The 207,074-nt window shown below is 38.3% G+C and overlaps 9 protein-coding genes across 14 annotated transcripts; 5 read left to right on the forward strand and 4 right to left on the reverse strand.

Moving 5' to 3' along the window:
- The first annotated feature begins 25,521 nt into the window (after positions 1-25,521).
- On the forward strand, positions 25,522-54,499 carry LOC139117089 (excitatory amino acid transporter 1-like). Of its 3 annotated transcripts, none has more exons than XM_070679924.1 (11): positions 25,522-25,582; positions 36,998-37,272; positions 39,511-39,622; positions 40,305-40,503; positions 40,920-40,962; positions 42,093-42,210; positions 45,612-45,738; positions 46,561-46,794; positions 47,238-47,429; positions 52,906-53,040; positions 54,135-54,499. In XM_070679924.1, exons 2-11 carry the CDS (start codon positions 37,156-37,158, stop codon positions 54,361-54,363), a joined length of 1,506 nt encoding a protein of 501 aa, XP_070536025.1. In that variant the 5' UTR covers positions 25,522-25,582; positions 36,998-37,155; the 3' UTR covers positions 54,364-54,499. The 3 variants fall into 3 exon arrangements, with proteins under 3 accessions (XP_070536025.1, XP_070536024.1, XP_070536027.1); XM_070679923.1 differs by lacking the exon at positions 25,522-25,582 and adding an exon at positions 32,719-32,864; XM_070679926.1 differs by lacking the exons at positions 25,522-25,582; positions 40,920-40,962 and adding an exon at positions 32,719-32,864.
- A 7,754-nt stretch (positions 54,500-62,253) lies between these two features.
- LOC139117091 (excitatory amino acid transporter 3-like) lies at positions 62,254-77,430 on the forward strand. Its single transcript, XM_070679928.1, has 10 exons — positions 62,254-62,533; positions 62,932-63,043; positions 63,891-64,092; positions 72,246-72,288; positions 72,893-73,010; positions 73,574-73,700; positions 74,358-74,591; positions 75,076-75,267; positions 76,113-76,247; positions 76,668-77,430. The coding sequence occupies exons 1-10, from the start codon at positions 62,417-62,419 to the stop codon at positions 76,903-76,905; spliced, it is 1,518 nt and encodes a 505-aa protein (XP_070536029.1). The 5' UTR covers positions 62,254-62,416; the 3' UTR covers positions 76,906-77,430.
- A 544-nt stretch (positions 77,431-77,974) lies between these two features.
- On the forward strand, positions 77,975-96,200 carry LOC139117090 (uncharacterized). The gene is made up of 8 exons (XM_070679927.1): positions 77,975-78,796; positions 79,776-79,871; positions 80,775-80,845; positions 85,622-85,759; positions 87,221-87,355; positions 88,325-88,601; positions 90,028-90,098; positions 91,992-96,200. Exons 1-8 carry the CDS (start codon positions 78,666-78,668, stop codon positions 93,230-93,232), a joined length of 2,160 nt encoding a protein of 719 aa, XP_070536028.1. The 5' UTR covers positions 77,975-78,665; the 3' UTR covers positions 93,233-96,200.
- Positions 96,201-97,239: 1,039 nt separating this feature from the next.
- On the reverse strand, positions 97,240-110,103 carry LOC139117095 (all trans-polyprenyl-diphosphate synthase PDSS1-like). Of its 2 annotated transcripts, none has more exons than XM_070679932.1 (9): positions 109,868-110,103; positions 108,700-108,749; positions 107,895-107,997; positions 106,791-107,063; positions 105,731-105,842; positions 105,143-105,252; positions 104,368-104,562; positions 103,526-103,606; positions 97,240-102,294 (listed from the first exon to the last, which is right to left on the reverse strand). In XM_070679932.1, exons 1-9 carry the CDS (start codon positions 110,021-110,023, stop codon positions 102,154-102,156), a joined length of 1,221 nt encoding a protein of 406 aa, XP_070536033.1. In that variant the 5' UTR covers positions 110,024-110,103; the 3' UTR covers positions 97,240-102,153. The 2 variants fall into 2 exon arrangements, with proteins under 2 accessions (XP_070536033.1, XP_070536035.1); XM_070679934.1 differs by having other exon boundaries at positions 107,895-107,994; positions 109,868-110,102.
- Positions 110,104-110,250: 147 nt separating this feature from the next.
- LOC139117094 (ankyrin repeat and MYND domain-containing protein 2-like) lies at positions 110,251-122,624 on the forward strand. The gene is made up of 10 exons (XM_070679931.1): positions 110,251-110,405; positions 112,199-112,263; positions 113,050-113,188; positions 113,487-113,660; positions 114,081-114,166; positions 114,916-115,124; positions 115,621-115,756; positions 116,736-116,864; positions 117,822-117,966; positions 118,504-122,624. The coding sequence occupies exons 1-10, from the start codon at positions 110,333-110,335 to the stop codon at positions 118,713-118,715; spliced, it is 1,368 nt and encodes a 455-aa protein (XP_070536032.1). The 5' UTR covers positions 110,251-110,332; the 3' UTR covers positions 118,716-122,624.
- LOC139117093 (ATP-binding cassette sub-family C member 9-like) lies at positions 122,292-154,161 on the reverse strand. Its single transcript, XM_070679930.1, has 30 exons — positions 153,030-154,161; positions 150,323-150,559; positions 148,822-149,019; positions 146,369-146,521; positions 145,206-145,361; positions 143,597-143,731; positions 143,262-143,424; positions 142,473-142,513; positions 141,895-142,179; positions 138,599-138,793; positions 137,464-137,542; positions 135,993-136,098; positions 135,109-135,207; positions 134,637-134,802; positions 134,396-134,533; positions 133,460-133,676; positions 132,417-132,628; positions 131,516-131,755; positions 130,816-130,973; positions 130,024-130,116; positions 129,119-129,221; positions 128,227-128,340; positions 127,933-128,044; positions 126,507-126,637; positions 126,100-126,178; positions 125,605-125,713; positions 125,063-125,166; positions 124,669-124,802; positions 123,937-123,999; positions 122,292-123,430 (listed from the first exon to the last, which is right to left on the reverse strand). Exons 1-30 carry the CDS (start codon positions 153,621-153,623, stop codon positions 123,290-123,292), a joined length of 4,755 nt encoding a protein of 1,584 aa, XP_070536031.1. The 5' UTR covers positions 153,624-154,161; the 3' UTR covers positions 122,292-123,289.
- A 4-nt stretch (positions 154,162-154,165) lies between these two features.
- LOC139117092 (ATP-binding cassette sub-family C member 9-like) lies at positions 154,166-182,241 on the reverse strand. Its single transcript, XM_070679929.1, has 30 exons — positions 181,512-182,241; positions 177,053-177,289; positions 174,855-175,055; positions 174,051-174,203; positions 173,119-173,274; positions 171,770-171,904; positions 170,845-171,007; positions 169,685-169,725; positions 168,968-169,252; positions 168,142-168,330; positions 167,891-167,969; positions 167,515-167,620; positions 167,071-167,169; positions 166,073-166,238; positions 165,829-165,966; positions 165,066-165,288; positions 164,237-164,448; positions 163,863-164,102; positions 162,775-162,932; positions 161,884-161,976; positions 161,448-161,550; positions 161,123-161,236; positions 160,406-160,517; positions 159,990-160,120; positions 159,534-159,612; positions 158,558-158,666; positions 158,332-158,435; positions 157,774-157,907; positions 157,088-157,150; positions 154,166-156,373 (listed from the first exon to the last, which is right to left on the reverse strand). The coding sequence occupies exons 1-30, from the start codon at positions 182,124-182,126 to the stop codon at positions 156,236-156,238; spliced, it is 4,776 nt and encodes a 1,591-aa protein (XP_070536030.1). The 5' UTR covers positions 182,127-182,241; the 3' UTR covers positions 154,166-156,235.
- A 2,013-nt stretch (positions 182,242-184,254) lies between these two features.
- LOC139117096 (uncharacterized) lies at positions 184,255-191,874 on the forward strand. Of its 3 annotated transcripts, none has more exons than XM_070679937.1 (4): positions 184,255-184,385; positions 186,292-186,538; positions 187,128-187,326; positions 191,582-191,874. In XM_070679937.1, exons 3-4 carry the CDS (start codon positions 187,167-187,169, stop codon positions 191,773-191,775), a joined length of 354 nt encoding a protein of 117 aa, XP_070536038.1. In that variant the 5' UTR covers positions 184,255-184,385; positions 186,292-186,538; positions 187,128-187,166; the 3' UTR covers positions 191,776-191,874. The 3 variants fall into 3 exon arrangements, with proteins under 3 accessions (XP_070536038.1, XP_070536036.1, XP_070536037.1); XM_070679935.1 differs by lacking the exon at positions 184,255-184,385 and adding an exon at positions 184,574-185,155; XM_070679936.1 differs by lacking the exon at positions 184,255-184,385 and adding an exon at positions 184,575-184,824 and having other exon boundaries at positions 186,298-186,538.
- A 1,034-nt stretch (positions 191,875-192,908) lies between these two features.
- LOC139117642 (uncharacterized) lies at positions 192,909-195,408 on the reverse strand. The gene is made up of 5 exons (XM_070680883.1): positions 195,161-195,408; positions 194,607-194,762; positions 194,213-194,411; positions 193,763-193,984; positions 192,909-193,325 (listed from the first exon to the last, which is right to left on the reverse strand). The coding sequence occupies exons 1-5, from the start codon at positions 195,178-195,180 to the stop codon at positions 192,909-192,911; spliced, it is 1,014 nt and encodes a 337-aa protein (XP_070536984.1). The 5' UTR covers positions 195,181-195,408.
- Between the last annotated feature and the right edge of the window lie 11,666 nt (positions 195,409-207,074).

The following is a 207,074-nucleotide window of genomic DNA, read 5'->3' on the forward strand; positions in this document are numbered from 1 at the left end:
TTTCATCAGTTTCACCAATTTTTGTGTCTGACATCACTGATATTGGATTCCAATTACTTCACAACTTCTCAATCAGTATGTAGAGTGTAAATTGTTTTTGGATATTTTATCACGGTGTTTTGACATCTTTCACACCATACAAATGTAGGCCTACACGTTTGATTTTAAGGTAGTATGCGTCTTGAAAGTGAAAGGTTTAAACTTTGGCTCAAACTTTCCTCAAGGAATATTTCAACCATACCCTTTCATAATCAAGAATAAAAGTTTGGGGTCACCACGCAAATTTTGGGACTAGAGAAACAAATCACCCAAGATCTATCGATATTTGAAATTCAATATGGCCGCCATCCCTACGTTAACTCTATGGCGAAAAATATAATTGTTGATTTTCGAAAAACTAAGACGGTGAAATTTTTTCTTTCACCAAGAGCTTCAAAATGAGCCCACACAAGTGGTAGCTCAGACTGGAGTGTCCGAATATCTGTCCCGATCATCGTCGTAAACCACGTGCCTCTTTACGGCAACAGCTCAGCGCAACCCGTCTAGAGATTTTTGCGTAGGTCAGCGGAGCGGAAATTATTGCTCTGGCTCGCGAGAATGGTCGCGATGCGCATTCCACCTTAAAACACCTGAAACACTTAGCTCCCCTAATGTTATTCCACAGGGGAGGGTGGAGGCCAGTCTGCAGAGGGGTGGAGCGGGTTTCTCGTTGCTATTATTTAGTTTAATAATTTTGATTGTGATATTACTGTAAAGATTTAAACTAACAACGTTGGAAATCTTGGTCTTAGCATTGGTTTTGTAAAGATTTATGCTTTTTCTCCTTCATTATGTAATGTACCGCCATTCCTCGGGGACGAACCCGCGCTGTTTCCGGAGGCTATCCACGGCATTCGGATGGTGGGAGGCGATTGCTTCCCCCGCCAACACCGTGACTGCTGCGTATCAAACTCCACGGGGACAATTTTCAGGGGCAGCCCAAACAGGCAAAAAGCTGTTCGTCAGTGAACAGGTAGGTCGATTACCAGCGGGCGGGCAAGATTCTTTCTCTTTTCATTCAACTGCTTGGGCAACTTATCTATAAAAGACCAAACGAGGCAAGGGGGTTTTGGGAGTACGATTCGGTTGTTTGCCGAAGAGTAAGAGAAAATCACAAGACAAATGGAAGTGGGGAATATTTTTGTGGTGAGAGGGGGAGCAGGTAGATTTCTTAACGGATGATGAGAGAGGAAGGGGGAATATCATACCTTTAATAGCGGAAGTGCTGTTATTTTCCCCGCCAAATTATAATTTTGTTCAAAATGCATTAGATAAGTATAGTATATTTACGTGTAAAAACATATGCGCTAAAAGATGTTTTCTTAACGCAGATCAACGAACTAACAGAGTTGATGAAGGTATGAAACCGAAATTCCACCGAATTTTAGTCGACGAATCTGTGTACAGTGTGTAAGCTTATGTCTCGACATTTTCTGTCTGACTGCCCTTGGAGTAGGTGAATGACCGGATACTAGATGAATGACCAGATACGAAAATCTAGTCCCTGGCTGTTCTGACAAGATTGGACCAGTTTGACAACAAGGTGTTTGGTCTGGAATATAAATAAGCACCGTGGAAGCATAGATAGGAGCTGTCTATAATCACGTGTTTCTGTGGTTTTATGCAATGTCACAAAAACATCGCGACCTTGAACCGACTGAGGCTTGTCACAGTACGTGTCTTACAAACAGTCAGTCTTAGAATCCTTACTTAAGAGATACGATTGGAGTCGTACTGGTGCCCCGAATTTTTGTCGAGGGTATTGCATTTTTACATTAATTGCCACGCTAAAAAAACTTTTCTTCAAGTTGGTCCGGGAAAAACTAACACTAATGTCATGAGCTCCTTGAACTGTACATGCGAGTCTTGGCTCCCTACGACAGTACTGAGGATGTAACCAATTTTTGATTGCGCTCCTTCGGTTGTGTCTTTTCTCCACAGGAAAGTAAACACGTTGCTATATTGAGTTCTCGTGCATGCCTTCCAAAACGCTAACAAAAGATAAAGGTGTATAAAATACTGTAATCGAAATTTATAGGTCGACTGTTTCGTGACCAAAGGTTACACAATCATAACCTTTTCTATAAATAATGTTATACAATAGGAGACCCTGTCTCATTGTCACTGTCAGGAAAGGTGTAAAATTGGCACTTCCTCAAAGGTAACTTTTATTCGTCTATTATTAGCTTATATACGCGCAAATTAACAGACTTCAGTGGGACTCCTACAGCGCCCTCTCATGCCTAAACTATTAACGCAGTTCAGAAAACCGAGATCGGAAACACATTTTGTCATAAGGGAAATTGTAAATTTGATGGTCGGTGTCAGGCCCTGCTTGGGAACGCAGCGAGGTGTGAACTAAATACACGTGCGCACGTTTGTCTATGCCGTGTTCGTCGACCGAACGCAAAGGATGGGAATTTTGGGTCGCAAACTGTAATTTTACACAACTCTCATACAAAAACGCACGAATCCGATTATTGCAACCAGTCTGGCCAATGAAATAGAATTATCCTTCATAAATATGCAAATTTCTTTCAAGTGAAAAGTAGAGTCTTACTGAGTCCAGTGATATTTTGATTTCAATTAATGGATACCCAAGTCGTTCAAAATTATTGCCCAGAAGAGTTGGCAAATAAACCGATTTTGCAGTGAACAGTCTCGTCTCGCAATTTTTGCAAATATTTCTTCCGCGATAAAACTTCTTGTGAAAATCTGAATTGTTATTTTCTGAATTAGTTTCCTTGCGGGAAAATGTAAATCTCTCTCTTGAAAGGTCTGTGAAGTAGATAACAACATATAGCGTCCATATGGTTCTCACCGCGTACTGAGGACGTTCCTGATGTGAGAGCGCTCCAGCCTATAGCATAGTGGATGTAAAGCGAAAAGTATCGTCGGTGCAAGCTACCTTGCACGTCCAATGATTTACCCTCCAGAAAATGAAGATCTACAGTTCAATATTCTTGTGAGCAGGAATGCTTGAAGGCGTAATGGATTTCTTTCCCTGAATGAATTGTTTTCAATCTCATTTTGCATATTTTGACGTTCGAAGAGCAAATTTGTACCAGGGAACTCGAATCTGAAACTTCAACTTGACATAAAAAAGTCAACACCCTTCATCAGATACGTAAATGCTATTGACCGCTTTTCCTTAAATATCGATTAACGAGACCTTTAGAACAAAGCTCTTATTCTCTCATAATATTTATTTGTGGAAATATATATATATATATATATATATATATATATATATATATATATATATATATAATATATATATATATATATATATATATATATATATATATATAATATATATATATATATATATATATATATATATATATATATATATATATATAATTTTTATCCATCATCCAACTGGCGAACAACCAATTTCAGGGGTAGGAATGAAATAGGGGTAGGATAGAAACCACCCTGTTGACCACTGGAAACCAACCGTGGACCGGAAAAATCCCGCGGTTGACAACTGGATCCCATAGCGGACCCTGTAGAACCACACTGTAGACCACTAAAATAGTGCTCATTGGCCACATGAGGGCGTGTTTTCAAGATGGCGACGGCTGATGATGACAGAAACTCCGCGGCCGGTAAGTGATTTTTCATCGATAACTACTTATCAGATGAAAGTCTATACTTCAAATATGCCCCATCCAATGACAAAATGTCTCGAGAATACTCAGATCAGGTTTCGTCGGCCGGTTCCGTTCTAATCAGAAGAAAATCGAATTCTTGTGTAGAAATAACAACACAGTCTCCTTGCGCCCATAGCAGTAGCCTAGTAATGGCATAGTGTGTCGAAATCACACCCCCTCATTTTGCTGCAGTTCCGTGGCCAACAACTTTACACGATGTGCGACGTGTGGACGAAAAAGTAGACCCGCCTTTCCGCCCACACACTCATCGGGCCTGTGAATACATTGAAGTGGATTTAAACAGTGACAATGTTCAGACAGTTTAGACTATTCTAGGAAGTATAACCCACACATCCAAGGACTATTGAATAATGGACTTTTCCACGTTTTATGGAGTTGAACACGAAACTGACACATATACAGTGGGCAAATATACCAAAAAAATCATCAGCAGTTCCAACTAGTTTCCCTTGGATTTGAAACATTTGGCCCACTTTAATTGAAATGGCTGTTATTGTGAAAAAAAATGGTGAAAGATTATTCAAAATATGAATGTTATTTTATTATAATAATATATGCAATGTTTGTGCCTTTCAGGTACAGTGTACATTATCTATGGACAGTTAATATCACTGATGTATTTTTTTAACAAAACAGATCCAGAGACTGCTGTATCCCTCTTTGATGTCATAGAAAATGCTGGTACAGTAACACCATTACACCCCCAATCTACACATGATATCAAGTCATCTTATGATTCCTCTGATGCTGAGCTTGCCAAGACTGGAGACACTGATGCTGAAATACCTGAAGGAAGTGTCAGCGCGAAATCCCTGCATCATCTCCAATCATTCCTAATATCTCAGAGGCTGCCACAGTCATCAAAGAGTTTGCTGCAACTATGATGGGTGCACAAAGGTCTTCAGAAGTAAGACTGGTCTCCGGAAACACACAAGACTTCATACTGGCAAATTCCATTCGCATGCAAAATTTGTGACAAAGGATTTTCTGAACGTGGGAGGCTGAAAGCACATTCTGTAAGGCACACAGATGTTCCCTTAAAAGTATGCAAAGTGTGTTGTTTTAAACCACGCACCTTTCACGGAGTGAAGTCCCACCAGGAGATGCATGGATCTGCAAAGTTTACGTGCCCAATTTGTTCAAAATCTCTTAAGTGTAAAACAGGTCTTCAGCAACATATCAGAGGTAGCCATGGCAGTAAATATATTTGCCAAGTTTGCAATAAAAAGTTTGGAATAAAATCTCGGTATGATTCACATATGATTATGCATTCAAAAGAAAAGCAGTATCAGTGTGAGCAATGCAATTATAAAACAGCCAGAAAAAAAGACCTGAAGAACCATGCTAAGACCCATGACACCACAGCAATCTTTTTATGTGAGCGTTGTGGCAAGAGCTTCAAACACAAACACAATTTGACTGCCCATAGAAACAGAAAACAAAAAAAATGTTTGGAAAGCATCAATCAGCTATGGAATGATGTTGAAGACCACTAGCTTGATCAAACCAACAATATCTGTGTTATAAAGTGTTTTAGTTTTTGTTTCAATAATAAAGTAATAAAAAAAGGTGGTAAGCACTATATCCTCCAAAAAGAGATCTATCGTGCCATAACCATCACTGACACACACACACAAACACAGAGTAAATAAGGCAAGTCAGAACAATGGTTGTTTTATTGCAGTAAAAGGCATCCTTGCATTTTACATCACGTACCTCATTTGTTACATATAGTTTTCTTTATCAATGCAATTATTTGTCCATTGCAGTTATTTATAGTGCCACTCTGTTCTATTGTAATGTTCAATTCTAAGTAAGCCAATGAGTTTTGCTACTTTTCTTGAAGTCTTGATTAAATTAACAGTGAGTTAATAACTCCATTACATATAACTGGTATATTTTTAAATATACATGTAGTTCTAATTTGTGATCCCTCCTGTGTTCAAATACAAGGGCACTGACATGAATCTGTCTGTTTTAATATATGTTGCTGTGTCTTTGATATATCAATGGCTCTTAAATTTAAACTAAGTTTGAAGAATAGTGTCTTTACAGTCCCCAGTAACATCTATTTTTGATAATATTTTATAATAATATAAGATATAAGATAAATAGTGGTTGCTTTAACATACTTTTGGAAGTAGAAGAACATACAACTGACATGCATAACAAAAGTAAAACACAGGGCCAAAGTCCCTGAAGCTACTGTAGACATGGATACAAAATTAAGTATTTCCTGACTTATGAAATTATCTCACTAAGGTCATCACAGGGACCTGTAAACCAAATATTAAAGCTGTCTGACCAGCGGTTTGAAAAAAAACAAGCGAGCCAACAGTTGATAGAGCTCTGCTGTGTTATGTAGAGAATAACTTTTTGTGACACATGTATTGATGGAGAAGGTTGATATCTTTGATAGCTCATTTCAGGATGGCCTGACCAAAATCGGGAAAATTAGCTGCAAAAATACAAAATTGATGATTTCATCATAATTTCAATATCTAACATTAAGATAAAGCCTAGAAACCTGTATACCAAATATCAAAGCTATCAGATGCGTAACTTTTGAGAAATAAATATTTGGACCAAAAATAACAAAAGTAGCCCCCGAAAGGCAATTTTGCTAATTTTGTCGTAATTCTCAATGCTTTGTGTTGCTGCTCTTACCAAGTCTAATCAAGGGATTTAGCTTTGCCTCATTTATTTTGTGGTAGATGCGTACACCAGTAACACCTTTTGCAGGCTCACCAAAAGCAGAAATACCAGTTGGTTTATGACGGGAAGTTCTTCTTCTGAACTTGCTATCAAAAAGATGATCCTGTAAAAAAAAGGTATACAATGTTGATATTATTTGTCACAGTGGAATTTAAAGTAGATTCCTTCAGTCCCCCAAACAACAACAAAAACAACAACAACAAAACAAAACAAAGAAACAAAAAACTAATCCAAATCAAACTAACTTTGTTCAGGGATAATCCTGTGTAGCCAGATAATGCTAAAGCAAATTCATCCAAATAATATGAGCAAAGAAAAGGTATATCATGAGTGATCAAGGAAGTGTAGTATGTGTAGTTCTCTACATTTAAATCATCACATTATGTCAATTATGTCACACTATGAAAACCGGTGTCATTATCCAGAAGAAACATTGCCCCTTCTCATGCTGAAGAATTTCTACAGCCAAATAGAGGTAATTCCAGAATCAGAGTCATTTTTAAACCAACCAGGGCTTAGCCAGCACCAAGTAAAAAGCCAAAAAATCATCCTTCTGACAGACCCTGTGTTACAGGTTTGTATCTACAGGTCTATACCCAGACTAAATGTTGTGAGGATATGACTGGAAAGTGCTGTGAACACAATGTTGTGACAGCAGCTTTCCTAAGAATCTTTGACGAACACGTTAGCTTGCTCTCAGACGATTAATAACATAGCAGTTTTCTATCGTAGTAGTTTTCTGAGGTTTGCTTGGCTGTCAAAGCGAGTTGGGGATAGAAGAAGTGACATAAAATATACACATTGCTGTGATAGAGCTCGCCCATGCATTCTCTATAGTCGGACTTCCACTTCAGTTCAAGATCGATGACAGGGTCTATTTCTACACAAGAATTCGATTTTCTTCTGATTAGAACGGAATCGGCCAACGAAACTTGATCTGAGTATTCTCGAGACATTTTGTCATTGGATGGGGCATATTTGAAGTATAGACTTTCATCTGATAAGTAGTTTATCGGTGAAATATCACTTACCGGGCACGGAGTTTCTGTCATCATCAGCCGTCGACATCTTGAAAATACGCCCTCATGTGGCCAATGAGCACTATTTAGTGGTCTACAGTGTGGTTCTACAGGGTCCGCTATGGGATCCAGTTGTCAACCGCGGGATTTTTCCGGTCCACGGTTGGTTTCCAGTGGTCAACAGGGTGGTTTCTATTCCCTACCCCTATTTCATTCCTACCCCTGAATTTAGACTAATTACAGGATATAGGTAGTTGTCCCTCTAGTCCTATCTCAGTACGAGGAGACGGCCGCCCTCTAGCGACAGATTTCCAGAAGCGATTATGCTCGGAAATTGCTGCTCAGAGTCAAACGTCTTTCAATGACAACATCCGAAACGAAAGTCAAACTGTATTAGTTACGTTTTGTGTTAAAAGTTCAGTGTATTACCATGTATGGAAGTATTTAACTGTCCACATTCCCTTGTGCCTTTTCTCTATTTTTTGTTGGTATAGTCTCTCGCACATACGGGAATGAGGGGGGGGGGGGGACTGTTCGCAAGCGTAGCGCGAGTCGGGAATACAGCAGACATGACCGCGAGTGTCGAAAGCCATCGACCCCGACTCAGCCGTGCCCAGTGTTGAAAGAAAGGAGTACATTTTGTACCTGGTCACTTAAACTTAATTGCAATTATGGTGTTTATTCCATTGTCTTACTGTTGGCAACAGTCTTTTCATCAATCTTATAATAAGCCTCCATTGCATCTGATCAGGTGCACGAACTTTTTTGTTGTCTACTCTCTCTAACAAATTCTTTCATCTCATCAGAACTTTTCAGATTGTGCGTGTTTTTTACTTGTAATCTAAGGATACCTCATTTGAAGCGACTTTGTCGTTTTATATTATAGAAATAACGGGCGACGCGCTGACCATTAACGTTTATTTGTGGGCAAGGGCGAGAGGAAAGCCAAAAATTAACGGGCGAGGCTTGCCGAGCCCGTTAATTTGGCTTTCCTCGAGCCCGCGCCCACAAATAAACGTTAATGGTAAGAGCGGAGTCTGTTATTTCCATTATATTATCAGCGAACCCAAGAAAACCGTCAAATTTCCGAAAATTTCAGGAGCGAACGACAACTGGGCCCCAGAAACTGAGCAATACGCGACGCACTGTCACGCGCGCTGTAAAACATTGGCAAATCCGGAGATGTTTTCTGAAAAAAGTATCTCAACTTGACCTACAAGTGTTCCATTTATTTTGTGATTGATTATGATTTACGTTTGAGCTGTAAAGTTACGATACTTTTAGTTCTTAATCTTATAATTCATATTCACGGGCATGTAAACAAACCATTATTGTGTATTTTAGGTCAGTCACGTGGTTCAGCTCGCCCAATCAAATGCGACGGGCAGGGCATGATAATATAATTCGTACGCGTGTATAGGCCCGCGCACCACAGTGCAGCCGTTGAGTGTTTCTCTTAATCTTAACATGTAGGCCTAATGCAACAAACTGTGTCGAAGTTAGAGAGAGGGCTTTTATTGAAAGAAAACTTCGTCTCTTTTGATGCATTTCTGGATTCTACATGCCCTGTTAAGTCGTCGCTTCTTTGATCTTATCAGTGTAATATAATGTACTCTTTTGTCACTTCAATGAACGTCACGGTCGTTTTTTTTTCCTTGACCAAAATGTCGCTTTTCATCAGACTTTGAGCTTCAATTGTTCATCCCTTTACAAGTGGTTGACTGGTCACTGAAGAAAACAAACAGTAATATGCTGTACTGTGCAAATACCACAACGGAGCGGCGAGTGTCAGATTCTGTAGAATTTAGTACACATAAGATTAGCTTCAGAACTGCGAATTCCTTGGAACCCAGAGGACACAAGGATGTTAACTTTTATTATTACATTGAGCAGATGTTGATCGCCACACGACTTTCCTATATATATATATATATATATATATATATATATATATATATATATATATATATATATATATATATATATATATATATATATATATATATATATATTTATTATTTATTATTAAAAACTTCTTTAAAGCGCACTACACATACGTCTCAGCGCGCTGTACATGACTAAGAAAACAAATACATGACTAAAATGAGAGCAAAGGTAGTTTTTAAAATAAAAAGTCACAAATAACGCAAAGAAATTTGGAAAGGAAGTAAAAACAGCGTAAAATGAGCAAAATGGCTAAAAATCACAGTTGATAAAACTCAGTAAAAAGGTAAGTCTTCAAAGCACGTTTAAAACATTCAACATTTTTTGCAGAGCGAATCTCTGATGGCAATGAATTCCAAAGGAAAGGAGCATGAACAGAAAAGGCCCTATGGCCATAGGACTTATTATACTTCCCTTTAGGCGGGACTAAACGTATTTTTTCCATGGACCGGAGATTTCTTGCCGGAACATACAACTCAATTAAGTCGCTCAAGTACATGGGTGCAATACCATTAATAATTTTATAAGTAATTAACAGAACCTTGAATCTTATTCGAGCTTCGATTGGAAGCCAATGCAGGTCGATCAACACGGGTGTAATATGGTCAAATTTGCGTGATTGAGTGACGAGACGTGCAGCAGCATTTTGAACTGACTGCATTCGTGAAAGCTGTTCTTTTGATACTCCGTACAAGAGACTATTGCAGTAGTCCAGTTGGGATGTGACGAAGGCATGGATCAATGTCTCGGTGGTACTTCTATCAAGTAATTTGCGGATCTTGCTGATACGGTATAGAGAATAATATCCGTTCCTGCATATTTGGTTGATTTGGTCAGACATAAAACCGTCACTGTTCAGCCTAACACCAAGATTCCGCACAGAGGTGGAGGGTGTGATGTCAAAGTCGCCAATCCTGAGATTGGCCATCACCGACACGTCCGACTTGAGCCTTGATGAGAAATGGATAACCTCTGTCTTGTCGTCATTTAATATCAGCATGTTTGATTTCATCCAGATCCGAATGTTGCCAATGCAATGTTCGAGACAAGAGCGCACATCAGCCGGCGTGTTGCAAATGACATAAACTTGACTGTCATCCGCGTACATCATGCATTCAAGGCCGTGTTCCGCGATGATGTCCTCTAAAGGTGCTATGTAGAGCGTAAAAAGAAGTGGTCCCAACACCGATCCCTGAGGAACACCATATTTCACATGAGAGCTAGGGGATGACGCAGTCCCAGCTGTTACAGATTGTGTCCGATTTTCAAGGTAAGAGCGGAACCAAGATAAAGCCGTTCCCGTATATATATATATATATATATATATATATATATATATATATATATATATATATATATATATATATATATATATATATATAATATATATATATATATATATATATATATACATATATGTCTACTTGCGACGCTGATCGGAACGCCATTTATATGGAATATTTCTTCAGGTACATCTGTTACTTTCACTCATTTGAATACAAAGCTACAATTATTGGACAATATGATGGCAATTTATTAAAAGTGAAGGAATACTCCTTATCGTTGCCGTTCAGGGTCAAGATGTCATTTAAGCAATAAATCACACCAGCGACGGTATACCACAAGATTTTGACCAGTTCACGACATATGCGCAAGCGATAGCGAGTGCATAGATGAAGTGAACTGGTTAAAATCGAGTGGTATACCGTCGCTGGGTGTGATTTATTGCTATTATATTATAACAGTATATTGTATATTGAAATTCTGGCGTGGAATTTCAAAAACGGCTGAGCAAAGAGACACCGTTCTGTGTGTTTCTACTTTACACTGCAGGCAATACAAACAAATACTGCATCATTATTTGGCGCTGCTTGTTTACGTAAGTGTTTTATCGGGGGAAAGACTGCACATAAGCTTTTCCAATTTTACAGGAGTAGAAAGTATCTTAATAAGTAGATTTGCGCCAAAACATCAAACAGAAAATAATCGAATGAAATACGTGTACCACGTGTAAGAAATGGTGATCGGAGTAGAGGGTGTACATGATCCTAAGGCTGCGTTCACAAATAACGATTAGGGGGGTGGGGCTGGAGGAACCTCGATTGAAATCTTATTTTTTTTCAGATCCCCCTAAGAACCCTAAAAAAATTCAAATGCCCCCCCCCCCTCTATATGGTCAAAATTTTTCAAGTCCCCCCCCAACTATCACAGGCCCGCATGTTCGTAAAGGATGTGAGCGCAGAAAAATAAACATGTATTGCGCCGTTCCGCTCACAGGTGTTCAACACTACCTGTATTAGCACTTTGTATAGTCATATTCCAAAGGCAAGTTCTTTAAACGCATCAGTGATTTTTTTAGATTTATTGGTCTAAAAGCCTACTTGAGTTAATCCAACTCTGGCCAGGTCAATTGCTCCCGCTGAAGAGCACACAAAATGACAATCATGAGAGAGTAGGCAAATTGTGAATTCTGGCTAATTGCCATATTGCACAGTGACCTACCAAAAATTTGTTTCAAAACTACAAGATATATATGGATAAGATGCTATTCCAAATTGACAATACTGGATGTTCAGTGTGCGAAATTAACGTCGGTCCGACGGTCCGAGACCGACAGATTTCTCGTCGGGCCGAATGTTTTTAGCAACATGTCGGTCCTTATGACCGTTTGGAATAAATGATGAAAATTTCTCCGTCAAGACCTGTAACAGATGCAGATGATGACTGACTCTGAATCATGTGATTCAGACTTGAATGTCATGCACCTATCAATGTTTTCCACCTTGGGAGTGCGGGGCAACAGGGGATATTGATTGTCCTTGGTAGTGGGGAATTCGATCTCTATGGTACGCCAGACCGGGGGGTTGGGGTTGACAATGTCGCAACATGGTAATTTTTCGTCCCGCGACTTTTTACATTTACGAAATTCTAATCCCTCCGATCGACGCGCATTGCACGGTGCAGCTGATTACATTCAGATCATCATGAATTACGTCCGTGCATGCACATTCTAGCAATGGAATGGATTGATTTTGGTGCAACAATGTGACACAATATTATAATAATACTCGTCTAGTGAGTGTAACCCTGGTAATGTTAGCATATCTGTGTCATATGACAACAACACCCCCAGTATCACTTCACTAGTTCCACACTTAAGGGACTGGTCAGTTTCTTCGGCCTGGGGGGGGGGCGGTGGATTATTTTTGCCGACGTCAAAAAGTGGCTGACCCTCCCCCTCCCATTCCAAATTTTGAAAACAGGGTGACCCCCCCCCGCACGCGACAACTGTAAAACAAAAGGTGGACATAAAATATATATATATATATATATATATATATATATATATATATATATATATATATATATATATATATATATTTTACATACATTTATATTTTAACAGTCATTCTGTGTTTTAATGAAATTGTTGACATGTCAGTTGTAAGATAGGAATTTCAAAGTGTCAATCTTGAAGTTTGAATACAGTACATTTTGAATGAGTTGTGAATGTATTTCACATTTTCTATGCTTAACCAGATGTCCTGAACAGAAATGGATGTCAATCATTAATATCAAAGAGGAAAAAGCAGTAAATCAAAAATTTTGATGGGTGTTAAGACTTGCCAGCCATCCAATTAAATCTCCTGAGGAGCCATAGAGAGGCATTTTAGCCAAATCTGATGTGTGCAGTGTCTGAGATGACCTTTTCTTGTAACATTGAAACCATAAAAGCACAGCTAATAATGACAAAACTGCCTTTTTAACTGTTATTTTGGTCATAAAAAAGAATCATTCTACAGAAAACCTGAGACACAAAGGAAAAACAGTTGCATCAATGACAACGAAAGATATCTTGTCATTTTTCTATCTCTAAAATAAGTCACTTTATCAAATATATATTGTGAAATATTTGTGCGTGTTGCTTTCTCATACTGAATTCTGATACAGAGAACAGAAAAGTATCAGAAATTTGTCATACTTTTCATATGAAATGCAGATTTCATAATGATAAACTTTCACTTAGCAAACATCAAGATATCTCTGGCATATATCTCTGATTTATTAAAGTATGGCGCCCGAAGGGCGCGGAGAAAAATATGAAACATCCTGATACCTCTGATATATATTTCTTGTATAAAAGTCATGCACAGGAAGGGCATGCTGAAAATGTCCGATATATTAAAGTAATGTGCTCGAAGAGCACGCTGAAAAATATTGAAACATACAGATATCTCTGATATATATATGCCTGATATGTTAAAGTTGGGCGTGCTGAAATATGTCTGATTATTAACCCTTTCAGGCCTGACTTTCTGGTAACTTACCAGAGCTACCCCTACATATAGCGGTTTAGGCCTGAAAGGGTTAAAGTTACGCGCCCGAAGGGCGCGCCGAAAAATTTGTGGCAGACACGATGCATTTTAGGCAATGATGAGCCTGTGTCGAAATTCAAAAACACACTGACCCCCCCCCCCCTATTGGGCATTTCAAAATCATGGTGACCCCCCCCCCCCATCACCAAAGTCAAAAAAAGGGTGAAACCCCCCCCATGAATCCACCGCCCCCCCCCCAGGCCGAAGAAACTGACCAGTCCCTTAAGTGTTCGGAATTTACATGTACACAAATGTACATAATACAGCCCTTCATTTTATCAAACTGACTCCGTTTTCTTTGCTTTGATTTTCCATTGAAGCGTTCAGAACATAAACGCTTCATAGAAAGTTTAAGACAAAAACCTACTGCGAATACGGTGCTGTTGACTTAACATATTTGGTTTTGAACACGGAGGTATTTTTTACCTCTGTGGTTTTGAACTACACCCGATACAAGGATTAGATGTTACACGACAGCCCAATTGTGCTACATGCAGTTGACAGTCAAGTTCACGTTTCGCTGCGTTTGTTCGTGGACCGCTAAAACATCTTGCTTGCTCGTTGATCTTTAACCAAAGTTCACAAGGCCGACTGCAGTTACCACGATATATCGACATGATAACAAGTGTATACATTTTATAAAACAGAGCGGCCTTATCATAACAGTTTTATCAAGTTGCACGATCCATCGTGTATACTCTCAGAGGCCGACAGTAGGGCTTCAAATTGTTTCGATGTATACCGTTTTTACGACAGGCAGGCAAAATTTACCGTCACCCTGGACTGTAGTACGTCTTTTAAGATTTTACGGTATCATTAACTGATCGTGTCGATGGTTTTCAGCAGTATCGATGTTTGTCAAACTTTTCAGAGTCATGTTAATAACTTTAAGCTTTCAAAGGGCGATGAGACCCAGGACTCGCTCAGGCAAAACGTTTCGATCAGAAAATATGCATTCATTTCCGCGAGTTGCGACATGTTCCATTCATGTTGTTTGCAATTTCTATAATCGAGAAAAAGTCACGATACTTGTCCTTTTAATTAAAAGTACAACTTCATCTTTTTCTTCATGAATGCAACAGAGGCCGCATTTAAGCATAGTTATTTTTTGAAAAATTTTGAAAGTAATCCATACGTCATATCAAAATATATACCAGGTATTTTCTCCCTTCTGTTTTACATCACAATAAAAAAGTCGTAGTGATCAGAGTTTGCGTACAAAATTTATTCATACACTCCCCTTACTCATGACTGTTTTTAGGGTACTAAGTTATTAACCCACTCTTCTACCACTTGCGTTGGCTTATTTCAGAAGTGATGTTCAGCTCGCCAACCATTATCAAATCACAATATCACATGCCCTGGTGTAGTGTACAATTGTACACAGCAGTGTAGAGAACAGCATTCCCCATAGAAAGTCATGAGAGACAAACTTTCTCGCTTTCATCATCCACCTGTAGCCAGTGCATGAGCCTGTATTCCCCGGCCCCTGGGTGTTGACATCATTTTATAGTCCGAGAGTGGGGGATTTGACATGGCTAGAAAAAAAAAAAAAGTCTAATTCTCCTGTTAGCCCCATAGTCCCCCCCACCCCCGTGGTGGAAAACATTGATAAATGTGTGCGCATGACAGTGAGGAAGATGAGGGCTGTGATCTTTTTCAGATTCCAGATCATATAGATAAATATTTCATGATCATTCACTTACACTATTCTGCAATCTATGTGAACAATAGTCTTTTGGAGTGAATACTTGCTGACTCTAGTGATAAAAGGACTTGAAAAATTAAATATTACAACATTCAAAAGCATAGTATTGGTGGAGACGTTGACTTTAATGGTCGTTAACAACTACATTTATTTAGGACCGGCAGTTTTCTGTAAGGACCTGAAGCTTTGGCTTGGTGCAGGTCCTTATGACCTGAAGCTATTTTCTCTTAATTTCGCACACTGACTGGAAGTTAAACTATTCCATTAAATAAATATTTTAATCTCTGAAATTTCGGGTGTAATAATTACAAATTTGGTTTAAAATAAATAATTCAATTTGGTGACATATTTTTTTCTTTTAGTCTTTACTGTTCAAATTTTTACTTCTGTATCATTTTATAACTAGAATGTGAAAATTTAGAAAATCAAGCACGGTGACCCCATCTTTATTCTCATATGCCAGAATTCAAAGATTTCAATGTGTTCTTGCATGTGTTGCTCTCTGGCCTGATCTTGTGTACAATTATATTTCACTGTCATGAGCGTCATTTGACCCAAACTCTTCTTCAACTACCATATACATCAGAGTCAGAGCTACCTCTGTCACTGTTCAGGTATGCAGTGACAGTGACACTGCAGTAGCAGAGCATTAATGATAGTGACACTACCAGCAGGCAGTAGCTGTATTAACTTTGATAATTTGGCAATATTTTGGTTGAGTTTTACAACTGCGTTCTTGTTCTACTCCCTACAGCATGTTGAATTGTCTAGTATTCAGCTTGCTATCACAGCCTATGTCTGTGTACCATGCATTTGTATCACTGACAACTGACTGTCAGTCTGGACTCCAATTAAATTATCACCAAATACATTTTTATATTTATATATACAGGCTTTGTCGACAAACTAAATATTGTGTGTTTGAGCATGCTGTGGGGAGATAGCAAGAAACTATAGTTGTTATATTGCATAGCATAGAAATATTGCAGAAATCATTAATAGTTGCAGCTTCTGCCCTGTTACGAGGCTCAAGTTTGTTTTTTTACCGTACGACAAATCAGACGTTTAGATTTTTTCGACATAAAAGTCATGACATGTGACAAAATGGTTCTAGATTTTATAAAATTATTACTAACATTACAACATTTTGATGACATAAAAATGGTATTCATTTTTCATTGAATTACGTACAAAAACTTGGAATTGGAAAATGTAAAACAAAAAAAAGGAACCCAAAATTTCAAGTCCCCCCTCTACTACCTCTAAAATTTTGAATCCCCCTGAATTCCTCCAGCCCCCCCCCCCCCCAAACTGTTTTTGTGTGTGTGTGTGTGTGAACGCAGCCTAATAGTAATCAATGCATAGATATTTATTTGGTTGGGGTTTTTGTGCTAGCTTTATTCTAGACATTAATAGTAAAATATATTACAGGATCTCCACCGCAGAATCATTTTCAGTTTTTGTTAAATCATATCACGACCCTCTCAGGAAGTAAAATGCCCTGTCCCTCACCTGACAGTATTAATAGCATTTTCATGTTAAGTTGAGATGAATCCGCCATACTGTGGCGGTACAGTTATTCCTCGGATCTGTTACAGATGTGTTATGCTTCCTCAAATGACTTTCGAGTGTACATGTTTACCCACACGTACCAAACCTTTGACAGAAAAGCGCACGTGCACCTATACTCTTTACCCGCATAATTTTTGAGATCACCATTTTGACCTTAGGTCGACCTATATACTCATATAACATCTGTGTGCACAGATTCGCAAGTAGGTTAAGGCATGGGCGTCAAACGTTATCATGAATATGCATTAGGGCTCATGAATATTTATAAAACAACACTGTGCATACGTGAGATAACAACAGGAAAGCTACATCACATCACAAATGAAGTTCGCAACTAGAACACCAGTGAGCAAACGAATTCATAAAGCACTCACCAGTGTTCACAACAAAATATAGTCTATAAGCACTTTGTGGAAAATTGGAACACACAGAAAAGGACGAAACATTTTCGAATTTATTCCCAAAATAACCGACCATCGCATACAAAAGAAATCTTAACATCAGCGATATACTGATAAAGGCCAAAGTCCACGGCATAAGAAACAAGGCGACACAAACGTTAACGAACAGAGTCGGACACAAAACGATCCAAACATAAGTATTCTAGAGATCAAAAGATCAACAACATAGATACAATATAAAATTAAGAAAGATATATATCATGGAGAGACAGTTGGTACCTCCATGTTTCTATAAGCGACTGAGGAACGAACCGGTTACGAAACGTGGGGTCAAAAGGTCAAGGTGGTCTGAGACACACTTCCACATCTCGCCATGCTTATTTTAAATTAACAACCCAATTATTCAATTTTCACACTAACAACCTTACCCAACATAGACACAAAACACAGTAAAGCACATACAAGACAAGCGGAATGATGTGTGAGGCCACTTTCATGTCTACAATTACAAATCGTTTCGGTAGGCTGCGAGAAGGCGACGGGGTCATGACCTTTTGGGTGGCTTGCGAGATGGCCCGATCGCGTACACAGCGACCAAATTTCTTTCGAAAATTTCAACTTGTAGAGCGCTCTATTTTTCAGAAATTTTGCTATCCTCAAACTAAGGCTTAAAAGATCTTTACAACCATACCTTTAACATGTATGATTTGGTAATGTTTCCTTTAAAAAATTAGCGAAATTCAAACAAGAATTGATGTTTTCCTACAAATCATACATATTTGGCAGAAATATCAGGGGATTAACTCCGAAATTTCCTTGGTGAAGTATATTAGTCGATTGACTTGACTCTACTCTAATATCATTTGCCGAAAAAATAAAGTTTAAACGTTGTTTACAAGATGAAATATGCTGATACATAATATAGTCGATTTTGGCGGGTAAATATCGGGGTAAAGATCACGTGACACCTTTTATGCAAATTTAAATGACATAAACTGAAAGAGCTATCAAAACTACGTATGTGTACCAAATTTCATCAAAATATGACCAGTAGTTTTTGAGAAATGAAATTCAGCTCGAAATTCAGTCTGGACCCCTGCCTTAACTCACTTGCGTTAGTTCTAACTTGGAACTTCAGCGAGATCAAAATCTTCTTCTTGGTAGATATTGATAAGAATCCAAGATTGGAGTGAGAAAACATTCACTCGCGGTTTCATGGCATGTTGTTGTCCACAGTGGTCTATTCGGAACGAGAAAACCCGCAACAACTAAAAGATAGAGATGGCCGACCGGTGTAAAACACGTCTGTGCTAAAGTTCAAAGGGATTTATTAGGCTTTATAAAAATATTTGTCTTTTCGGTAACCCGACCTACCCTGATTAATCCTCTGCATGATTTTGCAAAATTTTCTCGATTTTTGGTAATATTCTCACCCCATTAGTAATCAAAAATAAAACAATGATTCCTGACCAACCTACATGTTGGTCTTTTCCTGAAAACGTGTCAACGAAAACATACCATATTTTTCTGCCTTATTCGGGAAATATTAACAAACAGTTGTAGTTAGACTTAGACCCCCGCCGTACTTCGGCGTCTGTGACGATATGATTGGCCAAAAACTCGTACTTACGAGTTTCTGATTCTCGTAACTATACGAGTTTTGAATCTCTAATTGTGAGATTTAACGTGTAATAACTCCCAGTCATTCTTTCGTTTGAGCTCTCTACTGTTATGACTTTCTCAAATATATTGTTGATTATTGTTCAACGAATATCAGGTGTTTGCACGAATCAGTTGATTTGATTAACCAAATATAGTATACATGTACCAGTAGGCCTAGAGAATGAATGAATGAATGAATGAATGAATAAATGAATGAATGAATGAATGAATGAATGAATAAATGAATGAATGAATGAATGAATGACCTTCGGACTGACAGTTTTAATGTACTCATAGATGGATCCGCCATACTGTGGCGGTACAGTTCCTCTGTCAAAGATGATTTATGCTTCCTCAAATGGCTTTCGAGTGTTTACCAACAGGTACAAAACCTTTCACAGAAAAGCGCACGTGACCTACACCCTTTACCCGTATAATTTTTTAGGTCACCAGTTGACCGTAGGTCGACCTAGATACTAGTACAACATCTGTGTGCACAGATTAGTTTATATCTTGGAACTCCAGCGAGATCAAAATCTTGTTCTTGGTAAATATCGATAAGAATCCAAGATTGGAGTTAGAAAACGTCCATTCGCGATTTCATGGCAAGTTGTTGTCAACAGTGGTCTGTTAAGAAAAACCGCAACAACAAAAAAAGATAGATATGGCCGACCGGCGTAAAAAACCTCTGTGCTAAAGTTCAAAGCAATTTATGAGGCTTTATAAAAATATGTCTTTTCGGTAACCCGACCTACCCTAATTAAAATCCTTTGACCCCTAATTTTTTCATTTTTAGCTCACATTTGGTTATACCAATGTGAGTTTATCGTATAAGCTGAAGTCGATGGCGTCTGTATGTATGTGTGTATGTATGTATGTAGGTATGTATGTATGTATGTATGTATGTATGTATGTATGTATGTATGTATGTATGTATGTATGTATGTATGTATGTATGTATGTATGTATGTATGTATGTATGTATGTATGTATGTATGTATGTATGTACGTACGTACGTACGTACAGTATGTCCGTCAACATCAAAAACACGCAAACCGCTGCACATTTCAGCTTGGTATTTGATGTGTGGATGCATCCTGGGCTATAGATGGGATTTTGTTCAAATGAAGTCTGCATTGCCAAAATTATGCAAATGAGCTTACAAAATGTGAAAATGGTCAAGAATTAATATCTGGAGAACCGGTGTTTTGATTGAATTGAAAATTTGTGTGCAAGTACCTTAGGTAAACCTTATACAGTTTTATGAATATTGTGAAGATATCATTAATTTGGTATATTTGCTGAATGTTTTGGTGATTTTCTCATTTTCAGTAAAAATTCTTCTTCTCTGAAACCGCCAGCCCGATCGCTCTCAAATTTTGGTTAGATCTTTGCGAGGGTGTTACATTTCTAATTTGTTGAAATTATGACAAAATTGGAAAATTACTATTTTGGAGTGATTTTGTGATTTTTGGTCAAAATATCTTAAACAGTATTTTCATTTTAAAATCCCTGGACAGACAGCTTTTATATTTGGTACACAGACGTACAGAGATGACAATAGATAGATATGTGGAAAATGTCCTGAATATACAAATTTGTATTTTAAGACAATATTGTCATTTTTGGTCAAGAAAACTTGTTCTCAAAATTACTTGTTTGATAGCTTTGTAATTTGGTATAAAGTCCCGAGGGATGTTATTAGATAAATTTTCAGCTCAAAGTGTTGGGAAACCCCCAAATTTGTATATTTTAGGTAATTTTCTCAGTTTGTGACCTTAAATGACCTACACCAACCCAGGATATGTTGTGAGACAGTTTCAAAGGCTGTGAACATAATTTTGTCATATTTGGTATCAATTTGTAGGAAAATTTGATTCAGAAAACAAAGCTGGGGTGAAGTTTTTCATTGTAGACCAATTTTGGCAACTTTTCTATGTAAGACATACAAGAACTGATGAGAAATTTGGATCCAGGATAATTCCAGATGTTGTAATCACCGCCCACAGTGGAAGGCATTTCACTATCTGTAACTAACTTAAGTGCTGTTTACATTAGAATGATAACACTCATCGCATTAATTAAAAACTTCCCAAGGTTGTAAATACATTTCCTGTCATCTGGCGTTATGTAATACCAAGGGATGGAACATTTGATATTCAGGAGGGGTAGGGTCTAGAAGATTGATGAGGTAGCATTTCTTTTTACCAGATCCCTTGTACACTTTTTACCCACTCCCACCTTTTCTTTTTATAAAACCTTCTCTGTCTGTTTTTTGTTGTTGACATTTGCTTTATGTATTTAGGATCTGCTTGTCCCATTGCTATAGAAGTTGATATGCATGTTCCTAAAGATGACCTCCAGTACCTAAGTTGGAGACCTTATTTGCTTTTGTCATTCTTGTTTTTCCTGGTTTAAATATTTCTCGAATGGACCAATTCAAACCGAATATGAGCACACTGTCCTTGACGGTATTTTTAGAATGGATTGCATGATTTTGCAAAAAATTTCGATTTTTTGATAATCTCACTCCTTAGCAATCAAAAATAAAACAAAGATTCCTGACCAACCTACATGTAACCTTGTTTCCTGAAGACGTGTCAACGAAAACTTACCATATTTTTTCTGCCTTATCTGGGAAATACTTACAAACGCGTTTCACTTGCAGTGGACATAGACCCCCGTCTTACTTCGGCGTCTGTTACGATGATTGGCCAAAAACTCGTAATTACGAGGTTTTAATTCTCGCAATTACCATTTTGATTCTCGTAACTATACGATTAATTGTGAGATTTAACGTGTAATGACGAGCAGTCTTTCTTAGTTTGAGCTCTCCACTGTTATAACTTTCTCACATTCCTGGCCGCTGGGAATGCGGGATCGACAGTGTGGGAAAAATCGATTCCACACTCTCAGAAACCGTCCCACACTCTGCAGAATATTACACTAGCTCCGATTGGATGATAAACAGTCTGTTTTGGTTCCACGCGCAAAATGTTATCCAATGACACGACGAGTGACACACGGACCAGAACTACAAAGTAAGCAGGTCAAAGTACAGTGGCAGACGACAGAGTTGTCACGATTTTTGATGATATTGTACGTGTCCAATATGAATTTAACGCATTTTGTGCTCATGTGAGATTCTATTATTCATTCATTATTCAACGAACATTAGGTGTTTGCGTGAATCAGTTTGATTTGATTTACCAAACCAGTAGGCCTGGAGAATGAATGAATGATCTTCCGACTGACAGTTTTAATGTTTCAGCTGAGAGATGGATCCGCCATACTGTGGCAGTACAATTCCTCTGTCACGGGTGATTTATGCTTCCTCAAATGGCTTTCGAGTGTTTACCAACGCGTACAAAGGCGGACGTGACCTACATCCTTTATTCGTATAATTTTTAAGTCAACAGTTGACCGTAGGTCGACCAAGATACTAGTACAACATCTGTGTGCACAGATTAGTTATATTTTGGAACTCCAGCGAGATCAAAATCTTGTTCTTAGTAAATATCGATAAGAATCCAATATTGACTCTGAGTAAGAAAACGTTCATTCGCGATTTCATGGCATGTTGTTGTCCACAGTGGTCTGTTCGGAAAAAACAGCGACAACAAAAAAGATAGAGATGGCCGACCAGTGTAAAAAACGTCTGTGCTGAAGTTCAAAGCGATTTATGAGACTTTATAAAAAATATATGTCTTTTCGGTAACCCGACCTACCCTGATTAAAATCCTTTGACCCCATTTTTTCTCATTTTTAGAATGGACTGCATGATTTTGCAAAATTTTCTCGACTTTTGATAATTCTCACGCAAATCAAAAACAATAAAAAAGAAAACAAAGATTCCTGACCAAACTTCATGTAACCTTGTTTCCTGAAGACGTGTCAACGAAAACACACCATATTTTTTCTGCCTTATCCGGGAAATATTAACAAACGCGTTGCACTTGGACATATAGACCCCGTCTTACTTCGGCGTCTGTGACGATGATTGGCCAAAAACTCGCAATTACGAGTTTCTGATTCTCGTAATTACGAGGTTTTGATTCTTGCAATCACCAGTTTTTGATTCTCATAACTATACGATTAATTGTGAGATTTAACGTGTAATAACGCCCAGTCTTTCTTTAGTTAGAGCTCTCTACTGTTATAACTTTCTCATACATATTATTGATTATTATTCAACGAATATCAGGTATTTCCATGAATCATTTTGATTTGATAAGGTTATTAACCAAATGTAGTATACTAGTAGGCCTAGATGAATGAATGAATGAATGAATGAATGAATGAATGAATGAATGAATGAATGAATGACCCACAGACTGGTACATGGTTACCATTGTAAATATTCATTAAGTTATCCAGCACATCAAAAGTCACTTAAAGTGTGGCCTATAGATTTTGTCCGGCCAGATACAATTCTTTGAGTGAAAGATACACCAGTTTACAATTATGCACACATTTTTCTCCTATTAACAACCTTTGTAGGGTCTTCCCATACAAGCTGTCAAGCCTCCCACCCCCGAGAAAATCCCTATGGTACAAATACATTGGCAAATCCGGCAATGTGATGTCAATTTTTTACATCCAGCATCGACCAGTAGTTTCTCTCATGCGGGGTTTGCAGCAGAAGTTATGACGAACAACTAATATCTTCTGAAATATTTGAATTATCCTAGTGTATGAGTCTCTCCGACACCCCCTCCATATATGAAAAGAAGAATCTAAAACAGTAGTAAATGAGGAATAATGTCTTCCAATGGGTGTCCTTGCATTGATTTCTTCCTCCATAAAAGAACGGTACCTGGAAATTGTGTATTATCTAGATGAATGATCTAATTGAAGTACAACCCCTTTCAAGAAGCTTAACAAAGACTGAAAATAGCAAATAAAAGCGAAAAGGTGAGTATTTTATCATAGGTGTACAGTGTTTTATCGTAAGTAGATGTAAAAAGGAGATCTCAAAGAGACCATAAGTTGAAGTAACAGAGCGATAATCAAATTTTCACCTAACCTCTCAAACATTGACATCGCGAGATCGTCATTTTGCACACAGTATTCTGACTTTTGAAAACCACACAGTTTTGAGATTTTAGGAATTTGCAATTTCTTGACTAAAGTTGGTGATCATGAATAATAACGCAGTGTAGATTCTCATGATAAGAGCACACACCCTGAAGGTTTGTTATATTTATATTGTACACTTATGTATGTGTCTTGTTTGTCACACGTGTAGCTTCTCGGTTTAAGGTAGTGTGCGCCTCGAAAGTGAAAGACTTAAACTTTTGCTCAAACTTTCCCAAATGAAAATTTCAATCATTCTCTTACCAAACCAACAATAAAACTCGGGGGTCACAATGCAAAGTTAGGACCTAGCGAAACAAATTGCCCAACATTTTGCGATATTTCAAATCACAGTCCCTCTATTCAAAATGGCCGCCATCCCTGTGTTAACTCTGGAAAGAGGGTTATATTTCGGATTTTCGAAAAAGTAAGACGGTGAAAGTGTTTTTCTCTCCAAGAGCGTTAAAATGAGCCCCTACAAGAGGTAGATCAGAAAAGAATTGCATATTTTTGAAAGTCCGAATATCCGACCCCGAGGCGCGTTCTAGTTTAATGGCCCGTGATGAAAGAGAACGGAATATACTACAAAGGCAGGTGTCATAGGTGTCGACACAACTTGTCAACACAGCCTGCACATATCTATACTGCATTCTTATGTTGACGAGGATATTTAAGCTTTGAACAATTAGAGTAAGTTACATGTTAAACTTATAGATGCTGTATTGACAAGCAAAATAGCGCGTGTCTCAATATTCATGGGGGCGGTAGAACAACAAGTTGCGATAAACATGCCACACAAAACAGCAAAAAATTAGTACAATAGGGATAATTTGAATGTCTTGACTAAATAACGTACGTATTCACCAAGTTAAAACGCAATGATGAAATAATCGAATGGTCGTATTTTGTACGGAGGGAAATTGGTAGAATATGATCAACTGTATGTATCTATTTTGAAAAAACCAACATCATGGGAACATTCTTGAAGGAAAATTTAAATGACCATGCTAATAACACGACAAGGGCATCACAAAAGTCGTGTCTGAAGGGCACTAAAAACCGAAATGAGATCAAAATTTCCTTTTGAATTGGCGATAATGTTGAGCAAATGCGAAACAAATACAGCATTTCATGCATGTTCATACTTCACCAGAATTGTAGCCTTCCAATCGATGCAAGACTTTGCCAAATAAAATAAACCTTAGTTGCGTCCCTTCATTTGTATGAAGCTGTTTCAGCCGCGGTCATCTAGTTTTGGTTCTATAGCTGCCATTTTAAAATTTGGGAGATGCACAAAGGATGTTGGGATATGTTGTCACGGTGCAAAGCAGCAGGCTCGTTGTATGGTTCCCATGTGCACAGTCGCAGACGGTATGACCCTATACCTTTAAGGTAATTATACTCATTATTTCGTTTGGAATCTGCTTTGCCAATTCTCGCCTGCTCTAGCATGAGTTTTCGCTGACAGAGTCCACTGCGAATCTTCGTATGAAGCCCATGTGCACGACAGTTTGATTGTCACAATGAAGCAGCACTCGGCGGCCATGCCAGCGATGCCCCCAAATTGTCAAGTAGTCCCATGAACCAAACGATGAACCAATAGTATGAAGCCATACCATCGCCATCAGCACACGAGTGAAAATCATACAAGGGCAGTGGTTGGGTGTTGCAAGTTCGCAGAATCTTGTGAGTCAGTGGTTGGAAAGTCTAATCTCCAGCATCAAATAACGATAATACTCAAAGTAAAGCCATTTTACATTGCGCCATGATACACACAATGGTTAGAGAAGAGATAATGTCAAAAGAGTCATGAGGTCAAAGACATTGTGTGAATCTCAAGCAAACATCATTTCCGGCGCGCCTGGATATCTCTTTCTATGCTTGAGGAAGGAAAGAAGTAAACCCAAACACATGCTTTTCACAAACTACTTTTCAGAGTAGAGTTCCTCCATTATAATTGAAGGAGCGGGGTATTTCTCGGGCGGTTGTTGGCTCAGATTTGTCTCACGGTGTTGACATTGGCACAATAGTAAGAAGACTGCGATGACCTTGAATGTACTATTAACAGACAGGTTATGGGCCAAAGCAAAACAGTCTGCGGGTGGGCCACTTTTAAGAAAACTGTTCAAGGGGAGGGTCACTTTTTATAAACCTATCTTGTGGGGGGGGGGAGGGTAACTTTTGACAGAAGCAGATTTTATGGCCAAACCTTTTGATTGTTCGTGTGATATTTCTTGAAAAGGAAATCACCAACAAAATACGCCTTTTCTTTTGAATACGTACACATTATCCACAAGTTTCACAAGCAAAGAAGATGCAGTGGTATCCTACATTAAACACCTTGAACAGTTAAAACTGATGAAAGACAAGAGACAAAAACATATGCAATATGTGGAAAAGTGTGCATAAATGCAAAGACATTGTTAGTTTTATATTGGAAAAAATTGTATCTGTGAATCGACGACACTTCGGTGACATTCCTAAATCAAATTTTTGCACAACCATAGACTTGTAACCACTCAAGTCTAATCGAGAACATTAATATCAATAATCAAGCGTACAAAAATGCACAGAACTACCTATTTTTGTATTGAAAAAATTATTCATAGTTTCATCATAGACCGCAATGCATAGTGAATCAACATTTCAGTGAAATTCCAAAATTAAATTTCTTGCACAACCACGGACTTGTTACCACTCTAGTTTAATCGAGAACATTAATATCAATAATCAAGCATACAAAATGCACAGATTTACCTATTTTTGTACTGAAAAAATATGTTGGTTCACAATACATGGTAGTCTATGATGAAACTATGAAATAATTTTTTTTTCAGTACAAAAATAGGTAAATCTGTGCATTTTGTATGAAATTCCAACATCGATTTCTTGTAGTACACAAATGCACATTTTACTTCCCAATTCAAGCAAAGTACATTTAAATACATTGTAATGTACAGATATAGCATGTTTTGTGGGGGAAAATTGTCAATAGTTTGCCTGATAGACTCCATGTATTATGGTTTGATATTTTTGGATGAAGCACTAAATCAGCCACATCTTGCCTTCTAATAATTACACAAAATATGGTGACCCTCCCTTAAATGTATGAAATACCATATCTCTTCAAAAATTCTTGCGTGATAAATTGTGACAATCCGTCCAAAAACACCAGCCCTCCCCTCCGTATTTGTCCGAGCTTACATAACAATTGAACCAATTGTTATATAAATTAGCTGATACTGTTTCAGTTATTCCTGGGGAGAAGACTGCTGCAGTGCTTGGGGGAGGGTCATGTTTTACAATGTCGGACAAGGGGGAGAGTCACATTTTAGACAGGAGGATATGGGGAGGGTCACATTTTATGTACAAGAGTGCGCGGAATTACCCCGGCCCACCCCTTCTGTAATTACTGAAGGCTCCCTAAGTGATACACAACTTCAGCAATTTTCCATGTTTTTAGGGCAATTCAACCACGATTTCGTCTTCCAATTTTCTCTATTCTAACGTTGAGGGTGTTAAAGGTCAAACCCCGGGCGTCAAAAGGATACAATGAAAAGCCGTCCCAGATACTATGGCTTGTTGAGATGTCCAGTTACCATTATAGTGGCGCGGCATAAGCAAAAGTTTCATAACAATTTTGCATTTTATGATCAAAGCATGAAATTTGGTATGAATGTAGATTATCATAATATCAATCAATTTGGATACCGAGCCACCACAGATTAAGCCTCGTTCTGGTGTGGCGGCCATTTTTAAATATGGCGACCATCAGTCACTATAAAATCCCCTACTTGCTGCTCTACGGATGATTCTGTGGGGAATAGTGGATGTATTTCCATCATAAGTGCCCATTAATATTACTATTTGCATATTTTTATAAGTATAGAGACTTGTTCTGGTGTAGCGGCCATTTTGAAACATAGCAATCTTCAATTACTGTAAAATCCCATAGGTGCTGTTCTACGGATGATTCTGTGGTGAAGAGTGGAGGTATTGTCGTAATAAATGCATATTAAGATTACCATTTGCATTGTTTAATGTTTGATTATTTCATTTTCTATGAAAATCGAGTTCTCTTAATAAAATTATTGACAATATGGCTGCCACAAGGCCAAAGTGGAAGATTCAAAATTGCCAAATTTAATGTTTTTTTACGATGAGCAGCTGTTAGCTGTCCTTTGTAAGAAGACTTTCAGAAGGTACCGTTAAGAGTTTTTTATTTTATTTTTATTTGTAATCGTTGATGCACATGTTTCAGCCATTTTTAGGGTTGTAGCTGTTGTGTGTGCATTACACGTACGGCACACTCACAAGATTTTGCAAACTATTGGCCTAGATCGGCCCACGGGAATGAAGAGTTTGAGTGTAAGAACAGCGAGTCCCATGTTCTGCCAATGGATGGGGTTCTTGAGTAGAAACGTTGAATATGAGCAATATTTTGGCACTCTAATGATCGTTTCTAAACTTTATAATTAGCCATTGACGAGTTTTGCAGGGCGTTCTTGCTCAAAAGGCCTAACATGGAAAATTGTGCGGGGAATTTAACCCAATCCTTCACTCTTGTTCATCTACATTCATACATAGGTCTACATACAAAAACATAATAATATTTACTGTATAACATTTTTTTAAGTTTGAACGCTGAAAGCAATAACATTTTGGGGGAAAATCTCTTATATGTCACCATAATTGTCCTCTTAGAGATTTATCATGTATCTACAATTAGTGGCGCCATTTAGAATTTGACCACGTGGAGAACACGATCATATTTTATGTTATTTTTGGCTATATATATATATTACGTTTTATACATTGACTTTTTATACATTGCTTTTCATAATTCATTTAAGAGACCGATCTTGTATAATTTGATATAAATTTCATGATTTATAAATTAGTTTAAGAGTTATTTCAACGTCACGTCAATCTATTGCACGAATATAGATTCATGCCCATCATTACAGCCCTGCGCCCACACAGAACTTGACGGGGTGGAAACCGTCGATCTCGCCTGAAACGACGTTCTGCACCCCGTCTATTAGTTATGCATAGTTTACCTTTCTTCTTTAAAGGAAGGTACGCTTGGCACCTTTTGGTCGTCTTCGCAAACGAACGGCTGTTCCAATTATGCGGTTTCCACCCGACTAGAATTTACCAACAGCGCCACTGTCGTATGTTAAACAATGTGAAAGAGGCTCCCCACCTTACTTTCCAAAATGTTTAATTTGTGTCGAGTTTGTCTTAGATTCGTTTCGGATATGTGTTCCTACATAGCTCTACTGGTCATATTTTGAAGAGTGCCGCAAAATCATAGTATTGCCAACTCTAATGCGTTTTCGTTAAACCTGTCTTCTTGTAGGTCATCTGCTGAGCTCGATTTGTAACATAACATGGCTAATAGGGTAACGTTGGAAAGTAATTGTATTCTTCTTTCAGATGACATATTGTAATTTGCAATATCTTCCACAGTTTTTATAAAATATGTCCAAAACTTACCCATACCCAAACTTTACATTGCAAATTACTGGCACTGCTTATCTCAAATTCTACCAATTTGTACCTAGACATATTACAAAAGGCAATGCTTTGCATGGAATATGTTTTATTTGCTACAGGCATACGTCAAAATATGAAAGACTTTTAACAGCAAAACTATTGGGATGCAATGGCTGTTACAGTCATGTTTAAAGGGTACCTTAAAGTCAAAGTGTTGCGAATATTTGTTAAGCGTGTCTCCTTGTAAGTCATCTGCTTAGCTTATATTTTAATATTTTAACATTAAATGGTTTATGGGATAACATTGGAAAGTAATTTTATTCTTCGTCAGATGACAAATTGTAATATGCAATATCTTCCAATGTTTTTATAAATAGGACCAAAAATTAGCCATACTCCAAACTTTATTGAAAATTAATGTCACTGCTTATCTCAAATTCTACAACCCTTTTACCTAGACATATAATAATAGGCACTGCCTTGTATGAAATCTCTTTAATTTACTACCGGGACGCGTCATAAATATGAAATAGACTTTTAACAGAAAACATATTAGAATGCAATAGCTGTTATAGTCATGTTTTGAAGGGTATTGTAAAATCATGATTTTGAGACTCTTGTTAAACCAATCTTCTCCTGAGCCAAACTCTGAGGTTTATGTTTCAATCTTGACTAGAGTGTCACTATTTGTATAAGAAGGAATACATCACATTTGATCAGATAATTGGCCACCAAACACTACCTTCCTTAGGTCTTGGGTGTACGTGTCAAGTGGATAACCAAAATATGATTGGCAATAGTCTAGGATTGTCGTTTAAACTTGTTGTCTCAGCCTATGTAAACACCATGGAGAGGAATAAAATATTCGCCGGTTGACGAGCCATGCAAAAGCAAGCACAGGTCCGGGGAATGCCAAGCACGGACATCACTGACAAAAGTGCAGGATGGTGTTTAAGCTTTGCTTTCCCTACCTTTCATGTTTGTTATAATGAAAGAAAATTGAGTAATACAATTTAATGACTATGGTACCATGTTTTTGCATGTGAATAAAAAATTGTGTACTATCAAGTTTAGGAGCAGAATACACGATGCATGAAATATGATCATTGCAGCACCGCGCCCACACAAAAAATTGACCGGTTTGGGATTATGGCCCATGGACTAGTTTTATTGTTCCAAATGTTTTTCCTCAAATATTGGGTTAGTCTGATGTACTTGGCACTTTTCGGGAAACTTGTACCCGGTTGGTCTGAAGGCTCTTCCAATAATTTTGTATGCCCTTGTACTTTTGAGGTGTTAAACTTCCTTTTGCCAGTAACAAAGTCTCAGCCACAAACAACATGAAATTCATCAAGAACCTATCATCGCTCAAACTAACAAACACCGAAATAATAGCAGTAGGCAAAGGCCTAAAATTCATTCCGACAGGATCTCAGTAAATATAGTCGTAAAATGAGACTACGCTACATCATGAGACACAAACAATCGCAACAACACCCATTCAAAGAAAAATAAAACTAGACTCCCTGAATAACAGAGAACACAAAACTTGAAGGTTAACTGGAAGCTACTTAACTTGCACTTCTAGAGATATCCTTTCAAACAAGGAAACAGAAACATTTCTCGTACCCAAAGAATCGATAAACAAGCTTGCAAGCAATAGACACATTACCATAAAACCCAGACCCTTTAAGGTCGGGGCATTGTCATTAAAAGATTACAAAATATTACGTACGCAAATACGAAAGGCAATTCACTCAGCTTTATACACAACTATGTAGACAGTGACAACACAGAACAAATAGCAAACTAAGAAAAGAATCTACACTGCGAATGTTGAGAAACCATACGGGTTTTCGAAACGCAAGCATCAAAGGGCCACTCAATCAACTTTGAAACACCAGAGGTCCGGCTGCGGCTCGCCATAATCTTTCTGTACACAAACAAAACATTACCGTACACACTAATCCAAACTTCCAAACATATATCCGAAGCGAAACAAATATTTTATTAACACAAAAAATCGGATAAGAATAACATCCCAATCTTATTTTCTGTCAAAAGTCTTTTCACATGATAAACATGTCCCTGTAGCAAATAAAACATATATCATACAAAGCATTGCCTTTTTGTATTATGCCGAGGTAAAACATTGGTATAATTTGACATTAGCTGTAATTTGCATGGCAAACTTCGGGTATCGGGTAAGTTTTGGTTCTACTTCATAAAAAAATCTATGGTACATATTGCATATTACATATGTCATTTTTAAAGACAAATAAATTTCCATTCTAATGATACCCAAAAAGTCAGGTTGTGTTAAAAAAAGCTTAGCAGATGACTGACATGTAGTAGTACAACAAGACAAATGCACGTGGGTATGCGCAAATAGTGATTTTGCGGTACTCTTCAAACAAAAACCATGAAAGTTGTTGCATGCCTTTTATCTGTTAAAATTTTATTTCGTATTCTACAGATCCTAAGGCTTCTATAAATACAGTTTGATATCCTAGAGGTGCATGTACCCCTCTAGCCCATGGCCTAATATTTCTTGACTGCTGACATAGTGTCGTCCTTTGATAGTATCTAATATTGTACATTTTATGCATATGAATTGTGTTTTTGTCTGTATTACCCGTTTAACAAGTCAGACGATTAAGAAAAGTTGAAAAAAATTGTAATTACTCTTCCCATAATTTCTAATTGAAAATATTCAACCCAAAATTACTCAACGCGTTGTGTATTTGACATTTACTAGGTGAGAAATACCTTGTCTGGCGGCCATTTTGAAAAATGGCTGCCATGGCAACGCTTCAACAGATTTTCAGTGGCTCGGTATCTGAATTTGTTCAACTCATAATAAGACACATCTGAGCCAAATTTGGTGCTTTTATCAAAAAATGCACAATGGATTTGCCATGCCGCACCACTATTACAAGGTATTTTGACTGATAATCACATTCCGTCAACGATTGAATACGCCGTTGAGTCAAAGGGGAGGGGTCAAAGAATTTGGGTCAGGGAACGCTATTCACAAGTGTATACAAACAGATAACGAGATTGCGCAAACTGAAAGGTGGCATTTGTGGGTTCATATCCTCCGTTTTGCCGCTGGGATTGAGGGAAGGAATGGTCTCTTACAGCTCGAATCTGAGTCGTTGTTTACCCACGACAGGTTAGTGAAAAACCCCTGCCAGCCTACCGAAGCCACAGTTCCCTCTGTGGATAGAGGGACTGTGCCGAAGCCTACCGGCATGACCAGTGTCACATGGTTCAGGCGGTCCCTGCAATACACGTATGTCCCAACAAAGCCTGTATTGCTTAGCTGCAGTGCTTGAGCTCGAGGTTTTGCCTGAATGCGGGTCCGACCCACACTCCCAGGAAAAACCTCGAGCTGTGCTGTGGTGTTCGAAAGAGGGGTTGTTCATATGATATCGGGGAGGGGGGCTTTGTAAGATTTAAGAAGAAAGATATAATGGATCAGTTTGCACTATTCCAACCCTGAATTCAGAAAGCATAGGTAGCCTTTTCGTATCGGGAAGAAAATCGTTAAAATTACCATGATCAGCAGTTGTTTAGACCGAATCTGTCTCAACCAAATGAAGGATCAATGTGGATCACGATAATTACTCTTTTGTTTGTTCGTTTGTCTGTTTGTTTGTTTGTTTGTTTGTTTGAGAGAGAGAGGGGGGCGGGGAGGGGGCGCAATATGTTGCTTTTTTATCGACTGTACTTGTTACAGTGCCATAATTCATGCCACCCCGTGGGATTAACACAGGTGATGATTTGCAGGTTCAAACTAAAGTATTTTTTATCCAGGACATACCTACTCGTATTTATAAAACGGACAACGCTTGTGTTTCTCTGTTTGACCCCATATCCTGTTCTAAAAATAGAGGTTGCCATATCTACGGAGACACTAGAATAACTCCCTGTCACTTGGCATAATTTTTGATACACAGTAACGCAACAAATAAAAACGCAGTGAGTATAATATTTGTACAAGACTCAACAGTGAATTTCAAATAGCAACTGTTACACGCTCCTCAAGCTCTGCTATAGCAATTTCCTCTCAGTATATACGTAGTGATAAAGTTTTATAAAGACATTATCGTCACGGCATACAGCTCCCGGTTACGTATTGGAACAATACTCGAAACAATGCCACGTTGAATCGCTCGTCGATTTTCAACACGAAGTGCATTTGCCCTTCGGCGATTTTTTCTGAAATGTATTATACTTTACCTCAAACCCCCCTCCCCTCCCCGTCATGTTGCACCTTTACTGTTCAAACAACAGTGAGATTACACTAATGTACAGCATGTGTACAGTAACGAAAGAGGGCCGAGAGGGTTTCTCATTGCTGAGCGCACGAAGGACAACAAATTTGTCAAGACCTTGACGCACCTTTTTGTGTTCTGCCCCGTTTTTTTCAAAGACGGGGCAATCACTATTTACGTACTACCTATATGCTGTCATTGTATATTCAAGGACTTGACCCCTAGGTCAGCCTTTCTATATGTCTTCTGACAAAAACATCTTCTGAAAAAAAACATCACGTGACGGTATACTTGCACAGCGTCAAAATCTGCAACTGCATGCCTTTTTATCACATGGCAAATAAAAATATCGAAGCCATCACTACGCCTGGCAACTGGTATGCCCTTTTGCCTGCAGAATCAAACAAAATACAGATTACACATATATGCAATGACATAAATAACGAAAGTAACTACATGTGGATACGGCGGGAAATGCTAAGGGAGCCGTCATTATTTACGGCATGGGGGAGGAGGAATTCCATCGGAAACTCTGAAATTTCGAATACCCCCTGCCAACCATGACGAATTTGAGTAACCCCCTCTCTAATACAGAAATTTTGACTGAAACCCCCCCCCCACTTAGAAAAGTTAAATATCAATACATGTATTTGTAAAATTTACAAAATACAGCAATAGTAAATACCTTTGAAATTCTGCTGTACCCTGCTAGATTATTATCGGTTATCTTATGACAGTTGAAAAAGGTGAAACCAACAAAATGAAATTCAAAGTCACAATAAAATGTAGATATAAAAGTTCACGCTGTAACCAGTATCCGACCATATGGATGGGTATCATGACATGGTTTTCACTAAGACATCAGACAGGTCAGAATTTGAAAGTATGGAGGGGAAAGCACGCAGGAGGCTGAGAGGGAAAAGCCGGAGGGGGTGTCCCCTATGTTGCGTGGAAATTTTTGAAAAATTGTGTGCAATGGTGCAGTCTGGTGCAATTTGAGAGGTGTTTAATTTGGTTTTTTACTAAGTAAAACTGTTAGCACACTCAAAGGGGGAACGCGAGAGGGGCTGGCCCCCATTTTGCAGAGAACATTTTGAGAAACTGATGTGTGAAATTGGGCAATCTGAGAGGTGGTTCGATTCATTTTGCACCGAAAATTGAGTAACCCCCTTCTTTCTCTCCACATTTTGAGCAAACCCCCTTCTAGTTTTCAATTTTTTGAGTGACCCCCCCCTCACATTCCTCCGACCCCCAGGCCGTAAATAATGACGGCTCCCTAAGTTTGTTCATACACTATTTCCATTTTGTTCGGCCACTCATTTGCTAGACTTCCCGGTGTTTGACCAGTGATCATATGTGCTGATATGCAACTAATATGATTGAGATAAAATGCCCCTCGGGGACAGATACTCGGAACAAACTCTATCACCGTTTTGGTCTGCTACTCGTAGGGGCACATTTGGCGCTCACGGAGTATCTAAACTTTTCACCGTCTTAATTTCATGAAAATAGAAAACTGAATTTTTCCCCATGGAGGGATGGTAGCCATTTTGAATTTTAAGAGTCGGTAATATCGGGTAATTTGTTTCTCTAGTACCAAATTTTGCACGGTGACCCCGGATTTTTAATCATGGTATAAAACGGAATTATTTTAAAGTTATTTTAAAGTTAAAGTTTGAGCAAACCAAATTCCGAGGAGCTTGGTACCTTTGATATATCGATTATACCGCAGACATAGAACTGCATGAAAGACATTGAACGTATTAATACGATAAATTACTGCGCCATTTTCGATGTTTGTTATGTTCATATCCAATGTAGGGCCTATGCCCATGGCAGTGAAATCAAACTTGAAAAAAAAACAGCGTGTCCTACGGAAAATAGATTTATGAAAATTTAATGAGCAAAAATGTATATTTCATGATTTGTAACATTTCAAATGTAGACAAAAAAGCATAAACATGTAATCTTTAAGGGACGTTAGCCTTAACTTTTGATATTTTCATTATTTTTGTTCCAATAAAATGAATACATTTTTTTATCTCCCTGATGGTCTCCGAATGACAGAAATAATGCTGGAGAAAGCACTTCAAAAGGTACGACTACAAGCATTGCAGTATGGAGTATCTTACAGAACAATGACGTCAGCAAGTTAACCAGAACAAAAAAACAATTGAAGTATTAATTTAGAAAGGTCAACATTTCGAAGCAAGCGTTGCTTTGGATACGAATGAATGATGTTGAAACGTAGACAAATTTAGAAATTTAGAAAGGTCAACATTTTAAAGCAATCGTTGCTTTGGATACGAGTGAATAATATTAAAACGTAGACAAACGATGAATAAAAGGCAAAAGCGCCCCCCCCCCCAATGTAAATATGGCTCTGGACATTACATGGAAATTTGAAGACAAAGACAGGACTGTGAAAGTTGTCTGTAATCTGTCATGCATGTGAGCGTATCATGGTAGGGTTGCTATTCGTTCGAAATGTATAGATGGTGCGTGATGACAACTGGAAAATTTGAATGTTTGCGGACATCTTTGACTTTTGGGTGTTCAAGATGTGATAACAATACCATATAAACCACAATTTAGCACCAGTCTCTCTCTGTCTCTGTCTCTGTCTCTCTGTCTCTGTCTCTCTGCTCTGTCTCTGTCTCTGTCTCCCTCTGTCTCTCTCTCTGTCTCTCTCTCATCTGTGTCTGATGAATATTGACAGACAAAGTTGAACCATGTCTTCTGGCTGATACTTTTAATAAAGTGCACAGATGACATGAAATATTTTAATATTAACAAAGTACTAATATCTAAAGATGGCAGCTACTGTCCTGTAAAGAGCCCGACAAATAATGATAATAAGTCCACCTATTATTGGTTGTGTATACAAATTACTGTCTACGTCACTTGTTTGAATATCATCGATGAGTGTTGAGTATGAAAGCATTTCTCATTCAGTGATGAAACCAATCGCATTTGAGTGCGAGGTCAGTTCAAGCCTCGCTCCACTGATTTCCGGGTTATATTTCAGGGTTGTGTCACCGGTAGAACCCGCATTTACCTGAACAATACCAGCGCACGCAGGATCGGCAGCGAGTACACGCCCCCGGCATTATTGCAGGGACCCACATCCTCGTCTCCTCGTCTTCGTCTGTCAAGCGTTGGATCTGTAGCTGTTAATTCCCAGTCATGGTGGACGCCCAGTGTTCCAAGCCCTGCTTGAAGGCATGGCTTACCAACAATCTCTTGCTTGTCCTAACCATGGTAGGCGTTGTGGTCGGTTTCGTCGTTGCCTTCACAGTTCAGGTGGGTGAGATCACACGAACACCGTTTCTCGCATTGAACAGCTTCTGTATCTTCGACTGTAGAGCTGTTCACTCACGGTCCCTCTACAACGGACCGCGGGTCAGGGAAGAGAGCCTCAATTCGCTTTAATAAAGTCACAGTTCTAGCCATGCAAAGCTCTAGCTTGTGCAACTCTTCTTTTGTGTTTATTTAGCGACTAAAATATATTACACTGCACAATTGTTTTTCTAAAATACCAATGATTATGCATTCAAAGCAACAACAATACAGCTTCAGGGAAACTTTTCATCAACGTTGACGCACGAGTATCCCTTCTCCTTTCCGAATGCTTTCGCTTAGTACCAGTATCTTTCGCAGTCTCTTCCTCTTTTTTTCACCCCATTGACGGCGTTATCGATCGTTGATCACTTCACGTTGAAAAGGTTACTCATAATATCCAACGATCTAGTTAAAATAGATTGAATAAGGCCAAAAAGAGAGAACGTTTCTGGTCACCGCGCATCATTTCAGAATCTACGCGTAATTGCTTTTCTTTTTTTTTTGGGGGGGGGGGGGTTACATACTCATCAGTACAGCTATCCTTGATATCCCTGTTTTCATGTCCAAAATGCTAAAAAGAAAAACGGAAGTTATGCAACCAGTGAATCAATAGTGCCAGACCAGCATTGTTAGGGAAAAAAAGAAAAAAAAAGAAAATGGCGTCGCCGCAGCACTTTTGCAGAATGTCAATGACCTGAAACAATTTTTGGCCTAATGCAATTGATTGTAATGATATCAGATTATTTTTCATATACCGGTAGTTGAAGTGAAAGTAGCAAATCTTAGAAAAAAGGGATTCCCCGAGTGAGTCAAGTGATTGAATTCACGGTTCGCGGAATCTTGACGTTTTGCTTTCATTGTCCTTTTTTCGTCTTTGTTCTTGATTCATTCACGACAATCAGTTGAAACGGACACTGGGTTTCACCAAAAAGTAATAAGCCACACGAAGCGACGTACAATATACCACGAGATTTTGACCAGTTCAAGCATATGTGCACTAGCGATTGCCAGTGCACATCTGGAGTGAGCTGGTCAAAACCGAGTGGTATAACCTTTACTGAGGTGGTTTGTTGCTATCATATCATAGCATAAATAATCTATTGAAATGCTAGGATGAAACGTCGCAAAAGGAGGGATTTTCTCTAGCTGAGAGCTCGCACGTGCGAACCATTTTTTTCACGACTCGACCAACCTGATCGTTGTATTTGCGCCATCAATACATACTGGTAGGATATAACTACATACAGCGATGATCGTAGAACGCCACCTAGGTCATTATTGACATTATCTGAACGACTCCCTTTCATTGACATATCTATATTGAAAGATGGCGCAACTTTGAGAAATTTGGACGTCTCAATATTCTATACTAATATCTTCAACAAATTACAAGTTGTGAAAAAATTGAAAGCTGTTCGCGACTACCGTCTCGCTGCGATTAAAGAAATCCCTTTGCTCACTTGCGTTCTCTTCTTAATACAAACCATAAAAAGTAAAAAATCCCCGCTTGCCCTCTTCCCAATGCAAAATCTTCCCGCTATATACATTCTCCCACATTCTGTCCTCCCATCAGTAACCTTTGGAATGAAAAAATTCTCAATTAGGGCGCCTGCTCGGTCTACTTTGTCTTAATTGCCCTTTGTTAGCCCTTGACGTTGGCTTTGCCATACGCAAAAAACGAAAATCAACAAAACATGGACGTAGAAAATATTATTACGTCAGCCTGGTCACTGAAAGAGCCGGTAGTAGCTGTGACCTTTGATGATTTTTCTCTAATTTTGTTGTTAATACACAATACTCAGCTTGTCAATTTAGCCTGTACATATGCAAACTGCATTTTTAATGCTGACGAGTGGATTCTGGTCCGGACTAGAATTCCATTGTAAACAACGGCTGTGCATTTTTATACGCATAGCTGTGTTGGGCAAGCTGAATAGGAGGTTTTAACATGTAGAACAAGAACTTGTAGTTGACCTACAAAACAAAGCTAGTGAAAATATTATAATTTATTAAAAGTCACACCTACTGGCAACTATAAACCCAAACATAGCCCCTTGCTGATAGCGTTTCCATGTCATCAGGTACATATGTAAATGCCTGTCTGTAGCTTGTTCAAGATACCTACGAACTAGGGCGAACCATTGAAATTCTACTGTTTTTCACTAATTTCATTGCGTTTACTTCTGCCGATCACCACAGCCGCTGAACCCCTCCATAGACGCCATAATATGGATAGGAATGACTGGCGAACTCTTCTTACGTGGCCTGCAGTTACTCATCATTCCTTTGGTCGTATCAAGCACTATTACAGGTCAGTTCCGTGTTAACAAGTTTAAAGATCGCCCAACGCTTCTGATTATGCAAATCAGTTAAAAGGGACAATAATTGCACCTTTTGATCCTCTTCCTAAAGTATGTTGCAATACAAAGATTCGCCAGCATACGACAGTGTGTGCGTCATGCAACAATTATTGTTGACAAAATCAATTCCAGTACAGACCACAATTCAATACACACTCACATGCCTTATTGAAAAGTTGGTCAATGTCGGTCATTTCGACGTGATTTGGGGAACGGGCAAGAAACAACATGTTACAGTTGAATAGGCATCAAAAGTTATCGCCAGTGGAGCTTTTAAAATATGATTATTTATCACAACAGCGACTGCAAGGTGATGCGTTCGTGCATGTTACGCTGCTGTCGTTTATGGAAAATGAAAGTGAAATGACTTGCAGAGATACTTCATGTGATATCTCATCGGTGCTGCGTCATCGACATAATTTCACGTGTGTAGCGACGTGTGTGGTCACTGGTTGTACGAAAGTCGACATCAATATCAACATTTTCGTAATATTCAGCTTTCCGTAATTTTGCACGACGATATCTATTGTACTTCACCATTGAAGCAAAACACTAACTTTAATTAGCTCCCTCACTTCCCGTTTCATTAACGTAGGCGATTTATAGTAATGGCGCACAACTTTTCCATTGCAGCAACCGGGTCAATGCATGCACGCTCGAGTGGCAGATTGAGTGTCGTCACCTTCATTTATATATTTGCCGCCATGGTGGTTGCCGTGACAACAGGACTTATACTATCTGTCATTATACGACCAGGGAGGACTGGCGGCGGAAGCAGCGACGCCGATCTGGTCAAATATCAAGCGCAGGACACATTCGCCGATTTATTCAGGTGCATACATATGAATGAAGAGAAAACATGTGCTCGCCTTTTTACTAACGATTTTATGTCATTCTTAAAGTACCCATCGTGCAAACAAGCAAAAGCAATTAGGGATTATATAAGGGTTGCCAAGAGAAGGCAAGATGACTGGCGCAAAGTAATTTGATTGGTGAACGGACAGACGAAGTGAGACTGGGAGTAAAACAGATAGATAGATGGATAGATAGATAGGTAGGTAGATAGGTAGATAGATAGGTAAACATGGATGGATGGATGGATGGGTGGATGGATGGATGGATGGATGGATAGATGGAAACAGTCATTCATTCATTCATTCATTTATTCATTCATTCATTCATTCATATCGCCACATATACAATGTATGACGTAAACCTTTCGATAAATGTATTTGAATCGTGTTTCAGAAACCTCATACCGAACAACATTGTTGGTGCTTGCATTCAAGTGGTAAGTTTCTTTGCTGTTCGGTGGTGGCTTCGCCAGACCTAATCGTTCGGTGTTGGTTTTGCCAGACCTTTCGTTTTGGTGTTGGCTTCGCCAGACTCTATATATCGTTTGGTGTCGTTTGATGAAACCATACGTTTGCGTGTCGCCTGTAGTGCACAGTCTGAGATACCCATAACTCATTGCATTAAAATGGATGACCATGCATATATTCGACCCCGGTTGTAGACACGATACATGAAACCGCGAAAGTGAATTAATGGTCATGACCATTAATTCATTTTCGCCATGGTTTCATTTAATTTTTTCTAAAACCGGGATCCAATATGTGCATGGTCACCCATTTATTCAGTTCTTTCAACATGTCAAACAATATAAGTAGGATCTTGCATCAAACAAAATTCATGAAAAATGGTTGATGTTGTTCCTTTAATAAATTAAAAAGTTAGTCGTTCATCTACAAGTTAATCATCATCATCATCACCTCCACCACCACCACCATCACCACCACCACCACCACCACCACCACCACCATCATCATAAGTAGGATCTTGCATCAAACAAAATTCATGAAAAATGGTTGATGTTGTTCCTTTAATAAATTAAAAAGTTAGTCGTTCATCTACAAGTTAATCATCATCATCATCACCTCCACCTCCACCACCACCACCATCACCACCACCACCACCACCACCACCACCACCACCATCATCATAAGTAGGATCTTGCATCAAACAAAATTCATGAAAAATGGTTGATGTTGTTCCTTTAATAAATTAAAAAGTTAGTCGTTCATCTACAAGTTAATCATCATCATCATCACCTCCACCACCACCACCATCACCACCACCACCACCACCACCATCATCATAAGTAGGATCTTGCATCAAACAAAATTCATGAAAAATGGTTGATGTTGTTCCTTTAATAAATTAAAAAGTTAGTCGTTCATCTACAAGTTAATCATCATCATCATCACCTCACCACCACCACCCATCACCACCACCACCACCACCACCACCATCATCATCATCATCATCATCGCTGCCACAATAACATAAAATTTGTTTCATATGCATTCGGAAAAGTTCTGCTCTATATAATATTTCTACCCTTTCCCCACTATACTAAAGGCATACACAGAGTACGAAACACAGGAAGTGATCGCTGAGGGCGTTAATGGAACAAACGTGACCACGACCCAGATTACTGGCAAATCAGTTGGCATGACAAGTGGCACCAATTTACTTGGTAAGTGTCTCAAGGGGCACACATATTGCAGCCTCGATAATGAAATAAAAAAAGAATTTGACGTTTAAAATTGTCCAACCTTGAACATTGCACTAAGTATTAGAACGTTATTGATGAAGAATACCCCGGTTCTGTTTTTTTGTTGGATGTTATTCTCCAGTTTTTATGATCGACATCGAGCAGCGTATCGCCATGACAGGAAGTTTGATTAGCAAACCGCTATCGCATATCGTTGTAGACGAGACTCTTTCTCTTTAAGTTACAAGATGCCACGCAATTTTGTAATTGCAGTTGATGATCGTTGGACCCAAGTAGATTCAATTGTACCATTAGAAACAATAATTTCATGCAGCCAATTTCACGATGTTTGAGATTTTTGGGAAAGTTTTCAGAAAGTTTTTTTCGAAGAAGTTTTGATACACATGTATTTCTCCGTAGTCAGTGAATTTTGCTGAATGGAGGTGTGATCAAAGTGGAATACGCCCCAGGAAAAGACATTACAATTCGCGAAATCCTGAAACAATTTTCTTAGTTTCTTATTTGTCTGACAACCAAGCAAGACTCTATGTTGACTTCTTCTCAAATCCGCGTAGAACTTACCTTCGACCGGCTGGTTTTTTGAAATTCAAAACTTTGATTCCCATAGAGTTGACACACATATAGTTTTGATTCGTTCGATTCTAAGACCCCATACAGCCGAAGGTGAGGAAAAAGATGGAGGGGGGTCTTATACATTGATGTCGGGTAGGTATTTGAACATCACTAAATTTGAGGAAATTCGCTTTTATTTCCACTCAAAAAGTTTTCACGGGGTTTTCTTGATTGTGCCCGGAAGGATTAAAGCACTCCGTAAGCAAAGTATATGCCATTAAAGGTATTCGGTCATCTGATTTTTATTAGCCAAGCACAGATTTTACGCGGGTGGCCGCTTTTTAAAAAGGGCGCCCCACACGACCAGCCATGGCAAACTTAGCAGCGTCGTCTGCATGTCCTCTGACGCATCAAATATGGAGGACCGACAGCTACAGGTGTTACGAGGTAGTACGCTAAGCTTTACCATATATGGAATATGCAAATTTACGGTGACCGTGTACCTTTAAGTAAATGCCCTAATGCTATATTTCAAGGCGCTCGTTACCTGAAAGAGTGACGTAACGACCTGTAACGGCGCTATACGTTCAAAGAAAGTTTCGTCTCAACTTCCATCATGGGAACTTAAACTATTCCTTTTCAAAATCAAGAGTAAAAATTAGGAGTCGCCCTGCAAATCTTGGGGAATAGAGAAACAATTTACCTAAAATTCAATGACACTGAAACTTAAAATGGCTCCCATACCCTGTTTAAACTCTATCGAGAAAATAATATATTTTCGATTTTCAAGAAAACAAGACGGTGAAAAGTGCATTTAGTCCACCGACTTCAAAACGAGTTCCACGCAAGCAGCAGAGTAGACCAGATATGAACTGTAAATGCTCACGTGTTTCATTATATATTGAAGTTATGTGTAAATTTGAACCTTTGCCACATGTTTGCAACTTCATTGAAATTATTATGATCAACATAATGAACAATAATCACCGCCGATTAATTCTAAAAGGCCATGAAGTATACAAATATGTAATTAGCTGAAATAAAAATATTAAAGTAATTTTACTGCTCTTATTGTATCACCACTTTATCTAGCAAGTATAATTACCGTTGGCCAAGTCCTTCAAGCCATATATGCCGAGCTGTGAAAGCTCATTAGATATGCAAATTATAAATAAGCTGACATGAAAATGTGAAATGACTTTCGATATTGTTTGATCTAGTACCTGGTATAATCATCAATGTACATAGCATGTTTTGCCAACTTTGATCAAGTAAATCCCGGTATATATCCCTAATAAGCAAAGTAAATATGTAAATTAGGAAGTGGCTTTAGTAAAAATGCTTAGTGATTGTCAGTAATGTTGTATCATGGTATCTGCAATATGTGTAGCAAATTTTGTCAACTTTGGTCAAGTCAATTCAGACATATATCTCTAATTAGGAAAGTTCATTAAATATGCAAATTAGGAATTGGCTGAAGAGAAAATGCTTGATGACTTTCAATAATATTGAGAGTGTTTAATATACATAGTAAGTTTCATCAATTTTGATCAAGTCCATTAAGATAAATATACCTAATTATGAAAATTCATTTAATATTAAAATTAGGTTTTGGCTGAAGTAAAATGTCTTTTGACTTTCAATAATGTTATATCACAGTATCTTTGATGTATATAGTAAGTTCAACAACTACAATCAAGTTAATTCAGATTTATATCGCTAATTAGGAAAGTTCATTAAATATGCAAATTAGGAATTGGCTGAAGAGAAAATGCTTGATGACTTTCAATAATATTGAATTATAGAGTCTTTAATATACATAGTAAGTTTCATCAATTTTGATCAAGTCCATTAAGATAAATATACCTAATTATGAAAATTCATTTAATATTAAAATTAGGTTTTGGCTGAAGTAAAAATGTCTTTTGACTTTCAATAATGTTATATCACAGTATCTTTGATGTATATAGTAAGTTTCAACAACTACAATCAAGTTAATTCAGATTTATATCCCTAATTGGGAAAGTTCATTAAATATGCAAATTCGGAATTGGCTGAAGTAAAAATGTTAATGACTTTCAAAAATGTTGTATCATAGTGGCTTCAATACATGTAGCAAGTTTCATCAACTTTGGTCCAGTCATTTCAAATATATATTCCTAATTAACAAAGTTCATGAAATATGCAAATTAGGAATTGGCTGAAATTAAAACGCTTAAAGACTTTCATAATGTTAAATCATAGTATCTTTAATATACATACCAAGTTTGGTTAATTTTGATCAAGTCAAATCAGACATATATCCCTAGTTAGGAAAGTTCATTAAATATGCAAATTAGCATTTATCTTTCATGTCACCCTTAATGGTTCCCACTGCTGATATATCTTGGTGTGATCAACATTTGTAGCAAATCTCATCAAATTTTGTGTAGTTGTTTTTAATATATATCCATTTTTTCTAAAATCATTAATTATGCAAATGAGCAAAAAGTATGCAAGCCAGACCCACCAAAAACTAATCAGTTCTTGCCATTTGCTAACTGAATATATATACCAGATTTGATTCTGATCTGATAAGCCGTTTTTGAGAAAATGGACCAACAGACAGACACACAGACACACAGACGGACAGACAGACAGACAGACAGACATCGCTGCGACATATGCCCACGTGTGTAAACACGTGAGCAAAAACCGTAATATTTTAATGTCCGGAGAACCGTGCCACGAAGCGCATTCCAGTCGAAATCGACCAACCGTGCTTTTGGAATCTCTCAGTTTGACCAATCGAGTGTCCTTTCTGTTCACAGGTATTGTCGTGTTTTGCATCGCCCTGGGACTATCGATGAGCACCGACAGGGAATCAAGCAAGCCCTTGCTGGATTTCATGCTGGCCCTCCGATCCAACATCTTCAAAATATTCACCGTCTACATCTGGTAATCTCACGTCTATATGTCGTATACTGTACAGGAAGGCTCGTGGAAAAAGTAGCTTTCAGTGGCTTGATCAGTCCCAACGAATATGCCATTCAGAATTAGGGTTTTTTGCATCAGGCTATTAAATAGGTCTGATTTCACAAAACCTCAAGATACAGCATGCTTATAACCATAGGAATAGGCAAGGAAGGGCTTATATTACTTGAAATTCGCGGGTTTCCATCTTTTCACGGAGGAATTTCTTGACATTTCAGGATTTTCCTTTGATGAAAAAACAAAAGATACCAGCAAATCTCATAAAATCTGCCGTGGCAAAGCAAAGGAATTTTCTCCCTTAAGGACTATTATCATTGAGTTGTACGTAACAATTTTTTTTTTATTTCGGTGGGTAAATCAACATTTAAAGGGAAGCGGTCGTCGGGACTGCGCCTGTGCGAGTTTCTTGTTCACAAACAATGTATTTCGTTCACCATATCTAGATGCACCTCATCATCATAGCTGCAACATTTAAATTATAGGATGTACATTATGACAGACATGTTTTAACTTTCGACAATCACCATCCGACATACAGCGTTTACATTGGTCGTCTGGGTCCCATACGACCTTAGAGCGCAGTTCCGACGATTGTATCTCTTTAATGGAAAAATTAGCATTTCTTCGTATCGTTCTGCGACATACAGTGTTTGTACATGTACAAATCTTGACAACGCAATAATGGGCTCGTGTGGCCCTGTCAGTCTCAGAGATCTCTGTGCCCCTGTCGCTATGAACAAACCCCGGAACAAACACCTAACGACTAATAGCCAATACTTTCACCAGGTCGCTGCCAGTTGCCACAGCAAGCCTGATTGCTGCGTCACTACTCCGAGTTGACGACATCTACGGGATTTGGGCGAGTCTAGGCCTGTTTGCGGCCACCGTCATCATCGGACTGGCGTTGCATGAATTCTTGTGGATGCCGTTGGCATATTTCATCAGTACTAGAAACAATCCATTTACAGTGTATTACAAGTGTGGAAAAGCGATTTTCACTGCCGTCGTCTCCAGGAGCAGGTAAGCATACGGCTCTAACCTTGACCTGACCTCAATTCGCATCATTTGACATAATTTTGTGTCATACATGTTATTCAGAGGTGTTTTTTGACAATATGAAATTTGCCGAATGTATTGTGGACATGGCAAACCTACATCTTGATCACAGATAGAACGGATCAAAAAATAATATACTAATAATTCCTTGCATCGAAGAGCGAACGGCCTTCCTTAAAACTAACGTATGTGATTCAGGTGTAGAGTACAGCGAAGTTAAGTTTGACATTTTTGGAGTGGTCATGTCATATTATGTTATATCAGGTCAGGTCAGGTGAGGTCAGGTCACTTCTCCAGTACTACATAAGTCTCCTCAAAGTGCCACTTGTTTAGAAAACAACACCATATCGTGGTGTCAGCCTCTGTCTCCATACTCGATTTCGTGACGAACTTCATTTCTTTTGCAGCGCCGCCACACTACCGGTGCTATTTAAATGTTGTGAAGTTGGTCTTCGTTTTCACAAGAGAGTCTGCAGTTTTGTGTTGCCCATTTCCATGTTCAAGGGCGATGGCTCGGCCCTGTTCATCATATGTAGCTGTATATGGTTGGGTCAACGATCTGAGATGGGTCTGGCGGCTGGACAGATCGTTCTGATGGGGTAAATATAATGTACCATTGAACGCATGCAGTTCTCTATACATTTCTTTTCACACGAAAAGTGCCATTTGTACAGAGCACGCCACGAGGTTATTTATATCCTCATGAACCAACATGCTACCATCAGACTTGTTAAAGCAGCTAAGGCAATCACAAAACAAGTTCGAAATTTGGCTGCCCGTTTTATCCTGACTTAAAATCAACTAAAAAGATAGGCCCTTATACGTATAATTAGTTCGATATAAATAATCGATCGATCAATCAATCTATCTATCAATCAAACGGATTTCAATAACCCAAGACCCGAATACGAAATATTGTTGGTAATTGCGCTATACAGAGTCAGAGCAGAGTTGATATACTGCGCAGTTCACCGAAGTGTTCAATGCGTGAAAAGATAAGCATCCCCGTCAGCGCGTCTGACTGCAACTTTTTATGAGCTGTCAGGCAACTTGTCACATGAAAAGTTTAACGCGCCAAACTCAAAACATTGTGGCGCGAAACCAAAAACATTCACTCGCCAAACCGCAAAGTCAAAGACACGCCCACCATGATAATATTCTGTTGCACGCTTTCAAGGCTTACAAACAGCTTCGACGGCCACATTCACGTCAGCAGACCGGCATATTTAGCGACATGGCAGAATATAATTTTGTAAGTTTAACTGGATGGAGATTGAAAGGGGGAAAACGACCTCCCGAGATTGCAGAACTGTATTGTACAGGAAATACTGCTGCTTGGAGATCCAGTTACTGGTAACTTTTCTCCATTTCGCGAGGTCGCTGAAAAGTTTCGTTTTAGTGATCGATTCAAGGGGAACGAAAATTATGGCGCCGCTTTGTATCATGTAAACCAATAAAGGGAAACAGGGGATCGTACCTTAAGCTTAAAGATGGTGACATTGAACTGGTTGAAACATTAAAACGCTCTCGGCCATCTATGACGCACAGGGCTATTCAAGAAAAGATAGCGGAGTATGGTGATATCTCCATCAGTACGATTGGACGAGCTGTGAGAACACCTCTATCGGGTGGGCCCTGGACGTTCAAAAAATTGACGCCAGTTGCTTATGAGAAATTCACTGATGCGAATATTGCCTACTGCAATGAATTCGTGAACTTTCTGCACGACCAAGACCCGCACAAAATTCAGTTCTTTGATGAGGTGGTATAAAATTGACCCAAGATCTCAGCCCCAGATATAGTCACGCTTTGCGTAGCGAAAGAGCAGTTGAAATACAGCGGTATATGAGATCTCCTGCAGTAACTTTGCATTTGATGGCCAGTCTTGAGTACAACAAAGACCACATTTCTCGAAAAAAAAATGATACATTTGGAGGCGTGGTTTTAAAAAATTGTTTTGGCGAGTGGATGTTTTTGGTTTCGCGCCACAATGTTTTGAGTTTGGCGCGTTAAACTTTTCATGTGACAAGTTGCCTGACAGCTCATAAAAAGTTGCAGTCAGACGCGCTGACGGGGATGCTTATCTTTTCACGCATTGAACACTTCGGTGAACTGCGCAGTATATGCTCTGCTGAACAGATGAGACGATGCAGTTTTTTGCTCACGTGTTCATACACGTGGGCATATGTCGCAGCGATGTCTGTCTGTCTGTCTGTCTGTGTGTCTGTCTGTCTGTCTGTCTGTTGGTCCATTTTCTCAAAAACGGCTGAACGTATTTCAGTCAAATTTGGTAGACATCTTCAGAATTCAAATGGCTAGAACTGAAAAGGTTTTGGTGGGCGTGGCTTGGATATTAATGAAGTTATGAAAGTTTTAATTTTTCTGTTACGCCGCGTATGACAAGTGAAAACAATCGACTGTTTGAGGGCGCTGTGAAATGTGCTTGTCCAGGTTGGCTACAGCTGGATAGCTCTGGTTTCAACCACGGTCCCTCCGTGTTTCAACCTCGTATTGAACATTAAAATATGATATTTTATTACTCATTCAACTCACTATTCAAGATAAAATATCGTTTAGCAAATTAGCTTTATCCTTGGTAATTGATTGTTTCCCTCGCTGCTCGATCGCCAGAAATGAGTACATACGTTCTTAGCCCTGCGTACGATGCTGTGTGTTCCGCTACAGCTAATAGCCCCGCTCACCACAGCCCTGCAAAGACCCGTACGTAGAGTTGGTGACTTCAAATCCATTTTTGGACTTGACGTAAAAAGCCAAATTACTGCCGAAATTCAGCGTTCTTGGGCCCAAGTCGTATCCCTGCCTACCTCAGCTACTCGATCGCTCCCAAAAATGCCAGTCTTTTATTCTTTTTTCGTAAATAACCGTCGATGTCGGCAACTCTCTCGCTAGCCCTGCGTACGTACGCAGTGTACGCTGTGCATTCCCTGTGTGCGTTCCTAACACACAGCGTACACTGCGTACGTACGCAGGGCTAGCGAGAGAGTTGCCGACATCGACGGTTATTTACGAAAAAAGAATAAAAGACTGGCATTTTTGGGAAGCGATCGAGTAGCTGAGGTAGGCAGGGATACGACTTGGGCCCAAGAACGCTGAATTTCGGCAGTAATTTGGCTTTTTATGTCAAGTCCAAAAATGGATTTGAAGTCACCAACTCTACGTACGGGTCTTTGCAGGGCTGTGGTGAGCGGGGCTATTAGCTGTAGCGGAACACACAGCATCGTACGCAGGGCTAATACGTTCTCTACCTAGCCTCATGGCATGGAAGTGCTGATGAATAATAACTTTGGGTCAAAGGTATTGAAGTGTCCAATCAGGTTCGTGCACAGAGTCCAAGGCCATGACCTACTTCATGTACTTCTGCACTGTTTTGATTTTGCTTCGCCAAGAAACGTATTCGTCATTGTCCATAGAAGTATGTTTGCTCTCCTTTGAGGTTGTTTGTGAAACAAATTCCGGGATAGGCCTTGGAATGCATACGATCGGCATCGCGGCAGTGCATGTAGCTAGCCCTACGAGTATGGCGAGAGTGTCCGGCTTTGGCTACGCCGCCTCCCACCTCCGGTAGGCGGCGTAGCCCCCGGCGTAGCCAAAGCCGGACACTGTCGCCATACTCGTAGGGCTATGCATGTAGCGTACCATGCTTGTGTAACTGCCGAGCTCAACGTGCATTCACGGTTGATACTCGTGTACAATCATGATGTGTTCAATTCTGATGAAGATTCATAAGTCTTAGTTTTGCAGTCTTTTTTCCGTACGATAATCCCGACAATACGTGTTACTGTTAGACGAGGTGGCCATTTTATGATAAGTTTCAATACTGCACAGCTACATAGCGTCACTATCGTGTGATCGAGGTACAGCGTTGTTGAACGGGATACAGAAACTCTGCAGAGGGAGAAACGATCGTTGACATGAACAGTCAATGTACTTCAGCACGTAGTCCGCAGATAGCGGATCGAGAAAATAAACGTGTCCCAGTAAATAACGGAATATTTATGTACATTAACTCGATATTAATCAAAATTCCAGCTCATCGCAAAAAAATGTATTGCAAAGATTAATTTGTCACTGACAAATACTGCACTGTATGGAAAAAACAGTCTGTAGAATAGTTCAACTTCAAGTGGTATTACCCGAGACAAACACTTGTGTTGTCAATTTTGATTTCATTTCATAAACTTCATACTTCATCGAGTATCGTGTATTTCAGCCTTTGTGAAGCCATTTTATTGATATTTTCAATTTTTGTCTTGGCTTTGTTGTTGAACATGTTGAATCGTCTCCGTGGACATGTAGGCAAAAGTGTGACGGGGTCGAAGTGACTTGGGTACCTGGGGCCGACCAAAACCAGTGTGAATTACTGGGGTCAAAGTGGACAGCGGCCGGGATGACGTGTTCCCCAAGCGAGCTACCTTCAGAAGTCTGTTTCATCTCGCAAAAAACGTCAACTTTTAAAACCCGTCATTTATTTACTGATGTTATTCTCAGCATCACAAACATATACGCCTCTGCTATGTATCACAGCAAATAGTTATATTTGAGCGCCCCGTAAATGGGATCCTCGTTTTTTTGCGAACCCGGAAGTGTGTCTTGCTCAATGCATTTCCTACCCATAGCGAGGGAAACTGCCCGCGTTCCCATGCTCCCATGCACCCTTTTCAATGCCAGTGCAACGCCATCTGTGCAAAATTTGTGGTGGTATGCTCCCGTGTTGATGGAAAACCTCTCTTATTCTAACAATGACGTAGTTGACTTTGGACTTCGATTTCGTAAATGTGATGTCCATGCAGTGAGTTTGGGTTGGCGCACTTATAATGCAATCTTCGCCCGCCTGCGGTCCGATATCCCGCATTTATTAGCGATATTTATCTGTTTTGACTTGACCAAAGTTGGCAAAACTTGCTATGTACATTAAAGATACTATGATACAAGATTATTGAAAGTCATTTGACATTTTTTCAGCCAATTCCCAATATGCATATTTAATGAACCTTCCAAATTAGGAATATATACTGGCATTTACTTGATAAAATTTGGCGAAACATGCTGTGTACATTGATCATTATACCAGGTTATAACAGTATTGAAAGTCATTTTGCATTTTCATGTCAGCTAATTCATAATTTGCATAAATAGCTAACAAGCTTTCACGGTTTGGCATATAGAGCTTGAAGGACTTGACCAAAGGTAATTACACATGCTATATTGTGATACAATGACAGTACTCAAAGAAATTAATTATTTTTATTTCAGCTAATTACATATTTGAATACTTAATGACCTTTAGAATTGATCTGTGGTGAAATTCATTGTGTTGATCATAACACTTTAAATGTAGCAAAGCATGTAGCAAAGGTTCAAACTTGCACATAAATGCAATATATAATGAAACACGTGAGCATTTTCAGTTCATATCTGGTTAAGACTGTAAAGACTGCAGTGACTGGCATACTTCTTGACAGACACTATTCCGAATGGGGTGGGGGGTGGGGGCAATACGATGGAAAACACGATCGCCGTAATACTCCGTGGGACATGAAGTAAAACTCAATGTCGATTGAATGAAGAACCCTTGGTGAAGATTTTAGGTGGATTAGGCCACTATAAAAACCAAATTAGCTGGCGCATCTATTAACATTCAATCTTCAGAGAGATGTGTTGGATTCCTGTGATTAAATAATCGATATTGCCTTTGAAAATATCATTATTCCAATCCTTGGTACTAGATTTGGTCTATTAAATGGCGGCGGCCATATATTTTAGGTGCAACTTGAAAATTCTTAAGTTGCTACAATCTAAGTTGAACGTTCTGTGGCCACACTTCGGCGAACATTTTTACATACGTTTCAATTAATTTCAAACAATAGCAATAAATTGCAAAAACCTACAGCTTTATCTGAATTAAAGTGATTACATCAATGCATAAGTACAACGACAGGACATGGCATTGGTTTGGTCATAACGTCATATTTTGAAAGACTTTAAATTCAGTATATACACTATCGATGAATTTGTATTTAGCTGTTATTATATTTCTTTGGCTTTTCTTCTCAGGGTATTAACGGTGTTTTTAACATTTTGTTTGCCGGCCGTACCGAGCGCAAGCCTGGTCGGAATCGTGTTGATCTGCGAATCAGCGAATGTACCTTCGGAAGAAGTCGGACTGCTGATATCGATGGAATGGCTATTGTAAGTTTCACTGAATTCATGGTTCAACTCTGTCACATCACTGGAACACTAGGTTGTGCTTTGGTGTAAATTTGGGCGCGCCAATTAGAATCACGGCCAGTGAAGGCAAATAGTGACGGAGAGCATGACACGCCGCTACAGACAAGGAGAAAAAAAACTTGTCTGCGATGTGTCATACACAAAAGCGCTCACTGCTTTGTTTTTTAAAGTGCTCCTTTTTTACACAGGTATTTTGTTAGTATTTTAAATACAATTAAAATATCTACCACAAAATTTCAGCAAAGAAAAATTGACATTGTGCTAAAATGACAATTTCATTCACATCACCCGCACTGGGTCACTTTAAAGGTATACAGTCACCTGTTCAATTTTGCTACAGTTACCATGGAAAGAGAAAATCTAACCAATCACAGATTTTAAGCGGGTGGCCGCTTTTTAAAAACAGCGCTCTCACATGGGCATTTTGAATACCAAGGAACGCCCCTCTGACCATATATGGGCATATTTAGATTACAGGTGTATACCTTTTAAAGGGGTAGATGGCCATGTTGCGCGTGCGCCAGACGTGAATCACAAGCAACCGTTTGCATACTGCATTATTGACCGACATCATTTCATTTTACAAAAAAGTTGATATCGGGTAAAATGACTAGGTGGATCTTTTCTTATACGTTCTCAATGCAAATAAGATGTATCAATATGTGTTCGGATGAACAACTACAACTGGCTTCACTGGATGAAAACAGGAAGTCGAGTCAGGGCACTACAGTGACGCTCAGAGGCACGCCCTGTGTGCATGGCAGGGCTGTATGTTTATACTGTCGTAGGAGGGGATCAGCCGGTAACATACAGCCCAGCCTTGTAGAGCTACACAGAGACATGACATGATTTTCCATAGCATTTATGCCGTTTTCCAAAGTTGCATAATTGTGTTCGTCGACTTTTACATGAATGTTTTTTTCCGAAACGCTTCATGTCTGGAAAAACGTTTTCGAGCATTTATTTTCTGCGGGGTTTCCCAAAGTTCCTGAAACTTCACCCCTTCCCAAGATCTAATGGGTAAATTCTAAAGTCGATTATGTTTGCTTCTACAGGGATGCCCTGCGCACGGTTGTAAATGTCTCCAGCCACGGCATATGCGCCGGTCTTGGCAATCACTTCATGGAAGGTGCCTTTAACCTCGATGACGAGGATGAGGAGTCTGGCTTCGACGACAGAAGCAGTGACCAGCCAGAGAAGAGGGGTAATTGTGATGAAAACATTAAACTGATGGATGGAAATGGGAAGGAGCTTGGTGAAAGTGGCTCCGATACGAAACTCTAAGAAAAATTATCCGTGCTTCTGTTGATGGCTTCATAGGCTGCGCAGTCTGTTGTAATCATTTGTGATAATATTAACGCAATAGTGGCAATTTGCCGATAGATTTAAATTTATTTGAATTTTATTTTTTCGCAGATACCATTTTTTGCTCACGTGTGAACACGTGAGCATATGTCGCAGCGATGTCTGTCTGTCTGTCTGTCTGTGTGTCTGTCTGTCTGTCTGTCTGTCTGTCTGTTGGTCCATTTTCTCAAAAACGGCTGAACGTATTTCAGTCAAATTTGGTAGACATCTTCAGAATTCAAATGGCTAGAACTGAAAAGGTTTTGGTGGGCGTGGCTTGGATATTAATGAAGTTATGAAAGTTTTAATTTTTCTGTTACGCCGCGTATGACAAGTGAAAACAATCGACTGTTTGAGGGCGCTGTGAAATGTGCTTGTCCAGGTTGGCTACAGCTGGATAGCTCTGGTTTCAACCACGGTCCCTCCGTGTTTCAACCTCGTATTGAACATTAAAAATATGATATTTTATTACTCATTCAACTCACTATTCAAGATAAAATATCGTTTAGCAAATTAGCTTTATCCTTGGTAATTGATTGTTTCCCTCGCTGCTCGATCGCCAGAAATGAGTACATACGTTCTCTACCTAGCCTCATGGCATGGAAGTGCTGATGAATAATAACTTTGGGTCAAAGGTATTGAAGTGTCCAATCAGTTCGTGCACAGAGTCCAAGGCCATGACCTACTTCATGTACTTCTGCACTGTTTTGATTTTGCTTCGCCAAGAAACGTGTTCGTCATTGTCCATAGAAGTATGTTTGCTCTCCTTTGAGGTTGTTTGTGAAACAAATTCCGGGATAGGCCTTGGAATGCATACGATCGGCATCGCGGCAGTGCATGTAGCTAGCCCTACAAGTATGACGAGAGTGTCCGGCTTTGGCTACGCCGCCTCCCACCTCCGGTAGGCGGCGTAGCCAAAGCCGGACACTGTCGCCATACTCGTAGGGCTATGCATGTAGCGTACCATGCTTGTGTAACTGCCGAGCTCAACGTGCATTCACGGTTGATACTCGTGTACAATCATGATGTGTTCAATTCTGATGAAGATTCATAAGTCTTACTTTTGCAGTCTTTTTTCCGTACGATAATCCCGACAATACGTGTTACTGTTAGACGAGGTGGCCATTTTATGATAAGTTTCAATACTGCACAGCTACATAGCATCACTATCGTGTGATCGAAGTACAGCGTTGTTGAACGGGATACAGAAACTCTGCAGAGGGAGAAACGATCGTATGTATTTCAGCACGTAGTCCGCAGATAGCGGATCGAGAAAATAAACGTGTCCCAGTAAATAACGGATATTTATGTACATTAACTCGATATTAATCAAATGGGATCCTCGTTTTTTTGCGAAACCCGGAAGTGTGTCTTGCTCAATGCATTTCCTACCCATAGCGAAGGAAACTGCCCGCGTTCCCATGCTCCCATGCACCCTTTTTCAATGCCAGTGCAACGCCATCTGTGCAAAATTTGTGGTGGTATGCTCCCGTGTGATGGAAAACCTCTCTTATTCTAACAATGACGTAGTTGACTTTGGACTTCGATTTCGTAAATGTGATGTCCATGCAGTGAGTTTGGGTTGGCGCGCTTATAATGCAATCTTCGCCCGCCTGCGGTCCGATATCCCGCATTTATTAGCGATATTTATCTGTTTTGACTTGACCAAAGTTGGCAAAACTTGCTATGTACATTAAAGATACTATGATACAAGATTATTGAAAGTCATTTGACATTTTTTTCAGCCAATTCCCAATATGCATATTTAATGAACCTTCCAAATTAGGGATATATACTGGCATTTACTTGATAAAATTTGGCGAAACATGCTGTGTACATTGATCATTATACAAGGTTATAACAGTATTGAAAGTCATTTTGCATTTTCATGTCAGCTAATTCATAATTTGCATAAATAGCCAACAAGCTTTCACGGTTTGGCATATAGAGCTTGAAGGACTTGACCAAAGGTAATTACACATGCTATATTGTGATACAATGACAGTACTCAAAGAAATTAATTATTTTTATTTCAGCTAATTACATATTTGAATACTTAATGACCTTTAGAATTGATCTGTGGTGAAATTCATTGTGTTGATCATAACACTTTAAATGTAGCAAAGCATGTAGCAAAGGTTCAAACTTGCACATAAATGCAATATATAATGAAACACGTGAGCATTTTCAGTTCATATCTGGTTTTACATCATGTATTTTTACCTCGCGTGCGCATGCGCGCAGCGAGGTTATGTCGCAGCGATGTCTGTCTGTGTGTCTGTCTGTCTGTCTGTTGGTCCATTTTCTCAAAAACGGCTGAACGTATTTCAGTCAAATTTGGTAGACATCTTCAGAATTCAAATGGCTAGAACTGAAAAGGTTTTGGTGGGCGTGGCTTGGATATTAATGAAGTTATGAAAGTTTTAATTTTTCTGTTACGCCGCGTATGACAAGTGAAAACAATCGACTGTTTGAGGGCGCTGTGAAATGTGCTTGTCCAGGTTGGCTACAGCTGGATAGCTCTGGTTTCAACCACGGTCCCTCCGTGTTTCAACCTCGTATTGAACATTAAAAATATGATATTTTATTACTCATTCAACTCACTATTCAAGATAAAATATCGTTTAGCAAATTAGCTTTATCCTTGGTAATTGATTGTTTCCCTCGCTGCTCGATCGCCAGAAATGAGTACATACGTTCTTAGCCCTGCGTACGATGCTGTGTGTTCCGCTACAGCTAATAGCCCCGCTCACCACAGCCCTGCAAAGACCCGTACGTAGAGTTGGTGACTTCAAATCCATTTTTGGACTTGACGTAAAAAGCCAAATTACTGCCGAAATTCAGCGTTCTTGGGCCCAAGTCGTATCCCTGCCTACCGCAGCTACTCGATCGCTTCCAAAAATGCCAGTCTTTTATTCTTTTTTCGTAAATAACCGTCGATGTCGGCAACTCTCTCGCTAGCCCTGCGTACGTACGCAGTGTACGCTGTGCATTCCCTGTGTGCGTTCCTAACACACAGCGTACACTGCGCACGTAATACGTTCTCTACCTAGCCTCATGGCATGGAAGTGCTGATGAATAATAACTTTGGGTCAAAGGTATTGAAGTGTCCAATCAGGTTCGTGCACAGAGTCCAAGGCCATGACCTACTTCATGTACTGCTGCACTGTTTTGATTTTGCTTCGCCAAGAAACGTATTCGTCATTGTCCATAGAAGTATGTTTGCTCTCCTTTGAGGTTGTTTGTGAAACAAATTCCGGGATAGGCCTTGGAATGCATACGATCGGCATCGCGGCAGTGCATGTAGCTAGCCGTACGAGTATGGCGAGTGTCCGGCTTTGGCTACGCCGCCTCCCACCTCCGGTAGGCGGCGTAGCCCCGGGCGTAGCCAAAGCCGGACACTGTCGCCATACTCGTAGGGCTATGCATGTAGCGTACCATGCTTGTGTAACTGCCGAGCTCAACGTGCATTCACGGTTGATACTCGTGTACAATCATGATGTGTTCAATTCTGATGAAGATTCATAAGTCTTAGTTTTGCAGTCTTTTTTCCGTACGATAATCCTGACAATACGTGTTACTGTTAGACGAGGTGGCCATTTTATGATAAGTTTCAATACTGCACAGCTACATAGCGTCACTATCGTGTGATCGAGGTACAGCGTTGTTGAACGGGATACAGAAACTCTGCAGAGGGAGAAACGATCGTTGACATGTTGATGTCGTCGTGTCGACGTTTGACTTTAAGAATCGTGTGGGTTACTCTGGACATAGCGAACCAAAAGCTAGATTATCGAAGATTAGCGTCATAATATTTGATCAATGCATTTTCTCTGAGAATGAGATGTAGAGTGACACTTTTCAATCTTGTGTGTGTGTCAGCGAATTTATATTCGGCATGGTTCCGCTGAGATCAGCATAATATTATGGCGACGTATTGACAGTCTGTGTCTTTTAAGTTGCTTTTCAAGATTGTATTAGCTACAGAACCAACAATGACAAATTTTTCATGAGATTTCCATGTTGGCATTGATGTTAAATCAGGAGCAGTAGGCTAGCTCCTGCCATGCTCCTGCGTACAATAGGTCTGCGTTTCCCGGCGGTACGGTGGTAGGCCGACGGCTTGTACCACACTGTCCACAGGACAGCACGTGGTAGAGGCCGTGTGCACAACCTGTACGCAGAGCTTCGAATACACTAGACAGAGTTCGTGTTTCCGTAAATTAGGCATTGAACTTGACAATATAGGCAATAACCAGAATCATCGACCATCGCCTGACAAGTGCACCATAGTCAGCTGTACATGAGTTGCGTGGCGCGGTGAGCAGGTTCCATGGGTATTTATTTTTTGAAACGCGTACTTCAAAGGTCACGAACTCATTTTGCTGCTACACGGCGCGGCACAGATGATTGTATCGTTTTTGGGCGCATTGAGATACTGTGAAGTAGGTCAACTCGTTCTACATGGCAATTATATGTGAAATATGCAGAATTTATACGCAAACGCGACCTCTGCCAGTTAAGAGCCTGCTCAGCCATTTGCACTTGCATCGACAGATATTGTTGGATCATAATTTTTCAAATGGTTTCTTTTCTTTTTTTTCATTGCGTAATACAGTGGGGATAATGTCAAATTTAGATAGATTGGATTAATTTCGGGAATAAAAACAATGTAATGTCATAAAAGCCAATACCCAAGAAGTACTTTACAAAATGTGCACGCGAGGCAATTCAGTTCATATCTGGTCTAATTCCGATAATCAGGTTTTCAAACTGCCTCAGAGATTAGTGTTTAGCCTCAGGACTTTTATCATTACAAGGTATCCGATATGAGAGGTTTCCGATGAAAAATATTTTTACAGCTCTTAGAATTTTGAAATACGTATTGTTGCTTGCTCCACCTATAACCTGAAGCGGTATGTCGGTACTTGTAAATGATAAATGCAAAATGAGAAATGCAAAGAGTAATTTCGAGACCTGAAATTATGTTTCCTGATATCTTTCCGGTAAAGTTTATCCATTTCAATTTGCTCAGAATGTCAATTATTCATCAGTAAATTCTAAGTTTTGTACCTTTCTAGATTTTTTAAACTACAACGGGTATATGAGTTTCAACACCCTCTACAAGTTTCTTTCTTTTGCTGCTCGTTTGTGTCCAACCAGCATGGGCGGCGGGTCACATGGTTGCCTCTCTTTCAGCCAGCTGAGCGACAGAAGGAAGAATGGCCGCCCGTTGCTCCACATATATCTGCTGTGATTTTACCTACGCCTGGTGACTACCAAGAGCCTCCAATCGCTGTATCATAATAGGACTGTTCAGGGCAATCATGTTTATGTCACGTCTCGGCGGACGTCATTTTTTCGACCCGTTTTCAGGACGAGTGTTTCTGAGAGATGTTCATTTGCCTCGGTTAGGTTTTCAGACCACAGGAGCAAATTTGCTGGTCGGCAGGGGGCGCTACCAGAGGACTACACCGAGCTCTCATTACAGTACTATGACAACTTGTCATTATATCATGATAATCAACGGCGCTTTGTAGTGTCTCATACAGGGTACCAGCATCAAGAGACGATAATATGATAAAGAGTATTTTAATCTAAATAACCTTTTTAAGATTTTGAATTTCACAGTAAAACTCCCCTCGATGAACAATGCCAACATCAATCTCTGATTACGTAGAAATTATTGAACTTTCCTTTTTCAGTGGGATACCTTCGTCTTAATGTTCAACATTTATAAACTTTTCGGTTGCTGAACACATGTTTTTACGGTACACGTAGTCTGAAAACACAACGATCCCGCGTAGATGTATTAATATATTTTCTTTGTCGTCATGTATTTGTAGTGCAAATGACTCTTAATATGTGCAAATTAACATTTATCCGATCTTTTTAATGGAATTTTAATATACTGTCAAAAGGGTTGATTATTTACCGGTTCCATGATGCAGTGCGCGCTAGGGTGTAAAACGCGTACGTTATGCCTATAGGGTACGCGCAGGGTATGTTTCTCCATATACCCTCCAAATTTTGGAGGATCTGTGGTTTCTTGTAGAACTCTATGGCAGATTGCACCGTGGCCTATATTTTTGTCGCCGATGGATAAAATATACACAGGGCATTATTTGACATCGCAAATTTGTGTCATTCTTGTATAACAATCTGTTGTGCAACACAAACTCGGTATGGTTTCGTTGTTTTGAATGTATATACAGTGTTTGATGTAGTCACAGCAATGCATTCTGGGATAACCGGGAAACGGTAGAATCAGGTCTACTAATTTAACCTTCTTGACCTCAGGTCAAATATTTTACATTTGAATAAAAGATATAGACACTTTTCTCTCGCTTTGGTGTCCTTTTTTCTAAATGACTGCTGGTTGGACTTATCGTCCATGATATTTTAAAATTTAGTTCAGCGGTATTTTACCTGTGTGATATGATACAAAGATTAATTATGTACAACATAGCGAGATTATGGGCGCCAAATGCGTCACCGAGTGGCAATAATTGTAGCCCTGGTGGGCTGTGCCCAACCAGGTTGGGGCATAGCGCGAGCTGCACGACAGAAGCCCAAGCCGAAAGGCCCAGCCCGCCAGGGCTACAATTATTGCAGCTGGATACAAATGAGTTTGTGCTACCTCTATCTACTCTGTTGTGTACACTGGCAATATAAACTTACTCTAACGAAAGAACTAACGACTCCCTATGTTACCGATTTTAAGCTTACATGGGAACGCTGTCTACGTCCACGAATTTGCACTTTTGACCAATTCCACATGCAAAATTGAGATATATCTCTCAACACTATTGGTATGCCCGCTCGCGTGCATGTGTGTAAGTGTGTGTGTGTGTGTGTGTATGTATGTATGTATGTATGTATGTATGCATGCATGCATGCATGCATGCATGCATGTATGTATGCATGCATGTATGTATGTACCTACCTACCTACCTATCTACATACCTAATTACTTATCCATTTTGCATATGCAAAGCCCCTGGATCTCTCATGAGTAATTTGCGCAACGCGTTTTCGGTCCATTGTTTGTTAACCGAATCTCCCATGGCAACTCTCAACGGTTCGCAATTGTCCGAATGACAGGTTGGTAAGGTAGCAAATGATGTTGTCATGGTGACAGATACCTGTATTCAGACAACCAAGACAGCGGTGTCGTATTTTTATGTCGAACCTGTCACAATAGTGACTCGGTGAGAGATGATGTTTATCAAAAAGTACACGGCGTCTAAAAATCCCAATCACCGAATAATTGATGGTAGCTTGACCGAAATTTTGGACCGATAATCTAAATGTTTTCGCCCGTGTTAATTTTTCAACAATATTATAAAATCCCAGTAAGTGGACAATTGCTTGGTATCTGGTTCAACTGACATCTAGAAGTCGTCCGACGCGCTGCTCAACAGGTGGTGTTGTATCCGTGAAAGCTTCTTTGAGAGGAGTTTATTGTTCTTGAGGTAAATCTTACACGCAACTAAAAAACTTGAATTACATTATATCGTCAGCATGTTACAAGTAAAGGCAACAGCTGGGTTCCGACCTGAGATGGTCTGTCCACAGTCCCCCCCCCCCCGTGTGTGGAGGGACTGAGGTCTGTCGAATGCTCAGATAAAGAGGACACAGATCTAATTGATTTCGATATAAGGTTTGATGGGCAAAGCAATTTTAAATGCCAGTGACAGCAATTAGCAGAACTGAGTGGTGGAAAATTTGTTTCAATTATCAATCTATCGGTATACGGTGACTTGTTCGTTTGTGTAGCATGATCAAACGAATCGTTGCGGCAGTCAGCTGACCTGCAAGGATTCTGTTTCAAAGACACGTGACCGCCACCAACACCAGAAGTTTGCCTGCAACGGCGGTAAGCATACTACTTGTCAAACTGCCGTCCGCAGGAGACGAACGGCAAAATCGAATAAAGGAGTTGCCATCCCGTCAGTCTACGAAGGACATTATTTGTGGAGGATTTGTGGCCATGGTGAACCTCGAATGTTCCAAGCCGTGCTGGAAGGAATGGCTTACCAACAATCTATTATTAATCCTTACAATGATAGGCGTTGTGGTTGGTTTTACTATTGCTTTCACCGTCGAAGTAAGTCATCAAACAACACTTTGTGATATGAACGTTACACATACCTATATTAATTATCCTATACGACGTTTGTCGTTTAAGATATATAATTGCAACAATGTGTGTGTGTCTTTGTCCTATAGGATAATTTGAAAATAGTTAGTGCCCAAATGTTTTTCCTACCATTAAAGTATAACCACTCAGACCAGTGATATGCCGTCACTGCTACTTCCTAATGTCTTTTTCTAAATTAAAGCATGCATTTATTCAGACGGACTACGACGAAAGTATTCAGTACGCGTAAGCCATATGCACCTATTCCACAGTCTTCAGATATTGGTAGATGTCTGAACAGTTCAATGATGCTCCCATAAGCCTTGCCATAAGATCTTTACTTTTTTTCAAACCATTCGTCACAGCCACTCAGTCCCTCGATAGACGCCGTGTTATGGATCGGAATGCCAGGCGAGCTGTTTCTGCGAGGCCTCCAGCTACTTATCATCCCTCTAATCGTCCCGAGCATTATCACAGGTTTGTCGACTTTTCAAAGTAAATATCAAATTTAGGAATGAAAATTGTAAAACGGCAAATAGAGGGGCAAAAGCTGAAGTTTTGACAAGTTCAATTAAGTATGTTCAGCCTCCTTTCCTATAACATAAATTCACAAAGTAAGCGTTCAAACATTTTAAGACTCAAATTCATTCTGATACATTTATACACTTCGGCTGTACAGACCGCACAGGACTTTCAAATAGGGAGGTATTCATTGTGTAAACTGGTCACCTTAAACTTTTGAGTTTTCGTGCACAACAAACTGAAATAGACACGTCTCAGCCTGAATATTGCAACATGTAAAAACTTTCACATCGTTAACCGGCAAATTTACAATTGTAGATCCAATCAAACATTTAATTTTGCGATGAAATTACCGAATGTCCACAAAAGATGCACTAACAATTTGGACCTACTGGATGGTAGGTTGATAAAATGCAATGTTTTGTGTTTGGCATTTGAATGTTTGTTTCTTGAGAGATTTATTTTTAGATTTCTCCATAAAATTGGACCGTTATCTTTAGGTCATCGGGCGCCGTCTGACGGGTCCTTGATACGAAATCACATATAAGATTTGCGGCATAATTGATCCGTACACGAAGCGTTGATACCAAGACAAACTGTCTTTCACAACGGACAAGCATTTTGAGTTGATTATCAAAACTTGATAGAAAAAGGCAGCTGCTTAAAGATGTGTTGAATGCCTTCTTCATCCAGTCTTTTAAACGTTGACTGAATAGTTTTTGTGCTTTTTTCTCTATTTTCAAAAGATATTAGAGAAATTTACTTTTCAAAAAGTGTCAAAAAATCTCTTTTCCTAATGCAGCTACTGGCTCAATGCTACTGCGTGCCAGCGGCAGGCTGGGGGCAGTAACCTTTGCCTATATGTTCGCCGCCATGTTTGTTGCTGTGACGACAGGGCTCGTCCTATCGGTCAGTATAAGACCGGGCAAGACTGGAGATGGCAGCGACAGCGACGATGATTGGACGACTTATCAGATTCAGGATACTATTGCTGATATACTCAGGTTAATAATATTCTGTGTTGGATTTTGTATCTGTTCAGCAAATTTGGAGGTAACATTCTAGGCGAGCGGCAGACACACCCATTTTTCACACTTAATGTACCCACCTTACATACGGCCACATCATACATCATTTGAAAGCTTATTATCTCTACTTCAAGAAAAATGACGATGTGGAGCTGCCAAGTAGGGCCGTAACCCCCTAATTTGCATAATTATCACTGGTACCCAATTTGCATAAATCCGATATAAAATTAGAAATTTCTTTGTTAACTACTGTAAACATACTTCAAAAATATCGAGTGATATATCAAATGAAAGGTATTTGCATGGAGAACACGAAATTGATATACATACAGATGTTAAAAGTGATTTTACTGAAATAGTTACATATTTATATTGAAAAACAATATTTCCACTTTTGAATAGCGGTATTTTAAAATTTTAACAAATGCAGCCACATCATACAGTCACATCATATGCCATTTGAAAGCTTGTTACCTCTACTTTAAGAAAATCGATGATGTGGACCCACCAAATTGGGCCGTAGCCCCCTAATGTGCATAATTCACACTGTACCCGATTTGCATAAATCTGATATAAATTTCATTAAACTACTCTAAATATATTTTTTATCTTTTAAACTATTGAGTGATATATCAACTGAAAGGCATTTGCATGTAAAACACAAATATGATGTCCAAAGACATATTCAAAGTGATTTTATTGAAATATTTTCATATTTATATTGAAAAAAAATATATTTTTCCTATTGAATAGCAGTTTTAAAAAAAATTAACACGTACAGCCACATCATACAGTCACATCATACGTCATTTGAAAGCATGTTATCTTTACTTCAAGAAAATTGACAATGAGGAGCTGCAAAATTGGGCCGTAACCCCGTACTTTGCATAATTCACACTAATACCCAATTTGCATAAATCCAATCTAAAATTACAAAATCAATGCTTAACTAACCTTAACATATTCTTAAACTGTTGTATGATACTTGTATGAGAGGTATTTGCATGTAAAATAGAACTATGAACTCAAAACGTGTATTGAAAATGTTGTTATTAAATATTTAAATCGAGAATATCTTGACTTATTTTCAATATTCATAAAAGTTGTGTACAAACTGCAAATATTGCCCGCTTAATGGAGAAGAAATATCTGAACTTTGTTTTGCAATTGATATTTGTTTTTTAGGATACGCATACTTGGACCTTTCCGCGTCAAATTCCAATTTAATTGAACAAAAAGGAACATAATAGCTGTGTGTTGGATAACCCTTGTGCATTATTAATGTCTTTTTAGTTTGAATTTCTCTAGAAATCTTGTTTTGATTGATAGTAACTTGTTACCACATTTGTTTAACATCGACCATTTCAGTTCACATATTTTGCTTATGTAGACGGAAGGCACTATATTTCATCTCATCGCATTAATTGCTGTCTAGAATGTACATGTATATATCCAAATTCATTTCGATTAAGATAAACACATTGCTTGGGTTAGTATTTCATGGTGAATACTTTGAATAACTTACTTCTCTTTGTTTTAAAAAAGACGTAACTATGGCAGAAAAAGTCAGCCCACTGAAGCTTTCAAAGAGAAAACGACTTTCTCTGAACTTTGGCAAATGCCTCATTTGTCAAAAAAATATTAAAAATGAGAAACTGTCAAAAGCAACAGATTCTGGACAAAGTTCTGTGTTGTCTGCATCATTGGCGAGGGCTGATGATCTGCATCGAAGGTTGACAGATGAGTTTGACAGTTTAGAAGATGTGCCACAAATAATGTATCACAGAAGCTGCTTTCAGAGATATACAAGTAAATCGAATTTGGCCCATATTAGAGATGTACGGTGCTTTTCGAAAGACAATGCGGAACAGGCCATGCCACATTCCAGTACTACCGTAACTACAAGGGCAAGTGCGCCAGCCACAGATTGGTCATGCTGCATCATTTGTTTGAAAAAAAACCACAAGCAGGACAAAAAACTCTGTAAAATAGAAACATTTACAAGAGTCGCTAATCTAAGGGATTCGGCAGAATTAAGAAAAGATGAAAGTATGCTGAGGAGAATATCAGATGAAGACCTCATAGCCAAGGATGCAGTTTATCACAGAGACTGTCTTTCGACATACTTAAGTAAATCAAATCTTCGGGCAATGAGGCAATCCTCCACCTCGGCTGCAACAACAGAGTCCTGTCATGATAATGCATTTCATCGTTTGATTGAGAAGATAAATGACGATCTTATGTACAATAAGCGAGCACTCTTACTTTCAACATTGCTACTGCAATACAAAACACTACTTCCTCCAGGTGTAGATTTCGAAAGCTACACCAGCAATAAATTAAAAGCACGGCTGGAGAAATACTATGGTTCTGCTATTTCATTTCATGCACAACATGGACAAGGTAAATCTACTTTTGTTATCTGCAGTACAATTACATTGGCAGATGCTATGCACGCTGCAAATGAACTTAAACAAGAAATACATTCATCAGCACAGATGGTGGATATTTTGAAAGACGGTGATGAGGCTCAAACTGCAGAAATGGTGTTGTACAATGCTGCTACGATTCTTCGTGGCGAAATAGCTAAAATGAAACTCTCTGATGATTATCCAAATCCAGAAGAAATCAGTTTAGAAATTTCCGATTCACTTGTACCTAGGTTACTACAACAGCTAGTCCTTTGGTTAATTGATACCAAAGCTTATAATACTGGTAACAACGAGTACCCTCCCGAAGTAGACATACACAGACGATGTCTTGCAATTGCTGAGAGTATAATATTCAACAGTTCCTAAATGATCACCCTGCTCCACATGGGTCTTGCTGCCCAGTTGCACCATGAGTTTGGATCGCGTCACTTAATTGATACTCTGCATCAACATGGTTTTTGCATTGGGTATGATGAACTTAGACGTTTTCTAACTGCCACTGCTAAAGCTGAAATAGGCAGACTACAAGGGGGAGATGTATTCATTCCAAATGGTATCGTACCACGTGCTGAGAACGGGAGACTAATTCAAGAAGGAGATGATAATGTAGACATTAACGCAGAAACAATTGATGGGAAGAATACCTTCCATTCAATGGCTAGAGTGGTGTTCCAGGAACAGCCCATTGGTTTACAGACATCAACACAACGCATGTCAGTAAAGCGTGGAGCAGAAAAGTCGCTTACTTTTCAAGGATTATCTGAGTCACTCATGCAATGCATACCATTTGAAAAACCACAGAAACGCCCAGAACCAACACGCCAAAATGATGTACTCCAGACAATAACTCGTGCTTTTTAGATTTGTAAGCTGTGCGAGATATTTCATGTTGCCTTTTGCGACTACTTCCTCGTGATATACTACCAATACAAATTGATATTGATATCGTGCACATTCAGGTGGTTCCATTTGGACTGGGTTCAATCACAAACTGGCCAATAAGAAGAACACCTATACAGCAGTTTCATATGCACCGATCATTGATGCTAAACCTTCTAATATGACTACAGTCTATACCACCATGGTGAAATGTAAGAAAATGTCCACTGCTTTAGGCCAACGCAATTCTGTACAAACCATGGATCAACAGCTGTATGCAATAGCACAACAAGTTAAATGGTCTCATCCAGGTGAACTTGATGACACCGTGCTTCGTCTGGGAGGCTTTCACAGCCTTTGTTGCTTCATTTCGTGTATTGGCAAATTCTGGGGAGAAGCAGGATTGCTAGATCTACTTGTTGATTCTGATGATTATGCAGCAGCTACAGCAGAACAAATGCTTGCTGGAAAGCAGTTCAGCCGTGCTGTTCGTGGTTTAACCCTAGTCTTTGAAGCACTGACAGCAGTGAAGTTATCCTCATTTGTTAAATGGTGTGATCGCAATGGAAGTGATCACATCATTCCTACCACTGTTTGGCAGTTGCTGGCTGATGCACAGAAAGCAATGCAATATGAACAAGGTGAAGCCTTACAACAAACCCTCAAGAATGTGGATCGTGCAATAACAGACAATATACTACCATTATTACAAGATTTCAACGCATGGGGACATTCTGAATCTCCTATATTCAAATTTTGGGATCACTTTCTGCAGGCCGTGCAAATACTCCTGTTAAATGTCCGTGCAGAGCGAGAAGGAGATTGGAAACTTCACCTACATACACAGCGATCCATGCTCCCATACTTCTTTGCAGGAAATAAAGTAAACTATTCCAGATGGACACCCGTCTACATCAGTGATATGCTAAACCTCCCACATGATGTTCAAAGTGCCTTTGAATCAGGTCAGTTTGCTGTACGTCAATCCCCTGGATCCTTTAATGGGATTTGGAGTGATATGGGAGTAGAAAAGACTGTAATCAAAGACACCAAAGGTAGCAGTGGCATTGTTGGGCTAACAAGAAAGAAGCCAGCACTAATCAGATGGACACTAACCAGACATGTGATGAGCAAATATGCCAAAGCCTTGGCTGAAAGAAGTGGGCTTTCAAGTATTTCGGAAGACAAATTACACAAACAGGAGTTTGCATCTGTGTTGCAAAGGGATGAAGAGCATGTGAGAACCCTCACCAGTCATGTCATCAACAACATGACGAATCCATTTGATCCTGAAACACACCCACAAGTGCTTATCAACATATCTACAGGATTACATGCAGAACCTTAAATAAAGAATCTCTTCTGAAAATAACCAGTATTGGTGAAGAACAGATAGATAACTTTGTAAAGGCTACCCTACAATCTGGTGGAACCCGCAGTTTTTTTAGTCCAATCAAGAAATCTGGTGTTAAAACCTTTTGTGACATGGCTAAGAAGACAAAACTCAAGTCCAGCAAGGCTGGGACAATATCAGTTGCAGTAAGTCCGGAAATGGTGTTCCGCAGAGCCCTATCATTAGCAAGCTACAGAGATAATGTGTCGATGGCCACAATTCTCAGTCATCCAATAGGGCCAGTGCCAGCATCACTTTTCCATGTTGATGGCACAATGAGGAAAACAAATAAAGCGGAATTAGCACACCAACTTGAAGCTCAAGTTGAAGTGGTCAGCAATCTACCTGAGAGTAACAAAAGCCAAACCATATACATACGAGATGCCATGGCTGTAATTCAAATGATGGCAGGCGACAAATTCCATACATTTGATGATTTGGCTGCTGCATACCTAAGGCAGGTGCTGAGAGGCTTTGAGAAAGCCATGACGGTAGTTGAGGTGTTTGACAGGTATGATAGCAGTATGTCTGTCAAAACTGCTGAGAGACAACGGAGAACAGGACATGGGGTAGGGAACAAGCAGTACCAAGTGATTGGTGGACGTCCTGTACCTCCATGGAAAAAGTTCCTTAATGTTATAGCTAACAAACAGGCTCTTATAACATTTCTCTGTGAATATATGGTTAAGCATACAAGGCAACATGTTCCTGCGCATTGCAAACTTATTCTTGCTGGCGGCTTCTCAAATGGTGAAATAACAATGTCTATAACTGGTGATGGCATTGAGGAAAATCATAATCTATTCAGTAGCCAGGAAGAAGCGGACACCAGAATGCTATTGCATGCTACAGCTGCCAATGATGATTTTAGATCACTCGATGTTAGTGGTACCATCTTAATCAAGTCAGCTGATACAGACGTCTTGGTCCTAGCTCTCCACTATTTCCCAAAATTGGAAAACGTAGAACATTTGTGGATTGAAACAGGAATCATAACCAGTACAACTAACAAGCGCCGTTTTATTCCTGTCCATGCGATTTGCAGCTCTATTACGACAGATTTTTGTAATATATTACCTGCAGTACATGCACTAACTGGATGTGACTCTGTCTCGTCTTTCTTTGGTGTTGGAAAGAAGTCTGTATTCAGTCTAGTGAAATCTAAGGGAGCTAAGCGCTTTTTAAATCTCGTTAAACTTGGGGACTGCAGTGATAATCGGTCGCCACTTCAGCTGCAAGATCATTGGTAGCTATAATGTACGACCAGAAAGAAAAAATGAAAGATAGCCATGGGGATCTTAACCAACTGCGTCTAAAGCTAGTGAGCAGTAAGGATAGGTCATTGGCTAAGCTACCACCATGTGAAGCCAGTTTCGATGAGCATGTGAAGAGAGCATCATGGCAGACAAAGATATGGATGTCTTCTCATATTGGTATGCCAGATATTGGCTCGCCACTGCAGCATGGATGGCATAAAGAAGGTGATCAAATACGGCCAATTTATTTCAAGGGTCCAATGGCATCTGAACTAATGCAAGACCTGATATGCAAATGTTCCAGTAGAAATAACTGTGTCAACAATTGTGTCTGCTGTCAAATTAATCTTGCCTGCACAGACTTGTGTTCCTGCCAAGGCGGAGATAACTGTGGCAACCCTTTTACTAGAGGCGATGCTACTAAAGAAGAGGATGATGAATTACAGGAATTGCTAGAATTACTCGAAATGAATGACGCTGTATTGCCATGAGTTATAAGTATCATGAGTCACACCATTCTTCGACTGCAGCTTACTCTGACACATTATTTCGGCTACACAGTTTTTTCACTACTATAATAGTGTGGTTAATGTGGATCTTTCTTTTTGTCTGAAAGTATTAGTAATTGGTGATGTTTCCCAACACATTTTTGAGAACAAATGTTGGTGTTCAAATAATTTACATGTTAAAAGTCAATATCAAAAGGTTTATATTGTTTTGCTTATGTTGCCATGGTTACAATATTACAAGACAGTGTTAGTATTCTAAAGTGTCATTAATAGGTTTTCCTTTGCTCTGAATAGGTATACTTTACTACTAAAATTACGCATATTTGGAGAAATAGCCTCTGACCTATACAAACCAGACTTGGATATATGATAATATTGCAAACAAGAAGAGCTAATCATATGTTGTAAAACATGTATTCATCAAAAGAAATATCCGTTTAAAAAAAATTCATTTCAGCTATTGGTTCTCCATATGGTGAGCAATTTTTTATATCATAATGCTTTTGGTTGCATTGATTTTTCTGTTCAAAGTTTTAAAATACCATTATTCTAAAGGTAAACATTTTGTTTTAATAAAAATATGAAAATTTTTCATTCATATCACTTTAAATGTCTCTTTGAATATCAATTTTGTATTCTGGATGCAAATACCTTTCATTTGATATATCATTTGATAGTATAAAAGTGTGTTCAGAGTGGTTAATATGCATTTTCTCATTTTATAGCGCATTTATGCAAATTTGGCACCTGTGTGAATTATGCTAATTAGGCGCCATAGCCCTACTTAGCAGTTCCACATTGTCAATTTTCTTGAAGTAGAGATAACAAGCTTTCAAATGATGTATGATGTGGCTGTATGATGTGGCTGTATGTGTTAAAATTTTTAAAATACCGGTTTATTAAAAGGGAAAATATGTTTTTCAATATAAGTATGAAAATATTTTTGCAAAATAATTTTTAATATCTTTTTCGATATGATTTTTGTGTTTTGCATGCAAATACCTTTCATTTGATATATCAATCGATAGTTTTGAAGTATGTTTAGAATAGTTAACAATAAATTTTCTAATTTTATATCGGATTTATGCAAATTGGGTACCGATGATAATTATGCAAATTAGGGGGTTACGGCCCTACTTTGCAGCTCCACATCGTCATTTTTCTTGAAGTAGAGATAATAAGCTTTCAAATGATGTATGATGTGGCCGTATGTAAGGTGGGTACATTAAACTCCTAAAATAAGGCCCTTTTTGTTGGTTTGCCGCTCGCCTATTCGGGTGGCGCATGAAGTTTACCATCGTTTGAAAATCTACATAGGCCTCCACCATTATTTCATAGTCATTACGCTGAGAGCAGTGTACATTGTTTTGAAATTTGTCTTGCGTTTATTCTCCGTGTGTCCGGTAAAGAATTATAATATTTTGAAGTTATAAAACACAGCAAGTTTTTTTTCAATCACTTAACGAAATTTTAAGAATCATATTGAAACGACATAACGTCAGATAATTTAATTAGCGAAAAGTGTTGTCATGGCAATATTGGTGAACAAATAATCGGAGGAAGATTTCAGCAGAAAGCTGTGTGAATAAATATAGCACTTTTGCCAGTAAAAAGTGCGACCAAATACAACAAAAATGACTAAGAGTTTCATTATTTTCAGACGTATCATACCTGACAATATTATCGGAGCATGCACCAAAGTGGTAAGTGTATAACGAAATCCGTAACCGCTATACTTTATCCCGTCTGTTTTATTCCATCTTTCAAGTCTATTGTTTACCAAAGCTGATGCTAGCCCCTTCCCCCCCTCTCTCTCTCTCTCTCTCTCTCTCTCTCTCTCTCTCTCTCTCTCTCTCTCTCTCTCTCTCTCGTCGTTCACACATTGGCAGACACATATTTTTACCACAAGCAAAGTTTGCATACATTTTGATATGAGAAAACGAATGCCCTTCATACAGCAATGACACACATGGTTCTCCACAAAGGGTTTTATGGGGTTAAAAGGACATTTTAACAACAAAAGGATGGGCAAATCATTGACATGTAAATCGTCTACCCCTCAGTTTTTCCAAGCTGTGGAACCCCTATGTGAATGCCGCAAACTTTCACTTTGAGTTAGTAACTCTTCGTATGTACGACAAAATTGTATGCCTGCTTCTATCATGTTTGTCCTGTTGTGACACGACTGGGTATTTCTTGTTGAGTTGTCTGGGATCCTGTGGATGATAGGCTCACATGTTTTGTAAATTAGAATTATTGCGGTAAAGGTGATATGCATGTTACCAGTAGAGTTGCTCGTGTCCTTAGGCCTACACGGAGTATACCACCGAGGAAGTGGCCGTAGAGGGAGAGAATGGTACTAATCTCACGTCAATGGTGATCACGGGCAAATCAGTGGCCATGAGAGACCATACCAATTTGTTAGGTATGTATTCACAAAACAGTTATACTCAAAGTCTCTATGGAGGAATCAGAGAGAATTTTGAATTAATGTTTTGCTCCAAGTGGCCAATATTCAACAAATATGCAGCAGTGATTGTTTTGGGAAAGTGGAAGAAGACATCATAATTCAGGTTACCCCTTTGAGTGTTGTCATTTTCCCACCAAATTTCAGTGTATAATATTTTACCAAAAATTATGAATTTTTCTCTATTTTGTATTATTTGGACAAATAGACATAACTTTTCATTGATTACAATTCTTGACCAAAATTTCGGGAAAATATGAAAAAAATTGTGTAAGGTGCATCTAGATATCATGCACGAAATACATTGTTGTAAACAAGAAACTTGCACAGGCGCAGTTCCGACGACTGTTTCCCTTTAAGAGAATAGCTGAGGACTCTGTGTACTTTACACTTTCCATACAATGCATGTAATTGTATGTAATTGAATGTATGTATGCATGCATTCATGCATGCATACATAATTGCTTTCTGATCTGAGTTTCAAGACTGTCCACTATGGATTATTGTTTTTCCTCTCAAAGGTATCGTTGTGTTTTGCATCGCCCTCGGACTTGCGATGAGCATTAACAGAGAATCCACCAAACCTTTGTTTGACGTCATGGTCGCTCTACGAATCAGCGTCTTCAAACTGTTCGGTGTCTTCATCTGGTAGGAAAACATCAACCCACTTGCATAGATAATCATAAACTGCACAGTTTGCTTGTGAGAAGCTTTGCCTTGACTCTAAATAACGGAGTTCTTCTTCATCATATCTTCGATCGAGCATTAGTTTAGACGGTGTGATCGAAAAGGACAAAAATGTGCAAAGCAAAAATGGTGAATGAATAATCATATTGCTGCATTTTCAAGAACATTCTTGCAGCTGGAAATTGAAAAAGAATTACAAAATTACGGAAGGATATTTTCCCGGAAGAAATATTCTAAATCTTCGAAAGCGAAAATACATTGCAGGTCTTCATCGATCTTGATTTCGATCTTCCCTTCCTATAATCTGATGGTCTCTTCTGTAATTCAGCTGGTCCTAGGCATCGACTGTGGACAGATTTCAAGATGATGACAGATTGAAAAAGATGCTGCACAGCATTTTCAGAGATGGATTCTCAGCTGGTATAGCCTCTACGCTGTATGTCAGCACTCCGAATTCATGTCAAGGGAGTTTACTTTCGGGTACAGTCTTTTGATGAATGGCATATTGGGACTGTCTTTCCAAAAGTTATGATACAAATCACGCGGAGTTTTTTAAGTTATAGCAAAGTAAGGCCTGGCAAAGGACAAACCACTAACAATTTCGCCTTGTTCCACTAGGACACTACCAGTTGGCACGGCAAGCCTTATAGCGTCGTCACTCCTCCGAGTCGATGATATCTATGGTATTTGGTCAAGTCTTGGACTGTTTGCGGCCACTGTCGTCGTTGGCTTGGTGATGCACGAGTTTCTATGGATACCCTTATTATACTTCATCAGCACAAGACGGAATCCGTTTACGGTGTACAGGGGCCTGGGAAAAGCCATGTTTACGGCTGTGGTGTCGAGGAGTAGGCAAGTATTGCTGTAACGAAGTTCTGATAGTACAAAATTAGCAATCGATGCACAAATTTCAAATTGTGTTTTTGCTAAAACAGAAATAATGTCAGTACGATGAATTTTGTCGCGACAGTTTTAACTCGTCAGCTTGAGTGCATTTAACAGTCAAACCACTTCAGAGCTCATCTCATAAGCATCCCTCAGTGACAAATCTGTCTTGACATTGCTGTTTGCATTATTTCAATAAATTGTGCATGGCGACGAATGGGTCACCATGGCGTGACACCTATGAATTCCAACACGCACTTCGTTCACTCCCGAAGTACGATGTGATGTTATTGACCTCGATCCTTTCGGTTTCCCGCATACATTCTTCGGTCGTCAAACGAAGTACGGTTGTATATGGGATTACAGTCGTCCTGCGAATCCAGGAGATCCATTTTGTCTTTTGCATATTATTTACAAAAATAAGGTTTCTAATCAAAACTTTCCTCTTCAGCGCTGCTACTCTGCCAGTGTTATTTAAATGCTGTGAATTTACTCTGAAGTTTCACGGCGAAGTTTGCAGCTTCGTGCTGCCGCTGTCCTTATTCAAAGGCGATGGGTCGTCCGTGTTTATCATCAGTAGCTGTGTTTGGTTGGCAGACCGCGCCGGCGTTCCTTTGCCCGCAGAACAGATCGTCTTCATGGGGTAAGGACTTTGGTAGGACTAGCTTGTACACCATCCACCATCTGTGTTAAAGTATTAATATGTTAAGGTATAAATTCTATCTCCTCACTGAGAAACTTAACTCGACCAAACAGAGTTTTTTAAATCTAGTATGTAAAGTGTATAGATCTCTGAAAATTTGCCATTCGATGACGACATAGCAGGCGAATTGCAACAATAATTTTCCATACTCGACAAATCTTATAGCTATCTCAAATATAGCAAGGTATAATTTTCAAATCTTTTGTTGAAATTTATATTTTTCAAGTATTAGCAGTGATCAAGAGGGCGGGTTTAAAGAACATTCCATTCTCGAACCCCGTTTGTTCAGAAATTGTCAGTGTACCACACTCATTAATACTGCTCTGGGTTGTATACGTATTGCTGGAATATAGTTGGCGTGTGCCGAACTCAACTGAAGAATCGCCATACTTCAATTTCACCTTTCACCCTTTGTTTACTCTTCACATGTAAAAGTAGGTCAAGTCAGGACACCAGCATTGACACCAATAGCATGAATTCGCTGGCCTGGAGATTCAAGGGTCTGGGAATTATCGTGAATGACAGCTAGAAAAGCTAGAGAGAATAAAATTGATGAAATAATTCCAAACGATTCGGCATCATAACCTACCTGCGATGATTCGACCGTATCTCACATCCTTCGACAAGGTTGCGAGAAGCTTTCATACAATTTTGAAACTAGCATTCTTTCTCATTGTCAGGCGAAAGTGTTCATGCAGGTATGACCTTGGATATATTTGCAGTTTTAACAGTTTCTACAGACACACAATATAACCTAGGTCAGAACATTTTTATTTGATCTTCAGCCTGCTTGGAGTGATTGTAACGTTCTGTTTGCCGGCGGTACCCAGCGCAAGTCTCGTGGGAGTTGTTTTGATATGCAATGCGGCTGGAATACCGTCCGAAGAAGTGGGCCTTTTGATATCAATGGAATGGCTGCTGTACGTGTACTTTTTTAGTTCTGTATAAATTTCACTCACATTATTCATACCATTCAGTTTCCTCTGTCAAATACAGGGACCATCAGGGATCTCTTAAAGATAATAATTGCAGTAAAGATACAACGACTAGGAGACAAAGAACTTTTAAAGTTGATGAAAACAACGACGAACATAGCATAATTTAAGGACATTGCCAAATGACAAAACATAGAATATTGGAGGATAAAGGGCTTACGTTTATGGTTTCTCTGCGAGAGAGAGAGAGAGAGAGAGAGAGAGAGAGGTTCGATATATTTTAGCTGTGATCTGGTCCACATATACCTGTCAACGAGAACATACTACATCGACGAAAACGATAGAACCGCAATTATTTCACAAATATTCAAATGATATTATCTACTCATTTCATTGTTTCGACAGAGATGCATTGCGATGCGTAGTGAATGTCACGAGTCACGGAGTGAACGCGGGCGTTGGGGATCACTTTCTGAAAGATCAGTTCAGCAGAGATGTCGAGTCGGGTTTGAATGAGAATAGTGGGGTCGTAAACGAAGCGATGAAACTCTCCCCCCGTGAAAGTGACGTCATCGTCGAAGACATCCTGGTTGTGAGTGAAACGACGAAAAGTGATGAAAAGCTTTATATGACCAAGTTCTAAATACATCATTCAGTGGTTTCAAAAAATATTATATTAGGCGCATATTACTTTAAGTAAAATAGTGTCATATTTCTCAATATTGTGACATATTTACGATTATTTCTTTTTCCACATGAAGTTGAATATGTGATTACCAAATCCTGAAATGTTTAAGTCCGTATTTTTATTTAAACTTTGGAGAAATAAAATTTAATTACCAGAATTTTGGAAACAAAAATACCCTTTCCAACTACCTTAAGAGCTTATTTATGGAAGAGTACAGAAAAGAAGGAAAAATCGTGCCTTCTCTTTTAAGTTTTTGGATTCATTCACATTTCGGAAGCTAGCTAAATGACATATGACGGTCGACCACCGACAATCCACCCACTGCACAACTTCCAGTAAATGGCTTTAAAATTACAAAACAATTAGTAATCGGTCAGAAACGACCGAGGAATACAGTGATTATTTGGTACTGACAGTTTATTAATGCAATATGTAATAACGATGTATAATCAATATCGTATGAATGCGGAGACACATGTGAGAGAAAAAAAATTGAATGCGACGCAGACTTTGAATGCCGAGACATAAGCTTATGTGACAGAAAAAAAATTGAATGCGACGCAGACTTTAAATGCGGAGAACAGGTAGTTTTGGGCCACCGTAACCAGACTTTCCCTCATACATTATGTTGTGCAAAGTTTACTTTCGTCTATTATCGGCCGGGAGGGGGTACGTTATTGCTCAGCTTAAATATAATATAATATAATGTTATGTAATGTAATGTAATGTAATATAATATAATATAATATAATATAATATAATATAATATAATATAATATAATATAATATAATATAATATAATAGATAATATAACATATGCCTAGTAATTATCATTCTAAAAAAGGGTTAAACTTAGGTGACTGCACGAATCTTAACCCTTAACTTTGAGTGCTGTAATTTTTCCCATCAAATTTTAGTGCATTATTTTACTATTTCTTATAACTTTTTCTGTGATTCTTTTGATAATTTTGGACCAAATGGACATCACTTTTTAATGGCTTCTGTTTTTGATCAAAATTTTGTGGGAAAAATCTGAAAAAATGGACTGGGTTATATAAAGGCGATGGCTTTGGCACTCAAAGGGTTAATGTAATTTGTGCACGGCACAATTTCAAGTGGTACAACTGTTACTCTGCTCGCATTATTATCTAATTCACACTGACATCCGCTGAAAAAAAAGAATAATTTTATGTCTTCTTGCAATGAATATGTTGGTTTATACGATACGGAAAGAATTGGAGGCGGGTTTCCGGCTATTGTTGCCCAATCTGTGCATGTTGCACTTATGCGCATGTGCAAAATCACGCCCATAATCCTCAAACTTCAAACTTTCTTCAAACTCAGTCGAGGACGGACCACGCCAATCGCTATCGCGCTATGCGCACTCCACAGCGCAGTGACTGAAATGCTTGCCTGTCAACTTACCACTATCATCGCTAATGTTTTCGACTTGTTTATGATAAAAACTGACCTTGTGAGGGTGAACGTACGTCAGTTGAATACCAATGTTGAATACAGTACCAGTCTATGATCTCGCAATCCGATACTGCGATACGCTGCGCCGATACCAACACTAAAGCTTTACCAGCTATGAGGATTTTCCGGATTTTGATAACTTCCACTGTGTAACAATCAAGGTTCGTGCATTTTCTGAGTGTACCTTGGCTACATTGCGTGGCAGCGACGAGATTTGGCAGAATTTGGCCGTCAGCAATATGAACAAGTTCAAGATGTGGTTACTGTTTGACGTGGCTGCCGTGAGCATTTTCCTGTTCATGTCGACTGTCATCGCCGAGGTTGGGGAGGAAGCCACCGGGGCGGCAGGACAGTGCCCATATACAGTCAGGTACTAAACGTACATTCATGAGTCTTGTTTTCATGTCAGGAGTTGAGCTTGAATAGGTTTGAGAACAGTTCACACGCCCCTCAGTGAGTCAGCTATCAGCTGAGCCGATGAACTCCCCAACTTTTGTCATTCAACTCAGTCAAGTGACTTATAATTATAATGGCGTGATCCTTGAAAATGCAAGACAACATTGCCTCATATTACGGAGGTATACACATACCTATCGAACCAAGCACCCGTGAAATATTGCCAATAAAATCCAGTGGAGCTACAATGACCTTCTTTGATATGTTGTAGGCACACCAAAAAGTATGAGAAAAGGGCAACTATTTGTTATGTAATTGTATTACTGATATAGTAGTTTCATTTGTTCGTGAGTTACTTGTAATTCAAGTGAGTTAGTCGGTCGTTGGCATCTACACTATATATCACTACAACGTCGTTTCGAGGACGGTCTCGCCACATATCGAGGTTTTTAGACGTTCAAGAATCATTCAATCAAACTTTTTTTGTTGAGAAAAACGTTTTCCTGAATTTTCCCTACTTGACAAAAAATATACCAAAATTGGAAAAATTAACAAACTAACACTGCTATTTCTTTGCGTTGTTTTCAACTTTGAACTTATCACTTTCTTTCTTTTGCAAAGGGAAAGGTTGCAACAAAAAGAACCCTGACAAGTAAGATTTTCACTGATTTTCCCCCTAAAATGTTAGAGCAAAATTTTACCAATTTTTTAAATTTTTGGTAATATTTTGACAATTTTGGACCAAATGGACATCACTTTTCATTAGCTACAGTTTTTAGTCAAAATTTTGGAAAAAATCTAAAGAAAATTTTCTGGGTAACATTTTGACATTCAATGGGTTAATTAAAATATTGATTACTTGTATACATACTGAGTACATCCTCGTTAAATTGAGGACACTGTAATTCTACAGTATATGCCAGTATTGTATTTTTGGTGATTTTAATTTTCAGTGTGACAAAGTACTATGTCAAGTCTGTACTGGCAAGCCGGGAAGTAACCACGTACACTAGATGTTGGTCATGGACAGCACGCTGCACAAAGAAACGGTACGTATATGCCATAAAAGATGTAGTCAAATGTCTAATCTACCACTTTGCAAAATGTCTGCATCAGAATTTGATCAAAAGAAAAACTAAGCCGAAGGATAATTGTAAAAATAATAAGTGGTTACAAATAAAGACCATTAGACTTCCACTTTTGACTATGTTAAAATATTTATAAAAGCTGCTTTTGGCATTAGGAATTTCATAAAAACCAGGAAAGTTAAAAAAGGATTGGGCCATCTGGACATTTAGCTCCATATATATCTAAACATAATAAGAACAGAAATTGCTTATTCAATGCAACATACAGTGAAGAAAGGGATCGGAAATGAAGAGTTAATTTTCCAGAACAAGTAACTGGAAATACCAAGTTTAGAGTCAAAATTACTTCTACTGCTAAGTCATCACAGCTCGTGCATAGTTTTGTTATGGTTACAATATGTGTAAAGCACTGTTGCTTTTGTAAGCAAACCTGATATTCTATTGTTTTGCACAGTACCAGTGCAACAATAGTGCAACAAAGGAAGGCATTCAGGTAGGTGGGGTGATGTGATGTGATGTAACATACATGCATTTCTGTTGTATTTGTGTAACTTTTGGAAGTCCTTTAAAAATTCATGAATAAATCCTGGGTCTGACACTCAGAGAGTGACATGAAAAGTGAACAAAAAAAAATTATTCTGTTTTTGCAAAGCAGGCAGAGAATGGCTTATCTGTAGTTGATTCTGACTATTTTTAAAAAATTTTCAATCTCAAAAGTTCAACCAAAAATTTTGATCTCAGCCTGCAATTGACGTGTGACATACTTTTTTTGATGAAAAATAATTGCAAATAAATTATTTATGAATGTCGGTGATTTTCTCTCTGTCTTAGTTATGATGTTTTTTCTATCTGAACTTTGTCCAGGACTGAGACGTACATTGTTTATAAGTCAGCATCTATGTTATCTGAAGAGACACACTACAGGCCTTGCCCAGGTAAGTGGATCTCATGCCAAATTCCAATACATGGCATGGGTTTCAAAATTCAGTAAAGATTGCCACCATGTGAAAGTGAGTGTATTTTACAATCATATTGTTTCAGTGACGATGAGTGAAGCCGATTTTGTCATGAATATGACATTGAAATATTTTTAAGGCATAATCACACTCCGTTTTTTTTTTCATATAAATGGATGGTATTTTTTTATTTTATTCCATGAAATTATTGATTACGTTGAAAGTTTAAACATACCAAGTACATAATGTGTCAACACACTCTGTCTGTCTGTGTGTCCTGCATATTTGTTGTCGGTCACTGAAATTAAGTGTGCACTTAAATTCCTGTCGGCATTCAGAGTGTATATTCAAAGATAAGAATATGCGGATAGGCTGAAGACTGCAACACTCTGTACCTAAGTGAAATGAGGAACTAAAGTCCTACACAAAATTGAAGTAATGAAAAAATTGCCAGAAGTGCAGTCCATGTCCTTTCAAATGTTTGTCAGTAACTTTGTAGTTGCTTTAGGGTAGTATGAAAGATCTCGCAAAAAAATAAACTGAAAAAGTTATCAAATAACTTTGAAATCATCAATAAATATTAATTTGAAGGCTGCAAGTATTACACAATACTTCTGCTATAGTACAAGGCCCTTGTTATAACAGGACAGATTAAATCCTCTCAATTTTGGAATTTAATTTACTTTGTATCTACACTGTGGTATTTGTTAACTTTAATTTGCATTGCATATTTTGGTATTTGATGTACACCCTTTGATTGTTCATATCACTTTGACTTTGTTTGTGTACCGTCTATTTACTGTCTGTTCTGTGCTGTTTTGTGTCTGTGTTTACAACTATTGTCTTACAAATTTTGACCTAGTGTTTATTGGATCATGGATTGGTATGATTGCGATTATATCACTGCATAGGGTGTAAAATTAAAGCATTGGCAATTTTTTGTTGTCAACAATTCATGTCTTCTGACTTTGGTTTTTCCTCGAATAGGAGAAATGAGAAGAAAGTGCCAGTAATACCTATTATATGATCAATTTTAACCCTTTGAGTGCCGAGGTTTTTCCCGCCAAAATTTTAGTGCAACATTTTCCCAATTTTTAAGAATTTTTATGTGTTTTTTAAAATAATTTTGGACCAAATGGACATCACATTTCATTGGCTACAGTTTCTTACCAAAATTTTGGCAAAAATGTGATAAAAATTGGCTTGGGTATACTTTATAAAGGCAACAAAAATTGACTTTGGCAATCAAAGGGTCAACGAGGTTTTGTGTACAAAAGGAAACTCATTTTAAATAGCTTTATTTGGAATATATTGGAAGTCTACAGCTTGGTTGTAGACTTATTTTGAAATATATTGGGCATATGAGGTATTCACTGTCTCTCTGTATGTTAACAAAGAAATTGGAAGTTTTTCGTTTCATACAGAGCTGTCACACCAAAAATGGTAGCAACTTTGAATCACAAATACAAACAAATTTGAGGCAATTTACTTTCCTGATCCCATAATTTGTGCTCTTTAACAAGTTTATTCTTGATTATAAAAGAGAATAGTTTGGATTTAATTTCCATGAGCAAAGCACAATCAAGACTGTATAGCTTTCATTTCACACATACCTTGTTTATACCAGCTGACAAGCAATGTAAAGTAGAAGTACATGTATGTGTCTCAGCATGGGTCAATAAAAACCAACACACCATAAAGTAGGTCACAGTTAAGCATACCTTTCAAAACCACTATCCTGTTTTAAAATATGTCAGATGTTGAGATTATGTCTACTACAGTGTATCAAAGTTGTTCAAAACAAATTATTTGTTGAAAAACTTGAATTTCTTTCAGTTTCAACTTTTTGATGCAATAAGGAAACTGAAAACAGACAAGTATGAAAAAGCACTTGTCATGCAAGTACTTTGTTTGCTCGGAATTTGGGACATACCGGTATATTGCACTGAATGAGATCAACATGCTCAGTCAAAAAAAATGGTGCATGCCCTACAGTGAATGTATACAATAACAACTGCACAGGGCATTAAAATTCAACCCATGGTTTCTGTCTTTGAATCAGTGAATGGTGTATGGTGAGAGTATATTTTGTATGCAGGCATGGTCACTTGAACTTACTGTGTAATCTGACTTAAGAACTCTTTACGAGAAACCGTTTGAATGGCCACTGAACTTTGTGTTGCAATGTTCACCTCCCATTTGCCAGATGTAGATGCCCTACAAGCTGTGTTTCACTTGAGTTAACATGAGTTGTATGTTTGTACATTTGTACATCTGTCTGAGAGTGTATGGTACGTTGTGTATGGTGTGTGTGAGTGTGTCTGTCTGTCAGTGGTGGAAGCAAGGAACTGAGGATTTTTAGTCCCCACGGACACCGTCCGGGGGGACTTATAGGTTTGGTCATGTCCGTGCATGTGTGCGTGCGTCCGTGCGTGCGTGCGTGCGTGCGTGCGTCCGTCCGTCCGTCCGTTCACGCAGATATCTCAGAGATGCCTGGAGCTATTTCATTCAAACTTGGTACAAGGATTACTTCATATGTCATACAGATGCACGTCGATTTGTTTTGTGATACGATCCAATATGGCTGCCAGGCGGCCATTTTATTGCGATTTTTTCATGTACAGAGCCATAACTCAGGCATGTTTCAACTGATTTTATTCGAAGTTGGTACAAGGACATTGATCAATGTCATAGATATGCACGTCAATTTTTTTTGTGATACGATCCAATATGGCCGCTGTGCGGCCATTTTGTTACAATTTTTTCATGTACAGAGCCATTACTCAGGCATGTTTCAACAGATTTTATTCAAAGTTGGTACAAGGACATTGACCAATGTCATAGCTATACACATCAATTTGTTTTGTGATACGATCCAATATGGCCACTGTGCAGCCATTTTATTACGAGTTTTTCATGTACAGAGCCATAACTCAGGCATATCTCAACCGATTTTATTCAAACTTGGTACAACGACATTGACCTATGTCATACACATGCACATTGATTTGTTTTGTGATATTATCCAAATTGGCCACCGTGTTGCCATTTTATTACGTTTTTTTATGTCCATAACCATAACTCAGACATGTATCAAGTGAATTTATTCAAAGTTGGGACAAGGAGATTGACCAATGTCATACATATGCACATTAATTTGTTTTGTGATACGATCCAATAGGCTGCTGTGCGGCCATTTTGTTATGATTTTTTCATGTACAAGCCATAACTCAGGCATATCTCAACCAATTTTAATCAAATTTGCTACAAGGACATTGACCTATGTCATACATATGCACATTTATTTGTTTTGTGATACGATCCAATATGGCCACCGTGTGGCCATTTTATTACGATTTTTTCATGTCCTGAACTACAACTCAGACATGTATCAAGCAAATTTATTCAAAAGTATTTTTATCACAGACCTAATGAAGAGGACTCTATCCTTTCTGAGGACCTGTAATCAAAGTACCCATTAACAAGTGGGGACTGTGTCATCAACGATGACTTGTTTTCTTATTGTATGCTGTGAGTCTTTGTTTTAACCCTATTGCTACTGTGGTTTGACCCAATCCCATTGCTTTCCATGGTAAAGTTGGACCTCTAGAGAAGGAATGGGGGTGCAAGGGTTAAGGGAGCATATTTTGCTCAACTTGGCTTTTCTGCAAAGATTAATTCAAGTTACAGGAATATGTTAACCCAAGATTAAAATATTGGTAGAGTTCACCGTTGAGCATGACAAGCAGTCTCAAGGACATATAAAAAAAGTGTTTCCCATAACGTGCTTCTGAAAATTATAGTAGATTTGGACGAAATTATTTCTTTTTTCTTTTTGTTGGCTAAGACCCATAAAATACAGTAAAATTAAGAGAAATTACTCGAAAACTTTTGAAAATGCAAAAAATATGTAGGGTCACAGGGGTTTTCCAGAGTGCTTGGGTTACTGAAAACACGGATTTTATTTATTTGGCCAAAATGGGATGAGAAAGAAGTGTAAACTTATGGAATATTTATGCGAATCACCCTATTTCCTGGCTTCTTTTTTCCCCATTTTCAGCATTTCATTTCATTTTGAATAGAGTCCTTTCAATTTTGTCTATCATAATTTTAATTGCAGTTTTAAAGTGTCAGTGTTTCAATTCCAGCCATTTAAAAATGAGAACGGATACTGCATAATAAAAAAGTGTTTTTCTACATAGGGCCAGTTAAAGAAAATTCTTTGTTTGCCGTCCTTGGATTTTTGAAAAACCTACCAGCCAGCCAGGGAAAAGAACAAACACAGACAAAAAACACAAGTGTATTAACATAAGCTCAATTGATTTCTTTTGGAAAATAATATTTCATTTGTAAATTTGTAATACTAATAGTGTTAACATTGTGTTTGTTTTCTTAATTTTCTCTGAAAACCTACCAGCATGGGGACGGCAAACAAAAAAAAATTACTTAAAGCGCCTAAACTCTAGTTTCAATGAGATGTTAAATTTCATATAGTACAACCAAGTTTTTGACCAAATTAATCATTTTCATTAATACCAAAATTGAGGTTTTCTACCAAAAATATGTACCCCTTCAGTCTTTGAATAAACATTTGCTACCATGCTAAAATTTAGATTCTCTACATTTTCAAAATATCTGGCATGATGAGGGAGTTTTCAAATCATCTTTAATAGGAAATATTGCTTTGAAAAAAGTGTTTGATTCAGTGCAATGGGACCTTTATCTGTTATTGGGCACAACATTTTTGTTTTTCAGATGTCACAACACCATGTCCGCTGAATAACTGTACAAACCATTGTGGAAAGTGTGAGAAAGAGAACACAAAAAGCTGTGACCATGCGACAGACTTGTGTCGATGTAAACCAGGATGGATTGGCAGATCATGCAATGAAAGTAAGCAATTACCATTCTTTCATTCAACCACTTTGTTTTCACAACATGTTTGATAATCTATGCTCTGCAAACACTGTTTCAGACTTTTTACCACTTTAATCTGTTGACTGCAGTAACTGTGAAAATGCAACTTCGTATGAGTCATAATTTTTCCTTCCTCTTCACTTTTCAACAAAATCTTTGATTGACATCGATTGACTTGAAAATAATGTAAAGTTCAGTTGCTGTTTTACCATAGCACTTTGGATATGTCTTGCATGTTGACGCCAACATTCAGAAATTTATTCATCTCCTCTGAATATACTTAAGAAACTACCTTTTTTTTCAAAAAAGCTTTTATTGTGTAAAAATTTAGACTCTATTCCACTGAATGACTCATTGGCAGACTGTCCATGTAAATTTAATAGTATGTAATGTAAACATAAAAGGAACATAAAATAATTGCTCAGTTTTACATGACCTCAAATGACCTTGTACCTTGATACTTGATATTTCTGATCTAGTTGAAGGTCAGTGCCGGGAAATTGATATACCCTGGTGCGCCAGTGAGATTCCACATTCTGAAATTGTCAAGAAGGCTTAACCCTTGAGCTCCAAATCAATTTTTGTCGCTTTTATAAAATCTTCCCCAGTCAATTTTTTCCAGAGTTTTGCCAAAATTTTGATTAAAAAATGTAGCCAAAGAAATGTGATGTCTACTCGGTCCAAAATTTTAAAAAATTACTGAAAATTCATAAAAATTTGTTTAATATTGCACTAAAATTTTGGTGGGAAAAAATTACAGCACTCAAGGGTTTAAAGGGACAGTAGCTATAACTTTTGATGAGTTTTTCACTGTTTATATTTTGTATATCAATTGCAAGTTCTTGATCTACTCCCCAAAGCATGTTGAAAACCCACTATTTAGGTTGTCAAGACAATGGCTATATGTGGAAAGTACTGTTATTGTGTACATTTCAATTCTAATTTGGACAGAAATTCACTTGTCAGCTACCGGTATAATAACGCAGTATACACATGTACAGACTCTGTTGGCAAGCTGAATATGTTGTGTCTCAACATGCTTTGAGGTGTAGAATGAAACCCTGAAATTGACAATAATAACAAATACAGCGAAAAAAGCATCAAAAGTTACAGCTACTAGCCGTTAAATCTTTAAAGTCATTGAAATGTTTACTCAAATTTTTGAATGAAAAGGTGGCCGTGTTTTTGCTGAAAAATAAACAAGAAATGTTTAATAATGACCGATATCATATCTGTTTTAAAAACAAGACTGGAAGGTCGTGCAAAAGGTATGTGTGGGTGATTTTGTAACCTTGAGCATTTAAGCCATGGGAATGAATCAGAGTATGTTGTGATGATTTTCTGAATGATGAAAACAGAATTGAAAATTTCTATGTAGGCCATGACACGTAAATCACCTATTGAGCAAACATTTTTTCCTTTTTCTTCCATTATCAGCCTGTGATCCTGGTTACTATGGCAATGGCTGCGTAAATCAATGTGCTTGCAATGTTAACACCACTATTTCCTGTGACCCGGTCGATGGCACTTGTAACTGTCAGTCAGGATGGATGCAACCCCATTGTCACACAGGTCTGTCTCCACTCCCCTTTTGCCCTCCCAATGTGTGTCCTTCATGACAATACCAAGAAATTACTAGTCACCGTAGACACTGTATGTGTGGGTGTACTGGAATGAGACAGTATCTTTCCTAGATCCTGTTCTAAACTTTCTCAGTGAAGTCATGTCTCTCACGTCAACTGTTGTAGATTGAATTGCCAAACAACAGCAGGATGTTGTGACATTGCATTTTTTAAAGATGGTACAAATTTTGACATCAGTATACAAAAGTCCCCGAGAAGTGATAGTTCAGGTCAGCTCGACTTACCACCGTTACCTATCAGTTATGCTACGCAAGCTGTGTAAATTTTAATAATTAGAGAGCCATGTGTCTCACAACATCTATGGGTATTAATTTCCTTTGTAAATGGCTGAAAATCACATGATACCATTTCCATCCATTGAAAACACATGTATCATCCCAGGCTTTGAAGTGTATCAATTGCACAATGCCATTCTATATTTCCTAATAATTGTGATGATGTATACTTGGTATTTAATAATATAGATACATTACTGGCACATAACATTGTAGCTACACACAGAATCATTTAATATGATGGACTGAGATGATTTAGTTGAAGTTTTCAAAGAATCCACAAATATTTTATGTTACCCAAATTATGTAAAACAGCAACAAGACAATGTTACTCATTATTAGACTTTGTGGATTTTACTTTGCAACCAGTCAAAAATCTATCTGAACACACCATCCTGTCCTGCTGCCAAAATTTCAATTTTTCATCGAAACATATACATCAATTTTAGACTGATAAATCCAAGGTCAAGGTCAACTGTTCAAGGTGACACTTGTTTTCTGAATATGCATTGTGTTGCACACAATGCTAACCAAATGAGTGTGTACCAATTTGTATCACCGTAATGATAAATTACGAAAAAACTTCAAAATCACTTTCATTTTTCCGGTTTTTTTTTTCCCAGAACGCTCAACTGAGCCATATATTCCTGTAACCACAACACCATTGATTAGCCTAACAGAAGAACCAGTGACGCCCCCTCTGTACACTACAAACCAAACTTCAGAACCTCCGACTCCGTTACTTGTGGGTAGAGGTGAGACCGGAATGAGCTACGGTGATCCAGGAGTCATGGCTGGGATCATCATCATCATACTACTTGTGGTCTCTGCCACTATCGTTGTCACTGCCCTCTTAGTGTACAGATATAAACGTCGTAGACATAATGAAAACAAGGAAAAGTGAGTAAAATATATTAAATATCACTGGTCTCAGGAGGATATGAGATGTACATTTAATTTTTGTCTGACGGCCACGCTTAGTTTTTTGTCAATGTTGATTAGAAGGCCAGTAGCTGTAACTTTTCTATGATTTTCCCACTATTTTTGTTTTGTATGTCATTTGCAAGTTCTTGTTTTACTTCCCAAAGACTGTTGAAACACCTACTATTTAGCTTGTTAAAACAGCATTTATATGTATAAATGGCACTACTATTGTTTACATTTGAATTCTTGTCTGGACCAGAATTCACTTGTCAACAATAACAGCATGCAGTCTCCGCATTTACTGGCTTAGTTGACGTACTGAATACGGTTTATCTCAACATACCAGTAGTTTAGGGAATGAAACAATAAACTGTTGTTGATATTAAAACAAAAAAAAAGGTGAAAAAAATTGCCATAAGTCATAGTTTCGGCTCCTTTAATATACACAGAGTAGGCACTTTCATAATTATATGAAAACTTTGATTTTAGATTCTTCTATATGATGCATGCTCTGGGAGCCGAGACTGGTCTTACAACTTTCTCTTTGACTGGTTCATTTCTTGATAGTTCTTTTCCAAGCCTGGTCTTTGACTTTTGTACAACTGGCATGTGAATCTTATAACCAGTGTGATATCATATATTCTGATGTACTGCTGATCAGCCTTGTCGCTGTGGTGTACGTGACAAAATACCGAAATCTCTGTTAACAGTTGTCCATAAATCATCCACAAATACGTTGGTTTCAATACTAGGTTTCAATTCACCAACAAAAGCATACACATTGCGAATCAAATTATGAGCACAACCTAAGTGTTGGTTATAACAATTACTGAACTTATCTACTGCTTCAACTCTTTGGCTGTTTTAAATGTAGGCAGCATTTTGTTGTTTACATTCCAAGTTGTCAATGCATGCATGTACTGTATGTGATTGTGATGTGTTTATTATAATTTGAACAAGATGATTTGCCACAAAAGAGGGGGGGGGGGGGGAAAAAAAAAAAAAAAAAAAAAAAAAAACTGTTGCAATTCATCATTTGCACTTGACATCAAGCTATCAGTACACTGGAAATTTTGAGCACAAAATGTATTGCAAGTGTTCCTGAATTGTACAGGATGCACATTTTCTGCAGGGCTGTCAGTTAGTGAAATGCCTGTAGAACAATTTATTTATTTATTTATTTATTTGAATCAGGCTCTAGGCCCATAGAAAAATACCATAAAATAAAGAAAAAATAACAGAAACACACAAAAATCAACTATACAGGAAACAATACACATACATAAAATGTTGGCCTATATATATTTTACTGTATTAATTCCTTTTCACTTGCTGCAGTTTTATCCATCTTTTGAGGTAGTTTGCCATACACATATACATGTATCTGTTTGGTTATTTACAGACATGGCGGGGTGCCTGATGAAGTTGAAATGACCACTACAAGATTGAGAAGTGAAAGTACTGAATATCAAGGTAATTTATTAAGATGTATAACACCTTGGTTGTATTTGATCCATATTTCAGTGTATAGAGAACATGAAAATACTGGAATCGCTAAGAAGTGACACTGCTCAAACACAGGTCCTTCCAACATCTGGTTGGCTGATATTTGCAGTTTTACATGTTTGCAGGAACTCAAGCTATCATAGCCTGCTTTTCAAAAGCCTTTTGATATGCTAAGATGCCTAAATCTCTGCAGTTATGCAGATAAAGGTCCCTTTGAAGATCTAACATTTGTAGCATTGTGTACTTCATTAAAAGTAATTGCTATGAGTCTCATTAAGGTAGTATGCACCTCAAAAGTGAAAGACTGAACTTTTGTTCGAATTTTCCTCAATGAAACTATGAACCATTCTCTTGCCAAATCAAGAATAAAAATCAAGGGTCACCGTGCATATTGTAGTTTATTGCTAGAGAAAGAAATTACTTGACATTTACTGATAGTTGGAATTCAAAATGGCTGCCTGCCCTGTGTTAACTGTATTAGGAAAAATAAAATTTTCAAAAATGAAAGATGGTGAAATTTTTCTTACTACAAGAGCTTCAAAGTGAACCCACAATAAGTTGTAGATCAGAAAAGAATGATAAAAATTTGAGAGTCTGAATATCTGTCCTTGAAGTGCATTCTAACATTCAAATTTTCACACTATAGTCTGTTGACTCCTGTTTGATTTTGTGCAACAATTGACATATTGAAAAAGTCAGTATTCAGCTTGTCAAAACAGCTTTTGTGCAGTACATGTACATGTACAATGAAGGCCAATTGTACCTTAGGACAAGTTTATTCATGTGAATGGATCTAGGTACTCTGCATTTAGACAGACTGTTTGATAATGATAAATGCTGCTTATTGTAACATACTTTCCAGGGCTTAGTTAATATTTGTAGTTCAGACACCCATCACTCAGATTTCAGGTCTTGCAAGCTGATTCTCTTAACTCAAGGAAAATTGAATCATCTGCTTGCTATGCATAACGTTGAAGGAGCAACTCAATTTGTGAACTTTTTCTGAACATTGTGAAATACGGGCCGGTAAATCTGGACAGATTGGCCAACTTAATTAAGGTAGAATGCAAAGTGAAAGACTTTAAATTTTGCTCAAACTTTCCTACGTGTAACTTTCGACCATTCCCTTACCAAAGCAAGAATAAGAAGTCAAGGGGCACCGTGCAAACTTTGATACTAGAGAGGCAAATTACTCAAGATTTCCCAATATTTGAAATTCAAAATGGCCACATTCCCTGTTTTAACTATATGGGAAAAACTAAAATTTAAGATTTTCAAAAAATTTATATGGTGAAAACTTTTCTTTCACCAAGAGCTTAAAAATGAACCACCACAAGTGGTAGATCAGACAAGAATTGATGAAATTTGAAAGCCTGAATGTCCTGGAGGTGCGTTTTACCTTGATTGCTAGTCATACAAAATAGTCTGGGAAAAATTTTTCGCAAAATATAGTCCTGAAAAGTTACACCACACATCAGATGTTAGTCGCAAATAAATAAATTAGTGGTCTGTGTTCAGCTAAACATGTCAGGAAATGTTTTTATCACAAGTTAGTGCTTTCATCAACATGAAAAAGGTGTACAGTGTATCTGAACAATGAATGTCACCGTTGAAACAAACATGTCAGATTTTCTGAATTGCCATGAGCAAGAGCTTTATTTGCTCATTAATAATTAATATTGTTTGATGAAAGGCACTTTCTGATTGGCCCAGTTTGGCCAGTGCCTGAACTGAACGTTTAGTTCAGTAAATGCCAGCGAAATCAACCGTGTTCCCATGGCAGTATCACAATCGAGGAGCTTGTTGCTGGTTTACGATTATGTTACTCATGTTACTCTGTTCTGTTACTCTGTCCTACAGATATAGCAGACAATGTGTACAGCGATGTGTTGCCAAAAGAGAACAGCTACACAGACATCTCCATGCAAAGATCAGCGAGTCAAGCCAGCCTCGGCCAGGACCTCGACGACAAAGCGCAAAAACCGAGAGGCAATGTTTATGTGGATATGGAGAGCAACGATGAAGACAGTGTCGCAGCCATGCATGACACACCGAGTGCTGATAAGCAGGACATTTACCAGGTCCCCCCATCAGCTTTGAGGTCAACGGAGCCGGTGGAATACACTGGTATGGACTCAGGGAGTGGAAACGGGGTGTATCAGAACTTGAGCTCATCTCTGAGAGATGTGCCTAGCGATGACACCGTGTACCAAACTCCGAGATCTCCATACTTGGACACAAGCGGGGATACTCATTTGTATCAAACTCCGAAGTCCCCTCAGCAAGAAAGCTCTGATGCAGGTCACATTTATAAAACTCCACGGTCTCCGTTGCTAGACGCAAGCAGTGACGATCACACATACCAAACGCCACGGTCGCCATTTTTAGACACAAGTGGCAACGATACATACCAAATTCCACCATCAAGAGTCTCAGACGCGAGTGTCAGCAATTCTGTGTATCAAACTCCACGATCTCCTGTCTTAGACTCAGGTAGCAGCAACCATTTGTACCAAACGCCAAGAACTCCTTCAAAACAGGAACCATACATGGACATGACTGTCGGAGACCACACATACCAGACTCCCAGGTCACCGGAGGAGGTCGATACCACGGAAACGGATGAACAGTATTCACCAATGAAAAGTCAACACAAGAAACCCCAGAGTTACGCCAGCCTGTACACGACACCGCGACCCATTCCAGCGTATTCGGACGTCGATCAGCTGGACGCAAAACACAACGGCGATAACGATGACAAATCAAACCCTTCCACTGCTGATGAAGATGAGTTGTACAGTAAAGTGGACAGGACAGGCAGGTCGTACAGAGGTAAAGACCGCTCACCTGAAAAGCATTACGCCAGCCTGGACAATCTGGCCAATGGCTCTTCTGACGACAGTATGTATGATCAGGTAGCTCACCTAGCGAGCAATGGTTATCGCGATAACAGCAACCATGATGACAGAGAGGCAATGGATGATGATGGTGAAAGTGGGCAGACCTACGATAGACTTAACCGAACTGGGATACCGTCTAAGCGTACCGGTGCCAAACGAAAGATTCGGTACGCCCATGTTGCAGACAATGACAAAGAATGAACTCCAGCAAAAGAGGATGAATTTTTATCACAAATAAAAATCGATCAAAGCTGATGACAATTGTGATCAAGGTACACAAGGTACATCTCAAACACTGTGACATATGTAATGTGATCTGTACACCATATTTTTCCTGTCCACATTTCGTAGCTTCTTCGAGGCAATTTTTAAAGTCAAACTGCCTGAGTCGTTTGAGGCATTGAAAATGTATAAGGAGTTCGTTATTTCACAGCCAGCATGAAGTTAACAAATGTTTTAATTTCGTCACCACTCATTTTAATGTATGAAAGATGTGGTTAAATCGTAATGTTCAAGTTTTATTGCCCATGGTAGACCAGCATGTCAGGCTTGTTTTTATATAAATCTGACTACCATAGTTTTCTAATAATTGTATTATTTAGTATTCCCATTACATTGGGCCTGAATTTGTGCTAGAAATTATGCATTTTACGATACAGGGAATATATGACGTTTTGAATCTTAGTGAGTGTAGGCCCTCCCCAAATCGGGAATACCAAAGCAATTCGAAGTCATACTGTAAAACAACCGTTTTAAAACCAGCATTGTATCAATTGTATTTGAAATAGCATTGCTGTACTGTATAACTTTTTTTAAAATCCCAGCATTAACGTTTTTTGGAGACCATCATATTTGTGAACTGAAGAAAATGGTTTGCTCACAAGTCAGTTTAACCCTTTTGCCCTCCGTATCCAATGGGAAAGTCCAACTTTTCCATAGAAAACAATAGAGACATACCAAAATTTGATGGGGAAAGGGTTACTCTCCCCTACTGCCATTTTGCATCAGCCATGTTTATGATAATGTGAACCAGGATAGGCTAGCAACTTATCGAAAAGCTTTATAATTTTAAAAAGAGTGTCGAGAACTGATAGTATGAAATTTATTTGTTATTTAATTACTTTATCAGAAGACATTTTTGTCAACATTCCAATGTTGTTGCAATTATTTTCTACTTTATTTCAAGCAAAGAAAGCTCCATTTTGTCATACAGAATCATATTTTTGTATCACATGATGTTACTCCCTGGTTTGTCAAAATGCCTTCTTTGCAATAGCACAGACTCTGCTTGATGGTGTTCATGATGAGAAACAAAAAACTTACAGTACATGTTTGTTGCCATATTGACCTCTGTAGCTTCAACAGATCCAGTTTTATCTGTTCAGATTGTGTGTGAAATATACTGTAAAAGTCATTCACTTACGATTTTAAAACCCCACTAATTACCGAAAACATGACTGGGTTTTGTTTTTAACTGAAACAGAATACCCCATTTTATCAGATAATGTGTGCTTGCAGATGCACATGAATCAGTGGCATTCAGAGCACAAATCCGCAACTTTTGATAAAGTTTTCGTAGTTTTCATCATAGAAATGCTAGAAAATACGTCAAACATCACAGCTAATAGAGCTTTCAAAGAAACTTTCTGCTTGAAGGTCGTGGAACATGACCACATATAGCATAAACTTTGATAATCATGTTGGTGTAAAATTTACAGTGTTTTGTGGCCAGCCTGAGCACAGACTGCACTGTACTGGCGTGGTGTTTTGTGTGTGAAAACCTAATTTGAATGTGCTCACCAAACTCAAAGTTTCCAATGAAAGGTAAAAAGAGACATGAGAGGCTTGTGTTTTTATCTTTGTTTTGTTTAATTTACTGATTTGATCATTGAATTCTACTGAATACTTGTATATTGACATGAACTTGCACATGTAAGTTACAATGTATGTACCCAATGCAGATCAAGTGTCCAAGTGTTTCTATGGTAATTACAATCCTGCAGAAATCATTCACCTACAATGTAAAACCCCACTAATTACCTAGTTTTCTGAACATACGCCATTACAGTCCCCATAACTGTACATCTCTCAATTTTATATTTCAGTGTTTTTTTCCCTCCGAATATCAACTTTGTGTACATTTCTTGGTCCTCTCCTCACAGCATGTGGAATACCCCCTATTTAACTTGTCAACAGAATGAACAGGGTACATGTACATGTATGTTGACATTGCCAAAATAGGTATTATCTCATGCTATCAGGAGAAGTCCAAGAAAATTGGATGGATTCATGGAACAAAAATATTGAAAAGGGATACTTGGAATAAAATATTGAAAAGAGTGTTAAGAATTCACTGGGGCTTTTTTAAGTTTGACTGAAATGGTGATGAATAGTTTTAGCATGCTACAATCGTATCAGTTTTCATACGGTGCTAACTCTAAGAGTGAAAATTGCTTTTACATTGGTGCTGGTCACCACGTTTTGACATTTAGAATTCAACCTGCCCATTTTATAGAAAAAAACTGCATGAATGAATTGCCAGAATTAATGTTCTTTTTTCTTGTAACTGTGTGTGACATTAGATGAGTCATTTGATTTTTTTCCCTCTGTCAATGGTTTAAGTAAACTGCAAGTTTATAAGGTACACAGACTGATATTATACCTGCTGGTCAGATTAGCTCTTTATATTTAGGGTACTATCATAATTTTGATATTTTATCATAATGTAGTTGAATCAACTTTTCATTGGTATTACATATTTATCTTGCATTTATTCCAAAATCTCCAGTGTTGTGCAATAGATACTATGTGGTATTTTTCTTAGAGTATGGTACAATTACATGATGCAGCCACCACAACATGGATTAATATAAACTCATGTTTATGATGAATTTGTACAAAGTGTAGGATAAAGTTTTCTGATATCATTAGTGAGGCACTGCATGTCTTCTGAAATCAAGTACAATATTAAAATGGCATTAGAAAATCCCAATTTACTGTTTTTATATATGACAGTGTATCGAATGAAATTGCTTGCTTTTTTATGGATGTTTTATTTGTACTTCTTATAGCTTAAAATAAAATTGTCAGAATTGTGCCTTGGAAATATTTCTTCTATTTGTGTATTTCTGCAAGTTCAAAAATAAAGTGCTTGGTTTTTTTACACGAAGATGTCTCATACTTGAATGTTTACATACTTCTTATAATTAGAGAGTTTGAGTATGTCATCGAGTTTTGCAACATCATTGTCCATGGATGCGTCATGCTCTCTGTTGTACAATGCCAGGCAGATTGTCAAGAGGTCAGAAGGTTCACTCTAGCAGGTTTTATACCTCTTTACCTGTGAGCCAACATTACCAGACAGTGGTACAAAGGCTTGAAATTGAAACGGAACTGTACTAAAAGATACCTACAGGAGCTTGCTTTTAGTCCTTGCTTTGACAGATTCTCAGTCTGGCTGACATAGTGCCTACGTGCTGAAAAGGAAAAGATGTTGAATGGTGGTGTAAATGCCCTCCCTTGACACTTCATCTTTACAAAATCTCTGTTGTCCTGTGATAATGGTATTTCCTTTAGTGTAAGGACATGGCTAGTAGTGTAAACCACCTTTCAGTGTAGGGACGTGGCTTGTAGCCTAAACCACATATCTGAAGGTCACCGTTATTGTATAGGCAAGGTACATGACAAGTGTTCTGTCAAAGTAGTCATCCTTGGGGATAGATAAAGTCTACCACAAGGATAGGTCAGTCAAGTTCATGCATTTTCAGCCAATTTTCAAACAAGTACTGTACGCTAAAAATTCATGAAGTTTTAGTCAACATGCATAATGGCTGTAATTTCAGGGTTTTTCTTGTATCTATAGTATGTTCATAAGCCCTACCAAGACAACGCGTTGTGTACATGTAGATTTGGTATTGTTGACAAATGAATTCTAGTCCGGACTAAAACTCTGTTTGACAACAATAACATTGAACGTAACACAAATTGGCTGTGGTCTGTGTTGACACAGTGGACACCTAGTATTGATACTAGATTTTGTGATTAAAATTAACGCAGCGATTTAATGTACATATACAACAAAAAAGATGAAATATAAATCAACCAAGGACACCTTGACCTTCACTCCATTCTCAAAGGCATTTGATGTTGCCTGTAGGGACAGCCATCTTTTAAAACTAAGCAGAGAATGAAACTGCAGACAGATCATATTCTAGGAAAAATCTTGCCATTTATTTCATCATATGTATTCCAAAATGTCTACATAAAAAAATCCACGTTTCATCTACATTGACAGTCCACACAAGCAGTGGTTATCAAAATTGAAAGGTAAATTTGCAGTGCAAAAGATATTGCAACGATCAGGTATTAAATACATGTACATTACCCATTTGAAATTATCAAAAATTTAATACATTTTGGTTCATGTGGACTACATGCTATTATTTAAGTATCAATAGCGAATCTTCATGTGCGGAAAATGCAAAATGGCACTATTAAGCTCATTTAGGATGCGATGCTGGCACCATGTATCACCCAGAAAGTCAGACTTGTATCTACTCCCAAACTTTGGATGGGCATAGTTGGACCAATTTACTGGGAAACAGGGGTGATAGTTCATCAATCCTCTGCTGACACAGAACACAATGACCAATGACAGGGGCAGATTGATGAATACTGTACACCATATATGTCTTTTTAAACGGCATCTTTTTTGTGTGAATTTAGCAAAGTGTGTCAATTTGCTGATATTAGATGCTATTAATTTTAACTTCTCTGTATATTCGCTATGGTTAGGATGTCTTTGTAGCTAACTTGACAACCTGCTGATTACAATGAAAATGAAAACACTAAAAAGGCATGCAACTTATTCAAAGTGTTTTACAGTACTTGGTCCCCTCTTGGCCATATTGCAATTAAACATCGTCCGGGGGAGACATATTTCCATTTATTTATGAGGAAAAGCACTGCAACACAAGTTGATTTCAAACATAATGAAGATTGGACCCACTTTACTTCAGGTGTGCTGATAAGAGAAGGGGTAAAGAGCGGTGCGCCCTCTAACTAACAATATTTCTGAACTCTTTGACTCAATTGAGAAATTTCTACAAAGTTCATTAGTCCTTTACCAATAAATGTAATTATCAGGGTATGTAAAACATTCTTGTATCAAGAAACTTGGTTTTGATTCGATAGAATGTCAGTCCAGTTCAGAGTGTACACTTATAAACAGGCATGGAAATAGCCTACAAACAGCAAAGTAAAACACAAAATTACTCAAAAGGTGTAATTACAATTACAAACTTGATGAGGTCAGGGGTCACAATTTGCATGAATCTGTGAACCCCATAAAAGCTAAATTCCCATTAAAATCTCTTTGCTTTCATCATTGTGACAATTGTCTTTATAGATCCGAAAAATAAGCCTGTACCATTCCTATCCTGAGTTTTTTAAAAATAAAAACTAGAAAATGTACAATATTTCAGTCGTTTTGGAAATATGCTTAATGGAAATGACTTCAAAACATTCCAAAAAAAGAGTTGAGCTGAAAACAACACTTTGCATGTCAGCTTTTAAAAATTCTGAAGCCTGTGTTTGTCATTTACAACTATCATCGTAAAACTTTTAATTTTTTGTAATTTCCTGAAATAATGCTTGCCTCTGTCGTGGAACTTGATGGAAAGTTTGTTAATATTCATTCAACATGAATGTGAAGAAAGACAATAAATACATCAACACACACTGATGTCATACGTTAAAGAGGCCAAGCAAATTAACTTTGTTCCGACGTGAAGATGCTCACACAGCAATAAATATTGTACAAAGCAAAAACACACAAAGGTAATGAACACTGCATATCACAAGCACATTTCGTTTTGCATTTTGCTTTCCGGTACATGCTCATAATCCTGAGAAAGAACTATTTCAAGATTGTGAGCATGCTGATCTGTCCTAGATACAATTTGGGGCTGCCCTCACATGCAAAGTTTGTTGCGATTGGTTAATTTTTTCAAACTTGATTGATAGACCAATAGGTGAATTTTGTTTGATAAGGGCACCAACCCTCCAATGGTAGTGCCGTGGGCCAGCCATGCAATCTAGACAGAAAATATCAGTAGTTCTACGGCTACAAAAAAATAGATACAACCAGAAAATAAGTTACAGAGCTGAAAAAGAGAAGAAAAGCTACAGGAAGGTGTATAATATGAATCTACAAGGAACTAGATCACTAAATGTGTCTGAAAGACATGATTGTACATGGCATACAGGTATTGACAGCAAGTTATGCAGATCAACGGATTAGAGTACAAACCAGGGGTACAAACACAATGAGGACGGACTACACTACTGTGGGGAAGTGACTATGGCTGGCACCTTCATATGCTTTTGTTGAACTGCCTGATGTAAGAATAGCAAATAATCTTTGTGACTCATGTGACCTTACATTGTTGCAATGTAGTACGTCAATTAATGCTTTACAGTTTGCCCAAAACATTTACTTCTTTCAAAAGTTGCCTCTGTTTTTTGAACTCATGGGCATACACTGTATGATAAATACAATGTTGTGGCCAAATTCATAAACTTTTCTTTGTCATTGTTTTAAAAATATGTGCTTTCTGTGTTTGGTTGCCTTGGCAGGCACAAAAGAAAATTTCCTCTGTACAAATACCAACTATCTTTTAAATGTTTAAGTTGGGGATTTGGTCCGAAACCAACAAATGGGAGACCAGAAAAATCTTAATAATTATGTAAATCATTCACTTAAACCACATGCTTTATCTTCATAAATTTGAAAGATTTAAAATCATTTAAATTTGTTATGTACATGTACATGAATTCAAGAGGAGGAAAATCCTGTAGTATTAATATGAACAAAATATTAAAGGTACACTTCAAATAAAACCATACAACAAAAGTACTTTCACCATATCATGGTCCTTTAAAACCAGCAAATATCATCTGAGGGGGCAGTCAGTTACTTGACAAAAGTTTTCTAAACTCTGCAACTTATGTATGCGCTCTGGTTATTTCTTTCTTAAGGTAGAACGCGCCTGGAAGACAGATATTTGGACTCTCAAGTTTTTACAATTCTTTCATGATTTACCACTTGTGGGGGCTCATTTTAAATGTGTTGGTGTAAGAAAACTTTTCACCAGCTTAGTTTTTTGAAATTCAAAAATTTTATTTTTCTCCATAGAGTTAACACAGAGATGGTGGCCATTTTGAATTTCAAATATCGGTAAATCTACGGTCATTTGTTTCTCTAGTACCAAAATTTGCACGGTGAACCCCGATTTTTATTCTGGATTTTGAAAGAGAATGGTTGAAAGATTCCTTAAGGAAAAATTGAGCAAAAGTTTAAGTCTTTCATTTTCGAGGTGCATACTACCTTAAGCTGTACAGTACATGCCATCACATTAAGTTTTCATCAACATTTCTACATGACATACATTTTATTTTCATCAGAGAGCAAAGGGGAAATTTATCAAGAAACTGATGGAAGTTGATATTTTAAACAAAACTTACATTGTCTGAATGTATAAAACACCAGTAGCCATTTTGTTGAGTGCTGAATTCCTTGTTTGGTTGATGATAGAATCTGGCTATTTGGTTTACTCAAGAAATATGAGGTTTTAAAAGTTTTTACTTTCTTCCTGACAATGTACCTGAGCAGATGCTGTTGTTGCCAGCAAGACTTGGTGGTGGGTGAGGGGCATTCTGATTGGAACATCAAGACCGCCCTCTACAGGTGACTCTCACTGTGGAGCATAAATTATTCACATTTGAAAAAACTTACTTTTCCCCTTTACAGAATGAACCTTCATGGGATTGGAACCTGGTATAATCTACAGGGTAATTATTCTAACAGAAATCTTCAACAGAAGAAACTTATAATGTTGTTTCCCACTTCTGGTGAAAAATTGCACATGACTTTGACAATTGTGTAGATTTCATCTTGATATTGTATTATTCATCTGTGATTCAAATATTGACTGGATTTACACTTGTATAGCTAGGAGAATGGTTTAATGTCTTTATTTGGTATGGTCTTTAACTAGAAGTTGGATTTCAACTTTAAAAAACTTTCTGGCAATCCTGGCATCATGAATTGACAGGACTGCTATATTCTAAGCTTGTTTCTGCTGTCGTTATTTGATTCAGATTTGTGTGATATGCACACACACACACTGCCATGGAATCCTTGCAAAATGTCAAGAATGTGAACCATAAATTGTGTTTACGGATAAAAACACATACCAGAATAAAGTTTAGAATGTTGGTGGTATTGCCACTTATCAAATCTTGAAACCATATTTATTTCTGTTGTGTGACCATCAAGTCGCATATACAATGACACGGTCATTTTGGAATGTAACTGTAAGGTTTGATGCAAATATTCTGTCAGAATGTTCAATAAATATGATGATTGCCTGAGTGTACAAACCTCAGATTACCATTAATATTTAGATGATTAGATAGTCCAAAATCTATTTCACCTCTTATGGCCATCGTGATGTGAAACGTGGAGATACGCTGGTTTTTTTTGTGACATACTGCAAGTTCTGATATAAGTTGTGCATTGTATCAATGAAATGTTACCATGGTGGGTGTGACAGTATATACCAAATATTAATGAGTCTTTTCACTGATACAGCATATCTCTCACACACCAACTGTAACTAATGGTATCTGTAGTATGTTCACATAGTAATTCTTACTATCATAGAAATAAAAACTGCCAATGACTAGGCGATTTCTGGATGCTTGTCACGGAAAACTTTGATTCTCAAAAGTGCATTCCTAGAGTTTTATAGTGCAGCAGGTACACGCAGTAGAAATTGCCAGTTACATGTCAAACACACAGCTGTAATAAATGATAACGCTTTCACAAAATAGCATACAAAGTTCAAAATATTACCCCTTCTAAGCTTTATACACTGAAATGAAAGCAGAATAAAGATATTATACCATACTCTGCTCCGTGTACACCTGACAGATACTGTACGACCCTCGTCCTCTGTGGTCCTTGAGGTTTAGAGATACCCTGTCGCTGGCTGGCTGTGTTTTGGAGTTATACGTTGTGGAGGCTTGGACAGTGCTGGGAGATGTAGAGGATGAAGATTTCACTTGAGTCTGTTGAGAACTTTGTGTGTGAGTGTGACTAATGCGTTCCTAGCTGGAGATTCTTCAAGACCGTTGATTTGCCTTATTGCCTCTTGACAGTACTGCTGTGCAAGGTACTTGGTCTGTTCAATGCCATCAGTCTGTAGACAAAGAAAATGGCAGAAACCATGGCTTTTATTGACATGTCAACAGATTCAGATCATTCTTTAACTCTGTGAGTGCTGTAGTTTTTCCCACCAAAATTTTAGTGCAACATTTTATCAATTTTGATGAATTTTTCTGTAATTTTTTGGAAAATTTTGGACCAAATAGACATCACATTTCATAGGCTGCAGTTTGTTATAAAAATTTGGCAAAAATCTGAAAAAAAAATGACTGGGGTATATTTTACAATATAGGGGACAAAAATTGACTTTGGCACTCAAAGGGTTAATGTATCCAAGCACTTTCATGGCTGTCAACTTCCCTACAGGGATAGCCATTGCTGAGTGGGTTGTCTGACTGAAAGTTGACCTTTAACTGAGGTCACTTTCATCTGGGATTTCCTGATGTGCACAGCAGCACATAGCAATATGTTCAGTGTATGTTAATATGCAAATGGATCTGATTATGGTATTTACCACACTGCTGAGTTTCAAATTGAGAAAAAAGCACAGGTGATAAGATTTCTCGACCATACATAGGCCAAGCACCTTTTATCTCTTCCACTCCATGGAACATGCAGAGGCTGGTAATCTCTCTCTGAAAATGTCTGAACACAAGGAACATCCCAGAAAAATGCTGTTCATACATACACGAGAAACTCTCTTATGGCAAAAATAGACATGGTGAAGCTCACTGAGTCAGCCAGCACACTACTCATTTCACCAAGTCCACGGCTTAATTGCTGAGAAAGAGCAGGATGACAAAGGCTACATGTATGGGGATACGATCCAGCAGTCTTATGGAAGAACAAGCTGCAGTGACAGATATTTGCCTCTCAAATTTTACAATACATTTCTGGTCTATCTTTGTGTGGGCTTCATTTTGGATTTTTACCACTCTGTTTTGTGAAAGTCAAAAATTTCATTTTTCCTCCCATAATTGACAAGGGATTGTGGCCATTTCAAGTATTGGGTTTATGTAATTGTTTTCCTAGTACCAAATTTTTCCACCATCCCTGATTTTTATTCTTGGTTTTGAAAAACAAAAGTTTAAAGTTTCCTTGGGGAAAGTTTGAGAAAAAGTTTTAGTCGTTCAGTTTTGAAGTATATACTATCTTATTTATCTGTCGAGTTGCCAGTGTGCTAATACAGAGTCATAGCGTGCTTATGGGATGGAAGAATGAAAGCGTACGTGTTAGAATAAAATATAAATGAAAATAATATATACCTTGGCAACTAACTGCCTAGCTTTCTCAACGTCTCCAGGTTCACTAAATCTTCTCATAATGAGGGAATTGAGTTCAGGGTACTGAAAGGAAATAAAAGCTCGTATGTTACTGATGAAAAGTAAAAAGTAGAGTCTCATCCAATTTCCTATTGCAGTCTTTTTGACAACTCAAATGCCTTTAAGACTTTGCATAAAGTTAACCTTCATGTTCCTACATGGATGAGAGTACTGATTACAAATTTCACCATCATACAGTATAGTGGTTCAATACTCTAGTTGTCAAGGTTTTAGCTCTGTGGATGGAAATACGGTGAAGGTTTAACATATGAAGTAAATTTTATGAACTGAAATTGTAAGAGTAAGAATCGTGGCTAAAACATACTCACTTGAGAAAATTGAAACGTAGCTACTGTGATGAAATAGGACTCTGAATATAAATGTTAGTATATAAGGTATACTGTGCCTTAGGGAAAGATATTCAGACTCTCAAATTATTACCATATTTTTACGATCTACCTGTAGTCTTATTGGGACCTTTTTAAAGCTCTTGGAGTAAGAAAAATTTTCACAGTTTTAGCTTTTCAAAAATCAAAAATTTTATTTTTCCCCATAGAGTTAACATGGGGATGGCAGCCATTTTAAATTTCAAATATCCGTAAATGTCAGGTAATACAAAATTTGCACGGTGACCCTGATTTCTGTTCTTGATTTGGTAAGAGTATCGTTGAAAGTTTCATAGAGAAGAGTTTGAGCAAAATATTAGGTTTTTACTCTTTATGCACATGCTTCCTTAAGTGACATAAAAGATACTGCCTAGCAAGTCCGATGGTAAACACACTTACTGTATGACAGGCAAAAAGAACCGGTGCTGTAGCAAGTCCTAGTTTGAGATCGGTTGAGGTAGGTTTTCCCATCAACTTATCACTTGATATGTAATCCAACATATCATCTATGAGTTGAAACGCTATTCCTACATTCCTGCCATATTGGAATGCCCTCTCCGTGACGGAAGGACCGCAGTCGCCTAGAAGGGCCACCTGAAAGAGATGATCTTATTTATTGATGTAGAATTTGAAAAACCATCATTTAAGAGATGATTTTGTTTCTTTATTGAAGTGGAGTTTGCACCTATGCTTTATACATACTTATCTTGAACAGATATCTATGCAAATTCAAAATTTATGGCATTTCCCTTTATTAAATGTACAACTGCAAAGACAAAAGATGTGATGATTTCATCAACACAAATTCCACATTGGAATCTTGTTGTTGGTCCTCTTTTTTTATGAAGTAATTATACCCTGGTATAAGTTTTATCCCCAAATAATAGTGTGCATTTTTCACACCCAATGATTTTTGCATTGACTTCCTGTGAGTGATTGCATGGTATACTGTTTTCGAATTTGATACTCACAGAGTTTTGGGGACTGCCTCAGCTTGAACAGATGTAGGGCACCCATATTGTTACTGTAGTTTTGGTTCAGCTTTTCAAGTGAGAATCTACACTACAGTCAGATTTTGGAAACTTCTTTCTTGAATTTCCAATTTTATAGGTGGTTTCTCTTTCCAATGGCATACAAGCTTTGTTAAGGTGTAGATTTGAAAATCATTACTTACTGCTTTGCAGCTGTTTGCGAGCAAACTCGCTGTTTTCTTGTAAGTTTTTTCAAGGTAATGAGCAAATCTCTCGTTCTCATCTTCTTTGGAACCTAACTGCATGAATTCTCCTGAGAATGACATAGAGTGTGAACATGTTAAAAAAAAGGCTCTTCCTTGATACAAGTTTCCATGTGTGTGTAGGGAAAGTTCCTCCCTTCATAATCAAAATACCAGTGTGTGAGAGCTATGGCCGAGCGGTTTTGTCTGTGGCTTCTCCGCTAGGTGACTGGGTACCGTACATTGTGAGTTCGAACCCGATTGAAACCACCGTATTTCAATACACTTTATAGTCATGTCTAGAAACCTCGTCCAAAAACAAACACTAACCCTTTCACCACCATGGTTTGGCCCAAACCCATTGTGATCAATGGTGAACATGGACCTGATTACAGGGCTTTGGGGGATGAACAGGTTGATGTTCACATTTTACGGGCCATGAGTGGCTGTTTATTTGTGTTACCCACCTGTAGCAAAAACAACCTGTGATGAGACATTCGTGGCAGGAAAAAGGAAGCCTTTGCAGAAACTTTGGCAGTCAAGTCTTACCTCTAACTAGGTCGTCAATAACTTGTGATAGAAGAATAACAACATCTTCATTGCCAAGTTTAGCTAGCATCATGGAAGCAGTGGATATAACATAGTCACCTGCAAAAATTGACTGAAATCACAGACAACAATAAAAGAAAATAACATTAACCCTTAATACATGAAGAAGATGAGAAATTGATGTTTGGTATCACTCATTGTTTACAATTTTTATTAACGACATTGTAGTAGTTTGCTTAACATATGAACTATTGACTTTTGTGCAGATAACTTCTTGATATATCACTGTAACTATGATAATTAATATTTTCTTTGAAATCATGGTGAAAAATGATGTTTAAAAATGATGATGTTTCAAAAAGAGATTTAAGGCCTACTTGCTGTGTAGTTTAGGATTGTGAAATTCTTAGTGCACTTTTCTAGAAGTAATCTTCCATTGGACAGAACTTTTTTTAAAAAATCCAAAAAACAAAACCAAAACATTAATCTTTTTCAATACATTTTCAAAGAGCAAAGATCAGAAGTAAAATGTACCGTATATGCAGATTGACACAGCAAAACATGATGCAGTTTTCTGCAGACTTTACGTCAAACAGTCTCCAATTTGCACGAAGATTTAAAATATTAAAACACAAAAAATTTGAATGCATGTATTAAAAAATTTAAAAATATGTATTTTTAATTTACAAAGGAAGTCTAGTAGACTACCCGTCTACTTTGATAAATCTAGCTAAGTTCATTTTTTACGCTTCTAGATTAAGAGAAGAAATATCTCGTAGTGACCAATAATACTTTATTGCTTCAGTACTCAAAAAAAACATGCTGTATGAAATTAATTGCGCCCAATATGTCTGTATCAATTTTTCTTTTCATGTATTGTATAAAAGGCCGGTGGCTAAAATTTCTGAATAAACCAAGCATTCTACATCTGATTAGACACCTTACCATTCATATTTTGGTTCAGTACTCTAGTTCAATACTCTAGTTATTGGACATATACTGTCCCTCTCCTTTATACTGACCATACGCAGTAGGAAATTAATGAAATTTGTGGACTTACTTTTGTTTGTCCCCATATATTATTGACTGATGGTTTTCCTCGCCTGGTATCAGCGGCATCTATGACATCATCGTGTATAAGACTGGCTGTATGCAGCATTTCAGAGATCATTGCTATTCTGTACTGAGGCGACAAAACCTCACTGCCTCGGCCACAGTGGTAGTTACATGCCTTGGCTGTAAGCAGCACTGTCATTGGACGAAACGCTTTGCCCTTCCCGTCAAATAAATAGTGGCTAATTTCACCCAGGTTTGATTTGCTGCTGTTGAGTTCCTGGGGAGTAAAGTAAAGTTATAACAAAACTTCACTACACCTTTGATATGTCACTCTGTCCAGTTTCATTGATAAAAGATGAATAATTTCCCGTGTTCGACTCTACTCAAAATATTCAGGTTGCATACAATTATTTTTCCATCAAGAATGGGTAATTGTCAAATTTATGGAATTTAATCACGAATCATTGCTATTGTGCTGGTGGATGCGACCATACTGTTTTCCTCTATATATGCCTTGTCAGAGGGAAATTTCAATCTTTCCTAATAATTGCTAAATACGCCATCAATTGATTGATCACAGCCTTGGAGTATGATTGGCAGACCGCTTTTCATATGCTAAGCAGACCGTAACATTGACTTATCAGAAGAGGGATAGCAAAACAATATATGCCAACAAACAGTCATTGGCTACTTCTACTGAATGGGTTTCCTTGTGCACAGCAGAATTTAGAAAGAGTAGGTAGTGTTTGAACAGTCTAGTTGATCTTTCAGTGGCGCTGGGCATAATTACTCTGGGTATTGTTCCTTAGCTGTTTAGTTTCCTACTTGCAATTGACTTTCAAGATGAAATAAAAATAAACATTCATATTTGCAAATCAAGACACATGATGAAAGTGTTAAATTTTCAACAAGAAACATTAAGGTACCACAGGGTACCACATATCTAGTATTACCTGGTACTACCTTGTGAATATTTGTTCAAATTTACACATCACGTTAACTTATCGGTACAGACTTGCAGTAATTATGTTTTTAAAAATTTACGCCTAATTTGACAACAAAAGTACCGCATATCTGTATAAAGTTTATGTTCCATGTGATTTCTTACCTTTTTGATATCATCACAAAGATGTGAGAGTTCTGTTTCTGTTAATTTTTCTGGATTGCTGCTCTCTTGTCTTGAGGGACTTGAACTTGTGCAAAAATATCTGCTGATGTGCAAAAAATACGGTGAAAGATGTAAGTAAAAACATCCCATAGTCTTACACTGTGCCACATAGCTATTTCTGTTGAAGAGTCTCAGATATGCAAGCTTGATGTCATGCTCATCATTTACAATCAATTTTATCTTCTAGACTTTTTTTTTTGTTTTTTTGTTAAGCGAGAAGTTACCCACTCTCAATACTGGTTATAGAAATACTGGTGCAATTTGTGCATCTATAATGAGGGGATATCCATGTGTTGTAGCAATGTTTTTTCCATATTTGATACAGTGATACATCTTCTAATCACAGTTTTATGAATCTAGTATGACATATATCTTTGCCAGTGGCAGTAATACATTGATCACAGATCAACAATTCAACAAAAATATGAATACCTTTGTCTTGATATGTCAGGGTAAGCAGAAACAATACGGCAAGAATAGCTTGAATTATATGATAAAATTCTGAGTGTACAACTAAAGTTGATTACTTTCCTAAATAACAAAATATCATTAAAATGAACAAACCATCTTGCATCTTACTGAAGACAGCTCTTTGTTAGAAGTTTCCAAAAGCTGTGCTATGGTCGAATGAAGTCTGCAAATGACCAATAAATATCTTGTATGTTCACAGGCTAGCAAATTTATCCCTTGTGTTTTGGACTATTTCTTTCAACAAACACCTGGAAGAAATGAGTACACTTCTCACCTGTCTTTTATTGAATGCCTGCGTATACACTGTAATAACGGTCCTTTCACCTGAAAAGCAAAAATGACCAATATTATTGAATAAATCTGTATGGCATCATCGAAAGAATGTAATACAGTTTATTTTGTGTTTCATTGTGAATGAAAATGAAATTAGCATGTTCAGTTTTTCTTGGTTCAGGCCACAGGGGCTCCTCAGTCATATTACTAGAGTTCAAATCACCACTAATACCAATAGAGGGCAGCAGAAATGGTGCCTGGGTTCCCAAACCTTAGGAAAACACTGATGGCTCTTTCAAAGTTTCAGTGTCAGGGCCTGTACTACCTTAAAATATCATAATGATTACCCCTCTGGTGTCCAACATTACAAACAAGCACAGTCCCTCTATAGAGGGACTGTGAAACAAGTAATAAGGTACCCCTTGCGAATCACAGGGTCATACAATTTATTTAAAACAGTGACTGTTTTAATATTTTGATTCTATATGTATTGGTATGATGGACTGTGGTTATATAGTGTTATCTTTGACTGATCAATATCCAACAAATGTCATTTTTGCACCGTGGGTCAGCTTCCCAACTATTGTCCTCTGTGCTCCCTCCCTCCATTTTTGACAGACAGCTGTTGGACACTAAGATAAGCACATAGTATTATCATATAACGGTAAAAAGTAAAGACACTAATTTCTACTGCACTGAAACTGTGACACGAAAATGACCTTGAGGTGTTTATGTGTACATTAACGACTACTTGAAATTTCTTCGGGTATTAATCATTATCGAACGCCCTTTTTATACGTGTGACATGATATTTGGTGAAAATTCTTACAAACACCGGCGTTTTCGCGGTATAAAGCCATCAGCACGTTCTTTTTCGACGAGCAGGTCATTGAGGTCGCTGCAGGGTCACGTAGGCACGAATCCGATGTGAAAATACCTTTATAATAGGGTTTTCCACTTCTACAAATAACACCTATTGACGAAATGCCTTTTCATCGACAAGCTTCTTTTATCTTATTGGTTTTGGAAAGGAGTGTTCATCTCACGGTTACAAAGATTACACCAAGCACACGGCACAAGCCGGTTGACGGCGTGTACGGTGTAGGTGCTCATGCAATCCACGGCGGAGATTGCAGAGCAGACGACGTGAATGGAAATTGAGAACTTACCGAAGAACAATTGGCTCTGTTAACGTGTAAGCTTCTCTTCCATAAACAGCATGTGAATTTTGATATTCTGATTGGAGAACAACACTCGGATGTATACCTGAGACTCAAATTTGATATAAGTAACCGGCATCGGTTAGGTAACTGGTTGGCAGCCATGTTCTTCACTGGCACACTGGATCATACCATTGTAAAAGCGGGTATTGTTTCCTCAACGCTCTTCTACTAAACATTTGTTTTGCCTTTGTTAGAAAAAGAAAACATATATCTGATATGTATTTATAGAAATTATTCATATTTGATAAAATTAAGTAAAGTTTTTAATCTCCTACTTCACGAAACTGACTTCATTCGCGGTTGACGAAGATGCCTGGAAACCCTGAAAAAGTGCTCTTGAGTCTTTCCATCCGGTAACCTTCACCACTCGGAAGGTCAAAATCAGGCTGCCCTCAACGTTCATCACTGTGAATGCTTACGAACATGGCACCTAAAAGCGACCTTACAGAATTAGAAAGGGATCTCTACGAATACATTAATTCGGGTAAGTTTCTTTTGATCAGAGAATTATTTCAATTTTGATAAAGTCAATCTAGGTAAGGGTAATGTGACACAACGATTTTGAGCGAAAGCAGTCATATTGTCGAACATCGATACGCACTCATCAGTTGAATGAAGTTGAACACTCACTGACACTGTTCTTGTTGAAAATATAAATACTGCAAATTGCAGCAGGCGAACGATTGCTTACCGCCAAGATATTACTTCTATAGGCATCAAAAACACATTACTATGGACCTTTCACTCACAAAAACGCTGGTAATCTGAATGTGACATAGAAGAAATAAGGCCGCCTGTCTATGCATGTATGTCACATGTACCTATACCAATTACCATTTGTACTGTTGTACTGTACAAATTTCCAGAAAATGCAAATTGCAACTAGCGTTGCTACCGCAATGTCGCCTCATTTGAAGCGCAGTTAATATTCCATGTTAGAAATGGTGTGCTGAAACACAACATTACCATTATCATCACATCTCATACAATTGATTGCCAGAGTTTGCAAAGGGCATCAATACAAACAGCAGAATTAGCCATTGATTGTCTATGTATTATCCTATCATGATAGAAAAGAAGAATGATTAGTGATATCAAATCATAAAAAGCAAGTCGTCTTTTCATGTTAGCAAAAATTTTCCTTGTGATTGATCATATTCTCAAATTGTGATCATTTTAATAGTGATAGCAAAATTTGTGCTCGCAAATTCTTAACTGCGGGCCATCCGGGTACTTGCGGGTTCTTACGTCATTTTTGCATCACAGTGCCGTGGGAAAGTCACTCGGGAAAGTTCAGATTTTTCAACCACCAAAGCAATATTCAAAGTTTCAATATACATAAATGACATAACTTTTAGTTCTGATTTTTTCCACACAATTTCTGTATCATTCGCTCTTCTGTATCGTCTGATCTCTCATTCACCTCGCTCGTATGCGTTTCACCTACTGACGTCACTCCGTGGTCGAAAATACAATTTCACAAGATTTATATTTATCAGTTGTCAATGTAGCACATGCATCACCAATTTAAAATTCATCGTCTGCCCAAGAAGATATGAACCAACAGAATGCTCATTTATATTGATCTAGATTTATCATATTACATATTCATGCAATAATTGATGTTTTATTTTTACTGTATAATACCAGTTATTGAAAATCTATTCAAGGAACGGTACATTAATAAGCTGCCATGGACGATGAATATATTGTCTAGATAAATACAAAAACCGAGAGACTCTTAACACTGACATATACAATGTGTATATGTCTTGAAAGCATCTTTTGGTTTGAATGGCTTGGTTTGGCTAGAGTTGTATAGTTGTTTTGAAAGAGGATCCCTGTCTGAATAAATACCTTTTGCTAGTGAAGTTGTTTTGACAGTTGATCAGAAGTTCTGTTGCAGTGTTTTAGATTTGTTTTCCTGGCCTTAGTGCCTACACAATGACATTAGAATTTTTCCATACATGTGTGCCCTTAGGGGGCCCTATCATGTGATATTTATCCAAACCAATCAGAACATAAAAAATTTTACAAATTGCTTGACAGTAATGACAGTATTCGCTAACCACAATATATATTGAATCATGTAACCTAGATTTATGGCACACATGACTTCAAGTTTATTCAACGTTTTTGAGGTCTGAGAACTAAAAGTTGTCAACACTAATACTCATAAATGGAAATGCCCCTGTAGTTATAGCATATGATGTTAGAAGCTGTGAAAATAATAGAGAAATAAAAATACTCAAAATGATTCTTTTGGTTTGATAACAGGAGCCATTGACAAGGTGAAGGATGTCCTCAGCCAGAAAGGAGTTCGTGTCGACTGCTATGATGATGTAAGTTGCTGCTCATTGTTTCATGTCAAAAACTAAGTCAAAACCGTGAAATAAGTATGGAGCTTTCTCGTGATGTGTTTTCCAAAAAAGTGGTCTGTCATGCATGTAACCTAGGAAATACAATAAAAAGGATTTTTGCTTTATAAAGTCATGATGCAAGGTAGGATTGATTACCGCGCAGTATAGCTTGAAAGAGCGTCATTTTTTCATATACATTAAGGTAGTACTCACCCCAAAAGTGAAAGACTTTTGCTCAAATTTTCCTCAGTGGAATTATCAAATGTACTCTTGCCAAATCAAGAATAAAAATCAGATTTCACTGTGCAAAGTTTGGTACTAGAGAAATTATCTGACATTTTCCGATTTGAAATTTGAAATGACAGCCATCACAGTGTAAACTCTATTGGGAAAAATAAGGTTTTGATTTATGAAAAACTGAGACGACGAAAAATTTTCTTACTCAAAGAGCTTTTAAATGAGCCCCCAAAAGTGGTTGATCAGAAAAAGGATTAAATATTTGAGAATGTAAATGTCTTTCCCCAAGGCACATTCTGCCTCAATTCAATAAGTTGATATGATGGTACATAATGGTACATACACTTCAACGTACCTGTAAACTTCAAATCACACATCAATACACCATAGTAATGACTTTGATTTCCTATAATGGTATTAATTTCGGTACACTGAGCATTGGTACTGAATACTGAGAGAAAAGACGGCCACAAACAATGTATATATACATTAGCTTTGTTGTTTACCTTGTACTTTCTCTCCAATGATCAGCATGGCATGACACCTTTGCAACATGCAGCATTCAAGGGCAGTAAGGAGCTGTGTGAACTGCTGTTGGCACACGGAGCTGATCCAAACAGCAGTGAACATGAGAATGGCTATACTACCCTAATGTTTGCTGCACTGGCTGGTAAGTGTCCTGATACACCACTATCAATCCATGTAGTTTTTTCGTGAATGAGAAAAATGATTGTTTTGTAAATAGTAAACATACCGGTATATTGCACCCTCTACGCCATGTTCTCAACTTTGGAACATGCTGTTTGCAATATTTGAAATGTATCAAAATGAAAACGAAAGAACTGCTACCTCCTGAGGGCGTTTACAGAATAGACAAGACTGTTTGATTGTGGCATATTGTCTATGAAATATTTTGTATGCGCCAAAGAGTGCCCACCTTCATATCTTACAATCTTGTTTTATCATAGGAAGTGAGGAGTGTGTGACGTTGATGTTGGAGGCTGGTGCTAAAACCAATAGCGTCAATTCAGTTGGACGTACAGCAACTCAGATGGCGGCGTTTGTCGGTCAGCATGCCTGTGTCAGCATCATCAATAACTTCTTCTCCAGAGATGAGGTTGACTACTATACAAAAATACAAGGTAAGTCTGTGTGTCCTAGTGGCTTGTTCTGATGTCTGTGTAAAACTATACAAAAATACAAGGTAAGTCTGTGTGTCCTAGTGGCTTGTCCTGATGTCAGTGTAAAACTATACAAAAACACAAGGTAAGTCTGTGTGTCCTAGTGGCTTGTCCTGATGTCAGTGTAAAACTATACAAAAACACAAGGTAAGTCTGTGTGTCCTAGTGGCTTGTTCTGATGTCAGTGTAAAACTATACAAAAACACAAGGTAAGTCTGTGTGTCCTAGTGGCTTGTTGTGATGTCAGTGTAAATTCAAACAGGTTATTACTGCTGTTGTTGCTCCCATTTCACCACTCAACACTGAATAAACAAGAAGCTGCAACTAAACTCCAGATAATTCACGTGTAATTCTGTTTTCATTTCATTCTCAATGTCTCAGGTTTTGAGAAGGAACCCAAGCTGGAACCTCACCTGTCGGCACCCCTGCACAGACTCATCATGTTTTCAAACTTAAATCCAGTCAGGGTAAGAATATTCCAAGCTCTCATGAAGTGATATTGTCAATAATAGTGAAGCAGAGTATGTTGACTGTCTAGAAAAGACGTAAATCACTGTTATTTAGGCCTTGGTGAGCTTGAAGTAAAATCTTGAGATATTTTTTCTAATACACAGGTTGCATGTTCACTCATTGTAGCATATTGACACTGTCTGTGTGTCAATAAAGATTGTAGCTAATGATTTGGCATGACTGAAGATTAGTGGACACACCATTGGTTGCAAACTAACAGGGATTTTCTTAGGGGGCTTTAAATAAAAGTGATAGTATGAGTGGACTCCCTAGGCTACTAACAATTAAAACAAAACTCAATGATATAACCAACCCTATACAATGCCTTCTGAAACCCTTGAAACATCATACGTTGTTTTCTCTCATTGCTCCATTGATTACATTGCCATGATGCTGTAACTGTCAGCCGGCAGGATGTAGAAAACAAGCTGTTAATTATCCTTTCTCTTGTGAGTGGTTACCCGTGGCAACCACATCTGTCAATCACTCTTGCATGCCAATTATGTCACCATGGTGATTCCATTAACAAGGCATGATCAGATGTTCCATTTTGAATGATAAATGTGCCAGGATTGTGTCCGTCTTTCAAACTTAGAAACAATCTGTAATATGTCACAGCAGAGATTTGATCAAAACCCTATAGAGCTTCCATACATGAATTCTGAAATAATGAGTACAATTTTGATTTTTTGTTTTAATTTTACAGATAGCCTTACATGTGGAAAAGAACAAAGATTTACTTGAGAGTGCATCACGAGTTGCTAGAGTCTTGGATTTGATTTGTGAAAAACAATTCAAACAGAGGGACGTCAATGAAGTCTTGTCGATGAAAATGCATTACCTTGCCTGTGTCCTCCGCGCTTGTCATAAATGGAATGTTGAAAAACCAGAAGGACTCACAGCATTTATCAGAAGGTAAAATGATGCAACTATTACAACTTTCCTTTGTACAGACCTGACTTTAAAGTAGCATGCAAGTTAAAACTACATCTGTTGATTTATTTATTCACATTACAAGATAACCCATTTATAGACACCTACCAGGTAAAAACTTACTGATAGGGCTGTAATCTTCCATGGGGCCCACCAACATTCATAAAACAAAGACTTAGAACTTGGTTTCAAATTTTCCTCACAAGTTAAATCATTCTCTTTCAAAATCAAGAATGAAAATCAGCGGTCACCTCACAAAGTTTGTCACTATAGAAACATTACCCAATATTTACCAACTCTTGGCATCCAATATGGCCTCCATTTCTGTATCAGCTCCACAGGGGAAATTACATTAATTCAGTTTTCACAGTAACATTAACGAGACAAAAGACTTGTTGTAATTCAATTTTTGTTTAAGAGTTGGTTTGTTTAGAAGTTCAACTTCTGATCTCATTTCCCAAAATCTTCTCCACTGCAGCTTGTTGAAAGGAAGGGAACCAGATGGATTCCAATTAGGAATTGAAAAAATTGTCCGGGATTCTATCCGGGAATATCCATATCATGAGGCACAGTTGCTACAGCAAATGGTCAGGAATATAGCACCTGTTACACCGGTAGGTACCAAGGAAAATATGGATGAATTCTTCTGGCCAAAGAATAATCCTCTTATGAATATGTGTTCTTTCAGTCTCAGAACTGTGATTTATTAACCCTTTCATCACAATGGTTTGGCTCAAAGCAATTGTTACCAATTGTGATTGTGGGCCAGCTTACAGGGAATGGGGTGAACAGGTTAAACTTCCAAAATGTTGCTTTCTGCATATATGTACATACAGGGTTCCTTCATAAACACATTGAGTAACAACGTTTGATTCTTTTCACAGGGACTAATTAGTATACGGTCGTAATTTTGTGCCAGATTCATATGAATGAAAAAAGCCCATGTACCGTAACAATTTGGTGTGACAATTTGAAATCTGTGTTCAATGACATGAATCCTTCCTTGAAGGGCAATTGAAAGAGTCTTCCCCAGAAACACTGAGATCGCTCCTATCGACCCCTGGACAGTTCTTTATCGCATACGTTTGCTTGATTACAGATGAACAAATGTATGAAATCAGCAATTTCTCAAAGTTCGATAATTCAACTTTTTTTGCATTCCCAAAGATTGTCCCATCTTTAGTTATGCATATGAATAAAGTATTCCGCACCTACCCTGATAGTGACGCTGCTACAGGTTGATAGTTAGCCTTTTTTGAGAACACTTTTTCAGTTTTGTTTATGGTCCACTGTCTCTTCATTGAAAATACCTAATAGAGTTAATCAGCGTCTATTGTTAGGTCCACTGCCACTAGCCATGTCTTACCTCAACCCCTGTCTGGCAGCAAATACTGAAGATCTTAATTGTCATCCATTAATTAAATCACATATTTTGTCAGCCGGGGAACTATATATCCCGTATAGTTATTTCCATGCATATATAAACAAGGGAGAAGACCATTTCATTTGCCCTTTCACAATCCATACCTGTTTGAACAGGTGTTGTATTTTGCTTGCTCACCAATTATGTATTGTTCCTATTGGCGTTTACAGGGAGAGGAGCCATCAGCACTGTGTATTCTCACACAAGGAATCAATGGAAGTCAGAGTTTTACTTACGAGAATGTCTGCAGCGCCTGTGGAGAGAAAAACGCTGAGAAGAAATGTTCTGCCTGCAAATCGGTATGTGATATCGATTCTCAGATATGGATTGTGTCAAGGGGTCATGTGCTATAGGCCTGAGCAAAATGATTCAGTGCATGTATTTGGCAGTCCCTGTCCCAGAGTCAATGTCATTCCTAGAGGCTGGATCTGCATAAATTCATTATCAGGTGTTATACTCGTCTGCTGGGCCAGTGAAATGGCAAGGTCACATGTCTGAGCAAATGATTTTCTTAATCCTGAGCCTCAGATCACTTGATTTGCTCATCCTGAACAACCTGGTTGCTTTTTAGCAAAAATTGATGATTTTGATCATGAGACAGATTTTGATGTGCTGACAGTGCAGAAGTGAAGCCCACAAAATCCGACGTCATTAATGACATCTGAATTTGAGTCTGAACCAGAATTCTCTTGTCAAATGTGAAAGTGGAAATTATAAATTTACTGTGTAACAAGACTAATACTCGCATATTTCAACATACTTCAGAGAGGGAGAAAGATAATAAGAAAATGTATATCTTTAATGGAACAAAACTAATCAAGGTAGTATTCACCTCAAAAGTGAAAGACTTAAACTTTCACTCAAACTTTCTTCAAGAAATGTTTCAACCATACTCTTTCAAAATCAAGAATAAATATCAGGGGTCACTGTGCAAATTTTGGTAGTAGGGAGAAATTACCCAAGATTTACCAATATTTGATATTCAAAAGGACCATCACACCTGTGCTAACTCAATGAAGAAAATAAAGTTTTTGATTTTGATTTTCGAAAAACTAAGGTGGTTAAAATTTTTCTTTCACCAAGAGCTTTAGAATGAACGCCATAAGTGGTATATCAGAAAAGAATTGTAAAAGTTTAAGAGTCCAAATATCTGTCCCCCAGGCACGTTCTACCATAAGTATTACCAAAAATTACAGCTGTTGTTCCTACCTTCTTGCTTCTGTAAAGGTCACTTTTTGAGTTTTGTTTATTGACAGGTGAATTACTGCGACCAAAATTGCCAAAAACTTCACTGGTTCACCCACAAGAAAGTCTGCAAGCATTTTGCCGAGCAGTACCAGAAACAGAAAAAGTTAGATGAGGAAATGAAGCAAATGGAACTACAAGAGAAGGAAAAACAAGGTGAGTTTTTCAAAACTCTCTGTAACTGACAGGACATCTTGAAATTCTTTCTTTCTGTCGTCATTATGTTTTCAAAGAGAGATACCACATTGGATAAGTGTGACAGTAATATTATCAGCTTTGTATCAGGTGATGTGTTTGTGCCATGAAAATATCCAATAAGGAACAATATTGTCGTCTTTTGAGTTTGTACTGTCAAACAGCAATTTTTAAATAGTGATCTTGCTTGTATTAGAAATTCTCCTGGATATACTCTGCTAGATCCCACATTTATTTGTTCATGTGAAAACACCTGTTGTTTATATTTCAAATGGACTTTTTCTGGTTTTTATAGTTTTCAGAGTAATGTCAATATCTCCCAAACATTATCTCAGATCGTGGCAATTTTGTACTGGATAGAGCTTACTCCTTATGCAAAATTAGACAACTTGTCGTGTTACCATAGCATCAACTATGACATACAACGATTTCTTAACACAAAGAAGACGTCAGTCTCAAATACTTGTCGTTTTATTCAATATATTCTTCTGTACACAGAAAAAGAAAATGGAAATGTTGGACCAGAGGGTGATAGTGCCACCAAGGAAACAGACGCAGAGCCTAGCAACAAAACTGCGGAAGATAGGAAAGATGAAACGGAGACAAAAGACGATGACAAGGAAGTGACTGAGGAGAAAGAGACAGCAAGCCAATGGGATAGTAATTTCAAACATGAAGACACTAATACAGCAACTGAACAAAATCAGTGAAGGTAATTTTAAGGTAGTTCACACCTTAAAATTGAAAGACTTAAACTTTTGTTCAGACTTTCCATTAGGAAACTTTGAACAGTTCCCTTTCAAAATCAAGAATAGACATCGGGGTCATCGTGCAAAATTTGGTACTAGAGAAACAAATTGCCCAATGTTTACCGACACTTAAAGGGAAACAGTCGTCGGAACTGTGCCTGTGCTAGTTTCTTGTTTACAAACAATGTATTTCGTGCACGATATCTAGATACACCTCATCATCATAGCTGCAACATTTAAATTATACGATGTAGATTATGACAGACATGTTTTAACTTTCATCAATCACCATCGTACCTTGGATACAGTGTTTACATTGGTCTATGCGTCCTGTACAACCTTTTTGAGCTCAATTCCGATGACTGTATCGCTTTATATTTCAAATATCATCACCATCTCCGTGTTAAATCTATGGGGAAGAGGTAAAATTGCGATTTTTTACAAAAATGTGCGGCTGAAAACTTCATTTGCTCCATGAGCTGTAAAATGAGCTCCAACAATTGTCAGACCTAGAAAGTATTGTAAATGTTATAGCATTTGAATTTCTGTCCCTGATGCCCATTCTACCTTAAACTCTGTCTGTGGCGTAATTTCCTTGTTTTGACTTCAAAATCACGAAGTCCAAAATACCTAGTATTCAACTCGTCAACACAGCCTGCATGTGTGTACTGTCCAGTGTGGATTGTTGACAGCTGACATTTTTGTCTAAAACTGGAATTAGTGTGTCAACAATAACATATTGTACACACTGCAAAATGTGTTGGCAAAGCTAAATACCTTGTATTTCAATGTACAGTACTTCAGGCAGAATGAGAAGAAAATGTAGATGTTTTGTAGAACAAAAATAATGAAAACATAATGATATGTTACAGCTATTGTCACTGTAGGTGTTTCAGTACAAAAAGGAGTTCATCTTGTGGCATTTCATGTCGTCATGTAACAATCACTCTGATGATAAGCATTGCACAGAAAATGATCAAATGACGCCTTCAGTCATTCATTCCCAAGACCAACTTCACAGGATACACGCACTTGTAATGTTCCTGTACTGTGAACGCTGTATCATTCTGAACCATAAACTCAGAGGTATTTTTCCTCTCAAATATAAAGAAAGGTACAGTGTAGGCAAGGTTTTCATCCCCATTATTACATGGGTCCATCCATCCCATTCAAAACAGTGGCAGTGAACCACGGTTACTTTATCCTACTACCCACTACCTTCTCTTGGAGTAGAGTTAACCGTGGGTGAACCAAAATCCAGTGCTTTATGGGATTGACCTAAGAGATTGCCCAGGCCCATGCTGTCTGTTAGTGAGATTAACATTTTCAACACACGTGCCCAGCTTAGGTTTGCCATCTCGCAGCTGAAACATTTTGAGGATGTTGTTTTGTACTGTTCATTTCAACCATTGAGATGTGATAAAGAATGCAACTCAGAAACCATCTCTCATGAAGTCTATTTGCACACCATCGTAAAAATGTCTTCGTATCATCCACATAGATCACTACCCTAGCACAAAGAGTCCTATCAGTGTTCATGTACTTAAGTATTGAAACTTGCCATGTATCATAATAAAGAATTTTTGATTTCTTTCCTTTCGTTATAGTTTGTAAAAGTAGATTTGTACAATTACACATGATTTGAAGGTTTTGTGGTGGGTACATTTTAAGAGAGAAGCATGGTGATCTGGGGACACAACATGACCAAAAGATCATGTGGTGATGGTACAAGCAAACCCAGGGGTACAAACATTTTGGATATACACATATTTCTGTGCCCACAGGCGGTTTTGTATGTACTGTGGTCCAATCGAATTCTGGGTTTAAGGTAGTATGTGCCTCGAAAGTGAGACTTAAACTTTTGCCCAAACTTTCCATAAGGAATCTTTCAACCATTCTCTTTCAAAATCTAGAATAAAATTCGGGGGTCACTGTGCAAATTTTGGTACTAGAGAAACAAATAACCAAAGATTTACCGATATTTGAAATTCAAAATGGCCGCCACCCCTGTGTTAACTCTATGGAGAAAAATAAAATTTTCAAATTTTGAAAAACTAAGATAGTGAAAAGTTTTCTTACATCAAGACCTTTAAAATGAATCCCCACAAGTGGTATATCAGAAGATAATTGTTCAAGTTTGAGACTCCTAAAACCTGTCCCTGAGGTGCGTTCTACCTTAACCTTTTGACTTCCAATCTCTGTCCACTGAATCAGTCTCGGGTTTTTCCCATCCAGAGCAGGATCAGTGATCAGTATGTCTTGTTATATTCTAATATAGAACCTTGTACATCATTTTTAAACCAAGCAACTTTGTCTGCCACACATTAAATCATAGCGTAGTAATCATCCTCTTAGCTTTCCCCGCGGCATTCTCAGTTCCAGAGGGCGCCCTCTAAATGTATTGTCATTTTTCTGTTGTTTTTCAACTTTTGTACTCTCACATATGGTAAGATATCCACATTTCCTGCTCAAGATTCCAACTCTACAAGGACTCATAGTTGAAATCTTGAGACATTTTATAATTTCTGTACTGTACATGTATTTATTGGTGTTGATATTCCAAGTTAAGAACAGGATACATTTGTTTGTAAGTGCTTCGATACACAAGTGATTGAAGAAATCGTAGAATATGCTTCAAAGCGAACAAGTTTACAGCTCATTTTGTGAATAATATGCCAAAAATACAGTGTCTCAACAATGAACAACTTCAAAGCACAGATGTAGTGTGAATACTCCATGGTATTGCTGTTTGCTATTGTAGTGGTATTGTTACAATAATAACATGAACAAAACCATTACATAGTGAGCCCATACAATAAAAACATCCAGTGTGTTTGCTATCCACACATAATCAGTATTTCACGTTTAACCTTTCATTTAAATGTGCATTTCAACTGTCTGGTGCCAAAAGGTAGTTTGTTTTATTCTTCCATAAGCCAACATAGTTTTCTACAGGGGTAACTTATCTTCAAAAAAACCCTGTGATCTACTTAAAAATCAATGTTTTTAGTATTTATTTTGTAGCAGCAAGCTTATTGCACTTTTGTTATTTGGAGTACTCCATTACTGGAAATATATGTTTCAAAACAAAAACAAAAACAACAAAAAACAAATAAAAAACATGTTAACTCTAAGGTGGGAGTCTGGAATCTTTCAGGAGAAATGGGTGGCACCGTGGAGTTACACTATTCAAGATGCTTATTTGAGAAATACTGAATGTAGCATATGTAATTTCAGAAAAAATGTGTTTTGCTCCTTAACTAGTTTAGCTTTCACTGGTACCATGACTCTGATTCAAGTTTGATTCTGACAAATCTCAGGACTTTTTTGCACAATATCTTTGAAGTTTCATGGTAATTTCAGAAAAAATATCTGGAAAATAACCCAAAACCATTTCACATTTCGGTGTCATAAAGAAATGTCTATATCCTAGCATACTTGTATGTTTGTGACTTAGAGAAACTTCAATGCAGCAAAGCTTCATCCAATTTGTTTCTGTGAACTGATTAGTGTGTAATACACTGAAAGTAAAGGCAATTCAGATGGTGAAAGACTTTATTTACGTTCCCCCTGAATTCCACTTTAAAAATTTGTTGTGATCATTATCTGATAATGTAGAGATGTAGAGATCTTAAACACAAGTCCCTGCTAAAATATTGTTGTAAAATATCTGTATATTTTGAACCTCGTCACGGTCAGTTTTTGAACCGAAGGGAGTTTGTTACATCTCCAAATGTGGTCTATTTTCGAAAATTTCTTGTTGTTAGACAGTTCATCCTCATTTCATATTGTTAGACAGTTTATTTATATCAGCCATGTGTTGTGTTTAAGCATCAGCCCAGAGAAATAAACATGCTTGATGCCAAACTATTAATAGACCCCAGATGTGTGTGTGTGTGTGTGTGTGTGTGTGTGTATGTATGTGTCTGTGTGGTTTGTTACCTTGATGATACACCATGACTAAATTTCTGTAAAGGGTAATCTCACTTAGCACACCCAAATTATACACTTAACCCCCCCTCTCTCTCTCGTTTACAAACACATGATTGAAATAAATTCAAAAGCTCGAAACAACGGGTGCAACAAGTGAAACTACCCCTGCTTTACCTAATAAAATCCGAACACAACAATTTTGATGTAGACAGAATGTGTGTAGTGCAGTGCGATGAAATGTACAAGAATAATGTATTAAAATACCGACAGATCTTCGCATTGTCCTTTTCGTCAATTGACCATTAAAAATCAGTAACTGGAAATCAATGCAAAAGTATAAAATTATGACATGGTACATGGTTTCTACTTTTAAGACAGTACACAAACCCAACGGGGTTTAACAACATCTCTAAACTCATTTTATAACCCATGTCCTGCTGATGTAAGGCCCCTTAAGATGCTACGAATTTGCGAAAGTTAAAAAAACCTAAACAAAGTCAATTATGATTCATGGGTGTACAATAACTAGCGTTCTTCTTCGAAGTTATGTACTTGAATTGTTTTGGAATGCTTCACGTTTAGAAATGATGTAAATACGAGGATTAATCTTTTGATTTTTCGACGAGAGAGCGGAACACACTGTCAGGTCTCTGCAGCAGATTTCTCGGAGAGTCGTATTCCACAACTTCGCCGTCGCTCAGCACCATTACCATGTCAGAATCCACAATAGACGCAATGCGATGCTGAAACCAAATACAAAGAACGAAATTATTGTACATGTAGGCATAGACAGTATAGAGATGTAGGCCAAAGGGTTTTATTTTTGCTGATGTGCAACAACGAAATGCCTGGAAATCTTTACACAATGGCCTATCCACCACCTTTTCTCGAACAGTGCCGCTACATAATTTCAGATAGACTCAGTTCTTTGCGAATGTATGAGCACTGTTTATACACGAGAATTATATTCCCTTCCCGTCGGCTCACCCTAGGTTAAGTTTGGAAAACCATTGCCATATGCACGAAACTTTGTCACAATTAGAGTACTGTTGAGAAGATGAAACCGGACGAATTGCCCCCAAGTTAAATTTTACTGTCGCACTGAAGGAAAATTCCGAATGTTTTTTACGTCAAGTAAAAAATTCTTTATCATGTAATGTTGTTGTACTATAGGTACGTGTGGAATAAAAAAAGAGCATTCAACAGGTGCTACGGCGGACAAGTATCTAAAGTAAGCATATGTACTCACAGCAATGGTCAGCACTGTTCTGTCGGCAAACGCAGTCTGTATAACATTCCTGAGAATAGCATCCTGAAATCATGAAAGGGGTAGATTAACCCTTTGAGCGCCAAAGTCTATTTTTGTCCCCTTCATAAAATAAACCCCAGTCAATTTTTCTCAGATTTTTGCCAAAATTTTGAAACAAAAACTGTAGCAAAAGAAATGTGATGTCCATTGGTCCAAAATTATCAAAAAATTACAGAAAGATTCATAAAATTGGTATAAAATTTTGCACCAAAATTTTGGCGGGCGAAAATTACAGCACTCAAAGGGTTAAACGAATTGATCAACACAGTTAATCGACAGCAGTTTAAGTACAACTCTGGCAATATATCCTCCGTCCGATCAGATAAATTGTATCATCAAAAGAAACATTAATCAGTTCATCTTGGGCGATATTGCCAGTGCTTGAATTTACTTTCGATTGGGTTGTTTAGTATACTTGTCATATTTAATTCTTTTTTGTTCTGATTACACGACGAAGCAGTGATAATGTAGATTGTAGTAAGATTCCACAACTTCCGAGGTAGCGGTACAGAGCGCAAAATCTCCAACCCATTTTGAACAAAGAGAGAAAAACATAGCAGAAATGCCTGCTATGGAATAACAAATATCAAGAAGTTAAATTCGTTCCTGCGTGCAACAATGTAGGATGCCACTTTGAAGTGAAGTGAAGTGAAGTGGTTTAGACAAGCTTACAGTTTTCATGTCGACGGAAGCTGTGGCTTCGTCCATGATGAGAATTCGTGATTTACGCAGAAAGGCTCTGGCCAGACAAAACAACTGTCTCTGTCCAACGCTGAAGTTTTCCCCTTCGTCCGAAATTTCAGCATCTTTCACAGGAAAAAAAAAAGTTTTAAAGAAGATAAAGAAGAAAACGCATATGGGAAGATGAGTCTCTCTCTCTCTCTCTCTCTCTCTCTCTCTCTCTCTCTCTCTCTCTCTCTCTCTCTCTCTCTCTCTCTCTCTCTCTCTCTCTCTCTCGTTCAGATATATTAAGTAAATTATGATATTGTGTCAGTACATTGAAGATGATTGGGTTCTTTAGATCTTTTATTTATATGATGGTGACATCGACAACTCAGCAGCTCACCTAGTTGCTCATCCAAGTCTAGAACTGTTTGTTTCAACTGTGCAATATCCAATGCCTGCCAAAGCTCTTCATCATCCCGTAATCCATTTGGATCAAGATTAAATCTGATGGCGATAAAACATAACACATTTAGTGAAAGTCATTATTGTACCGGAGAAATTAACATAAGATTGACCTACTGTACAAATTGTTCATGGTAGAATACGCCCCGAGAATCTCCTTGTTTTCGGATACTTAAGTTTTAACCGTCTTGGGTTTGTGGAGGTTGGAAATTTAATTCTGGCAATGGAGTTGACATAGGGCATATCAGCCATCTTAAATTTCATATTTGACATACTTTCAGTAATGTCATTCTCTAATTACAAACTTTGCTCCGTTACTCCTAATTTTTATCGATTGGTGTCAACGAAAATGGTTTAGAGGGTCATTTTGCGGAAGTATAAGGAAATAACCCCAAAATTTCCTGTTTTGTTTAAGAGTTAAGTTAACTTTCAAACAACGTTAAAATAACTTTTTTTGAGTTCATGATAAAAATATTTTACCTGATGGTGCCAGCAAATAAAACTGGATCTTGTGGGATTATAGATAACCTCTTGCGGAGTGTTAGCAGAGGCACGTTAGCTATGTTTACCCCGTCTACAGAAATGTAACCTATTATATGAGGAAAATACATATTCGTTTGGTGTTGTGAAAATTTGCGATGATTTTTGTCTATTTTTACAGGTCTGTCCTACATCCACCAGATTATGTAAACAGTATTTCTGTCATAAAATAATATAGTGGATGGATTTGCCGAGCTGAACACACGTTGAAATTTGCCAATGTTTGCAGCAGTAGACTGGTCGTATATGGGGTTTTCGCAAACTTAAACCCCAAAGTGCAGAGACCCATACTCGATAGAATCTTTCAATCTACGGCAATAGGTGCCAAATGTGTCTCCGTTTGCAAACTTCATGTGGTAAAGTGTAAAAAAGTGGAGTGTCTCACTTATGAATTCATCGAAGTCTGCCACAATGGTTAATTACGCAAGGGTTTACCTTGATATGTGTCAATCACTCTGAACAATGATAATGTCAGTGATGATTTGCCACTTCCGGTTCGTCCACAGATTCCAATCTAGGGGGAAACAGATTAGGTAAGGACACAAGCGAAAATTTGGGAAATATCACACTTTACATCATGGTAAGAGACGAAGGGGTATAACTGCTATTATGATTTATGCAATTAAAATCCATTAAACAACAGGATTACGGCAATCAAGATTGAAATCCGTTGAACTCTATTTACCTGGCTAGTTGTATCCATGACAACGAGATCTTAAGAAACATAGTGATGTTCAACACTTAACCGTCAGCCACCAATTCGTGTCTACAGGGACAATGAACTTGTCTCAATCTTTTCCGTCTCAAAAAAGATTGCATCGTCATTTCATGTGAGCATTTACCTTCTGCCCGCCTTCAAACTCTATGCTGACATTCCGCAAAACTGGGTCAAGTTCTGCACTGTATCGCACTGACACTGTGTTGAATTCGATGCGACCTTCATTCGGCCAATCAGAGGGTGGGTTGTAAATGCCTGGAAAATGGTTGGCACAAATACAGATAAAATACTTTCACACGTAAGTATAAGCTTATAGGCACTTCTTCCTTCATACTAATTCATATTTTATGTACATGTAAAGTTATGACCTTTGACCGGGATATTCTATTTGGCAATCGGGAAACTCCCCCTCATTTCAGTGCCAGCCACCTCAGCGAGTCTATGTCACACTAGCTAAGTAATTGAAGGAAATCCGTCGATGTCTCTTAAATAATTACGGAATATTACTGAGCGGGTTTCAAGCCTCAACAAATTGAAACATAGACATTCTAAAATACTCTTCGAAAAGTAAAGCAATCAAACACGAACCCAAAAAATCATAAACTCAAGCGACTGATGAAGAAACTACTCAGGGTTCCGGAACGAAAGCGTCAGAGGATCAAAGTGTCTTCCGATCGGGCTTCGTGTCGCCATGGCACAACATTAATTGTCAAAACACTATATACAATAAACACAAACAACATAAAAACGGCACAGAAAACGATACACGCCAAAAAACTCAGCAACAAACAAGACATACATAAAAACTAAACACAATTGAGTAGTTGATGTGTGTAGCCACTTTCCCTTTATTTTATATATTCATTCTGATTGAATATATGCAAAGTTCATATTAGCACAACAAATAGCACATTACACTTAGATTTGAATGGGCACTACGGCACTTTGGCATCTGTTATATCGATTTTGATTCGTCTGATAGTATCGTTATTCTGCTTTGGTGTGTCAGCGTAATGTTGTTTTTCCTATAACATGCCTGTTAGTTCAAGCATACTCGATAAATGGCTTGTCAAACCACTAACATAGTGCATTGAAGTCTCGTATAGTCCGTTGCATTTAAGGTAGCAAAGCGCCTCGAAAGTGAAGGATTTCAACTTTTGCTCAAACTTTCCTTAAGGAATGCTTAAACCATTCCCTTCCAAAATCAACAATAAAAATCGGGGGTCACCGTGCAAACTTTGGTACTAGAGAAACGAATAACCTAAGATTAACCGACATTTAAAATTCAAAATGGCTGCCATCCCTGTGTTAACTCTATGGCGGAAAAATGAAATTTTCGAATTTCGAAAAACGAAGCCGGTGAAAAGTTTTCTTACACCACGAGCTTTAAAATGAATCCCCACATGTTTTTATCAGAAAAGAATTGTAAAATTTTTAGAATCCAAATATCTGTCCCCGAGGAGCGTTCTTCCTTAAATAATGAAATCGATGAGGAGAGCATAACTTTGTTGAAATGACTGAACATAGACTTGACCTGATTCTATACAAACCTCGATATTCTTCTGTGTTGATATTCGTGTAGTAATCAACTCTCTCTACAGCGTTCATCTGCATTTCACAGTCTGCCATCATTCGAACCAGAATGGTCAGAAACATGGATATCTGAGAAAAACAAAGAAAAACAGAAATTACCGGGATCACAAAGAGTTGAATCACAGCATTATTAAGAGACTAAAGCGTAACATTACTGATCTTGGTTCTGTCCGTAGACGGAACAGATGATCGTCGATCATTTCGTTTTAAAATACTAATGATACTTTTTGAAAGGTATGTGCCTTACTTACCGACAAAGAATACGTGATAGCGAGACCAACCAAGCTAGCGTCTAGGTTGCCAAGAACACTGCTAAGTAAGGTTGTCAGACAAGATACTAGGATAACTAGAGCACCAATAAATTCCTGTTATATCAAAATCAGAAAATAAAAAAAAATAAAAATCCATTCTTATGTCTCAGACCTATTGAACCTATCTTAAAAGTATCACACAAAAACGTGGTGTTGCTAGTATTTTCAACTAACACGTATTCCACCTCTTGACCTCAATGTTATACGCTAGGTATGAACAAAAACAAAAAGCGTCTGCCTGTTCACGAGTCCCATTTACACGAAGTTTGCACATATCCGATTGTAGGGTATAGAATTACTGACGAGAAAGGCTTACAATGTCCGAAAGAATTGAGGGGCATTTTTGTGTTTACTTCGAGTATATGGATTTACGGCAAAAGTTTGTGACTATTTAAGGATTGGGAGACATTGCACTCAATTATTGTACTGCAACCTTTATCAATTTGGTGACAGTATGACCACCAGACATGTACAATGACGTTTATGCGCCTTGAGGACAGACTTTCGGACATTCAAACTTTCCACTATCAGTTGTTGAGGGGGGGGGGTATTGAAAGTTCATAGACTTCATTTTCATTGACTTATTTCTATGTGAAAATCGGTAATTTTCCCCTATAACATAATACAGGGATGGCGGCCATTTTGAATGTCAAGAGTCGATAACTATTAGGTAATATGTTTCTCTTATATCAAATTTTGCATGGTGATTTCTGAGTTTTATTCATGATTTCAAAACTGAATAATGTAAAGTTTCTCACGGAGAGTTTGAGCAAAAGTTTAAGTCTATAAATTTAGAGGAATGTACTACTTTGATACACATTGCGATACTTACAAGTCGTATACCAAGCCATCTGTTGCTTGTGTGTAGGTAGAGCTGAGCCAAGTTGTTTTGGTCCAACCGACGGATCAAACGATTTCGAAATGTTGTGTCACTTCTGAAGAATGGTTAAAATCAAACAAAATTCAATGAGAAGTGAAGGTGAAGAGCTGCAAAAATTGGCGGTTCTATACAAAAGCATCTTGGTGCGTATAGTTGCCTAAGAGCGATAAAGCATGCGCTGAGTACGTAAAACGATTTTACCAAAAGTACCCTTAGGCCGAGAAAAATAAAAAGTTTGTTTCTCATTCTCGCGCGCGTCAATTCAGACCCGCCACGTCAAACTTTTTTTCTGCTCATGAGGAAACAAAATACAACAAAACCCGCAAAAATACGCGACGATAGTGACAAACAAAGTGCTGTATAAAACAGAACCGTAAACAAAGTAATTAATACTAACATGACATGCAGAACTGTACACATTTATCACTGTTATATTACGCTGTCAAAACTGTGCATTGTTGCGCTAAAAGTCAAATCGCAAAACTGTTGATATACAAAAATAATAAAGCAACACTGCTGTGCATCTATCTCTGCGCGCATTCCTATATTGTTTTCATATTGTTGTTGATTGAAAAATAAAAAAAAATTGAGTGTAAAAAATAAACCGCGTCACCGCATCATTTTTGAAATATGTCTAGGATGCATGAGAAACAAACTTTTTATTTTTCTTACGGTGTGTTTGTGTACGCGTACATACCCACTATATATAACTATATAATGGTGATAATAATGTAAGTGAGAAAAATCACAAAACTATATATACACGTATATTTACAGTTTTATGTATTTTGCAATCTAATCCAATTGTATTTACTGTTAAAGTTCCTGTGTTTCTGTACATCTAGTTTGATACCTACCTGTATGCTCGAATTGTCGTAAGACCACCAAGAGTCTCGGATAAATGCGCAAATACCGGTGATATAGAGACGCTATCAAGACGTTTAAGCTCTCTTCAAAATGAGACGGAAAAAATACCATGAGTTTTAAATTTTGATGAAGACAGAATATATTACTACGTTGACTCGACATATCTGAGATTCAAAATAAAACAAATAAAATTCGCCCCATTTTTCTTGTTTGAAAGCTTGTAGTGCTTCGTTTGAAAGCAAAATGAAAATACAGTATTTGCTGAATCTTATCTTCCTGAAAACAGTTTGTTTCCTTTGTTTTTGTTAGAGCAAGAGTAAAGACAAGTAGGAACAAACGGCATTATGCATCAATTGTTAGTAACCTAGGTAGTGGCCAGGGTTAGAGTACATAGCTAGGGGTACCCAAGGTAAACCCCTGTAGATCATATCCACAGATTTATGTTCCCTAATCTTCATTCGTGCCACATGTAGTAGAGAATTGCAACCATTTGGTCTGTCATTGATATACTGTCGATGACATAGTTTTCTTAGACAGAAAAGTTAAGCCTTTTAAATTACCTCAAAGCTCTGTTTCCTTGTTGAGTGTCTACAAGTATAACTCTTGAAATAGGCGCTGTGTAAGATCTGAATTGTTTATGCGTGAAAACGTTTTGTTCCGTAAACGCGATGGGAAACGTCAAACCATCATGAGATGAAATAGTATCCTCACCTTCGAATTGACTGTTCTTTGAAATTGACAGAAAGCCAAAACTTTTCATGTTCGTGTTACAGCTGACTTACCTTGAAGTGGTGATGAAATACTTCATGACTATGAAGTAAATGACCAGGACAGGCAGGACAGCGACGATAAATATGGGTGTGACCACAGCGTTGACAACTAAAGCCGAAACACATTGCAGCGTGGAAGACATGATACCGTTTATGGTTAGCCACAATCTCTACAGAGAAAGCAAGAGACGCCAGTTATGGACATAGACAATTGTTATCCATTTGCTACAATGTCTTGTGTGTCAATGGCAGAAAAATCAACTCAGGTCTTTGCGTTGGAGGGTTTATCAGTGTCTGTAATACTTGCATTCTTCTGTTTTTGTCCGGGTGTGACTCTGATCTCTGACGAATATTGATAATCTTTGGTTTCATATCAGAGCTTCACTTTTTTGAGTTTCGATTTCATGCTGTCGCACCTCTTTCCACAAATAGACTTTTTCGGTCAATTATTATCCAGTGTATTTTGACTTGGTTTGTATCCTTATTCCTGTATATCTGTCTTTTACCGTTTCTGCTTGTACTAAATTGTGAAGTAGTGGAATCAAATAACTCCTGGCATTGTCAAGTATCGCATACTAGTACGCTCTGTGCAATCTCAGGGGTTTGCAGCGTTTAAAAACACTTTGATCGTAAACGCGATGCTGCATAGTAGAAAAAAAATCACAAATGGTGAACGCGCCGGACAAAAAATATCAAAAAACACAAAATGTACCTGATCAATAAACTGTGTGTCGTTTGAAAACCGAGTCAAAATACGACCAATCGGTGTCGTGTCGAAGAACCTCAGGGGTGCATGGACGATATTCCGTAAGAGGGCGATGTGGATTCGCTTTGCAGCCAGCAGGGAAAATAATATTTGACATCCCGTCGTTGCGAGTGAAAAGATGACGTAGGATGACGAAAGCAAAGCATATCCTCTGAGATAATAATTCAATAGAGCATCCTCTTCCTCCTAAGATATTCGTGAATATTTAATTAGATGTACAAGTATCTTCTCAAAGCTGTTGCATGGCTGTCCAGACAACCATGCGTGCAAATTTGCGTGGCGCAGAGAGAGAGAGAGAGAGAGAGAGAGAGAGAGAGAGAGAGAGAGAGAGAGAGAGAGAGAGAGAGAGAGAGAGAGAGAGTGAGAGAGAGAGAGAGGGGGGGGATGGTGGAGCGGGAACGGAGGATTAATTGTAGTTTTGGCACAGGGCGTGGCAAGCAATATTAGTGTAGAAGTTATGAATATGATCAATAAATGTCATGTATTAAACTGTTTTTCATGATACAAGCCATAACTGTGTCTATGCGTGCCTATTACTTTATCCTAGCTATCTGTGTATAGTATTTCAAAGAAAACAATCTATATCTGTTAATTGACCTCCCTAATCCCCTTCATTAATGTGTTCTGCAGATCACTGGCGCGGGGGTTTATCGCCCTGACCAAATAATTCGATGAGCTGCTAACGCCCTGTGGTTTTGGCGGCAATTCCTAAAAGTAAATGAAATATTGCATTTCACGCAACTTTACCAAAAATGGAACACTGAGAAAAATAGCCATTTTATGACTTTATGTCGAATTTAATGGACAGTATAGTGAAAGTAAATGTAATTTTATTGGCCGTATGTACCTCTGTCGCGTTGACGTCAATTTCGATACCAGCTTCTGACCAATCAGCCAGCCAGAAGTTATTCAAAATGTGGGCAGTTCCTTGAGCAAGAAATAAGACGAATATCAAGAGAACTATCGGTCCTTTGATGGCCTTGGCGTAAGTGTAGTAAATTTTCCAAGAGACGGAACCTCTTTCTCTTTCCTCGGCCCTGATTAACGTAGCGCCGGCACCTGAAAATGAAAGAACCGCAAAAATTTGAAATAGTGCAATCATGTCTTGAAGGAAGGTACGGTGATGTTAAATCCTATTTTATATAGTATAGACAACGTCGCACAGGTTGGTTACTTCACCATATATTTCTTCCTATAGCTCAGGCCATTGAGTCCATGGGACTCAGGTAAAACATATTCGATATTGTGCGAATTCGGTTGATCCTGCCTGACACCTTTCAAACGTTTGAAACCTAAATGATCATTCCATATTTCTTCGAGAGTTGAGTAATCATATTTTTCTGAGACAAACATGCTAACATTAAACCTCTTTGATGAAATCGGGGTACGTTTGAAATATTTTCACCATGTGTACAATTTTTGAACTGCATTTTAGAAATTTGCATGTCTATATGCTTTTGTAGAAGACCGTTAATCGTACAAAAATGGCATGGACAAAAAGAAAATGTTAACAATCGAGAAACGATATGGATCGTAGGCAAGCTACACATGTTGTGGCAAAGGTTTGTGATCATACCAAACGCCACGAGAAGACTGCCGTTTATACACAAAACAAAGGTACTGAAGGAATACTGCAAAAAGTCAGTAAGGTAGCATGCTCTTGTCTGACAGCTTTCAAGATCACATTTTGCCGGTTGCAGTCGTTAGTGCAAGTTCAAGAGGGCGTGGCAGGTTTGCAAATCTTTAGATGCATGATACCAATGTAACGTCCTGATTAAATTGGAGATTTGCCTGTTTTAAATGTCTTTAAATTCTGATGATATGTAAGGGAACATTATCTTATAACGTCACGGTTTCCAACAAATTGTGAGTGATGAGGGCGCTCTGTACCTTTCTCTAGCTTCTTTTCCTCTATCATCGAAATACGCCTTTGAAGTTCTTTGCGCTCCTTGTCGGCGTCGGTTTCCGATTCAGATTCACTCTCGGCTTCGGATTCACTCATCAGTCTGATTTTCTTTTCCAAAGTCGAGAACAGGTCTGGTTCCTGGGTAGCTATTTCATTCGGGTTCCCTTGCTCTAATATTCTACCATCCTCCATTATGACCACCTGTAACAAATTATTCTGTACATTTACCCGTAGTACTGGTTTTATCTCACTTTATTTGACCTCGTTTAATGAGGGTAGCCTAGTAAACTCTACTTCGACGTCATCCCTTTCATGGCCCTTGAGATTAAAAAAATCTCAAATACAACAACCGCATAACACATGTTAAAACGGCATATAAAATACGTTTAATTTCTTTCTGATGAATCTTTACATAATTCTTTTAAAACAGGCAGGGTGTTTCCGAATATGCAACTTCTGTTTTCTGCTTTTCAGCAGTCGCACAAAAACGTGTAAACAACTTGAAAATACCGAAAGAGTTTGGTAACAGCAATAACACAAGAGGCTACAATATGTCAAAATTGAAAACCTCATTCCTTTGATTTTAAGCCAAATGTTTCTAAATTGAAAGCAACTAATCTATTTTTTCAGAGCTAGATTTTCTAAGGCTGCTTCAATTTGAAAATTTGAGGGTTTTGCCCTTTTAAAAGGTAAGCTTGTCTGATTTTTGCATTAACTTCATTAGTTTGAGGGCATGTTCAAATTTATTGTGTTTGTGTGAGTTTATAATTTAGTAAAATTGTGGAAGATTTTTCAGTTTATTTGATCACGACAATTCGTTTGCGAAATCATTTTGTTGAGAAAATCCGCACATCAATTTTCCATGATTAACTAAATTAATTTCTTTAGAAGGGGTGGAGATTCTACTGTTTTCAACTTACCATATCTGCATTTTGTAAATACTGAATTTGGTGAGTCACCAGAATAACAGTTCTTCCTTCCTTCATCAAAAAATTCATAATTCCTCGTTCCATCAGATGCGATCCGACGTGAACGTCCAAAGCTGACAGGGGATCATCCTATGACACAGAGACAAAAAATACAGCAATCAGAACTTTATGACATAGCAAGTAATAATTGACAATAAGAAATTTCAAAACTACAACTAGCAAAGGTACTTACCATTAGGATAATTGCAGAGTTACTGTACAAAGCCCTAGCCACACTGACTCGTTGTTTCTGACCACCGCTCAAGTTGATACCCTTTTCACCGATCTCTGTCATGTCACCACCGGGTAAAATGTCAATATCGGGCTGCAGTGCACAAACCTCGATCACCTTGCGGTACCTGTCGTACAAAAGACAAAAGCTTAGATAAATCAATTCGTTCCCAACACTAATTGACCCACTCATACAGTAATATGCTCATAAAATACAAACATAAACATAGATAGATAAATAGAGAGAGAGAGAGAGATAAATATATAGATACATAGACACGTACGTACATACATACATACATACATACATACATACATACATACATACATACATACATACATACATACATACATACATACATACGTACGTACGTACATACATACATACAGACAGACAGACAGAAAGACAGACAGACATACATACATACACTCACCTGTCGAAATCAAACTCATTGCCGAACAATACATTATCCTTCAAAGTCGCATTCTGCAGCCATGGTTTCTGTGGGACGTAGGACACCGAGCTGCATTTTCTGTTGAACAAAGATATCATGTCTCGTGAGAAAAAGAAACGTTCACATCAAATGGTTCACATGACTTTAGAAAGTTCCACCCCTAACAAACTTTTACAACCTATTCACGAAAGAAGTGAAAATCTCTTATGAACCTGACGATTTCACATGAGTTCTGCCGAAAGTCAATATTGCCCTCTCAAACTAATTGAAAAATTTATCCGACTTTGCATTTGGAAAGATGAAAAATGGTAACAAAACAGAAAACTTTTGAAGCACGCACTTTTTTCTAGGGCAAGTTAGGAACAAAAGAGGTCCAACCACTATTTGTATCGTCCCAGTGTAATCACTAGCGACAGGTTGTAAAACAGGTTCACATATCTGACCCACATTCCAGGTATCCAAATTGAATTTAATAAATTATCTGTATTTTATGTTGCATTTTGATACTTTTGTTGCATTTTTGTGGAAGCCAAATTTCTCATTCTGCTCATCAAAATCACGTCGAAATGCCAAGCGATCCAGTAGTCAACGCAGTCTTTATGTATGTGATTTCAAGTGTTATTCTAGGTAGGTGAACTTTAGTCTGGACGAGAATTCATGTGTTAACGATAAAATGACATCGCCTATTGTACACACAGCATTGTGTTGGCAAGGATAAACGGATCATTTCAATGTGCCTTATAATTCAGGTGAGAACAAGAAAATGTACGTGTAAAAATTAAACGTTAATGAAAGCATATCAACTTCCGTTCCTCAAGTTGGTGCCCAGATAAAGACATACAATGATCAATATTGGAATTTACCTATTGAACTGTACCGAGCCAGATACCGTAGTCATTTCCTGCAGTATTGCCGACAACAAGGAAGACTTGCCGCTTCCAACCAGTCCAATTATCATGGTTAGCTTTCCTGTCAAATAATATGGAGAAAAATTCCTATTGTATCATTCTTAACAACTTATTACATTTTTGTCTGACGTTGGCCATGTCCAGAGTTTAAACAATGCAGTTTAATGTATTGGGGTGCCAGTGTATGTAACGGTATATTCTTAATTGCAGTGCGGCACGGCACGAAAACTACGTGTTATGCGTACCTTAACGTAGTATGCGCCTCGAAAGTGAAAGACTTAAACTTTTGCTCAAACTTTCCTCAAGGAATATTTCAACAATTCTCTTTCAAAACCAACAATAAAAATCAGGGGTCACAGTGTAAATTTTGGTGCTAGAGAAACAAACTGTCCAAGATTTACTGATATTGGAAATTCAAAATGGCCGCCATCCCTGTGTGGAATAAAATAAAATTTTCGATTTTCGACAAACTAAGGCGGTGAAAAGTTTTTACATCAAGAGCTTGAAAATGAACCCAAATAAGTGGTAGATCAGAGGAATTGTAAAAGTTTGGGAGTCCAAATATCTATCCCCAGGCTCATTCTACCTTAATTGTTTACATGTAACACGATTTGAACTAATTTGGGATAATTGGATTTTCATATTTTTCAAATTTCTCAAAAGTGTTAGGTGCCGTATAGCTGAATGTTCCGATATTACAAATTACTCATAAAAACAAGTGTGTAACTGAAAAAGAAAAGTAGATGAGGTGACATAACTGAAAAAGAAAAGTAGATGAGGTTACATTTGAAGGTTGAATCGACATTACTTCATCATCCAATTATCCCAAATTAGTTCCAATCGTGTTATGTGTGCGGCTAGTAAAAATATCCCGTGAATATGCTAATAACTGTAAATACGCGTTAACATTGGCGACATGGTTTCTGTCACAACAAGGAATGGTGTATGCATGGATGCTAATAATCCGTATCTGATTTATAGTTCAATGCAAAAATCTTAATTTTGTTGACAGTTTCTTAATATTGCGTGATATTTTAAAATTTGAATAAAAATCATGAACTGCGTCATAACTACTTCATGACAATATCTGAATGGATAGCACGCTCACTGTACCCATCCTATACCCCAAAAAGGAAAATACTCGGAGAAATTATCCATCGAACACTTACATATCCAAATCCCTATACCTAGTCCAAACTTTGGTGGTTAGAAAATTAATAAAAACGTAGTCTATGAATTTGTCCACACATGGGAGACATTCACTTTGGCATATCCAACGGTACACATCACAATGAATCATGGGATATCTCTAGTACTGTATAGCGGCTTATGCTACATTTCGCGCACTGTTACCGAGTCTCATGTATACCTGCTTGAGGCGCGGGTTATTACTCAAATAACACAGTGAAAAACACTCTATACCCACCACGAGATATCTGAATATTAATGTCGTGCAGCGTTGGAGTGAGAACGTCTGCTTCCCAGGCGAAATTGCCACTCTGAATCTGTGAAGGAAACATTTCCCTTCCGTTACGTTTTTAGCTGAAGAAGAAACCGCCAAAGGTAGAGGTGACCGTAAATGTGTGTGTGTGTGTGTGTGTGTGTGTGTGTGTGTGTGTGTGTGTGTGTGTGTGTGTGTGTGTGTGTGTGTGTGTGTGTGACGCTTTAGTTTAGTTTTGGCTCATCATATCTGATCAACCTGTACACGACGATACCAATGTGATGAAATCATTTTATAAGACTCACAAAAAAGACGAGAAACTATATAAATATAAACAATTGTGTCACAGAGCTTGATTCCAAGATAAAGTCCTCTAAGTATTTCTTTCTTCAAATATCCACCTCCGGAAAAAAATGTTGACTGTTTCTTTCAGTTTGGATGACCATGGCACCTAAATCTTGATTATTTGTTCGGTAATCCACTTTAGTCTCCACATGATTGAAAGTCAGCAAGATGTATAGAAGAACATTTTCGAAATCTAATCTTAAAAGTGTTCCAGTACATCACCTGGGACATGTAACAAATAACTCAATACCCAATGTGTAATGATACTTAACCCAATATGTAATATATTGACCTAATGTGTGATACCGATTAACCCAGTATGTGATACTAACTTACATATTGCGTTAAGTGTTATAACTTATTTGGTTTGGTCAATATTTACACATTAACTTAACATAATTATTTAAATGATACAGACAACACTTCGATGCTAGTCAGCTCGTTATTTTTCTGAGTGCTGAATTTGTCTAAAATTTGCTGCATAAAATCACATATTCCCATGTGTAGCATCTGAAAAATAATGGTAATAGGAAACACCAACTTTCTCACCATTTTTCTTGTCTACTCACTTCTAACAACACAAAGGAAATACAGAGACAATGTCAAGTTTGACTTCGTGTTGTCCTTGTAATAGAAACTGCGTTCTTTTTGTCAGATCTGCTGTTTGAATGTCACGCTAAGTATTTAATCTTTCTGTCAGAGTGTGCTATAATTCTTAGAATACCCTTACCCCAAATTTATCACCTCTTTTCTTTGAAAATGAAAGAGGGTTTACCTGCAGAGCCACACCATCTGGGATACTGGAAGACCGACCTGTCTCCAAGTCATCGACATCCTGCGATGTTGTTTGTGCAAATGACCCGTATTTCGGTGAACCTCGCCCCGCTGTCGATTTTCTGCCATCTCCACTGCTTTTTCTTCGGGTAAATAGATATGCATTTGGATCGTCGGAGACGTCATCTTTGGAGGCCTGTAATATTGCATGGAGCGGGATAAGCTTACCATTGTTTACTTAACAACATTGACGCACGAACCTGACTGAAGGCGCGACTTTGCACAATTTTTAAATATCGGATATTTACAATCTAGTATCGAAGTTTGACATATCGACGTTTTCGGGACTAGTATCGATACTAGACGATACTAGAATGAAATGCCGTCGTTCCATGGGAAGCCGTTTGGGACTCTAATATCGATACTAGACGATACTATGATGACTAGCCTTGTACCTCGGCACACCGGATCTGTGAAATCTCCGATATTTACCCGATATTTATCGGCGATTTGGGGACTCTAATATCGATACTAGACGATACTAGAATGACTTGCCTCGTGCCCCGGCACGCCGGATCTGTGCAATCTCCGATATTTACCCGATATTTATCGGCGATTTGGGGACTCTAATATCGATACTAGACGATACTAGAATACTTGCCTTGTACCTCGGCACGCCGGATCTGTGAAATCTCCGATATTTACCCGATATTTATCGGCGATTTGGGGACTCTAATATCAATATATCAATATATTTGAGTCTGTTAAATCGCAAGTAAATATCCGATATATATCGGAGATTTCACAACCTCACCGTTCAGGCCAAGCCCGACTTCCGAGGACTGGCTCTAGCATCGATCGATACTAGACGATACTAGAGTCTGTCAAATCGCAAGTAAATATCCGATATATATCGGAGATTTCACAACCTCACCGTTCTGGCCAAGCCCGACTTCCAAGGACTGGCTCTAGCATCGATACTAGACGATACTAGAGTCTGTCAAATCGCAAGTAAATATCCGATATATATCGGAGATTTCACAACCTCAGAGTTCTGGCCAAGCCCGACTACCATGGACTGACTCTGGCATCGATACTAGACGATACTAGAGTCTGTCAAATCGCAAGTAAATATCCGATATATACCGACTTCCATGGACTGACTCTAGCATCGATACTAGACGATACTAGAGTCTGTCAAATCGCAAGTAAATATCCGATATATATCGGAGATTTCACAACCTCACCGTTCTGGCCAAGCCCGACTTCCAGGGACTGACTCTAGCATCGATACTAGACGATACTAGAGTCTGTCAAATCGCAAGTAAATATCCGATATATATCGGAGATTTCACAACCTCACCGTTCTGGCCAAGCCCGACTTCCAAGGACTGACTCTAGCATCGATACTAGACGATACTAGAGTCTGTCAAATCGCAAGTAAATATCCGATATATATCGGAGATTTCACAACCTCACCGTTCTGGCGAAGCCCGACTTCCAAGGACTGGCTCTAGCATCGATACTAGACGATACTAGAGTCTGTCAAATCGCAAGTAAATATCCGATATATATCGGAGATTTCACAACCTCACCGTTCTGGCCAAGCCCGACTTCCATGGACTGACTCTGGCATCGATACTAGACGATACTAGAGTCTGTCAAATCGCAAGTAAATATCCGATATATATCGGAGATTTCACAACCTCACCGTTCTGGCCAAGCCCGACTTCCAAGGACTGACTCTAGCATCGATACTAGACGATACTAGAGTCCGTCAAATCGCAAGTAAATATCCGATATATATCGGAGATTTCACAACCTCACCGTTCTGGCCAAGCCCGACTTCCAGGGACTGACTCTAGCATCGATACTAGACGATACTAGAGTCTGTCAAATCGCAAGTAAATATCCGATATATATCGGAGATTTCACAACCTCACCGTTCTGGCCAAGCCCGACTTCCAGGGACTGACTCTAGCATCGATACTAGACGATACTAGAGTCTGTCAAATCGCAAGTAAATATCCGATATATATCGGAGATTTCACAACCTCACCGTTCTGGCCAAGCCCGACTTCCAGGGACTGACTCTAGCATCGATACTAGACGATACTAGAGTCTGTCAAATCGCAAGTAAATATCCGATATATCGGAGATTTCACAACCTCACCGTTCTGGCCAAGCCCGACTTCCAGGGACTGACTCTAGCATCGATACTAGACGATACTATAGTCTGTCAAATCGCAAGTAAATATCCGATATATATCGGAGATTTCACAACCTCACCGTTCTGGCCAAGCCCGACTTCCAGGGACTGACTCTAGCATCGATACTAGACGATACTAGAGTCTGTCAAATCGCAAGTAAATATCCGATATATATCGGAGATTTCACAACCTCACCGTTCTGGCCAAGCCCGACTTCCAGGGACTGACTCTAGCATCGATACTAGACGATACTAGAGTCTGTCAAATCGCAAGTAAATATCCGATATATATATCGGAGATTTCACAACCTCAGAGTTCTAGCCAAGTAAAGATTTCACCACCTCATCGTTCAATCTAAGTTCGATATTGTAGAATCTAGTAGCCGTAAATATCGGATATCATATAAAAGTGCAATGTCGCGGTGTCCTCAACCTGACTGAATACCGAACCGTCACCTTCCAACATCACCGAGAGAGTCAAGACGTCATGCATGACGTTCCTTGCTCATCACTTAAGAGTCACTGTTTCTCATGATAAGATGATTAATAAACTATCAAATCTTCACCAACTGACTAAAAAACTTTTGAAACTGACGTAAGCAGCTCGCAGGGAACTTATTTGCGGAAGGGGAATTTGACACGACAGAGTCGAAATAGTTTGAGGTCTACGGGCGATACGTTACTTAGATTTTTTGGTGAAAATAGCTAAAACACAACTCATGTGACCTCATGCTCATTGCATGGCACAAACGTAATATTTTTAATGAAGAAGTTCGCAACTTTATCCGAAATTTCGACGTAAGACTATTAAACTATAACCAGCTTCACACTGTTCACAACTTTACAGGACACTGCTACACAAATTATCTTCGGCTCCTAGTTTATGGAGTGACTTTAATCTCAGCCAGAAACTATGGATGATCTCATTAAAACAAATGAAAAGGCTGAAGACTTAACAATTCATTCAATTTACAGTTTCCTCATTTTTAGAATTTGTGTACACACCCTTGACGGCGAACCTACACTGGCAAAAGATTATACCAAGAATGCCATTGGCTAAAATCGAGATATAAAAAAATAATGCATACCGCGACATGCTCATCTATATCGTCCTCTGTATTATAATCATCATCATCATCAGGAGGGTCGAAACCTCTGCGTAATGTCATCCGGCCGATGTCGGACTCGTCAACCTCAGCCGCCGCAAAGAAAGTTTGCAATCTTTTGGTGCTGGCGATGGCGTTGACAAGGAGCGTGATGACAGTGGGTACCATGGACAAAGGCATCACGAATGCATTGAACAACGCCAGTGAGGCGAATGCCAACTCCGGGGTCAAAGGTGAAGGGTTAGTGACCGCGTACACAGCAAATGACTGAAAAATTGAGACAAGATTTGTAAATATGAATTATACTTCACAAAAACAATGCATTTGTAATTAGTCTCTCAAACGTAATCAGCACCCTGTGGCCAAATAAGACCTTTATACATTAAGTATGCAAATATTATATGTTAATCAAACAAAGATAGTGAATGACAGAAATAAATTTCTCTTTTCGAACAATACGGAAGATATCAACAAAGCGAGATTTAGGTGTACAACTGTGCATGCTTTCTTTTTTGACGTTTCATGATAAAAAGTCTTAATATAGATTATGAATCACTTACTATAAAAGTGACGACAATAGGGGTAGCCTGGGCTAAAAATGCTGAGGAAAAAAATGGAAGATATTTTTGTGCATTTAGAAGGACGATTTCATCACAAATACGAAATTTTCAGTCCCTACTACATTGTGATAGACTGTCCTTGGGGTAAATATACTGAATCTGTAATGTTATATTCGAGGATCCCCATGTTTCAATGTATACGATAGTACCACGGTCACGTGTTTTCTAAAATTTCGCTCTGCGCCAAAGCGCCCCATAGGCGTGTGTACATATGCCCGAGGAGAAGACAGGCATATGTATACACATCTATAGGGCGCGTAGGCGCAGAGCAAAATTTTAGAAAACACGTGACTGTGATAGTACACGACAGCCAACAAAGGCATTCAATGTATAACGACGTAGATAAGTCAGTGTATCCAGCCAAGCCTTTCCAGAATTATTATCATTATTACACTTTTGCAAAGAAACTACAGTGCGGCATTTGAATGGGCGCCTGGAAAATAATCTTTGGAATCTTTCGAAAAATATCTGAAAAGTGTCACCTCTTTTCTTTCATAGAACATAGCTCATAGTGTTCCAGAATAGTTCAGGTACTGTACTTCAGCTATTAGGCGAATATATTTGTGTTGAAATAGCCGTAGAGCTGTGCTTGTTGTAATTACAGTACTACTGTTTCGTTCATGCTACTGACAACATGTTTTACCTTACAAAGAATGAGTCACAGTAATATTTCTGACTGAAAGTCATACTTTACTACCTAGAAATAGCCCTTATCTTTCTATTACTCACTAGCTGCTATAGTGCAGGTGCCTGCTTTCATCATTTGCCGGACTTCCTTGCCACGGACGGCTTCTATGGAGGAACAAAACAGTTCCTCCCAGCCGTACAATTTCAACAGTTTGATTCCTTGTAAAACCTCGTTGGATTTCTTCAGTCGTTGATCGGCACATCTCTGTGAAGGCCGTGAAAAAATATAAACAATTTACATCGCATCTTGGAGAACACTATCGTTACGGGTTGAAATTTTATACCTTCTGCACATTCGGGTCACTCTTGGAGTTTTAGAAAAATTGAAGTGGTATATGTTGATTTTTTCGATTTGAATATAAGCAAACTTTACTCACCAATACTCTTCTCTGCAATGACGTCATCTTCCGTGATATGACGTATTGTAATGGCGTGACAATCAGAAAGACTGACGTCCCTATCAATGCAGCAAAGCCAAGTTCCCAGTACAGGAGAATCAAAATAACAACAATCTATAAAAGAAAGAGGAAAATGAAACTCATTCTTAAGATAGATATTCCGACTCTCAAATTTTTACAATTCCTTTCTGATCTACCACTTCTGAGAGTTCGTTTTAAAGCTCTTGAGAAGAAAAATTTCCATTGTCTGAGTGTTTGAAAGTTGAAAATTTTATTGTTTCCCATGCAGTTAACACAGGTATAGCGGCCATTCTGAATTTCAAGTATCGGTTAATGTTGGTCATGGGTCACTTTTCATTCATCATCATTTACTACATTACAAAATTTCACATAGCGAGCAACCATTTCTAATTTGTTTCTCTAGTACCAAACTTCGCACGGTGACCCCTGGTCTTCACTGCTGGTAAGAAAATGGTTCAAAGTTTCCTTGGGGAAAGTTTCAGCAAAAGTTAAGTCTCTCGCTTTCGAGATGCGTACCAACTTAGAGCATCATTGAATAATTTCCCCCTTGCCGGTCAGTTCGTCTATTTCATTTATTGTCACATGACTACCTTGGGGTTGCTGCTTTGGAGTCATGTACATAATTCTTGTCAGACCGTCTGGACCGGCTACATACACCAAACAGGTCCAAAGAATACTTCATTAAGGTAGAACGTGCCTCGGGGACAGATAGTCGGACTCTCAAATTTCTACAATTTTTTTCTGATCTACTTCTTGTGGGGGCTTATGGAGAAAAAAAAACTTTCACCGTCTTAGTTTTTTGAAGATCCTAAATTTTATTTTTATCCCGGGCCGATAGATTTAACACAGGGATGGCGGCCATTTTGAATTTCAAATCTCGCAAAATGTTTAGTAATGTGTTTCGCAAGTTCCAAACTTTGCATGATGACCCCTGATTTTTATTGTTGATTTGGTAAGAGAATAGTTGTCAGGAAAGTTGTAGCAAAAGTTTAAGTCTTTCACTTTCGAGGCGCACATTACCTTAATTTACTGTTTCTCATCCAGTCCACCATCCAACAGGTAGAAAGTTTAATAAGAGGACGAGATACCCACTACCCATTACTATATGAAGCAATGAGCAGTGCAGTGCCTTGTGAACGGTCACAACGCCATGCTTGAGTCTCGAACTCACAACCCTACCATAGTGAATCAGTTACCCTTCACTAACACTGATCTCACTTTCTATGATCTACCAAGCTGTAGTCAACTGGAGGTACTTTGCGCATGTGGTGGTCGTATACCCGGCTACAAAGGAGCATAAGCTGGCTGCCTGTTACAGCATGGGATTCAGAATGAATATAGCATCCGATTTAGTATCATAAACTACACTGCTAAATGAAGCTACACTTATTTACAAATCTTACGTGTCCAATTTTGAGACACCACGCCTGTGATGTAAACGTGAACTTGCACTTCACTCCAGACAAAGAAAGAATGATTTTTTTTCAATATTTTGTAACACATTAAGCAACGTGCAAATACCGATCGCAGATTAACAAACAAACGCTTCAATTAACTTTAAACTTGCCTGGTAAGGTATGGCCGCTATGAAAAGTGTCCACATACACAGATTCTGTAAAGACATTACGTCAACTGACATGTGGTTCGTTATTTTCCCGGCAGTCGTCTTGCCACCAGATAAAACTGCGGTTGATAGGTGAAGTGATTTCTCGTACACCATTGTCTACAACGTAAAGGAAAATGAATGGCAGGCCATGGCCCTTCTTCCCTCCATCAATTCGCCATCCGTACATGCATACATACAGGTAGGTCTTGTGTCGCTAATTTATCTTTTCATGAAAGATCTCTTCTCAGCAATCAACGGCAAATCACAATGTGATATTATATATACGTAACTCTCTATCGTAACTCTGTATATAACGTAACTCTCTTTTTAGTAGAATCCCGAGACAATTTAATTTGCTTTTAAACGACTACAGTGACATAGATCCTTTTTCTGTAACTTTCGACGGTTTTGAGAATATATTGAAACTTTGTTTTCTCACTATGTTTTGTCTCTGTGTTTTAACTCTGTATCCATACTTTTTTCCAACAGTCTTCCATAAATAGCCACTGCTGTGAAGTCATTATCAATAAAATAATAAAATTAATAAAATAAAACTACATACATACATACATACATACATACATACATACATACATACATACATACATACATACCTACCTACCTACCTACCTACCTACCCACCCACCCACCCACCCACCCACCCACCCCACCTACATACATACATACATACATACATAAATACATACCTACCTACCTACCTACCTACCTACCTACCTACCTACCTACCTACCTACCTACCTACATACCTACATACCTACATACCTACATACATACATACATACATACATACACGCATGTATATTATAAAACACGTACATATGTGCATATACACCCTTGAATTAGAGCACATGTACTGTTGTAAATTGGGATGTATGAATTGATTGTTACTAAGATAGGTAAATAGATAAAGTCATATACTGAACAGATAAACAAAAAAGGTTACGGATAAATAGACAGGCTTTGCTATCTATTCGAAATTGTATTTTGTGTTCTGTTCGCTTCAACACTCGGCTGTCTCTGAACGGCGTTTTGATAGGTTCTGACAACTGGTAAAACACAGGACAAGCAATGAGCTGTAAATGACACGATGTTAGCTTTGATACCTGTAAAGCTGTTTTGACTTGGACTGCCTTCAGGGTGGCGATGTTCCCTCCAAATGCCATCGTTATGCTTTTGAGAACGATGCCAATGAAAATGATGCCGACAAGTACGAACCCGTTGTTGAAAAACTCAGTCACTGACACAAGCGGCGTTTCCTGAAAAATAAATGATTGAGTCAGCAGCTTAGAATGACCGGACTTGCAAAAATATTAATGTCAATTTGCTATGATATTACAAGTATGGCGTGGATATTGATAAGCAGTTTCAAACTCTTTATACAATAAATTGTCTTATTCTGTCAATAAAAGAATTTGTCAAATTGTAAAACTTTACGTTAAGGTAGTATGCGCTCCGAAAGTGAATGACTTAAACTTTTGCTCAAACTTTCCTGAATGAAACTTTCAACCACTCTCTCACCAAATAAAATAAAAAAAATCGTTGGTCACTGTTCAAACTTTGGAACAAGCCAAACAAATTACCCAACATTTTGTGATTTCAAAATTATTTTGACGGTGAAAGTTTTTCTTTGTACGAGAGCTCTAAAATGAGCCCCACAAGTGGTAGATCAGAAAAAAATCGTAGAAATGTGAGAGTCCCTGAGGCGCAGTCTACCTTAAAGAGGCACTCCCACTTGGTAACATTTTTAAAACACATTTTTTTCATGCCAACGGTCGATATTTGACGTGGCGACTGCACACGGATCGCGAGATATCGATAAAAACATGTCATTTCCCGAGCGTATTTTTCACATCCCGAAGTTTTACGATCGTTTCTGATTTTGACCCGAAATCCCCCGAAGGTTTGTTGTTGTGCTGATTGACGATATTCTAGGGAATCTACAATAAGTTCGAACGACGCAATTAATTTACTTCCCACTGCAAAGACTTTATATACAGCATTATGCCATTACCTCAGGTAAGTTTTGTAAAACTCCTTAGTTTTTGTCGTTTTCATTATTCTTAATCAGTTGTACTATATTTTTAACCAATACCACATAAACATCAGTTTTTACGTGTCAAATATTAGCCCCCTCCGATGACTACATTTTGTCGTCTGCCACACAGTACGCCGCGCGCGTGGTATGCGTCTATGCATACCACTCGGCGGCCGCTATGTATCAACCGCACGTAACTATGCTAGTCACCTATGCGAATTCTGGTGGAATCAAACTTTGTTTTCCGTTTTTTCTCAGAGTCAGTAAGACTCGGCTTTCCCCCAGAGGGCATGACTGATTACCGACGCGAGTGGTACTGTGGCATACAGCAGCGTAAGCGTAGACTCGTACTCCATAGCTTAGTTGACAATAAGCCCAGTGCCGAACGTTCGATGCTCGGAAGCTGAATTTAGGTGGGCCACCGGAATTCAAACTTTTACTTTTTTGAGGACATGTTTTTATCGATAGCTCGTGATCCGCGCTGTCGCCACGTCAAATATCGACCGTTGGCATTAAAAAATGTGTTTTAAAAATGTTACCAACTGGGAGTGCCACTTTAAGGTAGAATGCGCCTCGAAAATGAAAGACTTAAACTTTTCCTCAAACTTTCCTTAAGGAATCTTTCAATCACTCTCTTTCAAAATCAAGAATAAAATCGGGGGTCACCATGCAAATATTGGTACTAGAGAAACAATTTACCCAAGATTTACCGATATTTGAAATTCAAAATGGCCGCCATTCCTGTGTTAACTTTATGGAGAAAAAGCAAAATTTTCGAATTTCGAAAAACTAAGCTGGTGAAAAGTTTTCTTACACCAAGAGCTTTAAAATGAACCTCCACAAGCGGTATATCAGAAGATAATTGTAAAAGTTTGAGACTACGAATGTTTGTCCCCGAGGTGCGGTCCACCTTATGTGATCTTGCAGGAACATTCTAGGTAAGTTTAACTATTACAGTAACTGAAAATATCAAACATGACCTCTTTTTGATTGAATTTTATTCTTATTGAATAAATAAAATGCCTTAATATTGTGAACATCGTTACGAAAATTATGAATAACGGTGACCACATCGAATTTAAAATGAGAGGGTGTCGGAACTGCGCTCGATGGTCGTATGGGACCCCGGATGAGACCCAAACGACCAATGCAATGTAAACGCTGTATCCAAGGTACTTTGATGGTTGGTGTAAGTTGAAATAGTTTGTCACATTGCACATCATAAAATTTAGATTTTACAGCCATGTTTATACATAGACCCTCGAGAAAAACGTGTTTCTCGAGGGTCTATGGTTTATGCGACGCATTTAGAACTCATGTATGAAATATATTGTTTGTAAACAAGGAAGTCGCACAGGCGCAGTTCCGACGACCCTTTCTCTTTATAGTACAGTACCGGAAAATGAGTTGAGCATTATTTATTCATTATATCCGGCTATTCTTGATTATTGAAGAGACAATTTTAAAGAGAACAAGTAAAACTTGAACTCTTATAAGCCATCTTAATCCATATTTACTTACATGGCTGCCAGCGAGTTCACTGGACTCAACGTGCCAAGCCGAGGCATATGCTACCACGCCACCAACGGCAACCGGGGCAATGAATCCAAAAGTTGCACTGAGGATCATCCACGTACTCGCTATAGCTATATCACGGCCGTAAGCGTTGGAATAAGTCCTCCACAGTGACGCTGTTCGGTTTTTCTTGCTTGCGCGAGCCTGTATTAAAATCAATAGATGGGAAGATCAGTAAGCGTAAGCCTAGGCCCATAGCTTACAACACATTCTACTAAAAGCACCTCATTTTATAGTCAATTTCTCTAGTGAACACAAGTTTTCATATAATATCATAATGAATTGATAAGGCCAAATTATATGATTGTGTGTGTCCGATAACCCGACCTACCCTATGTAAAACCATACGACCATAAACTTCCTTTTGCATTCAAAAAAATTACGCATTGGCAAATTTTGCTGGTTTTGATTGCTCAAAGCCAAACGAAAGATTAACAAAAATAAAAGAACAAAGGTTCCCATCGACCTACTCTATTTCCTTGGGTCATGTTAAGTGCAAGCATTCAATGCTTATGCCCAAAACGAATGCGCTACATGTATTTTGAAACCAAATTAAGAGGCATCGTTCCTGAAACGCTTTCATTTTCTGATTGACAGGTTTTTCCCTTCCTGAATCTAAGGCTTATTTAAATCGTAAAACATGTATTTGAGTGTACAATATATTCCTGTATGAACTAGAATAATGATTTTATAAGCTAAGAGGGACAATATAATGTTAAAATAATGATTTTTATGAAGGGACATAGCAGAGACTTCTGATAAGTATTTGATTATTTTTTCCTTGAGATCAAGCATTTGTTCTTAAGTTAATCAACTTTGCAACAAAACTCGCTGTGTACCATTTGTCTTCTTATTTTTGACAACTGACTAATACTCAGCTGTCGACAATTAACATGTGATATTAAACACATACAGTACTTGTGATAGACGTGTTTTTGAAAATAAAACATGAAACAGGATTTAAAAAAAGGAAAATACACAAGAAATAAAGAGCCATTTGACGCAACTTCGATAGGAATCGATTACTTACATCGTATATGGAGAATTTCCACAAAGCACATGATTGCACACATTGCACATCATTTGGTCGGATTTTTTAGGTTTTCCTACAACTTTGGAATACCAAGGTTGAATTATCTACCCATACTTAATCGCAGAATCCTTCCCTTCGACCTCCGTTTAAAACGGCACTCCAATGTACCCCCTTTGCTCACCACAGCGTTACCACTGAGAGCACTCAGTAAGTTACGATATGTCGTCGGGAGAAAGACATCAAAATAGAGGAGGCGTATCATATTTGATATATCATAATCAATAATTGCTTGGATCAACGTTTCTTTCATACAAGTAAACTACACAAGAACAGGGATGTACCGAGCGTGGATTTTAGGGGGGATACTTAGTAGATAGCTGCTACATGAAAAATACATTAATCGAGCTTCCTTACTTTCTCTTTCTCATATGCCTTCCTAAAATGGTTATATTGATACTGGCTTTCATACTCGTCCGGCAAACAGCCAAGGTCTGTGAGTTCCAGCGGCCTTTTAAAGCCAAGCGTGAACAACCAATTGACAGGCCAGTAGGTGATTTGCGATACCAAATTGGTGTACTTGTAGGTGTAATACATGGACTTCTTCCTGAGGTCACGTGGGTATGGTTGTTCATTGTACCAGCATCTGAATACCTGCAAGCGGTTTTATAATATCTATTTTAAGAGAAATTATGCAGTTCAGTCGTTGGCCTTGGCATCATTGTAGTGATTTGAACTCTCCAACCACAGGGAACGGAACAAAATCAAGAAATTCATATATCCTTTTTATGACATCTGTGATATTTGCAATGAAGAACAGTATTTTCTATCCATGGTCTTCGTTTACTTAATGAATAAACTGGAATCACTGATCACTTGACCATCCGCAAACCTGCTCAAGGTAAGTTAGGCCTCGGGGACAGATATTTGGACTCTCAAACTTTTTCTATTCTTTTCTGATCTAACACTTGTCGGGGTTCATGCGAAAGCTCTTGGCATAAGAAAAATCTCCTTTTTTTCGGAAATCAAAAATTTTATTTTTATCCATAGAGTTGACACAGGGATGGTGGCAATTAGGAATTTCAGTTATCAGTAAATCTTGGGTAATTTGTTTCTCCAGTGACAAATTTGCATGATGACACCCTCCGATTTTTATTCTTGATTTTGAAAGAGAATGGTTTAAAGATTCTTTGAGGAAAGTTTGAACAAAAGTTTAAGTCTTTCACTTTTGAGACCCATACTACCTTAATCTTTAACTTCACCGGGGTTTAAACCTGTCGTTCAATAACTTGCGATATGCTAATGACCTTATATCATATGACTTTCTTGATTTTCGTACCGTTCCCTATCCTCGACCGAGATACTTGGCACACATAAGGAAAGTACCCTACTGGAGTCTCACAAACCTATTATATGCAAAACATACACTCTTTCGTTTTAACCCTTTAAAGGGCCATTATTTGTAACTTTTGACCATTTTTTACCTCGGAAAATTCCATGTTGGAGGCTCATATTTGTTGCAAAATGTTGTTTTACGAAGAAACAAACATGATTAGTGATGTTATAGCCACATAAAACTGCTAATTTTTGTTCAAACGTGTTGCCCTTCCGAGCCCGTTTGTTGACGTCTGGCATGCTCAGCGTGCTGGGGAGAACGCAGATATGGTGACGCCGCGATCACGCGAGATGTACAAGTTCACGTTTATTGCAGGATCAAAACAACATTGCGTCGTGGATTGCCAGACATCTGGCTACGCAACGTGCTCGGACAATGGACTACGATGTAAGTACCGGGCATAAGTAATGAATAGTTATTTTGAAATTGCTGTAAATGGCTCGCGCAGGTGCAGAAGAATGCCTACGTTGCAATCCGCGTGTCAACAGAGTTTGTATTTCTGTCCGGACAAAAATTGAAATTTTCGTTGTAAAATCACATGTTATTTAGTTGTAGGGCACGTAATGTTTCCGAATAATATGCGATTCTCTGTTATTTGACAGACTCTTCAACATGAGCCAGTGATCATTTCAATCAAAACTAACGGAAAAATCGCCAGAAGATACAGCTAATGGAACTTTAATGTACCGGCCATGTTAATTCTGTGACATCCTGGCCAATACATACATGTAAATGCTCTACAAACTTACACTCAGAATTCTGATCAGTTGTACATATTGTTGTTTGCTTTTGTTTGTGTGCATTTAAACACAATGCATTAATGATATTAACTAACCCGCAGACTTTGGAATTGAAGTTATTTATACATTATCAGACATGTACACCAGTGTTGCAGCTAGGACGCGCGCCCCCTTGCGACGATGTCCTCACAATGGAACCCGTTGTCCCGCATTCTCGCGCACTGCGGTTCACCTCGGGCGCACTAGTGAGTCGACTGAGTTCAATGTTACTGACGGTGGGGTTTCTTTTGCATGGTTATTTTGAGGCTTATATTTACTTACTTTCGAAGCTGTGATTAAAAGTAACTACATTGTAAAACGCTGCACTTGGTTGTAGTCCGACTGAGCTCTGATTGTAGGCAGATACAGTATACTGTACTGTAAATTAAAGCATACTGACGTGGTCCGGGTAGCTTGAACTTTGTTTGTGAAATATAGTAAAATAATACGAAATTTGTTTGACAACTGATGCATGTTGTCCTCAAAATGTGCAAAATGTGCCCCAAAATAAACGGTTGTAGGACACAGTGTCCCCTTGTTTAAAATTCATGGCTGCAACACTGGTACACAGTAGAAAGTTTGTTTTTGGGGAGTGTAAAGGCTCGGTCCCTCCACTAACTGTTGCTGGAGGTCCGCAGGTAACTCTGACAACATAATCACCAATAAAATCTTTATTTCGTATTTGTTTTCATGACATATAGAACTAGACAGGAGCCAAAGTTCGCATGGTGCTATGAACGTTCTTGAAAATGTGTTTTCATGACAAACAAAGTGTGGGAGAGCTACGAATCACCTCGTCAATATTATGGTAAGCAAAGGTCGAGGTCGTGACTAGCACGGGATGTAATGGCAGACAGCCTTTCAGCCTTTCTGGTCATGGACAGGCGAACATTAAAAGTCATGGTTCAAGAACAATGGAGTTCAATAATTATGATTAATTGTTCCTTACCTTACATCTCAAAACATTAGCTTCAACCAGGACAAAAGTCAAATATAATGCGATACATGCAATAATGAAATCAAATCTCAATATGTGCAAATCGAAGTCATATTCCTTTTCCAGGGTAACAAATCTCCAAATTTCTGTGACAGTTGTCAGTAGCCAGTAGGTAGGAAGCAACCAGATGAGCCCAGGTTTGTTCCAGTATTCAACGTGGTGGTAATAGACGAGGCTGACAATGACATTGGTGACGGCGAAGATTTGAGGAACGTACAGGTGAGGCTGGGTGGTTGAGTTTCTGGTGACGTCTGTCAGAATACCCTCTCCAAGGGCACCGAGCAAAACGATGCCCAGAACGATTGAGAGCACCCACTTATAGTAGTGGCCAGGAAAATGAATGAGGCCTTTCGAGCGATAATGGCGCAGGTCTGTGCAGTGGCCTGCGACGACCAGGACAACTGAGGCAACGACAAGGAAAGCGCCGTGAACACACACGCTGAGAACGTTGGCCAGACAGTGGTCCTGACATGTACTGGCTTCCCCGTCGGCTTTGATCGACGAATTGTCTCGTAACAGGTCTCCGAATAGTACCAAACTCGCCATTTTTCATGTGAAAGCTGCAGTCAGGTCATATTATTTGACCTAGGAAAGTTACCTCTGTAACAGAAAATTTCTATATGGAAATCACGCCCTACTTGCTAGCTTTCGATCATGCATGCGACCTTTTTAACCCAGGACGTGACGTGAATATCCAATTCATGACTACGACAACATACAGCGACTCGTAAGGCTAAGCTTAAGTGAACAACCAGAAACGTATGCTAGGGGTCCGGCGGGAGCCGGATATGGTTTTAATTTTAAATTGTTTGACATAAAAGATACTGTATTCAATCCTTTACTCTAACTGTATAAGAATAGCTCGTACAATTGATTCAGGAGCAACCAAAATTTAGCAGACGACACATGATGACTTGGACAACGCGTTTATACAGGAGAAAGATCATGCAGTAATTTTGTATGCTCTCAACTCGGTTATGATTATTCACTGTGTTTTGAACCCTACAATGGGTATAACCAGCCAACTTATCAATTACATCCGTTCATTCAATAACCACTAGTGACAGACACTCAAGCAACCGGTAACGTACCAGGAAAAGTCGTGTTTTATTTACGCATCAGATCAAACATCTCTAGTTCCATGGCCACACTTCTAGGGAGCATTTGTTTTTTACAGGGGGGGGGGGTTAGGTGGAAATCAGGGGAGTTGACTTTTACGAAACCGATTTTAGGGGGGGGGGTCAAATTTTACAATCAATGATTGGAAAGGGGGTGTCAAATTTTACAAAGGTTTGTATGGAGTATATTGACTTTGGAATTTCACCGAAATGTTGCTTGATCCTCCACACATAATCTATGAGTAGTCTATGAGCTAGCTAAATCTGCGTATTTATAGACTCTTGATTATTGATATTAATGTACTTGATCAGACTAGGGTACTTATCGGTGCATGTGTGAGCAAGACTGAAATTAGATTTTGGAAGTTCACCGAAATGTTGATTCACTATCTTGTCTATGAGGAAACTATGCATAATTTTTTTTTTCAATACAAAACTAGCTAAATCTGTGTATTTGTGTATGCTTCATTATTGATATTAATGTACTTGATTAGACTTGGGAGGCTACAAATAGATGTTTGTGAAAGAAATTGGATTTTGGAATTTCACCGAGATGTTGATTCACTATACATGTTGGTCTATGAGGAAACTGTGAATAATTTTTTTCCAATACAAAACTGGGTAAATCTGTGTATTTATGTACTCTTGATTATTGATATTAGTGCCCTTGATTAGACTAGGGTGATGACAAGTTCATGTGTGTGCAAGAAATTTGATCTTGGAATTTCACCAAAAATGTTGATTCTCTATATAGTATGGTCTGTGAGGAAACTTTGAATATTTTTTTACAATACAAAACTAGCTATTGAAATCTGTGCTTTAAAAAAGTTTGACAATTGATATAAATTATAAGTGACGCGAATATTATATTTGAAAGAGCGGATCTTAAATACCAATATGATATTGGAATTTCACCAGCATTATTTGTAAAGTTCAAAAAAGGATTCTTTGAAAGTTCGAAGGTCAAATGGGAAATTATTAGTCAATTAAGATATTATTGATGCGGACTGTGACATCTGGGGGAGGGTAGCTGTTTTTGTGCATGAAAATTGGGGTCGGTAACTCTTTTTCTTGCAAACACTTTTGAAGGGCCTAATTTTTCAGACCAGGGCCATAGTGTGCGAGGGTAAATGAATCAAATCTGATGATGTTTTTGGGGGGTCACATTTTACAATTTGTGAATTGGAGGGGGGGGGTCAAATTTTAGAAATTTGATTTTAAGGGGGTCGCTTTTTACATTTCATTTGTCGCTCAAGTTCCACCGACCCCCCCCACGTGAAAAACGAATGCTCCCTAAGTGACACATAAGCTTCCAATACATCATAGTCTTTAAAATAATACTCATTTATTGCACCATATATTGTGTTCAGCGTGCTGTCCTGATATGATCCTACTAACTTGTTTCTAAATTTAGCAAGCTACATGTCAATTGTAATTTCTGATAAACCAGCTTCCCCTTTTGGAACACCATTTGTCTTCCCTAGTGATCACCTCGTTTGGAAAATTTATAATGGACGGTCGATTTCGGAGTTGCCCGCTCTGTTCAAGGTACTGTCGAGAGGTTATAGCATTTTGCTCGATGGGAAATATACTTCTTTGATTTACTAATCTCAGTGAGTTTCCTCATCGAACTCTTCAGAGCCCTGAGCCCTGGAATTACCGAACGCCATACAGTGACTCGAGTAAAATATAAAACATGATTTTACAAAGTAATAATATAGTTCCTTATCGTGATATAATTTAATATTTAATACCAATGAAACTGCTTGACAAGAACGAGCAGATTGAAATATTACCTGACGGTTTACAGAATACTTGTTGAAAGAAAAGATGGGATTTTCGTTTTTGTTAAAAATCTAAAATATTTGGTAAACAGAAACTATGATATAGACTTAGGCTTCTGTATTTACACTTAACCTAATTTCCTAACCTAAGTTACTCTCGCCTTCTCTAAGTACAGCCTCGTTTTCGTAGTATTTAAAAGTACATAAAAATTTCATAACGCGCAAAGTTTCACTGGAAGTCGTCGATAGAATATGACTATGTGGTCTTGTCAACTAAAGAAGTGAATAAACTGTCCGGGTTCTTCAGTAGATTTTCAGGGGTGTCATATTCCATGATCTTGCCGTCGCTAAGCACCAACACCATGTCAGAATCCATGATAGACGCAATGCGGTGCTGTAGAAAATATATCAAGAAACTTGTCAATGTCTACTTTATAAACGTACGCAGTAAAGAACGCACATTACTTGCGTTTTATGATTTAACAATTCTGTTGAGAGGTTCTTGTGATACGATACCATGATGAAGTTTTCAGTGGTTCGAAGAGGCGTGCATCATATAAGTATTAAGACTCTTCAAAATGTATTGTTTGGAAACAATTAACCCCCTCCCAAAATGCATGAACAACCACAGCCTCCACAATAGTTCTTTTACTGGTTCCATGATGCAGTGCGCAGGTATTACTTTGCGTCGTTACTCCTAGAACTTTTTAGCCTTAAGGTATACGCAGGGTATGTTACTCCTAGAACGCTATGGCAGGGTACACCCTACCCTATGTTTTTGTCGCCAATGGATACAAAATACATGAGGAATTTTTCGGCATCGCAATTTTGTGTCATTCTTGTATAAATATCCGCTTTATAACAAAATCAGTATGTTTTTGTTGTTTTGAGTGTGTATACGGTATTTGAAGCAGTCACACTAATGCATTGTAGGACAACCGGGAAAAGGTCTATAGAAAATTACACATCGTCTTACTTGTTATGGCAAATAATGAGGAAAACACCTTTAATATGTTTTATTGTCACTTCTTCTTCGTATAAAAATGGCACTGATTTGCCATAGTTTGCAATCGTCAAAGAAACACCGCAACGACTGTAAAACACTCACCGCGATAGTCAGCACTGTTCTGTCGGCAAATGCAGTCTGTATAACATTCCTGAGAATAGCATCCTGCACAAAATAAAATAAGAGCTGCATTCTTAATCTGTCAAAGCTACATCACGATGAAAAAGTGTAGTCTTGTATTTTCTATAAAACTGACGCAATACTACAAAAGATTGAGACATATTTCGTATGTTAGTCATGTGGTGTGAGATTATGACTAGTAGAATTGGCACTGAACATTATCTAGTGTATTTCAATTTTATTAACATTTAACCTTTTCGCAGGAAAAAGTAAGTCTATTATATTGATCGTAGTATTTGATTCAAATATTAAGATAATTCATGCTCAAATTCTTTTGCATTGAAAGTCAGAGTTTGCTATGAATAATGAACATATTATAGTAGGATGCAGCCCTGACTTAGATTGCCGATGCATTTATTATTTCCGAAAGCAGATAGCGTTTGTAGACTGAAATAGATATACTAACTAAATCATGCTATATCAAAGATTTACCCAATCCTGCGATTTCAACGAGGAAACCCCTATAAACTTATCTCCTTTCATGTAATGGAAAACTTTATGAGGTTCGTATGCTTTCAGAGAAACAATATAAACCACGATATGAAGATGTATTGCACATATTGCCATATTATGTGTTATTGTGTATCATGTATATCATTTAGGCTTACAGTTTTCATGTCGACGGAAGCTGTGGCTTCGTCCATGATGAGAATTCGTGATTTACGCAGAAAGGCTCTGGCCAGACAAAACAACTGTCGCTGTCCAACGCTGAAGTTTTCCCCTTCGTCCGATATTTCAGCATCTGTGGTCGAAAAGATATTAAAAGAAAACTAATTTACCAGACAGAACAATGGCAAACAATTATTGTTTTTTTTAGTTTGACCTTTTTCTGTAATAGCGTAGCAGAATCTGATATATGTAATATTAAAAACAAAATGGCATGATCCCTTTGGTAGATTTTGAATATTCATCGACATTTTCGTTATTACATGGTAAATCTTGTGTCTTCTTTGGACTTTAATCGACGCCACTGTCGAGGCTGACACATTTCATGTATAAATTAGTGAAAAATTGTAAAAGAAAATGATGATATTTATGCGGAGAGGGTTGATTTGTCTGTGGCGTTTCATCAACTTGCCCAAGCTTCACAGCCCCACATTTCCCATCAGAAATGAGAAAGCAAATATATTCACCTGGACAAAGACAACAATAGTTGAATAGCTTACCGAGTTGGTCGTCCAAATCCAGGACAGTTTGTTTGAGTTGAGCGATATCCAATGCCTGCCACAGCTCCTCATCATCCCGCAATCCCTCTGGATCAAGATTAAATCTAACGGATTAGAAATGAACGCACCTTCATTATTCATCGAAAAGAGTATTCTTAGAATTAAAAAAAAACAACACATTTTTGTTTACTTTCCACACTAGAAATCACCACTCAACAATAATTACCTTATGGTGCCGGCGAATAGAACAGGATCCTGCGGTATTATAGACAGTCTATTTCGGAGTGTCAGCAACGGCACATTCGCTATGTTGACTCCATCTATTGAAACGTAACCTGTTAAAACGAACAAACAAAACAGTTCAATATTTAGGATTTTCATCCTGAGTTCTATAAACAGGATTGCCCGGCTTAAATGGTAAGTTTGTGAGTGACATTTTACAAAATAAAAGTTACATACTCGGTAATGCAATATTGTAGTATTTGTCTTGCGTCCAAAAATGATGAAACTGTATTCCTTCCGCGCGCCTATCGGATGCACTGACAATGAATATCAACAACGACATTAGGACACATCTTCAGCGACCTAGTTTTCATTTACCAGATCGAAAAGCAGCCCCAGCGGGCCTAGGGGAGAGATATTTAACTTTCAAATTCTAAAACTCTTTCCTGATTATCATTTGAAGGGGCTCGCTGTTGGAGAAAGAAAAAAATTCACCGTCTTAGTTTTGGAACTCCAAAATTTATTTTCCCCATAGAGTTATCACAAGGGGTGGCGGCCATTGTGAATTTCAAATATCGCAAATTTATGGGCAATTTGTACCTCTAGTTTCAAACTTCGCACGGTGACCCACGATTTTTATTGTTGATTTGACAAGAAAACAGTTGAAAATTTCATTTAGAAAATTCTGAGCAAAAGTTGAAGTCTGTCACTTTCAAGGCGCATACTACCTTAAGACGTGTAAAGTCACCACACTTTAGCTTTCTGAAATGTTCAGAATAGGATTAAAACAGTAGTTTAAGTAGATGTGGTACCAATATTGCTATAGTTTAAGAGTTTTCAGTGTGAAATGTGCCAACGGGAAAACCCATATCAACAAATCTGAATCGCTGGGAAGAGATCAATTTAAAGGGGAAATAGTAGATAAGCTTTTTCGATCAGTCTGTTAAAGTTCATGAGATCACAGGATGCATAAACCATACCTTTGTAGGTATCTATCATTCTGAACAAAGATAAAGTGAGAGATGATTTGCCGCTTCCGGTTCGACCACAAATTCCGATCTGAGAAGATAAACGAAAATTGTGAATCGTTTTGAATCCTGTATCGACCACGGTATTCATAAAGAAGCTACAGGGTGGAAAGGAAAGATATTGGGAAATTGCAATTTTACGAGGAGCGAGCGAAAAACGTTTTCAAACACATTCACATTATTCAACTCAAAATTTACAAATTACAATTTACAAATGTCATTTGACTAGGAACCATTTTACGTAAACGCATCTGTAGGATTTACAACGTTGGGTACATATATAAGGCTTAGATGTGACAAGAAGACACAAATATGTGATATTACAAAGAAAAATTCTGTAACCAGAGAGTAATTTATATGCTCTAACTATCACTAGCGCTGTTGAATGCCATCAAAGCTTGTATTTACCTTCTGTCCGCCTTGGAACTGTATGCTTACATTCTGCAGAACTGCATCGAGTTCCGCACTGTATCTCACTGATACAGTGTTAAATTCGATGTGACCCTGGCTCGGCCAATCAGGTGGCGGGTGGTACACGCCTGCAAAACGATTTACACAGATAGACAGAGTGTACGTTGGTCTTGTTGTTTCAAATCCATTCACACAATTCGGATACTATACCCCGTAAAGGAGTCTTGACATTTTAATTCGGAAAATGTGGAGAAAACTGATAGGTATGAAGGTTAGGTAGATAGATACGAGGATCGGTGGATTGATTAATGGATAAATAATAATGTTTATAAATAAATGAATCTGAAACATACTTATACATTGAAAGCGTACTTGAAAAGTTAAAGTAATGTGAGTTTTTAAATATCTAATACCTTGATATTCTTCAGTGTTAACGTGAGTGTAGTAATCAACTCTCTCTATGGCGTTCATTTGCATTTCACAGTCTGCCAATGTTCGAACCAGCGTAGTTAAAAACATACAGATCTGCCGAACAGAAGAGTCAGTCATGATGGGAAAATGAAATGCACACCACAAAGTCCCATAACGCTTATCGTCGGGTGCAATCGATTGCCGTGTGTGAGGTTGAATTTAGAGTTAGGGTAAGAGGACTGATCTTGGGTCTAGTACGTAGTGTGTAACCACAATAAGTATAATCGATAATCATTACAGGTATTATCTTAATATTAGCAACAGACTCCGATGAGCTTATTTGAGATTACTGGTCAAAGTATTATCTTAAAACAGTGTTGGCCTATTGCAAAGTAAGAGGCTAACATGCGTGAATAAGCAGACCAGGTACACCATGTTACTTATAAATCTGCCATGGAAACCACCATGGCCATATTTAAAACTTTCCCCACCATGGTTTGGCCCAAACCCTTGTTATCAATGGTGAATGTGGACCTGTCTACAGGGAATAGAGGGATGAACAGGTTAATCATCATCGGGACAGATGCCCTTGAACTTGTCCCACCCATGCATTTCCCATCCGCCAGTCGTGGTTAAGGTCCGGTATGACCCCATTGACAAGCAAACGACCAGGGGTAAACTTTCGTAGACTTAAAGTAGTCACAGCAAGGTACACTTACAGACAACGCATAGGTGATCGAAAGACCGACCCTGCTGGGCTCAAGGTCACCGAGAATACTGCTCAATAAACTTGACAGACAAGATATGAGGATGATGAGAGAACCGACGCACTCCTGTTTTGTAACAAAAGAAAATCAATAACAATGTTAACGCATGGTTTCTTTCTTATACATCGATTATGTTAAAATCTAACATGTATTGCAATTCACGATAAGACTATCAGAAAAAGCTAATAACACAAACATCAACATAATCATAATACATTGAACATCATATACAAATACAGTCTGCATACCGAGAGTACACAGACTATTAATTACTCACCAACCGTATACCGAGCCATCTGTTGCTGGTGTGAAGGTATAGCTGCGCCAGGTTGTTTTGGTCCAATCGATGAACCAACCGATTTCGGAATCTATTGTCGCTCCTGTAAAAAAAAGTCAAATTCAAGCAATGTCAGTATATTGCGTATATCAGTGTAGTCATTATGCAAGTTACACATCGTAACTTTCATATTATGCTCGCATACAAGATGAGGGTTTACCATGGTTACAAAACAAACATTAGATATGGGTCGGAAAGAAGTTTCGAGGCGTTTAAACTTTAGTTTAATTTTTTTGTCTGCTGCTTATGGGAACTCCGAATCACAAATTCGAGTAACATAAAAAAATCATTGTAAAACGAGGTTTTTGAGAAAGATTATTCGATCGGGGCATTAGGGATAGATACAAAAGCATTCATCGTTGGTTGATAAACTTACCTGTATGCCCGTATAGTGGTTAGTCCACCGAGTGTCTCTGATAAATGTGCGAATACCGGTGATATGGAGATGCTATCAAGACGTTTCAACTCTCTAAAGAAGTAAACAAATAAACAAACAAAAGAAGTAAACAAATAAACAAAAAAATAATAAACAAATGTATAATATTAATGCAGGTCAATGATGGTCTAATAAGCAAGTTAATGATTTCACTAGTATGTGTGTAGTTTCACAATATTAGAAATGACTCAAATGAGAGACCACTTAAACAATTGTTAAAAACCAACCCAGCATGCATCACCAGGCAAATATGCAAATGTCGGGACAATTGATATGCACACTTCATGTTTACGTCATAGAGCATTAACAGCAGGCAAAATAATGATATGAACTTATTTCATTCGCTACCTGTCACATAAAGCTGATTTCAGATGCGACAGTATGATCAAATATTAAGGTAGTATGCGCCTCAAAATTTAAAGTCTTAAACTTTTGCTCACAATTTCCTGAGTTAAACTTTCAATCATTATTTTATCAAATCAACAAAAAATCGTTTGGAACAAGAAAAAGAAGGTACCCAACATTTTGCGATATTTGAAATTCAAAGTGGCCGCCATCCCTGTGTTAACTCTATGGGAAAATTATATTTTGGATTTTCGTAAACCTAAGACGGAGAATTTTTTCTTTCTCCAAAAGCTTTCTTAAAATGAGCCCTCACCAGTGGTAGATCTGAGTCCGAATATATGTCCCCGAGGTGCGTTCTACTTTAATTGTAATGACATCAATTAAAATTATTGTACCAAACTGGCACTATTTAGAAACGTGGAAAGATTGATCGCCAGAGAAATGGGCGCTCCCCCTTCAAGTTCACGGTTGACGATACAGTCTTACCTGGAGGTGGTAACGAAGTATTTCATTACTATAAAGTAACAGGTGATTACAGGCAAGGCAGCAAGGATGAACACCGGTGTTACGATTGTGTTCACCACTAAAGCCGAAGTACACTGCAGTATACAGGTCATGATAGTGTTTATACTGAGCCATAATCTCTACAAGAAAGAAGAAAACAAATACTAAAAAGCAGGTGATCAAAACATATTAACAATCTTATTCCGGAGAAACTACACCAAGCCATGTGTAGGATGTTTTGTCCGTTGAATCATAGACCCTAGAGACGGAGTCTATGATCTGGATGGTGTAGAATTTATCCAAGATAGATTTAAACTGCTGTATCTTCGACAACTTTTATATACACGATCACTGTGCATGCCACTGGCTCCAATAAAGTTAGCAAGTTTGTAACTCTTGAATATGAATAAAGTACGCTGGCTGGTGATCATTTTAGATGTTTTTATGTTTTTATTTGTATCCTTACGGTTTCTGTAAGCCTACTGAAAGAAAGGTTGATGAGAAGGGACGTTGCAAAATTTGCACTTTACCAATCTATATTCCTACCGATAGACTATAGAGCGTAATTATCTTGGAAAAACATCCCTCTAAGAATCTGGTCAAAACCGTTTAGAATGCAAATAATGGTGGAAGAAAATACCAGAATCTCACTTGTGAAAGCCGCTCAGGGTTTGGATCGCCTTGAAGAAGACAACTCGCTCAGAGAACATTTGGAAGTTTCATATGACAGAACACCCGGATGTACGTATGGGTTAGAACGTTTCTGTGCTTAACTATTATGAGGATCTATGACCATATGGGAAAAGTGTATTATTCTTGCAGACTTTCATTTGGAATGTATTTATTGTTGATTTGTAAATACTTTGGAACAAAGTTAAAGTTAGCACATTTGAAATAGGGTGGGTCAGGTTACTGGTAATACATATATTTCCCCCTGGCATTTTATTAGAAGCAGCAAATACATTCGTTAGGTAAAATGAGTACCGTTTTACCTTTGCGAATTCAATACTTTCGGGTTGCCTTATTGCGTCATATTAAATGTGCCAGTCTGAGTTAGCTTATTCGCCTACCTGATCTATCAGCTGTGTGTCGTTGGAAAACCGATTTAAAATGCGACCAATCGGTGTAGTATCGAAGAACCTCAGGGGTGCATGGACAATGTTCCGTAAGAGGGCGATGTGGATACGCTTTGCAGCCAACAGCGAAAATAATATTTGACATCCTGTCGTTGCGAGTGCAAGAATGATGTACGTGGAGGAAAGAAACGCATATCCCCTGAGATAGTAAGTCAGTTGATCGTCAGCTTCTTCCTAAGATATAAGAAAACACTGATCAGCGTGCATAGTGTACGTTAGAAGAAATGCCACAACTCATATAGACGGTGGACGTAAACATGAAATAGAAGTCATAAAAACACTTAATGTTATTCGCAATAAGCATTTACCTGAGTTATGTTGAGACTATCGTCAGCTCCAGCCTCTGACCAATCGGCTAACCAGAAGTTGTTCAAAATGTGCGCTGTTCCTTGACCAACGAATAACACAAATATCAAAAGAACTATTGGCCACTTGATCGCCTTTGCATAGGTGTAGTAAATTTTCCAAGAAACAGATCCCTTTTCTCTCTCTTCAGCTTGAATCAAGCTAGTACCGGCACCTAGAAAAAGAAAGTAAATTGCTAGATGAATGTGTGCGCAAGTGCATGAGTAACTAAGAAATAGCGTGAAAACAAAGTAGGTAAGTAAGTAAGTAAGTAAGTAAGTAAGTAAGTAAGTAAGTAAGTAAGTAAGTAAGTAAGTAAGTAAGTAAGTAAGTAAGTAAGTAAGTAAGTAAGTAAGTAAGTAAGTAAGTAAGTAAGTTCACTATAGTACAGCTTGAAACCACATCAACTGTGATTTGATGTTTTCAATGACATAATATCAATAGGTATAGATGAACCCCACTGTGATGCACAATGATATCTATAATTTGCATGAGTCCTAGCGAAAGTATTGCCCTAATGGGTGTAATAATCAAACAAATACACAATACTTTTCCGATGTTATAACTCGTAATTTATATGTTATACTAACCCAGTATGAAAAGGGTGCTTTAGAAAATGCGCTATAGATAATCATTTCTCGCTCAATAGGGTTTGAGTGATCCGTTGCATTTTAGGACCTGGGAAGGATCATTACATTAATTTTTGTCGAAGCATATCATGAGTTCATATTCCCTCAGAATTGTAATTCGTGTCCTGTCACCTACTGCTCAGTTAATATACCGACATCTTACCTGAGCCAATCTTTTCCCCTTCCAATTCTATCCTTGAAACGCTTCGTCGAAGATTTTGCCGTTCTACATCGGTACTCTTTTCCAAGTCAGATTCGCTCTCAAGCTCGGATTCGCTCAGTAGTCTGATTTTCTCTTTCAAGTTCGAGAACGATTCGGGTTCCTGACTAGCGATTTCATTCGTATTTCCCTGTCTGGTGATTTTCCCGTCGTCCATTATGATCACCTGAGTCGAAAATTGCATGATACATTCGTTGGGGTGAGAGGAAAAGAAGAACTTAAAGGTATACATTCACCTGTAATCTAAATATGCCCATATATGATCAAAGGGGCGTTCCTTGGAATTCAAAATGCCCATGTGAGGGCGCTGTTTTTAAAAAGCGGCCACCCGCTTAAAATCTGTGATTGGTTAGATTTTCTCTTTCCATGGTAACTGTGACAAAATTGGAACAGGTGACGGTATACCTTTAAGGCAGGGCATTACTATTAGCTACGTGGGAATACATACATGTTAGCAACGTTTCCACATTTGTACGTGTAGCCATGAGTGTAAAACCGGCTCTCTGAGACTATTGTATGCCAGGCGGATACGTAAGAGGTCGGATCTTGTCTTAACCATTAGAACTCATGCCACTACGGTAAACATTATCCTTCTTGGACTGCTGGAGATCTGAAGGTATCATGATATGGTAGGACGAGGTATCTTAAAGGTTGTAACAGAAACATAAACGGAAGGACCATTCCATATTGATTGATGGTGACTTACCATATCTGCATTTTGTAAATACTGAATTTGGTGAGTCACCAGAATAACAGTTCTTCCTTCCTTCATCAAAAAATTCATAATTCCTCGTTCCATCAGATGCGATCCGACGTGAACGTCCAAAGCTGACAGGGGATCATCCTATGACACAGAGACAAAAAATACAGCAATCAGAACTTATGACATAGCAAGTAATACATACTTGACAACAAGAAATCACAAAACTACAACTGGCAAAGATACTTACCATTAAGATTATTGCAGAGTTACTGTACAAAGCCCTAGCCACACTGACTCGCTGTTTCTGACCACCACTCAAGTTGATACCCTTTTCACCGATCTCTGTCATGTCACCACCGGGTAAAATGTCAATATCGGGCTGCAGTGCACAAACCTCGATCACCTTGCGGTACCTTTTGTACAGTCAGTGGAGAAATGAAATTAATAAAGTGATTGGTAAACATGTGGAATGTCAAATATTTAGAGGTTATTAGTACATTCAAGTTGCAAATACTGAGATCTGATAGGTCGTGATGCGCACCTACTGATGTACTGTACCTACTTCCGACCACAGTTGGAAGCTATCCTAATGACCCTGAACAATGGGATCCGTGTGTGTTGGAGGGAGATTATTTTAAGGAACTCATTTATCCACCAAAGTTCATGACATGAAATTAACTAAACAACAGAATTAAGACTGTTAAAGTTGTTTTTTCCTATGACATGTACAAATGTTTGACCAATGGTCATTCCTCGACAAACACAAGTCATCGTTGCGTGGTTGTCTGAAACAACTCGAATGAAACGCATGCAACACGGTCATATCTGTCAGATATTCAAACTTTAATCGTCCAATCGAGCTTACAGTAAAAGAGAATACTTGTTTACGGTTCCATGGAGAAAATTCAATATATAATACTGGAGTTGTTGTATAGCGGAAATGAGCTGCCAAAGGACTGGGTATACTACTCTCTTTTTAACCATTTTCACTACTTTTTGCATGTAAATGTCGCGAACTAGCCAAATACATTTGAATACCGTACCCTGGGGTGGTTTATAGCTTAAACACAAATTCACTTGATCACCGTTTGCACAAATTCATGCCATAGGTAGGATTTTCCTCTATTTTGCAGTATTTTGTTGCTAGAGGTTTTCCCTGCTTGTCATTCAATTAATCGTTGTGGTATTATCTACATAAAGGGTATACACCTATTTATACCTATATCTACCCCGTCCATATCTTACCGTTTTAGGTTGAATTCGTTGCCAAACAAGACGTTGTCTTTCAATGTTGCATTTTGCAGCCAGGGTTTCTGTGGGACATAGGATACCGAACTCCCTTTTCTGTTTAGAAAGAATTTTAAATGAACAGAACGGTCAATTAATATTTAAGCTGCATACACTTTATCATTTTTAATGAAACTTTACACATTCCTAGTTGAAATTAGATGTACGGTGGGAATTGTATTCAACAAGAATAAGGAATCTGAGCGACCGAATACTGGGCGTGAACAAAGTCGTTATTTTGTGGAAGCACTGTGGCCTCATATACGCGTATACGGTCGCTTTTTCTTATCATATTACACATTAATTGAACGTGATTGCAGAAGTGCATCGCACTCCAATGGGCCATAGCTTTAAACCCATTGAAAAGTTACGTCAATGTCACAAATGGACATTTATCCTCACCTACTGAACCGCACCGAACCAGATATCGTGGTCATTTCCTGCAGTATTGCCGACAACAGGGACGATTTGCCACTTCCAACCAGTCCAATTATCATTGTTAGTTTTCCTGTAATATCAGAATGAGCAGTGCCAAGATATGATATATTGATGACTCTAATGTTATCGTCCAAACTGATGTCTTTGCAAAGGTTGACTATTTTGACACTGTTATTTATGTTCAAGCGCCAGCAGTCGTAACTTTTGATGTGGTTTACAACCATTGACCCTTTAGTAGTGTACGTCGGCAAATCTTCTATAGCTGGGAATACAGGTGTAACAGATGATGCAATGGAACGAAGTGAAGAAAAACGAACGCAAATGAAAGAACTGCACGTACCGTTTGGTATCTGTACGTTAATGTCACGCAGGACTGGATTGAGGGCGTTTGTATCCCAGCTGAAATTCCCGTTCTCGATCTGCAAAATATACGTCGTACTTATATCAGTATAACAGACAAGCAGTGACCATTCAAAATTCACCGAGCATCGCAATACAAGTTATTGGTATCCTGTATGTGTGTTTTACTTCGTTTAATTCCTTTACTGGTGGAAATTCGAGTAAATGACACCTTGATTGTAAAATATTTACCTTTAGGGCAACACCATCCGGGAGATCCGTATCTGGCGATGAATCCGAAACGGTGCTTGCATTGACGCTGGGCGTCCTCTCTGCAAAGGACCCGTAATCCGACGCCTGACGGCCCCCATTCCGTGTTTGTTCAGCTGGTTTCTTTTCCTTCGCCAACAAATGAGCACTGGCGTCATCGCTTTTATAGATCTGTGATGATATTAGTAGCACGGCGTCAAATTATCAGTCACTTAATACAAGTTACTTTTACAATGTACCGAAACAAACACATTTACAGGTACACATATCGTTGTTTTGAGGAAGTAATGTTTTCAGTTTCGTAGTATGTGATATATCAATAATGTCAACCAGCTTTGGACACTGGAGCGAGTGCTGATTGTTTTAAGAAAGGATTTCATTTTCCTTGGCGTTAAAGCTAACAAAATCAGCAATTTTATCCCTCTAAAAGGATTATCTCCATTGATGTGACATATTTCCAGAGGTAACACGCCCATTGTTATTTATTCATTAAATCCGTCAAAACAATTTGCTTCTGCCCAGTGTCATCATATCCATCTTCTAAAGCTTAAACAGTAATAATTTAAAAACCAGGTAGAGGGTCATTAATTGAATATGTTGAAGAAGTTAGCCAACATTATGCAAAATCAACATACAGCAAGGATCCGGGGAAAGCGATGGAAATAAGTTTTAAACCTTTTCTGTGTTATTCAACACAATGCTGTGTGTTTTCTGTAAAAGTTACTTTTCTGTAAACTATAATGGTTAAATCAAATCAAATTTTAAAAACCTATTGTAGTAATTTTGTTAAAATTAATAAGACATTTACCACCACTTCGTCATCAATATCATCATCATCATCTTCATCATCGACATTATCTGCAGCAAAACCTCGACTGAGCGGCGCCCTTCCATTGGTGTCTATATCTTCAATTTCTGAAGCAGCGAAGAACTTCTGGAATCGCTGCGTGCTGGCGATTGCATTTACTAAATAGGTGATACCTGTCGGTACAGCTGCGAGCGGCCATACAAGCTGGTTGAACAGTGCCAGTGACGCAAATGCTAGCTCCGGGGTCAAAGGTGACGGACTGGTCAAGGAGTAGACTACAAATGACTGAAAATTAGGTAATAATAGTACATTAAAAAGGCAGCAATTCACAATAAAAATTAGGGTTAAACCGATGACAAAAGACGAGCTTACAGGTTTTTACAAGCTTTTTTTGTTATTTAGGGACAACCGTTGCCTGTCCACAGTGTACGATGACAGACAGATAGATAGATACATTGATAGATAGATAGATAGATAGATAGGTAGATATGTAAATCCTTCCATCCGTCCATCAATTCATCCATCCATCCAATTATCCATCCATCCATCCATCCACCCGTTTATACATACATACATGCATACACACTTATCTCAGACATACATATTCACACATGCGCATAGCATGCATTACTATATTCCTATGTTCAAAGCTTTCCTAGATGTACTCCCCGTTGATACGAGGATTTCAAACTGAAGAACTATGCTACTGTAACTTACGATGAACGTAACGATGATAGGCGTCGCCTGAGAAAGAAAACCTGAGAAAAGAAATGAGAGTGAGAATCAACTTTGCTTGAGGAGCATTGCATTGAAGACGGAGGTAACGTTAATTTACAAGCACCACCAAATATTCAAAAGTGACTACTTGAAGGTAGAACGCGCCTTTGGGGCAGATGTTCGGGCTCTCAAACTGTTAGAATATTCTTTGCCCTACCACTTCCGGGGGCTCATTTTCGGAAACTCAAAGCGTAAATAAAGTTTTCACAGACATAGTTTTGTAAAAATCGGGAATTCCCCCCCCCTCCCGGTGATAACGCAGGGATGGCGGCCATATTGAATTTAAAAGATGGGTAAATTTTTGGTAACTTTTCTCTGCAGACTCTGGTACCAAACTTTAAACGGTAGCGTAAGGTTTTTATTCTTGATTTCGAAAGCGAATAATTTAAAATTAGCTTGAGGAAAGTTTAAGCAACGAAACACGACTACCTTAAAACCTTGCAAGTTACGTCATTCTGCTCCTTAAGCATGTCTGAAATTAGATTTTAACTATGCTATGGTAATTCGAATGATTATTCTTTGGGAAAATGTATTTTACATGTTTATACTTCTTGAACCATTTGCTAACCCTTAAACAAGTGCATCGAGACGAAGCGTACAACACGATTTATAACGATGAAATATTTTGATTGTGACTTACTAAGTTTCAGTAGAACAAGCTTTTGGGAAGAACGCTTTCAGAATCAATAGCTATCTTTTAGTTTCTTTACAGTCGGCAAAACATCATTATATAATAGTAATAACATTGACACGGTCAGCAGTTACCATCATGAATTTTTGATAATGGCTGAATAACAGATGCCATACATGGCCTCTGGTTCTCTTCTTTGTTGTACCACTATAGGAAAAATATCTAAAATAAACCCATTCATGACTCGACCCAAATACTAGTCCATGTTTTGTTTACCACAATTGCATAAAACAAAAATGCACTTCGGAAAAAAATGACCAATCAGAGCCGATTTGCACGACTCATACTCGAATACGCCCTCTGCGGCTGAATATAGGCAGTCTATGCGCAGTCTATAAACTTTTGATGGCCGGCCGCCCGAGGGACTGACCTGCTGCACGTGGCTTTTACCCCGCGATAATCGACTTACTTGTTATTATGATGAAAACACCTGCTTTCATCATTTGTGAAACCTCCTTGCTTCGGACAGCTTCTATCGCGGTACAAAACAGTTCCTCCCAGCCGTACAACTTCAACAATTTGATCCCTTGCAACGCCTCGTTGGATTTCTTGAGCCGTCGATCAGAAAATATCTGTATATTGAGGTGTATAACAATTGTTATTTGACTTGATCCATGTGTTGGTCAGATTTAAGCAAAGTAGTTCAAATCTTTCAAAATATTTGCCGTATGCTCGCTCTAGAAATGTATTTAGAACTTTCAAATAAAATTCGGATACCCATTTTACGATCAAGAAATCAATTATGCTTTGTCGAATTAAAGGTACACTGTCACCTGTTCCCTGTTCCAATTTTGTCACAGTTACCATTTAAAGCGAAAATCTAACCAATCACAGATTTTAAGCGGTGGCCGCCTTTTAAAAACAGCGCCCTCACATGGGCATTTTGAATACCAAGGAACGCCCCTTTAACCATATGTAGGCATATTTAGATTACAGGTGATTGTATACCTTTAATGCAGCGCGTAATGGCCATTTTGGACAATACATATCGGTCAACTTGAGGTTATTCGAACCTTGAATCTACAACTGTGTACAGAAACCTCAAGTTTGTATTCTTGATTGTCAAAGAATAAAGCTTTATATTTCCTGAAACAACGCATTCCCAGGGATAATAAATTTCGACCTCTTTTCCGAGCATTATATATACGTTCTAAGTGGACCGAGGACGAAACAACACAGGCTGGCACGAAGCAAAGGTCTCGGGAATGATCGAAACAAATGTAAAACTTTCAATCATGAGTAAATTCGCAGGGCATGCCAGCAGCCCTACAGACAAAAGTGTAGCTCAGACCCTAGCACTTGCCTTGACCAGATTATGTGCAACGTACACTCACCAGTACTTTCCTTTGTAATGACGCCATTTTCCTGGTTATGGCATATTGCAATGGCGTGACTATCAGAAACACTGACGTCCCTATTAGAGCAGCGAAGCCAAGTTCCAGATAGAGGAGAATCAAAATGACAACAATCTGAGAGAGAAAACGGATAAAAGAACTCCGCTGTTATATCATGTATATACGTTTCTCTGTCTGGGATGAGATCGAAGGAACGTTACACCTTCTGAATAAATCATGTACACTGGAGAGAAAAACATACATAATCGTGTGACGTCACTTTGTTTTTAATTACTGTCATATACTTAGTGGCATTGGCTGCAAATTTTCCTTTCAAGTTCTGTTAAACCATGGACAGCGTTTGAATCTTATGATGTCGAAGCATCAGGTATGGGTCCGTAATTACATTATTCTAGTGTGTATATAACACGATTGGAACTCAAATTGGGATAATTGGTTGGTGAAGTAATGTCGATTTAATCTACAAATGTAATCTCATCTGCTTTTCTTTTTATATTACACACTTGTTTTTATGAGCAATTTGCAACATTGCAACATTCAGCTATCTGGCACCTAACACGTTTGAGAAATTTGAAAAATATGAAAACCCAATCATCCCAAATTAGTTCCAATCGTGTTATATGGTGTCGGCGAAAGTAGACGATGGTATGTCTCATTTGCTGAATTAAATGTAAGCAATAAACCACACCCAGCGACGGTATATCACGAGATTTTGACAAGTTCACGATATATATGCACGAACGTCAAAAAGGGAATTTTTCTCTACCTAGAAGCTCACGCGTGCGAGATCCAACCGTGCTATATTACTGATATAGCATGGTTATTTTCACGTCTCGACCGATTAGATCGCTGCGTTTGCGACAAAAATATACTAGTATATATGACATAATCAGCTATATTTCAAATTATTGGAGAAAACAACGCCCAATATTAAGACATGCCTTTAAGATTCTCTGTTCTGAGATACTTGTTTTACAGTGGTAATGGAAGTAAACTATTGCATTAAGTCGCTGTAATAACGTGCTTTTATATATAAGTAACATCTCTCCGGATACATCCGGCGCTTTTTCTCCTACAGTAAAGGCACATATTTCAAACACTAAAAATATGTCCCAGAAAAAGTGGTCAAACAAATTTTTATCACTACTGGTAATGAACAAAAAATTACTCATTTCAAAAAGTTTGAATCGCTTAATACTGGGCGTTGAATAAACAAACAAACAAAAAAACAAACAAAAACCAAAAAAAAAACCAAAACGCTATGCGAGGATTTGGCCGACTGCCGGCAAATCAGTGGAAAGAGAACGAGTTTTCTGTAGTACACTTGCCTGATACGGAACAGAAGATATGAATATGGTCCACATACACAAGTATTGCATAGACAGTGTGTCTACTGACATGTGATTCATAATCTGGCCGACTGTCATCTGGCCGCCAGACAGCACTGCAGTGGACAGGTGCAGTGACTTCTCATATGTAAATGTCTAATCAACATATGAACGAATTAAAAAGAGATGAGGTAAAATATGAGGTAAGTACAGTGTGCTTGAAATACCAATGTTGCGTTGTTGGTCTATTCGATTCGAGGTGTACGTGTCTGTGGATGCTGAACTTCTGTCAGTACAGTCTTGGCATTTCCATGTCGGAAATTTCCGACCAGTTCAGGATAGGGTCAAGGATAGGGTTAGGGCAAGTGTTTGGTAGGTATATATTGTGCCCAGCGATTTCTATTAATTCTAACATACCATTTGCAAACCCCAAAACGTGTGTACAATATGGGAGAGGTTACGCTTGAACATTTACAGCCCTAACCCAGTTTGGGTTAAGATTAAAGGGGGGCTGTCGTCAGAACTGTGACCAGGGACCCCTACTACCCATGTAAACACTGTATTTAGGGTACGTCGGCGATTGATGAAAGTTAAAACATGTTTGCTGACAATAAATAGCGTTAAATTAAGTATTGCAGCTATTTTGAAGTGATGCATCAAGAGATCATGCATGAGATACATTGTTTGTAAACAAGAAAGTCGCACAGGCGCAGTTCCGACGACACGCTCCCTTTAAGGGTAGGGTTTGAGTAAATAGCCATTACTGACTGTGCCAGAAGGTTTGTCTGTCTTATTGACGGCTTTGGAAACAGCGATTCTGTATTCATTTTGTCAAGCACCCGATCAGTGGTGGGCGTATGTATAGTTGTGATGTTATCACGTTCAGAAAACACCACTCTGACAATTGATACGAGACAGTAAAGACGGTTTACCTGTAGCGCCGACTTGAGTTGGACCGACGTCAGAGTTGCAATATTTCCACCAAACGCTATCGACATGGCCCTCAACACCGAAGCCACAAATATTACACCGACAAGTACAAATCCGTTACTGAAGAACTCGCTCACTGTAACGAACGACGTGCCCTTTCGGGAAGAGAAAGTTTGATAATGAGACTTTTAAATGATGTATCCATTGTATACTTATATCGTTTATCTACTTAGGATGTTTATGCCACGCTGAGGAAAAGGCGCCATTTTGTTCTTGCACTCATCGTTGAGCTGTATTAACTTCACAATTGTGCATGTTTGCCCACATGTTTTAAAACTCCAACAGTGACTGTTTGGTCTTGAGACATTGATAAACTAAAAGATCTAGACTCCAGTCGAAATTTCCTGATGCCATCCTGGTCGAAAATTGTATTTTATAGTTCTTCATAAAGTTAACACAAGGATGGCGGTCATTTTTCATTTGGAATTAAATGTCGGTCAATTTTAGGTAGTTCGTTTTCGCAGTGCCAAAATTTGCAAGGTGATCCAGGATTTTTATTGTTGATTTTGAAAGTCAATGGTTGAAAGTCTTCCTAGGGAAAGTTTGAGAAAAAGTGCAAGTCTTTCAGTTTCGAGGCGAGCACTACTAGAAGAATTTTCCTCCTTGGCGTAAACGTGGTGCTCATTACCATAATACAACTGCTGTGATTTTGTTATAGTAGTAACTGCACTGTTCATCAACAGTCGGTTTAAAATGATATGAACGACAATGGTATCCAGTACGCAACAGACTGAGTTGAAACTTACTTTATCGTCTGTGGAATCACTTAACTCGCCAGCCTGCCACTCAGAGGCATACCTTACCACGCCTCCAACGGCCAGTGGGGGTATGAATCCAAACGTTGCACTGAGACATACAAGCGACACAGATGTGGCTATATCACGGCCGTAGGCGTTGGCGTAAACTCTCCATAGTGACGCTGGCTTGTTCTTCTTGCTAGCACGTGCCTACATTAATTTTTGACAAATAAAATAAGAAGTCAGACGTTAAAATGATGAATTCAACATGACCGGGTGAAACGGAAGATATTTTTAGCTCAGCAAAGTGCTTCTTACAGACACCACCAAAACCTATTGCTTTAGGTCAGCCGACATTTCATTCTTTAGTTTTGCCTCAATTTAGATCTCCAACAGACACGCAAAGGATGAGACCGACCGACCAACCGAACAAACAGGGCCCATCATTTCAGAGATAGAATTTATTAACCACCATTCGTAACAAAATTTTCACGACCGCTTGCCAACAGAAAACCACTTTCAAGATGATCATGCTGCCCTGCAAGTGGTGTACGATACGATTTGATGATAATGAAGGGCAGTCTACCGACAGAAAGGGTGTTGACCAGACGCTCGAGCTCATATCGTCTATCAAATTACGGTTAACTTTTCAGGCTTTCTTGTAGCTGAAGATAAAAGGCGCATTTTTGGCCAAAATAAAATAAATATGTTTCCGGTGACCCGATCTACCCTTAAACCATACATTTATAATTCGCATTTTCAAAATTCATCCATGAATTTGCCAAAGTTTGCTATTTTTTTGGATTAAACTCAATACGAGAAAGTTTCTGGCAGATCTAGCCTATTTTCTGAGGGCATGTTACGGAAACAAACAATATTTTTATGCCGTATTTCAGTCAATCTATGGCATTCAAAACTGAGAATGTGCCACAGGGAAGAGAGAGAGAGAGAGAGAGAGAGAGAGAGAGAGAGAGAGAGAGGAGGGAGAGAGAGAGAGAGAGAGAGAGAGAGAGAGAGAGAGAGAGAGAGAGAGAGAGAGAGAGAGAGAGAGAGAGAGAGAGAGAGAGAGAGAGAGAGAATCAAATAAAAAGTACCCCTTCCCCCGAAAAAAGAGTTGGAAAAGTTTAAAACCATGAATCATTACTGTTGCTGGCTAAGGGATGGTCTCGAGCTAGGGCGCACATGGATGAGCTTGAAGGTTCAGAAATTAGAAACAGGAAATAAGGGGAGCGCATGCTCATTTGGCCTGAGCACGAGTCTTCCCGGTTCATCTGGTAAATAATCAATCTTTGACGGAATAAGTTGAAATAAGTCATTTTGATGGGAAAGGTACATCGGCCTGTCGGGCATTAACTTGCTAGATATATTACACACTAATATCGCTAAGTTTAGCATATGTATAAAATCCAAAAAGATTAATTTAGACTTTCAGGAAAGAGAAATAAATATGCCGGATTACCATTCTCGTCATTATGTAATAATAGAACAAAAATTGGCGTTTCAAACATATTCGCGAAACAGTAAGAAAACTGAGCTCCGGTTTTATATGAAGCATTAATGAAATAATGTGGATATCTTTCAATTTAATTAAATTTCACACTTCCTAGATTATTATCACTTATCACGCGTTGGAATGTCAGTTGTGAAAGAACTTTACAATTATCCGGCATAACGCGTTGGGCTATATTTATTTTCTCCATTTATTGACACTACTTGTTCGGCCATACATAGGTTACCACTTCACTGTAAATATGCAAAGTTTGGCCTTCTGACCACCAGGCAAATATATCTCCGCGCAACACTGAACAGCGTATGAATGGACGCTGTTGATGAAATGGACAATAACTGTGACTTTTTATAATATTTTCATTATTTTTGCTCTATGAACAAAATACGTTTCTTATTCTTTGCCCCGAAGTATGTCGACAAAGCATTTATCCTACCAGTTTTTACAAATGAATTCCAATGCAGACTAGGATTAAGTTGTCAACGATAACATCGGAAAGTGAACACGCACAGGCCGTGTGTTGTTAAGGCGAACAAAGGCCTTTTCTAATCGAGTTTGACAGTTTGAAATAACCACCGCATTTTTCAATCGGAACGAACCTGCTGAAAAATACATAAAGAATTTTATCTAATCGGAGCTTTAAAATCACCGAACACCAACGATAGTTTGTAGAATAGCGTGGTCACGCTCTCTTCCTTACTTCCTCTTTTTGATACGCTCTTCGGAAGTGATTGTACTGGTATCTGGCCTCATACTCCTCCGGCGGGCAGCCGAGATCCGACAGTTCAAGCGGCCTCCGAAACCCCAAGACGAATAGCCAGTTCAGGGACCAGTAGCTGATTTGCGATAACAAGTTGGTGTATTTATAGTTGTAGTGCATAGATTTCTTCTTGAGGTCACGTGGGTACGGTTCGTCACGGTACCAACATCCGAATACCTGAAGGGGTTGACAGAAAAAAAAAACACGCATCGTTAATGATTTGAAATAATGCGTTATCATGAGTGATATAACTGCATAAACTTTGACACAAAGCAAAATTTATTGTGATAGAGGAATCGTGACCTGATTGAACTCCCACAACACTCGAGGATCTACACCTTCTGACCTTTGGAAACAATATCAGTATGTCTTGTTGTAACTTCTCCTCAGACAAATCTTTCGGCGCTGTTATTTAAAGAATTCCCATCTAAGAGTGGACTAGTGGCAACAATCTGTCCTATGTATAAAAGGACAGCTGAGCGAAACTTTACGGGTCAAACAACCTGTCCCTTTAAAAGTCCCTGACTATGATCGCTGCTTATTCTGATTGCCCATGGATATCTGTTAGGTCTTTGTATAATCACAGACATGTCACTGTACATGAACTAGGTTCTAACCTAGCTCGCAAACGCGCAACAGCAACGCTCAGATAGGATATTCGCAATGTTCAATGCGTTCCAAGAGATTGGTCCCTCTTAAAGTTTATGTAAATTGACATTTGAGTGCAAAGGTCAGTACAACTGCAACAATAATATTCAGATAACATATCCTCCAAATAATCTCTTTTGGCGAAAAGTGCGGAGTGTCAATCCATGGATTAAGTACCAGTGGTGTGACATTGTAGTACTCTCAGTTCAGTCAGTTCGGAGAATAGACCCCACATCGCTTAGAAAGATATTCGGACCAGCAATTTTACAATGCTTTGATGATGGATTCACTTTGAAACATGAGAGGAATTTGAAATCTCGACAATTTTGTTTTGAAAATCGAAACTTGTGCAGCTGTAACTTTTGGTGATCTTGTTTCGCTGTTTTTCTAAATGTCAACCACATTTCCTTTTACTACCTCTAAAGCATGTTGAGATACGTTATGTTCATGCAGCTTGTCAACTCGGCCTGTGCACTAGCAGAATGGACTGTTATCATTGACAATGGCATTCTAGTCCGCACTAGAATTCAAATGTAAACAATATCAGTGCGTCATTTAGGCTGTGTCGACGAGCGGTGTTTGAACATGCTTTGGACAGCAACTTGCAATTTACATACAAAACAAAAATGATGAAGAAACATCAGAGTTACAGCTACTGACCATTCAAGTAAACACGGAGAATGCTGTCGGTTCGATTTTAAATGTCAGAGTGAATCCGGGATGGTTGTTTTCTGGTCAAAACATTGCATTACGACACCTAATTGTTATTTGTTACCATGAAAGTAAATATTACAGTTTCATTCAATAAATTTTTAAGTTAAGGTTTTGTACCTTGTAGGAGACGTTTACAATATTCCTATCTGGTATAAAGTGCTAAAACGTTGTGATCTTATAACAGTTTGAGAAAATGGCCGCCTTCTTATATAAAGGATGCACCATTAAATATTTGAAGGAATGAATCGAATAAGGATACGCCACGTTTTAAAAAAACTTCCACCAATGGGTAGAGTGTGATTACTCACCCCTTACTACTTTAGTGGTTTCTGACTATGTAGATATTTCTTTGTACAACAAATATGGCTATCATGATTCTGAAACATTTTTTTTCTGTTCATTTTGACAACCCTCATATCTAATGCTTCACCTCTGACAGATGACATCACAGTGTGTGTTCTCACGTGAATGATTACAGATACTTGCGATGGAAAGCTGCAGAGAAACCATTTCTAAACAACTTCTTACATACCCTGGGATGTAAAGTGTTGCATGAAACTGCACGGCTCGTATCTCTTTAGAGAGCGACATAAACAACGCGATTTTTATGCAGTACAGTCCGTCAAACAAAATATCGAGTCATTGATTTATCACAGTTCACCTCTTTGACATCTTGACCTGTGGGTTTGAAAACAGCGTTACGTGATGTTTTCGATAAAAACGATATCATTTGACCAGACAATAGGCTTGGTATAGTGGCTTAAGTAACGGAGACACTGTGATGTTTTCCAGCCCATCTTTCTATACACAAACGAGCCATGGGTCCATGGCTGTGCAGGCGGTGTTGTAACAGGTTTTCTGCCTTTAAGTGTTGATTTTGACTTCGACGACTTTACGTGTGACGCATATGGTGACTCGAGGCTTAAAAGATAAAAACCCGTCAGCAAACCTCAGGCACAGCTATGGACTCACAGCTATACACGAACACGTCTACCTTACGTCTACCCTGATCGCTGACACAACTTTTCGATATATCTTTTCGATTGGTATAAAATTGGTGGCCAATCAACAAAAGCTATGATAGGGAAATGTAAAAGCTTTTTGCACTGCTCACCCTTTTGAGTTCTGTCATTTTTCCTTTAAAAAATAGTGCAACATTTTAACAAAGTTTTATTGACTGTTCAGTAATTGTTTTGATAATTTTGGACCAATTGGACATCGCATTTCATTGGCTTCAGTTTTTTACATCAAAATTTTGGCAAACGTCTGAAAAAAAATTAACAGGGTGTATTTTGCAAAGGCAAAAAATGACTGGCGCTCAAAGGGTTAAAGAGGCAACTTTTTTATCAGCTTAACTCTGAGCAAATATACTAACTGTGCACAACTTTCAAAGGAGGACAAAGGACTGACGATTTAGCCAGCGTATGCAGACGTATCAACATTTCTCTAAAATGCTGGCTTGCTGAACTAATGATGTATTTTTCAATTTTGGGCGTATACATAGCGTATTTATAACGTACTCATAGGTTAAAAGTACGTTTTGGTACGCTAGACAATTATCTCGACGCATTTCGACATATGAGTAACTTACAAGTAACGTGTGTGAACGCGTTTCAACAAGCGCACTACAACTTATGGCCCGCTTGTGCGGGGCGCCGGGCGAATGAGCCATACGCTGGCATACGTCGAAAAGTTTTGTGCATGCACAAAAGTTTTCGACGACCTCGACGTCCTAATACGTATACCAGCGTACTTCAGCGTGCTCTTAACTAACGCAAAAATTACCCATAAAGTATTCGAGGAAGGCCCGGCGTATTTGCCAAATTTTTCACACGTTGGCAAACGCTGGCTAAATCGTCAAGGTATGACAGGGCCATAGCAACGACAGTTTTCTAGGCCATCGTTTTAACAAGCAAAAGTTCCCTATGGCAAGGTTGTCAACACGACCTAAATATGTTTCGTCGGCATAGTTACTGTTGACGAGTGAATTTTTAAGTCCGGACCCGAATTCAACTTTCCACTGTAGCAATTTTAATTACTAACAACGCCCGCTCACAGTAGTTTAGGAATTCGCTCATTTAGTTTTTGCTGCGTCATTTTACATTAAAGTTTGATTGAAGAAAAAATAATGTAAAATAACGTTGTAATGTTATATTTGCTTGACTTAATGGTAGGTGTACTCATGCTGCAGTGTACTTTTATTCTTTTCCTCGAGTAATCGAATTTTGACTGTGATGACTCGGCAAAAACTAAATGGGCGAAACCCAAAATACATAAGCGGGTGTTTAATAAACATGCACACCATGTTTCACAGACCAAATGCAAGGAAGGCAACACAATCAAGAAGTTAGGCGTCAAACTGTAGGTCGGTCAGTTTTTCCATATTTTTACTCAAGTGTGATCAATCAAAAACAGTAAAAAATCACGAGGAAAAACATTTTAAGGTTGGTTGGTTTGAAATATGATCATTCGGGTTATCGGAAGTACAAATATTCATTTACTTGGCCTTAAGGGTAAAACTTTTACATTGATGCAAGAAATAATAAAAACAAAAGAAAACATGACGAAACACAGCCCCGTTGTGTTGCCGTTATAAATAACCCCCTTATAACTTGAGCATGAGTTTTTGGCTTAATTCTTCCGTTTAGGCCCCAATTCCTAGAATGGCTGAGTGGTGGTATGTTAATGATTTCAAAAGTGAATATTTTACTTAAAGGAAACGATTATTTATTTCGGCGAAAAACTTTGTACTGAGGTCAAAGTTCAGTGAAAGTAACAGAGTAGAGCACCGCAGCTATTCGATTTCATCGCTATGAACGTACTTGAAAACTTTGCCAACTTTTTAATGACACCGACGTTGGGATCGATTATGATTTATGATCGTTTTGATTTTGTTTTATCTTGGGTTGTTCTCGACGAAAGTCAAGGAATCCCATGCAATTTGGTCCCTTTAAAATGCGACGCAATATCATTGATTTGTGCATCTGTTTGAACGTAGCGAAGCGCAAAAAAAAAGGAAATAACAATTGACCCGTACCTTAGTCCTCAAGAGATTCGCCTCAAGAGCAACGAAGAAAATGTATAAGGCAATACAAATTGCCAGAAGGTAGAATCTCAGTATAGTTACATTAAAGTCAAGTTCCCTGATCAACGTAACAAGCCGGAACACTTCTGCTGTAGTTGTCATTGGCCAGTAAGCGAGAAGCAACCAGATAAGTTTCGGTCTGTTCCAATATTCAGCGTGATGGTAATATACAAGGCTGACAATGACATTAGCAATGGAGAAGATTTGAGGCGCGTATAGGTGAGGCCGGGTTGTCGAGTTTCTGGTGACGTCTGTTAGAATACCCTCGCCCAGAGCACCCAACAGAACGACGCTTAGAACAATGGAGACGGCCCACTTGCAGTAGTGGCCCGGAAAATGGATTAAACTCTTAGAGCAGAAGTGTCGAAGATCCGTGCAACAACCTGCTACGATGAGAACCAGCGGAGCGACGACAAGGAAGCCAGCGTTTATCCACACGCTGAAAACATTCGCCCTGCAGTGACCGCGACACACGTCCTGCTCGCTGTCGGCTGTTTCCATCGATAAATTGTCTTCACGCCAAGCAGTTCGAACGCCTGAAACTCCAAGTGCCACTAAACCTTCCATTTTGAACCGTTAAGGGAGGATTTCTTCCCATGTACACAGCGCCTGAAGTCAGTCGCTGTACTGAGTACATTTGACCGGACAAGGTGCCGCTCCTCAGCCTACTCGTATTAGCCGCTATTCAAGGACGGTGACCTTTCCCCTCTCGGTGCAATCGTGTCAGACTTACTTATACATGTTATATACAAACGCCACGAACTTCCCCTAGAGCCCTCATGATCGTTAGCAGATTGAATATTAAAATCGATGACCTGTAGGCCTATACCATTGTAATTATAAATCTGTCAGAAGTCAGAAGTAAAATGCGCACCTGTTCTGAGCAGCATGATCGAAGACATGTTGACGCTCTGTTTAAGTTACGGATCATCCATTCGAGCTATCGCTAATATTTTTAATATTCAGTAATCTTGAAATTAAATCGTCAGCAGCCTGCACTAAACATATGCCGTCGAGATCTTTGTCCTAAAATGTGCGCGGACATTTTCCCACCAGGATTCATGTTGGGGTCGTAGGCCAGACGGAAGAGAATAAAACAAACAAACTTATATCATAAAATGTTTGGTTGCAGGGTAGTGACACGTGATAGACTTCAACATCCTGTGTAAAGCCTAAAGCTCATTGCTATTAAGTACGACGTTTCAAATTAAAAAAAAAATAGATATGTCACAACATATAAATAGAGATGATATATTTTAGACGGCGCAACTTCCATTTCGATCATTGCACGTGGTTCAAGCTTTATGGATGGACAATTTGATCTTTGGAGGGCCGCGTGCAAAATGAGGATCTAGCTAGAGGATATGCAGATCACAAATGTTATGGCAATCTGTGTACGCAAGATCTGTTTGCGCATCTCTGAAGATTATATGTATTTTCTGAAAAAAAAAGAAACAATGAAATTGCATGTGGGCATACTGGCCACCCCCTTCCAACATGTAACGGCCCATCGCTGATCGGCATATAGTTGTCCAGGCCACCCTGTCATGAAGCCCCTACTACAAAGCATTTGACATACCACGCGGTGCATGATTTCCAAAGTTAAATTATGGAAATACGATATCGTGTTTTCTCACCGACTCTCAAAATAAAGTCATCAGCAAGAATCACTCTCTGTTGAAAGCCTTACACAGTGCCGGTACATATTCTTGATATACACACAGCTCCTATTCATAAAGGCACACCTTTTAACCGTAACCATTGAATGGGCTTTATTGTTGTCTCATGTTTCCCCTTAAAAACTGTTTGCACGATGACCTTATTTAACATTAATCTCACTATCTGACTAATTGTAGCACAAAAAAGACCCATTGATAGACGCACATAGGTGAAGGCCATTGCTCTGAACGCGAATATTTGCCATGCTTTCAATAATCGCAATCATACCAATCCATAATCCAATAATACTAGGTCAAAATTTGTAAGACAATAGTTGTAAACATAGACACAAAACAGCACAGAACAGACAGTAAATAGACAGTACACAAACAAAGTCAAAGTCATGAAAGAAAGATATATGGACCTCTGGCCAAAAGACCAAGAAGTGATGTCAGGTGTTTCGAAAATAGTAAGCGCATCCTCAATCCTCATTTTAGAGTGTGTGGTATTGGGCACAGGTGTCCGGAGTTGCTGGTGTACATGCATAGAGAGATTGGATCTCTCTATGCATGTACACCAGCAACTCCGGACACCTGTGGTATTGGGGCTTATTCTACGTGTGTTACCCAAGGTCAAGGTCACCTCCACGTGACAGTGACTTTGAGCAGAGGTCATAATTTTGCGCCTGATTTGTGATCTCAGGCCCAAAAATCTTTAGTTGACCTTGTGCCTCACTGGCAGCCATTGAACACTATCGCGAGCGAAACATTGAACATTTTACGAGAACACGTACGTAGTTGCCAGGCGCTTTTAGACTGAGCACGCAGACGTGACTCAGTAACACTGTGAAGGTCAGGGCAAGTTTCGATATGGCGTGGTAGAAAATACCCTTCAATCGACTCATCAAATATACCCGGCATATATAAAACAGAGCTTACTTTTGAGAAAATGAACAATCCCCTCCGCATATATTTTGTCTGAAGACAATTGTCCTTTGGACGATAGCCCACCGGACACTTAGGGAGCGTTCAGTTATTAGAGAGATTAAGATTGCTTACGTGAACGTAACGTGAACGTAAACGTCATCACTTCTTGCGCGCCTTTCCCGTAATTTGATTACGTCACACGTTCGTTTGTCGTCTGCTAGCCGTATTTTACGTGAAAAAGGTAAGTTTCACGTATGTGATTCCGAGAAAAAAATAAGGGTTTATTTGAGAAGTGACTTCAATGCCAATGATTTGTATTCTGACTTTCTTTATCACTTAATGTGTTAATGTTGAAAGTTGTTCAGTAACGATACATTGTATGTAAAAAAGAGCACAATTTATCAGAGGGGATTTTTCGTTGAGGGCATCCTTCAGATTGCCGCTGTAGTGACCTTTGGCCGAGCACGGAAGCAACAAAACGGCAAGCGAAAGGATGCCCGCTGCAAAACCCCCAGTTCATAATTACTGGATATTAATTTCTGGCTTATCTGACTGTCATGTTGGTGAAGTGCATAGCATCGTAGACAACTTTGAACTGGTGTAGCCCCACTCGGAACCTGGGAAAACTTGACTGTTCGCTCGATGCCCGATGATGTTGTGAAATGCATTGAGCTGACCTGGTCTGTCATGCAGTTCACCTCCACTTTGCTGGGCAACCTTTGTCTTTTTACGCAATATGCGATCTATTTGAAGTATTTTATGCATGAAGTATATCTCTCATTTTACCAAGAATACCTTATTTAACTGCTGACCAATTGTCAGGTTTTCTGTTTTGTTTACGCGGAACAGGAAATTTCTGAAACACTAGTCATTGCATGTAGTATTTGGCCCCAGTGCAGTGGCTTTGCTACCTCCATGGTCACTGCCTTCCTAAGATACTTGTTGGGTTTCACCAATTGGAAAAGTTGTGTACGATGCTTTGTGGTGTACATTATCATGTAATTTTGTTTGGTAAGTAGTAAAACTTTGATTCTTGGTAATTGAAAGCTCAGCAACGTTTGTTTTTCAAAATGTTGACGGTTTTTCTGAATGTTCTGAGCTAATTGCAATTTTGGACAAATTTCCATGTCACTGCATCTAGCATGATTACAGAACTTGTAATTAGATTTTAAGTTCAGCCAAAAGGTGACATAGATTTGATTGTTTTTTCTATAGACTATAAACAATAATGGGCTGTACTTGCTGTATTGTGACAAAGGAAAACATTTTTTAAAATTGTTTTGTTATAAATTATATTTTTTGTAATTTAGCTACCTAATACATGCTAATAGCGTTGATCGGGATTCAAGGTTTGTTTCTAAATATAGTAAGGCGCGCGCGATATCGGCACGTCGCGCTAGAATTTCGGACAAATTTGTATGTGATCAGTCTGTGATTATTGTCGTGACTTATAGCTTGAACTTGAAATATTTCATTTATATGCCTCTTGCCGTCACGTCAATAGAGTCCAAGCTCGATTTTTGTCGTTCTTGTTTGTTCAATTTGCTACTTTGTCTCTGAAATTTTCGGACAAACAAAATATTTGCATGTACAGTGACGTCATTTACGATCAGCGTTATTATGTTTTGGTATGCCTGCTAAACTGAATGATAGTGAATTTTCAGTGAACAGAGCTGAGCCATTAAATATTGCAAGATAATAGTCAGTACTCTGATGGCATAATTTTTGGTATAGATCAAAAATTAGATCATCAAAGTAAATATTGTTATACCCACAAGCAAGAATGATGAAGTGTAGAGATGATGAATGATATTATCATAATTTTTTCAATTAAGTGCATGAATCCGAAAAACACCTTACATGAAAAATAACAAAATTGTTACTTTGTATCTTTGATGTTGAAGTGGCTGTAACTGATAAATCTTTCAATATTCTGGTTTAGTGTATCAAGTGTAGTTTCTTTCTACAAACAAAAGCATTCAAATACTAAAAGTATTCAGCTTGTCAACACTGGTGATGCAATTAATGAAAATATTGAAAATGCACACAAAGTTACACCTACTATCCTTTAATCTAAACATTCTAGTTTAGTTTTTAAATTTATGACCAGGTTATTTACATGTCAACTATCTAATTTTGGACCATAGTTCTAGAAATGACAACACCAAAACGGATTGCATTGCGCTGGACGGTTCAGCAAGATGTTGATTTGATGAAGGAGGTGGTGGCCAGTAGGCCTGATACATCAGCAGAGTGGCAAGCTATTGCCAATAACCTGATGAGTCATTGGTCCTGGGCTGAAGACAGAACAAAAATATCACCAAGATCTGTCCGAGAGCATGCAGATTTACTGCTAAGCAAGTTCAAAGAAAATGACAAGAAGTCCATGAAAAAGTAAGTAGTATGCAAGTGCTGTTGCTACTCAGTATATGATACCTGTATGTGGTGCTAAAATCATTTGGGCTCTATAATTTGGAGGTATTTTAAAAATTAGGTGATAACTTTATCATTATTATATTAAAGGGAAAGGTTACTCAGGTATTTTTTGTTCAGTAATAAAAAATCGATGAAAAACTGGCACGAAATCTGTCTCTGTTATTCACTTTCACTCACTCATGGTACAATGGCACCCATTTGAAAATCTTTGGTTATAGGCGGAAGTGACTTAAGAGCCTAGCACTGCACTCACAGTTGCAGGGCTTCCCCATAGTCTATAGCTTGGGAAGCCTTACAAGTGTCGGTGCAGTGCTAGGCTCTTGCGTCACTAACGCCTATAATCAAAGGTTTTCAAATGGGTGCCATTGTACTATAAGTAAGTGAAATTGAATAACAAAGACAGGTTTCACACCAGATTTTCATAGATTTTTTATTGCTGAACACATAATTGCTGGGTAACGTTCCCCTTTAATCATTAGATTGATTTGTCTGAATGTTTCTGAGTTTTTTAGTTGCTATTATTATAATTCATACTTCAATATTTCAGATCTGGCACAGAAGAACAATACAATGAGCTGCAACAATTATGCCAAGAAGTCCTTCATATGTAGAAAGTCATGCAGCCAGTACTTCTAAGGAGGTTGTTGCATCAAAGAAAAAACATGAACAGAGACAGCAAGCCCTAGCCATAAGAGAGACTGCCATGAAAAGAATGACAGCAACAGCAGGGAACAATGACCAAGAAGGTATGCTCAGTCATTAGGAACTATCACACACCTCATTTGGTATCTTCTCAGATTCATTGAATGTTCATGTCTTGCTGACAAAACTGTTTAAGGTAGTGACTCAGTTTGGTTGACACATATTTTCAATCAAAAGTTTCACATAGAAAACAGGGTCTCACACCCAACATGTGGTACATTTTCTAATAGGTCTATATTTGAAGAAGGTAAAAATTTTGTTTAGTTGTCAAAACATGCATTGGTATGTTTGTTTAAGTCAAAAACATGTGATTTTGAATTTTTTCACTTAAAAGAGTATAAGTAAGAATTGGCAGCACCCCTAAGTGATCTGTTAACGGCACTGGACAGCTGGATATACAGGGGAAAAAACCGTGTTTTGGATTTTTGAAATTCGCTTTTGTTTCTGCACAGTGAGCCTTCGAAGTGTGAACTGTCGGATTTTCGCATAAATTATCGGCTTTTGTTCACGTTTGTCAAGTTATCGTCACTTCAGGGGGGTTTATCAAAAATCTAAGACACGGTTTTTCAGGTCTAATCATGAAGTGTTAGCATGCGAAGAATTGGGGAAATCCGCCCACGCGTCGCCGACTTACACTCATTTGAAGGTGCGCATACATAGCAAAAATCGGAACTGAGAAAATCGACGATTTGTGTAAACGTCCCATTTTTCACACAAAATCGCCGAAAAAAGTCGGATTTTTGTGCGTTTCAAAAAAATTATTCGATCTGGGTCTAGGTTAAATATTGGGCATCAGGTTAGAGAATTTCTGACAAGTCCTAAACATTAGTTCGCCTAAAATGATGAAAATTGTGCGTACAAACGTGAGGCTGGTCAGCGTAAGCGGTGGGTACTATTTACACGATAAACACTAGAGAGATAATTCAGGGCATAATCTGTTTGTCAAATACGTATCTAGCTTATAATTATATTAACTGTACACTGTTTGGTAACGGTTAGAGTCTGGTTACAAGACGAGAAAAGTTTAAACAAATCATACAGCCGGAATGGTTTACAGGTCTGCGTTCTGCCGACGACGCGCGCTCGCTCTCTCGCAAGCGCTCGACTTCCGGTCTCACAGCCCGTAATTTATGCACGTACCAAGTGTGAAATGGTTGCCCAGTTCATTTTAGTGCCGACTTTTGTGCCTATAGTACAAGACGTCACTTGCTTGCTTGCTTGCTTTCGGAGATGAGACGACCAACTCTCGATGCTCTAAAAAATTCTGTAGTTGAGAAGTTCAAGGAATGCGGGAAAGTCGCACTTGTTTTTGTGGTTTTCACATGTGATCTGCTGCAGTCCTTTTGCTCACCATAAAAAATGACCGGGTTTTCGTGCGCTATTTCGCTTTCCACTGTGACATGTACTATTATGGCCTCGGGTATGAAACCAAAATCCAACTTCAGTTACACGTTAAAGCGATTCTTCATGACTTAAAATAAACGACTGAGGCGATACTCGACAGATTCACTCATTGTAAAATTGAAACGGCGACATATCGCGACACCCAGCGACACTCTCTTGACCACAGATAGAAATTGACAGGCAACGATCGTGAAGCGACGTTTCGCGTACGTTGCTGTGCTCTAGACCGACATAACAGGGTCGGATTGACAAATTGGACAAACCATGCTTCCTACATCCATGGACAAACTAAGTCCAAGACAGTCCAAGATATGGGCTGCTGTTATAGAACCATATTTTCCAGTGAAGATTAAACAGATTCTCTTTGGACGGCAGTGTAATCTATAGCCCGGCGTACGATGCTATGTGTTCCGCTACAGCTAATCGCCTCGCTCACCACAACCCTGCAAAGACCCGTACGTAGGGTCGGTGACTTCAAATCCATTTTGGGACTTGACGTAAAAAAGCCAAATTACTGTCGAAATCAGCGTTCTTGGGCCAAAGTCGTATCCCTGCCTACCTCAGCTACTCGATCGCTTCCAAAAATGCCAGTCTTTTATTCACTTTTCGTAAATAACCGTCGATGTCGGCAACTCTCTCGCTAGCTCTGTGTACGATGCTGTGTGTTAGCTGTAGCGGCCAACACACAACATCGCGTCCATCAGCTTTCCATTTTGCTTCTTCGGCCCCCGTTTGCGTTTTCTACACTGCTTATACTGCCGGCAGTCATCAGCCATGTTGGATAGCGTCTCTTATGAAGACGTGCGCGCATGCGCAACATGGTGCGTAAAAATTTACATAATCTCCTCAAGTATAACGATAACGCTGACAGTAATCCGGACCGTTAAAACAAAAAGAAAATAATAACTCGCGCAGTGGTTAGAAGGCCGTGTTTTCACTAAAATTTAAGACATTTTCCAGTACAATGTTACCTCACAGTTTTCTCTAATAAAAAGATCATATTTCAGGGGTTCAGAATATGAAATAATCACAAAATCGCTAAAATTTACAAAGGAACCCGAGTCACTACCTTAATCAGGTATCATCTATTCTGCTGCAATAGCATGAACAACTAGTCCCATAGCAAATCCAAATTGATATTTGCATAAGGAAACATAACTTTAAACAAAGTTATCTTCTGTGACCAAGTCAGAACAAGACATTTTTTGGGTGAGAATATGGCAATATGAAGTGTGTTGTATAGAACAGTTCCTTAAGGATAAGGGGACCATCCACAAAATAGACTCCACTCTCCATTAGTCCTGGGAAACAGTCTATATTGTGGTATGTGACTCCTTGGTTTCATGGCCAACCATGGGTACTGTCAAATCATCAAACAAGCATGTGTCTTCAGTGCTGTGTACAGCCATGTCATCACAGCACTGGTCATATGCAGACCGGCCCACATCATCCCCAGTCACAAGACATGGGATGTCTTGACATATACAGACTAGACCAGTACCACAGCATTTTGTCAGGGCCAGTTGCTAGAGTAATTTTATTTTTGCTTTGTACAAAATTATTAATTCCATTGTTTGTAATAATTAGCCATTTCATGCCAGTGTCAACTTTTGACACCATCCACAAAACAGTCTGCTTATTATCTGCAGTAATTACAAAAATTGTGTAGATAATTTTTAAATAATTTTAACCAAAATCTAAAACCGATGTCCTGCTATACATTTTGTGTTCAAATTGGAAAAAAAGTGTCAGTTAAAAATATATGAAAAATGTTGCAACAAAATTTAGGCCAGTAAATGTGGCATTCAGGGGGTTAATTTCTTTAGAAGTGTTTTGTTCTCCAACACAGCCCCCCCCCCCCCAAATAATTATGCCTTTGTTACAGGCTCTGTGTATACCCTGATACAACCCTGTGGCAAAGGTCTGTCTCAGCAAAGATGTCCCATTGCTGTGACAGAGGCTGATGTACATGTCTATAATCAGTGCTGTAGTCCTGTAGTTCTATACAGTGTTGTAGACACAGTGATATAAGCGGGTATGAAAGTTTGACCTGCATCATCATCAGTTCGTGTATACTCAAATAAACCAATGACCGTGTTATTACATCATGGCGAACAGTGCCGCCAACCTTGAAACCTTGACAAGCACAACAATCAGGGGCTGACGGTCTGTCAGCGGCCACTTTGAAAATTCAGTTATTGGGTTTTTTTTCAAAATGATGGCTGACAGACCGTTAGTCTCTTGTACTGGCTGATCCATCAGCAGACAGTAGTAATATGTACATTTCAAGGTTGGTGGTTCTGGCCAGCATACCATAATTGGCACAATCATTGGTTTATTTTAGTCACATGGGGTTGTGGGATGTATTCTAAACCTCTTCAGTTTTAGACTGTACACAAAATGATCATTGTGTATACTGGACTGTGTACACAGACCTGCAACAGGGTCTGAATTTGTTTAAATGTGGATACAATTATGCCTTTATTCATTTTTCTCTTCAAAATTGATCCATTTTCTGAACATATACAACCCTGCCATCTTACAAATTTTCAGGCCGTGTAATTTTAACACTGACACACCCACTGTTTGTCCACCAATGTCTCAATCATGTGGTCACAGCACTGGATACAGTCAGAAATTATACCACTGTATACATTCATGCAATAATAGGCCTGATTTAGATCTGTCAATATTTTTTTGATATCTGACCAATTTTACATGTCCTGTAACAGACTAAAGGTCTGTTACTGGTACTGATCAGACCCTGTTGCAGTCATGTACTAAAATGTGCTTTGTTTAGCCGGGTACACTATAGAATCATCAACCATAACATTTCAAAATTTTCCATTCAATTTATAATTCACTCTTTTATCATATAATTTCATTTCTCTCCAGAGCATCACACTAGCAAAAAGCAAAAGGTCATGAGATCATCAAAGAGTGAACTCTTTTCCTACCTACAACAGAAACATGAAGTGGAAATAAAGTATAAGCAGGACGCCCTGGAAGTTGAAAAAAGGTTGGCACTTCAAGAGAAGCAGTTAGAAATGCAAATGAAGATGATAGAACAGCTTGCAAAAAGAAATTAAATTTTAAATGTGAATAAAAATGTTCAGTTTTTCCTTGAGCTATTGTGTTTGGTTCCCATGTTTAGGTTGTTTTGTTTTAAAATAAATAACTGTTCATAAGATTATGTTTTTGTTATTTTATTTAATCAAATGAGTGAAATGTGTTGTCTCCATGCAAAAGGTTTTCTGAATGAAAGTTTAGCCCAGCCTCTTGCTTATAAAAAAAATATTTGTTTTTAGCTGTGCTGTCAGTAACGCAGAGCTTATCTGATAGGGTAGTTGTCCGTCGTCGTCATCTGTCGTCCATCCATTCTCCATCAGCAATGGTCTTCTTCTCTGAAATCGTTTCAGATTGCTTTGAAACTTGGCCTGGAGGTTCACAGGATTGACCTCACTCAAGTTTGCTCAAATTGTGGAGAAATTTGCATCTCTTAATTTTTGTGTAATTTTCCTCTATCTGATGATAAAATTTCAGAGTTTCTTGCACTGATTTTATGCAGTTTCCCATAGGCTACCTTGCCGATATTGTAGCAGTTTTTGTAAAATTTGCATCGTTATCCTTTTTGGGTAATTAATCATTGCAAATTTTTTGACAATCACAATGATTGTCTGGACAGTTAAACTGTGGTTGAATATGAATATCACTTCTCACATTGATGTCATCATCTCAGTTCTCTTAAATATCACAGCAGAGCTATATCGGCCATTAGGTCACTTGTCTTTTAAGTAAGTCAACACACATACATGGTTGCAGCAGGTTCCCAAACAGCTTACCAATTTACCAAAACTTTGATTGAATCCAAATCTGAGACTGTCCTGTAGCAGACACTATAACTCCTGACAATCATATATCAAGAAAACATGTTTATTAATAATGATACTATTTTGAAAATTTAAAATACAGTGAAGTATGACCATATAAAATTATTTCAAGTTATACACCAAAAAGTAAAGATAATATTTCTCTGTTGTTGGACATCACACAGTAAAATTTTTTCATTTTACTCATCAAAAAGATGCTCTCATTTTGACAAATTTGCAAATTTGAATTACAATCTATTTCAACTCTAATTATTTTTCACTGGTTGAAACAAACAGGTTTTTACAGTACTTGTTCATTTGAAAGATACATTTCAAGTGTTGGTGGCTGCAGATCAAAAATGTGAAGTCTCACTCCCATACAGACAAGTGTGACAATTAGTTAGAATGGTTGCCACAAGAAAGTACATGGCAACAGGCTGTAGGTACAGTTTTTGATTCTTCTTAAAATCAAGAAATGCAAACAAAGTGATTATCTTTGCAAAGCCCCATTCTACACATACACGTACTTCAGACATGGACCGATTGAAAATCTGCTGCTGGGGTGTTAGGTGTGCTCCTTTGAATGGGCCAATTAACTCGGGTCGGAGTGGATAAGCAGGGTCCCCGTAAACACACATCATTGGGCCATCATTTTGAAGCTGCTCTAGTTTTGGAAGTACTTCACTCTCTCCAAGCATGAAGGCATCATGACGGCTCCCTTCTATAGGTCCAAACATGTGGGCAATGAGGCCATTTGGAGCTTGAATGGACTGAAGTTGAGTGGAAAAATATTGTCAACTTGGTTAAGAAAGTGAGATACTGATAAGAAGACAAAACACATTTTTTTCTTACATGGAATTCTAAACATTTGAAGAAACACTTGAATATTCAGACATGAAAATTCGTTGAACAATTTAATTGACACCTTTCCAAACCAATAAATTTTTTTCAAGAGTAAATTTGAAATTTTTAGTGGGAAGGCTAATTATGAGTAAGTTTGTAAATGATCCCTTGGACTTAACAGTAATTAGCTCAAATTTCTTGTATAAAATTAATATATAACGTGTGTAAGGTCTCCTTAAGGAACACAGCTTGCTCTTTTTTTCCAATAGAAACCTGTTCAATGAATATGATTCACACATTATGAAAAGACTATGCCTCCTAAAAAAGAAGATTGCTAGCTAAGTGAAAAACATGATATCCTTACTTGGAATTTAAGACAGTGAGTTCGCTTATGCCCAGAGAACACAACACCTTGGCCACTTGTTGGTCTTGAAATTGATCTGGCAGTTCCATCGATGAACCCCCAACAATTATCTAGTGTAGCCCCCTTGTTATGAACTGCTTCAGCAAATGTCACCAGATCAAGCCACACTAAATTCAGAGATGTCAAAAGATGACCAAATTCTTCATAGATATGTTCTACAATCTGTATAAAAGTAAAACACCCAAAGCACATTTGAGATAGGTAGCGCAAGTTATAAAAATGCAATTGTTTTAAATACATATCTGCATGTGACTGTGACTATGAAATCTCATCAGTTTTACAGACTGTTATTTGTTCCCTGCATCTGATTTTTATCAAATTATGGTTTGCCCATAAGCCTCATGTGGGTTTCACTTTCTGTGTACCAGTATATAAATTAAAATTATTTACCGTGTTGAAAATAATGCTCAACTCTGGTTCATCCCTCTGAAAAAATGTGACTAAATCACACCAACGGTTTGGGTAGGCTAGTCTGCGTAGAAGTATGAGCAGAGCTTCCATACTTGTTGCAGCAGTTCCATTGTATCCTACAATTTTTTCTGGGAGAGAGAGTCCATCATGCAACCGGGTAAGGTCTGGTTTTGCAAATCTGGAATTGAGTAATAAAATTTGTACTATAAGAGGAGAATTTTGCTGAGTGCTATAGAAACAATTAAATATATAAATGTTTTTATAATAATCAATAAATAAAATAGACAAAGATAACATGAAATAAAATTTAGTTGAACAAAAGACAGTTCCATATAGATGCAGGTATTGCATTAAGGCATGAGATCTACATTACCTGAAAAATTCAAAGCACTCATCATCCGAAAATTGATCGAGGTTCACTGGTGTATTTTCAAGATTTCTTCCGCTTGAGAATGTATCAGTTAACAGCATATCCAAGTCACTATCATCTTCCTCACAAACCAAAAGTGCGTCAACGATTTCTTCTCGTCTGCGTGTACAATTTTAACAGGTTAGAGGCAAATGTGAATGTTGTAGCCCGTGGATGCAGTCGAGGCTGCCACTGTAGTTATGGCAAGGGACAGATCACCTACACACGTGAACACTACGCTAAATTCAAAAGAAATTATTTTTTTTTTCTAATCTTTCTGGTTACTTGATTTTCATGATACAACTCGTCGTCAACATAATTTTTTTGACTCGCTGGTCTTCAACAGCTGTGTTGCTTCATCATACATGTAGGAACTACACCTAGTTTATTTCCTCGTTGTTATTTTCAAGTGATTTTGCCTTGCCTCGAGTTTATTCATCTTATAGGTTTTTTCCGGTTTAAAATTTTCTCATAAAAACAAAATATACAATAAAATGTGTCATTGAAAGCCTACATACCTTCTCCGAGCCGCAGCCATCCTTAGTCTACTTGTAATGTTTACCAACAAGGAGCATACAAAAGAATGCTGTAACACTAGAGATGATTGGATAAAAGTAAACTTCCGCGCCAATCAGATTCATTTTTACAGCTTGCAAGTTTCCTCGATGTCAAAGGTCACGTTATTATCTTAATCGCTTTACCGCACACGTAGCGTGAACGCAACGTGTGTAGGCGTTCGACGTTACGTTCACGCTACGTACGCACATCTTAAACCGGTAACTCTCGGTAGGGCCCTACCGAGAAAAATCGATAAAAATGGGCGGAGCAAAACATAACTAATATGGTTTCTTTGTGAACAAAAAGTAGCAAATTAAAACAGCTGGTTGAACACCTCCAAAAATAGAACGTGCACGCCACATAATGTAAACATTGACTGCACGGTGATTTTACGTATACTATTTTCACCCAATTTTACGGTTTACTTTCCATACCATACATCCACTCATTTCCCCAATAGGTTTGTCTTGAATATAGACTTTTTCGAAGTCTTACTGGAGCAGAGGTTCGGCGCGGCGTCGCCTCGGATTTGTACAAACCGTGATGACGTTGCCAGGCGATCGATCGACACTCCTTAGTTCTCATGCGTCATGGTATACGTTTCTCGTCCGAAAACGAAGCGTTTGTCATTGTATTCAGCGCGTTTTTGAATGATTCAACATAATGCATATCATGACAGTGGCAATAGCTATCTGCATCTTTGTATACGGGTAAACGATGCAGAAATCGTAGAAAATGTAGTTTTTCTGCCACGGGATCTATTATCGGGGTTTTCCTCGGCTCAGTCATAGTATATTTAGTGTACATCACTCTTGCAATTTGCAGGGAGTCTTGATTGAAGATAATAATGAAGCACCGTTTTGTCCAAACGCCGTCCTAGAAATGCCGCATTTCAGGAAAGAACGGGATCAAAACAGTTCTGAAAGAACAGCAAATTCGCCTACTAGATGTCCAAATTTATCGAGTGTGGTTATTTCAATGGACGATGGACATTTACCACAATGCTCACCGGCCAAGTCGTCTACCAAATTTTGTAGAGCTTTTGTCTTACAAACAATCCTTTCCTCATTCGACCTTAGTTCAGCGAGGCAGGGCTGTGTCTCCATTATAAAACGTAGTTTTCCACAGTTCTTGGATGGTAGTTGTAGTTTCCTTTTCAAAAATTTCGTTGTCTCATGAACTCGGCGCTGTCGGATGGGAGGGTACCGACGACTATTCCCCGGCTTCGATTACAAGTTTTATGGTGACCGAAATGAAATGTGGTGTCGATTTGTTGTCTTATGATTATTTCAAAAAGCTTCTGAAAAATACTTATTTTAGAAATCAAACCTGTTAATATTTAATCACCAAAAATAAAATCAGAATAAAGTGATTTCATGAATTCTCGGAGCATTCGTTTCAATGTTCATCCCTCCTTATAAAATGGTGAGTTCTAGTATTTCGCTACTTTGAACGATCCCGCCAAAATCGAGTGCACTGCACTTCTACACTCTCCAAGCAGTCGCGATACTAGTTCATTACAAACGCGCGTGGTAGTCAGAGTCAGACTGCTAATCACACTATGTCAGCTGGGTTTATGAAGATAGCGGTCACTGATGAGCACTAGAGGTAGCCTCGGGAATTTTCTTTGCCAGGAATGAATTGGAGCTAGCTGTGATGGGGATCCCCGTGGGGATCGAGCGCGGACATTTGACTGCAACTTATGGGACTGACGTACGGTGACCTCGTCCTCAGCTGCCGCCGGCAACGTTTGTCAACTCGACGTCTGATCACTGAGATCAGCATAAGTGACCCAGCAGTGACGACCGAATATGCCGAAGGCGATTGCAGGCGTCAAAAAAATCCCGGTTTTGTCAGCACATTGGAGGCTACTTGTTTTTTGAATTTTGACTTTGTTCGCTTTGTGTTACATAGGCATGCACGGCTTCAGATCGGGAAAGAAAATGTATATCACTTTTGGAAACAGCTAAGCGTAAGCGATAGTTACGCATATCGCATTGCGATGATTGCGCTTACAACAGTACGTTGACTCATGACAGTATAGGCCTTCCTGTCTGTAAAAGGACGGCTCAGGTAGGCCAACATAAATGAAAACGGTCCTTTTCAGGACCAACAAATTTTCCAAAAAGAGAAACTACCGAATCAAATGTGTTTGCATGTATTTGTTATACACAGTGTGTGTGCGTTTGTATCTTTCGGTACGCTCCGAGTATTTGGTGTTTTTCCCCGCCTTGAACAATCAACGCTACGTACGGAAAAAGTAAACAACGTATCGCTAATGACTCATTTGCAATTTGCATATCATGTCAATCATGCAGATTCAAACTGAACATCGAACGTTATACCGGCGATATAACCGGCAAATATTTTATCCTTTTTCTGGTTCCAGACGTCATTTCAAATTTAATTTCGTCAGAAACCAAGTATATTGTGCTCCAAATACTTATACACATATCCCTCAATTTCCAAGAAAAAAATTAATCGGTAGATTTCTAAATTTACGTTTTTTATGGACGGCGTCCAGAGCGTACCGAGTACGTTTGAATATCCCACCATTATGATCACTCTCGTAGGTTCTCGCGCTTTTATACGGGAGTTGGGGCTTTAACCTCTCCAAATTCTTCCTGCACATCAGTCAAAATAAGTGAACCCCCAGCCATTGCACCAAAAAATTGATGACCCCCCTTTTAAGATGACAAACATTTCATGACCCCCCCCACATTGCTTGAGTAAAGCTGCACATACAAACACTCCTTGAGGGAGGATAGAATTAAACAAAAAAGATTCTCTGATTTTTTCGAATGACACCCCTTACAAGCTCATAAGGTGTTAATGTTCAAATTTCCCCTTGCTATAATTTTGACATTACCCCTCAAAGGGATTGGATAGAAATTACAGGTGGATGGCAATATTTTTGCGCAAACGTGTGTGTACAAAATTTTGATATTTGGATTTAATTGATAATCAGCCAGCTGTTGATAATGTTGATTTCACTATACATGGTAGTCTATGAGAAAACTATGTAATACTTTTTCATTACAAAACTATATCTATGCATTTACAGATATTTGATAATTTACATAAATGTACTTAATTGGAATAGGATTGTTACAACTGGTATGTGGACAAAAAATTTGACTTTAGAATTTCACCAAAAATGTTCATCCACTATACATTGGAGTCTATGATAAAATTGTGAATAATTTTTTTCCAATGAAAAACCTGCTATACTTGTGCATATACAGACGCTGAATAATTAACATAAATTGTACTTGATTAGAATATGATGGTTAAAGGTGCATATTACGTGTACAAGAAATCTGATTTTTGAATTTCACTGAAAATGTTCATCCACCATACATGGGAGTCTATGAGAAAACTGTGAATATTATTTTTAAATAGGTAAATCTGCGTATTTATGTACTCTCGATTATTATATTATTGTATTTGATTAGACTAGGGTGGTAACAAATGGATGTGTTCGCCAGAAATTGGATTTTGGAATTGACCGAAAAGTAGATTCACTGTACATGAGAGTCTATGAGAAAACTATGAATAATTTTTTTCAAATACAAAAATAGGTAAATCTGTGTATTTATGTACTCTCGATTATTAATATCAATGTACTTGATTAGACTAGGGTAGTTACAAATGGATATGTGTGCAAGAAATTGAATTCAGAATTTCACCGAAATGTTGATTCACTATACATTGGAGTCTATGAGAAAACTATGAATAATTTTTTTACAATGCTAAACTTAATTAATTTGTGTTTTTATAGGCGTTTGACTATTGATACAATTTACTTGATTCAAATAGGGTATTCGAAAGTTCATATGTGGACAACAATTACAATGTCGAAATTTCACCTTAAGGGTTATTTCACTTTTCATGGTAGTCTACAGGTAACTGTTAAATATTTTCCCTGACAAAACTTGCTATGTAAGTTATAGGAATTGTTTATTGCCCTCAGTGAGCTCGATTAACAAGAAGAAAAGCCTCAGAGTTGCCAAGGCAAGATGTTCATGTAACCGATGATTATACTTTTATTCAGATTTACAATTAAACGACTTCAGAGAATGAAATAACGCAGTGAATCATTTTCTTTTCCCAGAATATTTTTGAACACCAAAACTGCTTTTTGACGGGACAAATACTTATGAAAATTAAGTGACCCTTCTCTGTGCTGTTTGAAAAATACATGACCCCCCCCCCTTGCAGTTTTCAAATTTAAGGTGACCCTACCCCTGGATTTTGCTGGCCCACCCCCGGCCATAATAACTGAACGCTCCCTTACTGTAGTCCTATCCTCATACCAGCTGATGGGTTTGAAATGGTTCTACTCCGGAATGAAAAGGACGCGACGTGTTCTCCAGACTCAGCACGGCCATGAGATCACGTGTAGCGGTACAGAAAACCCATGTGCACAAACGCGTATGGAAATACACGCACTTCTATGTGCGTTTGCGCACTTGGGTAGGTTTGTACCGTGGTCCATTCGAATTCCGGGTTTGACCTATTTCTGACTGATGGATGTCTAGGGGGTAATCGACTGATACTAGATATGTGAAACTGTGAAATATAAACCATTGGAACATTAGAAACTGCATATCGATTGTCGTAGTACAAGCAGACGTAAATTACATATATTTGAACGTAGAGCGATTGCCCCTAGCGATATTTGTTAAAATGCAGAGAGAGAGAGAGAGAGAGAGAGAGAGAGAGAGAGAGAGAGAGAGAGAGAGAGAGAGAGAGAGAGAGAGAGAGAGAGAGAGAATTTAAATAAAAATAACTTAGGGAGGGCAATGATAAGTTGATTTTTGGTGTATTTGTGAAAAGTTATCGGATGTATGTGTAAGTGCGTGCGTGTGTGCGTGCGTGCGTGTGTGTGTATGTGTGTGAATCTATGTATTTGACTTGTGTTGTGTAGTACAAGTAAGTCAAAACTTTAGTGCTCCAAGAATACATTCTTGTTGTTCTTTCATAATTTCCACATTCAAGTGTAGTATCAGTAGTTCTTCATCCTTGCACTAACTCCTGATTTATGCTTGAATGAAATGGCCACCCCATACCGTTTCATGAAAATGATGACCTTCCCGAAATTGCACCAGTAACCGTTATTACATGTAATTTTGTCCAGATCCTGAAATTGGTGTGTTGAGAATAGGCAATAGGCGAATAATCGCCATACGGTAAGAATCAGACTGGGCGCAATCACAAACGCGAATCAAGGTAATGAAGTTTACCCAGAAATTTTCACACGAAATTGTCCGTGAACTTGATTGCACGATATTTTGACAGTATATACTGCATTCAGTATCGATTAGAACTATTTGTTGTAACAACGAACGATTGCCTCAGAAATAAAGTCAACCCCAACGAAAGTAACAGGGCGGCAGTCGTCAGAAATGCGCGTGTGCGACTTTAAGTTGTTTACAAACAATGTATTTCATGCATGATATCTAGATGCATCAAGTCAATATAGCTGTAACATTTAAATTTTATGTATTCATTGTTAACAAACATGTTTTAACTTTCTTCATTGCCAACGTACCCTAGATATAGTGTCTACATCGGTCGTGTGTGTGTGTGTGTGAGGGGGGGGGGTCCCTGAAAACCTTTGAGCAGAGTTCCGACGACTGCCTCCCTTTAGAGGTTTAAACGAATGATAATTTTACGTGAAGATATTGTCGGTAAATTTTCCTAATTTTTACGGGGTGAGTTTCATCTAACGATACTTACATGAAGGGTGGTGACATCTTAGACCCTCTCACGGCGTTGTTCGACCCTCTTACCCTGCCTTATACTCTGATGTGGTCTACAACGGTCTTGCCAGGCGTAGCCCCTAGGTGTTTGCTTCAAAATTCGTACATACATCAAGAAAAATATAAGACGACCATACCTTCTCTCCATTTGCTGAGGTGACCCATAGAATTCTAAATCTATACCTGAATCTTCAACATCCATGGGTTATTTGTTATATCAATTAACCTATAATCAAATGACCTTTGTATGCGGAGAACATAATATCATTAATGGGAGATTATATTTATAACATCGTCTGTGGTGAAGCAAACGAACAAAATAGCAAAAAATAAAAAATAAAAAAAAAAAAAATAAAAACAAAGCAAGCAAAAACGAAATACGTTTTCTTTTATTTGTGACCCATGACTCGAAAATGGCCATGCAGGTATGAAAAGCAGGACTAAGACCGCATATAGTCTTGCATAATTCTTGTACAGTACGATTACAGAAATGGTGGATTCACTGCGGACCGCGTTACAATTTAGGGTACTTCACGTCTCGAAATTGAAAGTCTTGAACTTTTGACCAAACTTCCCCTAAGGAAATTCCCTTTTGAAAGCAAAGAATTAAAATCGGGGTCAACTTGCGGAATTTGATACAAAAGAAACGGCCGCCGTCCCCCGGGTGTTCAACTCTATGGGCAAAATGAAATTTTACATTGCCAGTGAAAACATCATTTATTCCATGCGCTTCAAAATGAGCACCCACCGGTGGCAGACCAAAATTGTATTGTAAAAGTTTCAGAGTTCGTATTTTTGTTCCCAAGTCACATTCTACCTGCTTATTCATTATGAAAAACATCGCCCAAACTGGGTCCATTTCTCATTAGGTGTGTCCGGTATATACTTCTTTTCACAACACTGGATGATGTGATAGAAAGACCTGTTCATCACCACCTATATCGTAGGTCATAATCTTTAGCGTTCAAGGATTAGACAAAGCAAGCTTGATGTATGATGACAGATACTCGGTATGTTAGTCCTTTTTCTGATCCACATTAACCCGTTCATGCTATCACTATTTTTGGAACATCGGTGGTGTGTTTTGCGGCAGAATTGCGTTGTCTCTTTCTGACAAAAACAGTCGTGCTTTTTTCATGACGCCGTTGTAATTATCATTTAAAAATGGAAACATTAATTCTCGTGACAGTCAGATTGCTTGTTTGGGGTCACTTGGGTTCATTGATCAAAGCATTTCAAACTGTCCCACGTGTACACTTTGAGTAATTTAGGATCTAGTATTTCCCACTAACTGCAAGATTCCTGTTCGCTCACAGCGTTGATTCTATAACAATGGTCTACTCCGGAATGAAAAGGACGCATTGTGTTTTACAGACTAAGCACGACAGATCATGTGATGGCAGTAAAAACAAAGCTATGTGTACGAACTCTTATAGAAACGGGGGTATTTTTACGTGCGTTGATGTACATGGATTGTTTGTAACTGGACGCGTGACCCATTCGATCAGCTGATACACGCATGACGAGACTGATTTCATGACGTCATACGAGGAACATAACAACACGGAAATACATTGCGGATGTTTGCCTCTCTTTAAATCATAGTACAGTAGGACTTCTCTTGAGCATTGCACTGATTCTTGTGAAAGTGAGGATTCGTGTCATCAAGTTTATCCTGAAAACCGATGGATTTGCAACAACCTTTTCTTGACGTCCATATATCATTGAAAACACATAATGTTGACATGACACAAAAGGCAGATGTCAATCATATCTGTGGCGTCATGTTTATTGTTCGTTAGTTCCCACAGGGAACTTAGTACTCTGGTGGTTGTCTTAATTGCTGTTTAAGTTATTTGCTGATAAAATTGAAGAATACTAGCTAGTTGTTGTCATTTTAATCACATTGATGGCGTTGCAAAGTGATTTTCCATGGTCGAAAATATACCGGGCAGGCACAGGGACTGAAGTTACACTCGTTCCTGTACTGAGGCTTTCAGCTATGTATGGTGTTCATGTATTTGCAACGATGTGATTGAACAACAGTGACAACAGATAAATTTTCTTCAATCTTATCAGTTTATAACAACTACAACCATGATATACTATTAACAGTTACACCAGGCTTTAATACAAACACCGATGGTTGGTAATGTAAGTATCGGGAGGGGGCAACAAGTCGATTTTCAGTTGTAGAGTCATAAGTTTTTTACGTATAAATATACTAGTCTAACCTTTTATGAATGGGTTTGGCGGAAAAATAATAGCTGTTCGTAACTGCCCTTCTGCTACGATTTAAAAATTTCCCCTCCGCCATCTTCCCGCGCCTCCACCATCTCCTCACATAAAATCTCCCCTTTACCTTCTCCCCACTACAGCTAAGGTTTCCCATTGCCATATCTTTGCCTCATGCGTTTCCCTTGCCTATCAACAAACTGAAAAAATAACCAAGTCATACATCCTGACATTTAAACGTTGCAACAGGGCAGTAGAATGAAATTTCGCCGGCCGCACGCAATTGAGGAATTACTGCGCCACACAACCGTTCCCCTCTAGACTGAAAGATCCGTCACTCGCCTAGTATAGAGGGAGCGTATAGAGGGCGTCCTCGAGCAACGAATCTTTCAGTCTAGTTCCCCAACTGCCGATACGGCAAACTATTGCCTGTCCAACCCCCTTCCCGCAAGAAATTGCCAACGAACAGCTTTGTTGGCTGTCCCTGACATATACACGCAAAGAACATGGCGGTATTAAATAGTACCTCTACCCCAAGGACATTGGTTCACTGACTTGCAATTGGTGGCTCGATCGCGTACTCGGTTCACTTCCTATGTTTGAGTGTAAGCTTAGTGATTCGTAGGGCCTCCTTGCGCAATCACAGATCCGAACCACGAGTCAAAAAGGCATTTGCAGCCTCAGTAAAATATATTAAAAATTATAATTATGAACCTTATTAATAAAATAAGCTGGGCATTTGATCAACGTTGAGCTTACAACCGCTCTACAATACTTGAAAAATCACTGAACAGGTCAAACAGGATTGAGTTTCCTTTCCGCTCTATAGTACTGGAGAGTTACTGAGAAGCAGTACGGATCACACTTGACACGACATATGGCCGTTGACATGTACAATATAGTGAAGTGTATGTAAAGGGTCCATTCACTATTATATATAATTATTTAGTCTTTCAGAGAGACTGCCAAGGCAGTACTGTGGCCACGCATTATTATGCAATGCTACAATTATTGACCCTGTATTTCTGAAAGTCATGTGCAACAACCGCATGAATTTAGCGTAAATTCTGAACATTACTCAGGATTCAAGTGCAGTTTAGTGCTTATGTGAGTATTAAATGACGACAGAATATTATATTCTATCTACAATGTTCATGATCAATTTGAATCAATTTATTAACAGCAACATTTTTGAACACTTTTGTTACGCTTTTTGGCCCTGTGGCAACACACACAGTGAACCGAACGCCTGTGCATCCATGTCCCTCCATGACTGTTGATGAAAATTGAACTGAAATCTTGTACACACTGAGGAACCGGAAGACTCAGAATTGGAGTCAGCTAATATTCACGCTAAGTTGTACAGTCTCTGCGCACTGCAAAATCACTGTTACACAACTGCGTGACTGTTGTACAGGTAACCGAGGTTATACACGGGCATGACGTCAAAGTCAACCAGCCGTGACAATAAGGGTGCGTTCAAACGTCACACTGGGGGTCCGGGAAATTCCGGGCGAATTCAAATGATTTCACTTTCTTTTTTGAGATTAAAAACAGAAATCAGGAATGGAAGATTACGGTGTTACAAGATTCCGTACTGCAGATGGTCGAAAATTATGTAAAATATATCACCTGGGAGTGACTTCTGTACACTGTCAGGTAATCACAGATATACACAGATATGACCTCATACATATGGTCTCTAAACCTGACACACACCCAATAGGGGTGCGTCTATAAACAATGAACCGGAGGTGGGAGAGTCACGTTACCATAGCGATGAATTCAGGGCGACTTGAAAATTGTTTACTTTGTAGATGGGGACTTACAAAATTAGGAATGGAGAAGGATTGTCTTCAAGTTGTGTGAAATACCGTACCTGCATAAATTATGTCAAATGTGGGTTAAGTTTCTCGTTTGGGTGGCGCTTTCCGTCAGCTTTGGACAGTTTTCAAATATACACGTAATCATATCAGTTTGAAGTCAGGGTGATTGATGAATCAATATGTTCCATTCTCTTCTACCGATGCAGTTTCAAAAGAAAAGATTTTTTTGAAACATGATAAATTTACTGAATACAAATGGCTGACATATCACTTCCTGTGAACTGATGCCTTCAAAGTGTGCCACCTATCGTCACATTGAAAAGGACAGTTTTGGCGTTTATTCAACACGAATGCAAAAGGATTATGTGGTTCACTGTGACTGTAAGAACATTAAGAAAAGCCGTTTCAGCAAATTACTTGCTGTAGACTTTTTTTTCTGTTTTGAACCCAAATTGGCCACGACCGCTGTTTTAGTTGATTGGAAACTCCGTATTGATATTATTGCTCCTCCTTATCGTTTTAAATATATGCCATTTTGTTGTCTAGTGTATTTAGACTTTCATGTCTCCCACTTTCATAGAAATTGAATTGCCAGTACTGACTTTTGATAAAATAGTAAACGCGTGATAATTTTTCTTGAAAATTGACTTTCCGTGTTTATACACTTCTTTTTTCAATCGTATCATATGTCTGAATATGAAACTTTCAGTCGTGAAGCCTGGACGAACAAATCCCTCCCCGTCATCTTTTTTCAATATCAGTGGTCTGAAATAGGAGTGAATAAGTTGCGTGACATTTGAAGATATTTTCTTCAGATTTCTATATAATACTTTCTGCATATTAATAGTTTCTCAACACTAAGTATGATGAAGTAAAGTTTCAATAGAAAAAAAACCATTCATCATGTGGTTTCAACGGTCGGTAGACTCGCATTATCAAGGGCGAATTCAGGACAAACTGTCGCGTATTCTGGCAGACAGTTCACATCCACTTCGACAGGAATTTGACACTTTACGTATTGACAGAAGCGGCAGATTGAGACTGCCGGCTTCTAGAACCCACCGTTATTCAAATTCGTTCATTCCCCGTGCAATTGTGAATTTTAATAGGGCTTTTAACAGATCTCGATGAGATGTTTTTTTGTTATTGTTGTAGTGTTCTGTGTTTGTATGTCAGCAGACATCTTAATTACCCATAATGGGACTCAATAAGTATTATCTTATCTTATCTTATCTTATCTTCACCACGCCCCTCGTATTTAATGTACATACTTTAAAGTTTCATTTGGCTTGCATTCTCATTGATTTTGTGTCAACTTAATTGCATTCTAAGTGAAAACACGACTGAAATCAAAGCGACTGATGGTCAGCTGGTTAGGCCTACTATGTAGAAAACTCAGTGAAATTAGAAATAAGCTAGAAATAAGTAATTATAAGTATTTCCTATATCCTGGGCGTTAATTTTATAATTTCATATTTTAGGGATAGAAAATTCAAGCCTCCTATCCAGTAATTTCTTTATTTGTTATTCAATTAAATGTAGGTTTCAATATATTTACAAAAATATGCTTCCTGAAGGATTCAAATGATAACATCATTGTTGCTATTGTTGTTTATATAAAATTACAAAAACCAAGAAAACAGTAGTAGTACACGTTCTGTTTTTACAATCCTTGTCATTTCTTTCCAGTTCTTGCACGGTCTAAAAATGCTAGTTGTTTTTGTATATGTTTAAGCGGATTATTGTAACATTTGATGTGTTTTCCGGCATTTTCTTGTATTTTTCTCAGCGTTGGTGATCGGTAGATCAAACTTGAAATACTTGAAGGGGATTAGATAACGTAATCAACTATATATGTACTGTGTTCTTTTACACACTCTACAGAGATACCGAGGGTAAAGTTGTAGGCACACACTTGACACAAATAAGGCATGTATGTATAATGTATAATACTTGGCCATCTATTTATCATAACTTCCCGACCAATTTATTGTTTGCAATACCTTGTGGCCCATACATGACTCAGCACCTTTTTCTGAAAAAATATG

The sequence above is a fragment of the Ptychodera flava genome, chromosome 18 (genome assembly GCF_041260155.1).
Source record: "Ptychodera flava strain L36383 chromosome 18, AS_Pfla_20210202, whole genome shotgun sequence".
Lineage (NCBI taxonomy): Eukaryota > Metazoa > Hemichordata > Enteropneusta > Ptychoderidae > Ptychodera > Ptychodera flava.

What these genes read in the sequence shown, in the direction of transcription:
- LOC139117089 (XM_070679924.1), top strand. Translation starts at nt 37,156, where the DNA reads ATGGTGGACGCCCAGTGTTCCAAGCCCTGCTTGAAGGCATGGCTTACC. An exon ending in ACATTCGCCGATTTATTCAG is followed by an intron (nt 40,504 to 40,919) that starts GTGCATACATAT and finishes ATCGTGTTTCAG; the next exon opens with AAACCTCATACCGAACAACA. An exon ending in GCCGTCGTCTCCAGGAGCAG is followed by an intron (nt 46,795 to 47,237) that starts GTAAGCATACGG and finishes TTTCTTTTGCAG; the next exon opens with CGCCGCCACACTACCGGTGC.
- LOC139117091 (XM_070679928.1), top strand. Translation starts at nt 62,417, where the DNA reads ATGGTGAACCTCGAATGTTCCAAGCCGTGCTGGAAGGAATGGCTTACC. An exon ending in CGTCCCGAGCATTATCACAG is followed by an intron (nt 63,044 to 63,890) that starts GTTTGTCGACTT and finishes TTCCTAATGCAG; the next exon opens with CTACTGGCTCAATGCTACTG. An exon ending in ACTATTGCTGATATACTCAG is followed by an intron (nt 64,093 to 72,245) that starts GTTAATAATATT and finishes CATTATTTTCAG; the next exon opens with ACGTATCATACCTGACAATA.
- LOC139117090 (XM_070679927.1), top strand. Translation starts at nt 78,666, where the DNA reads ATGAACAAGTTCAAGATGTGGTTACTGTTTGACGTGGCTGCCGTGAGC. An exon ending in ACACTACAGGCCTTGCCCAG is followed by an intron (nt 80,846 to 85,621) that starts GTAAGTGGATCT and finishes TTTGTTTTTCAG; the next exon opens with ATGTCACAACACCATGTCCG. An exon ending in CATAATGAAAACAAGGAAAA is followed by an intron (nt 88,602 to 90,027) that starts GTGAGTAAAATA and finishes GGTTATTTACAG; the next exon opens with ACATGGCGGGGTGCCTGATG.
- LOC139117095 (XM_070679932.1), bottom strand. Translation starts at nt 110,023, where the DNA reads ATGGCTGCCAACCAGTTACCTAACCGATGCCGGTTACTTATATCAAAT. An exon ending in TCGCAAACAGCTGCAAAGCA is followed by an intron (nt 104,563 to 105,142) that starts GTAAGTAATGAT and finishes CATCTCTTTCAG; the next exon opens with GTGGCCCTTCTAGGCGACTG. An exon ending in CTAGGCAGTTAGTTGCCAAG is followed by an intron (nt 102,295 to 103,525) that starts GTATATATTATT and finishes CTTTGTCTACAG; the next exon opens with ACTGATGGCATTGAACAGAC.
- LOC139117094 (XM_070679931.1), top strand. Translation starts at nt 110,333, where the DNA reads ATGCTTACGAACATGGCACCTAAAAGCGACCTTACAGAATTAGAAAGG. An exon ending in CTACGAATACATTAATTCGG is followed by an intron (nt 110,406 to 112,198) that starts GTAAGTTTCTTT and finishes GTTTGATAACAG; the next exon opens with GAGCCATTGACAAGGTGAAG. An exon ending in GTGTCGACTGCTATGATGAT is followed by an intron (nt 112,264 to 113,049) that starts GTAAGTTGCTGC and finishes TCCAATGATCAG; the next exon opens with CATGGCATGACACCTTTGCA.
- LOC139117093 (XM_070679930.1), bottom strand. Translation starts at nt 153,623, where the DNA reads ATGGCGAGTTTGGTACTATTCGGAGACCTGTTACGAGACAATTCGTCG. An exon ending in AATGAGTTTGATTTCGACAG is followed by an intron (nt 134,803 to 135,108) that starts GTGAGTGTATGT and finishes TTTGTACGACAG; the next exon opens with GTACCGCAAGGTGATCGAGG. An exon ending in GATGGCTTGGTATACGACTT is followed by an intron (nt 128,341 to 129,118) that starts GTAAGTATCGCA and finishes TTGATATAACAG; the next exon opens with GAATTTATTGGTGCTCTAGT.
- LOC139117092 (XM_070679929.1), bottom strand. Translation starts at nt 182,126, where the DNA reads ATGGAAGGTTTAGTGGCACTTGGAGTTTCAGGCGTTCGAACTGCTTGG. An exon ending in ACTCTGCAATAATCTTAATG is followed by an intron (nt 165,967 to 166,072) that starts GTAAGTATCTTT and finishes TCTGTGTCATAG; the next exon opens with GATGATCCCCTGTCAGCTTT. An exon ending in AATGATAGATACCTACAAAG is followed by an intron (nt 158,667 to 159,533) that starts GTATGGTTTATG and finishes TCGTTTTAACAG; the next exon opens with GTTACGTTTCAATAGATGGA.
- LOC139117096 (XM_070679937.1), top strand. Translation starts at nt 187,167, where the DNA reads ATGCCAAGAAGTCCTTCATATGTAGAAAGTCATGCAGCCAGTACTTCT. An exon ending in AGGGAACAATGACCAAGAAG is followed by an intron (nt 187,327 to 191,581) that starts GTATGCTCAGTC and finishes ATTTCTCTCCAG; the next exon opens with AGCATCACACTAGCAAAAAG.
- LOC139117642 (XM_070680883.1), bottom strand. Translation starts at nt 195,180, where the DNA reads ATGGCTGCGGCTCGGAGAAG. An exon ending in ATGGCTGCGGCTCGGAGAAG is followed by an intron (nt 194,763 to 195,160) that starts GTATGTAGGCTT and finishes TTGTACACGCAG; the next exon opens with ACGAGAAGAAATCGTTGACG. An exon ending in GAGTGCTTTGAATTTTTCAG is followed by an intron (nt 194,412 to 194,606) that starts GTAATGTAGATC and finishes ACTCAATTCCAG; the next exon opens with ATTTGCAAAACCAGACCTTA.